The sequence below is a fragment of the Aphelocoma coerulescens genome, chromosome 8, assembly GCF_041296385.1.
Source record: "Aphelocoma coerulescens isolate FSJ_1873_10779 chromosome 8, UR_Acoe_1.0, whole genome shotgun sequence".
NCBI classification, from domain to species: Eukaryota; Metazoa; Chordata; class Aves; order Passeriformes; family Corvidae; genus Aphelocoma; species Aphelocoma coerulescens.
In genome coordinates this window covers 734,078-1,016,266 of record NC_091022.1, presented here as the reverse complement: position 1 = coordinate 1,016,266, position 282,189 = coordinate 734,078, and the positions used below count along the sequence as shown (strand labels likewise).

The window sequence follows — 282,189 nt, the reverse complement described above, 5'->3', positions numbered from 1 at the left end:
ATCAATATCTATCCACCCGTAAGAGTGCGTGGATCACGTCATGACGTGAGTATAATTCAGTTCATACCGTTATCACTTCCAGCCCATAAAAATGAAGGATTTCAGTCCTGTGGCCTCACTCTGGGATTCTCACTACTCCTGATGCTTTAGTGCAAGATGCTTCAGTGCAAACCCAGCTTTGGCCAACTACTTGAGAGAAGGGTAAAGCAGCGGACGCTCACACAGCTCAGCACGCTGCACTCTTCAGCACAAGGGAGTACACAGGGGAAAACACCCCCGTTCCTTCCACCTGAATAAGTCTTAGGTTCCTGCTTCTAGAATTTAGGTCTACCCCAATGCCCAGGTTAAGTTCTGTTGAGTCAGGAAAGGACACAGTGCTCAGGGATGAGAGCAAGTTGCCAAACTCATCCTTGTGAAACCCCTGCAGCGCCAAGGGCAAAGCAAACGCTTGGCCGTTTTTGATCTGTAGGTGTTGGCACACAGCTCCCTGTTCCAGATAACACTTCAGCCACTGCACCAGCTTCAACGCTCTGGGATGTGTGTCCCCTTCCCAGACTCCTGTGTCCCCTCCCCAGGGCTCTGCCAGAGTTGGTGCTTCACATCCAGCACTGCAAACCCAGGCACCTCACCCCGACACAGCCTCGTCCTGCCACCAGAACAGGTGAAATAACAGAAGGAAAGAATTACTGGTCCCTTTGCTTTCACTACGCCAACCAGGATTAGCCTCTAATTCAGTTCTCTGCCTCCCTAATTTATTTGCATCTGTCAATGGAGACTAAAGTTTTTAATTACCATCATCTTTGGGATTAAGGTGCAAATTCTACAGTCTGCCGTGGATTCTGGAGCAGGGGAAAGGGAAAACGAGGAGAACAGGTAGAAATTCCACTCATAGCTGGAAGCCTTCTCTTTCCCTGTCTGTTATTCTGTTTGATATTAAGCCTGTTGAGCTGAGGAATTAGGAATGGCCTGTGTTTTGGGGTGGGAGGTGCCATGCTTTGCTCTGGGACACTGCACCAACATGTCAAGCATGTCAGCAACAGGGACAAAAAGCCAGAGGTAACAGGCATTTGCTGCCTGAATATCCATTTCATGTATTTTCCAAGATGGGGTGGGAGGGTGAGATTCTTCCTTCCATGTGCCACTATGTGCCACTCATGTCTCTCACAGCAATGTTTGAAGACACCTCATTTCAGGAGCCTATGGCTGCCCCAGCCATGGGAGTGCAACGCAAATGGGTGCCATTAGACGGTACCACAAACCAAAGAACTGAGGGGATCACAGACAGCCTCCATTGATTATTCCACACTAATAAGGTAACCAGTGTGAGCCAGTGCCCCTGAGTGCTCCTTAAGCACACGCCTGCTCAGACGAGTGACAGGGCCAGCACGGACTTCAGCAAAATACAGAGCAGGGCTGGAGAAGGAGAGGTGGGAGTGCTCCGAATGAGTTATTGGAAGGGCAGAATGTCAAATATGTGGGCTGGGGGATGGGAATCCAGCTCCCCTCTGCATCACCACCTCCAAGGCTGCAGCCAACAAAACTCACAGGTGAATGGGACTGGAGCCGTGCAGCAGGAACCCCTTCCCACAGGAACACTTCACTGCAGAACTCCCTATAAAACACACAGGACTGCTCCAGGAATCCTACAGACGTTTGCTCCTCTTCCAAAGGCCTACAGAAAGCACTGCTGTTTCAGCAGCTGGCTAGGGCTAACAAGGTTTTTTATTTCTCTTAGATGTACTTCCTGGCATCTGCTGGGCTAAGGAGGGAGCGCTGGTCTCAGCACAGGAAATGCGTCTCTTTAATCCCAGTGTGGTTTTTAAAAAGAGCTATTAATCCAGTGTTATGCAAACATGGTTTGCACTTCATTCACGCTGTGGATTTTCCCCCAGCTTTGAGCCTGCCCAATGGCCAAATGCTATTTGTTACACTTCTCAGATGCCATGCTGTTTGCTTCTATCCTCTGTGACCAATTTTAATCCAGGTAAATGGAAAAAGTTCTAGTGTGGTCACTCACTAACGGCCTTGAAAGCCCTCGGGAAGCTGCTGATCTCAATCCCTCTTTGATTTGGCTTTTTGGAGCACCGTGGCTAATTGCAGCCTGATGCACCCAGCTGCTCCAGGTATGGCAGCGCTGAGCCTTCAGAGCAAAATGGTCACACCTGGAGACTAATCAACGATGGGCTGTGACAGTCAGGATTACAGCTCCCATTGTGGGAATTACGTGAGACAAATATTGCCTGCCAGACACTGGAAATGTCTGTTTTGCAATCCAACACCATGTGCAGAAGATGAGTGAAGATGACTTCCAGCTGGCCTTGATGCAAGGGGTATTTCCTGATGTGCAACAGAAAGCAGCGACCCCTTGAGCATTTTAGGGTCCCTCTCCCAGGATGTGCCTCTGTTGGGATGAATGATCCCAAACAGTGAGCAGGCAGGTACAAGCCTCTGCCCTCACCCCACTGGCACCAGCCAGGAGCAGGGCATCTGCAGCACATCCTCTGCAGCTGGGAGGAACATGGAGATGCCGGCGGTGATCAGATGGATCCCTTCAGTAGATGGACCAAAGAGAAGCTGCTGAGTAGGGAAGCTGATGTTGGAGAGTGCAGAAGAGATGGGCAGCTCTGGGCCAACACTGAGCCAGGATGCCTCTGAGAAATGCCCTTTCATGCCTCTGTATCAGCTGGAAAAATGTCACTGTCATAGGCTGAAAAGGAGGAAACCTGCTCTAACTCAGTGAACTTCAACGCAAAAGAGGGGAAAAGCCAGGCTCAAAGCAGCAGCACACCTTCTGTAAAGGCTTGCAAGGCACTGCTTGGCCCTTGTCCCAGAGCCCTTTTAGCAATTCTCCATCTGGAACAAGGAGGAGCTTGTGGAAATGGCAGAACCCACACCCGCAGACAGAAAATGACCAGAAAGAAAAGAAAGGCCATGGCACACTCAAATGTAAGAGTGCTCAGTTCCAGACACATTACTGACCAGCAAAAGATCTGATTCCAAGCTTTCCTCTTGCCTCCTAATGCCATGTGCCATCTCTGGTGGCTTCTACAGCCTCCTGGCACATCTGGCTGTGTCAGGGCAGCAGCTGAACTGCGTGGCCTTTCTGGGAGATGCAAACCCAAATGCCCATGTCTACCAAACCCATCAAAACAAAGACGCTACAAAACCACTGGTACCTCCTACATCCATGGCCTGCGACAGATGTCACTCAATGAAAATCCAACTACCAGTGGATAACTTATTGGATAACAGGATTTTGTTCTGCTCCTGAGAAATCTAAGCAAGAGAAATGAGAGAAGATGGACCGAGTGCAGATGGACCAACTGTCTTATCTGCTAAGTGGTACTATGGCTGCTGCACGTCAATTCCGTCTCATAAGTGATAGGATTATATCGGTGTTGCCATCCCATGTTCATTCCCTGGGAATTTCTGTTCTTCGCTTAACCTAACACAAGTTCTGGACTGAAGGGCAGAGACAAGGAAATGGCTTGGCTAAACCTGCTGAGATGCTGTGCACTCTGTACGACATGACTGCTGCTGCCTTGCCATTGCAAACAGACCGGGACTGGCCAGTGTGTGGCTGTGGTTTCACGGGGCAGGTTTAGAAGCAGTGCTGTATAAACACTGATGGGTCACAGCCCTCCAGGCTGTGTGCAGAAACCTGCCAGCGGGAGGGTGGCCCGAAGGGAGACACCGCCTCCTCCTGCATCTCACGTGTTTCGTTTAGCACCAGTGGAGAAAGAGGAAGAACAAATCCATGCCCATTACCTGGGTGAGCTTTGGTCCAGCCCGACCCTGTATCGGTGATGAAGCTGGGGCTGGGCCCTCCACACCAGCCCAAGGGTCTGTAGGGGACCCCACAGCTCCTTGAGCGCTGCTCCACACCGAGACCTCACCTCGAGGCCTTCAGTCACCTCCCTAAGCACAGACACCGAGAGTGTGCAAAGCACAGCAGCAAACATCCACACCAAACCTGCCCTTTTATTTTAAGGTATTTTTCCCCCCACATCACCTCCTCTTTCTGCTCATTTGTGGCACCTTTTAAGGGGCACGATCGTTCCCATTGACAGACTCTGAATGTTGGCAGGGATCGCAGGAGATAAGAACGATGAGGTGATAAGAGGGTTTAACAGCACTGGGTCCTGGGCAGCAGGATGGGCCAGAGGGAAGATAAATATTTACACTACATCTTTAGAAGGTGAGTGAATAAAAAGGGGCAGAATAATACAGCCTCTGAACAAGCACCGGTGCTTAGGAGCTGTAGTATAAATCTCTGCAGCCTCACGACACACACTCACTCAAGCCAGGGAAATGAAAAATAGCAAGAAAATACTTCCCTCCACTTTTAAAAAGGGTTTTATTTCTCATTTGTTTCTACTTTAGACTTCAACTTCCCAACAATATACTTTAACCTCATCATCATCTTATTCTCTCTCTGAAATTTTCTCTCCAAGAAGACTGAGGGTAAGGCTACAGCTCAACACACCAGAATTTACCCCACCAATACTAAAACCAGGCAATGGGGGCTGATATAAGCATTCTGAACTCCACCAGGGGATTCAGAAGGAGACATCACCATGTGCATCCTTGGTCCCAGCTCCAAGGCAGCTCAGGCACTCCCCAAGGACCAACACCACAGGACAAAGGATACAGAGCAACCTCGGCTAGAAGCAAAACCAAAAACCATGCACTGGTCACGAACAGCTGTTATTTAGGGATTGCCAATAACCCAGGCTGACAAGTGCAGGGCTTGGGCATCCCCTTAAGCTTGGTTCCTCAGTTAACTCTCCCACCTCCTCTGCATGCGTGCAGGTTTGGCAGGCACCCCTCTCTTACTGAGCTGTCCCTCTCCAAGAGCTCTCAGCTCTCTCCTCTGCTCACCTCCTCCCATTCTGACCGTTTCCTACACCGTGCCAGGCAGATATCCCCGAGGATGGAAGGTGCTAGACAGATTTTTATCATCACCTCTTGGGCCCTTCTCCAGAGCCTGCTGCCAGGCTATCATTTGGCCTATCTTCTAAGTGCCTCACAGATAAATTAGATCTGCATAGAGAAGCAATTATTACATTTCTAATGGCATGAACCCTTACAGCACAATCTGCTACTGAAAGGCAAAGAAAATTGCATTAGCTTTTGTTTGATTCAAAATTATGATCAAGGGAAGAGGGATGTTGAAGCCCTTTAAAGCCAAGCCTCCGAGCTGGGGATTTTTCTGTCTGGGGACCTCCCTACTTGTATTCACTGCTGGAGCTCATACTCGTGGTTCATTTAGGAGCACTAATTTGGAGGAGCCTCCGCTCACAAAGCTGTTGATAAAAGCAGATCTAAGAAAGCTCAGAGAGAAGAGGGTGCCCAGGAACCACCACTGGCTCCCTCCCGAAGCCTGCATCTGCTAATGCTCCCAAACGCCCCCGGCCCGAGGAGTTCAGTGTGCCAGCCTTATGCTAATCCCTCATCGCCCTAGTTTCTAACTGGTGCTGCACCTAAATTTCCAAGTGCAATTTCAATGGGATTTGTCACATCTACTATGATCAGCATGTAGTGCTGCTGGCACAGATGCAGGCTCTCAATATCCCACCGCAGACATGGCTGTCATTAATTGCAGAACAAACTGATTTCTGAACCTACGCAGCAGCTCGTGCAGCAACACTGAAACTCTCAGGGCTGCTTTGCTGTTGAGCATTTTCATCCCATTTTGCAGCCAGCAGTCTGCGCCCAGCTGTGTATTTGGACATATTTATGGGTTATCCAAATAGTATTTGCTACTGCCTGTTACTTTCAGCACCAGGCATCTTGCTGGCCATCAAACAAGTGTGCTGGTGCAATAGCAAAGCTGCCAGGAAGCTGCGGGGACCAAAAGTGTGTTTGGCAAAGTCAGTGCCTAAAGCTGTAACAAGTGTCACGGGGCTGTGGCTGGGCCAGCCCCTGACAAACCACGCAGATGCCATCCCAAGCCATGGACAGGATGGTATTCCAAAGGGCAGGATGCTAAATTCTCTCTTCTCAGGGTGCTTCCCCGCCCCCTCCCTGCATAAAAGTTAGTGCTCCTGTACTGCTTTATCACTTTAGCATGGCTGAGGCAGATACCTGCTTATTTAAGGGGCAGGATAAATGGGCTGAGACAGCTTTCCCATCCCCAATTCACTAGGGAACGCTTGGAAATTCCACCTGACACCGGGACCGCTCTGTGCTCTTAAACAATCTCCCGTCTGATCCGATTGTTCCCCAGTGGGGAGGCAGGCTGCAGCTAGCTCAAGAGTCATTGATTGGATTAACAGCCTAATTCCCAACAGATGAATAGAATACTGATGTCTTGTCAGCCCACATCATAGAAGGAAAACACAATCTGCTTCTACAGCCCCGAAATTTAACCCTTTGCTTCCTTGCTCCCCCCTCCCTGGGGCAGGATGCCGGAGTTCAGCACTTTCAGCTGTAGATCCTACCTATTTGAATGAAAAAAGATGTATTAACCTTTGGGACACTTTGCCTAATCACCGACATGCCATGGTGTTTTCTGTAAGAAACCCTCTTCTCACCCTTTCCACACAGAAGAGATTTATACCAGGGACTTTTGCTATTTTTTCTCCTCTCTTTTCCCACCTGCCAATACAGAGAATACTGTATGCTTCACAGTAAGCTGCTGAAAATTCATTAGCTTAGTGATACTTATCCTGAAATACACAGATATTGAACGTTTTCCGAGTCTATAATTTGATCAGGAGGATGGATCTGCCTGGAGAGGAACACCCAGCCATCCTGCAGGAGAAACATCCCTGCAATGCCCTCTCCCCCCAGCAGTTCTTGGCAAGCCTTGGGGCAGGAGAATGAAGCCGGGCACATCATTTGCTCTTGGAGAGCTCCTCTTCTCCACCTCCTAATGGAGACACTAATGTTTTCTTACCTCATAGAAAGACTGTGATAAGAAATTAATTGCTACTGGTCAAATGTTCACTACCACAGAAGCGGGACTGTGTGCATGTTAAAGAGATTCTCCAAGAACAAAATTTATTTATGGACTCCTTGGCACTGTCTGCATTTATTTCCTTGTTCAGGAGACAAGAATAAATAAATATCATCTGATTTTAAGGAATTAATTCAAAATGACCCTATTTTTTTTCTCAGATCACTGGGGTCCATAATGCCGCGGGTTTTTTTGCTTCCAATGCTCACCTTTTATGCTTTCATTTACAAAACAGGCAGGAATATGAGGGTGTTACTGTGAGGGTGGGCAGGCCCTGGCACAGGGTACCCAGAGAAGCTGTGGCTGCCCCTGGATCCCTGGATCAAGGCTGGGTTGGACAGGGCTCTGAGCAGCCTGGGGTAGTGGAAGGTGTCCCTGCCCATAGCAGAGGGTTGGATCTGTGTGGTCTTTAAGATCCCTTCCAATCCAAACCATTCTAGAGACAGGGGGTGCTCCGTGCTCACAACATGGGCAGTGGGGAGGCACTAATGACAGAGCTGCCCTAACCAAAATAATTAGCCAGAGATGCCTCATTGACTCAAACAATTCAATGAATGCCCTATTAGTATTTTAAAGTGATTCAAATTATTAGCTCTTTTTACAATTTGAAACCATAATGTTTAATTCTCGTCCCAGATGTGAATTGTTCCAGAATGGCAATAAATAAATAAATCCAACGAGCCCTGTCCAGCCCAGCCCCTGTCCTGCAATATGGGTGCATTGTACATCCATGAATCCAGGTTAAAGATGGGGACTGGGGCAGTTGTGCCCTGGAACCAGCAGACTGCAGGCTTTATAAATACATACAGAAATAATTAAAATCTAAGGGGTTTAGAAGGGTTAATCTCCTTTAAATAATCTCTGCCACAAAGCCTGTAAAGTCACTGCTGGCATGGTGCCCGCGCGGGACCGGCTGTTGGGTATCAGGACAGCACGTGTGGATGGGAGCAGGGAGATGAGGAGGTGCCCGTGGGCGCTGCTCTCCCGCCGGCCGACGGCGGCCCCGGCACTGCCCAGGGAGCGCCGGAGCAGCGCCGGGGCCAGCGCCAGCCAGCAAGTCAACATGCCACTCGCTCCACCTGATTAAAGAGAGAGAAGGAAGCTTGATTAGGCTGCTAAATTTAGCAGGCTGGACGGGAGACAGTGGACACAGCAGGAGCCGAGAGCCACTGCTCGGTTCACCTCAGCCCTTGCTGACTGCAAGGCAAATGCTGGCTGATATTTACTTAAAGGGACTCAGGGCTTTGGAAGTAACCCCTTTTCCTCTGCAGGCTTGGACACGAAGCCCTGCATGGTGGAAGAGACGCTGCGCTTTTAATTGTCAACTATAATGGCTCAGAGCTGCCACTCTGCCTTTCCAGGCGTCCTCTCTGTATAAACAAGTTGTTAAAGCCAACTGAGTGACCATGAGAGAGAAAGAAATCCAAAAGAAAGCAGGGAAATCACCCCTGTGTGGGCTAACTGAACCCACGAGTTTGATTCCCTCGATCTGGGCAAAGGCAGGCTCAGCTGGAATGCCCGGGAATGCCACGGCAGAGCTGGAGCACTGTCAGGGAGGTTGTGGTGTCATCGTGTTAACAGGCACGGCTGCAATAAAAACCAAGTCACAACGTGCTGCAGGAGGAGCAGAGGTGCTGCTAACGGCCCAGGGGAGCTTTTTCTCCTTCAGGTTAGCGAGGATAAAGACTTTGGAGACTCTGTTTTGGTCCCATAAACCTTCCTTGGCTTGGTGTGCAAAATCAGCACTTTCCATGTTGAGACATTCTGAAGCATCCTCTGAACTCTTTAGATGAGATCTGGATTTTATTAAGCCAAGCTTGAGAAAGCCTGGGCTAGCAGGCAAGCTAAGCTCCAGTGGCCAATAGCCCTAGCATGAAAGGCACTTTTTTCTCTTCTCCTTTAGAAACACCCAGTGCGAGGAGCCTTGCTCAGACACTTCCAAGCACCTGAGGATAGTGCTGTGCCCTGCAGCCTCCAGACAGCCTTTCCTTCCCAAGCACGCCTGTTTCTTAAGGATGATGACTCCTCTTTGTGGCTAATCTGGAATTAGAGAGGAGGTTCACACACTCACAGCCGTCTGCCAGAGGGGGAAGGCATCAGAGCCTGGATCCTGCCCCGAAGTGGACCACTGCCAGGGAGAAGCCAACTGCATGTGTTGACTTAAGAAGCTGCCATCTCATCACCTCAAAGGGTTGCTGTTTTTGTGACATCCAGCAGCCTTTTAGCAGCCTCTGTGAATTGTATTAGTAGCTGATTTACCATTTGTTATTTTATAAAAGGCATGAAGCTGCTCTTTCATTTGCTCATGCACCACCAAGTACAACTACACGTCAGACTCTGAAAACTCAGTCTGTGATCACTGGGGCTGTTTCCCGATGGAAGAAAGGAGAAATAAATAGTGAGGGAAGAGGTTTATTGGTACTGCTTATTCACAGACAGCCAGGTTTCCAAACAGCTATTAATGAAGTGCCACTACTAAAGATAAAAAAAGGAAAAATGTCTGGAGAAAACTGCCTTAGGACATCCAACTGTATCAGTAACTGGAATTTCTCGATGGAGCCACAGTGCTATTAAAATACAGCTGAACTAAGTACTTGCAGTTGGGTCTGTCATTAGGTATTTAGTGAGATGCAAAATTGATCTTCCCTTTAAAGGGCTCTTTCAAAGCTGAGAGGCAGCACTTGCTCCCTCCTTGTGCTGTATAATAGAGGTGTCCCTAATGAAATTCAGCAGGAACTGGAGGCAACCAGGGAAAACCGCAGCCAACTTTTAACAGACAGATTTATGTTCAGCGGTGTCCTGCTCTTCGAATGAGTTATTCTGCACAGGGCAGCAATAACAGGTTCTCCATTCATGGGTTGTACAAGCGTGGCAGAAGGTCAAGTTCCCTGGTGGTGCTCGCTCTGAGCCGAGGGCTGGGCTGAGCAGGTCCATCCCATTTCCTACTAAAGCAGCCCGGGGAGCCCGCTGGGACCAGCTGGGCCTAGAGCTGGGCCCAGCCCACTGGAGCAGATGGCAGGTGCTGGTGTGGCAGCCGATGTGGGGCAGCGCTGAACCAGTGACCTCAAGGTGAAAGGCTCCGCATCTCCCATTATCAATCCCCAGAGCCCCCTCCGGAGTAAGTGTTGATACATTAATCTTTCTGACTGATGGAAACAAACCGTAAATATAACATTCCACAGGGGAATCTTCATTTATATTGAGCCAAAACTCCGCTTAAAAATGTAAAGTTAAGGGCAGGCTTAGGTTTCAGCCTCGCATCAGAACGTCCCTAGTTAGTGCCACCCTTTTTCCCTTCCGAGTAGCAAATTTAAAGAGCACGTCATCACCCATTAGTCTGAGCACAGCCCCAGCGTGGAAGGCTGCAGTAAATAATAAACTGGTGTTTGTGTTTCCTCCTGTGCATGCTGTCCTCCTAAACAGTTTAATAACAAAGGAGTAGATTTCCAAGCACTGCTGGAGTGCCTCGATGAAGCATGTGGTGTAGGATAAATACCTCCACATCAGGACACTTTTCAAAGCCATCAGGCAGAGGGGTCAGTCTGTTGTGGGTTTTTTTAAAACTGCACAAGCTAATGCTTTAAGAGTGCCTTGATGGAATCAGGGAAATTGGATTGTCCCCCCATTTGCTGGCCTAAAACAAGCCTTTTTTTATTTATCCCATTAGAGGAACACAAGAGAAACCTTTTAAATGTCACTAAAATTTTCCCTGCATTGCAAAACCCGGTCAAAAGGGTTTTAATTTTCCCTGAGACCTCTTAAGTAATGCAGTATGTCAAGATTTAATACCTTGTGTGTAGGGGATTGTCTGTATCCTGTGCTGTTTCACCAGGGTGACTCCATAGGGTCGGTCCTGGTCACTGGATTTGGTCCCTGTCAGCACTGAGCTGCCCAAACAGCCCACACCACTTCAGATCAGGTCTGCTGAACAAACAGGCAAGTGAAAACAAGGTGAGATGCAGCTTCCCATGGCCCAGTCCAGGACTACCAACAATTCAGCAGTGCTGCTCACTCTCCAGTGGTTTCGTTCTGTGAGCTGGGGCTCTCGGGTTTTGGGAAAGCCTGTAATTTTTAGGCTTTATTTACTTATTCATAGGAGAACTAGGGAGAATTGGCAAGATGAGCTTTTGTACGTAAGGCTCCACATTCCCCTGGTATATTTAACACGACAAACAGAGCAATATCACAAGCAGAGCCCAGGACTGCAAACTGGCAGCACACAACACACTAAAGCACACTGGCTAAAGATGGCAACAGGGCCACAGAGCCTTTGAAGGCTGGGCTGGTGCCCACTCCAACCTTGCTGTCCCAAGGGCTGGGGGCTTTAATGCCCAAACAGCCTCCCATGGCCTCCTGGAGCTCACCCCACTTGTCAGCCAGCCTGGGAGCTATGGGTGACCTGACCTCCCAAAGCAATCCCAACCAGTAACCTTTGCTGCTAAAAGACACCATTACTCTGCTCCAATGGGATATGGGAGTTCTCTATCCATGCTGTCCATGTTTCTTTTTGCAGACAGAGAATGTGGCATACCCCAGTGGAAGAGGACTTGGGATGCCAAATCATTTTGGGCTGAGATTGTAATTCTCCCCAGGCCTGGTTTTGCAGAGAAAAGAGGAATTGGAGGGCAACAAGCATGCGAGCTTGGGTATGTGAGCCTCCAGTCTCTTGTCCCTGAATTCACACAGGTGCACGGAGAGCTGGGAAAGGTGCAGAGCCCAGCAGATTGAGCAAGAGGAGGCACATCCCAGCCTCTCAATCAGTCACAATAAAACACAGTCCTGAGACCAAGACATTGCCTCCTGATCTTCCCTGTAGGGCTGCATAATTTATTTTACAAAATGTCAAAATCCAGCACGAAAATTGAAAAAAGGGGGTAGGGAAAAAAGGAAAAAAACCTCAGACTGGCTGGTTATTGGACCAAGGGCTGTGTTAAAAGGATCAGGAGGTGGTGGGCCAAGCGGTGGGGGAGGGAATGGGATAAAGCAGTGGGTCTAATCAAATCAGTTGCAAAAGCTGCAGCCTCTCGGAGTTAACCTTGCCAATCAGGGAGCGAGCGGGAGCATGCCTGCGCACATTAAAGCGGGAGCGCGTCCTTGAACCCGCCCGTCCTCCCCGCAGCCCTCCTCGGCACACAGCAGAAGGAAAGCCCAGCATCAGGCTCCCTCCTCAGCCTCGCTCAGGTGGAAGTCAGCACGGCAAAGCTCGGAGGCTTCCCTGTGATTAGAGGTGAGCCCACGGGATTAGGCCGGCAAGAGTTGGAGAAATGTTAAAAAACAAACAAACCAAAAAACAGGGAACAAAGGGAGAAGCCCTCCCATTGACAAATGCTGCTGCATTGAGCCTGGCAGCTGTGAGAGGCATTACTAACCTTCGCTAATGACTAAGGGCACTGAAGTCACTTTAAAATAAATATTCACTAGGAATTACACGGGTAATCTAAAGGGATTATCCTGCTGCCTTAACAGGTCCATAAACTAAACATTAAATGGTCTACACAAGTGTTTGCATTAATTTTGACCCAAATCAACCCTTCTGCTAAAAGCCTTGGAAAGCCAGATTCAGTTTTGGAAACCATGTGTCTGCTTGGAGTTAGCATTCTTATAAATTCCCCCAGATCCTCTGTTTTCTGAAGGAAAAGCAGGGCTGAGCTCTTGGAAGCCAGGAGCCTGCCAGCAGTCAGGGAAAGGCTTTAGCAGAAACGCACAGAAACTTGGAACACGAAGCAGGCAAGCCCAAATCCAGTCGGCCACATAATCCAGACCCTGTGGCAAAAGTATCCGTGTTCAGAGTCTTGGCTCCAGCCTGTCTTCCCTAGGGAGACAGGGAATGCCCAGCATGGGGAGAAGGAGCTCTGCCACAGAGAATGGGACAAACCCCATGCCTCAGCCTCCTCAGCTACAAAATGGGGAACATGTCATGTGCCTTCCAGCTGAGGCACTTGTCCCTGTGTCTCAAACTCCTGGAGGGGAATTCCAGCTGGATCAGGGCTGTGCGTTTGAGTGAGGCTCAGCAGCTCGTTCTCAGGCGGGTCAGGAGAGCAGGAGCTGAGGCCAGAGGGGCTGGATGATGAGCTGAGAGCAGCTCCTGTGCACCAGGTGCAGCTCCTGAGAATAACTTCATCATCTGTACCTGAAAAAGTACAGTGTAAAAACAGAGATGCCTTAAAGCATTTGAATATTTGAATTTGAAATTTGAATTGCATTTGAATCTGAAGAGCCTATCAGAAAGAGGGAATAAATAAAAGTACAGCAATGCTTCCTTCCAGCAGGCATTTCAGACCCAGACCTGGATAAAGGACTCAGGGTCTTCCTCATTTCCCAGCCTGCAGTCTTGTAGAAAATTAGGGAAGTGGGAGACATGGTCAGGATGCTTGAAGCACAAAAATATGCTACACCAATGGACCTGAAGTCCCTGGAGTCCTTCTGCATCCTCTATACAACTCAGGGAAGAGTCAAACACAATGGGAAGGTGTCAGGGAAAGCAGTTAAGAAAAAGCTCAGTATTTAAAAAGCTCATTATTACTGACGGAGGGAAGAAAAACATGTGCAACTGTTATATTTTCTAAAGACTTTTTCAGAAGTTCCTGCCTTTCTTTTTTTAGGTTAGAAAAAGCTGTGAAAGTCTAACCTGGCAAAACCTAATTTCACAGAAAATCTTCTTTGAAAGCCTTGGCAATAGGAGTGGAAGTGCTGTCTGAAGGCAGCGTGGAGGAGTGCTCCAACAGCAGCATTTTAAACTCAAATGCCAGGCAAATGGTAAGAGCAGGTGAAGCCAGTTTTACACACCCTCAAATGAAAAATCATCCCACTAAATGTGATTTCTTCCCTCTGAAATACATATTTTTATGAACTTCTGGATATATGCTAGAAAAAAATTAACAGATAGAAACAACTTCTGTCTTCAAAGAAGATGAATTCTCCCCCTCACATTTTAAATACACAAATAGCCTCAAAGTTTTCTTTATGTACCACCAACAAGTGATAAAGGGGAATAGATCAACATCCTCCTCACTGAGGAGACCTGAAGCCTTAAACAGGGATCCAGAGTACCTGCAGAGCACTGCAGGCTTAAAGTGGGCAGGAATCGCTCTGAGGTGTCTGTGAGCAGGGAACACCTGTGGGACTGACTAATATTTGCTGCTTTGTGTTGCAGCCACCAAGGATGGGAGTGGAAGGGGAGATGTTTCAGCAGCCAGTCACTTCTGCTGCAGCCTTGCTCCAAGCACCAGGAAGGCTCCTGGCCACGTTAAATATGGATATTCAGCTGTCAGCTGATTCCGGAAAAGCTCCACCAGAAAGCCATCAATCAGTCCAGGAAAACTCACCCTACTGCACATCCTGGTCACACCATAAAGCCTCCCAGGACCTAAGGCAGACTGGAAATGATGGCTCAAGAGCTTCAGTTTGTACTGAACACAGCAGCCCTGAACACCTAATTCTATCTACCAAGAGTTTATGCCAGTAAAGCCCTTCTGTGGGCTGCATCAATGTCTGATGCCTAATGAATACTGAACTTGGATCTACCAATGCCCTGATCACTGTATTTCTCTGGGTTGATACAGGCAGCAAGGTCAGGAAAAGTTGGGCACTATCTGGAAACAAAGTTTTGTTTTATTGTCTTCCCAGGACACCCAAGGTTTCCTAAGGAGAATGGGTGATTATTGACTTTGACTACGCTCCCTCAGGAAACCTTTCCTACAGAACTTCCAAGTCCTGTAGCCAGGACTTCTAGCTCCCACACTCCTTTTGCTATTCTATTAATTGTTCTGCTAAACTTCCCCCATGTCTCATGACCCTGTGAAGGAAGAAGTCCCCAAGTCCCTGTGATTTTTATGCAGTTGTAGCTCTCATCGGAGCAACTGTGCAGCAGCATAAAATTCAAAGATAGACAGCTTCCCTGGGTGGCTTTTCACACCTTGAGTGCTCAGGAGACAATACCCTTCTCTGAGAGGAGGCACAGTACTGGGGAGAGATGGTACATATTAATTTCTAAAAGAGGATTTTAATCATGCAACGTCCTCTGCAGTCGCACAGAATTTAATCTCATTGCTGACAGTGGGTGATGGGGGAGCATGTTAAGTGGAAAAGTTGTATTCAAGACCTTCTTGCAGATATGTGCTACAGGCAGTCCCTTGGGAGGAAGAAAATGACCCAAACCTGTCTCTGTGGCTGCTGACCACCCTGGCCCAGGGCCCCCACAGGCCCCATCCCCTCACAGAGCAGAAATGCAGGCGCATTCCCAAAGTTCTGCACAAGGTTCAAGTACACGTGGTAATACAGTTAGCATTTATCAAGCCTTCCTTTACAAATATTGATTTATTAATCTAGGCAAGACCCAGGGATATAGACACATAGTATTCCCATGCTTCTTACAGAGACTGAGAAACACAAAAAACCCCACTGTCTGACTTGCTCAAGGTCAAACGAGGAAAACAGCCCACAGCCAGGATTAGTTTCGGGATGCCGAGCTCCCAGTGCTATGCTGCGACTGCCAGGACACACTGTCCTTCTCCTCACTAAGTCTTCCCTTTCTAAGATGTCTTCACCTAAGTCTGCATTTAAGGACACTCTTACCTTCACTTTGTGATAGGGGAAGGAAACACTGAAGTTGGAAACCATAAGCTGAGAACTCAGACTCTGTCAGCTGCTATGGAGCCCCACCATGACTGGGCTGGCACCTGCTTTTGCAGTTATCCTCAGTCTTCTTCCACTTCTACTTGCAGGCAGCTTAACCACTCTTGGTCAACGAAACAATTAAGTGTTAAAGACAAAAATCCAAAAGGAATTAATACAAATTGTTTCACCATTTTTTAATGGGACCCTAAAGTTTATATAATAACTTGTACTTGGACTCATGAAACAATTCTTTTTTAGAAGCTTCCACGAGAGCAAAGAATGCCCAGGATGGGTGAAATCCAATGCTTTTTTGCCCCTCTAAAATAAAGAATACTTCCCTAATATATTCAAAGTTATGGCACCCCAAGTGATGACCTGACAGAATACAATTCCATAATATCCCCACAGTTCAGTGAAAAAGGATTTGTGTTTTCAGGCAGCGCACGTCTGACAGCTGCTTTCTAAAGCAAGCCAAACTACTGAACAGGTAAGTCACCCTGAGCATCCTTCTGAGGTATTAGACCAGCTTTGGACTCCTAATGGGTAAAAATTAAGTATGAGACAACAGCTCTACCAGCTTTAAACTCCTGAGGAACTGGGAAGAATGACCATATGCTTTTGTACACAACAGCCTTGCCTGCAGCACGGGAGAAGTGTAAAAAGTTAAAGCATCTGAACAATGAATACAGACTAAATCTGAAGGAACAGCTTTTAGAAGACAAGAAATTAGGAGAACCCTGCAGAACTCTGCAGGAGAATCATGGCAAGGCTCTGGGCACACTTCTCTGTGATTTATGCTGCTGAATGCACGGGATGTTCTGTCCACTCTCAGCTGGCCTGAACATGGGAAGTGTTGCTGCTCAGGCAGCCAGAGCCGAGCCCAGAGTCTCAGGGCAGACAACAGACAGCATGAAAAAAGAGGATAAATCGTTATCCAACACTGAATGCTTAATGACAGAATGAAGGCCTGTGTCTGGTCCTCATCTTTCTCCAGTTGCTCCTTACTTTTCTTCCCAAAATCCTTGATTTTTGTTAACAAAACCTGAGGAGGAAAGTTGACTACGTGAATGTGCCAGACGTAGTATGTAATTCATAAATTATATGTATGTATGTAATTCATAAATACAAAGAAAATTCTATTTAGTTTTTCCTTTCAGTCATATTTATGATGTGATTTTAATTTACTTTTAAGAAACATTTGAAAATTTCCTTGTAAAGGTTTTTTTAAAATTAAATTCTAATTCCATTCAGATGTACTTGGGCACAAGACAAAACAAAAAACCTAATAGTCTAACAGAGAAGAGATGTTTCATTTGCTCTTTTCTATCCTGATTCAAATGTAAAAATTAAGAATGTTAACAGACAGGTTAAACTACATAATTAAGCAAACACAGGCAGACTGTGTAGCTGATTAGCAAATGAAGAACTAAATTTACTATAAAGGCTGTATCTAGCTGCAAACGAACGTATTTTAATGACTACTAACCAATGAAAATCAACCTTTCCTTAGAAAAACAAGCAAGAACTAGATTTAAATTGATTATTAAATCAATTATATCAATCTTACCTGTCAGAATCCCCCTCCTCAGAGTCACTGTTGGATGCAGAGCTGCTGCTCTATGGTATGGCCACCCAGGCAAAACACAAAATGATGCAGTGCCAAAGGTACAGTGACACACAGCACCTTCCCAGCACATCCACCCAAAGTTACACCACAGGCTCCCAAACGAAGCATACCCACTAATGCATGGGGCCCATCAATATGTCCTATTTTCCTCTATTAAACAAACATAAAAAAAAGTGGGTCCCTGTAAGAGCCTGAACCATTTTGATAGTCTGGTGAAGCCTGACTGACTTTCATTTCTCACCAAAAAAAAAAAATAAATTGTGTTTAAATGTAAAGCAACTGGTTGCAGCATTGTGGGATTAGTTGGATGGATCCTTCTGTGGATATAATCAGCTTAATGGCAACAAAGGTCACAGTGCAGTTAGTGCAGCTGTGACACTCACAGCATTTCACCGAAGGGGAAGGTTTGCACCAGGATGGAACAGTCCCTTTTTATTTCCAGCCTCTTTTATTTCCAGCCTCTTTCCCTCTCTCTCTCTCTCTCTCTCTCCCTGCAGTCAACATCCCCATCAGCTCCATTAGCATGAAAGAATTAAGGAGGGAAATGGGTAGGGTGGAGCAATTTACGTCTGTGGGTCAGGATACTTACACAGCATCATATAATTCAATTAAATGGACAAATAAAGTGGTGCTAGTTGTTTTCCAAACTCAGGTTAATTTTAACTTAATTCCCACACTGCTGTGGGCCAAAGGGCTGTCTGAGGCTGCCTTACACGTGGCTAAATGGCCAGCTGTCTGTCATGGAACAGAATGCTGTAGGAGTCCTCCTGCTCTTCTCTCAGGATGCTCTTAAGAGCGTCCTTACTCTGAGGATATTCTTAGTATCCTCATCTTCACACAACAAAACTGAACTTCAGACTGAAACTGAAGACTTGATTCCCCTAATTACAGCTCCATTTGCACTGGCAAATTAATTGCTTCATATTATACCATTTCTCACTGTTATATTGCAAAAACACCCCAAACAGTAGAACATAATAGATGGGAGATTTCAGCTTGTCCTGTAAGAAATTAAGAAATGCTATTTTCTAGACTTCTTAAATTAAGACTTCCATCATTAAACCCACTAGTCTACCTAGCACAGACAGTATTAACACTTACAGAAAATAAGCAACTAAATCCTAATTTATTTACCACTAATTATTCTCTTCCTGGGTTTTGCTTCCTCCAGGAAAAGTCCCCTGAGATGCAGGTGAGTGCACTAATGACTGAAAACAGCTGAGGATAAAGACTGAAGATGCACAAATCTATTATGTGGAGGAAACTGATGGATATGGCAAAAGTAGGAACACCTTAGGAACAAGCTGATCACTGTAGAGCTTGTTCAGGTCTTCCCTCTCAGCTGGTACCACTCAGGCCCGTGCAGCTGCTCTGTGGAACAAGACCTGTGAAGGAGAACTAATTTCCATTTGCAGAACAAAGACCTTTTTTCAGTACCACAATGTTTTGTAGCCCTTAAAATAAATCAGTGTTTGAAGATCCACTGCACTCTCCATAAATAACGTGAGCGTTCCTCCTCTGCCTCAGCCAAAATTTCCTGCCTCCAAAACGTCAGCGCAACGCCCCGCTGTCAACCTCCCCACCAGGAATACTTGCACTTCAGCACTTCTGCATGGATATAATTTGTAAAGTGCTAGGCAAATAAGCACACTCTGGACTGGGAAATGTTATTGACAGACTACCTGGCACAAAGCTTTCAAGCCCACCAGGAACGTCGGGAGGCCAGATCCGCACGTGTCAAGTCCATCACCTCAGGAGGCTTTCAAAGTTTTGCTTTCTGTGACGCTACAAAATGCATCTCCAGAGCCATTATATGAATTAGTTGGAAAGGGGTAGGGGGGAAGGAGGAGTAGCTAAGAACAGCAATACACCCTATGAGGACATTTAGAAGCATCTGGCTCAAAGATATTAAGAAAGGAAGGAAAAATTAATCATGCTGGCTAGGAAAAAAGGCCTGGCATCAGCACAGCCACCTTGTCATAAGGCAGATATGAATAATGTGAACCCCCAGGGAACACTCAGACATCTGAGAGATCCACTTGTTGGCTCTCACTGAGTAGGCAGGTTTAACTGATGCCTCTTTGAAACCTTCTGAATCTTATGCTAAAACACTGCTTAGGATTTTTTAATTTTTTTTTTCAGCAGAAACAGAACCCTCGGTGCTGAAGATCAGCTATTTCCTGCATTTCTCTCTTTTTCCTAAATGGTAGCAAAGAGAGGACACCTAACATTCTGAAGACCTGTAGGTCAGCTGCCCAGTAGCTACACTGGAGAGAAACAGAGGTGAAAACCAGTTGACTGTTTTGAAAAGAGAAGAAGCAAAAAGGCTCTTGCTGGAATGGGGAAAACCTCACCTGGCCAGGACACCACAACTTAAATATTAGCTTAGATTAGGATGTAAATCTGTGGCAGCAACAATAACTAGAACACACATTTTCAAGAGAATTTATTAAGCCAACAAAAGTTGGTGAAGCCCCCTTTTTTTTGTGCCTGGTTACTTCTCCAGAGCCGCCGCAGTCTTTCCTGCCTGACGCACTGAAAGCCAACACCATAAAGGAACCTGCCTGGATTTGGGAAATGAGGAACACTGCTAAAAGCACACCAGGCACACCCAATATTCTATTTCTGATCTCTCGGACCATCTGTGACTTGCTACCACTCCAGATTCCCAGGACACACAGCTGACCCACTGGAGTGCAGCACCAGCTACAGACCAAGTGTCTCAAAGACCAAATGGTGAAGGAAAAGAAGTTTCTGTGCTATTTGATGATGCAGGAGATGCTACCATTGAAGCCAACAAGCAGCTATGTCACACAAGATGGGTTGTGGTTGGCAACTCAAGATGCACAATTCCTCAGTTTGGGAATTCTGCTCAGAAGTTCTTTGTTCAGAAACAGCAAACTCCTACGTTTAACTGGCAGATGATGTCCTGGAGGCCAGAACTCTACCAGGTGTTTCCAGTAGCTGGGCACAAGATCGAAAGCATCACCCATCCAGAAATGAGTGCCGTTGTCTGCTTGAATCAGAACCAATTTTGCAGCTGGGTGACTGTGTTTTTAAACCACCCTATCCCAGAAGGAAACATTCTCTGCATGGGGTACAGCTGTGATACATTCCTATGCAAATGAAGCAATTTTCTCTTTTTCTCTATGAAAAGTCTCCCATTTCTTCTCCATCACTGATTCTTCTTCCCAAAGGACTTGGTAAAATGCAGCACTTGCTGAGGTTTTTAAACTGATCCCAGCAAGGGACACATTCAGCCATGGGATACACGCCAGTAAAAGTCCCATTGACTTATGCGAGGAATTCACGTGTTTATCCTCTGCCAGAAGTCCTCAGTAATGACACCTCACCTTCCTTTAAATCCTCAGTAAAACTCCTCCTGCCATGACCCTCTGTGTCACCCCTGTCTGGCATCGCCTGGGGAAGCTGTGAGCCAAGAACACCATTTTTCTGCTGATCTCTGTTTTGTTCTCTGACTTCCATTCAGTCAGCCTTCCCATTTGCACTACCTGTGGCACTGCATCTGATGCCAAGATGCCTCTTTGGGATAGGGATGGTCTTTGCTCTTGCTTAATGCCTTGACTTAAAATTTAAATGGGCACAAGAGGAACACTTGAACTGATAGGCAAAAAAAAGCTGATGTAAACCATGCCTAAATCACTAGTTTATACAATCTTCTCTTTTTGACTCAATACACATTTATAACCTTTACATTGTGTTTTAGCCCAGCTGACTGGGCTTAGCAAGTTGTTTCTTTCCAGCTGATGACAGCAAACTGACTACATCCACGCTCAACTTTTCCATCTGAGAAGTAAAATGAATGATTTAAGCTCACCACAGCTCTGAGTTTTCCTGCTGCTGTGAAAGACCTAGATCAAAACTGCCTCCACAGTTTAAATTAACCTCTTTTACTCTGCATTAGCACTGGAGGTAAGGGTGCATGTGATCACTTCCCATCACTCCAAAAACAAGCCCTTGGTCATTAAGCTGTGAAAAATGGATCACTTGCAATTGCTGAGCTGTAATTTTACAAATCTCTTCTGAGTCTGACCACTGGAATTCAAAGTGTAATGCTCAATTTCATACCACTTCAGAGCCAAATTACCATGTAATCTGTGAGCACTGCTTGAAAATATCCCCACAACAGCAGCGGGAATAGGACATCACAGAAGGGAACCAGGCAGCTTTGGCAGACCTGGCTTCTCACTCAGATTTTATCTGCACAGTCCAAACATGATTAAAACTTGAGTTAAAAAAAACCAAAACAACAACAACAACAAAAAAGAGTAAATTGGGATTTCCTGAACACAGGTAACCTGGCCTCTGGCTGAGTCCCAGCACATGTCAAAGTTTCTTTGTAGCAGGTTCCATCCAGCCTATTGCTTTCTGAAACACTTCGCTTGTCTTCCTTCTGTGTTAGATAAAGTCAACCAGTCCAAACTCCTTCCTTCCTGTTTTGTTCATTAATCTCTACCTGGATTCGAGAGCTCATCCAGCCACCAAGCCTGGGAAGGAAAATGCCCACAGATTGAGCTGGGGCTCAATCTTTCCTCCTCTTCCAGCACCTTGCACACACACGAAGCTCATCACTAACTGTGCTCAGCAGCAGGGACATGTGGGGTTTGCTCCACCAGACCTCCAAACCAGTCCTGGATAAGAATAACCTTCGACTTTATTCCCATGCCTTTCCCCTGCCTCACAAAAATACTGCTGGATATACAGTAAAGGCAGGAAATATCACAGGGAGGGGGGAAAAAAATCAATTAAAAGAAATTTGCAAACGATTGTGTTAGAGCATCTCATTTAAAGCAGCCACTTTTTATCTGCAGGGCAAGTTAATTGCAGTACTATCGTGGTAGTAACATCGTGCATCACAGAAGGCGACAACATCTTTAAGGGTATTTATTGTGAGCATACTAAATTCAGGACTGTACCCCACAAATTAATTTACAAGGGTGGCAGAAGTCAGCTGGCTAGAGCTGCTATTGCTAATAGCTAGAAAAGACCCACTTAATCACTTTGCATTTTTATTTGCAGAAGATAAAGAAACATTTCTTTCACTAATAGTTTCATGCTTGTTTCATCTCATTTTATCCGGACTGCAGGATCTGTTTAATTTCATTTCATCAGTTTTCTAAGGTTCTTAAAAGTACCATATTTTTATAATCTTGTTATATCCATGAGATAAAAAACGATTATTTGCCCCACCATTTCCCAGATGGGAAACCACGGCAGAAAGAAATCAAGTGACTTGTTCAAGGTCACGCTGGGACTCTGTAGCAAAACTGGAGAATTAGAAACCTGAACCTGACTCTGAAAAGAGCCATAAAGAGAATTTCTTTACTGAATCCACAGATATTCTACTGCTATGTTTTTTAATAACATATATACCTGTGGAAACCCAGCTCTGAATGGACAGATCCTGTTATTTCTCTCAGATGAAAAAAAAAGCAAATTCTCTCACCTGCATCACAGGTGTGGCTCTATGAAGAGGAAAAAATGGTAATGTTCATATTTTAATTTATTTTTCTCCCAAACCTTAGCAGAGCCACAACTAGAGTGCAATACCAAAGTTCTGTACATTCAAGACACATTGCTCACAGGATCTTGCTGTTAAGTCTTGAATTGTTCAGTACTTGGATTTTTCTGTTAGTTTTTAATTACAGCAAAATAAATCACTCAGGCCCTTCCCCCCTAGATGATGGTTGCCAATGCAGTTTTGTTTGCAGTGTTTAACAGCCTCGTGAACTTTTTGCTCTTGTACAGGCTGGGCAGGAATGAAGCAGGAGCACGCAAAGAATCTAAAAGGAATCTGGAAAGCACCAGCTTAGAAGGAGGAGGTTGTGCCATGGATGGAACATGAATGAGGAAAGCAGTACATAGCAGAACAGCAAGCAGTAGACAATAACAGCAGTATATAGTAAAAGCAAGTGTATGTGCACATATATATCTCATACATATACATATACATATATACATATGTATATGTGTGTACTGAACAGCTGCCTTGTTCACTGCCTTCTGTCCACACAAAGCAAATGTCCTGCAGGGGAAAACAAGAGGTGTTTTCCAGAGACAGTTTCCAAAGGTTGTGAGGGTACAGAAGTACCATTTATACACCCAGAAACACCAATAGTTGCTCATCATAATAAAACCTGACACCTGGCCAGCCAAGGCTTTTGCCCTGCGCCTCAAAACCTGACCTGTGCAGCCAAAGAGATCTTCTGAACATTTCTGGCAAGGTGGACATGAACAGATGCTTTAGACTCAGGCAGTGTTAATGGGAGGAGCAGGTGTGTCAAACCAAGTCCCTGGCTGCGTCCAAGCTGCGGTTTCCATCTCTCTTCCAAGCTGTGTTGAAGTGCATTGGCAGAACAACATCCATCTGGGATGTACCGAGTGCTGAGCACAGCAGTATTTGTCCTCTGCAAAGAGGATACGAGCAGAGCAGTCCAATCTGCATAAACATCGCATTAATAACAGCCTAGGTGAAGATTGCATTTTAATTCTGAACTCCAGCCGAAGGACCTGCTTCTTTCCAAGTTCAGAGAAGCTTCTTCAGTTGCTGGTATTGACGAATATTTCAGTGCCCACTTCCAGGGAAGGCTGTGTGCACGGTGCAAAGCCACAGATCCCAGGCTGGGACCTCAGGTTTCCTCTCTGGTTTAGGAGTTCAGGCAACACCCAAACTCACACTGTGCTTGGGTAAGGACTTGGGCAGCCAGCCATCCTTAGCACATGCAAACCCCTGGAACAGAACGTTTTGGAGATCACAGCAGACACTGGATGCTTTTCTGAAGAAGAGGCAACACCACATCTGCCTCTGCTGGTTTTTCTCACATGACAAACCCACCTTAATGATTATTTACACTTCCCTCTTCCAACCTTCCTCTCTCCTCCTATGCAAACGTGCTATAAATACAGACTTGGCATAAAGCCCATCAATCCATGGCTCAGCTTCCCCTGATCCTAAAGGTCTTTTTCTGGACAAGCTGTGATTTAGCTCCAAGTTCCTGTAAGCCTGAGCAACTTCTTCCAGCCTCCATCAGCCCTAATGTGACACTTGCCTTTGTGTCACCGAGGCGACACAAGACCTTCAGAAGGCGACCTTCAGAAACCAAATTTCAGCAGGACTCATGTGGACTTCTATATGGACATCCTCCTCCTGAGGGTCCCATGAGTCCTCTAAGAGTTGTTTGGGGTTTCAGAGGGAACCCTGGCAAAAGTCACCCTCCACTGTACATGCCATAGGACATTGCCCTGAACAAGACCAAGACCTCTGGCCAGTGTCAGATAATCCGTCACTATAAGCTACTTGCATCCAAGCCAGATATTTATTGCTATTGATCTGCCTGGTCCCAGCGAAAGACTTTTGTTCTCCCAACCCGGGACTTTGACCTCAATTAAGTTATGAATTTCAATCCGATAGACTGCTCCACTTACCCTGCTGCTCTCCCTGACTGGATTAATTAGAATTAGCTAGGCTGGGAGTCACCCCGAGCGCCTCATGGATCATGTTATTTTAATAATAAATAAAGAGACAGCAGCGGCATACAAGGAAGGATTTTGAAAGATTGTTCATCCAAGAGCATCATTCAAGAACTGCCAATACTAATTTCTCTGAGTTTGATTACCTCATTTACTTCTTTTTATTTCTATTCATTAATTGAGTTTTATCCCCCATTACTTCAGCTCCCCAAATGTGCCCTTCCTATAAAGGAACCAGACACACGCTTCGCTGTTACAAAGTTTTATTACTGCAGCTCATCAAAAGTATAGTTAGCAGGAATGGAATAGTCATTAAGCATTTAATAATCTAATAGTGCTGGGAAAAAAAAAAAAATATATATATAATAGGGGAGGGGGAAGGGAGGCAGAGGGATAAGACAGGCCTGTCTGTTGCCATAAAGTGTGCACTGAGAGCTGGCTATACAGAGAGTTTATTGGCTCTATTTAAGCCAAGCATCGTCCAGAAGGTAACATCCAACACTGGAGACAATGCACATATCCATCAGGATATTTTCTGACAGTACAATAATGCCTTTGGAACATGCCTAAAACGGGTTGAATACCAAAGGAATTTGATTGGCAAGGGGAAGTTTCCGAACTAGTGAGTCGGGGCCTGATAGCTGCATTATCCTTATTACTTCCCCCTGCCTGTAAAAGCAATTACACACCCGAGGATGTCGGGCTGCCCAGGCCTGCACTGAAATGGATTGTCTCGGTCAGCCACGGCACAGCCACGCTGCGGAGTTATTGACCCATAAACAAACACTTATTTGTCATGCTCATTTTAATGTTTAATTGGCTGGAACAGCAGAAATGGATTTGGATGATGAAGTCCACCAATTCTTCCAGTGCTGGTACCCAGCCTGCAGACAGGCACCTCCCAGCCCGGGAACGAATGCCACAGCCAGCCTCAACTCACCTTCAACACATGTGGAAGTTCAGGCCTGCCTTTTATAACAAACTTTTATTCCAGCCAAGCTGAGCACTGTTAAAAGAGGGAAGACTCATTCCAACATGGAATGTCCAAGGTGGGACAATCCATTGGTGTGCTGGATAAACTAGAAGATAACTCCAAGATAGGATTTACTTGTTGTGTTACAAAAGGGAGCACCTGAGTGGTTTTTCTGTGACAGGCAGAGGGAGGATGGCACCAGCCTTCGCTTCCCTGTGCAGGCCAGCACCACCAAGACTTCTGCTATCCCACACGAGTGGGGATGCCTGTTCACATGGGTTTCCAAAACACACCCTCTAACCAAAGACACACCCTCCTCTCACCAAAGATGATTAATTGATGTCACAGAGCAAGAGGGAAGGTCTTTGCTTGAGAACTGATAACGAAATCAGAGACTGAATAGGAGTAAACAACCAGCTTGCACAATTGCTGGTGAGAGCTGGAGCCTCTGAGGGGTCTGTGCAAGGGCCTGGCTTGTTCAGCCCACACAACTGAACAGGGGAAGCAGGCTGGGAGTGAAGCATGCAAGTCCTTTAAACCAAAAGCTGCCTGTAAAATGCTGCAAAAGCATCTCAAGGTAATGGGGTGAAAAGCCTGCAGATGAAATTCAGCTCTAATAAACACCAAGTAATGCACACGTGGAAAAACGATCTTCCGTCTAAATCCAGTGCAATGGGCTCTGAACTAGCTATTACCTCTGTGGAGACAGATCATGAGTTATTACAGACAGCTCTGTAACACCAGCTCTGTATTCAATGGTAGTTTATAAAAGACAAACAACAAGGAGGTATTAAGGGGGGGGAAGGAAATAAGAAAACATCACTATATTGCTTCATTGTATCTCATATGGCACTTACAGCTTGGGCACTGGGACAAGTGCTGCTCCCTTCATCTGAAAGGAGTAAGGAAGAACTAGAAATGAACCAAAGAATGACAAGTGGCAAAGTTACTGAGCAGCTTCCAAATGGGGTGGGATTAAATAGATAAAACTCCTCAGTCTGAGAAAGAAGTGATCAAAGGAAAGCAAGGAGGCTAATAAAATCAAAATCAGGACAGAGAAGGTAACTGGGGGAACAATTCCTGTTTCTCATTACACAAGAATGATGGGCTCTCACATGAAATGGTCATGGCAAGTGCATAGCAAGTGCACAGCAAATGCACAGTTTAATTACAGGACTCCCACTAGCATAAAGTTTGGGAATCCAAAGAGGGATGAAAGAAATGTATCAAAGAAAAATCTAGAAGTGCAAAGATAGTAACAGTGGTTCAGGATGCCTCCAAGCCACAGATTCTGGGAAAATATATGAAATGATCACTGTACACTTACCCTACTCTGTCCCCCAAGCATTCACTCTTCCCTGCCACCAGAGACATGACTCTGAGCTAGAAAGTCTCCTGCACTGACACTGTTCTCATGGGTGCAAAAGTAACATGTACAAGTTGAGAAACAGGAACCTACTAAATTAGCTTTGCCATTTTCAGTGCTGTTTTGCCACTTACAATCCATGGAGCTATAATCAGGAAACATCTAGCTTAAAATATAACCAAAATAAGCTTAAAGAGTTACTGCCCCAACAACATCTGAAGCAATCTTACTTGGCAAAACTTAACTAAAGCACTTTGTACTGAAGACTGCAAATTTGAGATGCCCCAATGATTTACCTAGAACTGGGGTGGGTTTCAGTTGTTGTTGTTTTTTGTTGTGTGTGGGTTTGTTTGGTTTTGGTTTTTAGAGCGAACTGGAAGAAACAACTGCTGACAATGGATGAATACAAAATTCCATGTGGAAAGTAAAGCCAGGTTTTCTCAAATGGAGAAGTCCACAGGAAGAAGGTGAGTGGTAGAACTTCTTCAAAACAGAGAAAGCTTTTCCAAGAGGCTGATGGTAAAAGAAGATGTTCTGGGAACCATCTCTCCCAAGCAAAGAGTAGCTGATGGCCTGGTGGTTCCTCTGGCACGGATGGGTGATGCCAAAGCCTTAGGAAATGAAGCACGGCTGGAGACCATTCCTAGGGTGATTAGAGACCATTCCCAGGGTGATTAGAGACCATTCCTAGGGTGATTAGAGACCATTCCTAGGGTGATGCATTCACCTGAAGAACCAGCTTGGCTGCCAGTGGTATCCTGTTTGCGCAGTTAACCAAACACCTTAATGAGGGGCTAAAGGAGTTCCAACAATGACCTCAGGAATTACAGGTGTTCTAACACATGCTTATTTCAGAGATGACCCTGAGACCAAGGGCCATGGGGCCATCCCACGTCCTCGAAGGGAGGCATTCAAGGTAAGGCTCTTTCCTGTCTCTGCAGGGACACATGAAGGCAGTGGGGAGTAAGATACCTGCTTCTCCTCCATGGTGCCACCTGCACTGACCTCAAAGCTCACTGCTGCTGCTGGCTCCTGTCTGCTGTGAGCACTGACACAGAATGTACCACAAAAGAGCTGTGCTGTCAGGCACGGCGTCAGGCACAAGGCTCCCTGAGCTAAAACTATGTGCCTTCTGCCAGACTGCATTCCTGCCCCAGCACTGGCCATGGAAAGTGCCTCCCTCTGCACAGCACAGCCCTCAGTACGAGGTGATGCCCATAAGCCACTAAAATGTGCCGCTGTCCTTGGTCCCGGCTTTTTAAACCCTGTGCTTCGATTACCCTGAAAGCAGCTCTAGGCTTTGAGGGTAAAGCAGCAGAGACCACTGCGAGTTTCTTCAGGACCAGCTCTTTCAGCTGGTTTTGCAGGACACAGGAGTCTGCAGCAGTTCCTGGCTGGTGAGGTGCTTTGCAGGCACATGGGCTGCCTGAGCAAGGGTGCCAACTGCTCTGCTGCACCAGCCCTGAAGCAATGATCCATCTGTCTACAGGGAGCAGAAGAAACAGACTGGACACATCAGGCTGGAAGATGGGAAGAAACAATGCTAAAAAGCCCAGCCTGGACAAGCAGAAGGAAACATCTCATCATCTGTACAACCTATGGTTACTGTTGATGAAGCCTGAGGTGTCTTCAGAAGCCAAGGAGCAAAACAGGGATCAATCTCTGCATTTCCCAGCATGTACTGAGAATGCCAATATTTTGCAAATGTTTCTGCTGAAAGGGACTTTTCTCCCAGTAGGTAAAAACAGCATCTGCTGAGTGGTGACCATTTAACATTCAACCTGCTGCCAATCTACATTCCACAGAGAGACCCGCAGGAGAGACATGGAGCTGTGCCACTTGTAATAACTGTGTGACTGGCACCATGTCAATGCTTTAATGTAGAATGCTACCCTCTGTCACTAAGCAGAGCTCTCCTTTCTTTTGGCTAATGGCTTTCACACCCACTGGCAACGGTGTCAAGGCTGAAGGGGTACGAGGCTGCAGAGTCTTTGGAGATCTGCTTGACAAAACTGACCATGGAAATACTGACACAGGGATTGGGATGGGAGGTGGTTAAGGGAAGAAGGACACTACTGTAGTTAATGCATCTGCTCTCATTGCTTTGCTTTTCAGCTCTGTTTAGTGCCCCCATGCACTTCCCACTGTAGCTCCCTCCCACAGCAATGGTCAATTCAGCAGTACCTGTGACACCCTTTGCTTGCTGTGAGCAATGCCAAAGCCTCTGCTGCAGTATCAGGTCCAGGACAGGGTCCCTTGTGGCTTTATGAGCCAGGCTTTTAGTATATGTAGGGAGAAATTGATCCTAGGGACATTAACTGCAAGGGCACGAGGCTGTCGTGTTCCTATTTAATCTCAGCCAGGTTTAGAGAATGGTCATAACAGCAGAGGACTTTGGCAGCTGGCACCCTACCCACAAGTGTGTTTGCATCCCCATCTCACTGGGGAGGGGGAAAGATGTGTGGTCCTTGGTCACAACAGTCAAAAGATCCACATCAATTTCTCCATCTCCCTACAGGCACAGAACGATGAGGGCATGACAGATGTTCAGTGCAGGAGGCAGGGACGGGATGCACATTTGCTAAGACCAGCTTAATTTTTAAATATCTGCACGCCTCCAACACAGGACCCTTCCTGTGAAATCCAAACGAACAGGGCTGAAAAAAAAAAACCGAGCATGCAAGCAGGCCTGACTATTCCTTGCTGCTTTTTGTCCTATACAGACACAATCCTTTTAAGAGTCAGGCAGGAAAACAGAAAACCTATACAAACACACAAAACCAACAGACCACCAATCTTAGCCATCTTCGACATATCCATAATTTCTGCTTCATTTTTAGCTAATGGTGGAAATTAGTCTTTGGATAGTTGATAAAAATCAACCTGTCTCTGCTGGGTTAGTACTGTGATCTGTGGCCCAGCAGCTACTTCTAGTACAATTGATTTTCCTTTTTGGCAACCAATAGGCCAGTCAATAATAATGTTGTTTGAGAAGGATTGAGTCATGAGGGAGATGAACCCTCCCTGCCATTTATTATGTTTGTATTGTCTCAATTTGAAAAGGTTTTTTCTTTTTTTTATCCCCAGTCAGTGAAGGCATTACAAGGGGATGGCTGCTCCATGTTCCACATCTCCAGGAGCCCTCTGACTCACCAGTGTTAGGATGCAAATAGAGGAGGGAAGTCAGGAACTGGGAGAAAGACAACCTGGAGAAGCAACCATGCTCCTCCTGTTACTCTAAATATCTTTTAAAAAAAACCAAAAAAACAAAACGATTCAACTCAAAATATTCTGACAAGCATCACCTCAGTGCATAAATATGACTGAGCAGCCTTGCATGAATTGGTACAAGATACAAATCCAGCACTGGCACCAAAAATCAACCAATGCTCTCTGCAGACAGCATTGACACCAGATGCTTTTCACAGAAATTACAACTATATAGGAATGAATAAAATAAACCCCACATATACTAACAACACATTTCTTAACCTGACGATTTTCAGCTTTCGTCTCAAGTTTCCTTCTCAAACACCTGAAGGGTCCATGAGTGACCACTGAGAACTTGCTGACCAGTGTGTTTAGTGCCTCAGTGCACTGATCTGCACTTTATTGGGAAAGTGAAAAGTCAGCAAATAAAAACTGAAGATCAGTTACAGCTTTTTTCATCCTTTTAGTTATAATTACAGAAGAATTTCAGCACAGAAAATTATTACCATAACATTGATAATTGCACAATGATGCAGTTTAAAAATCATAAAATACTTAAGATACAGTTTAAACTCAGCAGCTCTACCACATGGATATGTACACAGCCCTTAATGATCCTGTGTGTCAAGTGATACCATTCCCTTTACAGCTCACAGTATTTATGTTAAAACTTGCACACATGGCCAGATAGGATTGAAAAGCTCTACCACAGTAAGCTGAGTTGCTTAGCACCACTCCAGGATAGTTCCCCATACACTCCCAAGGGCATGCCATGAACACGTGGATTATCATTTTGGAGAAAGGAGCACCCACAAATGGAACAAAATGCAGCCACAGAAAGTCCAAGAGCAAAGCCTGTGGTCTACATCCCCCAAATACACTGAAGGAGCTCCTCTGAAAGCTGCTTGAGCAGCACCTCACATCCAGGAGGTGTTCTCCCCATAGAGGAAAACGGTTTTCCTTTGTTGCTCATCCTCTGCAAGGAAAACTTGTGTCTTCATATGTTTTAAAGCTAGAAATGGGTATTACAGTCGTGTTGCTGCACTCCTTTGTAACTGTTATGTTACCACTGTGTTATGCTTTTACCGTAACATGATTATCCTTTACCATAACTTTACCAACTGTTACCTTGCTGTTTTAGGCAAACAGTTCCAGTGAACGAGGCTGTTCTCAGACTGAGCCCCAAGCTCTGGGTATTCCCAGCAGAGCTCCAAAACACCATCCCACCACCCACTGCGACATGGCCTCTGGCACTGAAGACTTAGGTAATTCAATTACACAAATGCCCCTTCTCAACAAAGCAAAGCAGCCTGTTGCCTTTCTGTATCCCCTCGCCCATAGCAATTGCTTTACCACCTCTTTTCAAATGTGCTATTAGAGCTAATTATGAACAACCAGAGCATTCAGTAGCTGCAGCTGTTCAGTGACATTAGTGAAACACCCTTTGGACACTGCAGCAGCACTGTTAAAAAACAGAGCACAGGCACTGGATCACTGCAGTCCACAGGCATGGGTTATTCCCAGAATTAAAGTGGTTTTGAGCATGCTACAAGAATGAGCAGAGCCAGGAGACCACTCTTCCTACTCCTAAAGCTGCCTGTTTATCGACAAAGAGCAATAAGTTGACTCTTGCAGACTCTCTTGATCCAGAGACTGCAGTACTTTGACAATAGATAGTACAAAGGTAACTAAAATAAGGCAGCAAAAAGGGATTAAGGCACATCTGCAGGCACAGTGAACAGGTAAGACTTGCTCCAGGGTCACCCAGCAGAGCATCACTGTCACTGCCTGCTTAGGGCAGCTAAATCCTTTAGTGCACTGCAGAAGAGCCAAGATGGAAGAACATTTATTAAGAAGGTAATGGAAGAGAGTGTAAATCTGTCATGCTGTTTGACTAACTTTTTAGAAGCATACTAAAACATAGGCATTAAAAAAAAATTGGTCTGTAACATTCCTCTCCTTCACTACCTGCTCATAACCCTCCTAATCCCTAATTTATTCTTTATGTCTCATGCTGCCTGCACGAAGGTGCTGCTGCAAAACTGAACAAGAAAGAAGAACCCCTGAAGACCTGGAGAGGCAGGTGGGATTCGTGGAGGCTGCTTGGACACAGGTGTGAAGGGAACCTCTGCTGGGAGCACATCACTCTGGAAAAACAGCATCACCCACTCAGCAGGTATTCCCTTACACCAAACCCACTGCTCTTTGCAGCCCATGCATTAACTGACAGTGCCTTTGGTAATGTCTTATAGCAGGTGCTGTGGTGTTATGGCCTGTTAGTAAGGCAGTTTCTCCCTCTCACTTTTTCTTCTGGTTGCTCTTTAAATTTCTCCTCCTTTTGCTTTGGATGCGAATTCTTCCAGGGCAAAGGTCAAAATAAAAAAAAATTAAAAAAGGAGAAATAAACATTAAGTCACAAAGTCTTGAAATGTTATTGCAATTTATATATGGCTGAGAATAAAAATGTGTCTGCCTTCTCTGGGAACACACCTACGTGCAAACAGAGACCTTTATAAAAAATTCTCCTTTATTACCTTGGTGGGGAAAAACATATCAAAGATTGATTTTTCTTTTTATGGCTATTATTAACCTTTTGTTACTGGCCAAAAATAATCTGGTTAGAAAATGTGCAATGCATCAAAAAGAAAAGAGAAGAATTTAACAGAAAATTAATGCTCAGGGGGAAAAAAAATATGATGATTCTCCCTTTGCTTTTTCTTCTAAGAGTCAGACTTTACCTCCAAAGGAATGAGACAAGTGTCAAAGAGAAGAGATGTTTCTGAGAGAACCCAGAACCATCTCCCAGGCTGCCAGGGCAAAGGGAGTGGGCAGCTGCCTGATTCCACTCCTTCCCAATTTCAATGCAAAGCTGTTCCTGCCTGTGTCCAACACACCACTCACTAGCTCTGACTGAAAGGAGATGGACAGGGTGTGCAAAGCCCCCTATTTGCACTGGCTTCACTCTATCCCTCTTCTCTGTAGGGAAAACCCCCTATAAAATCCATTACTACAACTGAAACCCTGGAGACCTAAGCATGAACACACACATCTCATCAGCCATGGCAGAGCTGTGCTTTCTCATTCCCATCCCACCAGCAATGCTGCCCAGCAAAGGGCAAGACAGACTTTTTTACAACAACTTTATGTGTGTGTAAATACCAACACAACTGTCTGTAGCCTGTGAATGCTACAGCTCTGCTGACAAGCCTTCAGACTGCAACGCTGCTTCAGGTCCACCTCTTACAAATTCCCAAAGCATCTACTGAAGGCTGCCTGGAGTGAGAGCTCCAAGATTCATCAGCAGAGGTGTATCTATGTCCAAGCTGGGAAGGAGAGCAGAGCCAGTAAGTGCCGTGATGGTAAAGTGCAGTCAGTTGTGATCTGACAGAAATATGCTGGACAATTATTTCTGAACACGATCACATTTACACAGGCCAGCCCTTAACTACAACAAGCTGACAGAACTGGGGGTGTTGACTCAGGAGCACTGGCAGACCCACGATGGCTGGCTGGAAGGAACCATTTGCAAAGTGGTTGCTGAACTAGTTTAGGTCAAAACCTGCTCAATTCAGATACCCTAAAACTGGTGTCAGCTAAGCTCAGACACGTGGGCTGCAAACCTCAGTGGCTCAAAATTCTGTTATTTTTCCCAGGTTACCTTTTTTTGGATGTTCTTACAAGAGAATCCCAGAACGGTTTGGGTTGGAAAGGACATTAGAAATCATCTAGTTTCCAAACCCCTGCTATGGGCAGCAACACCTTCCACTAGACCAGGCTGCTCCAAGCTCCATCCAGCCTGGTCTTTGGACACTTCCAGGCATGGGGCAGCTACAGCTTCTCTGGGCATCCTGTGCCAGTGCCTCGCCACCATCACAGGGAAGAAATTTTTTTTCCTAATATCTAATCTAAACCTACTCTCTTTCAGTTTAAGTCATTCCCCCTTGTCCTGTCACTACATGATCTTGTAAACAGTCTCTCCATCTTTCTTGTAGGTATTGGAAGGCTGCAATTAGGTCACCCTGAAGCCTTCTCTTTTCCAAGATGAACAATCCCAATCCTCTCAGCCTCAGAGGAGAGGTGTTCCATCCCTCTAATCAACTTTGTGGCCTCCTCTGGACTCGGTCCAACAGGTCCATGTCCTTCCTGTGCTGGGGCCCCAGAGCTGGATGCAGCTCTGCAGGTGGGGTCTCACCAGAATGGAGCAGCTTTTCTGTGATAAATACCCTGAGAGAACTTGCTGTGGAGTTGTGGAAGACTTCAGTTTTATGAAAACATTTGGTCAGGAGGCTGCACAAAACATCAACCCAGTTTACCTCTGTGTTCCTTCTTACCTGGATGTTCACGTCAGCAGCGTTCTGTAGCAGTACTGAAACCAGCTCCTTGTGTCCTCTGTCACATGCCCAGTGGAGCAGAGCCCGGCCCTGAAACAGCCAGGAAAAAATTAACAAACCCAAGCAAAAAATCCCCATGGAAAATCAGTCTTGCTATTAAGTAATGAGCACCAATACCAAAATTAACATAGACTTAAAAAAAAATACAAAATAATATTAGTATGCTACTTACTACTGCTGGTGATTTGAACTTGCACAATAATGCTGGGAGCGTCAAAGTGACACACGGTTTAATTTTTCATTAATTTAGCACCAAACCCACAAGCCAGCAAAAAATTCAGAGGGGAAAAGCAGCAAAGTACAAAATGCAGGAGCCAGGACATTATTTGTTTTCCCATATAGATTTAGGATTTTGGCACCTCTGACTTTTCTGAGAGCAATGGTTTACACAGCAAGGGTCAGATATTCAACGCTGCCTAAGTCACCCGGATGCCAAGTCCCCAAACAGCTCATTCCTCTGGCAGGTCTGAAACACTTGCCTCTGCTGCAAGAGAAGACTGAAACTGGGTGTCTGGGCAGGCACCCCTGACGGTCCTCTCTTGGGCAGGCTGCTGCACCCACGCCTCCAGCCCCTCCCAAAACTCCAGTTTTCTTCCCATCCCCTTTCTACAGGTGTCTGCCATCATGAGATGGGATGCAACGGAAGTTCAGATCTTCCTGCATGCCCAAGGATGTGGGAAGTAGCTTAGGATCCCTGAGAAATGTAACTGAAGTAGTTTGAGATAGCAAACAAAGAAGAAAAGCTTCTATGTACACTTAGTAAATTAGCCTTAATGTTCTATCAGCCTCTCCTGATTTAGGACAGCATATAGCACACGTGCAGGGGATTCCTTAGAAATCACAGATGACCAGATATCACCCCCCTCAAGCTGTGACACCATCAGACTGACCTGTGTTTTCCAATATGCCATGGAAAACAGTCACAGACCCTCACAGAAGAAATAATTTAAATTAGCCCACGCCTGGTCATAAATCTCTTGACAAAGCAGTGGGGAGCAAGGTGAGCAACTCATTTATCTGCTAATGGGAACTGTGAGCCAAATTTCCTGGCCATGGTGCCAGAAAGCAGGAGGAGCAGAAGACACCAGTGACCAAAGCTCACACTGCTTCTGCTGGATATTCCTGGGCAGGGCAGCAGAGATAGAGCATGATTTTAAGTCAGAAAATGCACACTTTTTGACCCAGCAACTAATTAATTTTTGTAACATGTAATTTTAATGTTACACTAATTAACCTTGCATTAGAATGAATTTTCTGACAGTGACTTTCCATGGAAGCACTGATGACATCCACAGGCCATTTAATGATTCGTGCTCTTGCACTCAACACCACTATCAAAGTCTACAAGGGGGAAAGAGTGTAACTTAAAATAATTGGTAAATATGGAGAGATCTTTAATTCACATTTAGCAGCCTTAACTCATCTCTGGATGGGTAATTACTTAAGACTTAGCATTTTGGTTGGACAAATACCAACTTTTTTCATACCACAGATGTTTATGTCAAAAGAAAGAGGCACATCTGCAATATGCACAATAGCAATAAATACTTCAACAGATGATTTCGGTGTTTTGATGAATGTGTAGAGGAATAATATTGCAATTATTCAAATGTATTGACTGTACAATTACATGATAAAATAAAGGCATTTCTACCCTGTATATCAAAATTCATGCTACAGATTAGTGGCTAAGATATGTTGGTTTGCATTTGTCTCTAGACAAGGAGAATCTCATTTTATTGGTGCTGAACTTGGCTGAGAGCAATAAAGGAAAACCAACAATTAATTGAGACAGCTCAGGGGTACCAGAGCACTGTGCAACTTGTCCTGCCCATGATACTGGAAGGCTGGTTCTGCTACACATGGTGCCTTTTGAACAAGACAAAACCCTGAAGCCTCATCATCTATAGCCATTAAAAATCTCCTTGTGCTTTTCGCAGGAGTATGGATTTCAAGTCTTGGGCCAATTCCACTCTGGGTAATTACACTCTGCTTACCTATATATTTTCTCTGCAACTCTAAATGGATACAATATTTTCTAATTAGTGCCTTAAATGGCTCTGCATTGTAATTGTGCACTATTAAACAGCTGACACATTCCACCCAAGAAATGTCTGCAGCATGCTACGCCCTCGACACGGGGTGCAAGGGGCTTTGGAGACCTTCTGTGCAAGAGCACACTATGGATGTTGAAGGAAAAACACCTGCAGAAGAATCTCAACCCACTTACAGCATTACAAAAAGCACTACTAAAAAATTGGTATTTAAAATGGTTGGACTCGATGATCTTAGAGGTCTTTTTCAACCTTAATGGCTCTATGGAAACTAGATAATATTCACTACTATTTGCAGGGCATCAGAAAAGTCAACAACAGCCAACAGCTCTAGCTAACATACTTAGGCAGATATACAGCTACAAAACCCACTTGTTTCCCACGTCTTCCTTAAAATAAAGCTTAGTGATAAGACAAGCTTAAACTGAACATACAGTCCCAGTCTTTGTAGAGCATGGATATCACCTCTGCACAGCTGCTGCTTTATATCAGCATATAGCATGTGTTTGTGTGCTTAAATAACATGGCAGAAATCTTAAGGGCCACCGATTGAGCTTTCCCAAAACAATTCTCACATGACTATGTCATTAAGCAGTGAGAGACTCAAAGCAACATGAATAATTTCACGTAGGAAAGCGCTGCGGCAGCGAGGTCTTGACTAGACACCATCAAACATCAAGGTATTCCCTCCCTGCAATTCAAACACAGCAGTTGGTGCAGAAGTTACTTGAGAGGATGCATTTCCCCCTGCCTTTGAAGTATTTAATAAAAAAAAGGCATAAAAATAGCCCCAGTGCACTAACCCTGCCTCCTAAATCTTCTGTGCTTTGCTTGGCTAACCGCTGCCAGCTTGGCCAGCTCCTGCAGCAGTTTCTCAAGCCAACAGCACATCAATTCTGCTCAGCTCCAAGTCACAGGGTGTTCACAAACAAAGCACAGGACAGGGATTTGTCTCCCATACACCGAGTCGGCAGACAAATGGATGGGAATGATTTTCACATCAATTAGCCCGAGCAGAGAAAGGGGAGAACAAAGCCAAACCGAATGGATGTGCTACAGCCTAAAGCCACACCTCTGGGCATGATGTTTGCAGCTGTAATGGCTGGATAGCAATGAGCCACTCTAACTTGTGGCAAGTGTTCTATTAGGAGTAATTAAGAAAAGACAGATATGCACAGAATGGCTGCATCCCCCTGTGACAGCAGGAACAGCGAATGGAAGGGTTGTTGCAATTATACGGGTAAACTCAACTTGGAAGTCAATCACTTTCAGAGCTCTGAAACGTTTGGTGAAGTTTTTCTAATGGGAGAAAGCCTATAAATCCAGAAGTATGTGACACTTCTTCAAATCCTTTTCCCCTTCTTCAAATCCATTTTCCCCTCTGTCCTTTCCTTGGCAAGCTGGCACCAGTTTGGCACTTGCTGTCTCAAAAGCACGAGGATAGGGGACTAAGCCTTTCATTAAAGCTTTGGCAAGGGCTTAAACACTGCACACAGGTAACATGCTTGTTTACTGGGATTTATCCAACAATTAAATAAAAATTATCTAGCTACAACTCCCACAGCTCTTGGCACAAATTACAAAAGCAACTCATCTCTGCCTTTGAGCAACTCCTGGTTTGTTAGAAGTTGAAGAAGTACCATTTTCAAATAGGCAGCAAGTGAGCCACACTCTCAGGATGTGCCTGGGGTGACTTCACAGCCACAGTTCATTTCTTATTCCATTAGTCCTGCTGACATACAGAAGGAAAACAGGTTGCTTTAGCCTGTGCTACTTCTTATAAGTGAATGCAAGTGATTCTGTTGAACTCTGGGCAATTTAGACACAGTAAATGGAAGCTTGTACATTATTACTGTCATTAGATTCTTTGTTTAATTCTAAATTGAAGTTTATCATCTCCAAACTGTTAGCAGGTATGCTGGCTTTAATGCTGCACATGAAGAGCTTTACTTCTCATGGGGAGAAGGCCACTTATGCTTTGGAAGTTTCCCAGTGCATCTATGTAAACCCCAAAATCTTCTGCTGCCCTTGCTGAAAACCTTTTGCATTGCCTAAGTTGGCTCATCCCCACTTTACATTTTTATTCTTGATTTCTTTTCTCCTTTCTCTGACTTATTCCAGGTCTGCACAAAATGGGAGGATACAATTAGATCTAACAATTAGTACTAACATATCACATAAAAGTAAAATCTAAACACCCTACAACCCCAGCCAAGTCTTTATTGTCCAAGGAAAGGCTGAGTCGAGCAACTCTGCAGCTTAGCACGAGACTATTTGGTGCTTCAGTAGATTTTGTTTCATAAGAAGTTAACTACTTGCATGTACCCTGCTGGTATTTTAAATTTATAGGCATTTAAATCAAAGGATTGGCAGTGTGAATTATGTCCAAAGGCCAGGTGAGGCAGCTTTCAGATTTGGCAGGAGGTATTTACACAGTAACACCAAAATACTTAATAAAAATGACAAGATTATGCTTAAGAACACTTCACGAAAGGCTCAGTCTGGGTTACCTCTAGTCTAAAATGGGTCCTAAAACTTCAATCAAGCTGCATGATATTGGAAAATAAGCTACCTCCCAGACTGGGAAGAACACGTTTGGATACCAAACAACACTGGTGATGGTTTCAGATCCTTAATATATAATGAAATAACTATTTCTTTCTGATTTTTCCTTTTGGTATGCTAGTTTTTTGCCTTTTGGACCAGTTAGACTCAGCATAAGGAAGCAAGCAAGCAGTTTCTAAAAAAAAAAACAAACTTACTTCCTCTATTTGCGCATTTGTTGGGGTAAATCAAAATTGTTGAAGCTGTGAGAATTTAATCTCTGGGAAAGTTTTGCCCCAGTGGGAATCCTCCCACAAGTCCTTCACAGGTAGGCAGATGTTTTTGACTCCTGCCTGTGCTGAAGCAATCCCATACTCTGCAACAGCCATGTGCTAATACCCATTAGTTAGAAATAGGACTTCTTTTACATCTGGGACTCATGGATAATTCCCAAAGAGGAAGTCATCTGGTAGTTTTTACATAGTTTAGATATTTCAGCTTCCACAAAATATTTTGATTTTTTTTTTTTTTAACAGTATTTCTTTGGATGAAAACAAGCTCAGTTGTTACTTGAACAGAAAGGAAGATACAAGCTTCTGAATGCTGCTACCTACAAAAGAGCACCTTGCCAGTGGAAATAAAGCAACGCTAATGTGCACTTATTGCAAGCATGTGATCCTAAAAATGAGCTTCTATTAATTAACAGACGCTGTATTTTCTGTGGGACTGCCCTGGGCATCTCCTTCTGTAAGCTGTGCTCAGCAGGAAGATGGAGCTCAGGAACAGCACTGTTGCAGTGACTGTGTGGCACATGACAGTTTCAGTTCATTGAATTTATGATGTGAAATTCCAACTCTGATTGTGAACACCCTCCCTCCTCTCTTCTGAAAATTAATTCACATGAATTCCTGATTAATAATAAAAGGCCCTGCCATCAGCATTCAGAGCCCCAGCCGGGGCTGTCATGGCTCAGAGGGCAGAAATCTGCTTAGAGCTACAGCAGAACCCAACTGAATTTGTGGCGTCTCAGTCTATGAATGTCTAAGCACTTCATCTGTTCACCAAAACACAGCGTGCTGGAAGGAGCTGTGCTCAGGCTGGACCAGGGGCAGGGCTAGGTGGCACAGTGCAAGCAGGGAAACCAAGGTGACAAACCTGGTAAGGCCACAACTCCTGAAGGATGAACAGGAAACTGCCCCCACCAGCTGTTTACTGTTACCAAGAAAAGGATGAAGCCAATTCACAGTTTTAGACACAGTTTTTACTTGGGGTTTCTGGCAATGCCTGTATTACCTCCCCGTGGGGAAATGGCGTTTTGGGTTTGGTGAGCAGAGGAAGACTGGACACTGTGACTGTTTTTGTGAAGCTGGAAAGCCAGTGTCACTCACTTGCCCTCCATCTGAGAATGATGAAAAGCTGGCGGCATGTCAGAAATCCTCCTTCAACCTGAACACACTTCATGGGTCAAAAGAGCTGCTTTCCTCACTTTCTACTTCTGTTTGACCACATTTAGTGTACAAAGTGAGGAAAGGGAGGTACCCAGAAGATCTTACCCTGCAAGCGGCAGCTGGTATTGCTGAAAATAACATAGAAACTAAGTTTCTGATCTGACATGCTACAGCCCCACAGTCAGACACACACTACCAGAAATCCAGGGGAAAGCTGTTTGCAAATAGATTACCCTGTCTCAATGACCAAGTGTTTGTCCAACTGTTGTAATAACAATCCTAACCAGGGAATTTTAAAAAGGAGTAGCACTGAATTAATACACAAAACAGATAAAAGATTGATAGTCCTTATCTCTTCTCCATACCTCCTCATCTGTGACGTTCACATCCACTTTTTTTGATTGAATGGCTTTGGTTACATAGTCAATGTTGTTTTCTCTGCAGTAATCAAAAATGTTCTTGTCCTCTTCCCTATTCAGGAAACAAAAGCAAAACAAGCACGATGTTACTGTGCAACACAAAGGCCACATGCACATTATATGCTCTAACTTTGTTACAGATATACAGTGCTGTCACTGGATTGAAACAGGTATCTAGTACTGCACATGCAGAATAATGTGCTTTCCCCCCACCCCCAAGTTAGGAAACAGAAGATCCTGCTTCCCAGAAAAACCAAGGTTGTTTTTAACAGTATTATGTCCAGACAAATGTCAGTTTATTCCTGTGAAATGACACAAGAAATGTATGAAGTTAGCCAGAAAAACCCATGTTCAAGTTCTGGTATAAATCACTGCAATCCCACAGAAGAGAAAAGGCTAAAGCCGCTCTCCTTGTAAGAGCCGCTCTGGGTCACACCAAAGCCCCTTCCAATGCCATCCATCCAGGACAGAGGCCACTAACGTGGCTTGGAGAAAACAGCAGGACCAACAGGACACCTGCAAGGCAGTCTGTCCCTGGCTGAACACACGTTGGATCCTGGATATTACACCAGCACGTGCTCCCTGAGGACAGCTTGCAGGCAGAAAGATCAAATGATGGCGTCACATGCGCTTGAGTCACCCCTACAGCTTCTCTTACAGCAAAAAGCAATACTCTGGCTTCAGACACAGTAAAACTTCCATCCTTACCTGCCAAACAAACAGAACCTCTAATGAAGTTTAAGATCTTTCACAGATTCTTGTAAGAATAATACCTTTAGGCATAAATACAGTGATACCACTGTGCTGCTGGCAGGGAATAAAGAAAACAGGTCATAGGTTTTCCAGAAGTAAGCCAAAAGTCCACATAATCCTCTCTCTTTCTAGTTTCCAGATGAAAACCATGGTTCAAATGAGCCCATCAGCATTGCTATGGGACTTGGCAGCTTCACAGGAGTTAAACACAGAGTCATTGCCTCACACAGACACCCCCAGTTTTCAATCACCTTAACTAAAGACCTTCTGGATGTTCAGCAGAACTCAGACCGACAGCCTCAGTTACTCAGACAGGAGCTTGCTGGAGCTGGCCAGACCCACTAAGGAGGTCAGTGTGCTGTGGGCCTTTTGAGCAGGAGAAATGCAACAGGGCAATTTGAGAACCGAACCCTGGTGCTAAAAGGCAACAGTACTTCTGTTCATCTGCACTGCTTTGAACTCGAAGGCTGAGGAATGCCAGGAAGGAAAAGTAAAATCTAGATAACACTTGCATTTCTGAGCAATGGGTTACAAACAAAAAGTGATGCTCTTTGAACTGCAGTCCCCCAAAAATGAAATGCCAGCAAGGCCATGTCCTCTGCTCCCATCAGGGCAGGCAGAGTGCCATGACCCAACTTTGGCTTTGCCTTTTATTGTTCTTTATCTAGCTTACTGAGTTACACTCTGATTTTTCAGACCTCAAGCATCTGTGTCTTGCCTTGGTGCCATAAAAGGGTGGGAAAAAGCACGAATACTTGCTCCAGCGGCAGATCACTGCTTTCTCCAAAGAAGTCACTTCCTCTGGCCTCCCTCTCACCTTGCTCCCTCAGCAGCACCGTTCTCCAGCACACCACCCCCACTCTTTGTACGCCGGCAGTCCCTGCAGAGACACCTGAGCTGCGCCTTTCTAGTGAAGAGCTGGGAGCCACACAGGATTTCACATCTGTGTTTAGGCCTAAGGACACTACAGGAGCCCCCCAGTTTCTTAACCAGTCTGTCATGAACTCATTCGTTGGAGGTCTCACCCGCTCGTTACACACAAGCTCCTGGGAATCAGATCACTGCATGCTTTAAATGCAATTACCTCGAATTCCAGGAAAAAAAGAATCTCACAGCGGGATTAGAAAAGGCAAAAGATTATACTGCTCGAGATGGAGCTTGACAGACTCATGATGGAGGTCACAAGACATGCCTGCCCCTGCTAACAAGGGCTGATGTGATATGCTGGGAAGTCCCTCCAGTCCCACCTTGTTAGTCCAACCTCTCCAACACAACCCTGGCTGCCGACAGCAGCCTTTAGGGAGAAGCTGCTTTTCAGACAATGCAGCACAGGAACTCAGTTCCCCACAGCCAGCCACACCCCCCTCATTTAATACAGATTGCTCTTTTTTCTGTAACACCGAGCAAACCCCAGTCCCTTCTCGCTGGAGAAGCCCACAACCATCCTCAGTTGCTCCTGGGTGATTTTCCATATCACACCCACGAGCTCAGGCTGTGCCCTTCCCTCCCTGGCAGCAATGCCACCTGGTCATTCCACATGCTGCAGAGCCCCAACAGACCTCACAGGGCAGCACCAGAGGTACCAGGAGGGACATGGCAGCCATAAAGCACCTGACTGTGCTCCACAGGGAGCATCTGCAGGGTCTGTGCCAGCAGGGAGGGCACAGCAACCCTGACCTACCACAACCAGCCCATCTTCCCACCACAGCCTCCAGACAGGACTTTTAAAGTCTTTTCCCAAGGACATTACTGTCTGTAAGGGGAAAATGACCTGACACAGCTATTTGGACATGATTTAGTCTTCTGGAATAACCAACCCTGCAAATGCTCTATATATCCCCATTCCAAAAAACCACTTTTCTTTCAGAAGTCTCCACAGTGGAATTAATCCAGAATACCAATTTCCCCACCTGAAGATAAGGTTTCGGGAAATTTCGTTCTTCTACTCTGCATTTATTTCTCAATCTTTAAACCACTCCTCTGCTCCTGATGCCCTCCTTAAAAAAATTAAGCATATATTATATCCAACTTTCCTATAAATATTAACAAAGAGAAACAAGCCCTTTCCAGTCACAGTGAGAACATTTTACCTACAAATAAAATAGTCAGAGGAAGCTGCACTCCAGACATTTAAAACAATCTGATCCAGCTAAAACCAGGAAGGGAAACCGAAGAAAGACCTCAGAGGAGTTAAACCCAGATTTTTGGAGAGACCAATACTAGGGAAGACATTCTTCTTGAATGGTGTGAATGGAATAAAGACAAATTACTGTTATTTGCTGACTCTGCATTGAAAACCACACAGGACAAATGAGAAACAGAGCTTGAAAACTAGGCAACTAGATTTTTTCCCCTTCCTTTATTTTGCGTGTGTGTATGTGTACATAATAATACCTCCACTGGAGTAGCTACAGGAAAAGAAAAAGGATGCAATGATTTTATCAGACCTGTTCCTAGCAGGAACTTGCACTCCTCATAAAAATGGTAAGAGCCAGCAGCAAGGCCCAGAAACTGGTAGAAACAGGCAAAAACCAGACAGAAACACGTGAGAAATACAGAAGTGACAGTGCAAAGACATGCTCAGATAATGTCATGGTGGAGAGAACCCATAGCATTTCCATCAGTATTTTCAGAAATACCTCAATTTATATTAAAAATACAGTATTCAGGACATCTTCAGATGGGAAACACCATCCAACTCAACCTAATGGAGATGTGCACCATAATGTAAAACCTGTAGCTAAAAGAAAGACTTGGATGCAATTTTCTTTCCATGTCAGATTATTGAGACAAAAAGGAGTCTTCAAGTCAGCAAGCACTTGACTGTCAGTAAAGGCAGGTAGAGTTTTTACATCTATTTCCTGAGGACAGCCAGAGGGTTTCTCTTCTCCCTTGCTGATGGCCCCCAAAGCTATTTCCTTGTGCTCTCCCCCCTCCCCAGTAAGAGATGGTAATTCTGATTTAAGGATGAGTTGAAGCATACCTGTTGCCTGCAAGTAACACGTGGGCAGCTTTTTCCATCCTTGAATAAAAGGATTTGGAAGAACCTAAACCAAGTCATCTCACCCCAAGCTTGGAAGGCTTTGCAAACCTTCTCCAAAAGCTGTACAAAACACACGTGCTGAGCCAACAGGTTTTAAACAGATCATGGAAGAGATCTGCTGCCAGTTGATAATTTCCTTCTTATCTGGAGTGCTGTAAAGCTCCTTGCTTTCTAAACAGCACCAAGGCTGCCACTGAAAAGGGCAAAGAAGAGATTTGAAATTCACATTATTTTACCCTTGCGCAGAGAATACCCCCCCAGGTTTGTCCCGTCCCCTTCCTCCCCCTCCGCAGGTTACCTCAGCGCAAAGCTCAGGGCAGAGGGCTGAGACCAGGTTCTACTTTGGGCATCGTCTCCCCTTTTCCTGGGGCTGGTCCAAGGCACGTCCCAGTGGGTTTGCTGTGGAGTGGCCCCGGGTGCCGCTAACAGGTGGCTTCGCCCATGAGCTTGGCACGGCGCTGCCGAGCGAGCGGCACCGCGGCGGAGCGGAACGGGACGTGTGCGGGGAGCCGAGAGGCACTCGCAACACTCACTGTTTATGTCGAGGCCCCCGGCCCCCAAGGGACCCATTTTCACATAATCTATAATTATCTCTTCGCTTTAATCGCCTCGTCACTTCGGAGGCTCTCCTGGGCACAGGAAGAGGAAAAGCTCATTAACTGAACCTTTTCTCCTCTCTCCAGCCACCCATAGCTTTTAATTGCTTGGTGTTGTTATTATCTATCAGTGCAACTGGGATCATTTTCATAAGAAAGAGTGGTGGGAGGGAGGGAGGCAGGAGCGGCTCCCTGAGGTACGCTCCACAGACAAACCTTTGCTTTCTCAATTATTTATGCCAGCTGAGGTTTTACAAGCTGAATAAATCCATAACTCAAGTTTATTTTGAGCCGGCAGGCCGTCCCGAGGGAAGTGTTGCCCACTTGCCGGCACACTCGTGCGCTGTCCTCCGAGAGCCGCCGGGACATAGCGGGACATGTGTCATCCCATTCCCCTCGCACCGCACGCGCCTCGCTGCACCCGCGGCAGCGCCGGGGAGGAGGCGGCCGGGAAGCGCCGAGTGGGAGCCGCCACCCAAGGATGTGCTCTCCCAAAGGGAAGGCAGGCCCGAGCCAAGCCACCCCTTTGCACAACAAAGCAAAGCCTCAAGGGTCACTGCTCCGGGGACGGTAAAAAGGGGGGAAGCAATAAACTTGGCAATCATCTTGAAGTCAAAAGATTGGCCTGCTGAACATCACCATGAGAGCAGCCCTTTCTAAGCAACACTGACCTGAAAAGCCCCCAGCCCCAGCTGTCAGGGCCTGCAGGTGTTGTGCTTGAGAGGCACCATGGCTGAGCACACTGTGGGCTGCCTGGGCTCCACAGAACCAGGAGAGCTCTTCCACAGGGACTGCACAGCCCAGCATCTACGTGGCATCTGTGGCACAGCCTCCCACATGCACACCAGCCCATAACTTCCATCACGGATGCCAGCTCCCACATCTCTGCAGCCTTACACTCATTTCCAGTGCTGGTGTTCCCAAAAGTAGAGCTGGAAGGAGACAACAAAACCCCAACCTTGCTCTGGAGCACTGGGCTCGTCTCAAAAGCCGTCGCTGCTCTGAAGCAGCATCCTTGCAATGGATGCTGGAAGCAGCTCTTTAAAATTCAGCAGCCTTTGTGCCTGACCACATGCAGCGACCTCTGGTATTTTCTGCCAAAACAGTTCATTTGTCTCGCACAACAACTAATCAATTCCCAGGGCCATCCATCACGGGGCTCGCGTGAGCCGGCCCGGCAGCGGGACCAGATGGCGGCTGCGTTAGTGGGATTAATACAATTCTGATGGATTGCACAGCATCAGGCAGGTCCCGCACACCAGGGGGGCCCGCGCCGCACCCACATCCCAAATGCTGCCCCGCTCATGATTGGGGCTGCTCCCAAATGTCCTGGGGAAGGGTGGCAGTTTCTACCAGAAAAGGGCTTCTCCAGCATCCCTCTGGACGGCAGAAGTGTAAAACACAGCTCAGGAAGGCCTCAGGAAGGCCAGTGATGACTGGCGGATGTCATTCCCAAACTGGCATGCCAAGGCCCTGAGGAAGCAGCTCATGGCAGAGTGCAGGAGGGCTCCTCCAGCGGAAGTGGAAAGGGACACGGATATTTGGCAATGTTATTTCTCACTCTCCACCTGCCAAATCAATGTATTTGTTTCCTGAAAACACTTACAACCAACTGCCTACTCCTTGCCCTGGCTTTAAAAAATACTGAAAAATAAAGCTGAATTTCCGAGGCTACGATATTTTTGGCATATCTCTCAGATTGTGTCCTGGATGAGATTTATACTGGTAACACATGAGTCAACCTCAGATCACTGCTCATTTCCCAGGTTTGCAAAACTCTAATTATAGTACTTTGATCATGAAAGAGCTCTACTACTACTACTACTTCTTTGTTCTGGTAATAAGACCAGAAAAGGGACATAAAGCTTTATGAAGCAGCAAAAAAAACCACCAAACCATCCCACCACTATACCCAGCCTGAAATCACAGGTAATTTCTAAATCCTTCCTTCCAAGGGAACCTCCAAGTCCCACCATCAGTCAGCAGCACGCAGGAGTTTTATGCAATGCCCGACGGGAGATAAGTGATTTGCAGAGAAACCCAGAGGCAGAGCACTATGCTAATACATCCTGCAACTGCTCCCCATTACTCACTGGGGGTGCTCGAGCTCTTTATTGCCAGGCTTTATTAATGACTCCTAATTGATGACCGGTGCCCAGTACCCCAAAGTAAATAACTGCTATGCCTCATTAGCTCGAGAGACCTTCTCCTGATTTGAGGGCTGATCTACGAACACACAAATTGCACTGATTTAACCGAATCTCTTTCCAAATTGATTTAATTAGATCGGTATAACCTGTTTCTATGGATGCTCTTGAATTTATTTGGAATCAGTGCAATGTACTGTGAGCCAGACTGACCATTTTTCTATCTTGTTCTCAATTAGAAACATTTGAGATAATTAGTGATAAGAGAAAAAATTGGCCCTGGCACCATCTGAGTTCCTCCTGCTGCTGATCCACGCTAGGGCAGGGTATGGTAACTTCACTTTGTCCATCATTTCCAGATCTCCATCCTAAACCCCGAGCATTTCATTCCACAAAAGGAATGTAAGCATTATTTAGGCATAATTTTAGACACTCAGTTTGAAATCAATGACACTGCTGCTTTGTTGCTAACTACTGCTGATGGCAAACTAGGGGTATACTCTATTTAAAACAAAACCTCTCCTCTTCAAACAACACAGCAACAGCTTGGAGGGCTTTAATCATTTGATAAACTGTTCAAAAGGTTCTGACAAGAATAAAACAAGTGAACCTGCTCAGGTGACCCTTTAAAACCCTGCACCTGCATTCTATCTACTTCCTGGTGCAAGGTGAGTTTGTGACGATGCTGGGCTCCAGATAAATTAGCAGCCTTTTCCTGCCTTTGGATCAGCAGAATCCTAAAGGGCACATGGGGGCTGTGTTTGGCAGAGTAATACCTGCTGAGAAATTGCTTTCAGCAATCTGTCAGGATGCAGGGCTGATGAGGACTCGAGTTTTAGTTTTCAGTACACAAAATAAGGGGCTTTTCTTACTTATTCTGGGCTTCTTTAGTGACCCTGTAACAAGAAAATACTTATCCTTTCAACAGGCCTGGGAAACAAACTAAAGTGGTTTGATTTCTATTCAAATTTTTGCAAGCTTGCTGTAAAGCTTCAGACGACCCACCACGGACAACAGAGTCAATAAAAGAGTCTGTGTCCAAGTTCCTTTTCTCAGATAGCAGGTTTTGAGGCAGCACACACGCACACACTGAACGGACAGAACTTGCCCAGAACTACCAATGTGCTATCAACCTTGCCTCAAGCTACTCAGTTTTCTTTCCCCTTAAAATTTTTCAGGTTCTTCCTCTACAGAAAATGCCTTAATTTTAATGATAACATTCTCTTTTATGAAGTATTACTCAATGCTAAGCTTACTTTTTTAAGTAACTGCTCACAGCCTCACAAAAGTCACCCTTCTCAGGTACAACTACGGAACCAATTCTTGCTCTAGACGAACTTGGACACCAAACCCAATTTTTAGAGCCACTCCTCTTTGGTTTGTCTGCTTGCAGGTTTGGTACCAGAGCAATTTTGCTGTTTAAGGCTATGCTTTTATTAGCGGAATTATCATACTGGAGATGTGCCTATACTTGCATGTTTATTCCTGTTCCAGGAAGAGAATGAACAGCAGACAAAAGAACCAGGAAATCTGAAGCTGTACAACTCTGTGTGGGTAGATGATGGTGACACTTGCTCATTCCTGTCTTGCAAGGAAGACACTGATGCCTGTGAGTCAAATGGTGCTAAGGGACTACGTGAGCTTCCACTCTGCCAACAGAGTCAGGACACTTCATTCAACGACCTTCAGCAGAATCACCCTATTCCAGCTGTGCAGGAGACTACACCTGCCCACAGCCTCATTTGTAAGGACAGCTGTGCTGTGCTGTGCTAAACCAACAGCACCTACATTCCTCATGGTATGTTTGGAAAAAAAGTATTTGCAGCTGTACTCTTGGAAATAAAAAAAAAAACATGAAAATTTAGGCTAATCAAGCCAACCAGAGCAAACTCTGTTTTTCTGTACATTATGCTGCATTTCAAATCCAAGAAAGGGCACAGGCAGTACTTGGGATAACCAAGACTCTGACAGCACTGTAGGGATATGCTCCACCCCCAAAAGGAGAGCTTGAGCAGGATTTAAACCACAAGGTCACACCGTGAGATCACGGATGTTGGCTGAGACCTGCACTGACGGAGCAGGGACAAAAAAGGAGCTGGTGGCCAGCAGAAGTGCCATTCCTCAAACAGTGTGTTAAACCAAGGTCACACCTGACCACCTCTGCTCAAGGTCCAGGACAAGTCAAAGATGTGCTGGCTCTCCACGCGAGGGAAGGAAGCTATTCCTGGCCAAGTACTCCACTGCACACTAAAGTGGATTGCAATCCCGAGGGAAGTGCCTGCACTACTGCCAAGCACACAAGTGCCACCCTGGCTGCTCACAGCTGCTGCATCCGCTCCTACCTGAGCTCCTTGCAAAGGGTTTGGAGCCACCTGGACAAGATTTCTTTTCCTTAGTTTGTGGCAACACGTCAAAGAAACGCCATGCTAGAGTTTTAACCCTTTAGCTAAGTGCTCAGCTGCAGACTGCATGTCCAGAAATCAGTGTTTAAGTTTCCTGGATCTAAAAAGATGTAAGACATTCATTAAAAAATGGGATCATACATGCATAAATGGGTGACTGCAACGTGACTGCAAACACTGTCAAAAATTTAGTCTTCTCTGACTGCTCATTTTAACTAAAAATACAATGCAGTATTCTGAAAGTTCCTCCACAAAATGATTTAGTTATTGGAGTTAATACTATACCCATGACTAGTTGTCTGGAACAGTAAAAAAATAAACCAAACAAAACCCATCCAGGTGTCCTTATTCAGTAGCTAATGTCACTTACTACTTGCACCTTGACAGTTTTAAGTAGCAGCCACTCTAGTTCAGTAAATGCAGAGCTAGCTTTTCTTGCTGCAGAGCCTGGAAAAAAATTAATTTGATATAAGGCACAAACTCTCCCTGAAGGCAAACATTGTCCAACACTAAAACCTTCACTGAACAGTCCCTAATGAATGTATTGGTAAAGAAATTACTGTTTGAAAAAGGTAGTGCCTGAATAGCTTTCTATTAAAAATATCCAATATTACCTTTTTTTAGCCATATAACTGAAAAATGGGAAGCCTTGCCCTTCCCCCACATCTCGCGCTAGGGAAAGGTTACTACCTGGCAATGATACAGGCAGATATTGATTTAAATGATTATGGACCTGAAAAGTTCTTTCCTGTCATTTATTATCCTGTTGTAGTTGCCACCACACTTGTGCAATATTAAAAAAAAAAAGCTTAACAAAATGACATTAGAAAAACACTGTTTTTAACCGAATTCCAGCACAGATAATCACCTGATTGTTTCTTCTTGATATAATGAGCTGACGACTGGGCCTCCAAATACAGTTTTGCTTTCCTTTCCCCTCTTCTCTGTTGTCTGAAAGAAAAAGAAAGATTGGTCCAGCATCCTGACTCCCACTGCGTTCCCAACTCTCATTCCCAGCCCTGGCCCCTCAGGACCCAAAAGCTGAGCCTCTGTGAGGCAGCATAATATTCTGTTACTAGATTGCAAAGCTTGCCTTTATAAATCTATTTAATATAGATTTAAAATTAAATTTTATAATGGGCAGCATTTCCAAATGATTTACTCCCAGGAACTCTAGGATTCTGAATGATTCCCACCATAATAGAAATGAACAATTAGAATAATGATTGATCGATGCGGAGCCCCAGGCCTACCTTTTCAAAAAGCCATCCTGCAGCTTGGGATCTTCAATTGCCTGATTTTACATTGATGCCAGACCTTCAGCAGGAGTAAGAGCCTGCTGTCTGAAAGCCTGGCCCAATTAGGGGGTGCAGGGAACCAGAAAACCCAACTCTTCCATGGCATTAAGTATTCTGGTTTTCAGGTAAGCAGTCAAAATTAGTTTGCAATTTGCAGCAGCAATTCCTTGCAAAACCTGCCCATTAATTGCAGCTTGCCATTGCCAGTGGACAGGTCTGGGGCTTTCTGTGATGGCAGAGTGGCACACCCAGGGGGAAAAACATCAGGAGCAAAGTCCCAGCCTCTCTGTAGCTGCAATACATAGAATCACAGAATCCTGGAATTATTTGGGCTGGAAGGAACCTTAAAAATCATCTAGTTCCACTCCCCTGTCATGAGCAGGGACACTTTCTACTAGACCAGGGTGCTCCAAGCCCTGTCCAACCCGGCCTGGAACACTCCCAGGGATGGGGCAGCCAGAGCTGCTCCAGGCAACCTGTGCTGGGCCCTGCCCACCCTCAGAGGGGAGAATGTTCTTCTGATATCTAATCTAAACTGCTCTTTCAATCTGAAGTCCTTCTCCCTTGTCCTGTCACTCCAGCTCTTGTAAACAGTCTTGCCCCGTCTTCCGTGCAGATTCCCTTCAGGCACTGGAAGTCCACAATCGGATCAGCCCAAAGCCTTCTCTTGTCCAGGCTGAACAATCCCAGTTGTCTCAGCCTTCCCACTCAGGAAAGATGTTCCAACCCTCTGATCAACTTTGTTACACCAAAAAGCATTGCTGTCCCATCAGGATTCTACCTAGCAAGATGTTGATTTTTTCTTTTTTTAAATAAAACATACTTACATTCATCTTTCTTCCTGCTCCTTAGGTTGCTTTTGTTTTAAATCAAAGTACTGGTTCCCTCTAATGCATTTACTCTTACATTCTGCCCAGTTTGAGCCAACCAGTTCTACCTTTCAGCTCTTCTGTACCAGCCCAAAGCCATAACATTAGGTTTGCAGATATCACAGACATACTTCTGTGTAAGAGCACATGGAAAGGAAATTGGCTTTGAAGACTATTCTGTGGCAAGTCGGCTCTCTCTAATTTAGAGTCGGTGACATGAAGTTCTCCTTTCTTGAAGGCAAAGGGCTTAAGAGTCTTTACAGTGCAGTGCCCCTCTTAAAAAATTATTTAGCAGGGAACCTTACTGTCCATCAATTATTTTGTTTGCACGAATAAAATAAAATTAATTTGAGATCACCTGGAAGTGCACAGAAGAGTTATTCCTATACAATGAAGCTATACTCACTACAAGTCTACCCTGTTTGATACTGAGGGATGATGGGCATTCAATCAGTGTCAGAAACAGCAAAAAAATCTTAATCTAGATTTTTTTATATCTTCCCACTCTAGTTTTTGGTTGTTGCTTTTTTTCCGAGTCAGAAAAAACATTTGAAAAAATACATTTAATCTTTCTAGAGGCAGAAATTGTTAAAAAAGAAGGTTTCTAGGATTAAGTTCACTTTCTTTGCGCAACAAATGCATTTCTACCAAAGATTAATCATGTTGATTGAGTACACATAAGGTCATCAGGAAACTTGGTGATAAAGGCTTTCCCAAAAACACTCAGGCAAAAACTTCTCTGGCTTTTAATCCATATACGAGTTACTTTGTCCAAGCAGCTTTTATCTCATCTCTTTCATGCAGAAATAGGTAATTCAATATTCAATTTATGAATGTTGAAGCAAGCTTATTCCATCACAGTCCTTGATATGTAAAAGTTTATGAAGAAGGTCCAGGAAAAGATTCAGCTGTTTTCTCAGTATTTAACGCGTGCCCCTACTCTGCAAAGCCATGAAAACAGAGACGTGGCTCCACCATTTGCGGCTTCCCACGGAGAACCTGTCCAGGCTACAAGGAATGCTCCTTCCCAAAAAGGTTCACTCTGCTGCAGCACAGATACAAACTGGTTTCTTTCCAGCTGCTCTTGACAGCCTGCCTGTCCATGAGCTCATCTGCCCAGTTCCAAAATCCGTGCTGCCCAGCCTGCCAGAACTTCCACGCAATATGCGAGCACGATGTACTGAACTCGGTGACACAAAAAGTGTGGCAGAAGCAGCAGCGCCTTCCAAACCACGTCACAGCTACTGTCAGCACTGACAGCAACCAGTGTTGTTACTTGTTGTTCATCCTGGCTGAAGGGATCAGTAACACACAGGTGCCCCTTTCCTTCTTAAATCTCTTTACATTTTTACAGCAGAAGAGGGCTTTTAGGGCTACCTATATGCAGATAATGACTCATGAGTTTAAAGTCACATTACCCCGCAAACCACAATGAAATTAAAAACTGACACTGCAAATTTCCTGTCTCCTCTGTTAGAAAGGCACTAATAATTAACTATGTGGCTCTCAATTAAGCCAGCTCCATTTCTTTCACTGCTGGCAGCGCTGTCCAGAAGCACTGCAGATGTACATGTAACTAATGATAGTTAAGGAATAGCATGATCCAGGGCTTCCATAATTTGGAACCTGAATCCAAGGGAGATGACAGCAGTAGCATCCGCAGTTGGACCATGCAAGAGAGGTGCTGTAGGAAAGGCAAAATTGCTGTGGGCTCCATAAGCACAAGACATTTCTCTTAAAATACCAGTAAAAAACTGTGGGAATGAAGAGGAATTTGTGACAGCACGTGAAGACACCTTGGAGGATTGCACTTGTGTGCCAAAGCACAGGCAGTGGCATGCAAGAAATAGGGGAAAAGACAAGAGAGAAGTGTAAGACATGCCTTAGACAGCAAAATTTCCCATGTTTTCCCCTTGCCCACTGATTCTTGGTGGCTGGCGTACAATTAAGGCTGATGTCAAAGTCACTGTTCCTGTGACAGTTAACTTTGGTGGGCGGATCTGGCTGACCAAAGCCAGCATCAATCACGCGCAAGTCTGGGCTTCAGTATGCAGCAAACGTACTCCTGAAGAGACATCGTCAACTCCCCTGACTCCAGAAGGGCTCAGGGACTGGCGCAGGGAACTCCACTAAGCCCAGAACCATCCCTCTCAAATGTCACCAGGAATGCCAGGAGAAAAGCCGCACTCCTCCCGGAACAGACAGTAGAGCATCCTTGTCCCTGCCTCGGTGTCCTGGATTTGTCAATAAAAGCCCAGCTCGATCCAAGGCACACTCGCATCCCGGCTGGCTGTCACTGGCAATGCTGCTCCAGGCAGCCTCAAAGCCTGACAACCACTTTCGGAACAAAATGGAAATACAGGGACTAATATTTGCTAACATCATTAATTCTTTTTTCCTTCCCCACTCCCCCTTCTTCCTTTATCCACCATGTCAAGATGTATACTTTTAAATTGTTGTCAGCCATAAAACAGACGTCGTGTCACAGTTCAGAGGTTAACATATAATGACAGACACATTAAAAACCCTGTCCAATGCCTCACTGAAAATTTCAGCTCCATCTTCTCTTCAACAAGACAGTGGCTCAAACTCACTTATAAGCTTTAACAACATTAAAGCCTAATCATGATTGAAAAATAAAGGAGAAAGAGAAGATGGCTTTATCATGCTAAGCATTATGGAAATGCAAAACAATTAGAGACAAACATTTTACTTGTGAGGGTTTTGTCATAAAACTCTCCCATAATCACAACATGATCCATTTCTCCTTTGGCATTTTTGGGGAGCAGGATGAAAATTATCATCTAAGAGGAGGAGCAGCAGTTTCCTAAAGGGGGTTGGTTTGGTGAATCACTCTCTTGCTACATCCCTGAAGACAGGACTGGGATGGTTTATTTTTCATTTCCACACCCAAGCTTTGTTCGGATCTACACAAAACAGGCTACAACAGATTTAACAAGATGGCAAATTCATGGGTCCTTCCAATGACCCACTTCAAGCTCAAGAGCCAGAAGTAGCTATAGAGATGCAAATGAACTCACTCTCAGTAATTAGCTGGGATGGAATGGGACACAGCTATTTACATGCAGGGCAAGGGACACCCAAGTCTGATGGAAGGAAGGTACAGAAAAGTCCTACAGAAATACTACAAAACAGCAGGAACAGCACAAGTTTCAGAAAAACTTTTTAAAAAATGGAATACCGTAACTTCGAGTTAATAGAAGAACAAGATCCCAGGCATGGGTTGAATGTAGGGCATCCCAGTTTTATCCAGAGCAATATGGGAACTCTTCCTGGCTGGTTTTGCATGCCTGGACACCCAGCAAATGCAACAACAGCTGGTGGCAAGGCACGTGGCTGCATTGCACTGCACATCTATCATCCCCCCAATTCCCTCACATCTCGCTCTGGCTTTTCTCCACGCCCAAAACCTTAAATAACTTCTCATAAATGCATATTAAGAGAAAGCCGTCAGCAAAAAAAGGGCCATCTCATCAAAATACTTATCTTCAAAGTTACCCTGGCTAATGCCTTAAAATGGTCATGACTGAGGTCTTTCATCATCATGCACCTTGGAAACAGAAAAGTGAGACAACTTAAATGAGAGCGATGCATCAGGATCTCACACCTGAGCCACCACACCACATGGAAGAAGTTTGCACTGCTGATTGTATTATTTTCCTCTTCCTTCGAGCCTGATGCAGCTTGAGTCAGAGTAGCAGCTGTATCCCAGCTTCATGGGATAAACAAGGAACATTCCTAACAAAATGACTCCAGTCAAAGCTTCTCAAGCGTTTCCACAGCAGCAAACACACAGTGCAGGTTCCAGTCTGCATTTGTGCTGCACCGTTCACCTTCCTCCAGCTCACCTGTTCCTCCAGTGCAGGTGTCAGCCTGGCACATTCCCCGGCTTTCCTGCATGGCCAGGCACAGAACCCAGCCCTGGGCACAGGGACAGCGAGGGGCACACACAGCAGCAGGCCAGTGGAACACCCTCCTTGGCAGGAACGTGGCAGCCTTCAGCAGCCACCCAAATCTTGTCATGGCCTTTCAAGGTGCTGCAGGGCTTTGAAGTGCAACCAAGGGTCCTGAGCCACCAGGCCTTGAGGAGCTGCAATTGCTGGATGCTCAGCAAATCTGTTTGGCAGGGGTAGGAGAAACCCTGGCCCGTGTCCCAGCTCCCCAAACCACACCTGGGAGGTGTAGCAACTCCAGTCTGTTGTTATGGCAGGACAGGTGACGTGCTGGAACCCTGGCAGGCTCACAGGAAGGTACCAGCAAATCCCTGACATGTGCTGATTGAATTGTAATTAAGCTGGTATAGTCCCAGGCGAGAAATCTTACAGAAGACACTTCAGGCACAAGAGCAGACCTGCTCTGCTGGCCACCATGTTTCCCTAATGCTCTGGATTAACATTTCTCTATTTGAGGAGTGAGGACTATTAGGGAGACAACAAGAAAATGTAAACTCTCCTAAAGTTTCCGACACTCACCCCCCTCCTCTCCCTGTGTGCCACGGCCTGGCCATCCCCCTGGGAAGGGAACTTGGGCAGACACTAATTGTATTTGACAGCAGCAATTACACACAAGGCTGGAGATTAGAAGCTCGTTAATTGTGTGTGCCATAATTGCTGCCGTCTTTTCCTTTGCTAGTTAAGGCCCGTGCCAGGAGAGCCAAGGGGAGGAGGGTGCTCTCCGCCCCAAACGCAGGTGGTCCGAAGATGAGAGCCCTCGGACAGGGAGGAGATGTCCCCTGTCCCCCCACGCCTCGGGAGGCTCTGACCCCGCAACAATGCGGGAGGGTCCTCCGGCAGTGCGGCTAATGAAGCGTGAAATGAGGACAAACAATGCTCTCTTCCAAAGGTATTTTCCACCTGTATCCTTCTGACTTTACAGCTCGGCTGAACTTCACACTACCTGCAGCGGGAGGGAAGGCAAGTATTAACCCTTTGGAGGTGATGCTACTACAGGAAATACATCTTTACCCACTTATAAAATTAGGCATTGTTTTACATTGTTTAAATTCATCAAATCCTTCCTTCCCGACTAAGATAGGAGCTCGGCACTTCTCAGCACTCTTTACTGACCGCTGTAAGGCAGCAACACCCAAATAAGATACAAATCCCTCCTGGCTGAGGGCAGCCTCCCCTTACACTGCTGCAAAGCCACCTTTCACAAAAGGCTGCCGTACCCTCCACACCAGCCCTATTAACGACTGCCATAAACAGCCTATTTTAATATTCCTCTCCCAACCATCCTTCTTGGCTCCCAGCAGCAGCTCGGCCGGAGCACGCACATGACTCAGCACCTGGAGCCTTTTCAAGAGCCCACTGAGGCTCTGTACAATCCGAGCAAACTGCCCATGAGAAATGGCAGCACACTGCAGGATAACCCGGGGTTGAGGTCCATGTTTTGTTTTGCACATTGAAGGGTCAGTTTAGTTAATATTCCAATAATGGCTATGTTAAAAAAAACAACAAAACAAAACAAAACTGGTTCTTCTAAGTCTCATCACAGAATTTCCTTTTACGAAACACAGTCTAAGACAGGGAAAACATTTTCCGGATTACAGTCAAAAAATAAAAACAAACATACTATAAGTAATGACATAGTTAAACAGAACTGTGATCTAAAGCAAAGCCTTGCAGATGACTCATTTAACTATAATGACTTAATTAATAACTGCACCATAATCACAGTTGGAAATTAGTAGTAAAGACAGTCAGGGGAAGGGAAATAAATGCAAAATGCAAAACATAATTTTGAGCAAGTTTTATGCTTACTAGGAGCTGTGATTCCACGACTCACTGTACACATTTTAGCATATGCATGGAAGGAAATACTGTGCTCAATAAAAAACCCTAATGCAGTGGCTTCCCGCAGTTTTTGGTTTGTGGAGCACTTTTTTAAAAGGAAAAGCAGGCATGGAGGTGGCAAACACAAGACCACTGGCAGGCTCCTTTCCTCACACTCTTTTCACGGACTCTGCCAAAACTTGCCGACCCCCAGTGTCTGCAGAGCAAAGGGTGAAGTGGGTGGCATTGTTTGGACCCTTCCAGCGTGATGGAAACCAGGCTTCCTGGTTCGTCCTGGAGCAATCAATCCCTTCAGTCACATCTCCTGTATGAAACTCCATCAGTGCCTGAGCAGAGGGGACCAAGCTACGGACACAAACACAGCCTGTACTGTTGTGGGGGTTTTGTCAACCTAATACAAGATATTTATTTAGATTTACGCAGACATTTGTAGGAAGAAGAAATATATTCTGAGCCAGGCTGGAAATACTGAACAACTCTGTGGCTTGGGATGAAACAGGTGCTCTGAAGCCTGAAAACTGAAGGCAACCCTCACTTTTGGTAAATAAAGGATGTCAGCAGCCATCCTCTGCTTTCTGGAGTGACACCGGGCCAGACCCTGCTGCAGTGGCCAATGTCCCCACTGGCAAAAGGAACAGCTCCAAGGCTGCTTGAGCAGTGCCATGGACATTTGTTTCCCCCAGCAGATCTCGGCTGTGAAGGCAGAGGGGTGGACTTACGAGGTCTGCGGGCACAGAAATGGCAGAATGAAGAGATCTTTGCTGGTGCCCATCCCCACAGACTCAGGCATGGGAAGGATCAGAGCATCCAAGCAGGAACAAGAAGGTTTCCAATAACCCTTGGCAGGCTCAGCCAGAGGGATGCAGGATCTGGACGCGGCTGCCTGGAGCAGCCTTTAGTGCTGAGCACTGACGCTGTGCCCGAGCCTTTCCCTGCCTTTGTGCTGGTTAGTTCAGCTCAAAGTACCTACAGGATGCTCCGGAGACATTTGAGGAGTGCCACCTTTCCTTACAATAGGAGTAATTTGGTACAACAGTGTCCAAGGATCCAAGTAGGAAACAATCCCTGCTCTTTTAAAGGAAAGCTTTTTCCAATCTAAGAGACAAACAGCATTGACACAACTTTAAACAATGTGTTAGTTAACATCCAAACAAAATCTTAATCTCCAGTAATTACACTCAATACTTCCTTGACACTTCCTGTAAAGAGCAAGCTAAACATAACCACTTAACCTTTTTCTAACTCAAAAAGCAGTATTTTCACTAAAGAACCAGCTTAATTATGCTATAGCTTATGTTATACACAAAACACTCACAGCTATTTTCTCCTAACCAAAACCATACTCTATTTTTAATTAACACACTCTCTCTTTTACACCAGCCTTTGCACTGCCATGTGAAGCAGCAGGGTACACAGCCCCTTCCTGCATCTGAATACTTTAGGTAAATGTCTACAGCTACACACCTAAACATTAATGTATTACATATTCCACAGTAAGAGAAACCTGCAATTTCCACCCAAGTTCCTGATTTTTTTCAGAGCCTCTGACACAGCAAATTGAGAATCCTGCAACAGCTTCAATTACTTGGAAAAATCTGATTTTTTTTTTTTAATTAGAGGTTGAGCCCTTCCCCACTTAAAGCAGTCAAGCTGCCAGCCCAGCCTGGCGGGTTGCTGGCCAAAACAGGGGCAAGAGGGCCAGAACAGGGGAGAGGCTGACACAGCTCCCCAGTGAGCAGCAGAGCAAGGCAAAGCTCCCCTCCTGGAATGTCCACCAAGTGCCACAAACAGAGGAGTCAGTCCCTGCTCCTCCCACCCTCACTCACCACCTCACTTGGCTGTCCCTGGGAGACCTGATGTGGGTGTACCCAAGGCTTTTCCATGTTTCTGGGCACTCTGGGAAAATATTGGGATCCATGGATGTCAGGAAGGCTCTTTCCTGCCCAGGAAGTGACCTGGGCAGCAGGAATCATCATAGAACCACAGGATGGTTTAGGTTGGTCACCTAGTTCCAACCTCAGCTAAAACCAAGCAGAGAAAGCAGATCTTGCCCTCCTGGTCCTCCCCACCTCACCTTGCAATTTCCTATTTATTTTTCCACTACTTCCAAACCTCCTGTTACACCAGAGGCCCTACTCTCTGCCTCAGGCTCCTGAGGACTCACCTGCCCTGTCCCTACAGCCCATGGCAGCATCCTGCTTGGCTCAACACCTCTCTCCTCTGCCAGCCCATCCTGCAGCTTTCCCAGCCTCCAGTTTGGTCATGTCAGTGCTACCAATTGTACCAATTTGTACCAATTTGTTTTAGCCAGAGGAGTTTCAGGACATGAATGAACGTCACAGGAAAGTTTTGATTGCTGGTGGAGTCACTTCTCATGTAACAACACTGCTCTTTCCTTCTTCCAGCCTCACAAAGCTACTTCACAAAAACAAGCTTTTCAACGCTTTTGTCATTCACATTTTTGTTGCTGAGGAGCAGCACCATTGCTGCTAAAATCTGCAACAAATGGAAACTGTACTTGGCATTTAAACCCCTTCCTTGCCTTGCCAGAAACTGCCACCTCAAGGCAGAAATGACAGAGAGCACCTCTGGTTGCATCTCAGTCATTTCAGCCTCTGGTCTGAAGTTTTAACAAATTCAGTTAAGTTATCTCAGTTTAAGCCAAGATCTCAGGCCCTCCCTGGAAATATCAGCACTTAACCATTTTCTGTCAACTCAGCCACAGAAGCAACAACCTTTAGCAGAGGATCTGCAGCAACTTACACTTGATCTGGTGATCAAGTCCTTCCCTGATCCTGAGATCCTTTCTCAGCTAGGAGAGCAATTGCCCAAGTGAAGTTTTAAGATCCCAGAGCTCAGTTGCATCCCGTGCTTCCAATCCCACAGCCGTGGGATCACAGAAGAACCAGGTGCTGTGGGACTGCAGCCAGGCAGCAGAACCTGTTACTTCTGGACAATGATCACAGGGAAAAGAAAAAAGCAACAAATTCCCTGCTGCACAGAAAGTTACACAGTACAGTGCTTTGTCTCAGTCTGTTACATCTTGTCATCGCTGTATGCCAATAGTTTGAGATTTTATATATATATATATATATATATATATATATATAAATTTACTTGTTCTTTTTCCAATTGCCTTTGGTGTATCTGGCTAGCATGCAGTGTCTCCATCCACCTGCAGGCCAGGAATCATGATGCTGGGATGCCACACACATCACTTTGCTGCAGCAGCACGCTCAGCAAGGCAGAGCAACGCCTCTAATTATTCCTTTTTTCTGAATACATTCCAAACAGTATATATTTCTGTAATCAGTGTAAGATGATGAAAATTAATTCAGTGGTGTATTCAAAAGGAAACATATTTAAATATTAAATATTTAACCCAAATCACTGCATTGGTAACCAAAAAATGGGGATGCCCCCAATTCCTTGGTTGGAATTCTCAAAACCCACTACTGTTACATTCAAGCAGCTGCAAGAGGATATGTTATGCTACTCACAGCACACTAACAACAGCACATTGAAACTGCTGGATCTGAGCTGGAAAAATATGGACTAGCATTTCTACAAGCCAAAGTCAGCCCATTGGAGGGCTAGTGAGATTGCATATTTAATGTACAGTATGTTTTCAGCAAGAACAGGCAGCTTAAAAGGAGGGAGAGAGAAGGCATAACCCTTGTCATAATAATTCTCTACTTTGATAAAGCTTAGGGACATAGAAATGTGGGCAACCTCTGCACAGGATTCCAGTGCAGCCTTCAATCCATGACTGCATTGCTGGTTTGCTTCCTAGACTTCAGTCTCTCTGAAATACAGACTTGCAGCTTGGCACTGTTGTATTTCAATCAATCGCTTGGTCGAGGATCAGAATGTCATAAATAAAAGAAGCTGAGACCATAAATTTCTGCAGAGATGTAAAATCAAAGAGAACAATCCAACAGACTCCCAGGGGGTGGGAGGCTGACACATATTCCAGCTGTTTATATTTCTACTGTGAGTTGCTTGTTCATTTTAACTTCTTCACTTCTGCACAGCTTGCCAGAGCCACAATTCCAAACAACTGAAAATCTCACTGGGGGTCTGGCATTTTGTTTTGTGCTCTACAATAAAAGACTGCAGGAAAGAAAAAGCCCTGTGATTTATCAAACTTGTCCACAGACAAAATGCCAGCCCCACCAGCACAGCACCCCAGTGGCTGGCAGGTGAGTTACTTGCTAGAACACATTACTTGCTAGATTACACGTGCAAAGGCAGGGACAGAAAGGCAGCAAATCACCTATGGACAGCTTTGTTTGTGAGTAGGATATATATCAAGGACTCAAAGCATCAGCACATACTCCTCACGAGAAGATACAGCAAAGCAACACTACCCACCTTTACTGCAGAAGAATGGGGAAATTTAGTTCATGTTTGTAGTGAGGCATTTTAGTTTCTGACACAAGAGGAGCTACAAAACATCCCCTTGCTAATAAGAAAAATTGGTTCTGAAAGCATGCTCCAGAAGCAAAGCACTTAAGGTGTAACTTGTGCATACAATAAAGTGCCATTTTTCCAACTTGGATAAAACAGGTGGGCCGCTCCACCTGTAGTCTCACAAGTAGGAGTGAAGAGTACACCAACTGCAAGGTTTTGTGAGCCATGCACAGTAAAGAACTGCCTCCCACAGCAAGGCTGCATCCCCCACTAACTCCACTTGCATGCCAGAGATTGTCCGTCATACGGCTGGCAAAAGGCAGCAGGGCAGGGCAGAAGAATCCCTCTGTGTGCTAAGATCTAACCCATCTCAGGATATAAAACCCCTCAAAACTATTACATACCCCAGTGTGATTCACAAAAAACCAACTCAGCAGTTTGTCTAAAACAGGAGGACACTGTAGTCTTACATGCCCCAAAGCCAGAAGCCTGGAGTGTATCAATTTTCTGGTTTTAATCTTAATTTCTAGTGCTTCATTTTCTGCTAGAAGAATAATAATTAAAAAAAAAAATACAAGCTTGATGGTTTGGCTTTGTTCCATTTTGTTTTCAAAGGGGAAGAGTTTGATTAGAGTTTACACATTGTCTCAGTGACAGGCTTCTTCCAACGTGGTCACCACTGAAATAAGAGCTTCCAAAAACGTAGAGCAAACAGTGATGTTTGTTTCCTACATTTTGTAAGAATTATTATTATTATTGTAAAAAACCCCAAGCAAAAAGTCAGATATGAAATTCCCTAAGGATGAAGTGCCACAGCAGGATCCACACAAAGAAACATGCAGAGCAAAGCCCCTGCAGCACTGTTGCACAGCTCCTCTTCGCAGTGTGCTGCATTAGCACAGCCCAGGACAGCAAACTTTAGGGAGCATAGCCATAATTTGATTAGTGCCCATTTTACACGATGCAATTAAATTGCTTTTATACTACAAAAGAAATAAAGTCGCTATTTTTCAAAGTTTTTGACCTCGCAGCACAGCAAGCCATAAATTGAGATATCTCCCCAAACGAAGCAGGTATGTGAGCTTACTGCTGCTGGTGATGGGGAGAGAGAGAGACCCAAACAGGTCTCTTCCCTTCCTGCTCTTCCCATCCCCCTTGTAATCCTGCCCACACCACTCTGCTGCTCTTTCACAACCACAAACAGTGGCTGCTGGACCAGATTATCGAGGGAGACATCTGTTTGACTGATAGACAAAACAGGAAAATACCATGGGTGCACTCATTTTGTTTACAGATGAGTTTTTCTAATGCATTTCTTAATTTCCAGAAGAAGTTCCACTGGCCTGCAGAACTAACCAAGAAATCCACAGATTTCAGCCTGAAACTGCATCTACCAGCCACTAATCTAATTCTTAGAAGTTGACCAGACATAAAACCTGTAAGCTGCAAAAGATCAAAGCTTCTTGTTCCAGATATCAACAGGACAGACTTGAGCAATGAGTCCATTTAAGAAAAATTCCAAGTTTTGATTTCCAAATGTTTTTCTTTAATGCCATTGGAAACACAGTTTGTATTTGAGTCATTACAGAAATGCTGAAGTTCCCTTGGAGGTCCTACGTTACAGAGGTTCTAAGTTGCCTGGGAGATCTAACTTAAATACAAGAGGCTCATCAATTTAAATCAATTCTTAAAACAATTCAGTTAACACCTGCTGCAACCTGCCAAAAGCACACACACAAACTCAGCTCTGCTGCAAATCTAGGAATTGTTTCTCCTGCTTTTCACTGTATCCCCGAATTGAAAATTCTCTTTTCCACATTTTAGTTTCAACTTGCTGATTGCATATGAATGTGACAGAGAAAGGTTATTTCACCAGAAGGCACAAGGGATGGAGCCCAGCCCTGGGCACAGGGTACCTGGCCACCCACCTTATCAAATATTGCCCCCTGCAGTACTTCCTGCAAAAACACCCAATGGACAAGTCCATTTGTTTCATTCCCGCAGGCTTTCCAGCCTACTGGACTGCTCCAAGCCTGCAGCAACTGTGCATTTGCTATTTTATTCACTCTGACGTTTTACTCTGTTTCATGAGACTTTCTGTTCCCCAAGGGTCCTCTGCTGGCATGACCTGGTGCTCCCACACCAACCCAACAAAGGAGGGATTTTAGTCCCATTCACACTTGGACAGAGTACAGAGAAATAAATCCTCCCCTACTCAAACAAGGCACAGAATAGTATTTAAAAAAACCCACAGGCAGCTTTCTGCCCTGTAAACATCAGAACTGGGACTTCACACCTTTAAGAGCCTAAGAAGATGTTTGGTGAATGCCTATTTTCTTTGAGGTGGAGCTCTCTTTCCCACTTTGCGTTTGAGAGAAGCCGCTGCTCTTCAGATTCCTGATCTCCAACTTTCCTCACTGCACAGCAGGAACCTTACTAACTGCATTAGTGGTGAAGTTGAGTCAAACAAGTTAAAACGCCAACTTTGTAAACTTTGATATATAAATAGAAAATAATTAAGTTCTCCTATGTGTTTCAGCACTCAAAGCAAATAGGAAGAGGCCTCTAAGTGTTTGGGAAAGGATGCCACTGAAGTTCGTAGTGACAAGCTGTTCAGACTGGAACTGGTAAATGCGCAATATAAGAAATAGGAAAAGGAAATATTTAGAACCGAGTGATGCCAAAATTGCAATCAGCAAATGGAAGGCTAAATGTGCTGAGCAAATCTGGATGCTTTTTTTATTATTTATTTTTATTGTTTGAGCTGTGCCATATAACCATCTCGTTACAAGAAGGGATCAATAACAGCTCCCGGCCACCCCGCTGCGGTGTCGTGTCACACCTCCACCCACGGCCCCTGCAACACGATTTCACTGGAAGGGACATGTTTGATGCCGCTGAGAAGAGAAGTGCTGGCCTGCTTCTGCCTCTTTGGGTTTGAAAAATCTGGGTGCCTGAAGCCAGTGGGGATTTGTGCCATGCAATACACAGCAGAGATGAGAATTTTGGTATATGGGGGAATGGAAACACAGCCACTACGATTCTCAAAACCTGCAAGCACTGAAGTGCCCAATTACACAGCTATGTACCTGAGAACAAAGCTACTGCACGAAGATGCCAGACACCCAGCTCATGAAGGTGATACTCCCCAGGCCCCTGGGCCCACCACTGAGGCTGAAGGACAGCACCAGCCAGGGGGAATGCAGAGCCAGAGGGACGGGCATGTGGTGCTGGCAGGGAGGGCAGGTGAGCATCACCACCACGCTCACACCAGCCAAAGCCACCAAAAGCATCTGTCATTCGCTGCCAGTAAAGCAGGAAGAGGACAGGTGAACATGGGAGAAGAGAAGCAGCCGGGACATATCTTCCTTTGTAAAGGACCTGAAGCAGTGGGAGGTGTTGACGGCATGAAATGTTTCTGTTTAAGGCTGGAGAATGCAAAAGAATGGCTTCATAAATTATTCTCTGTTCTGGAGGAAGAGTGAATAGACTTGAAGGACAGATGATGTCTCTGAAATATGCAAATAGAGCTGAGCTGGTCCAAGCAATTACCTTTCCACTGCCTGGAACTTCAGACTGAAAGGAATGACTCACAAGAAACAAAAGATGTGCTAAAAAGTAGAAGATGACAAAGGAAGACTGCATCAAGAGGAGAATGGAGACAGCATGGAAAAGAATATTCCTGACCTCCTACTAACAGCTGCTCTTGGGAAAAGGAACAAAACAACCCACAACACACAGTAAGATCAGGCCAACACAGAGGGGCTGAATTGCAAAACATCCTGAAAGGCAATTGTGATTATTGGTTCTAGACAAACACAGCCATGAGATTCCCGTGGCTTCATGGATGTAAAGACAATGGACATCACCTCAAATATCCTCCAGGTTACCTGTTATTTTTAAAGATTTTCCAGCAAATAAAATGGCAAAATAAGTGCAGTGTGATCATTTCTTTCCAGATTTTAGACAAAGCTCTGAGAGAGAAGATTAGGCAGGACTGTGAGACAACCTGCGGGCAGCAAGGGTGAAAAAGAAATTAAACTACACTGGAAACAGCCAAGCAGATACGGTCAAAAACATCACACAAACTTCAGAGGGCACAGAACAGCTGCTGCCTCTCCACATTCAGCTGTCTCCTAATGAAGTGTGGGTAGTCCAAACTCAGTGCAGGAACAGGAAGCAGCAGGTGAGATTTTGGCTGCTATTAGAGTCCTCATTGCTTCTGGACACAAAGTCAGGGCAGTCCTACTGCATCAGAACTCTTTTGGATTTTTTTTTCCCCCCATCCAAAACAAAGATACTAAATTAAAGCAAGAACAGTCTGATGCTGAAAATGTACTAATAAAGAAACTGCAATACGAAAGAATGAACCAATGGAGAAACAAGAAAAAGGAATGAAGAAGTGGATCTATTTGGACTGCACAAGAAATACTGCATTTAGTTCCATTCTATTTACTAACAAAAGTACTGATAGCCTGAAGACTGCAGAACAGCAGCAAATCTGCTAAGGGAAAAATGAACCTATGAAAAAAATGAGCAGCTTTTAAACTTAAAATTTTGCATATTTCATTCTAAAGGATCAGGACAATAAAGCCCTTTTGGAAATATATGAAACAGGAGACTGAGGAGGATGTAAAATAACACAAAAGAGCAACTTTAATGGATGATATGAACTGTTGAAGATAAAGAAATTTGGGAACACTGAGAAAACTTTAAAATAGCAAAATTTACGAGGACGCACTATAAGAAATTGCACACCTTTGTACTGTAATTACTGTTTATGATTCATAATGATGTGAAAGCCAAACTTTTCGAATTTGTAACATGCACTTTATACTGCTTTTAACCAGACACTTGGAGTACTTCATTCACGATCTACAGAACCTAAGAAAAATCTGAAGGAACCCAGCAGATGAGCATGTAAAGGAGACACAATGACAGTGATGAAGCACCTTGTAATGTAGCCACAGCTCTTTTCTATAAATCCAATTTGAAACCTGAAGACTAAAGTAGCTATTTTATCTCCATCCCCTGACACATGCATCTCCATCATTTTAAAGAACAGAGCTCCCTCTCGTGGCTCCAGAACGTGGATTTGGTGGGGAGAAGGAAAAACTGGAGAGCAGCATGAGATGCATCAGAGAGGACTCCTGACAGCATTTTGGTCCTATAAAAGTGGAATTACAAGGATGCCATAGTAAGAAGGACAGGTGAATTCTTGTGAAGAAAGCAATGCCACCTCTACTTCAATGCTAACTTTTAAATCACATTTTCTGCTAAGGTGTAGTGGTTTGGTCTAAAATACTCATTACTGACATAAGGTGACCTCCTCGATTTAGGGGAAGAGGGGAGGAACAGTGCTGCCAACCTTTCTTTGTTTGCTATTCGGGTTCTCTAATATATTTGTTTTGTAAAAACCGACAGATTACTCCTCTTTCCTGGGTGACAGCTGTGTAACCTGAACCTCACTACTGTGACAGTAAGTATTTCTCTGAGGCAAGAAATGGAAGGGAATACCCAAAAAGCTAAGCCTGTCACCATGCTGAGAAGTTTCTTCAGGAAAGCACTGGGTATTTTGTTTGAATTTTTTTTTCCATTTTTAAATTACTATTCATGTGTTTCACTTGACACTTTCTTCATTCAGGATTATACATGGATTTTTACAAATTACTTTATTTCTGTATGAGAATTTTAGATTCCACCAGAATTTACCCAGCAAGCAGCCAGCTTTGGCTAACTGCACAGCACATTAAAATATTTTTCTCCAAGGCCATTAAAAAGGGCTTTTTCTAAGTGCCAGCGTTTCTTTGCTGCAAAACCACTGTCAGTGGCATGAAACATGTAAAAAAAATTAACCTTAAGTCTCAAGAACAGCATCAGAAGATAACTCAGAATCAAATTGTTGATTCATAAGATTGTGCCCACACAATTTTGCTTCCAAAGCACAGGAGCATAGAAGAACAAATTTCCTACCTTGAGAAGAAGTTACCATGCCTTCAGCATTTTACTATTACTGAAATAACTCTACTCTATTTCCAAAGGCTATACTTTTTCTAAAGACCAATCCTTTTTGAAAATTGTATAAAAATCAGTCTACAAATAGGAGATATCCTTAAGGATTCAATCAAGTAATAAACCTGGTAGATGAAAGACAGATTAATTAAAATGACAGTACAGTCTCCCTATAACACACAGATACAGACTTGTTATGTTGGAGTACCTAATCATAATCAGATTTGGTAATTTCCTGCATCGAAACAAAAAGGAAACATTTTTAGAATTGATCATTCAGTTCACGTCACTTTCATGGAGATTGCTTTCTATTGATCAACACTTAAATAGTAGTTGAAAAGAGAAGGATGAGAAAAGGATAAAAAGTGTCTTTACATGCTAAATACAGCATGAACCAATAAGAGCAAAATAAATTAGATCACTACAGCCAAACCAACCCTGTGCATGCGCTCACTGTAATGAAGATCATTATGAATGAAAGAGATGGCTCTTCATGCTTCAGTCATAACAAAAGGAGAGTTTTAAAAATTAATTTAGACTTTAATCTGCTCAAAATGAAGTTCACCATGCAGCAATTAAAGCCTGTGAGAAGCTGAACCATTGTCAGCTTTACAAAGACCACCTCTGGTTTGTTTTCCGAACAATATTTCCACGTTTCCTACCTGCGGATTCCAGCTGGGGTCGAGTTTTTTCACTGCAGCAACGTACTCCTGCATAGCCTGGTGAGGGCTGGTATCTCCCAGGGCTTTCCAAGCCTCCCTAGGAGCAACAGCAAAACATCAGTGAGCCCCTTGGAGACAGCACAAGGTGGTTTTATAGAGACATCGGTGGAACACACTGAACAAATTCCTCAAAATCCTTTCAGGGCATGCAAAGCCATCTTTCATTCGGCTTGAAACAGTCAACTTTTCTCTGAGGCCATGAATGGCCACTGTCAGTGCAGCTCTGTTGTGAAAGGATCTTTCAGGGGATCCTGATCCAGGCTGGGACACAGTTTGTGTTCACAGAGCTCCAGCTTTTTTGTTGTGTGCAGGCCAGTTCTGGATGAAGACAGTAAATACAGGAGTCTGGTATTTCACATCTGTATCAGGCACAGCTGCAAACGTTTCCCTGTTAAACAAAGGATTTTAAAGCCACTTCAGTGGCAGACTTTCCAAGCTGACATCCCCTAGGTCCATAATCTGTCAACAAATGAGACAAGATGCAACAAAAAGTAGAGCCAGAAATTGCTAGAAATGACAAGGATTTCCTCTTACCATTTCTGCTTTCCCTCAAAATCAAAGAAGCTTGGCTTGGGGGTATTACAGGTTCCAAGTTTCACCTAAAGAAAAGAAATTTCCTTCTGTCAGAACAAAACAAAGGGGACTTGCACAAGGAAAATTCTGTGTTCTGATGGTTTCAGGGTAACTGTGTCATGAGGCCAGAAGAAAGGTTTTTTTGGGAAACAGCTTCGTCAACCCCATCCTACCCCTGCTTTAGCACCTCTGCATCCCTGGGTGCTCTTTGCATGATGCAAGGGAAGCAATTTTGTTATGCAGCTCATTTCTTTTGCATGCATTACCCACAGGGACAACCAGCAAGTGATTTCTCACTAATGTTATGTTTATTACCCAGCCAAATGCCTCATCCCCCACCAGTATAAAGAAAAATTCTGTTGATTAGGGTTTCTACAGAGATGATTATTCATTAAGGCTGAAATTCACCTGCTTCCACACAAAGCTCGAGCAAACAGACTTTGCTTAATTATTTTCAAGGTCCTCTGGAAGGCAAGGGGACAAACCCGGAGCAAAGGAATGCCAGGCAGCTCCTGGATCTGCTCCGAGGCACCCGGCTGCACGGGAGCCCTGCGTGAGAGACAAGTCAAGGCCCGAGGGCCAGAGATGAACCAATCTGTCAGAAACAAGGCAGAAATTAAAATGTGGGGGGTGAAAATAAAAAACACAAGGAAGAAAGGGAACGAGCCAGAACCCAGGGACAGATATATGGAAAAAGTGTCATAGCCAGTGAAAAATTGACTTGGTGCCAGTGGGATCCAGGCAGTTTCCCACGTATAAAATTTTTTTAACACAAGGATGATGGGTGGAAGACTAGAAGCCAGAGCTGAACCACGGCTCCAAATGCAGCAGCCCCTGGGAAGCAGTTACCACACCCAGTCCCCGTAGGAGAGGGCACAGCACAGAGGGGACCCCAGGGAGGGAACACAGGCACATCCTGGAGGTGGGCAAAGGCTGCTGGATGTTTTGTTAGCCAAGCAAAACCAAACTGCATTCAGCAATGTTTTATGAAATATGCTCAAGTGTTCAGGCAGGTGAAGTGCTTAAATCAACTAACAATTCTTCACCTTAACAGGGTGGGGATTTTATGCTGAGGATGGAATCATTAATCAGGCTTTAAGGAGAGCATGCCCATGCTGAGAGATATTTATTAGTTACACTATGTTTTCATTTAAAGTGTTAGAGGATATGAGTGACTGTAACTGAAATTAATTTTCTCTATATCTGACTGTCTCCCAGTGAGCAATTCATCCAAATTAGAACATCTTAGCTGGCCTTTAAAACAACATATTGCATTTCATGGAGAAATAGAATAGGCTAGCAACAGTTAAGTTCTATAAATCAATCACAACCCATGTAGTCTAAATGTTCTACTATGCTCTGAGGTGGATCGGACCACTTGTTTCAAAAAGCAAAACAAACAGGGGAATAAAATGCAAATTCATTATCTGTATGGAAAATGCCTGCTTGGCAATTCTTTAGTTCAACAGCCAAGCTGCAAAAATTGGCCAAGATAGATAAAAAAAAAAAAAAAATCTGCTTTAATATTAATTTTCCACTGCCATCATCAAAACACGACAGCAGTTTCCTCTCTGGAGATTTGGCACTCAAAGGCTGTTCTAGCATTGGGGAAGACTGTTAGTAACATCGATAGTAATACAAATCAAGGAACAGTAGTTAAATTTCATCCATCAAGAGGGGGAAAAAGTGCACTTGTGCCCTGCTTGCTATTTTAAGATATATTAAAAAGGCTTGCAGCGGTTTTGTTGGAAAGAATAAAAGACAAGATTTTGGCTCCTCTCTTTTTGCCGCAAGACTCCATAATGCAGGAGAAACCAACCAGGAATTTAACGTAAGAGGGGACCCGAGCCCGACAGCTGAGGCAGGGCAGTTAAACATGCCAATACTGACAAAAAAGGGCAAAATTTTGTGCAGGACTCTGTCCTCCTGCTACTTCCCTAGAGGACCTCAAAAGCTGCTTTATTCCATAGCCAGCACAAAGACAAGGGCCTGTATTAGTATTTTAAATTAAGACTTTCTCATTCCGTGTCCAGAAAATAATTATTGAAGGTCTCTAGGGTGCTGACTGGTCACTTGATGCTCAGCCCTCCTCATTTACAGTTCATCAGCTGCATTAAAAGAACATGACAGCCAGAATGCATTAAAAACTTCCTGGTATTGCTTCTGCATGCAGAGCTGCCTGCAGGCGCTATCCTCATGAGTTGCACAAACGTGACCCAGGCAGCCCCAACCAGGCAGTGTCTGCAGCCATCTCCATTTGTGACCAAAATAAATCTGGAAACCTTGGATGAGGCCTTCACCTGAGAGCTGAAGGTCAATGACATTCAGAAGAGGGAGAGATACTCAGAAATGTGTTCACGGTGTACGCCATCTCCATACAACTTTAGCTGCTGCTCCACACCGTGAGAAACCTTGAGATTCTCCTCGCACATTACTCCACGACTGGTTTCCCCTCCCTGGTGGTGGTGAAATGGCTCTTTGCTAATTTTTCTGCCAATATATTTATACAGCAGGATGTTCCAGCCAAACATTCCTACCTGACTGTAAATCTTTTAAGGTGAATTGTATTTGCAGCCTCCCTGTGGAGCAGTAACAGGAACAGAACCTCCCTGGACAGCAGGACTAAGCTCTCACTGTACACAAGCCAAGTAAGCTAAATTTCTTTTTCAAGATGGCAATTCCCGCCTGCTCCTGCCCACAGCTCTGCCCCAACCCATGGGAAAGCCCTGACTGAAAATGGGGTGTAAGGAAGAACAAGCAAACACCAGCCACAGAAGGGGTCATGATGACCAAGGGACTGCATGTCCCAGAGAGTGACCCTGGTAACAACCAAGTCAGTGCCATCACACGGCTCCATGCTGCAGGAAGCTGCCAGCAGAAATTCCTGTGTTCAGGGCAGGCTTGCAGCATCACGGTCCACAATATTTGAAAGACATCATGCAAAGCTGGTATTACATTCTTGAGCCCACACTCGGGGACAGTACAAACCCCATTTTGCTGTCAGCACTGGATTTCCAGCTTGCCAGCACCCCCCAGCATTTACACAGACACATCCTCCTCCTGGCAGGGCAGTCTTCCCAGTCCAGTAACGTCCAGCAAGTTCTGGACTCCTACCCCTATCTAAATCACCACTACTACACTGGTCTCCACTACTGCACCTTCTGAACCTCAGATTTCTACATCCTCAACACGATGGGCAAGCGCTCCCTTCACTTGACCACTACAGACACAAGGCTCAGACCAGTGATTTGCCCAAAGCAACACAGAAAGTAGTGGAAGGAAAGAAAAATCAGTCCCAGTCCAGAGCCTTATGGACTGGTCTGTTCTTCCTCCTGTTGTGGGGCAGAGTCATAAACTCAGCAACATCTTCTAAAAACCTCACTGGAGATGACAACTAAGCAATTCCCTTATTTTCAAGTCTCTGACACATAAACAAAATCAGAGAGAAAAGTAATAAAATCCTGAAATGGCCTCCAATAGAAGGTAATAAAATTCCAGGAAAATGCCTATATACCCAAACAGTTTGAAATAAATAATGTACAGTATTTTAACAGAAAGCTCAGCTGTTACTGTCACCTCTTTTATGACGGTGCTGTATCTTAAATCAAAGCCCTTAGTGACACAAAACACTAAACTGGGAAAAGACAAGGATGCCAAATCAAGGACAGTGGACAGATCTGAGTCAGCACCTTTTGTGTGCCAGCAATTCCACCGTCCACCGGGGTGATATATTAGCAGCTCATTATGCATCCTGATACCGCTGCCGTAATTAAATACAGAAAACTTGCATTAAGCGCCCTCGGTTTGATTTAAAGCACAAAATGCTGCAAAACTTAAAAGTTAGCAGGGCATAATCCCGCCAGTAGCTGTGCTAGCAAACCTCTCCCATCTCCAGTGCCAGCACTACACTCCCAAGCACTCTTACAGAGGGATGGCACCTTTCCGAACTGGGAAGACACAGAAATCCAGGAGCCAAGCACAGCCTGAAACCGAGGAGCACAAAGGCACTTGCTGTCACATCCTGCTTGGTCAGGGACACAGGAGAAGGACACAGAAGTGCCCTGTTCTCCTCAGTGGAAGGCAGCTGGAAATCTGTGCTGACAAAGTGTTAATTGTCAGCTTTTCCTGACTTGTATCAAAACTCCAGTGAAACAGCTTCTGATTTTAGCAATTTTTAATATTAAACTCCTTATTGGTTTTACAGAGCTAACACCAGGAAACCCTCTGGAGTCTGTGGACAATCATGAGCTGAAAAGCAAGCAATCCCTTCCCATTTCCACCCAGGACAGTCACAAAGCATTTGAAACAGAGCAAAAACCAAAGAATATTTGCAACAAGCATCCTGAGAATACAGACAAAAAAATGATAGAAAAGACGCCTTTTTCATCTCATCCTGTAAAATTCTCCTAGTACTTTTTTTTCCTATGCTCCTTTTTCTTACAAGGGAAAGAGAAACCTGGAGATCTGTTTAAACGCTAAGCACAATCTGAAAACAAAACCTCACGTGACCTGCCTGCTTTTAACATAATTACTGGTCCACAAACCACAGCCTGGGAGCTGCCAGCTTAGAGGATAATTAAATATTGCACTAAAAAATTGAGAGCACTTATACACAGCAGTAGCAGGACACAGGTAATCCATGTGGGAGGAACATACACGGAAGATGTGCACACCCAGCTTTGTCTATTTGTCCAAATGAGTGGGATTCAGTTCTCAGGCTGAGGCAGCATCTCTTGCCACACACTTGAGCCACAGAACCATAGAATGGTTTGGCTTCGAAGGGACCTTAAAGATCAACTAGTTCCAAGCCCCTGGCACGGACAGGGACACCTTCCACTACACCAGGCTGCTCAGAGCTCCATCCAGCCTTTATTTGTACTTTCACTCTTTCCTCTTCCGGGTGTAACAATACTTACAGTTTTCTCTTTCTCCACTTTAAGTGATTGTTACAGTCCTTTGCAACTGGCGCTATTTTTGGTTTGTTTCATGTAACTTCTCCCCCTGCAGCAGGAAGAAGTTACATTGTGTATTTCGGCAGGATGCATCCTACAGCTTGCTCAGGTCACAGGGCCTGAACGGGAAAAGGGGGCTGTGTTCAAGGTTACAGCCAGCCCCAACCAGCTCCGTTTCCCAGCCCACTCGCCAGTCCTCCACAGACAGGTCTGCACAGGCGCGTCCTTTGCGACGCCCCCAAAGAGGCAGTGCCCACCCCTGGGACACTGGTGCACATCCCGCTGTCTCCAACAGGGAGATGGGCCCTGAGCACCACCTCTCCAACCAGTCCCACAGCCTCATCCCCCAGCAGGCACAGGGAGCTGGGAAAACACAGCCATGGCAGTGGGATTTACCAGTCAAGTGACTCTGCAAAGCCTCAGGGACGCTGACAGGCCACCAGCCTGCCTGAGAGCTGCGCTGCCAACGGCAAGGGACAGATCCTCCACACCAATTTCAGCCACCGTGGACTCTGCCAAAGCCAAACCAATGCCACAGAATCGTTAAGGTTGGAAAAGACCCCCACGATCATTCAGTCCAACCTTCGGCCAAACGCCCCCATTCCCACTAAACCCTATGGCAAAGTGCCACAGCTACACAGTTTTTGAACACTTCCAGTGATGGTGATCCCACCACTTCCCTGGGCAGCCCATTCCAGTGTTTTCCCACTCCTTCAGGCAAGAAATTTTTCCCAGTATCCAACCTGGACTTCCCCTGGCACAACTTGAGTCTGTTTCCTGTCGTTCAACGGGTGCAGGGTCAAGGCCACCCACACTGAGCAAGGGTGAGAGGTGAGGAACAACAACCAGGGTGCTGGATTTACAGAAGCATCTGGTTTGGAAAAGACCTCTGAGATCACCGAGTCCAGCCTCAGACCGATCACCACTGTGACAACCAGACCATGGCACTAAGGGCCACGTCCAGCTGTTTCTTACGCACTTCCAAGAACAGTGCCTCCACCGCCTCCCTGGGCAGCCCCTTCCAATGCCTGACCACCCTTTCAGTGAGGAATTCTTCCTGATGTCCAACCTGAACTGCACCCGGCCCAGCTTAAGGCCATTTCCTTTTGTCCTGTCACTTGTTACTCAGGAGCAGAGCCTGACCCCCACCTGGCCACAACCTCCTCTCAGGTGCTTGTAGAAAGCAACAAGGTTCCTCTGAGCCTGCTCTACTCAAGGCGGAGCCCCCCCAGCTGATCTTCACCAGACTTTTGCTCCAGACCCTTCTGTTACCTTCTCCGGACACACTCCACCCCCTCAATGTCCTTCTGGAATTGAGAAGCCCAAAACAGAACCCAGAATTTGAGATGCGGCCTCACCCATGCCCAGCACAGGGGGTCGCTCCGTGCCCTGGTCCTGCTGGAACTGAAAATTTCTATTCTCTGCTATTTATCACCGGTCACACTACGGCTGATACCGGCTAGGATGTCCTTGGCCTTCCTGGGCTCGCGTTCAGCTGCTGTCGAGCAGCATCCCCAGGTCCTTTCCCGCTGGGGCACTTCCCAACCACTCTTCCCCCGAGTTTCGCGGGGCTCTGTCCCACCAGGCTCCCTCCACCTGCCCCGCAGGAGCGGCCGCCGCTGTCCCGGAGGGAGATACCGCCGCTCCCACCCCCGCCCGGGACGCAACTTTCCTCCTCGGCACCGGCGCCACATTTTGGGCCGCAGTCCCGCAGGCACGTGGCGCGGGGGAGCGCCGGGCCCGGCCCCTCGGGGCACCGCAGCGGCCTCGCCCCCCAGCGCGGCCCGCCCGCCCCGGGGCCCCGCTCAGCCCGCGGGCCGGTCCCGCCTCACCTGCTTGTAGCGGGCGTAGAGGTAGAGCAGCTGCTCCTTGCTGGCGGCGGGCAGCAGCGAGGGGAGCCGCTCGGCCGCCTGCTCGAAGAGCGCGGGCAGGTCCCGGCCCGGCGGCGCCGCGCCCGTGGCCGCCGCCTCGGAGCCCGAGCTGAGCTCGCCGCCGCTCCCGCCCGCCGCCGACAGCGGGGGCGACGCCATGGCGGCCCGCGCCCGCCCCGGTCCGCCCGACAACGCGCTCCCCCGCCGCGCCTCGGTACGCGCGCCCGCGCCGCCCGCGGGAAACGCGCGCGGCGCACGAGGGTTCCGGGCGGCGGCGGATCCGCATGTCGGCGAGCGGCGACATGACGTAGAATCACAGATTGGTTTGGGTTGGGAGAGACCTCCGAGATCACCGAGTGCAAACGTTCCCCCAGCGGCACCAACATGTTCACCACTAAACCATGTCCCCAGGTGCCACATCCACGCGTTTTGTGAGCGCTTACAGGGATGTGCCTGCCCTGGGCAGCCTGTCCCAAAGACTGACAACCCTCTCCGTACAAAAACTTTCCTCGTGTCAAATCTAAACCTCTCCTGCCGCAAGTTGAGGCCGTTTACTCTCATCCTGTCGCTTGTTGCCTGGGAGAAGGGGCTGACACTGAGCTCATTCCACCCTCCTGTCAGGGGGTTGTGGAGAGCGAGATCTCCCCTGAGCCTCCTCAGCTCCCTCAGCCGCTCCTCACCAGACTCCTGTGCTCCAGACCCTTCTCCAGCTCTGCTGCCCTTCTCTGGACTTGCTCCAGCACCTCAATGTCCTTCCTGAATTGAGCGGCCCAGAACTGGACACAGGATTCAAGGCGTGACCTCACCAGTGTCCAGCACAGGGGGACAGGTTAAGGGGGTGGATCTTCAAGCTCATCCAGTCCCACCCCCGCCATGGGCTGGGACACCTCCCACTGTCCCAGGGTGCTCCAAGCTCCATCCAACCTGGCCTCGGACACTTCCAGGGATGGGGCAGCTACAGCTTCTCTGGGCAACCCCTTCCGCGCCCCCAAACCCCCTTTGCGCCCGGCTGCCACCCGCGTCCCCCGCGGTCCCGTCCCGGGGCTGCCGCCGCCGTCTCCTCGACATCCTCCTCCTCTTTCTCCTTCTCCTCCTCCTCCTCCTTCTCTTCTCCCTCCCGGGACCACTGGAGGGCACTCGCGGCCCGCTCCGGGCCGGTCCCGGCGGGATCGCTGTCAGCCGGGATCCTCCCCTGCACCCCTGTCCCGGCGGCAGAGCCCTCCTCCTCTCCGCGGGGCCCGGTATCAGCGGGGATCCTCCCGGGACACGACGTGCGGTGTCAGCCCGGATGAACCCGGCACACGACGTGCGGTGTCAGCGGGCGCCTCCCGGGTTCCCAGGGGTGACCCTGCCCTACCCTCCCCTGGCCGGGGATCCCGGCCAAGAGCCACCCCAGAGGTGATTTATATTTATCCCGGTATCTGCTTCGGGTGGAAAATTTCCCTCTCCCGCGCACAGCTGTCGAGTTCCATCTCCTTCCTTCCTCCACCCCCGGCCGCGGCGAATGGCAGCCCCGAGCCCGCGGGGAGCCCTCGGCCACCCCGCAGCCCCCGGCCCGCTCCGTGCTGGGGGGGCTGCGAGCCGGGGGTCTCGGTTTAGGGGTCGCCGTGTCACCCCGAGGTACTGGGTGATGGATGAGGATGAAGGTGCTTCCCGCACATGCCCTGGTCCCTCCCAGCCGCATCCCACATCCCTGACAGAATAGAAAATTCCCTGCGTTGGAAGGGACCCACAAGGATCATCGAGCTCAACTCCTTGTCCCGAACAGGACACCCCCAAAAGTCCCACCATGTGCCTGAGAGTCTTGTCCAAATGTTTCTTGAGCTCTGTCAGCCTTGATGATGTGACCCCCTCCCTGGGGAGCCTGTTGAGTGCCCAGCCACTCTCTAGGTAAGGAACCTTGCTCTGGCATCCAGCCTAACCCTCCCTTGACACAGCTCCATGCCATTCCCTCAGGGCCTGTCACTGGGATGCTCCAGCTTGCTGCCTTGGCTGTGTTGGGGCTTTTTCTGCTGCTAAGAAAAGCCTCTGGCACCCAGTGAGGCTGTGAAGAGATTAAGAGGATAAAAGCCAACTTTTTCTGCTCAGCAGCCTGTGAGCAATGCGTGCACCCACTTTTCCATCCAGGGGCTTGCAGAGGAAAATGCAGGAGCTGTGGAAGAAAAAAGAGCTTCCATGAGGGGCGTGAATAAGCTGGCTTTTATTCCTTTTACTCTCTTCACAGCCTCACTGGGTGCCAGAGGCTTTACTTGGGGGTGAAAAAGCCCCAAAATAGCCAAGGCAGCAAGCTGGAGCACCCCAGTGACAGGCCTTGAGGGAATGGCATGGAGCTGTGTCAGGGGAGGGTTAGGCTGGATGTCAGAGCAAGGTTCCTCACCCAGAGGGTGTTTGGGCACTGAACAGGCTCCCCACGGAAGTGGTCACAGCACCAAGCCTCACAGAATTCAAGAAACACTTGGACAAGACTCTCAGGCACATGGTGGGATTTTTGGGGCTGTCCTGTGCAGCACCAGGAGTTGGACTCGATCCTTATGTGTCCCTTCCACCTGAGAATATTCTATGTTTGTATGGTCACTGAGGCACCTGGACATAGCCATGCAGGGCCACCTACACGGTCCCACTGGGCCACAGAGCCATGGCACTGTCCCTGTCCCTGAAGTGGGATGAGTGTAGTTACACCACAGCCCTCCAGGAAAAGGGAGGGTGATGGATGAGGATGAAGGTGCTTCCCGCACATGCCCTGGTCCCTCCCAGCCACATCCCACATCCCTAACAGAATATAAAATACCCTGAGTTGGAAGGGATCCCTGCATCCCAGCTTGGCCGAGTGGGGTGGTGGGGCCCCAGTCTCGGCTCAGTATCAGACTGGGGACAGATTCAGCTGTGCCAGAGCCAGGAATGTGCTTGCAAGCACCCACTCTTCCCCCAGTCGCTTTCTGTGGGGACAAAGGGCACCCTGCTGGTCTATGGCCCCACAGCTGCCTTGCCTGTGTGGGGTGGAGGAAGCCCTGGTTTGAAACGGGAAGGGGGAAAAAGGCTGAACCAACGAGGCTCTGCCACTTGCAAATTAAGGAATATACCTCTCTATATATACATGGCTGACTAACACCCAGCCTCGTAGACAAACTGCGGTATTTACAGCGACTCGTCCCCCCACGGCCCCGCAGCCGCCCCGTCCGCCTCCATCCATCCATCCATCCATCCATCCATCCATCCATCCATCCATCTGGCCGTGCCCGCCCGGCCAGCCCCGCTCGGCCCGGGCCGAGCCTGCCGGCGCTCCGCAGGCAGCCAGGCGGGCTGGCAGCGGGAATCCGCTTGGAATAGCTTGGGAGAAGTACTCGCAGCGAATGAACTGGAGCGCACAGCCTCCGCACGCTCCCGGCGCGTCTCCATGGTGAGAGAGGCCTCCCTGCCTCGCCGGGTCCCTTCTCCAGAGCGCTCGCAGCTCCTACCAGCTCTCCTTCACTTTTTCCTTGCCTTTTTTTTTTTTTTTTTTTAAGGGGGCCTGATCCTTCCTCCCACCCCCTCGCTCTGACAGGCGTGGGAGCAGGTTTGATGCAAGGCGCCCGTGGAGGTTTCAGGATGGAAACACTGAGGATGGGGCTGCTGGGCTCAGACACGCTGCACCTGCTCCACAGGATGATGTGGATGTAGTTGCTGGCTCCCAGCAGCCTGGGAGAGAGCAGAATGGGAGCTCAGGGGATGCCAGGGCCAGCGCCCTTGTGCCGGGTGCACCAACCACCCCCTGCAAACATCAGGTGGTGCAGGGCTGGGAGAGCCCCCAGTCACCCAAGTACGAGCCAGGTCAAATTCGGCCCATTCCCCCAGCCCTGGGCTACAGAGCACACAAAACCAGAAGCATTTCAAGCACCAAGTGGTAAAAAAAATCATGCATGGCCCTTGCATGGGCTGCATGTGTGGGTCTGCCCCAGGTCCCACGCTGGGATAGCAAAGACACAATAACAGGCTGTGACCAGCAGTGCCAAGCAGGGAAAAAATATCCCAGCATAATTATCATATCCATCCTGCTGGTCAGCCTGTCATTGTCCCTGTGCACAGGGCAGAGGCCACCGCACACACCAAGCCCCGGCCAGCCTGAAAGCGACGATCCCTGCAAGCTAAGCTGTGATTACATTTCTTTTTTCCACAACAAAAGGAGAAAGAGGCAGCTAAGAGCTGGTTCGTTTGTAGCCGTGCCTTTTGCCGTGGGAGACACCTGCCTCTGGAGGAGGAGCAGGCTGGGGATGTGTGTGGCTCCCGAGTGGCACAGGGAGCCAGGGGAAGCCCAGGCACGCTCCCCGCCCTGGCACAGCCCCCAGCACACCTCAGCCTGGCACGTGTCACCCCACTGTGGGCAGAGCTGCTCCTCTGGTTAATAAACGTCCCCTCCTGCCCCCTGAGCTCCTCCAGGCTACCTGTTGCAAATGTCCTCATCCTGCTACTCCTTTTCTTCGTCTCCCTCATCACTTTTTGGGAGATTTGCTCCCTGCACCCGTGTCTCAGGGGGAGAACCCTCCTCCCCATTGTGCCTCCCACCATCCCCATGCCAGGGCACAGGAGAGACCAGGAGAGATTCACTTCTGACTGAGCCTCTGCCTTTGCTGAACATCCCCGTAGGGCACCACCAAGCCCAGTCAAAGCCAAGGAACCCCCTGCCTTGCCTGCATGTGGAGCCTGGAGCTGTGTGGGTGGCAGCTGCCTGCCAAAGCCATTTCTTGGCAGAACACGAGGGGAACGGCTGAGAACTTTTTCTCTGGCCCCCAAGATCACAAAGTCCTCACTGTGAAAACCCAGGCTGTGCTGCCAGTTTTGGGCAGGCAGCACTCCGGAGCCATGCTTCGGGCTCCATGCTTTACCCCACCTTCTCTTCCGTGCTGCTCCCACCTCCTGTATCCACTCTGTGTCCTGCACCCAGAAGGTCCTTGCCCTGCTCTGGTGGCTTCCAAATCCCACACACCCCATGCAGAAAGCAGAACCCAGAGCATAGACCCTCCCTGCACTGAGCAGAGCCACCCTCCCTCCCTGCCTGGAGCAGAGGAGGAGGGCTTGCACGGGGCTCGGGCTCATCAGGCAGGGATGGGGCAGTGTGTGCCTGTCTCAGCTTGTGATTTCCATCTGCAATATCGATTTTTCACATGTGTTGCTACACAAATCACAGCACCTGCCTGGCCTTCACCCCTGCAGTGGGAGAGGGAGGAGTGGACACAACCACTGACCGCTGCCCCGTCCTCTGCACACTCATTGCTTTAGCAGAGAGACAAAACCCCCTGCTTGTTGTTCACCCTGTGTGTTCCCTCTGAGCAAGGCACACCAAATGCACACTCTGCTCGGTGTTTTTGAGAACCAACACCTGCCACAGCAGCCAGGACCCCGCAGTGTGGCTGCAAGAGCTGTGCCCCTCCATCCCTGACAAGGGACGTGATTTCCAAGAAATGGAGTCACAGGCAACAGGAAACCAAAATTCAATACTGGCTAGGGAAGAAGTTAAACAAAGGACTGAGGTCTCTGCCCTGGCATTAGCAAGGCCTCCCTCACATGCATCACCTCCAAGGAGTTTGGCTCCGTTGCACATTTTCCCTGCATTTGTTACAGCAGCAGGGCCATTTGCTTGTGTATAATAAAGGGAGTCTGGGAGAAAAATGTGTAATTAGCACATCCATCATACAGGTTTTTTTAGGTATCAATAAAACATCGATCCCCTCCTTCCATAAATTCCTGCACCGTGCTGAATACAAATCAGTAGGAATGCATAACCCCCTCAGAAGTGCATAAATCTCCTTTCTCCTGGCATATCATTAAACCTCTTAAACAGTGATGGAAAAACTCCTCTGGCAGGTGCTGAGCATGGATCCCCAAGCGCGCCCGAAGCCCTGCTGGGCTGACATCAGCACCAGTGTGGTTGCAGCACAGACTGGCCAGAGGTTCAAAGGTGGCAGCTGGAGCTGTGCAAATAGTGGACCTTTCTGTGGAGAGAGAGATCTCAGCACTAAGTCTTTTGGGTTTGGGGCAGCCGGAACGAACGTCGTGTGTATTCTGTTTTCTAAATGGAAATGAAAAACATGAGGAGAAATTTCAGTTTGGTTGACCTAGAGTGTTTGGCTTTGTGTCAAGCGAACACAAAAACCTTCATTTTTGTTTTGCTTTATTCAGCCTCCTGTTTCTTCCATCCTATTTCCCATCTTTTTTTTTTTTTTTTTTTCAGCAGGAAGGTCTGGCTGTTTGACCCGGAGGAAACGAGGCTCAGGGGAGACCTTATTGGTCTTCTACAACTCCCTGAGAGGAGGCTGTGGCCAGGTAGGAGTCAGTCTCTTCCAGGCTGCAAGTGACAGGATGAGAGGAAACGGCCTCGAGCTGCACTAGGAGAGGTTTAGGTTAGATATTAGGAAAAAATCTCATCAGGGAAAGGGTTGTCAAGCACTGGAACAGGCTGCCCAGGCAAGTGGTGGAGTCACCACGCAACAACTACAGCTGAGCCCTTAGCTCTGAAACAAACCCCATGGTGCTGTTCACTGAAAAGAGCAGAAGAAAAAGTCACTTCTTACGAGTGGGGTTTTTCACCAGGATGATGATGAAATTTAGCTCACTTTGGGTGTTTCAGTTCCCCTGAAACTGCCTGGAGAAGACAGAGCTGAGGTGTTCAGCAGGAAAGCCCAGCTGAGTTTGGGCTGCCTCAGGGCTGCCTCCTCCACGTTCCCCTGCCTCTTGTCAGCTCCCCCTCGGCTCACATCGAGTGAGTAGTGGCTTTGTCTGTCACTGCCCTGTCACTGCGAGACCACGGATGTCCCTCATGCTTCTCTCCATCTCCCCCAGGCAGGGTTCTCTGCATCCCTTCGGTACCCAGTTCCCAGATTCCCTGGCAGCTCCCCGGCCCTGTGGCTGCTGGCACCCCAGTGCTGACCCACCTGGAACACATCAAACACCTCACAGGCAGGAGATCCGGCCCGTAGCGTTGGAAACAAGCGCCCAGCAGTGATCCTCCTGGGGTGCTGCCCTCACCTGCACCCCACTTTGGGCTTCTCTGGGGCCACCAGGAGGGTTTCTCCGCAGTGCTGCTTGTCCCTGTGGAGTCCCTGTCCTGCCCACGGAGATGAAGAGCAGCTGGTGAGCTTTCCTTACACCCTGCATCCCTCCCCAAACCCTCCTGACTGGGGGGTCACGCCCCATCCTACATTCTTCCCTGAGCACTGCCTGTGGGTGACGAGGTGGGCTGGAGTAGGGATGCAGCTCTGGAAAAGCTGCTTCTGGTGCCGGCTCCGCTCTCCCCCAGCGCGGAGCGATGGAAGGGAGTGCCCGTAATTGCAGCTGTCAGGAGCAACAATCGCAGTGCTGCTGTTATAAATGGCTCCAGCCCGACTTTTACTTACAGATTTCCCTCACGTGATGCCACGAGTCGCACGAGATAAAACCTGCACCACAGATAAGCAATTGCACCTTCCCGCTCTGCGGAGGCGGATTTATGGCTTGTTTTGGCTGTACAATGGAGCAGGCAGGGCTCGGGCTGCGGGTCAGCGTGTCCTGGTGGGGCAGGCTGGGCTGGTTCAGAGGAAGGGGACACCCAGGGTCCCCTCCACATGGTCCCACAGGGTCTGAGCTCCTGCCCGTTCACTGGCTCCTGTTAGCAAGGGAAGGATTTTGGGCTAATTCCTGCCAGTCGTTTAAACTCGTGAAGATGTCTGGAGCCAGAGAGGGTCTGCAGGGCACGGGGGTCTCAGGCTGTGAGGATGACCCTGGCCAAAGCTGCTGGCCTTGCTCGGAGGCACTGAGGGAAGTTCCACACACGTGCGGTTTGCACCAGGGCTGATTTCCACGGTGGGGACAAAGCCAGGCTGTGTCCTGTCCACGGCTGCCATCGGAGATCAGAGGTGTTGTGCTCCCAGCAGAGCACAGAGTTCCCAGCATGGACTCAGTCCATACCTGGGATGGGAATCCACCTGACCTGCTGCCTCTCGCTCTCTGCCCTGGGGGCACAAGGACCTCTGGGACGCGTCCCCACTTGCTTCAGATGATTCTTTCCGAACTGACGTCTGTTCTGAGGCTGCAGGACCTGGAGCTGTGTGGATGGCACCTGTGGATGGTTCACACCCGGCCCTGGCGCATGAGGGAACGACCCGGAGATATGTGATTCCTTCTCCAGGCCAAATTAGACCCTCCACGGAGGAACGGCCAACCTAGTGCTGTCGCAGGAGATGTCCCAGCAGACTGGAGCACAACGCCTGGCACCTGCGACCCACTGGGGCCATCAGCAGCAGCTGACACGCTAAGGGTGCTCATGACACAGGGCTCAAGCCAGGCAGGGTCAAGCCAGGTTTGGCAGGAGCAGCTGTTCTTTTCCTAAAACCATGGGATCATGAAGGTTGGAAAAACCTCTGAGATCACTGAGTCTGACCATTAACTCGGGACTGCCTTGTTCACCACTAAACATGTCCCTAAGCATCACATCCACCCCTTTTTTGAACACTTTTAGGGACCTTGATTCCACCACTGCCCTGGGAGGCCTGTTCCAGTGCTTGACCACCATTTTGGTGAAGAACTTTTTCCTAATATCCAATCCAAACCTCCTCTGGAGCAACTTGAGGCCATTTCCTCCAGTCCTGTCACATGGGAGAAGAGGTTTACTTGCACCTGGCTATAACCTCTGACCACAGCCCAGGCAAATAGGAGGCCTGTGGCCTTTTGTGCACTTTGATAAGGTGCAGAGGTTGTTGGAAAACCCACAGAGCTATGTCAGGATTTCCAAAAACTCCTAGGAAGTCCAGCCAGCTTTAGAGGTCTCTGCCATAGCTATTACCAGACACCTCGAGCTCACTGGCGCTCAACTTTTTACTGCCATTGCTGACACGCCAGATAAGGGACACAGGTTTAGTGCAGAGAATGGCAGTGACACAGCCTCCAGCACGGAGTTACACCAGCTCACAGTGTCACACGTGGGCATGAGCTGCTCCTCCCAGCAGGACCCCAGCCATCGTCTGTCTGCACCATGGGGGTGGCACAGGAAAGAGGGGTTCCCCCAGCCCTTTAATGGTGCTTGTGGCAGCTTGGTGCCTGCAGCATCGATGCACCAAGAGGTGCCAAAATCTTGTGTTTGCCTGCTGTGGCTCTGGTGTGATGGTGGCATTGGCTGTGTGGCCCAGCAACAGCGGCTCCATGGATGCTGTTTCTTGTCCTGGGTCGCCTCCCTTCCTGCTGTTTGGTGGGTGCTGCCCTGCTTCCTTCACTCCCCTCATGTGGTGTACTCCTCCGGCAGGGGGCTGGCAGTCAGGATGGCGATGGGGAGGCAGGAGTGTGTTTAACAGGGCAAGTGAGGTTGGGGTAAACAGGACAGGAACGGTCTCAAGGCCACCTGGCACTTTACCAGCCCCTGTGTCCTGGAAAACATCCCAAAGGGATAAGGGCCCATGCTGCCCCAGAGCTCGGTGGGGCAATCCTATGGACACGGTGAGGTGCAGCGGGGACAGGCTCCCTTCAGCTTCAGGAGGGGGATTTAGCAGTGGGGGAGGCCCAGGGCTGGATCAGGGAGGTTGGAGGTGCTTCCCAGGCTCTCCTGGAAGCAGCCCAGGCAGCTCGGGGGCTTGGAGGAAGCAGCTCTTATTTCTTCTCTAATTTTAGACCTTTTCGGGGTGTTCAGTTTTCTCAACCACTGGTCAGCTGCTGTCTTCTCACACAAAGCGAGCGTGCATAAATTAAGCCAGGCACACATATATGGATTGGAAACCATCCAGGAGCAATCACTTACACACCAGGGAAGGGCGTGAAACCCCCCATCTGCTCCCGGATTGAGGCAGCACAGCGAGTCCCCAGCCCAGCCAGCACTGGCACAGCTCCCAGGGGCTCATCCCTCCGTGGCACTGGGGCACGCTGCACTCCTGGAAGCCACATGGCAGGGGCACTGAACCGCCTGGGCAGATGGGCTATTTCGGATTCCCTGGCTGGGCTTCCAGGCAGGATGCTGCTGTGACCTCAGCAGAGCGGAGGGGACACTGTGAGCCGCGAGGAGCTGCCGCCTGCTCACGGCCATGAGTCAGCCCGGGAAAGGTCACCCAGCGCAGACGCAGCTCTGCTCCCACCACAGGGCACAGTTCTGGAGAAAGGGAGCTGCTTCCTTCTCTGTGTGTCTGCATCCCTAAGTGTTTCAGTAGCAACCAAACCTACAGAGGGGTTTCCAGTCAGGGCAGTGTTGCTGCCCGATGCTGGGACTTCTAACATCAGGCATCCATGTGGATGTGGGATGGGCGATGTGTGGGGAAAATCCTGCCCCAGGGAGTGCAGGCAGGTGACACACAAGCCCAGCATGGCAGAGGTACTGCCCACAGACCCACAACTGCATGAGCTGCTCCATCCCTGGGGCTGGCTGTTGGGAATTTTGAGTTCTAAATCCACCTCTGTGATGGATTCAAGTCCCAGTGGAGCAAATTCAGCCGGCGGGTAAATTGACCCTGCTGCATCCCAGGCCGGGGGAGGCATGGCCCCTCCTGGCAGGTCTCATCCTGAAACAGAGACAAAAGCATCATCTTACCCTTCTTGGAAAGTCTGCAGGAGCTGCCAGGGCAGTGCTTGGGAGAGGATGGATGGATACCAACATCCCTGCCACTGGAATCAGATCAGTCCATGGCGTTACTATTTCCTGGAAACCACTGCTCCTCCTGGCTTAAAAGACCTTTCTGCAGGCAGCTCCCTGGGTGTATAGACACCCTGACATCTCCCTGTGGCCTGGGCTGCTCCCAGTCTGACCTTGTCCACTGCCTCTTCCCATTGGGACCCGGGACCCCAGCTCCTCATCATCACACCCTCATCCTCTGCCAGTAGGGAGGGGAAATACAAGAAAAATCAATAGCTCCAGCCCAGGCTGCTGGAGGATTTGTGCACTTTTGCACTGGGAAATCTGATATATCGACCCTGTTCCTCAAGACCGCCATGGATGGAGCTGGTAATGGGAGCGCTCGGGGCTGGCCGGGGGGTGCTGGGGGTGTTCAAGCCCAGGGGCCGGAGCTCTATTGATCCTGGAAGTCAGGGCAGCATCTCTTGGTGTGATTTACTCAATTCTCTCCTTGTTCCACACCAAGCTCGCTCCCAACTTGCTTTTATTTCTGCATTTATTTATTCCCTGTCCTCCTTTCCAAGCAGCAGCAGTGAAGCCCCTGGTGGTCCCTCTGGAGCAGGAATAACCGCATGGGCAGGGCAGGGCAGGGCAGGGCAGGGCAGGGCAGGGCAGGGCAGTGGAGGATGCAAAGAGCAGCCTTTGCCCCTCCTGATGCCTCCGCTGCCTCTGCACCAAGGTTGGGACGTGCTGCTGCTCCCCAGACCCTGGGATTGGGCATTATTTCTTCTGTTTTTAGTGAGAGATGACTTCATCTTCCCAGATCCCCCTGATGCTGAACAATAAGGGAATTTAGTAAATCACACCGGTCCCCCTGACCCCATGGTCCAGGCTCAGCTCTGCTCATGGGGCTGGGGCAGTTCATGCTCCTAAAGCATTTCCTCCCATGCCAAACCGAGCCCCTAAATATCCAGGTGTCTTAAAATCCTTTTGCCTGAGGAGAAGGTGGGAGGAGGTCCGTGGCTCTCCTGCATTGTCTCCTGCAATGGAAAACCCTCCTCTTTGTGATTTTATGAGCGCCAGTAAAGCAAATTTTCCCTCTGCAAGACTCTTTTTTCTAAAGCCTTTTTTTGAAGACTCCTTTCCCCCAGACATGCAGGAGCTTTAAAAGTATAATTATATATTTTTTAAAAAATCCCACCATGCTATTTATAAATTATTCTATACGCTCCCAACAAAGCAAGTGCCAGACTGCACTGGCGGAAAGCCCACTCTGGCTTCTCCTTGCTGGGTTTAAAAATGCAAATAACATTGCTTCTATGATTTTTTCCTAACTACAACAGAACGGGGGAAATCACAATGCAAACTTTTTCCTGGAAAAGAGAGAGAGATGAGGAAAACGTGGCAGCCTGATGCCAGTGAGGTATGGGGAGTGAGATCCAGACCTAAGCCACAGCGACGAGGATCCAAACCTGAGCTCTGGGGACTGAGATCCAGACCCAAGACCAGGATTGTTTGGGACCAGCATCCCACTTCAGTGTCACCTGGATTGCCCGTGCCTGCCCTCCACCCAGCCGTGGGCAGAAGGCAGCAGAGGCAGGCGGTGCTGGCCTTTTCTCCTGCGCTTAAGGCTTCTCCTTGCCCTTTCCCCTTTCCTGCATCCCTCCCCCAAGCCTGGATATGCAGAGCTGGGAGTTTTGAAACCTTTAGAGGAGTTGGAAAGCCCCGAGTCGCAGCAGAGCAGCGAAACACTAGGATGTGTGGTCCCAAAGGCTGTCCGGTAACAGGAAGCAGGGATTTGCCAATCAGACACTTGAATGGAGCTGTTTCTGCAGGGCAACGGTGAGCAAAGAACCCAGCCTCTGCTCTGTCTCCCCTGCTATCATCTGTCTCGGTTTAACGCCAAAAAAGAGCATTTATTGATACAAAATAAATAAATGGAAGGGGGGATCACTGGTTACTTTCCATCATGAAATTTGCCCGCCGTCGTATCCGAAGACGTTAATTTATTATACACCCCAGTATGTATTCCAGGCAATGCCTCCAGCAAACAACAAAGAGAATATTTATTTCCTAATCCCCTTTCCTGCTCCCCGCTGCAAGCTATCTCCGGGAGCCCGACAGCATTCAAAGGGTCGGGGGCTGTACAAGCCCAGCTCCCGTCGGATCGCGGCGGGAGCAGGCTCAGCCCCCGGGCGGTGTTACCGGGCACACCAGCGCCTGCCAAGGTGAGGCATTGAGAAGCCGGCGACCTGCGAAATGTTAAGCCAAGCTGCGACACGGCGGCGGGCTGGTGCCGGGGTCAGCGCCGGGCAGGCTGCTGAGTGCGGAGCTCCGCAGGAAGGGCTCTAAAGCTCTGCTCATCCAAGGGTTTGCTGCAAACATAATTAAGAGATGGTATCAGCGAGCGCCGCTGTCGCTGCCAGGCGAATCTCAGCCCTCGCAAATCACAGATCCCCGGGCCTGCGACAGGACCCCTATAAATCTCCGCAACAAACGAGCTCTGCGGGTGTCGGGGGAGCGATGCTCCGGCAGCTGCCGCCGGGGAGGGAGGTTGTGCTGCCGAGGGCCGGCAGCGGGGATGGGATCGGCCCTGCGAGGGTGGGAAAAAGCTGAAAGCTGTCACCTGAAGTTGTGCCAAAGGTTGGGAGGCTTGAAGGAGACCAAAATTAATCCCAAATGCGGCAAATCCCCAAAATCTAGGAACTGGGGAGGGGCAGGGTTAGGGCCACTGAAAATCCTTGCGATAACCAGGGGTTGCAGCCCCACTCCGACCGGCTCCAGTTTGGTCTCTCAGGCCGTGACTCAGCGGGTACCGACCCTGCCAGCCCCGGGGGGGGTCTGTGTTCCAGGGCAGCCTGGCCCCGTGCGGGTGGGTTTGCTCCAAAGCTGCCCTGGAGCCTCTGCTCCCCCTGTGCCAGCCCGGATGTGCACGGCATTGATGGGCAGTGCACGGGCAAAGGCTGTGGAGATCACGCAACTTTTGAAGACTTTTCCCTTTCCCCTCCCCCTTTCTTTTCCCCTCTTCTCTTTTTTTCCCTTTTCTCCCGGCCTTTTGTGGCCTGTCAGCCCAGCTTCCCTCCTCCCCCAATTCTTACTCTTGTTCTTTCCTGTATTTTCTCCTGCTCTTTCCCCCATCTCTGTCCCTGTCCTCTGTCTTTCCCCTCCCTGATCCCTCCCCATCCTGTCACTTACTTCCCCCCATACACACACATCTCCCTGCCACAATTCTCCCCTTCCCACCCCATTCCCGTTTCACCTCATCCTCATCCCAGTCCCTTCCCATCACATCTCCATACAAATCCCATCATACACTGATCGCATCCCATCCTACTGCTTTCCCGATCCCATCCCCTTCCACATCCATCCCCATTCCATGCCCATCCCACTCCCATCCCATCCCCGTCTCATCACCTTCCCCACTCTCATCCTATCGCACCCCATCCCCTCCCACCCCTATTCCGACCCCGTTCCGCTCCCATCCCCATCCCCACTCTCATCCTATCCCACCCCCTCCCCTCCCACCCCTATTCCGACCCCGTTCCACTCCCATCCCATCCCCATCCCCGCTCTCACCCTATCCCATCCTGTTCTCACCCCCTTCCCTTCTCATCCTCCTCCCGTTCCCGTCCCGTCCCTCCCCACAGAGCCCCGCACTGCCCCAGGGCTGTCCCGGCCGTCCCGGGGGTCGCGGGTGCCGCGCCCGCGCCCCGAGCCCGACCCCGAGCCCGACCCGAGCCCGCGCGGGCCGCGGCGCCCCCCGGCGGCGAGCGCGGGAACGGCGCCTCCTGCCGGGGCCGGCCCGGGGCGGTGCCGGGGCGGTGCCGGGGCGGTGCCGGGGCGGTGCCGGGGCGGTGCCGGGGCGGTGCCGGGCGCAGGCCCCGCCCGGGGCGGCGGAGCGGCGGTGCCGGCGGGCGGGCGGGCCCGGGGCGGTGCCGGGCGCAGGCCCCGCCCCGCGGCGGTGGGCGGGCGGCGGTGCCGGGGACGCGCGGTGCCGGTGCCGGTTGGCTGCGGGCGGTGACGGCGGGAGGCGGTGGCGAATATGGCGGCGGCGGCGGCCGAGGAGGCGGCGGCAGCGGCGGGGCGGCGCTGAGGAGGCCCGAGGCGGGCTGAAGAGTGGCGGGGCGGGCGGGCGGGGGCCCATGTGCGGTGGCGGCGGACCCCCCCCGCCCCCCACTACCGACGCCCGTTCGCAGCCAGGCGCCGCCGAGGCGGCTCTGCGGGCGCGGAGCGAGCGCGGCCCCGGCCCGCCGGCGGCGGCAGGATGAAGTTCGCCGAGCACCTCGCGGCGCACATCACCCCCGAGTGGCGGAAGCAGTACATCCAGTATGAGGTACGGCCCCGGTAGAGTGCGGGGGCACCGGCCCCGGCCCCCCGCGCCTCCCGGTGCCCGCCGTGCCGCGGGGCGGTGCTGATGGAGCGGCAGCGCGTGTGTGTCCGCCGCGGCGGGGAGGCTGCGGCGCTGGGCACCCGCTCCTCGGGTGTCCGGTGCGCTAATTAATGAATTAATTGCCGCCTGTAACCTCTTGCCGGGGGACGGAGGTCGGGGCACACGCGCGGTGCGGTGCTCGGCACCGGGCACCCGCAGCCCCGGCCGGGGTTCAGCAGCAGCGCCGGTTCCCGGCCCCGGCGGCGGAGGAGCGGTGACTTTGAGAGGCTCCCGGCCTCCCAAGGGCGATCCCGCCGGGCTGGGCAGCTCCCGGCGCCCTCCCTGCCCTGCCGGGGCCACCGGTACCGCTGTCGGCTCCCCTGAGCCCCCCAAAACAGGGCACCAGACCCCCAACAGCTGCCCTGAGCCCCCCAAAACAAGGCACCAAAGCCGCATCAACTCCCATTTTACGATCATTTTTTAAGTAAGGCTCTGCATCTCGCTGTTTCACACCCGAGTCGGGGCGTTTATGTGCGCTGTTTACACCAAGTTCTGCTGCATTAATCGTGAATTATCTGCAGAATACAGCTTTCCAGGCTTTATCGCGCCAGCCTGCTAAAGGTCACGCTGATTGCTTCGTTTCAGATTTATCACACCGGTGCTGGGCTTGGGTTTAACTGGACGGAGCTGGGGGTGGTTATTTGTAGTAAAAACATTTCCTATTTCAGCGTCAGCAGTAAAAAGTGGCAGGTGCCAGCGATGTCTTTTCCACAAGTAATAATTAAATCTAGACAACGGAAAGCTGATTGTAGGGCAGCCGTGATCAGCAAAACTTCTTGACTGGTTGACTCAGTTAAAACCATGCAACCTTTGCTGTTGTTCGAAGGCCTGTATTTTCTCCCTGGGACTATAATAGCGATTCATTTATACTGTCCCTATTAATCTGTCTGCATTTGCAAGGAAAACCACATTAATCTTAGCCTGCTTTGTTGTAATGTCGAGCTAGAAAAGTTTATATTTGCCCTTTTCACTCTTCCTTTGTTTTCCTTTACCTGACTGCAGAGGAATGAACGTTTAAATAAAAACTGCAGTTGGATTTGGCTTTACAACAATATTGTGATCTCCTTGAATTATGTGGAGAGCTAGATGGCCGAATAATGCCACCGGTCTTTGAGGAGGAGGAAAACCATTGTCTTGATAAAATAAAGGACCGGTTTTGCTCTGCATCATGTCTCTGATGGGTTATCCCTGTGAGAGTTGTCTTCTGTTCCTGGAAACAGAAAGCTTGGACACCTTCCTAAGAGCAGGGTTGGAGGGGACGGCAAGGGGGAAAATAACAAGGGTGAAAGATCTGGCTGCGTGCTGAGCAAACAGCTGTGCAGAGAGGGTAGGGAGACCCAGTGAACCACGACACCTTGATTTACGTGTGAAGAGCTCTGCTGCTCATCGGCCACTGTTGTCATTCTCGGAGGTTAATTTTCAGCTGTTTTAACTTCAATGTTATTGTGTCATTCTCCATTCCCCCATCCCAGTCTAAAATGTAGATTTCAGTAAAAAACTTCCTTCAAGTTCTTACTCCTTCTAATCACAAGTAATCTCCTCCTTGGGTAGACAACTTAATGTAGAGTGAACGAAAACACAAACCTCACCCTCCCTTTCAGTAATAACTTTCCAACTCTTTGTTTGCCTTGTTGCAGCTGGCTGGATGTGAGTCAGCCGCCTGCTCATGCATATTGCAGCGATGGAATAGCCCGGCATTTATTATTCAGTAACTGGTGGTCGTGTGGGTGCAGTGCATAAAAGCCCAGCGCTGCCTCAGTTTACTTGTTGATTATACCGGAGGCAAAAAGTACCCAGCCCTCCTTTATCCAGAGAAATTCCCAGGCGTCGATTAGCGAATGTGAGGTTAAAGGCTGCCAGCGTTCCTTGTGTGCAATAGTGCCTGCAGAAGGTGTCACAGTAACATTTTAAAACGTTGTTGGTGTATTTAATAGCGTTACAATGTTTCTTCACCTCGCAGTTTACATCGTTTCCTTCTTAATTAAAGCAGTAAGCGCCCTTTCAGAGTGAGAGGTGATCTTGGGTAGAGAGCTCTGAAAAGATTCTTCCCGTTTCCAGGACGTCACATTCCAGATCCCAGAATCCTGGAATGGGCTGGGTGGGAAGAGATCTTAAAGCTCATCCGGTGCCACCCCCTGCCATGGGCAGGGACACCTTCCACTGTCCCAGGCTGCTCCAAGCCCTGTCCAACCTGGCCCTGGGCACTGCCAGGGATCCAGGGGCAGCCACAGCTGCTCTGGGCACCCTGTGCCAGGGCCTGCCCACCCTCAGGGAAGATTTTTTTGCCTAATATCTGATCGAACCCTGCTCTCTTTCCGTTTGAAGCCATTCTCCATGAAAGGATTAAAAGATGGTGTGGAAGTTTCTTTAAGTCATTCCGTATCATAAAGCTTCCATGCTCTCATCTTAGTTTTCTGCTCTGGCATTTGTAGTTATTTCCACTGGAGAGCAGATGCAGTCATTAAGCCCTGGAGAGTGGCAGGATGCAGGTAACCTGTGAGATCCTTGGATGAGATTTGGAGCCAGCGTGCCTGGGGGAGCTTTGCCAGCCAGACCAGGTGTAATCTGTTGGAGATAATGCCAGAAAAAACAATGAGATTGTTGTGTTTTCAATACCTAAAAATGTAATTTCACTTTCAGGTGGTCTTTAACAATTGACAGTCCTCAAAACTTCTTACCGTTGATGTGATCTTTCCCTCCAAAAATAATCAGTTCAAGTATTTTAAGTGCGCTTATAAGAAGTATGGAAGTTACCCAGGCTTAGGGCTGGCAGTCAGAGTGAGAGATTTAGGGAGAGAAAAATCCAGTAATTTCCTTTAAACAGGCGAAAGTAAGATACATTTTGGTAGGTGTGACTTGGATTCTTGTTCTCTTTCAGCAGAAGTGCTGCAATGACCATTACTGCACATCTGCTTTTTGAGAAGGAGTACTTGGCTTACAGAAAAGAGGAAAAATGGCAATGAATGCTATTCTGTTTCGTTCAGCTTTTCCCAAAGACATTTACCATGACTGAGTCAACATTAATGTGGAGCTTTACACAAACCTTGATTGGCTTGGTTTGGCTTTCCATGCCAAATTTCCATTCTGAAGATTGCATTAAATAATGCGGATTGGATGCGTCACATTTACTAAGGAAAATCCATCCCCAACTGATGGTTCTGGAAATCTAAGCTAGTGCAAATGACCAGGAAGGCTTTATGAGAGGACTGGTGGCAGCAGCAGAATACCCAGTCCTGACATAAAGGGATGATTTTTCCTGTTGGAATAGTGAGTGTCATTATCAGGCTGCTCCCCGGACGCAGTTGAGTTTAGAACAACGTGTTGACAAATGCTTAAATTGTGGAAATGCTTCTTGATGACGTTAAATATGACAAAGTTTTAAACAACTTTGGTTACAATTTCAGGAGCTGGCATCCCAAAACTTCCTGGTTGTTAGAAGTAATGCTTCAAGCTTCTGTACTTGCTGCTTTCTCTGTGCGAAGCCCACAGCAGAGGGGAGCAGTGGTTTTTGGGGGGGGGCATCTGGCAGTGACCCGTGGATGTGCCTCACCCTGGCAGCAGCAGTGGTTTGCTCACCTTGTTTTAGGGGATCTGGTAGTGTATTTTCTTCTGTAAAGTGGGTCACATTTTCCTAGCCTGATAAGCTATTGCTGTGATGTGCACTGCTTCAGTGCACTTTTTGCCTTAAAAGTTTTGGGCTGTTCATTTGCCCTTCACTTCCTTTGGAAAAATATGAAAACAGGAAAAACATGAAAACAAACAGAATCCCAATGTTTTGTGCCAGACAACTGAATCCTCATTTCCACATAGTCAGTACTGAACAAATTCAGGTAACGCTTGCATGAATTTCAGCTGATGCTTCTTTTTTTTTGCTGAGAGTTTGCTCTGCTGCATATAATGTTCATTTTTGATGCAGTGAAATTGCGGGGTTGTTAGTCCTCTGTTGATCCACAAACTCTCCTGGTTTCCTTTGCTCTCGTGTCCCTCTCTGGATTGCTTTCAGGAGGAGAGGGTTGCTCTGCTTGCTCAGGCTTCTAAATGCAAGTGTGTGTCTGCACGTCCAGCTGATGGAACTGTACAGCTCAGTTGCACAGTTGCCAGAGGGCTGTTAGGTTGCAGTTAATCTGGCCTGAATTTGTTTATCTGCAGAAGTCTGATGGTATTTTTATAGGAAACGTGCATAATACCTTTGAAATCACATCAGCTGGGGCAGGAGCAGAACAGCTATTACAGGTGCAAAGTTCATGGGAGAGATGGGTAAAGGTATGAGCAGGTGACCTCCCTTCCCTCCGAGGGAGACCCCAGGTTTTAAGTCCATTTTTGAGAAGAGAAACAGGTTGCTGTGTTTTAGGCATCATTTCTCCCAGACACCACCTGCAGCAGGAAGTAGGTGTGGGGAGAGGAAACTGATAGCTGAGGTTGCCTGCTTGCCTTCAGAGTCTCTCTTGCAGAAACCGTCTTTCAGTTTTTGGGAGGTGGCCAATTCTGCTCGTCAAACCCAGCTTCATGATAGGCAGTTCACACCCAGGCTTGCCACCTCCTGACACAAATCTGTTGTGCTATTTCGCTGTTTGTCCTTCGGGCTGTTAGCGGACGAGCTTAGAGGAGCATAAATGGTTTGAAAGACTCCTTTAAGACAGCAGGGTTTTTTGCGTTTTAAGGTTTTTGTCCTTGATTTTGTTCACTGTTAAGGTTTGATGGTTGCGTTTCCAAGTGTTTTCTTTTTGCCTTTTTTTTTGTTCTCTCATATGTATTTACACAAGTTTGCTGTGGGTGCAAGGTGTAGCGCTGGCACAGTCTAAAGCAAGGCAATACCCCTTTTGTCTAGTTTGAGGGCAGAACGAGTAATTCTTGAGTGTTTCACATTGACAGTGATGGATAACTTTTGTAAACGATCAGTCCTACAATTCTGTAATCTAGAGGACTAAATAGTTTAGGTGTGAAGGAGCACTGAGTCTTTCACTTTCAGGTTATTGGTTTACTTATATAGGTCAGGAAAGCAGTAACAAAATCTGCTGCCCTGCAGCTGCCAGATTGTACTATGTCAGCCTGCATGGGGAGAGGTCTGTGGGACGACTGACACCTTCAGCTTTCAAGATTGTTTAGTGCAGGACTGTCAATGTTGTCCTTTTAAATTTGTTTCTTAAAAAATGACTGATAAAACTAGAGGTAGGAATTACACCCGGTTTACCTCTGGGTGGGTTAAGAGACGAGTTGTTACTACAGTGACTTGCAATGTCCTGTCTCTTCTGGTTTGTGTATCCTGTGTCATGTGGTTGTGGTTCATGGAAAAAGTTACAGGTAGGTGAGGATGACGAGTGGGATGGAAAAGGAGGGAGACTTTGTGACCACTTGGTGTGCAGAGGCAGATCATGTGCTGCTGACCAGTGAGTCACGGGGGGAAGGGAGTGAAGTGGCCAGTGTTCCTGAGGAATTTTAGGAAAGCACCAAGGGTAGGGGAGAGCTGTACCGCTGGAATGAGGATCATTCAGCAGTGGCTCATCTGGGAAAACAATTATGCAAGTGACCTTTGTTGAGACCTCTGTGGACTCAGGAGCCAGACCTTTGAGAGATGCCAGAGCTGCCGGTGTAAGCAGCCACCTCGGCTATTGTGTGATAAACAGACTTGTCCTTTAGACCTCGTATTTACCTAACAGGATTGTAACCACCGGGTTACAACAGTGCTCAGGTCCCAGCTGCTGAGCTGGTGGTTTTTACCTCGAGGGTGTTGGGGGATTTGCCATTTAGGCTGGGAGGTTTTGTCCTGGACACTATGACACACACCTCTGCTGCTGCTATTTTTCAAGAATGTAGAAGTATGGGATATGTTGGGAATCAGGCAGAATAGATAGGAACTAAGAAGACCTGAATGACTTTTTTGTGTTAGATTTCTGTGGGCTCAAAAGTGAGGGAATAAGATCTGTTTTTTTCAGTGGTAGAGGGTGCTCATGTTCGGTATGGACATTAAGATGTGAGGTGTGTGTAAGCAAATCACTTTGTAGTAGGAATGGGTCCTTCCTGGTGGCTTCTAGTTCCAAACTTATGGTTCAGGTTATTCATAGAATCCTGGAATGTTTTGGGTTGGAAGGGACCTTAAAAGACCATCTTGTTCCAACTGCCTGCCATGGGCAGGGACACCTTCCACTATCCCAGGTTACTCCAAGCCCTGTCCAACCTGGCCTTGGACACTTCCAGGGATGGGGCAGCCACAGCTGCTCTGGGCAACCTGTGCCAGGGCCTCACCACCCTCCCAGTAAAGATTTTTTTTCCTAATATCTACTCTAAAACTGAGTTTTGAATCCATTCCCCTTGTCCTATCACTCCATGCCTTGTCCCAAGTCCCTCTCCAGTTCTCCTGGAGCCCCTTTAGGCCCTGGAAGGGGCTCTGAGGTCTCTCTGGAACCTTCTCTTCTCCAGGCTGAACACACCCAGCTCTCTCAGGCTGTCTCTAAGCAGAGGTGCTTCAAGCCTCTGATCATCATTGTGACCCTCTCCTGACCTCACCTCATTCCTTCAGTCACTGATCTGAATTCAGTTTATGTGATGTGAGCGAGCAAATCTTTAATCTATGTCTGGAGTAACACCAGCACCTCAACAACTGCCTGGAAAGAGGCCTTCCAGAGATGAACTGTGAGTGATGAGGCTCGTGATGTGGTGCCTCCCTCGTGGCTCTGGTGAAGGAGGGGTGATTGCCAGGGGTGCTCTGTGTGTATCTGTAGGACCCCCTTGCCTCCTGGACCTGCTGCTGCTGTGCTCCCCTCTTGTGGGTGAGTGGCTGCTCTGTGCTCTCCAGGAGGCAGCTCATGGTGCCTCCAGGATCTGAAACCTGGTTAATGACTCTGGCTGGTATTAACGTTGCTCTTCAGCTCCCATCTCTAGAGCGGGTTGTCACCCTTGGTTCCCTAATCTCCTTCATCGTGTTGTCTTCATCTTTTAGGATGTATGTGTATTTTTGTACTCCTGAATAACAGTGATGAGAAATCCCTGAGGCTGCTTTTCCTGTTTGCCTTGACAAACTCCTTTGTGTCACGCAACACTTCAGGTTTTGTTGTTATTTCTTTATTTTTTTTTAATGTAAAGCCTTTAGCATCCTACCAACTGGGAAACATTTTTCCAAAGGAAGATGTTGAAATGTACAGTTGGAATAAATTTTATAGATTAGTAAGATAACAGGCTTTAGACAAAGCAGTCAGTAAACATGAACCTGTTTTACTTGGGAGCAGAAATACGTGTAATAGCCTTGACATCACGTACCATAGCTTTCTGTGCCAGTCTGCAGGATAAAAGGGCTTTAATTGCTTTTGTTTTCAAACAGGCATATCAAAACAGTGTAATTTTTTTTCCTCTCTTTTAATACTAACGATGTTCCTTGTTCTCTGCCTCTCCCTTGCAGGCTTTGAAAGAGATGCTATATGCGGCTGTGGACCAGGCCCCTTCTATAGAAGGTAAGCAAATTGTAACCCACACTTGTGTTTTTCTTGGCTCTGGGTGCTGGACACGTAGTCCCGCTACTTTTCTGTCCTCAGTCCTCCTAAACTGGTAAACTTAATATCCTGATGGGCAAATGCCTGTCCTTTCACAGCCTGCATGCTATTTTTGATTGTTAGGACTCTTTGTCCTCTTTCATTGGGACAATAAATGTCTTTGTATAGTTTGAGACAGCAACAGCTGGATTCCTCTTGCTTATAAGGTCATTCAGTGGTGGAAGTACTTTCTTCATTGTTTGAGAATAGACCTTTGTTTTCCTGTGAGAGCCAGCCACTCTGGGAGACAGCTGTGCTGGAGAGACACTGGTTCCCGGTTTGTTACTGGTGATGTGAGCTGGAAGAGTCTCATCCTTTTGTTCTGTGTCCTCCTTGAATGCTGTGCTGCCTCTCCTATGCAGACATGAGTATATCTTCTTGTTTGCACGTGTGTATCTTCTTGTTTGCACTGTTTATTGCCTCTGACTGCTCTAGAGTATTCTAGTAAGGTGTTTGGTTTTAAGCGTTTTGAATAGTTTGTTTAATTAAGTGGTGATCTGTGCAACATTTCATAAAGGAGCATTTTACTTTCTGTATCTTTCTTCCCTTTGCTGTCTTTAAAGTACTGAAGAGTTTTTGCCTCTGTGTTGCTTCACTCCTTACTTTCTTGTCCTTCATGTGGATTTCCAACTGATTTATAACCTCCCTACCTTTATTATTTTCACTTTGATTGCAGAGTTAATTTTACTAATTTCTGGACATGGCTTCAGGCTTCTTTCATATTTATAGAGCAGGAGAACGAGTGCTGCTCCTGGTGCAGTCAGTGGTCTAACATCAGTAAGGCTGGTCACTCTTCCTGTTAGGTCATTGATTACTTTCCTTTTGTTGATTAGAAATGGGAAATGAGGTGTGATGTAGTTAATATAATGTGATCTTTTTTTAAAATTTAACTCAACTCCACCTGCTCTTTGATTGAGGTTTTAAAACCAGAGCTGCAATAAATAATAGGTTAAGAGAGTGTGTGTGGGATGGGGCAGTCTGTCCTTAAACTCTTCAGAGGTGCATTCCAAGCTGAAAAGTTTGTGGAAGCAATGCTCGGGTCGGTGTAACTTTTAGGTTTAACCTGACACTTTGTAGCTCATTCTACTCATCCTGCTAATTTTGTCAAATGAATCACACTTTTCTCTGAAGTGCAGGTCCTAGAACTAGGTTTCTAAAGGTTATGGTCCTAGAATCCAAAATCTGTGGGTTATCTTTGGAAAATTCAACATGCACTGGCAAAGAGGAAAGCCTTGCTTTTATTATTTTGAGTCGCAAAATTGCATGAAACCCACCCACAAACCTTTCTCCCCAACAGCATAAGACTAAGAGCAACTGAAGTTTTCTGTGCAGGCCAAACTGACTGTATTAACTTTTGAAGACAACTTACCAATTTTATTGAAAACCCAGCCTTATTTTTATGGGAGACTGGAGCAATTATAAGACTTCCCCCCCCCCTTCTGTCCATTGGTTTATTATTGACAATGTGAGCAAATGGTGTCTGTGCTAATGAAACTTTGTAGGCTGATGTTGGAATGTGAGTTACTGGGCTTGGCTAGGGATATCTAGGATTTCAAGGTGTGCTTGAGTTGCTAGTTGTAAAGTGTTATAGTTCAGCATTTTGATTTCTTTATTTTCAATGCCTGTGTTACGGTGGTGTTCTGTAATGTGCTGTGGTGTTTGTGTGTAAACGTATTTGGCAAAGCAAGAGGAGGTGAAGAATAAAGTGGTATTATATTTATGCTCTTTTAAGCACTGTAAGGATTTTAACTTGTGCTTCTGCCTCCTTTGATGTTTTAAAAACCTCAACAAAAGGAAAGCAATGACTTAAGACAGTTTCCATCAGTAGAACAATGTTCCATTCATTTTTGGAGGGGTTGGGTCTTTGTACTGTAGAGAATATAATCCAAACTGTTTTGAACCACTCCTATTTAAATCTGTCTGCCTGACCCGCCCTTAAGTGGAGAGCAGTTACACTAATTCCTTCACCTTTTGTGCTGGAAATGGATCAAGATCATTTCTCCGTCCCTGTTGCTTACATCCTCCTCCTTTTTGAGCTCTTCTGCCTTTGTTCATAGAAGCTTTAGGCCAGGTTTAGTGCATGACTGCACACAAACTGTGCCCAAAACACTGCTCTAGTCCCTATCAGAGGAGATGGAGTAAGCTCCTTGCATTTTGGGAGGGAATGTAGCCGCTGTTGTCAGGGGCTGGCTGTTGGCCTGCATGTTTCCAGTTTAATATGGATTTTGCAATGGATACTTCTGTGTTATTTTGAGCTTAGCACAGAAACTCCAGGGCTGTGCTACTGAAACCCAGCCTCCCAGTACGAGCCTAATGTAATCTCATTTTAGACTGGTCTAACTAAAATCCATTTGCTAATTGATCTAGTTGATCACAGACATGCTGCAGAGCTGCAGAGTTGGCTTTGATTTACCTTGCATGAATTGTAAGCTAATCTTTGGATAATATATTGGATTGTGAAGACAAGGGAGTTTTGTACAGCAAAGCTGCGGCTGTTCTGGTTCTTATTCTGCTCAGCTGGATGTGTAATCTGGCATTTGTGAATGAATATCTTAGATTTCTGCTGCAGGCTGCTTACCATGTCAGTCAATAAAATTTATGTATCGATAGAAATGCTTCCTATTGCTTAGTAGAATGCTGAAAGCACTCTGGAAATTCTTTAAAACAATGGGAAAAAACTGCTACCCAACCAAGGCTTGTTGTAAATAGTAGGCAAGGCAGGTAATAGGTGAACCATCCATCATGAGTAACTTCCTTTGGGTTTGTATTTAGGCATTTTTCTGTTTGTGGATGGGTAAACAAACCTAACTTCAGAATGACTCTTAGGTTCTGCAAGTGATAGTTCCTTGTGCTACTTTAGTGGACAAAGTGCTGCTGGGAAGAGGATCTTGGCTCTAAATTGTGCAGTATATTCTGTGGTTATGTGGTGACCCTTCTCACTGTGCTGCATTGAATCACACCTGTGTCTATCTGCTTTTTCCTATTTTCGGGTAATAAACAGACTGTGATTTTAACAAAAACCTTTTAGATGTGGATAAGCAAAACCTATCAAGGCTGTATGGTAGGAGGAGGTTGTTTATAGCTGTCCCCTCACACAGTTGCAGGGTGCTGTGGCTCCCTGTGTTTCATGAGAGTTATTCCAGACCATAGCATGTCTTTTTTGGCAGTTCCTAGCTGTACACATGGATTTCTTTAATCTGTTCAAAGACACTTTTTTTTTTTTTTTTTATCCATCTGTCTCCTTTGTAATGACAGTTTTTATATGCCAGTGTTATTCCTCCAGATACTTCTCATCTTTTTACAAGGCACTCCCCTGATGACACCTGCACCATCCTTCCGCCTGAGCAACATCTGTACTAAATTAGTGTTCAGTCTGTTAATTCAATCCTGTGCACATCACTGGAAAAGGTATCAAGTGGTACTGGATTCCCAGCTGTAGGATGAGACTTGCTTGGCTTTCTGGAGAGCTCCTTGGAGCACGTTTGCTTTGTTAGCTGTTTGTTGTGTTCTGCTCGCTGTTACTGGAGCAGTCGGGGTGAGGGGATGCTGCTCCCACGATATCACTCACAGCTCCTGGGTCCCCGTGGCACAGCAGGAAGGCCTGAATGCAGTGTGCCAGGTCAGGCACCCTTTCTTGACCCTAAAATACCTTTGGCCAGAATCTGTGATGATTTAGAGGTGAAACCCGAGCGTAGCTCTGTTTTCCTCTGAGGCAGAATGTGCAGTCCTGCAAAAGCACGAAATTCTGACCTCACTCACTGGGAGCATGCTGGTTTTGGGTTGTTGTGGGGTTTTTTTGTTGTGTTTTTTTTTTGTTTGTTTGTTTTTTGATTCCTTGTCCTCCCACTGCTTTCTGTCCTATTTGTCACCTAAGTGAAACAGGTTACTGGACCAGTCTTGCTCGGAGTGCTCCCGATTATTCCGCTTGGTGAGCAGCTGTGTCGGCATCTCCCCGAGCTCCTTACGGTGCCTCTCTTCTTGGCTGCAGCGGGCACGAAAGTGCAGCTGTAAATTATTCATCCTGATTATCTGCTCGAATGGACAGGGGCCACTCTAAATTTTATTTCCTAGAATACCTGCCTTTCAGATATTTAAATTTAACCTCCCTTTAATATGTGTGTAAGCAGATATCATTGTTGTAATATCAGATGGTACAAGAGCGTCCTGTTGTATCCTCTTATTATGGAGATTGCTTAACCCGAATCCTGAATTCCAGTGGCACCTTTCAAACAAGGATCACACTGGTTCTGTGGGGTGGAATGGTGTAACGGGGTAGGAGTGGGGAATACGGGTGCTCTAGGGTAGAATTCAAACCCAAAACTATGAGGCAGTGTTAAAGTAACATTGATTGGTAGGGGAAAAGCTTTAGTGGTGATGGAGATCCTCTGCTGGTGCCTGTAATCTTTGTGGCCACCTGTTTACTCATGATGGATTAGGAAAGCAAGAGGTGCAAGTTTGGGACATTCTGAGAGTGCCAGCACTGGCAGTGTGTCCCATGTTATTCCACCCTTGTTTCTGCTTTAATTAGTAAAGCACTTGCCCTGTTAAGTGACAGCTACAAATCTTTAGTTTGGATTTATTTGTGTTACTGAATAAACAAAACAATATTCTTTAGGGGGATAAATAATCTTGGTGAGTAAGTAGGGTGTGGGACATCACATTCTATTTCTTTCCAAAGGAAGTTATGAGCCTGACAGTTTTTGTTAAATGCAGACATGCTTTGAAGGGTTGATCAAAGGCTTTTGATTTGTCTGTGTATATGCAGATGCCTTCTTTTTATTTCAAAATAAACATTTATTTCCAATTGCACAAGATTACTTTGTAGCAGGTTGAGGTTTTGTTTACATGGGAATGCTTAAGGCTTAAAAGAGCCTTCAAGAGAAGTGCTGCACATCAGGAGCAGCCACAAAGAGATTAATGCTTTGTCTTTGTTTCAGTGTGATGTCACACACCCATGAGGACATGGGGGTTGGTGCCCTACACCTCAGATGCAGGTCCTTGATTCTATGTAGGCTGTAATTCAGTCTGGAGGCCTCTGTATTTATAATTAGTATGTAAACTAACAAAAAAATGAATATAATCCCGTGGCAGTCCTCTTCTTAGTTGGAGACCTGATGCCAGGTATTGGATTAGCTGTAGAAAAATAGGTTATTGTGCTTGTGGAAAACGTTAGCTCCCAGAGTGTGCAAACGGTGGACAGGAGGAGAACTTGGCTGTGTACCAGCATTTAGAGAAGGAGATGTCTGGTTCCTCTTCCCTGGAGCAATAAAATTTGAAAGGTAAACAGTGCATATGGTTGGAGTAGGGTCCAGAGAGAACAGCTGGATGCTTACTAAAATATTTGGAGCACAGATGCCTGTGTGAAATGTGGAGTACCGTGTGTTCATGTAAAAGTCACTTTGCTGTCAGAAGCGGTTCAGTGCTCACAGCAAGTCAGCACAGAGACTGCTTTGTACCAAGCCCTGCCACTGTCTGTGCCTTCAGAGCACACCCACCCACACTGCTGGTACAGTGGCTTCCTCTGAGGTGTTGAGCACAAACAGACTGGATTGTGCTTAACCAGTAATGAGTGTAACGCGGATGTGGAATAAAGGTCAGGTTTTGCACAGACCTGGAGTCATAGAATGGAATCAGGGAGCCGTGTGGGTTGGAAGGCACCTGTAAAGGTCATCTAGTCCAGCCCTCCTGCCATGGGCAGGGACACCTTCCACTAGACCAGGGTGTTCCAAGCCCCTTCCAACCTGGCCTTGGACACTTCCAGGGATGGGGCAGCCACAGCTGCTCTGGGCACCCTGTGCCAGGGGCTGCCCACCCTCACTGTGAAAAAACCGTCTTCCTCGTATCTAATCTCGACTGACCCTCTTTCAGATTAAAACTGTTGTCCCCTGTCCTGACACAATAGCCCTGCTAGCAAGTCTGTCCCCAGGCTGATGAGCAGTGACTGAGTGATTGTTGATCGTGGCGACAAGCAGCCAGTACAAGGTTGGATGTCACTACTGTCCCGTAGACCACAGGTTCTCACGTTGTGGTCTGAGAGTAGGTTCAGGGCCTGCTGGTGGGCTCGGGGTCCTGTCCTGCCTGCGGCTGCTGTGAACTCTTCCAGTTCTTAGAAACCACTTGTTTCAGAAAGCCTTCTGGAGCCAGTGGGAGCCTCCCTGGGGCTCTCAGGGTGGTGTGGGACCACGCAGGGTAACCAAGAAGATCATGGCGGGTAGGTGGTTTAGCAGGTTCATCACCATTTCTTTATAAAGGAAGTTCATGATTGTGGTCAGTGGAAATGCTGGACTTCCTCACCCTTTTCGTTTGCCCCATGGCCAGCTCATGGCTGATACTCTGCTTCATCTGTGTGCACAAGCCTGGAAACCTGTGTTGCTGCTAAGGAAGCCTTCTGCCTTTTCCTCTGCTTTGTGGTGTGCTCTGTGTAACTTCAGCAGCAGCTCAGACTGCTCTGACACATTCGTGTGGTGCGAAGAACTCGAGTCCTAAGTGTACCAAAGAACAGGCTCAAGGCTTAGGAACAGGCAGTTAGTTGAATCATAGGATATTCTGAGTTGGAAGGGATCCACAAGGATCACAGAGTCCCAGCTCTTATCACTGCACAGCAGCATCCCCAAGAGTCACACCATGTGCCTGAGAGCACTGTCCAAAAGCTCCTTGAGCTCTGACAGGCTTAGTGCTGTGACCACTTCTCTGGGGAGCCTTTTCCAGTGCCCAGCCACCCTCTGGGTGAGGAACCTTTTCCTAATACCCAACCTAAACCTGCCCGAACACCGCTTCAGGCCGTTCCCTCCCTGTCACTGGGCTCCAGAGGGCAGAGATCAGTGCCTGTCCCTCTCCTTCCCCTCGTGGGGAAGTTGCAGATTGTGATAAGTTTCTTTTTCTCCAGGCTGAACAAACCCAGTGATCTCAGCCTCTCCTCATGTGGTTCCCCTCTAGACCCTTCACCATTGCTCTGTAATTTTGTCCATGCCCTTTTCTTCTTTACTTCAGCCTCCTTGGTATTGACTGCTGAGAGGTGTTAAACCTGGCATGATCCAAGAGCTGGGTGTAGCACAGGAGGTAACGGTGGAAGCTGGACCTGGCAGTCCAGTCTGGCCCCCAGGAAAAGGCTGGACCTAGAGGCAGGTCTGCAAACCTTCTGCTGCAGAACGGGTGTAGATGGTTCCTTAATGACATGTGTAGGGTAAGAGCAGCACTGGAAATGCTCAGCTGTGCCTTGATGTTTTTCTTCTTCCTTCCTGCATTTGCTTTCCCATATATTAAGATGCCAGTCTGTGGTTAGAGGAATTAACAGTGCTCATAATTTAGCTGGAATGTGCCAGGTTTCATGCTAATGGTCAGAACTCAAGGGCTGAAAAGCAGATTTGCAAAGCTGGAAGATTGACAGCCCGCACTCCTGGGACAGCAGTGAGACATCAGACAGCAGAGTGGCTTTACACATGAAGAGCACTGCACATGTTTATGCAAGAGGCCAGTATTTATTGCTTTGTTTCAAAAAAAGGCTTCACTAGACGTCTTAACAGCAAGATTTAGTGTGTACGTGTCTGAGGCAGCCTCTGGCTATCTAGTCATTCCTTTGGTGCTGCGTTTGAAATAGGTGACTTGAGTTATTAGACAATTAAGATTTTTGGATGAGACTGTAGCTACTTAGTGAATAATGCAACATGAATTAAGTTTGATTGGTTTCTCTCTCTTTAAAAATGCATGCTGTGGGCAAGGGAGTGAGCAGAGTGTCCTGGAAGGAGATCTCATTCTTCTACATCATAGCTGCTTGTAAGATGCCTTAGAAAAATGGCCAGCCTGCCAATGCCTATGGAGTGGTGACATCTCTGTGTGATGTGGTGGAGGACCAAAGGCTGTCCCTCCTCCTAGAGTGGACCTTTGTGTTCTCCTGATCTGCTGTATGGCCACACCATGCAGAGCCTATTGCATAATTGGCCTCGCAACGTGAGGAGGTCTGTCTCTTTGATTAAGTAATGTTACAATTAGCAACAATGTGGTGAAAAGTCAGCCCAGTAGTGGTGACGTGTCTTTCCTGATTTTGAAGTAAAAATGAAAGCTAGTTGCATATTTCATCTGTGTTGGTTTTTTTTTTTAACATGGTATCTGTAGCCTTACAGCCTGACATCCTTTTTGTAAAAGCAGATAATGAATTAGTTTAAAAACGTAATTGTGGTTTTTGTAAATACATAATCTTTAACTTTAGTTACAGCTTAAAATGACAAAACTACAGCATCTTGTTTTTAAAAAGCCACTGTTTAAAAATATTGCTTCAAAAATGTCTATATTATTCTATTTATTACATGGCCATGGAGTTAAGATATTTCAGATTGTTTTATGCTGCCTTTGTTGAGTGTGTTAACCTTTTTTCCCTGAATTAGTACAGCCTAAGTGTGAAAGTCTGATCCTGTAATTCAGTTCTTTTGGGAACTGAGAAGGGGAAACTGTGGAGAGGTATAATGCATCTTTTACTAATGTGTGGTATGACAAGAGTACGTAAAACTCCTTAGTTGTAAGGCAGCAGCACCATGAGTCAGAGTTGTCTAACTAAAAATCACAAAGAAAACTGCATGAAAATACATAAATTTACTTTTTAAAGTGGTTTTTCTCTGTCCGGGGTGGTGACTGGGACCACAGAGGGCACAGACGTCACTGGCATGGTGCAAAGCCTTTTTGGGCGCTGCCTCTTCTCAAATTGTGCACTCAGCAGCTCGACTTGCCCTCTGCAAGGGGGAAGCCTTGTTTATCTCCTAGGAGATGGAAAACCAATTTCTGCTTCTTGATGAGAAGCTGGCAGGCTATTTGACTAAACAAGAGAGGCAAGGCAGTGTGTTTGAGGAGAGGGGAATTGCATTCCATAACATACCAATATAAATGCAATTTATTTTGCATGTGCTATAAAGCCCCAGGCACACGTTTTAGAGGGGGAGTGAGAATTTTTTGCACACTGAAATGCCAGCTCTAAATAGAAAAAGAGGCAAATTTGGCATCCAGACTGTGTTTATAACCTTGGTTTTATTTTTACCATAATTGCTTTGCATGCTTTTATAAATGCTCCCAATGTCTTTGTGGGGCAAAGTGTAGAGGAGCTGCAAAGATCAGCACGGGTGAGCTGATAACTTGGGATCTGTCTTGTCCCACAGTTGCAGACTTGTTCTGACACGTGGCCAAGGCTGCTATTCTGGAGCCTCCTTGCTGGGATCCCATCCCTGCACAGCTCTGCCGAGGCAGAGGGTTCAGTGCCAACCTCTCTGCTTGTCAGTCCTGTCATGGGTCAGCTGTAGGGGAAAAATGGGCACTGCTGCTCTATACCTCCATTTTTTGTTGTCATTCTCTCCTGCTCCAGCATATTGATCATTTATATGAGTTTGTTTTGAATTTCTTTGTTTCTAGTGCTGTGTGTCAGAGCATCAGCAGCATGTGTGGCGTGGTTGCTAACAGTGAACCCAGGCCCTTTATGGGCTCAGCTGTAGGAGTGAGTCACAGGCGAGGCAGTAAAATGGGGTAATAATGAGCAGAATTGGCTGATGGACCTATAAAGTGAATTCTATAAATAGCTTAATGGAATTTGGCTTGTACTTCAGTGTTTTGGTGTGACTTTGTCTTCCTTAATCAGAAGCAGCAATTAGAAAGCAAGGAGAGAAATAATCTGATATGGCATTGCATGTTATTTTGTGGTCCTTGAGCCCTGCAGCAGTCCAAGGCAAAGGTTCACTTTCTCCCCTGTCCAGCCACAGGAGAACACACTTCTCCATTAGAAGCCTGGGTCAAGGCTTGGTTCTGCCTGCACCTTGGTGAACACAGGTGCAGGAGAACGACTTTTGGAAGTTTCATGTGCTGTTGAAGCCTTTAGGAGATTCCAGTTCACTGTCATCTAGAGACAAGAAAGCTTCCCAGGGAGGATGAAGGAAAGGGAAAAATCAAAATACCTTTTCCTTGTCTGTGATCAAACTGGATTAAATGGTGCTCACAGGTGATAATTGTGTATATAGAGATTGCATTTTGGATGCTGTAGGTGATCTTGACACGACAGTCATTTATGGTGTGGATTTAATTAATACGACATCAATAAGACTTGTTTATTAAAGCTTCACATTTCAAAGGATAAGCCAATAAAATATAGATTGTGAATGAAATTTTGAGCAGTTGGAGGCAGAGAAGATAGAGACAGGATGCTGAGCCTAAAGGGCTCACCACACCTGATCAGCCCCATCTGCTGTCCTGATCCTGCTGAAAAGTGACTGCTGGTTCTGGTCAGCACTTCAGATCCTGCAAAAATACCCCATGCATCAGGTGTGAGGTTTAGCAATATATCAGCAACAGGGAGCCTGCCACAGCTTTATTGCTGTTCTCTTCAGCAGATGTCCTTTTTGTGGTCAGACCTCGGGAGGGGAAGGACCAAGGAGGGCATTGAGGGGAGAAGCAGAGTGTTCATCTGTGTGCAGCAGCCTCCCAGGAGGAGCTGGTCAGGGCTCGAATCCTGCTGCCTGGCTCACACTTCCATGGGCATGAGGGCACTGTTCTCCCCCAGCTCTGCCTTTGGCTCTGCTGTTGTCTGCACCCATGTCTTCTTGGAGGGGAAGATTTGTTTGCTACCAGTGGTGTTAAATAGGACTTTGAACTCAAGCCTCAAAGGCTCCAAAAGTCCTGATGAAAGAGCTTTCAAATCTTCCCCTCCCGTTTTAGAGTTCCAAATGCAGCTCAGCTAGAACTGATCTGTTCCAGTTTCCCGTTCAGTTTCTTCTGCTTTCAGGCAGCTCCTCCAGGTTCAGTTCCAGGTGTTGTTCTCAGCGGGCTGAGCAGGGTTGATGTGGTGGTAGCAGTCGAGATGGAGCAGATCCAGCTCAGGAGGAATCCAGTGTTGCAAGGTGCCTGATCTGGGCTTGGACTTGCCTAAGCACAAATCCGAGTAATGAGTTAGTCATCAGACTGAGAATTCATTTCCCTGGGGACATGGAGAGGGAGGCTGCTACAGCCCAGCTGTCAGTCAGGGGTTGCTGATGCAGGAACTCTTCACCAGCTGAGAAGGTTCCCCCTGCTCTTGGTAATAGAATATGTTAAGGCTCAGTTGCCAAATCCTTTAGTTTGGTATTTCAGTAGTAACCCGAGACCTTCATAGCGAGTGCTTAAAGGCTTTGGTCTCTTTACCTAACCTACAGGGATCTCTTAACTGGCTGTTTTGAAACCAAAGGCAGCAAACCTTAATTGTAGCAACTCTGCTGTCTTCTACATGTGAGGCAATCTTATTGAATCCTTTTTGTGTGGTCAGCAGGGCATGCCAGAGGGTTTGGCCATCTCCATCCGTTTTGGGAGTGATTTTATGGTTACTGAGGTATATGGGTCACAATGGGGTGAGTTTGGGAAGAGATCTTTCTGCTCTGTCACCCTCTTTCAACCTCGGCTGCAATTCTCATTCTGTTTTGTTTTGGTTTATTTTCCCTCTCTTGTTGTGCATTAAGCAGTGGCATGTGGCTCATGGTGGCTGGTCTCGTGTGTGATAATTACTTTCTGAGATGTTTAGAAGCTTTATCAAGTTAGGAAGAGGAATTACAGCGCTGTCTGCTGTTCTGTACATGATTAGTTCAACGCCTATTTGAGATTTTTCACTTACATGCACCGTTTCAGTGCTCAGAGTGGTTAAAAAAGCTTGTGTCATTATTCTTTTCCTGCCTTTGCCCAGCATAACTCCCAACTATGCTGATCCTCTGGGGAGTTGCTGTTATGGCTCTTGGCCAAACTCTCAATTTTTCTGTTACCTTTGCTGGACAAGCACCATGTGCAGTAGCAGATAAATGAATGATTCTCTGCTGTAGCAAGGGGAAGTGGCACAAGAACTTCAAGATAATGGTTGTTACTGTGGGCTTTCAATTTTTTATTTATTTTTTTAATACTGGATAGTACCTTCCAAACTTTATCTTCAAGTTTGCATTAACTTTCTGGTACCCAAAGGGCTTTATTTTTGTTAACTCCTATACTGAATTGTGTTGGAAGTGCAAAATTAAAATATTGCACGGGGATTTATTCTGTGCATTGCAAGAAGGTGGGATTTCTGTGAAACTTTTTGCTTGCACTCTTTTCTCTGAGTAGTTTGCAGTTACTTCAGCCAAGATCATGTTGGTGTTTGAAAATGGTCTTCTTGTGAGAATATAAGTCTGGAGAATGAAGTGTTCAGTTTCTGGTGCTGTAATGTTGCTGTATCATCACTTTATGCTAATTGCAGGAGATCCACTTGAAACAATCTAAATTTAAAAAAAGAAGAAGGGGAAGAAGTTTGGATAGAGTGCTAACTTCACAACTTCCTTAAGTTCTTTTGCAAATGTCTACCAGACCATGTGATTCTCCTGTTGTGAGATTTTTAAGTAGAGGAAGTAAACCCAAACATCTCAGCATAATATATGAGGTTTTCATCTTTTAGGAGTTCCTTGTAACTGTAACCCAAAGAGGTGGTATTATTTTAATTAATTGTATTTTGTCAGATGAAAATAGTTAGCTGTAACAGAATGGAGAAAACTGCCACTGTGAGTTCTCTTCCCGTTCTCGTCTTTACTTTTTCCAGTCCATTGGCTAAGGCAATACATCTTGGACTGCTTGGGAGCTGGTGTTTTGTCATTCTCTGTTTTTCGATTTTAAGTTTATTTACGGAAATTAGCAAAAATAAGGAAGTGCTTCATGTGCAATACGTAGTTGCTTGAGCGTTATGTATGGTCAGAGTTGACAACTTCTTTGTTTAAGGCACTGGATACGGATTTGGGTTGGGTCCTCATTCGGTTTTTAATCTTTCAAGACTGACATTGTTGATATTTTTTAATACTGAGTCCTGCTTCTGGATTTTTAGTTCGACTCAGCTCTGCTGTGTTGGAAGCGAGTGCAGCTGCTTTGCGCTTGGATTTCGCTGCACTAATTCTCTCTGTTTTGCATAACATTGCTGTGAGCTTCCTTGGAAAGTTGATTTATCTTGATCTTCAGTTTCCCGTGTCGGAGGGTGACAAGAGGTTATTTGAACTGAAAACAAAGGCTCGAATAGCTATTTGAAATCTAAACAAAGCAGGGAGTGTGCCATCTGAGAGCCAGTTCGCTCTGTTTTATCCGGTGCTGCTCTTGCACACCACGCTTGGGGGGATTTTTTGTTGGTGGGGAGGAAAGTTCCCAGCTGGGTTGCAAAGCCTGTGGCTGTTCCTGAGGAGAGGCAGAGAGGAGGCAGAATCCACCCCCCTCTGCCCAACGACCTTAAATTCATTTCCTGGGCTTTCCTTCAGTGCGTGGGAGAAAAGCGATCTGCTCAGATCCTAATAAGAAATGGGGAATTTAATAAGCGTGCTGTACATCTATTTATTTACAAATATTCTTGGTCTGTAATTAAGGAAGGCAGCTCTGTTCCGTGCTGCCTGGTGCTCACTTCCAGGCTGGGAGCTGCACGGGATGAGTGACTGCAGGCGCTGACGGCTCCGCGCATCCGTCTGTTCCAAACAAGCAGTTTTGCAGCTGATCAAAGCGGCAGGATTAGGCTGCTCCTGTGGAATTAAACTGCTGAGGAGGGGATAAATAGCAGCTCTCAAGCAGGCCTACCTGGACTGACAGCCTTTGTTGTCAACAGGATAATGGGAATAATTTGGTTTGGGATTTTGTTTTGTTGTTCGGTTTTGTTTTTTTTTTTTTTTGACAGAGGTGTTGTTCTTTCTAGTGGAGTATTTGCTCTTCAAAGCCCAAACAACTGGGTTACTTCAGATGGAAAGCTGCATTGCACATAGTTCCACACACAGTGCAAAGTTTATCTTTGCCAAGCTGCAAGAATTGCAGGGCATCCTGTGTGGGTGTGGGTTTTCCAAACACTTTTCTTATAAAGAGGGCTTTTGGTTCTCACACACGTGTTAATAGTCTGAATTAAGACCTGCACGGATAGTCTTACAACTGTCTTATAAAGGAGGAGATTTATCCCAGACATGGGGAAGAATAGGAAACTAACGGTATGTCATGGATTACACTTGCCCTTTGGGCTCTAGGTGAGAAGTCAGGTTGTCTTTTCCCCCCATACATTTCTGCTTTTTTAATTCACCAGATATTCTCACCTAAGTGGCATTTATTTAGGTAACTCTATTCAAAAGCAGGTTTTTTTGTTTTCTCTTTAATACTGCATTTTATTCATCCAAAGTGCACCTCTATGCATAGTAAGTACTTGATATGAGCCCATATAATCATCTGTATGTAAAAAGAAATAGCTTTTAGAACAAATAAATTTATTCATGTTCTGCACTTAAGCATTTAAAATTATTTTCAAAAACCTAATTTTCTTAGGCTGAACTGAAGTTTATGCAAGTCTTGAAGTTTATGCAAGTCTTAAAGTTTTGGTGACCCATTAAGTAATAAAATAAATAAATGAACAGCTCAGACTTTGATCTAGTGGTTTCAGAATTCTGTCTGTGGAAATGCCACTCTCCCTGTCCAGGAAGAGCCAGTGGAAGAACGAAACCAGCTGCTATGAGCTGTGGCCTCCTCTTTGTGCACAGTGAGGTTCTTTTCTCTTCCATTGTTTTATTTCAGGTTAGAAACCAGTAAAAAGTCAGAGTTCCCTGTTAAATCAAGAGTAGAAATATGTCAACGTGTCTATTGCAGTCTGTTTCCAGTTACTGCTCCTGTCAAATTGGTTATATTCACAAAGAACGAGTAGCATTTGTGATATAGGGTCATTTTTAAAGGCAGATTTTGTGTAATAGCTTTTTCTTGTCATTGTATTTTTATTACAGCTTTCTTCTTACTGCATAGCGAGGAATTTTACGTCTGGAATAGGATTTGGTGTCTGATTCCTTGACAAGCTGATTTTGAGTCTGGCTGCGCCCTGTTTTTATCGATTACAATATTTCTTTTCTAAATTGTTTGGGTACCTAATTTAGTATCTGGTGGCTGAAGACACTTGTGTATTCTGTAAAATTTCAGTGCGAGCGTTTGAACTTGGATTGTGTGCTACTGTTGGGGAGTGGAGGAGGAAGAAGAAGCAGCAGAAAACTGTGGTTTGCTTTCCGGGCAAGGAGTGAATTCCTGCAGAAGGCATGGTGCTGGGCAAGGGGGAAACCCAAGATTGATGGTCCTGAGCTGTTTCACTCCCAGTGTGTGCTAAGTCTTGTAAAACTGTTGGAACTGTGACTCACTTTCTTACAGAGGAGAGTAAGACAACATGAGTAAGCTCAGAGCCTTTACTGCTCTCCACTACGTTGTTGAGATGACATTTTTTCCTTGGTATTGTTAAAACAGGCCTGCCAGGCTATCGTAAAGGTATCTCGACTCGCTTATCTCCTATGGAAGTCTCTCAGTTCTGGGGATAAGGTCTGTCCTGCCTTGCCTCTGAAGTTAAATTAGCTGGTTTGGTGTATGGGCTGTTTCTTGTATCATTTTTTGTGGAATTTTATGGAAGTGTTGTTGCAAGTGTGGGTATGACTCTGTAGGGTTATCAAGGCAGGCTTTGATGTGTGCCTCATTAGACACCATCATCCTTATCCCATTGCCTGTAAATGAAGGCCACTGAAAGAGTACATGAACATTCTCCTAGAAACCATGAGCAGTGCAGACCAAGGCTGCAGAAAATGGCTTGAGATGTTTGTCACGACTGAGAAGCACAAAGAGATTTGGTGGTGGGTCCTGAGCAACTTGGAGCTTGTTCTCGAGTTTTTTTTTTTGGCTTCAAAATCACCTTCTGTGGCACTTGTTCAGTTAAGCTCTGGGTGTTTTCTGTTTTCCACGAGCTGCACTCTCCTGAGCGTTCCCCTTTGTGTTTTTTCCCTTGAAATGGTGTAGTGATTGGACTAATTTGGTTTTGTGAGCACCTTATGCCAGTCATTCCTGTTCCAGCTGTGAACAGAACCTCCTCAGTAACAGCCAGATTGCACCTCATCCCATGATCCACGGCTGTGGCTGGTTCTGGTGTCAAAATTTACTTATAATGAACTTCATTTTAATTTTCCCTAGCAGTTGGTGCTGGCAGAGAGCGAGGATCTGGCGTTCTGATTAGAGAGCAGGAGGGAGTTTGTCCTCTGCCGCTTCATGCTCTGCATCTTCCACTGTCACCAGTGGTGTGAGACCTGCAGCTTTTGCATCTCCTGCTCTCCCTTGGGTCTGATGGAATTTCAGACCTTGCATTGTGCATTAGCATTTGAATTTTTTTATATTTAACCTGTTTAACGTTCCACTTTACATCTTTCAAGCATTTCCTGTTGGGGGAGAGGTGGTGTTCATCTGATTTGGACTCGGTGCTTAGCTTTAATCAGCAGTGTGGCATTAGGAACTTTATCAGAGTAGAAGCTGGAGGATTTAAAAAAAAAAATCTGTGACTTCTGTCTGTTCTTGCTGTTTGTGTATGAAAGTGTGTTGGAGCGTTCCCTGGCAATGCTGGTACTTCATTTGAATAACGTGGAAGTGTGGTTTCTTATAACGAGTATATTTATCCTGTGGAAGAAACTTTAATCATCTAGATTTTTTTTTTTTCATTACTTCCTCATACCTAGTTGGAAATTCATGAAACCTGGTTGAGTTTCCAGGACCCTTAAGGACTTGCAATGTTGAAATAATTCATTAACTGTTCTAATTATGTGGCTTCTAAGGCATGCCTGTGTGCTTCAGGGCAAGTAGATATAATGACAAATACATGATACCTGGCCTAAATTGCAGAAACACGGAATCATTAAGGTTGGAAAAGACCTCTGAGATCACTGAATCCAACTGTGAATCATGTTCACCACTAAGCCATGTCCCCAGGTGCCACATCCACGTCTTTTCTTGAACACTTCCAGTGATGGTGATTTCAGCACTTCCCTGGGCAGTCTGTCCCAAAGCCTGACCACCCTTTCAGTGAAGAAGTTTTTTGTAATATCCAATCTGAACCTCCTCTGGTTCAGCCTTTTCCTCCTGTGCTGTCACTTGTTAGCTGGGAGAAGAGACTGACTAAGAAGAGAGATGAAGGCTTCTCCTTAAATGCATCTGGGCCGATGATGTGGCTGTTAAAAATGTTAGGACAAAAAAAAAAAAAGAACAAAATATACTGATAGGTCAGATGGTGATACGTGGGCAGTGTGCATGGATATTTTTATTTGCCACATACTTATTCAAAGGGCTAAAAGAGAATCCTTGGCACAGGATTTTCTCCCAAGTGTTAATGGGGGATTTGGTCTGTTGGTGTTCTGTTGTTAAAATCAATAGAGGCAGTTTTTAAGAAATTCTTTTTACACCTACAAAGGCAAAAGTCTTTTCCCAGTCAAGCAAACAGATCTATATTTTCCTGTGATTGATGTAGGCTGATACGGGTGGCATTTGAAATCCAAACTGCAGGCAGCTTCTGACATCTCTGTTGCAGGTGGCTTCTCTGAGGTGGACGTGTAGATAAGGCTGACACATAGGCCTCTTCCAACATTTCATGTCAGAAAGGTGAGCTAAAATGAGTTAATTTTATTAATTAATGTAGGTAAGTTGGAGGAATGATAATAGGAGGCGGTAATTTGTTGAAGTGTATTTTAAAGAGCAGTCAACCTGAGTCTTTGCATTCAGGAGGGGTAAAACATCAGAACCTGGAAACAAGAATAACAAAAGCTTAAGTTTTTGAAGGTAGAAGAGAAGCAGTTAATCTAACAAAAGCCATAATGTCAGGAGCAGAGAAACTTCTGGGGAGAAGTTGCATCTGCTGGTTTGTCTTGGTAATCCTGCCAGAGTGTGGCTGCTCCTGGATTTCCACAGAGCAGTGGAGTAAATTCTTTTAGACTGGGCTGGTAAGTGGCTTCACCTGTGCTTTGCCACCGAGTGCTGAAAGAAAGGCACGCTGGCACCACAGAGTTTGTTTAGATTTGCCCAAGTGGAGTTTTAGTGTCTGATATAAATTAATTGTAGTATCAAGCATGTCTCTTGAAAGTGCTTGTTGGAAGGCTGCCTTTAGTGTCTGGGTGAGGAGGGAGAAGTTATCTCATTGATACAGCTGTAAACTGAAAATAAACCTAAAATTGAACCTAAAAGTAATTTTCTGTTACTGTATCTGGAAGTGATCATTTGGAGCCTGGAATGCTCCACAGGGAGTAACAGAACTGGTCCCACTGGACTTAGTAGGAAGTTGGAGCTTTACAAGCAGATCAGATCCAAGAACTCAACACTGCACCACCACCACTCATGGCTTGTATTTCTGCTGCTTTCTTTCCCCTTGCCACCCTGGGATAGGGAAGTCCCCAGTGACATTTCTCACAAAGACAGAGTGTTCCTAGGAAAAATGCCGCTGTTGGGGGCTGTAGGATTCTGGAGCCATGTGTTGTGGTGGCTCAGTAACCACGGGATACGGGAACAATACAGAGGGGTATGTGGAAGACAGCACACATTCTCCAGCTGTAGGCATGAACTGGTTTTCTTGCATTTCCTTTAGAGAAACAATCAGGCTTGTTAAGATGATTAATTAATGCAGTTTTCAGCCATTAATCTTTCCAAAGACCAATATATGTAGCCTGCAGTAAAATCCATTAACATGCCGTGACCCCGTGCTAATTGTTAAACTCTTGCTCTGTGAACAGCTCAGTACTGAGTTAGATGCACGTGGATGGCGTGGGGTGAGAATGGCTCTCTCACCAACGAAAATATTTAATTATTGATAAAACTCATAATAAAGCTGGCTCTCTTGCTCTTTGGTTGTTGACTGACTTAAGTAGAGCATGTCATTAATGCTATTGAAGTTATTAAGTAGGAGGGAGGAAGACATGATATGGAAAGGGGAAAATCAGTGCTGCATCATCATCAGGTATAACCTTGGCCTCGTGTGAGGTCGATCCATATGACAACTCATTTAAAACTTGTTTATTTAAGCTCTTTGTCATACAGTTCGCTGGGTTTGGAAAATAAAGATGAGGGGAAAACGAGCACAGTCAATGTTTCAGATGAACCACAGGCTTCATGTGACTGTGATTTGAGTGACTCCAGTACAGTGGAAATAAGTGCCCAGCTGGACTTGCTAACTGAAGGCAGTCTTTCAAAACCTAGGCAAAATGTTAGTGAGAGCTACAGACACAGAAGTTTTGCAAAACCTCTTTTCCACCACTCTTTTACAGGAGTAATGTGAATACTTACTTAAAGTAAAAATATAATATGCCTAAAAGGATAGACAGTGCTTGAAGTTCATGAAGAATAATACTGAAGGTTAAGATACTGAAGGTTTGGTCACTGCAGTGACCAAAATATTGATGGAAGGTAGTGCTGATCTCCAGAATGATGAATAAGAACCCATGCAGTTATGGTTAGAGAAGTATGTGATTATCTTCATGTTCCTAATTGTATCAAAAGTGGTTGTTTACATCTCATAAATTGATGTTTCTTGTTTAAATCTGCAGGGTATTCTTGATGCTGTTCAGTTGATTGTAGAAACTAATCAGGGGAAAAAACTTCTGGCAACATTTACTCATAGTCTCAGTATATTTTCATTTGAGTCAATTGAGAGCAAGACATTGACCTTCTCTTATAAAAAATCCATGTGAGCTCAAGATTCAGGTAAAAAATAAAACAACCAACAAACCAAACACAAACCCTCGCTGTTATAATGTGTCAGGTTTAGACAAAAGAATATGATTTGTAGATTAACTTTTTAAAATCCTTTACTGTGGGAAGACTTTGTTTTATAGCAGATGCTATTTAGGGTGTGTAGTAGTGGTGAATTCTTGTTAGAGTAATGGCAAAGCTCTGAGTTACTTCAGGACAATAAATCTCTCCTCGAAGTGCTGCTGGTGCAGTCAGTACTGTAAGTGCTTGGACATCCATGAGGACAGAGATCTGCTCTTGCCATGGCAGCAAGCACCATGATGCTGCTTTACAATGCTCTGTTTGAAACTCTCTGATGTTCCTGGGATGCTTTTGGTCTCTGCAACTTCCAGGAAACTTTTTAAAACTTCCTTATACAGCTCCAGCTTCAATGGATATTAAATATCATTTGTCCAATGCAAGCCATCCGTTATCTGTTTCGGCAGCCTTCAGATAGCAGCATTCAAAGAAAGAAAAATGCTTCCCTCAGTCCTGTGCTTTTTTTGCTGTTCTGTCTTCAAACAAGTTAATTTTATGATGTTCATCCATTTGCCCAAGTTTCTTATCTCTGCAATCCAGGCTTGAGCATTCACTCGCAGACCTGGTGTTTTGGGACGTGGAGGGGATAGGTTTGAGGGTTAGAAGTAGTTATCTCAATTATTGGCTACTTTTGCATTTCTTCCATTAATCTTTGTTACTATTATAAAACTGCTTAAAACTATGCATTTTAACAGACTGAATTGTAGAAATTGAGTTTTGTGCTGTCACAAATGCTGGTACTCCTATGTCACTTGAATCTAGCTGAAGAGTGGGGTTTTGGTGCTGTGACATAGGCTATAAGCAAATCTAATGGTTCAGTTCTTTGGACCTCTGCAACTGTGGCTCGGCTTATTCAGTCCCAGTTTCCCCCTGTGCTGGTATTTCTCCACCCCTAGTATGTGTGCACACAGAGGAGGGTACTCCTAGGAGAATAAATTCCTGGTGAGACCCCCCAGAACACGCTACTCAGTTGCAGGAGGGAACTGCACGTTCATTGTATATATTTAATAATAAAAATACTGCTAATTCCAGGATTCCCTTTCCTCAAATCACTGGTTTCCCATGGGTTTTAGGCAAGCTGAATATAAACTGGGTCTGGTGGAAAGGAAGCTGATCTGTCCAGGGTTCCACCAGCTTCGCTCTGGCCTCAGAGTGTGGGCCAGCAAATGGTGAGGTTTTTGTCTTAGGTTCACTCTTGCATCCAAGGTGAGTTTTTCGGAACTCACGTTACCGCTGAGAAGAGGATGTCAGGTCTTTTAAGTGCTTTCAGATTGACGTGAAACAATTGAGGTTTCTATTAGTGTTGTGGGCGGGTTTTTTGCCAAAAGCTCTCCAAGGTACTTGGCTGGTGCTAAGCTTCTGTTGTACATTTGCAAACAACTTGAACTCCTTGCTTGTCACGTAATTTGAGAGGAAGGAGAAAAGCAAGTGGAGTGGATGGCAGCCTGAAAGGTTTTGTGTGGCATTAAAAAAAGTTGTTTGGCTTCCATGAAAATGTTATTTGAGGAATGCATAGACTCTTTCCCAGCCCAGAAAAATGTGGGATTTTTTCTTTACTCTGCACAATTACAACTGAAGGGACTTTGTTCATGCTTCAAAAACATTACTTGTATTGGCAACAGAGCCCAGGAATCTCTAACTATAAGAAAGTTTGGACCATGTGAGAATTCTCTGTGATAAAACAGTAAAACTGTTAATTTTCTACTAGCAATTGGGTCGTCTTTCACTGAAAGATGGGTTTAAAATAACCAAAAACCTTGCTCAAAGAGGAATATTTGGTCATAGGCCCGGTGCAGGCAGATCCACAGGCTTTTCATCACATGGGAGTTTGGGACTTATTATTTAGAGCTGTTTCAAGCACAAGGAACTTTAAATTTGATTCCTACATAGAAATTAGACATCTTTAGAAGCTGGAATGTATTCTCACAACAACTTTCATCTTATTTTAGATGAACATCTCCTGAGGTCACTCCTCTTTCTGTTTTGAAGCTCACACTGCCACAACATCTAATTAAATGGGATGCCTTTTCTAACTTTAACATGTATTGTTTGATGGGGTTTTTTGAGACATCAGAAGCTGGAATAGCTTAAATTAGAATGGTGAGAGAAAACCAGATTGCTATTCATTGAAAAATAGGAGGAATCAAAGCAGTATTTATTTCACTTTTGTAGCTGGTGATTTGTTTCAGGACTGTGTCTGTGAGCAATCAGCTGTTTTATCTATCTGTAGTCAAGGAAAGCTGCTGACATGATCTCCAGTTAATCTTTGTGCTCATTTGAGACTTAAGAGCTGCTGAAATAATGAGAACATATCCTCTCTCTTATAACATTTGCAGTGATGGGTTTTCAGCATACATCCAATATTGCACAAGGTACTGAAATCTCGTAGCTCTTTTTAAACAAAACCTCTCTACTTGGTTGATCGTTTGGCTTGGGGGGGGTAATGCAAGATAGCTTGAAATGTATTTCAAATGGATGTCAAAAAGGATTATTTGAAATTTGTTCTTTTCTAGCCTACAGTGTCTGAATAATTCTGGTGCTTGAGGTGTTTTCTGTGGTGATCAGCAAAGCACCTTCTTCAGTAACTCCTAGAAAACCAATGAACAATTGTGCCAAATACTGTTGAAGTGTACAAGAAGCGTCTTTGCCTTAGCGCTCCTGCCTGGAGAGAAAATGGCTACTCTAGCTAGGAAACACTGGTGTTAACTGGAGTGAAAGAAGAGGGGAAAACCTGTGCTGACCCTACACTTCAATTCTCTTGCCATTTTTGAGATTATTTGATAGCAGTAAGACCCCATGTGTCTGAAAAGAAATGGGTAAGAATTTCTCTCAACTCTTGGCAGTCCTTTGTTCAGACATTGTAAAAAGCTTTGGGTTGTTTTGTTGGAGGTTCAGCACTTCATATTTCTCAGGTGCTAAGAGGTAAGGAGCTGAAATCTGTTTTGGAGCCATGGTGTCTTATTTTAGTGTACTGGCTTGGTCAGCACCCCTGCTATCTGATAGCCTCAATCCATCATGGAAACCTACCTGACTCATGGCTTTCAGCTATGCTGTCTTGTCATGAAGGATTGTTTCCACTTGCCTGTGCCTTTGGATGTGGTGCCTTATGCTGCCTTTCCTGAACTCGAGTCACCCTGGATGTCTTATTAGCAAGACCTAGGAACTGGCTAGGCTGATGATACTGAATTCTTGATGCACTTGAGCTTCAGCTCTTGCTGTCTCAGTGGAGTGTGGTGGCCTTTCCTGTGCTGTCACACGATGGATTGTGTGTGTTGGAATCCGGCCATAAACCCATTATTCTCCAGCTTCCAAATATTGATGGCTTACTGCACAACTCCTAAAAAAACCCCAAATCCCTGTTTTGAGAGTGAGCTCTTTCCTGAGCTGTGGAACTGAGATTTTTATTTTTTTTCCCTCTCCCATGTTTCTCAAGTGGTGATTTTTGAGTCAGAGACCAGCACAAGCTCAGACCCAAGTTTTTTCTTTACAAGTGCCTTTAGGGCAGAAACTTGCCTAAACAGGCTTCCAGGGAGTTTCATTGTACCTACTTCCTTGTCTTATTTGAGGAAGGTGCTGATAAAACTTTGGGGCAAGAGAGGTATCACTGGAAGGCAGATGTGCAGAAACTGGGCTGAAATGGTCACACATCCTGGGCTGTAAACCCTGTCTCATTTAGACCCTTGAACAGCTGATTTGTTCAGTATCCACACACTGTCTTATCTTCACATGTGTCTGCCTTTGTGTTACCTACACCTGACTTGCTAATTGCTGCACTGATTGATTTCCAGCAGCACAGATAGCTGAAGCAGCTTCATTAGCAAGGAAATGGGTTGTTGAAATTCAGACTTGCTGGAGGGTTAAGCATTGGTACATGGTCACCACCCGTAGATTCCTGTTTCCCTAAGGAGATGTCGAAGGTGATACCAGGTGCCTTAGTTGTGCCTTAGTGACAATAGCTCAATTCGGTTTGGCTTTGTCAAAAGGAGACCTTGTTTAGAGAAATCTGCCCAATGAAGATTTTTTCAGAAAGATCCTGGTTTTATTTTTTTTATATAGCAGATGATTCTGTAACGTATTTTTTGCAAGCATTTCTTTTTCAGGTCTAACACAAATAACATAGTAAAAAACCTTAAATTTCATGAAGTGGAACTTGGATTATTCTGCAAAGTTGATTTTCTTGTAGCAGTTAAGAGGAGGTCTCTGAAACAGAGAATCAAGACGTTTTGTGGGAGGCCTATTAGGGTCATCTGAAGCTTTCCATCTCCCCCATTTATTTCCTCTTCAGGGTTTTCTTTATTCTTTGCTTTCCTTGTTCCAACTTTATAAATGCTCTCACAGACTAAAAGTACCTGTGTTTTACAAGGGGAATTCTTTCTTTAAAGAGCTGACACAGATGAGTGAGCATCACCCAGATTTGTCTCCTGCTTTCATGTACTTTCCTGATGGGTCACTGGAGCCTGACCTCACTTATGCTGGCCACTCGTGCTTTTAAAAACACTAAACAGAGGGATCTGAGGCACCAGTGCATTCTCCAGGGAACTGGTGTGACTTGGAGGATGAAATAGGATTTGGGTACGAGGCTGTGGCTTTCTTTAAACACAACATCTACGCATAAAATAGTGCTAGCAGTCAGGATTTAGAAACAATTTGCTCAGGAGAAGAGTAAAGAACAAATAACTTGTAGAGACTTTGCTTAAGCAGATTAGTCAAACATTTTGTAGACATTTTCCTCTTTTTCAAGCACTGGCTGTTAATTCTGGCATGACTCCTTTATGTAGTAACCCCCCCAAGCCAGACCTGTATCTGATGGAAGTTGTGAATCTGCCTCAGATGGTGGTGAGAAAACACTCCAACTTACTCAGGTGTGGATTTTCAAGGTAATGGCCCTGACCCACACGATGAAAGGTCAGTGAATGCAACATGCACTAAAGCAACAAGAAGTGATGTTCATATGATGGGCATCCGTGATGGAAACTCAGAGAATTGTTTTATTAAATTGTGGTTTTGTGTATAGTACAGCACAACGTAGGATTAGTAGTGTGGCAGTGCAGCATATTAAGAGAACTTACAGCTTTTTCCCCCAATTTTGCCAAGGTTTCTGACACAGCATTTCTGAACTGATGCCGTGAGACCAGATGCTGTCAGAAAGCTGCTGATGTGGAGCAGCCTCTCCTGGCTTAGTGAAGTTTTTGTTCTTACTGCCTGAGGACATCTGGCTGGTGCTGCAAAAGTCTATATGGTGTATTGTAATTGCTACCCCTTAGAAGCTGCTGACCGTCTGTCAAGATACACAGACTTCTGTTTTTTTCTTAAGATCCTCTAGGAACCGGGTTACCATGAATAATAATGAACACAGTATTCCAACCAAGAGCTGCTTGTTGGTCAGTATTTAACTCTCTTGTCTTGATGTTCTCCGTATGATGCTGGAGGATTTTTCTCGAATACTTGTGAAATAAAAGTGGAAAAGAAGGTAATTTTCCTTTTGCTTATGATGATGTTGCTTGCACTGAGCTACTTTAGAAAGTCTGTGTGCATCTTTCTGAGAAGCAGCTAGTAAAATTCCAGGCTGAGTGAGTGAATAGAGAGCAGAGATCACTGCTGGTGCATTTATTGCGAAGTTGTTTCCCTGGACTGATGTGGTCTTTAACTTCTGAACATCTCTGGCCCTGTAATGTTGTCGTCTTGTCTCTGGTGCCAGCTTCAAAGCTGTAACTGCCCAGTTTGTCCACCTAAGCCTCCCACCTAGTAATTTGGCTTCTCTTAATTGATAGAACAGAGTAAAAGTTCTCTATATTTGACTCCTATTTACTTTAATTATAGTAAATTTTGTCAGAAATAAAATCCTGCTGTGCTTTGCATGTTACGAAGCTCATCACAGGGAGCTTCGTGTTCTCCAATGGATGGAAGTTGTTGTTTTCCCCATCAGCTGTGAAGCTGAACGGAGACTGCACCTGTGTTAGTGCTGGAACCAGGGTGTTGCCTTGAGACTTGGCAGCACAATGTTGTTTCCAGCCACAAAACCCTGCATACAGCAAGTGTGAAAGCTGTTGCTGAGATTTGGTTATGAGCCACGCTCACCTGGAGCCCAGATCTATGTACTTTAACCAAGCAGTGCTGTTCTTCGAGTTTACCTGCTCTGTGTTTATCTTCCTTGTGTCTTGAGCCCTTGGTGTTTATGACACAGGAATTTCTTTAGGGCATCCTTAACCAACCATCAAGTGTTGTAGAGGCACTGTGGGCGTGGGTAGGAACATTTGTAAGAATGTAAAAAATACATTGGTAGAGGATGGGGGTTGCTGCCTTAATTTCTGTTGTTTAAGGTTTCTTTGCTCACAGCTACAGTGAGTTAGTTGCTCTGCTTGTACTTTTCATGGTAGATTCAGTAATGAATGCCATTTGCAGCCTTGTTTTGGGGTGGTTTTTATCACCTTTGTGCCTTTGGTCTCCAGAAGTGCTGGCATAGCCAGCCAGGGAGGCACTGCTGCTGCAGGATACCATTACCTTGAGTTACTCTTCCATGTAGTAACTGGAGGGATAATATTCCCAAGTTCCACCTGCAAAAACAGGAGCATGTAGCAGGTATGAGCATGCCTTTTATGATCCACTAGATGTGAAGAGCTCCAGGCAGGCTGTTTGTCTTGTAGCCCTCAGCTTTGACACAGCTATTACTGAGACTGGTTTTGGCTAGTTTTGTAATTTTGTAATGCTGTTGTGGCTGCCTGGCTCACCTCCATAACCAAAATGAAGGTAAATTACAGCATTCAGCACAGAAATGGATCAGAAGTTAACAATGCTTGTGTTTATAATGCAGTTGGAAATTGATATTTGAGATGTCCTGGTAATGGTGTGTCTTATTGTTCTAGCTTGTTGGTGTCTATCCTGTGATCCAGGGATTCAGGAATACCTGAGTCAGTCTTTGGTACTGTGCTAGAAGAAAAGTGAGGCAGGAGGCTTTGAAAATTGAAAATATTTAGTCATTGGGTCTTAGGAAGAAATTCTTCCCCGTGAGGGTGGTGAGGTCCTGGCACAGGTTGCTCAGAGCAGCTGTGGCTGCCCCATCTCTCAAAGTGTCCAAGGCCAGGTTGGATGGGGCTTGGAGCAACCTGGGATAGAGGAAGGTGTCCCTGCCTGTGGAACACGATGATCTTTAAGGTGCCTTCCAATCCAAACCATTCTTGGATTCTGTGATTAACTACTGGAGTGGAGATGGGTTGTGGCTGTAGTGGGAATGCTGTTGGTTCTTTTACACATTGTTACAGTGGCCATGGGTGCAGCTCCTTGGGGAGACAGCCGTGTTTCCAAATTTTTATAATTTTTTGTCCTCTGTGGTAAGCTAGGAATAGCTGTGTCCTTGAAGCACATCTTGACTCTTTCTGGCTGAGGAAAAGATTTCCCTAAGAGTTTTTAGATCTTTAGTTTAGCAACAAGAGCATATAGCTGCTAAAATGAACACCTTAAGTTTGAGTTTATTAAATCTGTGAGACTGGAGGGATGGAGATGGAATGCCCAAGGGAGATGGAATGTCCAAGGCACGTGGCTGTAATGAGGCCCTGGCAGCAGATTTTGCTGTCCTTCAGCTGCCCTTTGCAGACAGATGACGGACACGGCTTTTAGGTATGGATGGAAAAGCAAAGTCTCACTTCTTGTTCTGTTTCCCCATGACTATTGAATCAAGTGCTGCTCAGCCTCGAGTCGCTGAGCCTTATTCATGGTGGAACTGACTGGGGCCAGCAGCGCTGTTATTTGCATCACCTTGGTGTCTGGGGCTGCGTGAAGCCGTGGGGCGCTGTGAGGACTGGAAGGATGTAGGTGTAGGGAGACCCTGCAGAGTGTGCAGTGCTTCAAAACTTTGTGTTTATTGTTCCAGCATAACAGCAGGCACGGTTCCCTCTGCAGATTGTGCCTGATGCCCAGGTTTGATGGGTAGGCAGTGAGGAGGTAACTTTGAGGATCTTTAAGTAATTTTGTCAAGGTTGACGCACCAATATCTTGACGTAAAAAGACTTTTTACTCTCAAAACTGGGGAAGAAAGGCTAAGGGGATATCCAGAAACAGCGTTAGACTATGACCTTTGGAAGCAGACCTTCACCAGGCATTTCTTCATAAATATCTTTTAGTAAAGTGTAAGGTGAAGGGGCTCAGATCCAGCTCACAGTACCAAGCTCCTGAGGGCTTCCACAGTGCATGGAAGAGGGTCCTCAAAATTTCCTAGTATTTTTTCCTTTGAAATCACCTTTGGGAGTATCATGATGGACTTCCATTGTTAAATATGTCCCCAGAAACCAGGATGGAGTGATGTTGGAGATGGGATCCAACACAGATACTGTCTGATTTATCCTGAGAAAAACTGTGTGGAGTTTTCCTACTTGCTTTAGGACTTCCTTAATTTAGATGAGAGCTTCCTTCTGGCTTCTCCTACCTCTGCTCTGGCTGACGTAATTCAAGCCAGAAATGAGTATCCACACTTGTGTCCAGAACTTCAGGCTTTGTTTGTTCAAGATGCATCAGATCTTCTGTGTATCATCCGTGCACGTGGGCAGTAAAACACGTGGTGAGTTCAGTGTTTGTGGGAAGCCTCCTACACGTTGGCTGCAGCTCCTGGACAAATGAATCTTCATTCTACTTGGACAGGTTTTCTGGGGTGGAGGGGAGAATGCTCTGGGAAACATGGCGTGTTTCTGTGTCTGTTGTGGAGAGTTCCTGAAACTTCCTACTGGTGATTGCCTTTGGAACTGCTTCTTTTCGGTCAACCTGAGCTTTACACGAGGGGTCTTTAGTTAAAACTGTCAGCTCTCCTCTTGACCTGGAAAAGTGAAGTTCTCAGAAAAATGTGTTACATGTAATTGTAAATGCGTGCACGGCCAGGGTATCCCATCACTGTTGATACAGCTGTCACCCAAACCTCATGGAAGAGCAGATGTGAAATCGATACCTACGTGATGCCTCCGAGACATGTGCAAACAGAGCTTATTTCTGGATTGCAGTCTTCTGGCTCCAGAGTACCGGAAGGGGCTGGGAATGGGGAATTCCCCACGGAGTGAGTAACTTCCACTGGGAAAAGAAACAGAGGAAATACCTTAAGAAACCAGTCTGGCCAATGCCAGCAAGCATCACGATTAATTGTTATTTCAGGGTGATCGTGTTTTCCAAATATTCATCAAAAAACCCCCAGTCAGAATGGGAGAGGTTTGTGGAAGCCACCTTCAGGAACGGGGAAATGCCTTTCAAAGAACTATTGGAAAGCAGTGAAAGAACATATCCTTCTGTTTGGCTGTGTTCCTAGAAAATGCAGGCTTTGTTGGTGAAGACATAGCAGGGATGACCTTAGCAGTGGGTTTAAATATGTTTAAAGATTTAACCCATTGCATTCTTTGGAAGAACTGAGTGTGTGTTCATGTCTGTACTGATGTGATCTATGTCCTTGGTGTATAAACCCTCTGGTAATGTCAGAGGGCAGAAGGGTAGTCGAGGATAAACTCAAATAACAGGAAAACTTGGATTTGTCAGAAAACAGTCCTGTTTCTTTCAGTAAAACTGTAAGATACCTGGCATGGGAATTCAAGACCCTTAGACTGTGCTTTGTAGGTGTGCTCGCTGGGAGCTGGCTGAAAGGTTCAGAATAGCTGGAGTAGGAGGTGTTTAAAAGAAATAAAATGGATCTAATATTATTGTTGCTTTCCTGTCACTTCATAATTTTAATGCTTTTCAGTTTGCAAGATAGGAACTCTGAATGCCTTTTTCTGAATCTTTCTCCCAGCTGGGAGGTAGGAAGCCAGATCACGTTCAGTGACTGCTCAGGGCCACAGAGATTCCTATTTATTTTATTAGTGGTTGTAGAAGAGGGTGACTGCATCTGAGTGCTCCAGCAACCAAGAGCAATTAATGCTGTAAAGTGAAGAGACTTCAACTCTGACTTCAGATGCTGTAAAATTTTGCAGCTGATAACCCGAGAGAGGGAATGAGGGAAATAGGTTCTGCTGTGTTACAGACTGGCCTGTGAACCCCGTGCCATTGAGAGGGAAAGGACGTCTGAGGCCAGGAGCACCTCTGCTCTGGGGACAGGCTGGGAGAGCTGGGGGTGTTCAACCTGGAGAAAGGAAGGCCCTGGGGAGAGCTCAGAGCCTCTTCCAGTGCCTGCAGTGACAGTACAAGGGGAATGGCTTCCCACTGAAAGAGGGCAGGGTTGGATGGGATATTGGGAAGGAATTGTTCCCTGGGAGGGTGGGGAGGCCCTGGCAGAGGTGTCCCTGCCCATGGCAGGAGGTTGAAACCTGATGGTCTTTAAGGTCCCTTCCAACCCAAACCATTCTAGGATTCTTTGGTTCTGTGATTCCAATAATTCCAAGAACTGGTCATGATACTGGAGAAAATTTTATGAAAGGAACTCGGCAGAGGTGTGAATAGTCTTGTCCTTTGCAGCCACAAATGTCTTTCAGAGAGTCTTTCCACATGAATGCTTGCAGGAAAACGATCTGCTAGGACAGCGGTCTTGTAAGAATTGACATAGGAGCAAAAAAATCTCTGTACCATTAAGAAGTGTGCCAAGTGTTTAGATTTCCTGTTTTGCAGCAAAGAATTGAGTGTCTTGGCTTTCTCCCTTCAGTTTTGTTTTTGCAAGCAAAATGTGAAAGCATTCACTGCACTCTTCTTGTTATCAATCCTTAAGAAAGAGGAGGTAGGGGATCTTTTAATGGCAGCTGGATTCCAGGCACAGGTAGATTGTGAGGATGACGTTTGTGTGGGCTGAAATTGGAGTTTATTTTTCTTTTTGATGTGTCTTTTGTTATAAATCTGCTCTCATCTCCCTGGAAACTGAGGAATTGGAACAGCAGTCACAGAAGTAACAGAGGAGCAGGTTTTAAGAAAAGGCAAAGCTTATTAGGGACTGGGAGAGTTACCTGACTGTGTAGCTAGTAAACACCTGAAAAGGAATATATTTTCTTTATACTAACCATGCATTAAATGTAGTACTTGCTGCTGTGTTTTTTCATCTTTGAGATTATCGTGGTTATATATATATATATATATATATATAATATATATAATATATATATATTCTATTCCTTGAGCTTTACCGTGAGCTGACTGCAGACTTCTGCATTGCCTCCCACCCCTGAGCCTGCCCCTGTCTGCCATCTCCTTGAATTCTCCTTGCTTTCTGAGTGCACCAGCAAGACCTTATGGAAAGATCCAGGCTTATTGCACTTGAGACATGGAGATGTGTTCGGTGGAGTCGCTTAATGTTGTACTGTGCCGGTTACTTGAATACATATTTTCTTTAATACTTCTGAATGTTGTTCATTTTATATGCCAGACTAAACTGTTTCAGGAAAGACAAGAACTCCTCTTGGAAGTGTAATGGTAGACTTGGGAGGGTGCTATGGCTTTGTAATGCCTAAGTACTTTGTATTGATGCCTAAGTGCTTTGTGCTGAATGTTCAAGGTGTGTGTATGGGGAGTCTGTGAATAATTAACAAAATCTGTGTGCTTCATTTTCTTTTGATTGACTGAACAGGAGGACTCAAAGTGGGTTCAGCGTTCTGTCTTCTTGCTCTGTGTTGATTTATCACTTTGATTATTAATCTTACTGAGCTGAATTTTATGCAAGTCGTCTCTCGCTTCCCCGTGAAGGAACAAAATGTTGCTATAATAGTTACCCAACTGTGGAAATTAAGATCAGGAAACTATAGCAACTTTCTTGCATATTATTTTCACAGTTTTGGCTGATGTTTTATCAAGGACAGCACACTCAAATGAGTGATTGAGACCCCTAGAAACTCATCACAGGACAAGAATGGGTACCAAATAAGTCCTTCCTGGTTTTGTCTACAGCTGGTCTTTTTTTCTTTGTCTGTCAGCATTTTGTATTGAACATTTGTGTGTTTCTTCTTGGGCACTGTGTTGCTTGTAGGATTATAGTGAGGTGTGTAAATGCACCGTGGTGGGTGAACGTGTGTGTAAATGCACCTGAACTCTGAGTAGGAGCTGGTCTTGATGCGCGATCCTTTACTTTGTACCTGAGAGGGACACAGCTGGCTGAGGGGTTGGCAAAGTGAAAATGTGAAAGCAAGGCTGCTGGAAAAAGATGGTATTTTTTTATCAGACCAGTTGTGTGTAGTTCTGGTGTTGCTCTTCTTCCCCACCTGCATACCCTGCTTCGAGAGGCTTGGACTCAGCTGGGGAAGGTGCAAAGGAGGACAGTAAGGATGAATGAAGGTGCAGAACAGCTTTGGTGTGATTGTGTTCATTAGCACTATTCAGCCTTGAATAAGAGAACTGAGAGAAGTCTGTGATTAAAAAGATGAGAGGTTTACTCTTTCTTCTGAAACAAGAACTAAGGGACATCAAATGGAAGGAGCTGATGCCAGATGCAGAGCAAAAGGAGTAACGAATTCTGTTACAGGTGTAGAGGATGTTAGGAAGAGTCTGTGAGATCAAAAAGGGATTCAGCAAATTCCCTTGCACACAAATTTATTTAAGCTCTGAAAGCAAACTCTGGAAGGCCTTTGACCATAAATAGCTCCTTCTGGAGAGGTTATTTGGAGGAAGCTTCATTTACACAGTTTCTTTGTCGTCGCATCTTTCTCAAGTCAAAGCATAATGGTTGTGAGAAGTCTTTATTAATTATTGTGAGATGGCTTGCAGCAGTCTTTGGGCATTTAGTCTGATGTTTTGGTTACTTGATTAGTGCTCCTGTTGCTGTATGAGAGCATGTAGGAGCAGTAAAATTTGCTTGTTACTGCAGTGTCCTGGCAATGCGAACCTCTGAAGGCGTTCCTTTTTCACGTTTTAATTTATGTGCAGTGTTCCTTTCACATCTCAAAACTGCATCTGTTTGTATAAAACAGGAAAAATAACAGTGTAGGCAGATGTCTGTTAGAGCTGCTGGAAGTCATTAATGAAAAGGGTGGGACTGTTACACCCCCTCTGCTTGCTTTAAATTAAAGAGGGATACGGTGGGGCAGATGTCAGTCCCTGTGTCTGGGAATGGTGCATTAATTTTACTCTGTCTCTTGGCAAAGCAGCCAAGTGCTATAAAGGCATGGGATCTATCTGCAGGCATGGTGGTGAGGTTTCCTCTGGGGTGGTTTGTGGCTTGCATTTATTTGGTCCTCTGCAATCAGAAACTAGAAATGACATCTTTAAAAAGGTGTGTTAAATACTGTAAAAACTCTCTGTCTCTTGACATGGCAAGCTTTCCTGCTATGGACATAGGAAATTTGGCAGGCATTGTGAGCTGTTTCCTCAAATAAATCCCAGTATTTTAGGAGTTGTTTAATAAGTGCTGTTGGAAGTTCTTTCCCTCTGGAGAATGGTGAATTATTGTATTATTAGATGACATCTGGTAATGAAACACTGTCCATCACTTGATGTAGCACTGCTATCCCCATGGTCTCTAGTTCCTTTCCATCCCCAAAGCAAGTTGTTCCTCTTGATGAGATGATGAACATCCAAGGGCTGCTGATAGTCTTTGCTCTGATTACGGACATCTGATGATACAAAAGCTCTCTCTTAACGTGTTGGGCATAATGTAGGTGAGATTGGATGCCTGGCTTTAAATATTCAAGTTTGTCCTGAACAGCCTGATGAGTGTTTTAATGCTGCAAGCTGGGTGCTGCTGGCTTGTCTAATCAGCCACTTGTTCAGAGGCTGACTGCAATCAGGGGAGTGGTGCTGGCGCTGGGGAGAGCCTGTTTTGATGCTGACTGATAGAAACGAGGTAGCTCTCATTCAGCAGTGCCGGCACAGGGAGATTAATGCGTGCTCACGTCCCGTGCCCTTGGCAGCTGTTTGTCAGGTGGGGAGCTGAGCCCCGTGGGGACGGTCCCCAGCGCACCTGCGCGCCCCTGGCCACCGGGATGTTGCCTTACTGTTTAAAAGCTCATTAAAGTTGCATCTCCCATTCCTAGTTGCCTGCTTTGCCCCCTCTGGCTAGCTGTCCAGGCTTTTGTGAGCAAAGCAGAATTGATCATAGCAATTAGCTAAGCCCAGGGGACGTTTTGAAATGCTAATGCATATATTTTTTTCCTTGCTATCAGATAGCTCTTTACTACTGCCAATGATTTGTGCTTTCTCCCTTTGATGCATTTGCTCTTCTTTCCTTTAAGAGTTCTCAGTAGACTGGTGTGTAGGTAACATGGTACCCTCAAGATGTTTGTTTAGCCTTAAATTTCCAACTCAGAATTAAACTGGTGATATTTCTAGCAGCTGTTTAAAATTCTGTTTGTGTTTTTCCCCCTGAATTGGATGCTCTTACACAAAAGATGCGGAGTAAGTGATATTTACTTCATCTAAAAGGTGAATGGCACAAGAAAAGACTCTGTATACTCAGAAATAACCCAAGCTCCAAGCTGCTATAGGCTTTTAGAGCAGTTGGGGTTTTGGAGCTGTTTCTTGATTGTAACTTCCTTACCTTGAAAGAAATCCAGTAAAAAGGAAAAAATGTGTAAATATTTGGTTAAGAGGTGATGTGAAACCCCTGTCTGAACCTTAAAGCTATGGCTGTTATGTATGTCCTAACAGACATGTAGCTTACCTCTTCTTGGAAAATATTTTTTTCCTACAGAAGCAGCATTCAGTGTCCTTTTCTGACTGATTTCCTCCTTTTTTGGCCCAAGTTCAGCATTAGCTTTGGTTCTGAAGAAGTGGAAACTCAACAGAAAGTTGTGGCTTGCCAACTGAGAATCTCAACTGATGTGGTGGTTTTGTAGTATTGACTCCATGTGGCAGTTCTAATCAAAATAAACACAGCTCACCCTGGGAACTGGATGCTTGCCTTGGAAAATAGGATTGAAGAAATCAAAGCTTTAGTATTTTACTCTTTAGGATGTAACTGTAAACACTTAAACAGCAATGTATTCAAACATTTGTATTCAAACAGTTTCCTCTCCTTCCTATCACAAGTAAGCCCATCTTCTTTTAGGCTAATCTGAATTTTTCCTATAAGATTATTAGTTATTAAAGCTCTTATCCATTTCTGGGGCTGCTGGAAGTCCCCACATGCTGCATATTTAAGGATGTGGGAACAACTTGTACCAATACCTTCCTTAAAATATTTTTGCTTGTTTTAGAAAAATGCCAGACTAGCTTGGTATATTTCCAGTTCACACCGTTGTGGTGCTCTGTGAGTTTGCTGAATTACTATATGGGTTTGTAATGTGAGGTTGTGGACATTCAGGGTTAAATTGTTTCTACCTAACAGAAATTTAATTGTCTAACCAGACCCGGTTTTACATTCTATACTTTTATAACTAAATGTGAAGTAAGGTGTTTCTGCTCATTCTCAGTATAGAACTAATTCCGGAACATCCTCTGTGCCTAGTCATTTGATGCCCTTTTTTTGGGTTGCATCTTTTTGATGTGAGAGCATGTATTTTAACTGGTGAACTTGTCTCTTATCACTTAGGTGATGGCTTAGGTAGGTGGCTTGCATAAATTAAATTTTCAAGGCCCTCCCAGTCTTGTACTCTCTTCTCAGTATTAGGGAGAATTCTTGGGTGCCAGCACTAATTTGGAGATTAGCCAAAACACACCCTGGGCTGCATCAAAAGGAGTCAAGAAGGTGGCCAGCAGGTCAAGAAGGGGATTCTTCCCCTCTGCTCTGCCCTGGTGAGATCCCACCTGCAGAGCTGCATCCATATGTGGGGCCACAGCACAGGAAGGACATGGAGCTGCTGGAGCGAGTCCAGGGGAGGCCACGAAGGTGCTCAGAGCACCTCTGCTAAGGGGAGAGGCTGAGAGAGCTGGGGGTGTTCAGCCTGGAGAAGAAAAGGCTCCAGGGAGACCTAGGAGCACCTTCTAGTGCCTAAAGGGGCTCCAGGAGAGCTGGAGAGGGATGGAGTGATAGAACAAGAGGGAATGACTTCAGACTGACAGTGGGTAGATTTAGATGAGATATTAGGAAGAAATTCCTCTCTGTGAGGGTGGGCAGGCCCTGGCACAGGGTGCCCAGAGAAGCTGTGGCTGCCCCTGGATCCCTGGAAGTGTCCAAGGCCAGGTTGGACGGGGCTTGGAGCACTCTGGACTAGTGGAAGGTGTCCCTGCCCATGTCAGGGGGTTGGAATGAGGTGATCTTTCAGGTCCCTCCCAACTCAAACCGTTCCATGACTCTGTGATTAAAAGAGCAGCAATGTTTAGTAAATCGATTGCAGGTTTGAGTCAAAGGCCAAACCAATGGCAGGTGAGGAGGTGGTGGTGACCTTTACCTTCCTAGGAGGACCTAGCCCTTATCGTGCTTCTTGTATCTAAGTGGGGATTTTTTTTTCTCTTTTTGCCCTTCCTCTTCACTTCATATGAATTCCAATTCTTTCTTCTATTTTGACTCCTAACCAGGGTCATCCTGTGGCTGAAACACACACACTGAGTCTGGTGTTTGTATTTAGGGTGCAGTCGTTGATGTGAATATCACTTCCTGTCTTGTCAACAGCATTAGGACTATAAAAAGTACTCTGGAAACCTCAGAAGCATCCTTCATAAATATATTTAATTAAACCCATAGTTTCCAGTATGCCTCAAACACATATATTGTTCCAGCTAATGACATAGTGATAATAAGATGACAGCTTTAAAATGTACTGCTTTGGCTAAGCCCTCTCCTTCCCATCTTCCTTTGTGGTTTTTAGGGGCTATTGATGTTACAGCCTTCATATGGCACATGAATTCTTTGGCAGAGTTTCCTCTGCTTGCAGTCCAGACCTTTACTGCTGCTCTTCTCACACATTAAAATGTTGGGGGGTTTATATTCCATCTTTGTAGCCTTGTTGTGCCTTGTTAACTACAAGGGATAAATAGTTCTTGCTTTAGGAATCCACAATAAATGCATTTTTTGCATTTCTACTTGCCTGATCATGGGTTTTTTTCTCCTTCATCTCCTCTGGAGATGTCTTCATCATGAGGGAGGCCCTCAACTCAACTCTGCTTCTTTCTTTCTAACTCACCTTTCTGTAAAGGGCAGCAATTTTTTTCCCTAAAAAGTGAAGACCTCATGGGTTGAAGATGCAAAAATTAACTCCAGAGATACCTTGGTGTTCCGAGTAGAACTGTGGAGCATTTTTTCTGTGCTAGGGTGCAGAGGGAGGTCACATGGTGGCCAGGAGTTGAAAGTGCCTGTCCTGTGCTACAAATTTGTCAGCCTGCTCTTTGGCTGTGATTTTGTAGGCACTGGATGATTTGGGTGGACTTCCTTCTGCTCCCAGAAGCCTCCAGCCCTCAGCATTGGTGCCTTGTTGGTGTCCGCAGCCTGGAAATGCCACCAGCAGAGCAGTTCGTCATGAGGGGGTAACAAATCCCAACACAGGATTGCTTTGGGAATGGGAGATGTCGAGGAGCTTGCAGAAGACTAATCAGGTTTGGGACCAACAAGCGTGAAGCTGATTTATAGGTTTTTAATCAAACATGTTGCTGCTCAGACTTGCTTTTTCCACAAGTAAAAGTGAGATCAGAGACTAGATTTCCTGCTTTTCCTGGCTTTCACCAGTGACTCTGTAGCTTGGAAAAAACAGTCTTCATTGCCCTCAGTGGCAGTGGGTGGCCCCGGTGTGGATCTGGCAGCAGCCCCAGGGCTATTGCTTGTGCCACTCATACCGCTGGAACAGTGCTGACAGCCAGCTTCAAAGCACAGCTTTGGAATTTTGCCAGGAAGGTGGCTCTGCCCACTTCAAAAATGTGGATTCACCTGCTGCTCTCAACTGCAGATGGAAGTTGAGCAGTTTTTTGGAGACACCCTTCACCTTTGGGTAGCCCCAAGCTAAAGGGAGAGAGATACTCCTCGTGCTTTCCTCTCTCCATGGGACTTGATCCAGGATTTCAACTAATAAAACAGGTTATTCCTAGTCACCCTCATTTTCTGATGGAAAAATAACTCGGAGAAGGAGGTTTTGGATAGAGATGGGTGCAATGTGCTGAGCTGGATCACAGCTCTCTGCAGCAGTGGATTCATATTTATCCAAGCATTCACTCTGAAGTGTGTGCTGCAGCCCAGGGCAGAGACGGGGCTCTAATTTCAGGGTTTGAGAGATGGACTTAGCCAGGACTGCCACACGTGCTGTCTTAAGAAGTACTATAAATGCTGGCCTAAGGATAAGAATGTATTTCATAATCATTTCTCTAGGTAATTATTTCAAAATATGTGGAGGCAGTTTATTTCTGTGAATTAAAGCAATTAGATGGTGAGACTCTGCACAGCCTTGCAAGGAGCCTGGTGAAGCCTGTCCAGTTCCACACACACTCACCTCTGCACCATGTGTGTTATTTCAGTGTCATGGCAAAGCTCTTCTGTCCTGGAGATCCAAGGGCAGTGGGAATTCAGCCTTGCCAGGAGCAGGGTCAAGTTCTCTGCCTTCAGCTCTGGCTAGCTCTGGTTGACTCTGGCTTTTTTCTTTATAATGTAGATAAATGTTCTTCATCATTAGATGGATTGTCACTTAAAACCTTCAGCTTGTATTTCTGAGCTACAAATTTTGATCATAAATGAACCAGTTTTTCATACCCTGCAGTATTCCTGTATTTGGGTAAAGCACTTTTGAAGTCAAGGAAAGGCAATTTAACTTTGAAAAGAACAACAGATTGTTCATGGATACAGCAGTACTCCAGATCCTTTTCTCAATAAGCAGAATGGCATTTGGAAGGTGGTTTCCTGCTTTTCTTCCTGCAGGTTCTACAGAATGCAGAGAATCTACCGTGGAGGGGAGTTTGGGGAAAAAGAAAAGTATAAGGTTTTCCTTTTTGCTTTAAGTGTCTTTGAGAGCTCTCCAATGATACCTTTTCTTCTTACTCTGGAGGTCTTTGGTCCAAGATCATGCTCAAAGCAGGTCAAGCTAGATCAGGTAGGTGAGGGCCTCATCTAACAGAGCCTTGATTATCTCCAAGGATGGAGATGCCACCACCTCTCTGGGCTCTTACTCAGTGCTTGACCGTCATCATGGCGAAAACATCTTCTCTGGCTGGGTTTCCTGAGTTGCACTGCCCATTGCCTCATGTCCTTCGGCTGTGCACCTCCAGGAAGAGTCTGGTTCCATCTTCTCTGTACCCTCTGATGACAAAGCTGCAGACAGGTGTAAGGCTTTGTCATTCATCATCCCAGTACTGAATAAGCCTGGTCTTCTTAGCTTGTCTCAGCTTGGCTATGTTGGATGTTTCCGTAAGAAATGCAGGTGATCTAGAGGTCTCCTGGCCTTTCAGCTGCTTCCTTGCTTTTTGAGGTGAAAGGAAACATTCACTGGAAAAGTATCAATTTGTGAAAGACTGCTGGGACTTCCCTTGCTTGTTCTGCATTACAAATCTCAACAGCTCTCCTTTGCAGACATTAGTTACCTTGTCTTGTTTCATTTGTAAATAAGTCCAACTCAAGAGGAACTCACTGACCTCCCAGACAGGTGGTTTGTATCCAAAATAGTTGAGTATTGCCACTGGATTCAGTCGGTACAGTTAGAAATAAAGCTCTGCTCTAAGAGGAGGATGTTCTTTGTACATTCAGACAGATTTTTAAAGACTTATTATTTTTCGTCTACACTTGTGTGGTTTTGGCCGTATATTAATGTGTCTTTCAGAAGTAGAGTCACAGTAAGTAAAGGTGTTGGGCACCCAAAACATCTTCTCTCTTTTCTCCTGGCAGATGCAGCACGCTTATTTATTTATTAGGGAAGTGGGTAGCAGTATTCTCAGTCAGAGCTCAGCCCTGCAAATTGTGGGGCTGAGATAACATGGGCAGATGCTGGACTGGAAGGGGTAGAGGTGGGACATAGAGGCAGGAAGGTCAAAAAGGTGTTTTTAACATCATCTTTGTAGTGGTTGCGTTCTCAGAACTAACCCAGAGCTCCTTGCTAGTTCTGTTAATTATATTTGCCTTGACTTTTCGTAACACAAATTTATTTGCAAACAAAGTGTGAAATTCTAGTATTTGCTCATGGCATATTTAAGAGCATTTATTTTTTTTTTCTTTTTAATTTTTGATCTAGATCATAATTTCTTTGAGCACCTCACCTTAAATAATATTGTTTTAAGAAAACAAAAACAACCCGCCAGGACAAATCTCGTTAAATTTCATAACTGAATCAATTGGATGCCAGTTCTTCATAATTTTTCCATTTGTAGCACTGCCATGCAAAAGAGCTGCTCTAGCATATATTCCTTCCTAAACAGGCTTTTCTGTCCCTGTGTCCATTTTTCTCCATTGCTTAATATTCAAGAAACTGCTGTTGCTTCCTAGGGGGTCCTGGTTTTACTTCAGACTGCCTTGCAGCATGCTTTGTTCTTGTTGCAAAAGCATCATAATTGGTTAATCCTGCCCTTATACTCCTGTAGTCTAATGTCTTGGTTTTTTACTGTTTAATGTGCTTAGTAATGTCAACTTAGCCTTGAACCTATTAAAAGCTTGTGTTGCTTTGTTTTTATCCTTTTCTCCCGTCGCTGTGATGTTGGTATATGCTCAGTATCCACAGGGCTGTTTCGCAGCCCTGTTACCTCTCATCTCTTCTCTTCCTTTGAGCATTGGTCTAAAGCATTTTCAGAGTTTTTAATTAAAAAAAAATGTTTTATGTCTGTATGTGTATCTGTCTGTCTTTAGGGATTTATTCTAAGTGGTCTCTTATTCCTCGTAAGTTTTCTTGGTAGGGATACCAAAAGGATATTGAAGGGTATTGTGAAGATTATTTGGCTTGTTTTGAAATAAAACCTGAAGAAATGCCTATTTCCTGTGAGACCCTTGCCCTTGCATCTGTAATTTAGGAGTACAGGTGTCAAAGATGGCTGGCTTAAGTACTTACCTATGAACATGGATAACAAGACTGTTGTAGGGTTTGTCCCTATGTTTTCAGGCAGGAAAAATTCTGCATGTCCTTACTGTAGATAAACCAGGCTTTTTAGTCATATCTGTAGACTTGGTTTGTCAATTTGGATGGCTGAACTAAATTACAGTATCATCAGTCTGCTTTCTTCCCAGGTTTGAGAACGCAAGGGATAAATGCTCCTGATAGCAGAGGAGGCTGTCACTTCCATTTTCGAGGTGGTCTGGTATCCTGTGATATGCAGCAAAACATGATCAGGATGTCACAGGGGATTTTCACCTTTCCATCCCTTTTCCAATCCCCATTTTTTCTCCTGTTGCTGCTTTGTTTCCAGCTCATGGTGGAAGCGAACAGCTTCTCTTCCAGCTTTCTGCAGGCAGCTTGAAATCTGAAATTCAAAGTGAAAAGGGGTCTCTAGAGTTAGTACAGAATGTTGCTTCTTTTCTCATCCCGGTAGGTTTAAATTTCTGCCATGAAGTGTTTTGCAGAGTAAACAAGTAGTACTGGTCTCATCTGCTGTCGTTGGTTTTGTAAAGCTTTGTTGGAATGATTCTCTGAAGAAAGAACAATTCTGCAATTAGTAGGATTTTGCTCGGTGTTAAAGGTTGAAAATCTTGCTGGCAAGGAAACTGGGCCTGTGCCAGAACATGCTTTTAAATATCTGTATTCTGATCCCGTTTCCAAAGGCAATACTAAGAAAGCCCAACCCCTTTACTTGGCTGCTGGGGAGAAAGCGCCGTGCTGGAAGGAATCCATCTTATCAGCTTGTGCCCTTTTCCTTTGAAGAGGAGCTCTTTGTCCTTTGCCTTTCTGAGAGCCTCCTACGAGCAGAGCGAGGTTTCTTGGCTATTGTGTTCCTCCCTGAGCTGCCTCGTTAGTGCTGGGCTGAGGAGGCCTTTCCGCAGGGGTGAGACACCACCAATAGCTCCCTCCTGGCACAAAGGGAGCGTTCCCTGCTCCTGCCTGCTCTCCATCCCCCACTGGTCAGTCTCCAGGGCCTCCTCATCTGCAGGGATGGGTCATCTTTGCCAGCATCACCAGCATGGACAGGATGTCCCTGAATTTCTTTTGTCAGCCCTGACTCTCACCAGTGATCTTAGGTGTGATCACCAGGTTGGGACCCTTGTGACAAGAAGGACATGGAGGGGCTGGAGCATGTCTGGAGAAGGGAATGGAGCTGGGGAAGGGTCTGGAGCACAAGACTGATGAGAAGCAGCTGGAGGGGCTCAGCCTGGAGAAAGTGAGGCTCAGGGGAGATCTTTTTGCCCTCTATAACCACCTGAAGGTTGTAGACAGGTGGGAGAAGGCCTCTTCTCTCAGGTGACAAGTGACAGGATGAGAGGAAACTACTTCAAGTTGATGTTTTGTTTGGATATTGGGGAAAAAACCCACTGAATGAGTTGTCAAGTACTGGGAGAGGCTGCCCAGAGAAGTGATAGAGTCACCAGCCCTGGAGGTATTTAAAAGATACTTAGATGTGGCACTTGGGACATGGTAGTGGTGGGCTTGGCACTGCTGGGTTAACGACTGGACTGGGTGATCTTGCAGGGCTTTTCCAACCTAAACAATTCTGTGATGCCACGGTAAAGAGCCGTGTGAATTCACAGCTTCCCCCAGTAGATGCTGATGGTGCATGTGAGCGTGTCCAGCCATCTCTAGTTCCTCAGAAACAGATGGGCATAAAACAGTGTCATGGGACTGGAATTTTATTAGTTATCATTGTTCTTGTGCTTTGGAAAATTAATTTAATTTGAGATAACTAATGAGGAAGGGGAGCCTTTCCTGTGGCAGCTTTGCTGCAACTGTGCCTCTGCCATTTGCTGGGCAGGTTGGTCTTAATACATCCATTAACGTGACTCCTCGTGGATGGAGTGAGCTGCTGGCTGCCTGTCTGCTCTCTCTGCTGCTGTCACTTCCCGATGTAGAGCATCAACCTGTGAGCCATTATGCCACTAATAACCAAAGGCCTCTTTGAGTGCTTTTCCTGATGTGCAGCCACTGTTTCTTCCACCCTCTGCTCGGAGGGTGGAAGGGAGGGATGAGCCAAGTGGATCGTGCTTGCAGGAGGTATTTTTCCCTGCTCTGTAGGACAGATGTGGGCATGTGTAGTCTGTACATGTTTATTTTCAGGCACCAGCAGCAATCCTTGCCATGTTTTAAAAACTGACTCTTGAGTTACCATGTATTACAGTATTTATGTCTTTCAAAGAAAGCTGCCAGAGAAAACTGATCAAAGCAGAGCAAAGACAAAACACAAGCTCAGAGCATTTGAGTTTACTGACCTCATTGCCTTGTCTTCAGCACTTTAAATTAAGCTGTTTAGATGACAAAATTCCATCTTCCTGATACTGAGAATCGGCTTTGACAGCACACTGAAATTGTAGTGTCTGCTACCTCTGGCCCTTACTGCATAATTCATAACATCTTCTTTACCTAAACCTTAATTAAACCTCCAGATAAGTTGGGGTTTAGTGCTATTTACACATTCTGACCAGAAGAGCCTTACTTTTGTGCCAGTGTCACTGTTTCCCACGGATTTTTGAGCAGGGAGCAAACGGATCAGCTTGTGTCCTTTCACGTCTCTATTTGCCATATGATTTGTTCATTGTTACCAAGGCAACCCTTCTACCCACCCCCCAACAGGCAAGCTCCCAATACAATGTAAGTTATTGTCTGGAGCAATTATTAGGCTATTATTAAAGCCCTACTGAGATATGTCAGTATCCCGTAGGAATTTTAAACAAGTGGGAGCAGAGACAATAGCGAGCGCTGGAGGATTGCGAATGCGTCGTGCTGCTGGTAGCGTGGGGAGGATGCCTGTAGCCCTCCTCACAATGTCTCATAAAAACTATGAGCAGTCTTCCCAAACTGACAGAAGTCAGGATGTGCCAGTGTGGATTAAGATGGAAAGGGGAAAGAGGGGAAGTGCTCCACCAGGGCTCTTGGGCTGCGTGCTGCTCCTCACGTGGCTGCCGTGCATGCCAAGCATCTTCGCGTGAGTTCAGCACAGCCCACAGGGACGTACTGTAGCACTGACTGCATTGTTTTGATGGAGATGATAGTAAAACATCCCCATCCCACATGGATGGGAGAGTGTTCTTCGTTAGAAAGTCTTCTGCATTCATGATCCCTGTTTGTGTGCCCTGATTTCAAAAGGGAATTATTCATCGTCAGTGGCAGGATGTGTGGGAGCTGGGCAGCGAGCGGGTAAAATAAGAGAGGAAAGTGACTCTTGACATGATATGTTTATTTATTTATAGATTACTGCATGGTGTTTCTTTTCCAAAGGAAGGCTTTTCCAGCTTCCCAGCAGTGGGAATTCAGGAGATCCAGGAGCAGAACTTGCCTTGCAGTCTCCTCTTGCCGTGCATTCCCTGCTGGTGCCACTGGGGTTGTATTCATGAAGCCACCACCGCTCATGCAGCCATGACAGCCCAGCCTTTTCCATCCTACCCCATATCCTGGGACTGCATTTTCTGTTGCCTTTGTCTTGCTGATGCAGTCCTTCTGTTGAGCAATAGCAGAACTGACAGGGTTTTATAGCACCGTATCGATTTCTTCCAGGAATTTCCTTCCAAGAAGCCGCAGTGTTGTCATGGGTCAGAGATGTCACCAGACTGATTTGGCGTTTCGTTTGTGACAGTTGTCAGAAGAGGCTGTGGCTTGCCCAGAACATCTTTGTCTTGGGCTGTGCAAATGTTAAGAGCAATTGTGAGTGCAGATGGAGAAACCATTAATGAGCTGCATATGCAAAGGAAGGAAAAAAAAAAAAGCAGGAGAGTTTGCAAGAACCTTTTTTCTGGCTGTTGGAAAGTGAGACTCTTTCTGGTTATTTAAAAGCTCATTTCTCTGGGTAGATTACTTTTAACTCCTGTAAATAAAAGATCCACCTCCACAATTTCTCCTTCCCACTGCTTGGGAAAGATCTCCCAAGGTCTCTCCATCTTCCACTTAGCACAGAAGTGGAGGGGGTTTGCCTTATCCCTCTGCACAGCAGCGTGTCATGATAAATATTTGGGGATGCGTTTGTATGTCTCTTGTTTGGTGTTTCTCTCAGACCAGGACACAGTATTGTAAGGCTGTAATGCTCAGTCTGGTGTATAACACATTTCTTGGTTCTTATTTACGGCTTTTCTGCTGTTTAGCTCTCACACAGATTTTGTGTCCGTGGATAGCAGCAGTGAGGGGTTCCCAGCTAGCAGAGAGATCCAAGTGCGTCTGAATCCATCTGCTGCCGGCATCTGGCAGCTGTCTGTCAGGTAAAGCCTGCAGTGGGTTCAGTTCTCCAGTTCCTCCATCATTTCAGTGCCTGCTCTGCTCCGCTGGCCGTTTTCCTGACCTCTGGTGAAATGAGGGGTGGGGGTTGTGTGAGCTCTGTGGTGACCCATAGGTTTGTGGGCAGCAGCACAAACACTCTCACCGCAGCTGCTCAGAGCTTTCTGTGTTTCGGCGGCGTTGGGGGCAGCTCACCCCGGCCCGTTAATGAACACTGCAGTGAGGCACAACTTGGTTCCTGGAGACTTTGTTAAAGACTTGTTAAAGGAAGTCAGGTTTCATTGCTAATGGCACTGGAATATCTATCAGCATATGTCTTTTGACAGCGTTACCATTTCAGGCTCTGAAAATGATGTAACTATTTTACTATAATAAAATAATTACAATTTTCAGAGAGGAATCTAGGGCAGTAGGCTATGGTTCATAAAAACACTTGCTTTGGCAAACATTTTACCACTCAAAATAAAAAGCAATTATTTAAAATTATAAAATCTCTTTTGCACAATGTTGCAAACCTTATTTTAAGTACTGGCAGCGTTCCTGAATGTGTCTGAGTACACCATCACCTCTATGCAACATAGTTTAACTCTTGTCAGATTTGCCTACTCGAAACTTGGTTGTGAATATTTTAAACATAGGCTGTTGCTGTTAAGTCTTTACTGCTAGTTGTAGAGGTGGCATGTATTTATACTACATTTGCGGGGAAAGAGTTTATTTTTCATCTTTAAATGCTAATGGAGCTGCTAATGAGGAGAGATACACAGTTTGTGGGTATCCAAAGAACAATTCGCAGGTCACTCCTTAAGTAGTATTACACAACACGCTAATAAGGCATGCTAGGTGGATGTGCTGGTGGATCTTTAATTGCAAATGGCAGAAGCAGACCCAAAATGGTAAAATCTTTGCTGTTAGCTGCAAAAATGCTTTCGCATAAAATGTCACTTGCTATAAATTCCCTAAATTTGCTCTTTTACAATAAGCATGAATGATATCCATTAGTTCAGCAGCAGCCGCTCACTCAGCTTGGTCTTTTCAAGCTTGCTCTTAAGAAGCGAGACTGATTTAAGGCTCGGTGGCTTTCGTGCGGAGGCTGCCCGTGTGCCGCTGTGTTCTGTGCCGTGGGTGTCCCCGTGTCCTGCACAGAGCCCCCTGACACCCATAGCGCCGGCTGAGCCCGCTGCTCCGTGTGCCAGGGCTGCTCCCGTGGCACAGGTATCCGTACGTCCCTGAGAAAGGGAAACCTGCTGCTTTCCCAATCAATCATTGCAGTTCCCTTTAAATGTATTTGTGTTTTATTCTGTACCGCTGTTCCTCGCGGCCTTTGGTGCCTCTGATGTCTTCTCGTGCTCGTGCTATACAAACCTCGTAGGCTGGGTATATCAACACCACACAGACCTTTCCGATGTCAGGGTGATTACAGTGAATGCTCAGATCGGTCCTGGTTACAAATTTCAGGTGTTGTTTAGAGTCCCTGTCTGTATGAAGAATGTATTTCATCCCAGAGAGAGGTTCTTCTCAGACTTGCTTCTGTCCCGTGTTACATGCGTGTGACAGCCTGCAAGTGCTTGTCAGGTGAGCTCCAAAATTGAAAACTCTTTCCCCAGAATGAACTTTGTTCATTCTGCTCGAGTCTGTCCCTTACTGAAAACACTCTGTCTTGGCCTCTGGTGCAGGCTATTTCCTTTGTGCCAGCTGTTCCTCTTGGAGTAGTCTCTAACTTCAGGATGACTTCTTTCTGTGTCTCAGAGGTTAAGGCAGACACCTCAACAGATGCTTGGTTAAGTTTACATCCCATTCCCAGGACGCTCCTTTGGTGTGAAATGCAGTTATCCTTCATCCAGCTGAATTTGAGATGACAACAATAGTGGAAGTTCTCACCTCTGGAGAGCAAAGATCCGACAAAGCTTTTGGTGGAGCACCTATCAGTACCGTTTGGGGCTTTTTTTTTTCACAAAGAGTTGTTGGAATCCTTCTGGCAACCCCATCTTGTATTTCTGCTGAATCCTGACTGTTTTGTCATCTGCATGCTACCTGCCATGTGGCACATTTCATATACTTGTTTGGCAAAGGAGAGGAAAATACATCCATGTTCTGCTTTAAAAATAGTGCCGCCGTCTGTAAGACCACTTGTGTTGTGTGGGGGGATTGCCGTGCTAACACTGTCTCTGGAGGCAGATTGATAGCTACAGAATTGCAGTTTCGGGCTGTGTGTGTGTGAATCAAGTGATAAAACAGCCAAGAAACCTGAAAATTAATTCATATGTTCTGTGTAAGTTTGCAGGGTGGGGGGGCTTTAATCTTTTGGACTACTTTTTGGTTAAAAATTACCATTATTTCAGAGGAAGGGCAAGAAGCTTCATGAGAAGCTAAGGTGACTCCAGTGGGCCAAACGAGGTGGCTGGGAGCTCGTTTAGAGGAATAGAGGCTGTGTTTCTAATGCAGGGTAATGGAGACCAAACCAGAAATGAGTAACTCTTGTTGGCAGCAGGACCAAGCACAGCATCAGCAGCTTCCCTCTCCAGAGCCACAGAGGGCAGGCACATGAGTAGTATTGCTGTCACGTGTACATTTGTCTGTATATTGGAAACCAGGCTGGTTCAGTGTTGGCAAACAGGAAGGGTTTTCAGTTTGAGACTTATCTCTGAGGTTAGTTGAGAGCTTTGTCCTCCAGGAAGCTCTGTGTGCATGGATATGGATGTTTTCTTGTGTCTCTGGCTTATATTTCCACTTCATTCATTCCATCCTGTCCCTCCTAACCCACCCCTGTGTTCTTTAATGACTGTAATGAATTAATGATTTTATGTAAATGTGGTGTTTGATGGACTGAGGAGGTGTGCCTTGGGACTTGTTTAAGCTGTCACTTAGGAAATGCATAATCTGCTTCGTGTTTTCTGCAATTGCACTCAGTTTGATTTTTCCTTTATTCCTTTCCCTCTTCTCTAATTCTTTTCCCCCTCAAAACAGTTCTTTAAGCATGTTTAGACCTTTTGCCTGGATTTAGAGGATTTAATTCTATTTTTCCACCTCTGTGTCCTACCCCCCTTATTTTCCACCCTAAATGTAAAGGGAAAAAAGCAACCATCCCTACATTATGTACCTGATTGCTATTCAGTTCCCAGGGGAGAGGCACTGAGAGCTAAATGCAAGGGCTGGAGGTCTGGGCTCTCTGGTTAGATTCACTGAATGTCACTAATTAGAGCAGAGTAGCCACTTACATATTTATTCATGTTTCAGAACAGTTGGTGAATCAATTGAATGAATGAACTGGGGCAGCTTCTGTTCTTGTGTTGAGTTTGCTGAAGGACCAACCCCCAAACCGTATATGCTTAACCCCCAACTCTGCTGAGGTGGGTTCTTTGTGCCTTGCTGGTACAGACCAGCAAGGATGTAACAAAACTTCATTTCTGTGTGACTTTTAGATGATGCTTTTTCCACTCCCCCATCTTCTGCTGCTGAAAAGGAGCTGATTCCAGCCTCTGAAATACTTGCCAAAAATAAAAAAAATTATTCTGGTGAGACGAAAGTGATGCTACCTTTAAGGCCATCCTCACCGTTCTTGATGGATTAATTTGCCTAAAGCTTAAATTAAAATCCTTGCAGGACTTGAAATGAGGACAGCAGCCACTTGTGCTGCTGCACGAACAAACCGGCACAGAAGAACCTTGCAGTGCACGGTGGATTTTTTTAGACAGTGCAGATGGATTTCCCCCATAAACACCTTGAAGTGTTGCCTTTCACCAAAATCCTGTCTGAATTTAGCTCCTAATTGATAATAGCTCATTTACGTGGTGGGAGCAGGCTGGTGACAGCCTCCTGGTCCCCCCTCGCTGGGAGATTTGCATTCCATCTGCTCTGGCTGTTGATTAGCAGCATGCCGGCTACATGAGCAGTGCTTCTGGATGCTGCGGTCATCTGTTGCGATAAAATTCTTCTGTGAGGGCACAGCCACAGAGCTCGAAGCATGGTTAGGGCAGCGAGGAGAACCATTCTGGGGGTTGCTGCTCCGGGTAGTTTGGCTGGAACGTGCATGGCTGGCTCCAGGCTTCCTGGAGCATGGCAAAAGCTTTCCAAGCCCTGGTGGACAGGACTCCGAGCTCCTCCCGGCCTCCTGCAGCTGCAGTTTGGAGTGCCCATCTCTCCCATTCCAGCTGTACCACCCACACTTCAAATAAAGATGAGCCTTTAGTTTTACAGGTTTGCAAAGAAAAAGGTTTCAAGTCAACCACAGCTTCGAAGTCTTGTTAGCTGCTGCCTGGCAAAGTTGCTGCGTACACAGCACACAGGTTTCTGTGGGAAGACATCCATAGATGATTTATTCAAGTTTATTGAAAGTACTGTTGCTCTGTCCGTTTGCACAACTGATACTGCAACTGGGACTTAAATTTAGGCTTTCTGCCACTGTCACGAATAGGGGCAAAATAGAATTAAATGTGGTGGCTCTGTGACACGTCCTTTGAAATGTAAATAAGAAGTGACTTAGGAAGTTGGGCTATTGGGTTTTTTTACCCTCAGCATACTTCGAGTTTGTGTTTGGATGCAAAACCTTTCCGTTGGCAGTTACTTCTGCAGTTTGTGTATTCCCTTCCCACCAGGTTTTGTTCGGGAAGTGATAGAAATTACTGAATGGTTCCTTTTGCCTTTTTATTTACCAAGTGCCAGCAGTGCTGTGCATTGAGCCTGGGGGAAATGCAGGGGGAAGTCACATGCCTCTCAATCTTTCTGCTCATTTGGGGTGTAAAAATCCTTTTCAGTTCTAGTCTGGCAGGGATAGTCCAAGTGGAGATACCCAGCCCGTGTGGTTTCTGGCTAGGGACTTGTGCTGTGCAAAATGAAAGAGATTAACTTGGAAAACAGACAAACAAACAAGTGCAGTTGTGGTCTCTGCTGCATTTCAATCTTAAACTAAAATTACCCCTGGAACACAGTACCTCTGTTGAGGAGTTGAAGTGGGCATAGACTTCCAAATCAATCCCTTTGAAAGACTATCTTCTCTCCCCTTGAAGAAAGGACATTTGAACTGGAGCTTATTCCTTCCATGTACTTAAATCATAGCAAAGTGGCATCTGAGGAATGCTGTCTTTGCTTGAATTGGATTTAAACAAACCCTTCAAGTGCAGGGTTGAGAAGAAGGGAAGGCAAGGGGTGCTACCTGAGCGTGTGTTTAGAAGAAAACAGCTCCAAACTTGTAGGGACCTGCAATGGAGAGCTTCTGCTTATCTTGAATTTACCACAGTGTCTCCGGGCATGCTTCAATCCATGTGTTTTAATTAATCCAGCAGGGTAGGGCTCAGCTGCGTGGCTGTGCACTGTGTGAGCAAGGAGGAATATAACCTTGGGTAGGCTTTGTAGTGTTGTGGAGAGGATCCTACAACATCTGTTGCTGTCATAATGTAAGAATTAAAGCAGAAGAATTACTGCCCTGAGTGGAGAAGCACCTACCTTAATGTTAATTTGCTGGTGTTTTAGCTAGAAGTATATAATTTAAAAAGAAAAATATTGTTTTAAATTGTGCTAAATGTTTAGGAAGATGCTGTTGTAAACGTTTATGAGAACTAACAATCTGTTCTGTTCCTGAACATGGTCTGACTGTAAGGCCCTCTGGTAAAATCTTGCACAGAGCCACTCTTGAGCCCTGTGTCATTTCTCTGAGTTACCTCCGAAATGTATTTTTCTTCATCTGATAACTGCTTATTATCTTCTTGCTAACTGTTTGCCTTTACTAGCTAGCAAAATAAAAAAGGAAAAATGAATTTGAGTAGTGTTAGCTCCCTGGGGGGACATTAAGCCATTGAGAGCATGTTTGAAGTAGGTTTGTCTTTGTACCATGTGCTCGCTGTACTCCATAATAGGGAGCCTGTTGTTGGTTCTGCATCATTTGTTTTGTCTTTCTAGTTCTTCTTAATATTAATTGAAGTCTTTCCCAAGACGCAGTTCTGTTAATCTTCCTTTTGTCATTTCCCTCCTCCTGCCCCCAAGATCTCCAGTGAACATGCTCTCCTGTGTCTGAAAAGCTCTTTAAAAGTACCATTGTTGTTGCCTTTTTAATGGTGATGGTCCATTTATTCACCTGTTTCGTTTTTTTTCCACCAGTGCTAGTGTTTCTAATTGTTTGCTTAGCATCTGAATTTTATATGTGCTGTAATTGTTCTAAGGATGCAAATAGTTTCCTGGAGTGATGGGTATATGTCTCTTCACAGCTCCAATTATGCAAAATGTTTTCAATTAGCTGTAATTCCCTTCCCTGGCTCCCCCCAGACACACGGAGCTGAGCAGGGTCTCTCCAGGGACGCCGGTGTGCTTTGCTGGAGCAGCCTTTCCCCTTCCACATCGCATCCTGTCCCGGCAGCCTGAGGATCAGGAAGCACACTCTGCTACTCCTTTTGTTTTTCAGAAGTTAAAATGCTCTTAACCACACCATTTCCCTGAAAGTTTTCAGTGTCTCGAAGGAGGAGATATTCACTCCATCTTTTGAATCCCACAATTTTGCCATCAGCGATGGAAACAAACGACCATCCTGAACTGCAGCGCTTTTCCTTGAGCTTATCCCTTGCTGTGCAGAGCCACAGCAAGTAGTAAAGTGCTTTCTACAGTTCTGGTGCCACCCAAAGGGGGATGCTTTGGTAGGTGGTCTGATGGCTAAACATGAAAGGGCAGTTTCTGTGGTGTCTTTGCACAGAACAGTTGCCAAGAGTTGACCAAAATGTTCCTGTAAGCTTTGAGGTGGTTCTGGCTGAGGTCACCACCTCCATGTCTGGTGGAAGGTGTCCCTGCCCATGACAGAGGGGTTGGAATGAGATGGTCTTTCAGGTCCTTTCCAACCCAAACCATTCCATGATGATGATGTACAGTGACAGAGGACAAGGAGAAAGGAGAGGAGTTTCCTGACAGAAAGAGTTGTTGGATGGAGGCTTTATTGAAAAAGGATTGTGGGTGTGGGTTGTGTTTGCTTAGGTAATGCAGAGGAGAGGTCCATGCCTTCTGCCTCATATGGAAAAGATTCCTGCCTTCAAAACAAAGCTAACTCTGGCTTGCTGATGAATCACGGAATTATCTGCAGCAGGATGAAGTAACTGAGTTTAAATGCCTTCATCCCTCAAAAGAAATACTTTGAAGCTCTCTAAACACTTTGTCTGTAGTTGGAGTATACTTTTCTTCCTATTCTGCCTCAAAATGACCTCGCTGCTTGTTGTAGGCCTTATCTTGGCCCCTAATTCTTACTCCCTGCCTGACAGAATCCATCAGGGAACTGAGGAGGTCGAGACTCACTTTTTCCAGCCCATCCTCATGTGTTTGCTGGGTGCAAGGTCTCAGAGAAGTGCTTGAGTCCAAAGCAAGATTTTGTAAAAACTGATTTGATGCCTTCTGTGTTACTCATCGATCAGGAAGGGTGGGTCCAGTGTACAGGTCCAATTCTTGCAGCTATTGAAGCCCTCCCCAAGAAAAGCGAGCTGGGCTTGGTCCTACAGCATGCATGCAGAGTTTGGACAGGGCATGGCTTTAATGCTGAAATACAGCATTTCTTAAAGCTCTCAGAGTGTATATCCTGCTGCTGGCCACCTGCAAGTCTTGATGAAGAGCAGGGCTGCTTAGATTTCCCAGCCTCAGTTGGACGAGTGTGGCCAGGGCGCAGTGGCTGGTGGTGCAGCACAGGTGATCTGCTTGTCAGGCTGCCCTTGCAGGGATGGCTTTATCACTGGGAGAATGCTGATAGGATCTGAGCCTCTTGTTGCAGCATAAATTAGCACTTCTCTTGCTGCATTTGCTCATGCACAACCTGATATTGCCAGCAATTTAAAAAGAAAAATCAAATGTACATATACTCTGTAGAGTATATTGGGTGGAGGGAGAGAGGGAAAGAAAGTGGGGGAGAAAGCACTGAAAGAACAAGACTTGAACTCTATTTCAAGATGGTTCTGCCCTGCATTTGTCTTGTTCATCAGATGTGTGGGTGACAGTTCAAGGCTGTCATCAGACCCAGCAGAAGATGCCCCTGAAGGATGTCTGTGGAGGGGACAGTGGCCATCCTGTCCAAGACTACCTTGATCAAGGCATTGCCCATTTCAAAGGTCCAGCTTGCATAACAAAATGTTGCTGCAATCACTTGTGTAACTCCATGTCACAGCGAATTCTCAGTTTACTTTGTTTTCCAACTTTTGTTTTCTTCTTTTAAGCATTTTACATTTTTACACCAAAACAAAGTATTTGAGGGGGCTCTGAGCAACCTGGTCTGGTTGAAGGTGTCCCTGTTCTTTGCAGGAGGGTTGGCCTAGGTGGCCTTTAAAGGTCCCTTCCAACCCAAACCATTCTGCAATTCTGTGATTTTTATTTCTATGCAAAATTTCTTAAAGCAGACTGAAATATCCCAAAAATGTTTGTACATCAGCTGTGCTGGAGTACACAGAATTAGCCAGTTTGCATCCAAGCTAGGGATGGCTTTTCCCCACAGGGGTGTGGTGAGAGAGTTGGAGAAGGCAGGACTGGAGGCACAGTGGTGCTGGAGCCTTGGCAGGAGGGGAGGTGCCGCTGAGAGACCAAAGCTTGGATGCATTCAATCTGCTTTAATTTAATAATCCAGACTTTTCCTGTGTTCATATCAAGGGTATGGGCACGTGAATCCAACTCCAGTGAGCTTCTCCAATGTCACCTTGTCAGCTGAGCTGTGGGGTAATGCCTTGAGTCATCTCCTGCCACAGGAGAGACGCAGGGCCAAGCAGGTGATGTGATATTCCAGTTAAATCAGTCTAACAGTCCCTGCTGCCAGAGGGGGAATCTCCCTCTCACTGCCTCCTCCCTTCGTGCAAGGAGCTCTTTCAGAGAGCTAAACCACAGGAAATTACTTTATTGATCAGCTAGGTTTGTAATGCCTTTTAGTTTCAATGCTGGGTAGTTCTTTAAGTACCAGATTAACTTCCCAAACTGGTTCACTGTGGTCTTGGATGGGCACCAGCACCAGAGCAAGGAAAAGGGCCTCGTGTGTGTGTCTAGGAGAGGGGATAAAGGGCAGCCATAACTACTGCTAAAATTCCCCAGAACTCCTTCTCCATGTGGTGTTCTTAGGGAAAACTTAGTACATACAAGACTTAAAAGTGCACTGTATCAAATTCCTTGAACTGGCTGTAATCTCAGTTTTGTTTTAATTCTTCTCCTCTTGTGGTTATGTCAGGTGTTCTGACAGTTTTTGTGCAGTTTTAATGAGAAGGTAATTGTTGCTGCTCAGTGAAATTTTGGAAGTAAAACTATGCAAGCTGGAGGCTCAATAAAAGGAGCATAAACAGTAATTTTATTATGAAGCTTTATTTCCTGACAGAAACCTTTTTTGCTTGATTAAAATATTCACAATATCGAATTTACATCTTTCTTGATAAATAAGAATGCACATTAAAGAAGATTATAAATTTTCCTCCTATTTCTCTTTCCATGCCACCTTCCACCTTCATTTAGGAGATGGGGCAGAGAAAGAATATTTGTGGGTCTGAGGGTGAGGGATCTCTGCTGTAGACAGCACTATTTGAGTTTCCTTTGAGTTCCTCTTGCTGCTGCATTTCCAGTCCCCATTGCCTCCATGGGGTTCCAAGGTCGTCTCCCCGTGGATGCCCCCAGTGTTTTATCACTGCTTTGGGAGCGGGCCCGGACCTCTACAGCTTGGGGTGATCTTGCCCTGCCTTTCCTGGAGCAATATTTGTTCAAGTGTTGCTTGGCTAAAAGGTCAGGAGCACTTGTCCAGTTAATCAGCAGAGGGCTTGCTAAACCCACGGAGCTCTGCCAGGCTGAAGGGAGAGGTGGGGAAGGTGACTGTATAGAAAAACTGAAGTTTGAACTCTGAGCACCTGAATTTATATCAATAATTCTGGCCTTAGTTTTCCATGCTGCGGTGTGCTCTTTTATATTTTTCTTCTTGGTTTAAGGACCAAATTGGGCATCCTTATTTCCACCCATGTGTTTTAGCAGAAGGAAGATATTTTTCAGGCAGGTTTGTAGCTGCATAAAACACAGCCATGCTTATTTACTTGAGGTCCATTCAGGTACTGCTAAGCTTTTTATTTGGTGGCCCTGTCGCTGATGAAAGGGGAAGAAAGATCATCTTGGCTGCAGCATTGCTCAGACTGAAGGCTGATGAAGAGGGAATGGATGGCAGCGCTGAGCTGTTGTCTCACGTAGCATCAGCCAGAGGTGCAGGGGCCAGTTCAGATCCTGCCTGTGAGAGGCTGGAGTATCTCTTGCTTTCCTTACCCTCTGGTGTGTTATCTGTGGTATGGGTGTTTGTGCAACCGTAATTGCTGCTGTCTTGTCTTGTTTTGATGAAAAGCAGCACTGGAGGCAGCAGGTGAGCAGCTGGAAGAGGGTGCAGGTGCATTGTGTAAGCTGGGAATGTCCCGCTGTGGTCCTGGCAATCCCACAAAGCTGTTGGATCTCCATTTGCATCGCTGGCTCTTCGTCACAGCCCAGCATGCATGGCCCGGACAGGTTCTGGTATGTACCAGCTGAGTAACTCAACCCTGGTGTTCTCCATTCTTTGTCTGGGAGTAAAGGTCAACGTGAAATTTGACCCTCAGTTCCTGCTGACTGTCTTTCCTTTGCCCCGGGGTGTGTGGCAGTATTTCTGGTCTGGCTTATTGGGAGACTTCTGCAAAAACACACACAAATCTTTACTTTCTTTCTTGAAAAGGGAGGAATTTCAAGACGGTTGTTAACCAGGGAAAGCAGGTATTGAGTGCAGGTATTGAGCAGGTATTGATGTCTCCTGGCATCCAGGTCTGTCATCCTGTATTATCATCAATATTTTTATGGTAGGTTTTGAAATATTACTGGGCATTTGTGCTGCTTTTCTTTAAATTTTTGATTTTTTTTTTTTTCTGTGACAAGTTTCTGCCTATCTGTCCTTCAAATCTGAGGTACCACATAAGCCTCAGTTTTATAATTCTGCTGGGAGCAGTGAATCTCCTAATGGTACAGACATGAAGCATTAGTGACTCCCCTGGAACAGCTGACAAAGACCAGCACTGCCTTCCTTGCTTCAGAAGGATGGATTATGAATGCTGGATGCTTGTTTAAGGAAGAGCACCTGTAGGGCAGCTGTGCAGCCGTCCTGCAGACTGCAAAACCTGACACTTGAGCTGTCTTCTCACATCTGGCTACTGCACTGCCTGGTTTTTCTGCACCTGAAGACACAGTTCATACCAGGACGCTGTCATTGCTTTAGAATCTGTGTTTACAGAGTCACAAATATAAATAATTTATAATAGACGCTTGGTTGGATGTCTAGCTTGTAGGCATGTTGTGGAGGCTGCTTTTTCTTTCCAGCTAAACAAACCATCTGTAAGAATCTGGCTGGTTTCCTTATAAGATTTCAGTGATGCAGGCAAAAAAATAAGGATTTTTACCAATCTGAAAATCGTCGTTTCTAAAGGTATTTTGAAATAGATTTTGTTCTTTCTGGGTTAATTGGTAAAAACAACAAAATGGTGAACCAAAACCTGAGAGAACTTGTGTTGGTGACCTGCAGCAGTTCTTGCCCCCTCCTTCCCCAGCCCACACATAAAATCTGCGTGTGCAGGCAATGCCAGCCTCATTTGCTACCTGAATGGTCATTTTTCATTGCTAGGTTTACGGCAATAATTTAATAACCAGATCTAATTTGGGCTAAAGGATTCATTAAATGGAGAGCTGACCAGCTCATCTGTGATGGCTCAGAAAACCAGGTATATCCTGCTTTGAATTTTCTTGACTTTTTTTTTTTTTTTTTTAATATCAACTACCTTATGAAGCTTCTTCCCTGATGGTTTTACAATGTTTTAATTCAAGGTCCACTTTTGGTCGATGGAATAAATTCCATAAGAGATGCACACCATTACATGGGCAGTTTGCAGCTCAGGTGTTAGGGTGGAATAACATGAATGCAAATGTTCCTTTATTTGCAAGCAGGGTTGGCTTCCTCCCTCTCCCTACAGCAAAAATAAGTCCTAGGAAGAAATTTCTATAGCTGTACTTACAGCACTTAAATTTGGTACAAGCAAACTTTTATTTGCTACAAGATGGGACATAAAAGTGCATGGTGAGTAATTAATTTACTGAAAGTTTCAGTGAATAATCCAATTTCCAGCTGACCCAAGTGTGGCTTTCTGTTGTGAGAAAGGGAGTTGCCTCATGGAAAAAGCTTTCCTTTGGAAAAATACCCCAATAAACAGGAGTTTAGAAGTGCATTAGAAGTACAAAGGTAATCTTTGTCCTTGCATTTATGGGCTCCACAGTTTGATTTTTTTTACCTGTAGATTTCACTGTACTGTGTAAAAAGGTTGGGGAAACTAGGATCTTGGTGCTGCAGATTCTGTCAAGGGTGTGAGAGAATTGTGATGGTTGAGCAGACAGACAAAGCTGATGGGATTTTGGAGACAGATAGATGTTTTCATCATAGTGACCCACTTTCTAGTGTTTTGAGTAGCAATAGAAGTGGCTTTTTCTTCTTTTTTTCCCTTATGTGCCACTGGGCCTAGAAGCATAAGCAGTTACTGTCTTTATAGGAACAAGAAAACTATCTTTTAAATCTTGTTAATTTTTCATACCACGGTTCTGCTGCAGTCCTAGTTGAGCGCTGGGTACAGGGTGTGGGGAAATGTAAATATTTAGTGTATTCAAAGTGGTGCTGATGTTACACTTGTGATCACCTGTTCAGTATTATTTGATGTGTTTAATGCCAATGTTGAGCTTGATTTTTATTTTTAATTCACTGACTAGCTTTCAGATCCCTCCTCATAAGTCAAATTGCCTCCTCTCTAGCTGGGGTGTTGAAATAACATTACTCAGATAAAGCTGTTTTGTGGCAAACAGAAGGTGATTCAGAGAACTACACCTGTGTTGATCACATAACAAAGCTAATCAATCTTCTTTAATTAAATGTCCTTTAAAATTCAGCATGATGAGGAGTAGACGAGTTATTAAAAATGATTACTTTTAGAGGGCACTGCTCTAACAAAGAAAACTTTGACTGGTGTGTTCTTGCAAGGGAGGGAGTGAGCAGAGGTGCCTGGGATGCTGATCATTTGTTTATATGCTACAGCTGCAGAAAATGAGAAATTAAATCAACAGTTGAGAGGAGAAGTGAGAAATGAGTGCTTGGGGCAACTTAGGAATGCAGTTTGGATATTAATTTTTCAACTTCAAGTTCTATTGTAGGTGTGCCAACATCTGAGCTCTCTGTAAACCTGAAGATGTGGCGTGCGGGGGGAGTACCTCCAGACTGCTGCTGGGTTGGGCTTTGCGAGTGCAAGCAAGAGACTTGCAGGCTTCCTGTGGGCTTTTTTTGTTCAGGACAGGGAATCCGGAGGAAGATGAGGTCGGGAAGCTGCAGTATTGATCAGACTGTCTTCTTGGCAGCCTCGTTCATGGCAGCTCCGCAGAGCTGAGGGTGAATGGGGTGTTAAGGCTACAGAAGAAGAACAAAAGGAAGGTTAGGCCGGCCCTCGTTGGCAGCAGGAGCCGGGTGCCTTTAGAAACAGCCCCTGTTGTCATGGAGCTCCCGGACCCAAGGCCGGGTTCTGGCGCTGTCATTTTCCCACGGCAAAGCGCCTGGTCCTGTCCTAGCCTTGGGGGGAAATAAATAAAGGCAGCAGCCTTGGCAGCGCTTCTCTGTTATTGCAGCCCAGCGGCTGGAGTGCAGCGGGACCGGGACCGCAGGGAAACCTGCTCTTCACAGAGATTCCTGATTTTTTTTTTCTTTTTCTTTTTCTTTTTTTTTTTTTCTTTTTTAAGGCTGGCATCTACCCTGGTCTGCAAAATACCTTTTATAAGGCGGTGTTTGACATTTGGAGAAGGATTTTGAATAGTTTATATAGAACTTGCTCTCCTCTGAGTCAGCAACGTTTTGAGGTTGAGTTAGAGACCTGAATTCCTAATCTCAAGGGTTTTGGAAGGGCTTCCAGTAGTAGTTGGTTTGTGTTCAAAGCCCATTTTCCTCTTCTAAAAACTTTAGATTATGGTCAAACTGTTCAACACACTTATTTGTAATTTCTTGAACTAGTCAATAATTTACAAAACAAGATCTTTACTGCGATTTGGCATATTTGATATTTGGCATAGATTATGTTAGTGTAATGCTATATTGCTTTACTGAGCCTTTTGCTATCTTAGAAGGTGCTATTTTGCTTGCATAGAAATATTCATGCTTGACTTTATGGACAAAAAGTATATTCCATGCTTGAAGAGATTTTTTTTTTTTCCCCTTCATCCTTTGTTAGTTCCAGTGACTGAAGTATAAAAACTTGCTTGGTCTTACTGTTACTCTGTGAATGTACTGAAACATAGCAACAGGCGATGGCAAAAAGCTTTGGTGTTTCCAAAGCAGGGAAGCAGTGAGCCTCTGTGCTTTTATTTCTTTATGACTTATTTTTAAGTGCAGGAAATGATGGTTTCCCCATGTCAGAAAGCATCTCTAGGTAAACTTTTCTCCTAGACGTGGGTAAACTCTTTGGGGCTGGGGAATTTGCCTTTCAGGCCCATCCTTAGGTGTCAGCTCTGGTTTGGTACCTCCTGATTACTATTATTTGAAAAGTTTCAGGCAGCCAGAGAGTAATAAAATCTCTGCATTTTAAGTATTGCATAGTAATTTCTGCCACTTCACCCCCTGTTTGTGCTTTGCTGTTGGGTGAAGGATTTAGAAGTCTTGGAGGCAAGTTCAGATCAGCCTTCCTGGGAGGGCCCCAGGGTGGGATGTTGTGACTCTGCTGATGGGAGTCAGCAGCCCTGGAGCAGAGTTATTTTCTGTCCCTGCGGTGTTCCGGCCGCCCGCGAGGAGGGATCCGTGTGGGAGCTCTCTGTGGAGTGGGAATGCTCATTCTTGGTTCAGAGCCCTCGAGCAGGGCTGGAATGACACCTCGGGGCTGCTGTGGCTCTCCTTCAGCAAAGAGGAGCCCAAGCCCTGTCATTCCAGGGTTTTTTTGCTCCAGGGAGGGAGCCCTCATCCTGAGGAGTAGCCGCAGAACTGCAAGTATAATGATTGGATAAGAAAGAAATCCTGGGAGCCAAAACTTGGGAGTTTGGAATAGGCTTTGGAGCCCTTGAGAATTCTTCTCTACAAGCCCTTGGGTGGTAGAGTTGTAAACACCAGGCGTCTGTGCAGAACTGGTTATTTTCTCTCTGTTTACTCCTTAAAGTATCATCAAAGTCCAAAAGAAGACAGACTTCTTCCAGGGTTGCCCCTGCACTGCAGTTTTGGGTTGTGTTCTTTACTCTTTCCATAGCATCTCTTAAAAATGGTGCTGAAGTGTGCATAGGTTTGTGGTGCTTAATATCAGAGCACAAACAAAAAAATCAGAAAAATCTATATGTTGAAATTTTGTATTTAAATATTCTCTTGAGGTTGGTTTTACCTAGAAATTAATCCCAAAAGAAAAAGATTCCTTGGTTGTGACAGTCCAATATGTGAACAAAACTTCTGTGTAGTCATTTGTCGTCTCAATTTGACAGCGTGTATTTCAACGTCTGTTTGAATCTGGTAGAATCAGCATCCCTGGAAGTGTTCAAAAAACATGTGGATGTGTCACCTGGGGACATGGTTTAGTGGTGGGCTTGGCAGTGCTGGGTTAGTGATTGGCTTCAGTCATCTTAATCCAACTGTAAGCAACTCCGTGGTTCTGTGGTCTCTTTCTCAACATTATTGAGACCATAATAAAGTCTTAATTTTCCTGTTTGTTTTTTAACACTAACCCTTGCAATCCGTGAGAATGCGTGAATATTCAGGGCTGTAACTATGGGAGGGTATGAAGAGTCTGCTTTGCTTCAGCATTAGGAACATTTGGTTTTTGACAGGACTGAAATTGGTAATTATAGCCTGTCTTGATTTTTTTTTTTTTTACTCATTAAACTAATTTCTTAATTACTAGAAAATGCATTCTGTCTTTGAAATTCTGCACAGTATTTTTTATAACAACAAGGTGACCAAATTGCTGCTTTAATTTCAGGTTTTGACTTTAATTATGGAATTGTATGTAGTTCTTGCAAAAGAATTAAAACTGTCCCAGAGCAGTGGGGCGAAGGAGAGTTGTGGATCTGATCACAATCACCATAATTTAGGCCTTTTCCTTTCAGCTTTGCTTATGAGAGAAAGTTTTTCTTTTCCAGCAGGGAAGCTCCCACACAGTTTTCTGTATGGATTTCTGTATGGATTTTAGTTTGCTGTGATGCTGGGTTTGTTTTTGAAGGATTACCCTGACAAGAAGGTGGGAATGGTGCCTGAAGTCAGTGAGTCCCCTGGAAGATAAAAACCTGGTGCTTTCCTTCTGAATACAAATGTTTGCTAAGCTGGAGTGAGTGCTTCTGGTCAGCTTTGGTCTTCAAACACAAGCTGGGTTAGGAAGCGAAAATGGAGCTTGTGAGACCTGGAATGGCACTTGAAGGATCAAAAAAGGTGATGGGAACTTTGGTCAGGCTGCTGTTACTGCTGATACGAGTGTGTCCCTCTCTGGCTTGGTGCAATGCCTTGTACAAGCAAAGATGTGCCACTCGAGCCCTTTGGGCTTGGTTGTTCTCCTTTCTGTGCATGACAAAGATGGTGGATTTATGCTGAAGAGCTATTTCCATGGCAGCCACTTGTAAAGTTGTTCCTGTGTCCTGTTACAACTTCTTTGGTTTTCTATTTTGTTTCGTAGACACAGATGAGGACACGGTGAAAAGATGTTTTGCCACGTTTGAAGAGAAATTCTTCCAAACCTGTGAGAAAGAACTTGCCAAAATCAACATTTTCTATTCAGGTAAGGTGCTTATTTGTGTGTATTTGTGGAAAATTCAACAACAGAAAAAGGGCCTGAAGGTCCCAAACTTTCAGGATAATCACAGTGGTGGTGCAGGTCTACCCTCAGGTAATTAGAGGGCGGGTTTGTTTGGAAAACTGCTCTGGTTTAGTCACAGATGTGGAGCTAAACCCTGGTATTTGGGTGGAGGGAGAATGAGTGGCAGGTGATTTCCTTTCTTTGAACTTTCAAAGTATCCTGCTGAACTTTATGGAGATGGTCTTAAAACTAAAGGGCACAAGTCTTTCAGCCTATCCGTGCTGACAACCTCCTGGGCGTGTTTTAGGTGCGCTGAGCTTCCCAGCTGGTGTTTCCTGAGCTTCGGCAGGAATAGCTCTCATGGCTGTGTATGGTAGCTTGATCATCTTGAGGGGTCCAACAAGTTTTTAAACACTGAACTCATCCTGAAACTCCTGTATCTTTCTGGAGTACACCCGCCAGCAGCAGCTGCTGCGGGCTCTGTATTTCGAGTAAAAACGTGGTGATGGTAGGAGTGGGGATTTCTCGGTGTCATATATCAAGTGCTGTTGTTTGTTGTTTTCTCTGAGGAAGTTGCCTTCCCATCCTGTGTTTTGGAAACAACTTCAGAACAGGTTAGTTGGAAATTGACCCTGTAAAATTGCTGCAAAAGGCTCGGTAAAATTGCTGCTCTGGCTCCTCCTGCCATTACTCTTCAGATGATTTTCAGCCTCTTTTGGTGAGGTTTGAAGTGGGGTTTCACCTAGAAAAGCATTTAAATGTAGATACAGCAATGCATTGGCTTCTATACTTCCTCTTAACATGTTGATTTATTAACTTAGGGCTGTAAACAGGATTTGCAGCACAATGTGGGAGCCTTTTCTAGCTCTGATTTTAATCTGGTAACAAAGACATGGCTGAATTGTGCAAAATATTTTCATAACCATTGGGTGATGACTTTATTGCTGGCTATTTTACTGCCAGCCAGGATCTGGGTTGTGAACATGAGGATAGCTGAAAGCATGATCGATGCAGTGGCTGAGCGTGGCAGCTTCCCTCAGTTCAGCTTCCATCTAGGGAAGTAAATCTCCTTTGGGCTGGCTGTGCCTGCACTCCCAGCTCCCTGGAGCAGTGTGAGTGTCAGGACAAGAGGCAGTTTTTAGGTAAAATTGATACTTTTTTATTAGGTCAGCTGGGTTTTATGCTTCCTAGGCATTTTTCTGCACGCAGTCCATACGTACCTAACTCAGAGCAGTGCTCTGTGTTGTTTCCCAGGGAGATCTTGTGTTTCTACCCCAGACCTGAGGTTTTTATGCTCAGAAACTTCCTTTCTGAGCCGCACCAGATCCTGTGCACTGCAAGCTAGACTCTGTGCAGGAAGTCCTGTCAATTTAGATGCACAATACAGATTATAATTTTGCCTAATGAGGACCTGCTGCCACACGTGCACCCACATGTACACACCCATTCCAGCATTGTTTAAAATGGCATTAATAATGTAGGGTAGGGTTGTTTTTTTCCCAGCTAGCTGTCATTTCAAAAAGTTCCAGGAGAGAACACATGCAATTTGAAAATCTCCTACAATAAGATTAAAATAAGTCTTTTATTTGTGGAGGAGTGACGTGACTTTCATAGAATGGAAACCTGTTATTAGGGTTATTAGCATTGAGCTACAGCTAGAAATGTTCCATCAGTGGTTCCTATCCGTGGTCGTGTCAGAAATTTGTCGTGTCGGACCCTATTGTAACTCCAGGCATGTGTTGGCTTGGATTATGACCTGGCACATCCTATTTATTATAGGCTTATTCTACAGCTTATTACACCCCTGTCTTTACTACAGTGAGTACTGCTCATTTTCAAGAAAGTCAAGTTTTCTGTTGATCGCTGCTTCGTTTCCTCGACGTCTTTCCCTGGGCTGAGGGATCCTCAGTGAGCATCACCCAGGATTGCCACAGCACAAGCACCCTCATCCGCTTGGGATGGGCTGCTCCTGCACCCCAGTTCCTCCACGGAGCACTCGGAGCTGGAGTGACTGCTGCAAAATGCCTTTCTTTGCCCTTCCCTCTGTGCTGCCAGCAAACACTGCCTTAACTCCCCAGACCATTATCCCAGCTCAGTGGAAAGGAAAACTGCCATTAACTAAATCAGATTTGATAAATAATTCGCAATTTTTTGACTATGCTCAAGAAGATCTGTCCCCAAGTGAAAGAAAAAAGAATTGCAGTACAATTTTCAGATGGTCTCAGCAGGGGAACGGCTGTTGAAGTGCTGGAGTTTTATATGTGGTCAATTCTGGTTTCTAGATGGCAGGTTTGTTATATTTTAAATTACCATCATCAGGATTTGGCTAAACAGTAGCCTGCAAGATTTTCATGGTTAATTTAGGAATGGTTTTGTTATTTGTAGGAAACCCTGGCTTTAAACTGGGAAGCAAAATATTGAACATAATGGTACAAGTAGGGAAGGAATGCTGAAAGGGCCTGCCTAAAATGCCCTGAGCTGGGTAGCTGGCAGGAGGTGCAGGCTGTTGGATTACCTCCTGTCTGGTGAAACAGGCTCTGACCACGGCCATGCCTATCTAAGCTGGAACCTGGAGGGAAGTTTTACTGGCTCCTCAGTGTAATAGTCTTTTTTCCATCATCCTTATGTGTGAACTTCTGTATAAACTTAGAAAACCAAGTAAAAAACCAGCTTGGAATTGCACAGTTGAGGTGGTGACTCTTTAGATGCTTTTAGCCAGGATCTAGCAGCATTTTTCGGGCAAAGCTGCTGCTTTATGGCGAGCACTTTTGTTGAAGTCTGCCTCTATTGGATTTCTCATTAGTCTTTGCCATGAAACTACACTTGAGCTGAGGGCTCAGTGGGCATCAGATCATGCAAAGTGCTGCAACACAACAAGAGTGGTTCCAGTTTCTAAGCTTTTTTCCTAACTCTCTTGAGTGACATATTTTTTAAAGTCACTTTTCAGAGTGTTAAATTAGTGGTGGATAGTGCTAAATTAGTGATAGTCGTATATGAATTTTCAATTATTTTGGAGTATGCTGCAAACTGAGAAATTAATTTCTATCCTGCTTTCCTGGGCAATTCCCTAGGGGGTTTTCAGAACAGCAGCACACGTTTTGTTTTGTTTTGCTTCTGCATTGAGTCTGGATGGTAAAAAAATCATACTTTATTAAGATGAAATGATTTGTGGACAGAATAACTGGAGTCAGTGTAGGAGGGAGAAGGTGGTGACAGGAGGGCTGTTTCTCAGGAGTGGCATTTGTTATGGAGAGCTGCAGTCATAAATATTTCAAGGCATTGTATTTTCTTTAAATATTGTATTAGGCTGATGGATTTTAATATTTTTCTGGACACAGGGACAATGGAACAGTGCTTTCAATTGAAAATAAAAGTTTAAACTCTTCCATATCTACTGATTTGATCTAAAAGAAATCTCAGTGTACCACAGATGGTTCAATAGATGTTTTCAATATAGAGAGTGTGAGCTTTATTTATATGAAGGCTTTTGATTCGAACAGATATCTGTTACTTCTTCCCCAGGGAGTTCCTGTAGTGGGGAGGGATTATTGTTTTTGCAGCCTGATCTTGTTGTGGTAAATATCATGTGGTTGTAGGCTGGGGGCAGACAATTCTCACTGTGGGCTGCATTGCCTCTATTTGGTGGCGTCCTTGCAGCCGTGGAAGCTGTCAGAGAGGAGTTGTCCTTTCCTGCATTTTAAATCTTCATCCTTTATTAAAGTTTATAAGCAAGAAAGTCAGAGTTTCAGGCTCCTCTGTACTCTATTTCCTATATTGATCCCCATTTTCTGTTTGGAAAGGCATTCTGCCTCTGGCAAATACGTTATGCAGAGCACTATAAAATTATTTATGGAGTAGTTTTGCTCTTAAAACTAAGCAGAATTGAGTAAGACAAAGGAAAAGGAAGAGTAAATCTTACATCTGAGCAGGGAGCAGTTGAGAATTATCAGTGAGTCATTATGTAAGATACTAATGAAGATAATTAAACTGGTATCCAGGAGGCTGCTGGGCAGAGCTTTGTGTAGTAGAGGGACCTTGTGGCTCTGTGGTTTCTGGTGCAGTGCTGGGTGGCCTGCTGGGTGGAGGTGGCTCCAGCTCCAACGCTGTGAGCCTGGTCAGCATCTTCCTGGCCAACACCAACACCCGTGGTCTGTGACCCTGCTTATCACCAGAGATGCCAAAGCTGTGACTGAAGCTTAGCAGGGGAAAAAAAGCCTGAAAGGAACCAGTTGTACAGAACAAAGAGAATGATAACAGTCTTAACTATGCTGATTTTAGCTTTAAAAGATTGTTATTTAGCCAAAAATATTATTTTCTGAGAGTACATAAAGCAGCGTGTTTAAAGGAACACCTTCTTCATACTTGAGGTGTGAGGAAGAGAGACAGACTTGTTCTAAAAACACATCAAAATGACATTTAAGTGCAGGCTGATGGCCTCTTTAACCAGTAAATAACGAGGCAATGCTGCTAAAGTGAGGAAAAGAGGGATAAATTATTACAGTGGATCATGTACAGCAGCCAGCAGTGTTGTAACTCCTGATCAAAGCAGAGCTGTGTTTGTCTGTCACCAGGAGCTTGGCAGAGGGGCCGTGCTGCTCTCCAAGCAACAAAATTCAGTGTTGCATTTGAAGTGTGGGTTTGTCTTCTTTGATTTCTCTAGTGTCACATGAAAAGACAGTAAACACGTAGTCACTAGCGGGTGCACAGATCTGAAAAACGCTTTGCTTACTCACTGTCATGTCTCATAATATTGTCTAACAGGATTTTCCCCTAATGCCTCTTGTGCACTTGATTTATTTGGGGAAGAGGAGCAGCCCTTCGTTGGCACTCCGAGTAGCCGTGTGGTCAGTGCTTTGGCATTTGGATGAGCCCCTGTCTGCCTGCTGCCTGCAGCCAGTGTGGGGACGCCTGCCCTGCTGTCCTTGTGCTGGTTTGCAGTCCCCAGGCACAGGCTGGGCCTCTTCCATCCCTAACAGGTGTTTGCGTGGTGCTGGACTGAGCATCCTCTAGGAATCAAAGCTGGGATGGGAAGTTGAGAGGTCTCAGTTCCCAGCTAATGCTGCTTTAGGCTCTGCTGAAGGGACAGCCCCTTGATTTTGACCATATTCATTTATTTTTTTTTCTTGAGAACTTGTGTGTTTTACGTAGGTTTAATGAGAAGAGCTTCGTCTTCTACTCTGCCCTTGTGAGACCACATCTGGAGTTCTGCATCCAGGTCCAGGGCTCACAGCACGAGAAGGACATGGACCCATTAGAGTGGGTCCAGAGGGCTGGGGCACCTCTGCTTAAAGACAGGCTGAGAGACCTGGGGGTGTTCACCTGGAGAAGGCTCCAGGGAGAGCTCGGAGCCCCTTCGGGTGCCTAAGGGGCTTCAAGAGAGCTGGAGAGGGACTTGGGACAAGGGATGGAGGGACAACACCAAGGGGGAATGGATTCAAACTGACAGAGGGCAGGTTTGAATTAAATATTAGGGAAAAAAATCTTTATTTTGAGGGTGGGGAGACCCTGGCACAGGGTGCTCAGAGAAGTTGTGGCTGCCCCATCCCTGGAAGTGTCCAAGGCCAGGTAGGACAGGGAACAACTGGTCTAGGGGGAGGTGTCCCTGCCCATGTCAGGGGGCTGGAACTCGATGATCATTAAGGTCCCTTCCAACCCAAACCAGTCTGTGATTCTATTCTGTGAAAAGAGAAATACGCAGAGCTGTTGAGTTTAATGCGGGATGGGGGAAGGCCATTCGCTGGCACGTTATTTGAGGAACAGGTGCAGTGTTTTTAGGGCTTGGTGGGCCGTCTGTGACCCTCCCACGTGACTGTCCCCTCTCCCTGCCCACAGAGAAGCTGGCGGAGGCGCAGCGCAGGTTCACGACGCTCCGGACCGAGCTGCAGTCCACCTTGGACGCGCAGAAGGAGGCCAGCGGGGCCTCCACGCTGCAGCGGCGCAGAAAGCCCGTCTTCCACCTGTCCCACGAGGAGCGAGTCCAGCACAGGAACATCAGAGACCTGAAACTGGCCTTCAGCGAGCTCTACCTCAGCCTCATCCTGCTGCAGAACTACCAGGTACCTACGAGGAGCGAGCGGTGCTTTCGCACAGCCCTGTCCTTGCGTGCCCTTGAGTTGCCTCACTCCACTTTTCATTTATTTCTTCCTTTTTTGGGGGGCCCCTAAACACTTCTAAAGAAAAGGCAGGCACCAGGCAGCTAGCAATGTACGTCTGGTTGCTTTTTATTGAGCTAGAAGTGCTAAGCTGCCCTGCAGAAGGACTTTCCTTCTTCCTTTCCTGGGCTGGCTGACCCCAGCACCTTTGTCCAGGCAGGACCTCTTCCTTCTGTAGAGTGTTGTTCTGTGCAGGGCTGGAGTGGGCAGGCTGGGGAAGAAGCTCTTTTATCTAATAGTTGTCATGAAACTTGAAATCCTAAAGTACTGTTTCCTCTTGGCGTTACCATGGCAGTGGCTGTGACCTTGCTGTATCAGAATTTCTTGCTAAAACATCAATTTAAAAAAAAATATTTTGATTTCTGCAGGATACAGGCTCATTTGCCTTGAGGTATGAAAACAAATGAATCTTTAGTTGTACTTGGATTTTTGGCCTGGTAAATATTGCGGATGCTGATCTTGTTCCAAAAATTTTGAAATAAAAATCTGGAACTGGTAATATCTTTTTGGCTGGGCTACCTCTTCTGGAGTTAAATGCTCTGAAATGCTTTTGAATGTTTTACTCTGAGGGTTTTTAGCTTGTTAAATAAGAAGCTATGTTGGAGCTTATATTGGCTACGTCTGTATTCAGATCTTTGCCAGATCTATACTGGTGAATTTTACTAAACAAAATCCACAGTAAGAATAAATTAAATACCACTCTGCTGTATGGACAAAACTTATTCTCCCAAAATTCTGAGTAGTTGTACCTCTCCTGCAGTGATGCTATCTTTGAGCATATATCTGGAAACGAGGGGTTTCTTAATAAACCTCTTTAACCATTAGTGATAGTTCCTAGTTCAAATTCTTGGGAAAGGTGGAGTATCTATCTTTTTAGGAATGGAGTGAAGCAGCATCACCTGCTGTGATTTCTTCACTTGCATTTTTCCTTTTAAAAAGAAGACAGCTATACTTTTAGTTACAAAAAATCGGTTTTGAGGCTTGATGAAGAATTTAAATAGGGGATGATGTTGGCCATTCCATTGGGAAATCTTTTCCTGCTGTTCCTCAGTGAAGAAAGGCGTGTTGCACACTGATATTTTTGCTTTTTGCTACCATGAGTCCAGACCCCCACTGTAAGTCTACTAAATATTGATCTAAACCCCACCTGGTTTTGATGGCTTTCACAGTTCGTAGAGGCAGCAGAGCTGCTTTCTGCAACATAACTCCAGGGAGAGAATGAGGAAAATTCCTTCAAATTGGTCCCGAAGTTGAGGACAAGGAACACAAGCATGAAAACAGATGTAAAAGTAAATCCCAGAGTGCTACTGTTGTTAATCACTCTTGAGCTTGAAATATAACAACAAGGAATATTCAAGCTCTTGCCGTTTTGGAGAGAAGAAAAAACAATAACCTGGTGGGAGGATGATGCAGCTGAGCCCTTCATGTAGGAGATAAAGTGAAGTCAACAGCAGCATTATAAATATCAAACTGGCTTTGATGAAATGCTGATGCCTTGAGTTGGGTTACTGAGGGAGGAAAATCCACCTGAAGCAGATTCCTCAGTCTCTTAGGGCTGAACAAGAGTACAGGTTTCATGCATTCACTCCTGAGGTGCACAAACCAAACATCAGGTGAAACTATAAGCAGCCTCCAGGGCAGCTCTTATATGTTTAACTTATCAATGATCAAACTTCTGATAGAATTAATTTGTTGTTAACAGCAATGTATTATTCTAGAGTGTGTACATACATAAAAGATCACTTTATCTGAAATACTGTGTTTTAGGACAAACAAATGCTGAGAAATTAAGCATGTAATATTTAGTTACTTATTCTGTATATAATGCACTGCATTTATTGAGTGAATAATAGAGGCTGAACCAGTTTTATTAAATTGCCTTGCTGGTGCATTTCCTGATACATATGAGCAAAGATTTTTGAGTCCACTGTTTGATTCTGCTTGATGTTGCATTATATTATTGCCTAAGTTCCACTGTTTGTTGTTTGTGGAGGGTTTTTTTCCACAAAATGCAGCAGAAATGGAAGTTAGGCTTGGAGAAGGCCCCTTGCCAAACAAAAGCAGCAAGAATAGCAAAATATCAGACTGCATAAATGATGTTTGTTGTGTTCCCCAGTCCCATCACTGCCTGTTCCTTGTGAGAAGCACCACAGTGACCAACAGTGCTTTTATTGTGCACTTTGGGGCTGCAGAAGTTTTGCAGCCAGAGGATGAAATGCCGCTGGAGAGGTTTTAGGGTGCCTGGTACTAACATATCCCATCCAGCCAAGGCACCCCAGAGTTAGGCTGGGATTGCACCCATGGCAGATGAAGGGATGTTAGTTCAAGCCACAAAAAGATCTCTGACCAAAATCATCCTTTTGTTGCAGTTTTTCATATGAAATCGCTGCTCTCCTTGGGGTGGAATGCTGGCTTTTCCAACAAAGTAATTAAAGTCTCTTGTCTGCAATAAGGCAGGTCATTAATGCTTTGGCTTCCTGCTCCTGTCTCCCCAGCCTCATTTCCCACCTATATGGGAGAGGTCTGGCATTAAATCACTCTAAGCATAATTACATTGAAAATAATTTCGGTGAGTAGTTGGTGCCTCTCCCCAGGGCATTGGATTTTGCTGTTTTCTCTGGATTTCTTTCCAAGTTGCTCTCTAAGCTTTTTTCAGAAGTGAGTCTTGCCATGGTCACTCTGTGTTTCTGCTGTTGCTTGAACGAGTTATTGAGTTTTTTAAGTGGCACTCCCTGCACAGTGAAATGCAGGATTGCAAATACATCGTGCCACAGCAGTTGCTGCCCTGTGATGAGCTTCACCTGTCTCAGGTGCTGTGCATGGGTGTTGAATCAGGGATCATTACAGCTTGGAAATCAGCAGCTGATTCTTGTTTTAAGCACTGTGTGCTAGTCTCTGCAGACTGGAGAGTTACATCTCCCACATCTGCAGGCCTAAGCTGGTTTGGCAGTCATTGTGCAACCTACTCCGTGGAAAAAAAAAAAATGCTGCTGTGGGGATGCACTTGTCTGCACTTAATCTGCAGCACTGACAACTTTCATACAAAGATTTCCTTTCTATAATGAATGTAACTGGAGAACTTGTTTTGAAACCAGTGTAAAGTTTAAAGAAGTCAGGAGCTCTGATTTTTCAGAAGGGAAACCCCCTTAAGGGTTACTTGTCTTCAAGGTAGTGTCAGGTCACTTCTTGCATAGAGGAGGAAGGTGGAAGAGGTCTGGCTTCTCAGGGAATAAGAAGGTTTAGGTAGCTCCCTTTTTATGCCCTTGAGTCCCATGTTTCTCATTTTATTTGCAAGGATTATGTATTACTTATGATAAAGTAATAACTCAGAAACTTCCTGGCAATAGGTGCAATCATTTTGGTCCTTGTGAATGATTCCTTTCCTGCTAGCGCTGGCGAGAGAACCACTTCTCTTTCCTGGGAGATGGCTGGGGTTAAATACCTTTTCCCTTGCGTGTCTTTTCCCTCGTCTGCAGAACCTGAACTTCACCGGCTTCCGCAAGATCCTGAAGAAGCATGACAAGAACCTGGAGACAGCGCGGGGGGCGGAGTGGAGGGTGGCTGAGGTGGAGGTGGCTCCCTTCTACACCTGCAAGAAGATCAACCAGCTTATCTCTGAAACAGAGGTGAAGAGGCTGACCTGGGCACTGCTCCTCTTCTAGCGAGCAAAAAGTGGGATTTTGGTCACTGCTGGTTTCTGGAAGTGTTCAAGCCCAGGCTGGGTGGAGTTCTCAGCAAATCTGTTCTAGTGGAAGGTGCCCTTACCTGTGGCAGGGGGTTGGAACAAGATCTTTAGGTCCCTTCCAGCCCAAACTATTCTATGACACTGTAATTTCTATAGTGTTTTGCCCTCTCTTTATCTCGTATTTACCACCAAGATGGCTACTAATTGATTGTGAAGTGCCACTGATTTCTGGCACATAAATTTGGGTATGTTCTCTTCAGCTGGTAACTGTTCCCTTGGAAAAGCCTCGTGCAGCCTTAACCTCTGCTGTGTAGGAACTTGGTGCAGAATGGTGAGCTTTTCATGTCTTTGTATTAAAAGAATACTGGGCCAGGGCTCACCTGTAACGTGGAAACCGACCTTTATTTTTGGTTTTAGTGCATTACCATGTGCTTATCATTCAGATGGACTTCAGAGGTGTGTGTCTTTGTCTCCTTAGGAAGTGGTGACCAACGAGTTGGAAGATGGAGACAGACAGAAGGCAATGAAACGTTTGCGTGTTCCACCCTTAGGAGCAGCTCAGGTAAGAGACAAGGGTTGTGGAGCGAAGCTGCTTCTCCAACTTGTCAAGCTGCCAAATCAGATTCAACATCTGAACAAAACAGTGGAAATAATTGGTGTGAGCGTGCGTGGGGCATGGCCACATAATCTGCTTTAGTTCCGGAAGGTTTGGAAATAGGTTACTACTCCTAATGCATGCAGACAAGGTAATGAAGGGAGGAGATAAATGGTAAAAGGAAATTTGTGCTAAGAAAAGCATATGCTTAGTGTTTGTGTGGTCTGGAATATTTTTCAGGGGGCACTGAGACACCCAAGCTCTGTTTCAATGTGGCAATTTTCAGTTTAAAAAACCACACTTCAAGAGCACGAGTGCAATCAGGGATCAGGACCTTGTATTTCTGATTTTTAAATTTGCTCTGCAAACTAATCTGACTTTGCTGATAACCTGTTTACCTCACCTTAGTTCTGCCATGACTCTGTTCACAGCCTGTACCAGCCTGGACTACATTCAGGGTCGGATTGTTCTGTGGGTTATTCATTGCACTGAACGTCACTGTCATACTTTCAGGTGGGTATCCTGCCATGCCTCGCTTTGGGTGTATTCTCATCTCTTAGGGAGGGCCTGGACCTGGATGTTCTGGCTTAAATCAGAGTCATATCACATTGGTGTGAATTACTTGTTCTGCTCAGCTGTAGGTTCTGGCTTTTCTCGTGTTGTGTATATATATATGTATATATGTGTGAATTTTGAACACAAAAATCCTTTTCTCCTGGTTTCCTCCTTATTTTTGGAGGGATATTCTGAGGGTGCAATATCTGTGTGTAAAAAGAGGTTTTTGTTATCATTCTGTGAACACACAGCCCATGCCCACCTTGAGACAGGTGCTTGTAGGACTTGAGCTTTGCGTGGCATTGACTCCCCAAAGAGAAGACTACCAGATGCAGAGCCATGTGACCACATGCCACTCGGGGTGGAAATCGGGAATTCATGTGGAAATTCCTAAGATTTCAATGCCTGGAGTCTGTTAATTGAATTAATTGAATTAATTGACTTTTTCTTATTGGCAGACGTTGGCAAGATTGTTTAAAAGCTACAATAAACGATTGCATCTCTCAGGCCCTGGCTTTATTCTGCTTTGTGCCCTCTGAGTTTGGCCCCTGATTATAGCTGGAGCCACGTTAGTGCTGCAGATCCAGACACAGAGCTTAATCACAAGCGGCTTTACTAATTGTGTGTGTGATTTCTGCAGTGTTGTAACTTGCTTAAGCAGTACAAAGGAAAAGGCTTAACAAATCAACTTAGGAGCTCTTGCATTAGGGAAAGCCCATGTCTGTGTTTTTATGACTTAAAAGAATTTTTAATCGGATGTTTCTGTAATTGGATCCAGCCATCTCTTGGGATAAAATGCCTCTGTTTGAGGAGCTCTTTGCAGAGCTTCCCATTTGGTCTTCCCATGGTAGAGGCATTAAGTTGACCCATCTGCATGAAGGGGCTGTTTAATGTGTAGAAACTGCTCTTTATTCATCGTTTCTGCTACTTAAATGTTTGATCTCTGTGTGAGATGCAAATATGATTGAAGCTGTGTTTGCTTTCCCTCTCGGTGCTAAGAATGAAAAAGTGACACAGTTGTGAGAAGGAATTCATAAAAATGATTATATCTCCAAAGCAGGAGTGGTAATAACACAGTGTGGGTAATAGGTGTGTTGTATCAGCAGGCATGATCTGATAGCTGAACACTACTGCAGATATTGGGCAAAAACCTGGATTCCAGGTGCAAAGTGTTTGTTTTTAATTGGGTCATACTCTGCTACCCTCTCGGCTGCTTTTGCTGAACTGTTTCTATGATTTGATCAGCTGAGAGAGGATTTTAGTGTTCTGTGTGGAGAATTTGTGGAACAGCATCAGAGCATGGCTTCTGTCAGTAACACAGTGCTCTACTGCCTGATTTGAAAACTAGAGCAGCAGCATTTTACAGAGGTGAGTTCATCATCACTTGGGGTCTGTTCAAGGCTGCAAAGCTGCAGGTGGGTCCCAGGAGGGTGTCACTGTCAAGAGGGCAAATTTTGAGGCTTCACTGTTTCTGCATGGTCCTCCCTAGGTGCCAAGCTAGTGTGTGAGGTTGGAATTTCACAGAAATGTGCATTTGCTTTATTAACCAGGAACCTGCAAGGTTTCATGCAAAATCTCAGGCCCTTGCTGCGGGCCTGCTCTTGTTTGAGAGTTAGGCTACCACTGAACTTGTCACCAGGGATATTTTCACTTCTCAGTCAGTGTTTTTGGGGCTACTCTGCCCTGTTTGGAGTTTTGACCAGATGGCTGGAACCACTGTGGTTCCTTCCAGCTGTACCCATTTTGTGATTTCCCTTAGTTTTCAGGTAAAAATTTGAAAATCTGCTTTTACAATTCCACACTTGAGGCTCATTTCTTTCAGCTTCTTTGGGGATGTGTCATTTCTGTCTAAAAGTTGACTCTGTTTTGCCTAAATCCAAGAGTCTAAGCTTTAAATTCAAAGCAACAGTTCTGGAGCCATTGTTCCTTGCACAGCTTTTTCTCCATAAGTTATGTGGTATAAAGTATAGATGCTGAACACATGAAATTCCCTATGGATTTGCTTTCTCTGAAAAAATGTTTGAAAAACTTGAGGCTGTAATTTAGGCAGGTCTGTGGGAATAAATTCTCAGCTTCAGTTCTGTAAAGTACATGTTCTTTCTTTTATCCCTCTTAAAAAGCATGCGGGTGAGAAACTCTCAATGAACTTAAAATTGAGGATTGAATAACTGTATTTTCTCATAAAGCCTGTGTCTAGTGACCAGGGGAGACAGCCCTTTGCAAAGAGGTTTATGCTGGAGAAAGCTGGTGCTGTACGAGGCTGTTCATCGTTTGAAATGAAGCACTTTTGTTTCCAAAGCCCCGAAGCCTGAACAAAGGAAGCAACAGGCTTTCCAGCGCTGCTGCCGTGTGCTGGAGTTTCTCCTTGGGTGGGGCTGGGTGTTGTATGGCTGGCTATGAATATGTATTGCATTGCAATTGTACTGAGTTGGGTGATTAGGTGGGTTTAGCATTGTTTTAAACGCTGTAAATGGTTCCTTTTGGTTTTGTGGGGAAGCTGAAGTGTTTGTGTTATCTGTCTGTTGTGATTTCATCTCTATTAAACCAAAATATTTAAGTGTCTCTAGTCAGATTTATGCTGGCCGCTGTCCCTTGTGCCTGTAGTGTGAGGCAGGGACGCTGCTAATGACTCGATTACAGCAGCTGGAAAGGGAATTTTCCCCAGAATATTCCTAAATCCTCTGACAGGCTAGGCAAAAAGTCCTCCACTCGCTGGAATAGGCAGTTGTGTACATGTGTACCCCGTTTTCTCAGGGTACAGCCAGCCATCCGAGAACCAGGATAAAGCCTAGCTTTGTGACACGGCCTCTGCTATCCCTAAAGTCCTTCCTGTTTCTGTCCTTGCCAGGTGTGGCTTTTATAGATGGACCAAATGTGTGGCCACTGGTGAGAATCTATCGAGGTGGCTTTCTCCTGATAGAATTCCTCTTTCTCCTGGGTATCAACACGTACGGCTGGAGACAGGCTGGAGTCAACCACGTCCTCATCTTCGAGCTCAATCCTCGCAGCAACTTGTCCCATCAACATCTCTTTGAGGTGAGCAGGAGGGATCGGAGGAGTGGCTGAGCCGTGCTGCAGATCAGCAGGAGAAATCCTGCGCCGTTTCCTGGCAAGGACTCCTAATACAATTAGAAGAGGAAGTTGCTGAAGTCTGATTAGATTACAGGATTGAGCACTGCTCTCCCTTTCCTTCTAATGAGAATACATTGTAGGTTTCGGGGCTGTGTTTTCATTAGGTGTCTGTGTGGTTTTTTTCCTGCAGATTGCTGGTTTCCTGGGCGTTTTGTGGTGCCTGAGCCTGCTGGCATGTATATATGGTAAATTCACCTACATCCCTATGCAGGTGAACCCACTCATCTTGTACGGCTTCATGTTGCTTTTTCTCATCAACCCTACCAAAACCTTATATTACAAGTCCCGTTTCTGGCTGCTCAAACTATTGGTAAGCGTCAAACCTGCTTTAAATAAATAACTTTTTTTTAATGCTGTGGCTGAGCAGTAGCTGTGAAGTGTATACAAGTGCCACTAACCCACAGGAAAGGGATGCTGGGGGGATGCTTATACCACTGTGATTTTTAGAGCAGACCTGATCAGGTGTGACTGCAGATAGTTTTTGAGGATGGGTTTGCAGAAGCATATTCTGCTTCCTGTACCAGTTGACTTGTTAACCTTCCTACAGACAGCTGCTTACAAACTTTTGCATGTCTGGAAACCCTTGGGTATCCTTGCTTGTTTATTCCTTAACCCAGTGAAACAGTTTGATTAGAGGTGCAGTGCTCTAAGGCAAGGCTGCATGGGTGCTCCTCAGCCCAGACTGGGATAGTGCCAACACTGAGAGGGTTCACTGACAGAGGGAGAACCTTTGAAAAAGTTACTGCTTTTAAAATTATGTTCATGGGTGGGGCTTTTTTCCCAACAAATCTGTTTGTGCTCTTAAACAAACTCTTTGAGACTGAGCTCTTTATTTTCCTGTAAGATAAGTCTAGTAAATTCAATGTAAATATGTGTGCTACCCCAGTGTTCCAGTTATAGGTGGGAGCTCTGAAAGAACACTTTTCAGACTTGCTGGGTGACTCATGAGTTTCTTCCCAAATGGCTGTTTCACATGTTCATCCCCACCCTGTGCACCCTTTTAAATTGGCTTTAATCAAGTCGGTTCCCCTGGTACCTTATCCTTGCTGGCACTGCTCTGAGAGCTTTGGGCAGAAGAGGGTTTGGCTGGCTGGTTTTCTTCATAGAATCATTTTAATGCCAATTTAAAGAACTAACTTTACCTGGAACACGGCAAAGATGAGACACAGCATCGTGCTTTGAGCAGGTGCGTGCAGGTATACACACAGTGCATTAACCTCTGTGTGCTCACCTCAGTTATTTGATTTGCTGGCTTGCTGCTATTCCAGCTTCTTCCTTTGTGCCTTCCAGCACTCAGCCATCCCTCACAGAGGTACCTTTAGTCCCCAGCCTCATTAGCCTGACTGCTGTCCCCTGGTGTGAGGGGAAGCACTGGATGTGCTTTAACCACATAAGCAATATCTGTGCTAATTTACCTTAATATCTTGCCTGGGTGAGATTCTCCATCTCCACAGAGCTGTTAGGCTGTTTGCAGCTCCTGCCCTGTCCCAGTCATCTCCAGACTACCCTGCAGTCTGAGACAGAGCTGTAGGATCACAGAATGGCCTGAGTTGGAAGGGATCTTAAAGATCATTGAGTTCCAACCCCTCTGCCACAGGCAGGGACACCTTCCACTATCCCAGGTTGCATTGAGCCCCGTCCAGCCTGGCCTTGGACACTTCCAGGGATGGGGCAGCCGCAGCTTCTCTGGGCAACCTGTGCCAGGGCCTCACCACCCTCACAGGGAAGAATTTCTTCCCAGTATCTAATCTACACCTACTCTCCATCAGTTTTAAGCTGTTTCCCCTTGTCACTAAGTGCCCTTGTAAACAGTCTCTCTCCATCAAACCAGAATCATGGAATACCTGGAGGTGGAAGGGACCCATAAGGTTCACCGAGTACCTTGAGTGTGGAGAGGCCAATTCATGCCAAGGTCTCCTAGGGGAAAAAAAGCTTCGTCAAAATGCAAGATCTCCTTAATGGTGGGAAATGACATGGTACTCATGTGCATTTTGTGGAAGGAGGAAGGGGAAAGAAGAGGCCAGACCACATAAAGAGCACCTTTTACTGTGCGTACTTGACCAGCTGGGTGTATTTTATTCCTCTATGCAGCAGCCAGCAGCTCTCTGGGTGAAAGGAGGTTTAAATAGTGCAAGTCTTAGAACTGTGCTGCTCACACAAAATTACATTTGGTGAGCATTTTTCTTCACATGCTTCGTATGTTTCATTTCCAGCCAAAACGAAATCTGACATATCAGTTGTAGCAGAGCATTACTGGCACCTCCAGGTTTTCTGGAACCAAATCAGTGGCCTACTTGAGTGTGTTGCAGCATTTCCTCATGGGTCTGGGAGGCTTCCTGCCTGCACCTGTGATCAACATCAACTGCTTGTTGAGGGTGGGATCTCTTGTGCTAATCCCTGAGGGATGGCGATTTACATCAGAATTGATCTTCCTCTGAGTGAAAAAAGTTATTTAGCCTGTAGTAAAGTCTAATTCCCCTGAGAGGCTCTTCTTTCTTGCCTGTGTGCTTAGGTGAGCATTCTTTGTGCCTTTGCTGCCCAATGAGAAGCCCCTGAGTGCCCTTGTGTGGGCTGGGGAGAGCAGCTATCTGAGCACAGGGAATAGCCCAGTGTCGCCGTGCCCATGCTCTCTGCAGGAGCTGGGTGGCCACAAGTGCAGGGAGCCTGTCTGTGAGAGGTGAAAAGCTAGCAAGTGTTCAGCTCAGCTCAGATATCTGGCATCTCAGCACGTATTAAAAGTGCAGGGATCAGCACCAGGAAGTCTGTGCTCAGGTTGTGGAATTGTTGAGAGAGAATTGCAACTGGTTGTTGAAACTGAGGTGCAATTCCAGCTTCTGGTATTCTCTGCCTTTGTCCTTGCCTGGGGGATGCTGCAGACACTTCTCAGCCGGGAAGCGAGGAGGTGGCTGGGGTACCTCCACCACCAGCACGCCCTGGGATCTGGGCCCCAGCCCCAGCTGTGCCTGGGCAGCAGCCAGAAGCCACAGTGCCTGGCACACGGCACTGGGAGGGGTCAGATGGCAGCTCAGGTTCTGGAGGATAGGTGACTCGGATGCCAGTGCCATCAGGACATATCTATCTTAACAGATCTATCTGTTCACTCCTCCTCAGCTGTAACCTTTAGGTGGAAAACTTTTACTCTCTTATTAGCTTTATGCTGTCACCTGGCAGTGCTGAAGTACCTCTCCCTAAGCTAAATAACAACAAGAATATTGTTATTTCTTCTTTTCTTTTTTTTTTTTTTCCTGGAGATCTGTCTGTAAAGCTATTTTCACATTGCAGTTGCTTAACTAGTTTTGTTCGTGGACAAAACAATGGTCTGTGATGAACCAGATAAAGATAGTATCAGGGAGTGTTGGGAAAAGGGAGGAAAGATAAGGGAAGGCTGGTGTGGTCTTTGACCTCTGCAGAAGCTGTTGTGCAGCTGGGCACCCTTGAAGACAGTCCTCCCTAAAGGCTGGCCCTGTTTGACCCTTGGGAATAGGTGCCATCCAGCATGAGCACGGAGCCTTCTGGGTCAAGATCCATATCTGCTTTATCCCACTAGCTCTCAGTCCCCTATTGGGCTTTGAAAGTTCAGGAGCAGAGCCTTAAGTCTGCATTACAGGCTGATGGGAACGTGTCAGTCCTTTCCTAGGTGTCTGGAGCTGTGCACCCTTCAGGGTAGTAAGGAGAGCAGTATAAAAGATCAGTGTTAGCCTGTGCTTTCATTAATTTAAAGGTTCATAAATCCCAGAATGACCGGATGGTGCTGGTGCCGTCTCTGTGAGAAATTGGCCATTAGTAACTATAACTAACCGGGTAGGGAGAGGGGTAATCAAAGGTAATGGAGCAGAAAACTGTCTGCTTTGGAAGCAGCAAAACTGCTGTTCAGGCTTAGAGGGAGAGTGGACTAGGATTGAGGGGGAGTCCAACTGACAGGCAATGGGATTTTCTCTGCCCTTTCTTTAACCCTTTCCCTGCTGGAGGCATTGGCAGACCCAGTAACAATCCTCACTTTCACAACTTCTAACACCAAAGAACAACTTGTGAGTTAAGGAAACCAAGGCATGACCAGACTAATGGCTGTGCTGGAGGTCTAAATCCAGCTGACATTAAGTGTGAGGGGGAAGGTAAGTGTGGAAGATGTCAATAGACACGATGTAAGTGCCTGAAGCAAAGTGCTGATCAAAGTGAGGGGCAAGGAGAGAAATGGAGCTGTGTAGACCTCTTAAATGGAGCCTGGGAGTTTCTGGGAAAGAGCTTGGTTTGAGGAGACTGGGCTGTTCTGCCAATAAAAAACAAAAGGCTGGGGGAGCCCAGGAATAGATGCATGCAGGAGGAGGAAAGCAGGCATGTTCTTTGTACTAAAAGTGAGGAGACAGTTATCCTTTTTTGTCAGCAGGAGCAAAAGGTCAGCAATAAATCTTCAAGCGTTTCTGTTATTTCCATATTTGTTCAGTTCTGTGATGTCCTGCCACTGCATTTGGATGCCTTTGACACAGCCATGAATTATTCGTGCTCTGTTTTTCCTGACAGTTTCGAGTGTTCACTGCTCCCTTCCACAAGGTAGGCTTCGCAGATTTCTGGCTGGCTGATCAGCTCAACAGCCTGGTCGTGATACTTATGGATTTGGAATACATGATCTGCTTCTACAGCTTTGAGGTCCAGTGGGAGGACAATGCTGGACTTCTGGCAGATACAGGTAGAGTAACGCCGATGACCCCTGTGATGTGGTCAAAATCGCTTGAAAAGCACTGAGCCAGGCAACTTCCTAATTGTCGGTTTTAAGAGGGTTATTAATGGTACAGGAAACTAAAATAATTGGCATTTCTTGTAAACATGGCATTAGAGAGATTTTCCCCTTTCTTCCTTCCATCCAGAGAAATGGAATTTCACATCAGTGTTCATTTCCTAATCCAGTCATTCGGCCCGACGTGTATATCCATCAAAGAATTTAGACACAGCGCTCCTGATTGGAAAGAGAAATCCATTTTCCTGGCATTGTTGCTTTATTTCACAGTAGCTTAACCATGTATTTGCCTTTAGCCTCTTCCTGTTGCTCATCATGAGAGTCCTGAGCTTGTTAAGCACAGTTTTCTGTGCTGTAGCCTGGTTCTTATGGGCTCCATCGCAGTACCCTGAAGCAAGAGAGGATGGAGAAGCTCCTTAGTGCCACCTCTTATTCACTTTGAGTTGATGCTGTGCTGCCAGGGTTGTCCATGCTCTGTCTTCTTTTCTAGCCAGAAGGAGCACAGAGCTGGAATGTGAATTTTGACTTTGGCCTTCCCAGTGGCAAAACAGTACCTGTCTCCTCACGGGTGGGGCTGTTGGCTTTCTGTTTTAAGCAGTGACTGCTGGCAAATCGTATTGTCTGATGGCTTTGACACTTGCTGAGAGAATTTGCTGTATGCTTCAATAAGCACCAGTGTTCACTTTGTTCTTCCAATCTGTCTGATATTTCCCTTCATTTTAAAAGACAGTGTTGCGAGTAGCTAAATATTTACTTATTAAAAATAAAATTAAAATACATAAAGCAACTGTGTGCATAACAGTTTGTCCTCTTCCAATCTGAGCAGTGGAATGATCACACAGTGTTTTGGGATAAATATCAGCTAATAATGTGTCTCCCTTAGCGTGAATAAAAAACAAATGAATGTTAGGCAGGGGGGTGTTTGGTTTAGATGTGCTGAGTCAGACAGCAGAAGAATATGGAGCTCTTGGGGGGTTCCAGGAAAAGCTGAGGGATTCCTGGTCATTACCTCAATGAAAAGAAGGCTTTCAAACATGGAGGGGGGGACACAATGGCATGGTGGTGTAGTTGCTTCTCGTCCCAGTTTTTAACACCAGACTGTGCCTTGGCTTTGCTTTTTAAAATACAAAGCGAGAAACGCCAAACCCAGTCCCATACTGAAATATGTTTTTTCCTATTACAATGCACAAGAAAACCGGGTCAAGGACATCTTGGGCAAAGTAGCCTTTTAGAGCTGTCCTCCAGAGTTTCTAAGTGCTCTCCCATTTATGCACAAAAATCCAATGTTGAAGGCCTTTTGTAATTCCATCCTTAATTTGATTATTCACAGTACTGCCAGCAGCACTGAGCACATTTAAAAATAGATGATTTCTAATCGTGCATGTTAGTTATACTGGCAGGACTGAGGGAGTTAGAGGGTGATCTGTCTGGATGTTTTATTGATGTCGTGTCACCTGAATACCTCCAAGACGGAATATTGTGCTTCAGGGTACTTTGGGTTTCTTGCTGCTTGTGTGCCTCCGTACCAGGTGTTGATGGGGAATTGCTGCCATAAAGTGATATTGCAGACTGGAAGACATAAGCAGTTCTTAAACTTACTAACTCTCTGTCTAAACAGCTTTAACTCATGTTTTTCTTGCAGATAATCAGATTTGTAACAGCTACTCCTACGGAGTGAGAGCGGTTGTCCAGTGCATCCCTGCTTGGTTGCGATTCATCCAGTGCCTGCGCCGTTACCGTGATAACAAACGGGCCTTTCATCTGGTTAACGCTGGAAAATATTCCACCACCTTCTTCGTGGTGACATTTGCAGCCCTCTACAGCACTCACAAAGGTATTGGCGATTTTGGAGAATCCTTTGCAGCTCCTGGGATTTGCTTTTTGCGTGAGAGAAAGCTCAGAATCTGGCATCCCACTGAAGCGTGAGCTTCTCGTGTTTTGGCACCTGTGAAACATCTCTGGGGAAGGGCAGGGGCCTTGTAAAGAGTGTCTTAAGATCTTATTTTAGGTGTTTTTCACATCCCTGGTCTGCTTAGAATTGCACTTAGGGAGCGTGGGAGGGAATTTTTAGGTTTCCCTTTTGAAAGGAGAAAACTGAAATACCTGTCAGGTTTTGCTGCAAAGGGAGGTGAATGGGAGGGAGATGTATGAGGAAAGGGATAGCACAGGAAATACTTCTCCCTTAGCATTCATGAATATTTAACCCGGATTGTCTAAATAATCAGTCCATCATTCCTAAATGTGGAGGCATGTGCACAGTGCCAGGAAAAAATGCTCTCTTTGATTTTCCTATGTGATTCTATCCATGTTTTTTCTGCAGCTGGTAAGGAGTTGTTTCCAATCCATTTAACTGCAGATTGAGCTCTGATCCCTGAAGTTCCTCATCTCCCTGGAAACGACAATTACTCGATTCTACTCTTGTTCTGAAGGAAAAAGCTTTTAGTTTCTGCACTTCAGGCAGTCGCCCTGCCTTTCATTGTTCTGAAGCCCTAAAAGCTGTATTCTTTCATTTGAGAATATCTCCCTTCTATATATCCAGAAACTAGCAACCACACACAGTCGTGAGCAATTACTTACCCTGGAATATTCCTGTGGTGAGGCAGGGAGAAGTGTTGAAGGCATGATTCTAGTTAACATGCTGGGTTTTTCGGAGGGGTGGCAGGGTTGTTAGAAGCCTTCCCGTGGCCAAGAAATGTCTGTGTTGACGTAGCTGGGCCTGGAGTCACACTGATGATGTTTGTCAGGCCTCACATTTTAATGTCAGGGAGGGGCAGTGGCCCGAGCTGGCTGAAGGCTGGGAGCTGGGCTCTGTCTCCAGGGGTACACGGAGAGCTGGTGTGGGAGCATCCTCCAGGAGCATCCCCTTGCATCTCCCCCTCGCTGCCGTGTCCCTGGAGCCCATTCCCTTTTAACTGGCTCGCTCAGTGGCGTTCTGCAGCCCTGCAGTCCAGTTAGTCACCCCCGCCAGAGCTGGGATGAGACATGGACGGATTGCCTGGCTCCCTAGTCACTGCTTGTATCTTCTGTAGCCAGAGCTGCTCTGGGGAGGCTGACTAATGCTTCTGCCTCCCTCGGGGGACGCACTGCCAGAGCCTTCAGTTGGGGTAGGGCCGGAACTAAGAGGAAAACCAGCCTCTGTCAAAATGTCCTGTTGAAGAGTTTGACCTCTTTCCACTGCCCTTGAAGTTTCTCGTCTGTGCCAGTGTTGCTACTGCCCCTGTTCTGGTCACTGCCACCCATAACTGGTGTCCCCTTTCCCAGCCTGGCAGGGAGTGGGCTGTAATGAGGTGTTTATGAGCCTTGTCCCAAGTGCTGTGAGATGTTCCTGACTCCCAGCTTTTGTCTGTCCGGTTTTGTCAGTGGGAGTCAATGGCATGTAGCTGTCAGTGTCGCACAAAAAAAATTTGGAAGCTTTGTGGCCTTTGGAAATTACATGTTAGCACAGATTTGTAAATGTCACTGTGCTGGGCTTTTCAGAGGGCTGCCTGAAGCCCTTGGCATGTCCCCTCAGCCCTGTAGGCCTGTTCTCATCCTGCCATAAATGCACTTTCTAGTGTGCTGAACCTCTTAAGGAGCCAATTTTATTGAAGTGCTTTACATAGATCCCCAGTTTGTCTGGAACTTGGAATCAGATGGTCTATCAGCAAGTTGTTATAATGCTGCCATTGAAAATAGATGTGCTGCTTGCCCACACCTCTGTCTGCCCAAGGATAGCAAACACCCATCTCTTACCTACTAAACATCTGTTGGGGGAGCTGTGTGCTCTTCAGAAAGCGCTGCCCAAAACAGGTGTCAAATTGGTGAGGATCCTTGCTCCTCAGACCTGCTCTGCATTTCAGTAACAGACCTATTAATTGCTGTGGTATCAGGAGTTTTATTTAAACAGTCCCCCATGCCTGTGCTTGCAAGCCTATGACTTACACCTCTGGAATGACAGCTTTTGGCTGCCAGGAGAAGAGGGTAATCCATGGCCTTTCCTTGGGAGGTCAGGTAATGGACACCAGTGCCTGCTCTCCACTTGGGAGGCCTGGAGACGTCACAGCCCTCTGAGAAGTCTCATCTTCCTCCCTTCATTTGAACACTGGACAATTTGTAGCTGCTCTGCAGGTTTTAGCTTGGGCCGGCCAGCGGTGTGAAGACAGACTGTGTGGCTGGGAGGGTTTGCTGGTGTGGAAAGCAGCTAATTCATACACAGTGCACTGACAGCTCTCTGTGTTTTCCTGTGCTTGCTGCTGGAAAACAACTTGAACTAAACAAATGTACAAATGCCACCTTATTATGGTTAAGTGATGTTTCTGTTCTAGTCTTGCATGGTATTCCCTACTCCAAACTTCCAGCAGTGAAGGTTCCCCCCCAAGCAGCACCATGTACTGTGGGGTCTTGACAAACATCTGTTTCCCCAAAATATCCCTGTCTAATAATTCATACTGCTCAGGCAGTGCATAATTCTGATTCTTTCTTCCCTCAGAGCAGCCATTTCTTTACTTTCCTTCCCTTGGATTTAGATGCAGGGTGCAATTTTCTCTGCTAATTGCAGTTTGAATGTCAGACCGCTAAGATAGCAAAGTGAATTCTGTTCAATTTTTGCTCCGGAACTTGCAATCCTGTTGCTCTGGGACCAGAGCAGTTTTACAGGGGTGGCTCCAAGGTGTCATCTTGATATTCAGGTATCACTGGGATTAGTGAAGCAGAAGGGAGAGGAGCTACCCCAGAACATAAGACTGGAGCAAGCAGTGGTGGTGTAGACAAGTGCTGACTCCAGCACGGCTCACAAACACAGCCACGTTTCAGGGGCGACAGCAACAACACGAGGACAACTGTTGCTGAGCTCCCAGAGGAGGAATTCTCAGTATTTTTATATCTCCCAAAGGAATGGGAAGCAAGGCTGTGTTCTGTAAATATGGTGCTGCAGGGTGTGTTTGCTCAGGCAAATGAGGCATGGCTGTAACTTGAAGCTACCTGGCAACCGGGGTGCCACTGGTCCCTGCCTGCTCTGTCCCCTCTTTCCCACCCTTGCTTTGCACTAAGGAGCTCGGTGCTGGCATTAAGTTCCCTGCCAGTGCTGAGTAGCTTCCCCCAGAGCCAGCCAACAGAGTAATACATTGCCTTATTTAATCCCTACGGAAACCTGCGTGCTGCTGGGGAAGCAGATGATTAAGCCCGAGCCTGCGGCGGAATATTCACCCCGAGAGCGGCGTTGTTTCGACACGCAGCTGCTTTCTGCTGTGCTTTCACTCTGCCAAAAGCAGATGTGCTTTGCTTGACAAATGCACCAGTAAAGCAGCTCCCACTTCAGCCCAGCTTATCACAGCATTTGTACAATCACAGAGTGGTTTGGGTTGGAAGGGACCTTAAAGATCATGGAGTTCCAACCCCCTGCCATGGCCAGGGATACTTTACACTATCCCAGGTTGCTCCAAGCCCCATCCAACCTGGCCTTGGACACTTCTAGACATGTGTTCCACAACTTCTCTGGGCCTCACCAACCTCACAGGGAAGAATTTCTTCATAACATCTAATCTAACCCTGTCCTTTGTCAGTTTGTAGCCATTCCCCCTTGTCCTGTCACTGCAGGCCCTTGTCCAAAGTCCCTCTCCAGCTCTCTTGGAGCCCCTTTAGGCACTGGGAGGGGCTCTTAAGGCTTCAGGAGAGCCATCTGGCCACCTCTCCAGGCTGAGCACTCCCAGCTCTCTGAGTCTGTCACCATAGCAGAGGTGCTTCATCCCTCTGAGTATCTTCATGGCCTCCTCTGGATCCACTCCCAGCAGGTCCATGTCCTACTTTCACTGAGGGGATCCCAGAGAGGGAAATCCACGGGCATCCTCCTTGTGTAAATTGTACTTGCATTAAGGAGGGCACACTGACATACCTGGAATAGCCAGCTTTGGTTTCACTCCTCACTCAGGCCTCACTCAGGCTGTGTAAGATAGGGTTGTTATATTCAGGTGTTCAGTTCTTCTAAGAAACAGTTGTGTTGTGCCACTCAAGGAGTGCTGGTCACTCACTAAGCTTTAGTTATGATTTATGCTCCAGCTTTATTCCTTGTAAAATGAGACATCATGGTTTTGCTGCTGACGGTTTTTCCTCACCTTGATGCCTCTTGCTCACGTGGTGTCATTGGAAATACCTGGCTCACACAAAATACAGATTTGGCTTCTGTGCCTGAAGAACTGAGCTTCTTGAGTGCCTCTCTTTCATAAGTCTCTTGTTTTGTGGGATTTGCTGGTTCAGCATTTTTTGTTTGCCTTGCTATTGGGTTAAAATCGGCTGTGTGGGATTGTATCCTTTAACTGAAAGGCAGGATGGTTTATGGACATGGTCAGTTTGATTCACACACCTTGTTCAATGAAATCCTTGTGGTCTGAGTAGTATCCTGCTATTCATTAACCTCTGAAGTATTCCAAAGTTAATCCATGTGGCCTGGAAACTGGAGTAAGCATCTCCTCTTCCATCCTGCTCCCACGGTTTTTCCAGGTGCTCCAAATGAGCCTGCTGAACACCAGTTGTCATTGGCTTGGGGTGCCCTGGAGGGCCCTAGCTCGATCTAAGATAGTGCATGGCAGTTCCACTTTCTCATTAAACAGCCCAGGAAATTGGCAGTAATTAAAAATACAGAAGTTAACTAAACAGGACTGTCTCTGAAGAGCAGCGCTTCTGTCCGTGCTCTCACCATCACCTCAGAAACAGCCTTCTCTGCGGTGATGTCTAATTTATGATTTTTAAAGGCAGCCCTAAGAGAAAAGGGCCAAGGAATAGAGATGTGGAGTGCGGAGGCGGGAGCCGTCCTGCGATTAATGGCTTTTGCAGGAAGGTGTTGGATCGTCCCTTATTAATAGAGAGGTTCAGCCAGGTCTGACCAAGGAAGATGAATGGGAAACGTGTGCTGCTTTTGAGAAATGCCACGGAAGATTCCCAGCTCCCGTACCTGCTGCCCACTCCTCATTAATCTCGACGTCTTCAGCCGCTCCCAGCGGTGACCGCGCGTCACGCTGGAACAGGTCACTGCTGCTGCCACGCTCCGTCCCCAGGCAGGGCCCTGAGGAGGGCTCTGACTTCCAGGGGAAGGATGGTGATGCACAGCAGGATGGGGAACAGGCTGGGTGACATCCAGCTGTGCCACTGGGGGCCGCAGGGGGCACCTGGCTGCACCTGAGCTCTGCGGGTGGTGGGTTGTGTCACTTAGCCCTTGTCACTCCTGTGTTAGAAGCTGCAGGTTGCAGCCCCCGTGGTGTGAGACTGCTGGTAGGTGGGACAATAAAGCACTGTGATCCTACATGCCTACAGCAGGAGACAGTGAGGTGATGTGAGAACTGGGACTAAAATGACATCAGCACAACGGTGTGTAGTCCCCCAGCTGAGACAGATAATTTCATTTTTACGGGATGGGGCAGGGCAAAGTAAGTGAACATGTAGAATTTTTGTAAGCACAAAACTTTAAAAAAAAACCTCACAGAAGAATGAAGCAAGTAGCATTTGTGAGATCCTGTTCCCTCACTTCTGTGTTGGTACAAGACCCCTCCCCTGTCTCGCCCTCTTCCTCAGCACTGAAAGAGCTGTCAGCATTTGATTTAGGTGTCACAAGAGTCTTACAGAGTGCTTGGATTGACCTCTTGAAGTAAAACAAACTTTGTAATGGGATTAACTGGCTTCTTTCTTAATACTTGCCGTTTTCACACGGCTTCCCCTAGCACAGCACACTGGCAACTCCACCAGGATGATTATTCGGAGCCAAAACATGCACCGTCTGTCACATTGCTGTGAGCTAGGATGAATTTTTGTCTGAAACCCTGTCATCCCATGCCCAGGAGGCCTCCAGTAATGAGTTGTGTTCATTAGGCAGTCTTTCTGATCCTTTCCATCAGAGCAGCGGCAGTGTCATTAGTGAGCAACTGGGAGGCATTGCCGTGGGCAAACATTTCCATCCTGGCCTCTGACCTCCTCCCAGCTTTGACGTGGGGCTCTGTGGCACCCTGGCTTCTCCTGGTTTCCTGTTAGCTCGTCTGGTTGCTCAGACACCCATCCTGGGGATGGTGCTTCGGGGTGGAGCTGGGCAGAGTGAGGAGCATCCCGGGAATGCTGCGGCAGGACCGGCCTGGCCGGGACAGAGGTGCCGGTGAGCCTGCGGTAAGTGAGCGGGGAAGGAGTGCAGGGACAGCAACCCCTGCTCCGTGGGGAGCCTGGGAATGGGGATTCAGAGTGACTTGGACAACTGCCACCTCCTCCTGTGCACAAACGAGGCATAAAATCCCACTGGGAAGCCTTGCCGAGCTTTGCAGGTCCGCAAATGTCGAGCGGGACATCGGTGGTGACCTCGGCACCCCACGGCTCCGTGATCCCGGCGTTTGCTTCCTCAGCTGAGAGGAGATGGGCATTAATAGCCGGGATTTGGGAAGTGGGCCAAGAGTACCGTTGTGTCACTTATTATGCCTTTGTGTTAAAGGTGGCTGGGGAAATGGGAATGCTAATGAATGAGGTGTAAGTGAAAAGGGTGACCTACCATCCTTCATTTCACAGGCACTTAAGGGGGGAAGCCTGACCTGTTTTTTGATGGAACATTTTAAGGAAAGCAAGTGACTGCATTACAAGCAATCTTCCTGTCAGATACACACAGGTCTGGACTCTGGTGGTGCAGAAATGTAGGAGATGTAATCATTGTGGGGGTTTTTTTTTGTTGCTTTTAAAAGAAGTAAATTTTGAAATAATCTGCTGTTGGATGTCAAAGCACTATAGAGGTAGCAGATGACATTGTGTCCCCATCCCTCAATTGTCCATCAAAGGCCCTGATTACCATGCTATTCATTTCTGATTGTGAATCTCTTATTAGTGAGACTTCTGGCAAATACTTTGATTGGAAATCCCATCCTTCTCAAGGTAGCAATTAAACTGTCCCTAAGAACACTTTTCAAAAGCTGCAGAAGGCACCAGAAGAACCAGCTCAAATCTCAGCCGTGACTGATGCACTCCCTCCTGTTGGCAGCTAAATCACACTTGTCTGTTTGTGAAGTACAAGCCATGAGTTTGCTGCCCTGTCTTGAAATCAGACGTGGTTGTTTTGTCCTACAAACCCATTGCAAACCTGCAGAGGATTTTTAATCCAAACATGATTTTGGGATTTCCCTGCTCTACTAACATAGACTCTTAGCTAGAAGAAGAAATGAGATGTTGCCTCTTGACAGTTCTTTGCTGCTGCTTTGCTTAAATTGTGCCCGGAGGTGATGGCAGAGCTTTGCACCATGCAAGGAAAGGTTCTTACGGAAGAGTCGGTGTTTGGCAGAGCCCGTCAGCGCACGGCAGTGAGTCCTGAGTGTGCTCCTGTGGGTTATTTTTGCCTTTTAACTGCATTAAGTCCCCTGTCATGTCCTGGCTCTGCCATTGATCAGTGCTAAACAGCGGGACATGCTGGCTGGGCAGAAAGGCAGCACTACCCGCTCATTAAGATATCTAATTACTGAGGGGAGAGGTAATGCTGTGCTTCGAGCTGAGGTGTCGGGCAAATGCTTGGGGATGTCACTCTGATGGCAGCTCTTATGTAGATAAGTCACTTCTGGCTGTCACCCTGCTCTGTGGTGTGTGGGGATGGAGTTAATGGGCACACACCGTCGCGGGGCCTGCTCAGAGCTGCGCTTGCCTTGCGCACTAAGTACATTTGTGCTCTGCTGCTGCTTAAATCTGTGACTGAGGCTGGGTTTGGCGAGCCTGGAGCGAGAGCTGTTCAGCTGGCAGAGTCGCTGTGGCTGGGTCGGTGTTGCCTGATGTAGCAGGCTTACCTGGCTGTGTTCCCTGATAACCTCCTGCTTCCTCCAGCTTTTATCAGAGCGCTCCCCAGCAGCACAACCCGCGGCCGGCCGCGCTGGGTGACACGCCAGGAATGCTTATCGAGGCCCATTGTGCTCTTATCCAGCCCTTCAATAATACATGGCATTGATTTTTGCTGTGTTGAATACTATATGGTGTTTACATTCCCCGGAATAATTCAGCAGGGTAAACAGATAGAATTCTTTGGAGGTAAAGTCAATATTAACAGCGCTGGGAGAGCACTCGCTGTCTCTCTTTGATGGAAAGCAACCTTTCCTCTTGCCTGTGTTTCGAAGGGGCTGGAATTTCTGCAGAGCAGTGTTCCCTCAGAATGCCAGTCAGATACTGTGGCCTCTGGGGCTGGTTTGGGGATCCACAATATTGTCTATCAGCAGTTTTTGCAGGCAGTAAATTCTGCTGCTGCAAGTGCCTTTGGCTGTTTCTGGGACTGTGGCCATTCACAGCTTCAGTTCAAAGGTGGAAGCCATCCATTATTTATCTAGTTGACCTTCTGGAGCAGTTTGAGGTGTATTTGTGTAGACTATCTGCTGGAATTGCATGTTATAGGGTAAACTGAGGATGCTAATGGAAATTCTGTGGTGAAGGCTGCAAATGGCTCCCGTGGCATGCTGCTTCCCACAGGCTTCATGGCCAGCGGAGGTAGCCAGGCATTGTGGACTCAGATAGCCTCTGACATAACTGCACCCCTCCAAGCTGCAGACACGGCAATGTGAACACTGAAATCAGCCCATCCTCAGGGTTAGAGCTGCAGCTTCAGAGGTTTTGTGCTGGTGCTGTTCTGTCCTGCACGTGTTGCTTTGAATACCAGAGTAGCTCAGGAAGTTGCTCCGTGGTGCCCTTTGGAGCATGGAGTAGGAAGGTGCTTTGTGCCTCTCTTGGGTGGATGTCACTGGTGCCAGGGGTATTGGAAACTTCCTCTTCTTTCCTTCCTGGAGAGGTTGAGATCTGCCAGGTGTCCAGAGTGCTTCTCTTATCCAGAGACTCTCTCCCTCTCTCATGGTTTTTGGTGTTTTCCAGCACATCATTAAACAAAGGAAAAACACACAGGATGAAACAGTTCCTGCTTAAATAGACCCTGACATCATCATAAATATGCAGAGCTCTGTGTTGCTCCTGGAAAACCGGCAGGCCAGGAGTTGATGGAGCCTCTGGGCAGAATATGAATGCCTTGATTTTCTCTCCCCCTGAGCAGCAGTGAAGAGGGCTGCTAGGACCAGCCAGCAGAGACCCAGCTATAATTGCTTGCCTGGAGCAGTAACATATTTCTGTACACCAGCTGAATACCAATGAGGACAGAAGGAAGGAAGGTATCAAGCAGAACTGCAGGCAGGAGGAAAAGTGATTAAAGGAAGGACTTGGAGGCCAAGACTAAAGAAAATAGGCTAGTTCTGATTAGGGCATTTTACCAGGGAGTGATTTGGGTTTTTAATGAATTTTTTCAGGAGTTGAATGTATTGCAGAGCTGGTTGGTGAGAAAGGGAGCAGGAGCAAGGAGCCAGCAGCGTGACCCCAGGCGCCACTGAAAAGGCTGCTGCAAAGATAGGGGCAGGGAGAGGGAACTGAGCCCAGGATAACTTAACCAAAAGCAAGCACATCCTTTTGAGGTTGGTGAGATTAGATTTCTCACTTGGGCCTTTTTCTTCCCAGTTCTCCTTTCTGTAATTGCACATGAGAGCCTGTGCCACGTGCTCTGGGATGACCCTGCTCGGGCAGAGAGGTTGGACCAGGTGACCCACTCTCCCTTCCAACCTGAGCCATTCTGCAATTTAGGTTTAAGCAGCGAGAACCTTTAAAATCCCCTTGCTATGTATTTGCCAGCTTAGGGCAGAGCCCCTTATGTGTTTGGAGATGATAATCAGGGGGCAGACCATCCCCTCCATGGGCATGGAACTCTAAAGGAGCTGCCCAGCAATGCTTCCCTGCACTTCTGCCTGCACCTGCAGGGCACGGCGGCTCAGGCCAGGGATAGTGCTGGCTGCCCTGCCTTCTCCATGGCTGCTCCATGAAGGTGTGGAGTAAGACTCAGTTTATTGGAATTCTGTCCTTAAGGGAAGAAAAAAAACAACCAAACCCAAAGCAGCGTGATGTAACTTTCAAGCCTAAGATGAGAGGAAGCACTGCAGCCTCACAGGGTGTTTTGGAGCATTTTAGGTGCTTTGAAAGCACATACAACCCATGAACTGCCTCTGAATTATCCCTTAGGATCTGGTAGTGGGAACTAAACATGGAGATCTAATGAGCTAAAAATAATGCTGGAAAGAACAGGCTTAGTGTCTCATGAGTCACCGAATGTCAGCATCTGCCTTTTCTTCCTGAAATGATGTCGTGGAGGCTTTGGAGGAGCTGAGGGGGGGAATGAAACCTGGCAGTGCCACCCTCATTGCTAAGCTCCAAAATCCTCACCTGTGTCCCCTTCTGTGGGCAGCTGCACTGTTATAAATAGCCTGGGAGAGGCTGTTTGCAGCAGCAGCAGCAGCGTGTGAGGTACCTGGGCACCCGAGCCGCGTTCCGCAGGACGTGTGCGCTGCTCCCGGGTGACGTCACGGCTCTGCAGGGACCAGGAACGCGATGCTAGACCCGTGTCTTGGCCAAGATGACGATGGGGGTGTGCTCAAAGGCTTCCAGCCTTGCCCCAAAGCAGACCTGGGAGCTGCAGCGGGGCCGTGCCCTTCTCCTCCACCGCCGGTGCAAAGCAGGCTTTGCTGCATCAGCAGCGTTCAGAGGTTTGCCTTGGGGGGATGTTCATAGAGGGAAAGGAGAGTGTGGATTTGACCTATATCCTGCACATCATGCCCAGGAAGCCTGAAAGGCATAATGGGAGGAATGTACTCTCATTTTCACCTCCATTAATTTTATCGGATTGCTGCGTTACGTTTAGACCGTAATTGCTGGAAATACAGAGGGAAGGAGAGGGCAAATTGCCCTGTTGCTCCCTGGCTGATCAGCTGCAGGGATTCTGTTGTTTTAAACCACTAATATGGGAAAAGGTGCTGTCACGTAGTGTGGTGTTGGGTTTGGGCTGAAAACATTTTTTTGTACTGGAAATGTTATTTGCTTTGTTAGAGAGAATTGGTGAATGAGCAGCTGCTGAGGCTGCACAGAAAGGAGAGATTCTTGCCAGCAGCAGCCAGGTGCAAAATGTCTCAGCCTTCCAAAGCATCATAATGTGTTTTATATGTATGAATTTTTTGAGCCAGCTTTTCAAAAGCAAACAGAATTACCAAATCTGTTTGGTTTTTTCCCAGCCAGCTGATGTAGGGAATTGTAGCCGAATTGAGAGCAGTGTAACCTTTTCAGGGGGGAGTGGGAAACAACTTAGTTGGAAAAACATATCCCCGGGTGGGCAGATGGTGGGCCCACAGTCTCCTGTTTCCAAAGAGGAGCTCTGTGTGGGTGTCTAAAACTCAGTACAGAGCCTGCTTTAGGATTTGTACATATTAATGTACATATTAACGTACAAATGGCTGCCTTTTCCCTTGCCACCACGACCTCTGAAATAGCTGGTGGTGATTCCTGTACTGCCCATGCTCTTCAGGCTTTTAGTGCACTCATTCACAGTTGTTTGTGTTAAGACAAACGAAAATATTTTCTTACCAAACCCTCCTGACTGAGCACTGCCTCACGGCTCTATCCTGTGTACAAGCCCGTGTCCTTTGCGAAAAGTGGCCCTCAGCTTCCACCTGCTGTTGGGAGCCAGAACGGCAGTTCTGCCATGAGCCCAAGAAAATAAAAATCACGGAATATCCTGAGTGGAAACCCACAAGGATCATCAAGTCCAGCTCCTGGCCCTGCACAGAAGCATCCCCAAGAATCCCACCATGTGCCTCAGGGTGTTCCCAAATGCTTCCTGAACTCTGTCAGGGTTGGGACTGTGACCACTGCCCCAGGAGCCTGTTCCAAATACTAGTGTAAATTTCAACCCCAAGTGCTAAAAGCTGAATGAGGTAAAAGTGGAATTCAAATAACAATATAAAGCAAGTTCTGCTAAGGCTTTTGGTTTGGTTCATATTGGTATTGGATGTATTTTCCCAGAACCTGGGTTATAGAAGTGATTTCTACTGCTCAAATCAGGCAGTTTGTAGCTGTTCTAAGAAGGGATGTGCTCTCAGTTCTACAGAAGTGTGTTCTTCTCTTTTCCAGCTAAAAACCACAGTGACACCCAAGTGTTCTTCTACCTGTGGATTATCTTCTGTTTCATCAGCTCTTGCTATACCCTCATTTGGGACCTGAAGATGGACTGGGGTCTCTTTGACAAAAATGCTGGTGAAAATACCTTTCTCCGAGAAGGAATTGTCTACCCACAGAAAGTGCGTATGCAGCCTGCTCTTACCTTAGGAAAGGCTTGTAATGTTTGAACCAAACTTGCTGAGTTTAGAGCATGTTGCAGTTGACCACTGGAGCACTTGAATGCTACAGGCTGGGATTTTCCAGCAGTAGAGCTGATTTGTTTCCAAGATATCATTTCTGTTCGTTTTTGCTTGAGATGGCGCAGCAGATTCTGTAGCTTCCGGAAGACCCGATGAGGTCTTTTCGGTGCAGAAGGTGTTTGTTGAGCTGTTTTGTCCTTGTTGTTCCTCAGGCATACTACTACTGTGCCATTGTAGAAGACGTCATCCTGCGTTTCGCGTGGACCATCCAGATCTCCCTCACTTCCATGCAGATCTTCCCCTATGCTGCGGACATCATTTCCACTGTGTTTGCCCCACTCGAGGTGTTCCGGTAAGGCTGCTGGGCTGAGCAGCTCTTTTCGGTTTATTTTCACATTTGCACTCTAACATCAGCACTAGGGGAAGCACCTGGATCCCTGGACATGGAATATACTGGTCTTTATTCCAAGGAGACTGGGATTAACGGGAATATTTAATCCAAACAGGGTGCTGAGTGAAGAAAGGGGTAGGGGGTTCTGCCACAGTGTGGAGCTGAGTCCTTCACACAGCTTGCAGTTCCTTCTGAACTGTGACATAATCTCGAAGGGTTAGTTTTTACCAAATTCCTCCTTGAAATTTCCCATTGAAACTTCACTTGATTCTCAAGTTTCCAATTTTCAGACCTCCGCTTCTTTTCCAAATGCTAATTTGTATTCTGCGTCATTGATTTGGATCCTGCAAGGTTCCAGGGCTCTTTTAACACCTGTACTGCAGCTGGAAACCCGCCCCCACAGCTTCCTGGGAAGAACTTGAAGCTGACCCTCACTTGTGTAGGTGCTGGAGGTGGCCTTTGGCTTGTAATGCCTGGTGCCTCTATGCTGTCCCTATTAGGGCTGTCATCAGTAGGATAAGGAATAAGCCCTACAGCTTCTGTTGTTCTCCAGAGGAAAGATGTTGCAGCAGGTGCTGCTGTTAGTCACTGGATGTTTCTCTGTGCTCCCAGCCCACTCCCAGAGGCAGTCTGATCTGTGAGAATTCACCGGTACCCAGGTGCACGTCCCAGTGCTTTGCCAAACACGGGTCACGCCTGTGAAAGGGGAACTCAGCCGGTAATTCTCCCTTTTCCCCTCCGTCCATCCATCCATCCAGGCGGTTTGTGTGGAACTTCTTCCGTCTGGAGAACGAGCACCTGAACAACTGCGGCGAGTTCCGCGCCGTGAGGGACATCTCGGTGGCGCCGCTCAACGCCGACGACCTGACGCTCCTGGACCAGATGATGGACCAGGAGGACGGCGTCCGGAACCGCCGCAAGAACAAGCAGTGGAAGCGCAGCCTGAGCGTGTCCCTGCGCAGGCCCCGCCTCGCCTCACAGTACGTTTGGCCTCTGCTGCAGCACAGTCCTGCCCTGGGGCTGTTGTCAGTGCCTGGTGGGCACTCACGGGCTGGGAATCACGGGCTGGGAATCATGCACAGATCCCAGCCCAAACGGTCTGCAGAGGGAGGACAGGTCCAGTGAGCAAGCAAGCGTGCCTCTCTCTGCCAGGGAATTAACCTGTCCTTTACACACACTGGGGTCCTGGTAAAGCGTCAGAAAATGGAGCTGCCTTTTTACGAGGCTCCCCTCCTGCAGAATAGTCTGCCAGGGGTTATAAATGCACACTGGAGGAGAGGTTCTCCTTGGCCAGACATTTTGGGGGCTTATGAAAAAGAGGGAGAGGGACTCTTTATACCTCATAGTGGCAGAAGGGGCAATGGTTTTAAACTGACAGAGGGCAGGGTTAGATTAGACTTGAAGAAGAAATTCTTCCCTGTGTGGGTGGAGAGGCCCTGGCACAGGGTGCCCAGAGAAGCTGTGGCTGCCCCATCCCAGGAAGTTTCCAAGGCCAGGCTGGATGTGGCCCTGAGCAACCTGGTCTAGTGAGTGACGTCCCTGCCTCTGGCAGGAGGGTTGGAACCAGATGATCTTTAAGGTCCCTTAAAACCCAAGCCTTTCTATGATTCCATATGATTCCAGTTATTCCTTGGTTAAGGTTCATATGTAAGATCTCAGGCTCCTTCCCCTCTCAAATCTAAACCCATGCATTTTTTGATTCCCACCCATCATTCTTGCACCCCAAACGTTTCCCCAGCCTGCACCCCAGCCCCTGCACCTGTCTGCCGCGTGTTTCCCTGCAGTGCCTGTGTTGCTCCGAGCCTGACAGGGTGCTGCAGTGTCCTGGTGTCCCTCCTGCCCCGGCAGTGCAGCTGTGGAGCCCTGCCCTTTGGCCAGGGAACTAGCCCAGGCTCCTTGGGGACGCTGAGGCACTGCGGGTCAGGAGTGTTGTGGAACCCCTGTAGCACTGCACGGGAGGGGTGGAAGGAGGAGGAGGAGGAGGGTGTGCTCTGGCCTCAGGGCTGTGCTTGGCTCTTGTCCCTGCTGGCTCAGAGTGCACGGATGGAACCAATACCAACAGCCTTTGTGTGGCTGCTGGAGACTGAAAATGTTCTGCAAAGGGAATGTGGGCCAAAGCCTGGTGGAATTCCCTCCAGCCATGCCCGTTTACCCCTCAGACATGCAGTGAGGGGAGATGTGCCAGGCATATCCCTAAAGAACTTCCTGTTCCTTCCTGCAGCCCAGGGCGAGATGGAGCAGGAGCTCTCCGGGATCCTGCGAGGGTTTGGTGGAGTTCTGTGGGGAGGGCTGGGCGGGTGCCCCACGCCCAGCGGTGCTGTGTCCCCAGCCATGTCACAGCCTGGCAAGTGACACTGGCCGTGGCCACAGGGTGCCCAGCGTGGTGTGGAGGGGGCAGTGCCGTAGGAGGAGGATGCTGAGGGACGGCTGGGGCATCTTTACAAGGCTCTGCTATTCCCAGGGAGAGTGGGAGTGTGTGAAACAGTTCCAGGCGATTGTTTATTCCCCCTCTGCGTAAGAAAGACATTTTTTCCCTTTTTTATTCCCCCAAATGCACCGTGGGTTTGCTGTCTGCGTGTCATTCCAGGAATTCCTTCTCCCCAGTGAGTGTTTTGTGTTTTGTTTTTTCCAGGTCCAAGGCTTCTGACACCAAGGTATTGATAGAGGACCTAGCGAACGAAGCAAACACATGAGATGGCCGCGTTCTCTGATTCCGCATCCTTTGTTTTCTCGTTCTGTCTCCCTCTTCCCCAAGTAACCCGATCTCTGGTGCAGATCCAGCTGAAAACAGGAGAAAACACTGAACACGTTTTCCGAGCTCTTCTAGACCAGATCCTATGGACTCCAACAAGCTCACTGTGTTTCGTTTCTTTTCTTCTGGGTTAATTTTAATGTTCTATTTTAAACAAACAAACAAACAAAATAAAATATTTTACTTTGTTTTGCCAATAAAGAGGACAGTTCAGGAAAGAAGGATTGTTTACAGTCTCAACAAGGACATACAAACCTTATCTGGATAACGAAGCATCATAGGGACTCCCTCATGGGACAGTGCCGAGAGCACACTCGGTTTCTGCTTGGCCCGGTTTTGACTGGTTGAAACCGGACTTTTTAAATCTGATTTTTGGTTGGTTTTTTTGGTTGGTTTTTTTTTTTTGGTTGGTTTTTGTTTTTTCCTTCATATCCAGCGCTGAGGCACTGGCTGCACTTGCAGGAAAAGTGCACTTAGAGCAGTATCTTCATTCATGAAGCTACTTTTTAATTTGATGTAACTTTTCTTATAATTTTTTGGAAATATGATGTATCTGTTGCATATAGTTTTCACTTTATTTATGAAACTTAACAACCATATGAGAGTGATTTTGAGTCCTGTGCAATGAAGGTTGTAACGGTAAAACAAAGTGGGGAATGTAGGTCTCCCATCTCCAGGGTTGTGGCGTGATGCCCTGCAAATACCCCTCTCGTGAGACAACTTGCACCTGTGTGTACCTTCTCTCTCTTTTATTTCTTTTCAATTTTATTTTAAACCAAAGTTTCTCTTTCTGATATTTTTTTAGTTGCTACTACTGCTTCTGGGCATGTCTCTTGTGCCGGTTCAAAGCCAACTTCTCCATGTGTGAAAGTAGTGCAGATGATCCTAAGGAAAGGAGAGTTGGTTCCCACCAACAGCACAAAACACTGGGCGCACAAAGGCTTTGGAACATCATTCTCCAGATCAAAAAGTATTTTTCCAAGCCTTAGGTGTGTCATGGGGGCATCTCAGTCCGAGCAGGGAGCTTTTCAGGAGTTCTCCAGCAGCCCAGCAAAGTGGGACAAGGTGAGGAGGTGACAGTTCTCATGGGAGAGGGGTTCCTCAGTCTGGGCTTTGGGGAGTGGTGGTGTGTTTCAGGGAGCATGGAAAGAACTGTGGTGTGCCCACCTGGTGGGGAAGGTGGGATTAAAACCAGCTCTTCCTGTGGCATCTGGTTCAGCAAAAAGCCTCTGTTGGGCACTATCCCAGTGATCTGTCCCTTGACTCATCTCATTGTCCCAGTTTGGGAAGTGGGATACTGGAGCAGGCTCAGGTAATGGGCAGCCCATTATGTGGGAAGTGAGATGTGAATTCCACAGGTTGGGCTCTCCTCCTCCTGGGAGGGAGCCATGGAGGCCTCAGAGTCCTGTTGTCCTTCCCTTGGCATGCCTTGTTCTCCGTGGGTCTGCAAGGGAAGGGTGAAACTCCTGAAGGAGGATCCTGGTCTGTCTGGTGGCTTGCCTCTAGTTGATGGAATTGCAGGAATCTCTGCTCAGTTGCTGTTTGGTGGTTGTTTTCCTTAATTAGCACAGTGTCTCCCACGGCCGGTATGTTGCATTTCCTCAGTTTGCCTGCTGTGCCTCTTGCCCAGAGGAACTGAAGAAGGAAACTTGGTTCTCTTCATTTAACTGGAAATAGATTTAAACTCCGTTGTGGTGCTGCTCCTCTCGTCTGCCTCCACTCCGGGCTGCTCGGGTGGGAGCAGAGCCGGGGTTGTGCTGCCCATCTTCCCTGTGCTCCTGTCTTTACCTCCCTTAGGTCAGCTGTTCATGCTCAAAGCGGAGCATTCCTGCTCGCACGGAAGTGGAGTCTGAGATGTAAAGCCCCTTAAAACACTTCAGGTTCCTAATTTGCATTGGTGCTGTGTCCAAACCCTGTGTAGGGATTTCCAGCAGTAGGGAATGAAGCCATCCCTGCCTGGGGAGGTGAGGGGAGGGCAGCTGCAGCGGGACAGAGGCAATCCAAAATTGTTTGGGTTCATTAAAATCAAGTCAGGCCACTGGGTGTTACTTAAGCAAGTGGGTTTTTTACACAAAGAATCTGAGCTTTACTGGTAATTCTTCCTTTCAGAGGGAAATTAAAAATACAGAGAGACATTGTGAGCAGTTTGGTCTAGTGGAGGGTGTCCCTGCCCTTGGCAGGGGCTTGGAACTATATGGTCCTTAAGGTCCCTTCCAACCCAAACCATTCCCTGTTCTGTGATTTGGTAGTGATGCCAGTCCCCTGGGAGCACTCTGCCTTCCTCAGCTGGGCTGGGGAGGGCAGGGCATGGCTGGATGGTCTGCGTCCATCTGTCCATCCTGCTGCTGCACCGTCCAACCCTCTGCTTCCCAACCTGGCGGGGAAGGTCAGGTTGCAAGTGATTAAATTCTTACTCTGCAGTTTATCCAAATCCTTAAGAGAAGCAAGAATTCAGTGTGTCCATCTGCTCTGCTCCCTGCTCTGCTCTTTTTCTTCCCTTTTTCTGCCTTTACTGGTAGAAGTAAGGAAAAAAAGGCAGGTGGAGTGCTACAAGGAGCAAGCATTATCTCCTAAAATAAAACATCGTCCCTTTTGGCAGTGAAGATGCTGTCTCGGGGGAAAGCAGCCTGAATTCCCAGAAGTGTGGCTTTTAAAGGCTCCTAGCTCCCAGCCCTGCATCTGCCTGTTCCCTCCCTCCCTCCCAGAGATTTCTGATAAATCAGGCATGCAGATTTCTCCTGAGAGTGAGCACTAAAGCTGGGATGGCTCCACGTCTACGAGAACATCTGGCCAATAAAGGGAGACCTAATGAAGCAGAACAGATGGTGAGAGAAAATAGCCCTGTCGCTCCTTGGGAGCAGCAGGAGCGAGGGGAGCGGGGACATTCCCAGGGTGGCTTCATTTCCTGAGCTGGGCTTTGCTCATGGGTGCTTGAAAACACTCCTGCAGTGAGAGCAGCAGTCCAGAAGGACAGAGAGCAGAGTTAAAAGGAGCTGAGAGTCAGGGGTTTATCCATTGCTTCAGTTGTTGGGAGGCAGCTGGATGGGAAGTGGAATCTGAGGAAGGTCTTTGAGCTCCGGCTTTCAGGTGCTGGGCTGTGCCTCGTGATTCGGTGGCAGTCAGAGGCTGAGTTGTGCAGCTCTGAGGATGGTGTGGAGCTGCTTTGGTCTGGTGAAACCCGTTAGGATGGTCCAGTCTGAGGAGAGGAGATGCTACACTGTGGCATTTGTGACTACTGGAGATTCCCTTTGAACTTGCTTCTCCATGCTGATTCCCCACTGCTTTCCATCCTGCTGCTCCTCTGGGTGGGGATTTTCAGGTTGCAGGGGGTGAGCTGTTGCAGGATCCAGAGTTTCTTTGCTGGCTGGGGTTCCCCGCGTGGCTCTGGGATGGTGTCACCAGAAACACCAGGTCCCTGTGCTCGGGCAGGGCACTGCCACGTGCCAGGGCTGTGTTCCTGAAGGGACAGCAGGGCAGGTTTGGGATCTTTGGACTCGGCAAGCAGGAGCGGGAGCTTCTCCAGTGAGAACTGATGCCATTCCACCACATTTTAAAAGAAATGCATTTGCAGCACTCCTGGCTGCAGCCTGTATGTATCAAAAAAGCTCCTACCTCTCTCATCCAGGTGCAGTCCCAAAGTCAGCTGGTGCTCATCCTACACCTTTCCCAACCCTGCTCCTGGCCCTCCTCATTCTCTCTGTGTCTTTGCTGTTTGTCTGATTCCAATGGAAGGGGTCGACTGGCAGCCGCCTTCAGCGTGAACATCTTGGATTGGGGAGATCTCTGGTGGAAATCTCAGCAGAGTTGGATCCTGCTGCTCCTACTTCCCTAAAAACGTTGGTGCTGCTTGTTCTTCCTCTGTGCCAGTGCTCAGCCACTGCCCCAGCGTGGCAGACAGGGAAGGGAAAGCATGTTCCTGGTTCAGGAGATAACAATCCCTGGGGATTTTGCTTCCAATGAGCAGTGGAGACAGTGTGAAGCCTTTGAAGTTTGCCTGTGTTTTGAAGGGCCGAGTGGGTTTGGCTTTGTCCTGCATGCCTGCTGCCTGCTCTGCTCGCTGGGCTGCGGGGGCTGTGTCCCCAGCGCCAGGCCGTGCCCGGGGATGTGTCCTGGGGCTGGGATGTGGCTTGGCGAGTTGGGGACACAAAAGCCACTTTGCTCACATGCTGTATCCTGGCTCCATCCCGGCTCCATGTCCTCCGTCCTCTCCTCTGCCCTTCTGCTTTGCACTCGCAGGGGGAAGGTGATCTTCTGCCTTAAACGTTGTTCTTTTTTTAATTTACATTTTTATTCCAGAAGGCAATTGGATTGTTTTGTCTCCTCGGAAAAGAGGGGCTGGGGCTCCTGGGGGAAGAGTGGGAAATCCCTACGGTACCTCTGCTGCAGTCACGGCTGGGCTCGGTGGCTGTCACCTCATCAAACCTTGCCTCCTTTACATGGCACCATCCCAAATTCCACGCCTTGGGGTGAGTGTCACCTGCCACCACCGTGGGGCTGAATTGGTGTGTCACCGTCCCTGGGGGCTTCGGTCCCTGCTGCAACACCGCGGGCAAGGAGAGGACAGGGACACACCACGGGGAGCACCCCGACGCTGACACCCCAGCCCTGTTCCCGGTGGGAGCCGAGGGCTGCTCGGGCCCCGGCACAGCCGTGGCACAGCGGGCAAGAGGCACCGACCCTGCCGGGGAAGGGGCCCTGCAGCCTGACAGTCCCTCAAGCTCTGTAAACCAAATTGCAAACTCTTCTCTCCAGAGGAGAAATTGGGCATCCCGGTAGAACTTGCGATGACCCCTCCGTGCCGTAGGTCCTCCTGGCGAAGGATCGGCGCTTGGAAGGGACCAGGGGTGGAAATGCCAAAGTTCCCCCTGGGTCCCACTGCCGCCTTCCTCTCCCCCTCCCTGCTGTGTTGGTCTAAATGATCTTTCTATGAAGCCCTGTAGATGTCAAAAGTAATTATGGAGTGTGATTAGTCCTCTGTGGGTGCTTTCTTTCTTCCCCCCTCCTTTCTCTTTTGCTATCCCCTTCTCCACTCTTCTGTTTTGGCTCAGTGGAAAAGGTGAGGACAAAGAATTGCCGCTTGCTTGGACTCATGATGTATCTGTGACTGCGCTATTAGCTGTCTCCTCCTTCCTCCCCAAATGGATATAATTTTGAAGTGTGGAATTCCCTTCTTGATAAGTAGGTTTAAAAAAAAAAATACTGCACAATGTGATACTGTTTCATAGTTTCTAGGTGGTTGTATAAAGCAAAGTTACTGTGATTGTGTTTTTTCAAAGGAAAAAGTGATTGGTTACGAAATCTGTCCTTTTTTCATTATTACAAGCTCTTTGTTTTCCAATTATCTGATGGCTCTTTTGTCCCTGGTCTGTGTGTGTGTCTTCCCAAGTCCCACCCCTGTGCTGCATCCACCCAGGGAGCATTGGCCTCTGCTGCTCTTGCTCTCTTGGGAGCTGTGGGGTGTCGCTGGTGGCTGGAGGTGGAGGACATCCATGTCCTGGGAGGAGGTGGAGGTGCTTGGAGGAGGGAGATGTCTGAGGAGGGGTTTGGAGGTGGGCAGGAGGGGCTCACACCCAACATGCCAGGGGCTGATGCTGGAGGAAACCTCCTGCTCAGCCTGTGCTGGCCAAAGGCTCGTGGTCCTTCTGGGAGCCTTTGGTGGCCTCTCTCCAGCTGATCTCCAGTCCGAGGTGTTGTCCTGCCAACACAGTGGCTGACCAGCCCAGCCCCGGGTTGTTTGGGGTCTGTGCTTTCATTTTGCTCTTTAAATCTCTTCATCGTCTCTTGCAATCAATCTCCCTCCAGAAGAGAGCCCAGCACCCTGAAATCACTCTAAGCCTGTTGCTGCTCACAGCAGCCGCTTCCCGGAGGTTTAATCCCGGCTGCGGCTCCCTGCTGGCATTCCCTGGCTGCTGGCATTCCCTGGCTGGTGGCAGGAGCCCTCCTGCTGCCCTTGCTTTGGCACCTCACCCCAGCTCGATGGGGACATCTCCCAGGCGCATGTCACCTCCACAGCCCAGGCAAAGGAGCCAGGATCCCTTTGTGGCATGGGGTGCAGGTAAGGACGGTTCTGGTGCCGCAGGGGAGGTTGGACCCCAGTGCTGGGGGGAAGGAAGCCCTTGGGCTCGCGTTTGGCTGTGTTGGGCGCCCGGGGTGGCCAGGGACATTTTAAGAAGATAAAAGTGATTTCTTACTGCTCGTGCTGGCAGGGGCCGGTGCGGCCAGAGCCAGGAGGATTAAAACAATTTCATAATCCTGGTGATTTCCTTTTGATCGGGATTATGAAACCAATCACGAATATCAAAAGCCACAGCTTAAAGCGGCAGCCGGAGCAGGGCCGGGACGCCCCGGGCCCCCTCAGACCCCTCGTACCCCCGAGGAAGGCAGCCCTGGCACCTCCAGGTAAGCGCTGCCCACTCGGGCCCCTCGTCCTGTGTGGTGGGGCCTGGTGGGGCAGGATGGGGGGTTGTGGTGCGTGGGGAGCAGGCACGTGTCGCCCGCCGGGTTTAGGGGAGGGATGGGTATGGATGCACCGAGCTCGGCTCCCTCCGTCCTCCTGCCACGGCCCTGGCCTGCTGTGGGTCCAGGCAGGATTTGGCCTCCGGGAAAGCAGGAGAATTTAGCACAGCTGCAAACGTGTGATGCTCACAGGAGGGTGCCGAGAGCCGGCAGGTTTTGCTGTTGGAGAAATCCCCCCGGCCCCGGAAGCACCGTCCCCATCCCGCCGGTGCGGGACGGCCCCCGTGGCAGCCGGGGAGGGGGCCCGGCTCCGCTCCGCCGCCGTCCCAGCCCGCAGCCCAGACAAAGGACATTCCTGAGAGCGGGCCAAGGCCCCCGGGATCCCTCCGTCCCGGGGTTCCCCTCCCGCGGAGTTCCCTGGGTGGCAGAGCGGGGTCTCCCCCATGTCCCCATGTGGCGGTGGCCGCGGTGGCGTGGCCGTGCGGGGACCGGGCGGTCCGGGGCCGGCTTTGGCCGGGTGCCCCGGCGCGAGGAGGAGGAGGAGGCGGAGGAGGCCGGGGCGGGAGGCAGGGCCAGCCACGGCCCCACAGCCCAGCCAAGCGGCTGAGCTCGGGCTCGGCTGGAGGGGCCGGGATTTGCTGGTTTGGCCGTTTTTTTTTTTTTTTTAATTTCTCTTTTTCCCTCCCCTGCTTCCTTCCCCTCTTCCGCTTTCTTCTCCTCCTTCCCAGCCCTCTCCCGATGCTGCTCCGGGGGTAAGGACAGCCCTCGCATCCCGCCCGTGGCCCCGTCCCACTCAGCCCCGGGCAGTGAGGGGAGCCGTGGGGCGACGGGGCCCGGGGGGTCACGGGGATGCTCCTGCAGCTCCGGCCACGGGGGAGGCTCCTCCAGGGGTTCCAGCGGGGACAGGATGCTCCCGGCGGGGGGCAGGAGAGCAGCGGCACTCGGGTGCCTCCGGGACCACGAGGCTGGCACAGGACGAGTGCCACGTGTGACCCCGGGAGCCGGGGCGGAGCAGGGGCTGGCGTCTGTCTGGTGGCACCCTCGGCGAGTTGTCGCCGGGAGGGATTTCTGTTCTGCAGAGGTTTGGGGCCCTGGTTTAGCTCAGAAAGTGCCAGTTCCCTGCGGGTCTTCTTGCTGAGTGCCCCAGGGCACCTGGAACGGCGTGGGCGGGCACCCGCGCTCTTGCCCAGCCCCTGGCCACCCGCTTTGGGGAGCCACCGACCCCCCATTGCTGCCCCATTCCCCCCGCTCCTGCACTGCTGCCCCACTCCTCCTGCTGGCACAGTGTCGGTGCTCTGGGTGGGTGGGTGGGTGGCCTCGTGCTGTGTCACCTCCCTGTCCCCTTCCTCCCCAGGCACACGCCGGTGGCATTGCATGCATTTGCCCCCCAGGGCAGGCGGGGTGATGCCCTTTGGGGAGGCACCAGGGCGGGTGTTGGGCAGGCCGCGGGCAGTGCAGGGGTCATGCCCTGGGTTTTGTCCCTGCAGGACTCATGGAGGGGAGCCCTCCCGCTGAGGCGCGGCGCCTGCCGCGGCCCCCCAAGCAGCACATCCAGAGCGGCGGCCGGAGCCCTGCCCCGCTGGAGCGCCCCGAGGCCGCCCGCGGCCCCCACGCCGTCCTGGAGGGCAAGGTGAAGGCGCTGAAGGAGAAGCGGGGCGGGCGGCCGGGGACCCCCGCAGCTGCCCCCGAGCGCCCCTCGCCCAAGAAGCCGCGGCCCCGGCGGGGGAAGCCGGGGGCGGAGGCGGCGGCGGTGGAGCCGCAGGCTCAGCTCCGGACCTACCTGACGGACGGGCTGCTGGATGGAGGGGAGCCCGGCAGCCCCCCGGCCCCGGCGACCCGCGCCGGCACCCCGGGGCTCTGGCGGGTGCCAGCACCCAGGGGAGATGTGCCGGGAGGCCCCGAGCTCCCCCCGGACAAGGGCAGCAGATCCTGGTGCTCTGCCTCCCTCCATGAGAGACCCTCCCCGAGTGAAGAGGCGCGAACTCCGCTGCGGGACCGGGGGCGTCCCTCGGCGTCCCCTCCCTCGGCGGAGAGCTGGGAGAGGCTCTCGCTGGCCGAACGGGTGGAAAGGAACCGGCGGCTGCTGCAGGAGGTGCTGGGCCTTGCCGCACTCGGTGTGTATTTTGGGAAGGTCGTGGGTCTTCCAGGACAGCTGGGGGAACTGGGAGGGAAAACCTTTGGGATGACGGGAGTCCTCAGGGCCATCCTCCAGCCTCCCACGCTGCAGGTGCAGCTCCCTGCTGCCTCACACCCCAAGGCTTCATGCTCTATCCCCTTAACCGGGATGTAGGAGATGCCCACGAGGTGCTCTGGGTGTTAGCAGGCAGTCCCTTCTGGTGTCCTGGTGAGGAATTTCACTGCTAAAAGCAAGAGCAGGAGACTCAGTTTCTGGGACACACCAGGTCTGTGGGCCTTTGCAAGCTGGTGCCAGAGAAGAGAATTCATTTCTCCTTTGATAGCCTCTGCTCCAAGGACCCCGTGGCCCCATCCCCACAGTCCCACACGTACAGCCAGGTGCTGTTGCCCCGCGTTCCACTCCTTTGGGATCTCCCAGAGCCAAACATGTGGGAGAGCCCTGCAGAGGGTGTTGGGATGGGATATATGGGGGGTCCTGTCAAGAGGGGAGGCCAGGACGGGGCCTGCCATCCAACCAGGCTAATGCCTTTCCCTGTCCTGCATTTCAGAGATGCCAGCGAGCGATGGGGACTGGGACTCGGGGGTTTCACTGCAGGACGCGGAGGGCTGCAGGTAGGTCAGCCCCAGTGTGGCAGAAATGGACATTTCCCTCTTTCCCGCTCCCCAGTCTTGTATTTTAAATGCACTCTGTGAAGCAGCTCCAGGGAAGGGCTGTGGGGCAGCTGGTGAGGGAGCGTGGCTGGGCGCCGGTGATGCTTTGCTGTGAGAAGGGACAGGAGCTGGGTGTCCACGTGGTGTCTAGGCACAGGGGGTCCCTGCAAGGATGCCAGGGCAGGAAGGGAGCTGGGGAAGAGGATGGGACAGAAATTTGCTCCAGGTGCTTAAGAGGATCAAGGAGGCAGGTGTGTGTAATCTCGTTGGACTAATGAAAAACCTTAGATGTATGGACTAAAACTAAGGAGGTGGGATGGGCCGGTGAGAGGCTGGGGCCTGCATGGGGTAAAACAGCGAGTGGGGAAAGGTCTCCCTCCAGTATTGTGGTCACTGGCTCTGCTCTGGCAGCTGGATCAGTGATGGGGGGGGGGGGGTGCAAGGCAGAGAGAGCTGGGGATGCTGCACCTCCCGTGAGCAGGGCAGCCAAAGCCTGGGGGAAGCCTGGGCGCCCCATCGTGCTGCTGGGGGGGCAGTGTGTGCCCACCGTCCTGCACTGAAGAGGTTAAGTCCAGGCTTCCCGAAGAGACTGCCTGAGCTGATTATTTTAATCAGGAGGATTAGGGCCATGGCCAAGCGGGAAGGCAGTGCTGCAGCAGGGAGAGCTGACAGGTCCCCCGCCCTGCAGTCAGAGTGGGCTGGGGGTGCGGGGGAAGACCCCCTGCAAGGAAGGGAAGGCAGAAAGACAATCAAGGGCAGGGGGTCATCCCAAACCTACCTGCCTCCCCACCACTGCGGGATTCACACCCCTCGGGATGGGAAGTAGTGCCTGCCTCAGTTTCCCTGTCCACCTCCGGGGTGCCCGTGGCACAAAGCACTGCCTCGGCTGAGCCTGCGCCCGAGCTGTGTGGGTGCTGAGCCTGCCCCTAAAGTCTCACCTGGCGCCGGGGGTGAGGGGTGCCCGCCCGGCCGTCCCCCGGCGCGGCCGCCAGCCCGCCCATGAATGGCGGCTGAGCCCCGTTTTCCCTGGGCAGAGCAGCCTCGTCGTCACTGTTAAACCACGTCTAATCCCTGTTATTTTTTCCTAATCCCCCTCCTCGCTGCGGGGCTGCAGGGCCTTTGTCGCCGGGCAGGAACTCGAGCTGAGCCCGCGGCACGAGCAGGCCAAGCAGCTGCTGCAGCGCGCCCGCATGAAGGCTCGGACGAACCCCCTGCGCGCCAGCCACGACATCCTCCTCCTCCCCGCCGCCGCCCCGCGCCCCAGGTCAGTGCCGCCTTCCTGCCCCCGAGGTGCTCCCAGGGCTGCAGCCGGGTTTGGGACACATCCGGAGCGTGCACATGTGTGCAGGCACGCGTGTGGAGCCGGGACCGACCCTCTGCGTGCGCGGACCCTGGGTGCAGGGGCATCCCCCGCCCGACCTCTTTGCGGCACAGTGTTTGGGAGATGTTTAGTTAATTGTGTTTTATGGAAGTATTAAGGGTGGGAGGATGGCGTTTCGCAGCTGATGGGGAATGTTTTCCTGGGGGAACTCGCTGCTGGCGGCTGCACCACAGCGGCATCTCGCCATGTGTGCCGGGTCATGTGCGATGTGGTGTTCCCGGAATGATTAACCACACACCTCGGGGCAGGGAAGGGGCGATGGAGGTCGAGCCGTGGTAGCAGGGAGGTGCCGCAGCCTCTCCGGATTCCAGCGTCGGGCTGGAGGGAAGCAGGGCCGTACGCAGCCAGGGAGCACCGGGCGGACTTTCCTCCTTGCCCCATCTTTTGCATTGGGTTTTCCCTCTCCCGCCCTGCTTTCCCAGGGTTGCCGGGCAGTCCCTGCAGCTCGCCGGCGTCCGTCTGTCTGTCCCCATGGCAGGGAGCCCAGCGGGAGGCCGAGCGTCGCCCCGCGGGACGGCGGGAGCCTGAGCGACTCGTCCAGCGGGGAGTCGAGCTGCGGGCGGCCGCAGCGGCCGCGGGGACCGTCCCCGTCCCGCGTCCGCTTCGAGGACGAGTCGGCCCGGGACGCCGAGGTGCGGTACCTGGAGCGGCTGCAGCTGCGGCACCGGCGGGCGCTGGGCTCGGCGCTCCCCTCGCCAGAGCCGGCCGGCAGCAGGCAGCCGGGGGACGGGGCTGGCCAGCCCAAAGCCCGCAGTGGCGACCTCGTGGTCGGGGGCAAGTGCAGCACCTGCGGCTCCTTCCTCGGTGCTGCCGCCGGCCGGGGCACGGATATGCAAGCTGCCCCCGACGTGGCCAGAAGTAGCCCTGCGTCACAAAGAAGCGTCCCAGGAGATGGCAGGGGGCCGAGCACTGCCCAGACAGAGCCTAAAATCAGGCCTCTGGGCCCCGGAGGGTCCCCGCTGTGGATCCTGCCCTCCCGGCAGCGCATCCACACCGAGAAGATCAAGGAGACCTACATCGGGGACATCACCTACATTGACGAGGTGGACTCGGCCCTGGAGAGCACCGACACCTCCGACGGCTGCCGGACGGACAGCGAGGAGGCCAGACCCCGCAGCCCCCACCTGCAGGGGCACCAGGACCCCAGGACTCGCGGCCACAGAACTCCCCGTGCTGCCCCGCAGCCAGAGGCGAGGGCTAGGAAGGGGATGTGTGTGGCCAGCAGTGGCCCCAAGAACGAGGACTCGGGTGGTGCCACGAAGCAAACGGGGGCCATTTGCCCCCCACCACCGGGAAGAACCAGCAGCCGGGAAGATGGGGAACCCCATCGGCATCTCGGGGGCAGCAAGGGAGTGGGAGACACTGCTCGTCCCCCGCAGCAGCCCAGTGAGCCCCCGGAGCCTTCCCCGCAGCTGAGGACCAGCACCCCCATTCCAGGCACCCACGTCCCTGCTCCCCCTCCTACCAAGAAGGCCTGCTCCCAGGTGCCTTGCAGGAAAGCGCTGCTCTCCAGCAGCAGCCGCCAGGCGTCGAGCCAAGGCGCCCGCGGCCCGGAGCCGGAGGCAGGCAGCGCCGCCCCACCCCAGCTCGGGGCCACGGCGGGGCCGGGCGAGCGGCGGGGTCCCTGCAGCCCCAGGTGGCTCCCGGGGAGCCCCCTCCGTGCCTTGTCCACCAACAACTGCAACAACACCCACGGGCAGGACGCCCCGGGGATGGCCAGAGGTGAGGCACACGCGTGGCGTGCTGGGGGGGTCCCAGTGAAGCAGGCGCGTGACTGTCCCGCTGTGGTTCCAGGAGCACTGCCACACCCCGCTGCCAGCCCCGTCACCCCCGTGCCCCCGGAGGCTGCTCGTCCCGCCGGGGAAGCTGCCGGGATGCCGGGAGCGCAGCAGCAGCCGCACCCGGCCGGGAGCGCGGCGCACGGGTGAGTGAGCACGAGGGGCCGCGTCATCCCAAGCCGTGCAGTCCTGAGCATCCCTCCTGGGCACTGCAGGATGCTCCTGGGTTGAGGTCCCTGGCTCCAAAAACCTCCCAGAAACCACAATATGGGGGTTACAATGTGCCCGTATGTTGCTGTGGGTTTGGGGGAGCCGCGTTTCCCCGCATCTGGTTCTACCAGGGGTGTTGCAGCAAATGTGACAAAGGTGTTCTGCTGGTGTCGGGTTCTCCCCTTTGAGGGAAAATCAGCTGTCCTGGGGCTTTCCAAGTACGATCCTGCCAGCCCTGTGCCTGGCACTGCGTGTCTCAGCCCAGCAGGAGAGTTGCGAGGTAGCGCTGGGTCCTTTGAGCCCATTCCCAGGATGTGATCCCTTGGGGCAAAGCAGGGGAGTTTTGAGAGGTGTTACACCCCTGAAATAATGGGGCAAACGGGGAGGGAGCCCTTCGGGTCGCTTTGGGTAGTGACAAACTTGTGTGTGCTGGGTCCCTGCTGCGGGGAGGCGGCTGCCCCTGATCTCACCGTGCTGCAGCTCTCAGGGCTGCCAAGGCGAGCGCAGGATGCACCCGCAGCTCGGAGGCAGCTGCCGGTCCTGCTGCTGCCCCAGGCGCGCGGTGGGTGACCACCATCCCTCTCCACCCAGGGAGCCGGGGCGGCCAGTGAGCCGCAAGGGCAGCAGCGCTTCAGCATCAGGGCTGAAGAAGCTCCTGTGCAGCCTGAGCCAGAGCACCAAGCAGCGCCTGGGCCGCTTCCGCTGCTACAGCATGGAGCAGCTCCCGGCCCCCGGCGGCTCCCCGCTGGGCGGTCCTGGTGTCAAGAAGTCCCCGTCCCTGCAGTCCCTGCAGCTGGTGAGCTCAGACATCGCCCCATGCGGGGGGTGCCCACAGGGAGATGGGGGTGGCACAAGAGAAGGGATGCTGGGCTGGGATGAAGTATTCCTGAGTATGGATTTATGGCTTGGACGGTCCTGGAGAGGCATGGGGGCATGTGCCACCCCAAACCTGCTGGGTTTGAAAAGCCCGGAGCCAACTGGGAAGTGGAAGGGGGAAGGAGGGAGGGGGGGCTAGGGGAAGAGCAGACACGCTTGTTCCTCCTCAGCAGTGAGTTGGGGAGTTCTTCAGAGGGGTGGGATGCCCAAATTTCCTCCTCTCCCTTGGCACATCAGTGGGTGAAGCACTGTGGTGCTGCAGTTTGTCCCCATCTCAGCCAGGTGCTTTTCCCCAGGTGTCACCCTTCTGCCAGCCCCAAAAAGCCGCCTCTATCCAGAGCCTGCACTCCCAACTGGGCAAGGCACCCCGTGCCAGCGCCTACCTCCTGCCCCAGACCACGGCTGACAGGTAGGATGGGGCCCAGCACGTTCCTGCTGTGCCTGGGAAGGCTGTTTTGGGGTGCTGTGGTTGCTTGGTGCAGCCAGGGGCTGCATCACCTCGTCTCCAGCAGCTTCCCATCCCTACTCACCCATGTTCCCTCTCCCTACAGGAAGGGGGGCTCAGGGCCGCAGCGCTCGCTGAGTGTAGAGGACATCGGGGCGCCCGTCCAGCTGCGCGCAGTGGGGCGCGTGGTCGCAGTCTTCCCTGATGGCACCAGCCAGCTGGAGCTGCAGCGACCGCCCCATGGCACCTTTGGGTTCTCCATCACCTCCGGGCACGGCCGGCCTGACACAGGTATTGTGGGATCCTCCCAAAGCTTTGGCACAGCATGGTCCCTCCGCAGTGGCTCTTGTCCCACCCCAGGAGCGAGCTTGGGCATGGGTGGGTGGGATTGCTCCATGGCTGCTGAGCCCCAGAGGTGATCGCAGGAGGGGGGATGCTGTCTCATGTGGCTTTGGCCACAGTGCCGTGTGTCCATCAGCACCTGGCTTGAGACACGCAGCCCATGCTCAAGGCCATTTCTCACAGGTTTCTGTGCAGTCCCTGGGCACCCCAGGGGCAGGAAGGGCTCTCAGCCATCCCTGTTCCCTCCGCAGGTGTCTATGTGCAGGAGATGGTGGATGCCGGCACAGCCAAGCTCTATGCGGGGCTCCTGGGCGTGGGGGACGAGATCCTGCAGGTCAACGGCGCGGCCGTCTCGGGGCTGGGGCTGGCCCGCATCCGCGAGCTGCTGCTCCAGGCCGACACCCTGTCCCTCCGCGTGCTCCGGCACCGCCCAGCGCCACGGTAGCCCCGGCATGGCTCCTGCAGAGCCTGGCAGGAGGAGGAGGAGGAGGATGTCCCAGTGATGCCCCAGGATGCTGCAGAATAGCACGGCTCGGACCAAGCTGCCTCGCAGTGCCAGGACCTGCCCAGATCCACTGCAGTGGGGGCAGGTGGCTTTCCTTGGCCCCCTGGGAGAGAGTGTGGGACCAAGGACCCTCCAGAGTCTCCAGGAGCTGCCCAAGTGTGGGGGACAGGGGACAGCCTGGTCCCGACAGAGCTGGGTGGGTCTGTCCTGCTGGGCACTGGGGTGACCAGCACGGGGACACCCCATCTCCGTGACTCCAGGAGACAGAAGGCTCCCTGCCAGCACTGCCACCCTGTGCTGGAGGGCTGCTGGGGTTATTTTAAATTATTTCAAACTAAAACCCAAAAATACATCTCTGCAATAACAAAACAGTGCCCTTGGCTTGTGGCATGGAGGGGCTGGGGTGGTGCTTGCTGGCGTGAGGCCTTTGCTACGTGTTTTCCCATGCCCCTGCTGCTCCACCAGCTACCTCCTGACCGTGTTGTGGTGCTGGCGGGGCCCTGGGCAGGCAGATGGGGGGGCTCAGCCACCTGCAGGGCTCCTTGGGGAATTTGAGGGGTTCTTTTTTCCAGCCATGGAAGGCAAAACACATGCGTGGAATGGGTCTCTCCAGCAGCGATGGCATGGCAGCAATGGCTGCCCTCTGTACAGTGGTGCCCCACATCTGGGTAGAGCTGCTGCAGCAACCCCACGTCTGGGCACAGCAGCCCACAATGCTGAGGTGACCCCAGAAACTGCAGACGCTGCTTATGCCTCAAAAGCCAGGAAGGTAATGCCTGGCAAATGTTGGTGGGAGAGCTTTTCCCACTCTGTGGTCCCAGGAGACCCCAAGCTTGCTCCAGGAGCAAGAGTTGGGCAAGAAGGACCAGAGATCTGCGCTGCTGCACCTTTATTTAGTGTTAAAGGGAGGGGCACCACCAGCGACAGAAAAGCAAATGTACACAGGAGAAGGGACCAGAGACACTTGGGTGGCTTGTGGTGATGCCAGCAGCTGGGCCGCCCCCTGGACTACCAAAGGAGCGGTGCTGCATGGGTGTCATTCCCAAAGGATGCACAACCACGCTGTAAGTAACGTGGGGATCAGAGGTGTGCAAACACCGGCCGGCGGCGAGCCCTGCTCCCTGCCCAGACCCACGCTCCTGGGGAGGTACAAACCCACGGAGCGGTGCAGGCACTGCCACAGCCGGCCTTGGAAAGCAGACACCACCTACTCCCTGCAGCGTAACCAGAAACGGGATGCTCTGCAAGGATAAGGAGCCACTGTGGAATCATGAGTGCAGGTGGGCGCCGAGGCACCAGGTGTGCGTTACTGAGGAGCACCCAGGCGGGCGGGGAGGCTCCGTCCCGCCCTGCCCGGCTGCAGAAGGCACAGAGCCGCCGGCTGCGCGTCCAGCGCCTGCGGGAGGGACGGGGGAAGGGCCACGCAGACCTTGGAGGGAGCCACGAAGCCAGGGGGGAGGAGTGTTCAGTCCCGGAGGTAAAGCCGTCCGGTGGTGAGATTCTAAGGCGGGGGGGATGATTTTGGGGGTGATTTGCAATTTCAGCAGAAGTCTTTGCGTCAGTGCCAATTAACTTCCTCCCCCAGCCCCATCTGGGAGCCATAAGCCAGCCTGTGCTGAGTCTTTTCATGTTTGCAACTTAAAATATGGGAGCCGACTGGAGTAAGAAACCGTTTTTGCTTTCCTGAAGAGTCACCCCATATTCCACAATCGGTGTGTGCAGCACGACCCCTCCACCTGTTCCTCCCCGGTCACGCTGCCCAAGTGAGCTTTTTTCACCATATTTTTGGTATTGCCCGCCTGGCGACTCTACATTCCCTGTAGGGAATCCAACTCTGCTGAGACAACTTGAGTGACAAACAACTGGGAGGTAACAAAAGGACTGGGAAGGAATATGGAAACACGATCTAGCTTTGAATCTCCTGCCTTTTGGTTGCTGACAACAGAGGTGTCCAAAAACTAGTGGCTGGGGAAAAATTAGGACATCCTATTTACAAGTTCATATACATTTAAAATACATCACTGAGCACCGCTCCTCTGATTATGCATGTAGTGCACCCGCAGAGAGAACGTAGCTCGAATGGTCATCAAAAAAATCTTTAAAGTCTTTTTTTTCCTTAAAAAAAATAAGTTATTTTAGACCTGACAAATCACTTGCCAAAGGGAAGCAGCTGTTAAACAGAAGCAGTGACTCAGTTATGCAAGGGCAAATAAAGCATCAGTCAATGAGCTTTAGAGGCCTATATAACGAGGGAGGCAATTTTAAAAGCTTTAAGACTCTCCCTGTCTGGCTCATGGCTGATTGCCAGTGCTCGGCGTGCAGCACCCCAGGTTTAAAGCTCTGGAGTGTCTGATAGGGCCTGGGTGGCCGATGGCAGGACATGAGACCCTACAGCTCTGCCTCTGCCCAGGTGTAGAGGGTAGGAAAGCTCTGCTGGGACTCACTGTGCTCTCTCGGCAGTGAACTGGTGGCACAGAGCCGGCCCACAGGAGGCAGGGAGGGGCAGGGGGAGCAGGGCCAGGGCTCCCCTCCCTTGCCGTGGCTTGGGGGGGGGTTTCACCCTTCCCAGTAATGCTTGGGGCTGGCACCGGCAATGCAGTTTGTAATGCTCAGTGAATTCGGTAATTCCTCCCCCCTGACCCATCCTCCCCAGGGCTCGCTGCTCTGTGTCTGCATCCCACCGGCTCCTACCTGCACCGAGTGGAAGCGCGGGGGCCAGGTCCCCCTCCAGTTCCCTGAATCCAGGCCCACAGCCCAGGTCCAGATTGCATCGCACGGAGGAGGAGGCAGCTCCAGTCCTCCCCCCCTCTCCCCGGGGCCAGGGGAGATGCCGGCAAAGCCGAGCTGCAGTCCTCGGAGGAGGATGGCGAGAGCTGGGTGCGGGTGTTCCTGCCGGGGATCTCTGTGGGCGGACGGAAACGGGGAGAGTTTCACTTCCCCGCACTGCCGGGGCGAGGGGACGGGGAGGGGGCGTCCCAGGAAGTTCAGTTTTTGTCATCACAGGACAAAAATCAGGATGAGCACCACTAGCAAGATGATGAAGAGGACAACAATTGCACACCACTGCCGTCGATCTGGAAAGAAAAGGAAACATCAGTCTTCCTGCTTTAGTGGAGAAGGAAGATTGGGGGAGCATTTTTCTGCATGTACTGCTAGGAACCAAATTCAAGCTTAAACCGTAAAAAGACTAAACAAGTTCCTGTGGGAGAAAGGCTGTGGTGCTGTACATTGCAGTGAGGAATTCTCCTCCAGGATACATTGGGGTTTGGGAACAGCTGTGGGAATTCTGAGGCTTCTTCCCAACCAAGTTCAAACAGCTTTGAAAAGCTGGCTCAAAAGCAATTGGGAGGAACAAGCAGAAAGCTGCTGTGTTTGCTGTTCATTCATGGAGTAATCTGTTTGCCAGAGGAACAAGAAGGGATCCGGTGAAAGCTGCCATGAGGAGCTCTGCCAGGAAGATTGTGGCAGCTTCCCTGAGGACAGGGCCAGGAATCAGGTTTCCCTGGACATCTTTGCACATCATTGGCTCAATGCTACATCACCTCTGAGAGCCGCTGTCTGCCCCTGTGAGATGATGGTGCAGCAGTGGGGACAGGGCTGCTGGCACCCCCTCAACTCCTAGGCCCAGCAGCTACCCCAGAAAGAGCCCTCCACCCTCCCTGGCACATGTGATGCCAGCAGAAATGCTCTTTCACAACAACTCAGAAACACTCTGCGAAGGTCCATGGTTTTTCCCAGAGGAAAGGACAGAGACACAGGGTTCAGCCACGGCTGTGCTGCTGCTGAGCTACTGGCGACCCAAAGCGCACCGTCAGTACTCCAAGTGGTCTCTCTAGAGCTGTACTCCCACCACCTCATAAATCCCTCGGACAGCCTAATCCTGCAGAGCAGGAATGCTTTTACCCCTGACTGGCTGCTGCCTTCCCAAGGTACTGAGCACCTAAGGGAGAGGGGTGCTGGAGGAGGCGCTGGCCGGGCGCAGTGCCAGGCTCGGAGGCAGCCGGCAGCGCGGGACTTCCCAGCAGGCAGGCCGGGCTTCCTGTTTGCTCTGCCCGCGGCGCCCCGCCAGCCCCCGGCTTCAGGCACAGCCTTATAAGGACTTTTCTGTGGGTTCAGCACAGAATTCAGCTCTTTCCTCTACCAGCTGAGAGATGTGACCGACAACAGGCCTGCAGGCGCCAGCAGCCTGAGGGCAGGTGGGATTTGGGAAGGGGATTGCTGCAGGCATTCTGGTGCGGGGAAGCCACACATGGTGGCCGGTGTTTAATGGCACCTTGGCAGCTTTTGTTCCACAGGCAGCCCGGGAAACTGCAGCAGAGCAGGAGGCCGCAAAGCTTCCCCTCCCACCAGCTAGAGGGGGATTTTCCCAGCAGCAGCAGCATAAATAGAAAGGCATCTGTAAATAAAACAAAGGCAAGGGACAGGCAGCAGAGCAGTGCCTGGGCAGGAGCAGCTGCCGGGCTTGGAAGCCTTCCCCCTCTTTCAAGAGCTGAGAGCTGCTCCCTCCCCTCCGCTGGGTGGGTGGGAGCACAGTGTCCCGGCCTGAAGATCCAATGGCTTGTCTCTCACTTTCCAGGACTGGATCCCACTTCCCAGGACCTACCACTCGTCATGTGAGACACTTTGGCGAGCTTCTTCATGACATTATCAAGGCGCGACTGAGTGCTGTCTAACTCATGGGAGAAGTCGTCCAGCATCCTGAGGACACAGAAGCAGGGCACTGGTCAGCACGTCCCTTTGGGACCTTGCAGCACGCTCACACACATGGATCAAAACACTGATGTGAGTGATCAGAGTATCACACCTCGGCAGACAAAATGAATGTGGCCTCCTCTCCTGGAAGCACCCAAGGGAAGGGAAAAAACCTGCTGAAACAGCAGCTCTGCTTTGGTGGGAATAACTCAGGATTCCTGCTAGACTGATCCTCCCTTTGTGTTTGTGGCTGAACTCTACACACATCTGCAAGGTGAGGAGTGGGGGGGGGCTTCCTCCTTACAAAAGGGAAGTCTCATTTATAATCTGTGATTAGCAGAGACTGGTTAGATCTAGGTGTCAGCTTGGACTTTAAATCTCTTTTCTTGTTCACAGCTTGCAGTTGAAACTAAAATCTTGTTTCAGTCATGCATCAAGTGGGAATGAGATCTGCAGTTGCTTTTAAGGTGCTTTTCAAGCTCTGCATGGAAGTTACTCTTTTACTTCCTCCATACAGCGACTGTAATGAATCTGAAAGCCTTCCTGAATCCATGCTTTGTGAATGCCATTGCACATCCAGAGTGAAGGTACCAATCCAATTGTCTCCAGCCAGTGGGACTTTTAAGCTTAATGCATTTAAAAGGACAGACTCCTTCATTTGGAGTGCCAGGGCACTTGTTAAACCTTCATTCAGTGGGGAAAAAGGAGCTGTAAAAACCTCACTGTGGTAGTTATGAGCTAATCTAGCAAGCACTGATGTCTTGTGTGAAAATCTAGAAACAGACACGCCACACCAATCTCCTCTGTGAGAGCAGAAGATTCTCATGCTGCACAACTTCACATGGGAGGGGGGGGGGTTAAAGTTCCTCCTCTCCATCAAGGATGAAATCACAAGGGACATGGCCCTCCAGACTCCTACCAGCCAAACAAGGAAGGGTTTTAGGCATGAACCCTTCAAGCCTTTCTGGAAGCATGGCTGTTAGCCTGCACAACTGGGAACTTGTTTGCAAAGGACAAGAACTGGGAAAGAAATCTAATTTATATGTAAATGGATGGATGCAAAATGATTTTGCAAGCTGCCCTTTAACCCTTTGCGTGGGTGAGGGTTATTTTTAACTTTAGTGATCAAGAGCAGCTCTGTGCTGTGTGTTCCAGGGCAGCAAGGCAGAGCTGAGTGCTCCTGGCCCCAGCAGTTGTCCAGGGGCAGCACAAAACCCTGCAGAGTGGGGAAGTGGCCAGTATCTGCACTGCACAGCACCTCCTTCCCTTACCTGCTGGCTGCCTGAGGGAGAGCACATGAAAAGCAGAAGAGAAAAGGTAAGGTGGCAGTTAAGCCTGCCCTAGATGCAGGCTTCTAAATTAAGGAGGTTGCAGCTGAATCCTTGAAGATTGAAGTACAAAATGCTTTCCACAGGCCGGCAGGGAGAGGCTGCCTGAGGGACCAGTGAATTCCAGGCTCTACCAGAGGCAGAGATAGGTGTGTGAGGACACTCAGCCGTGTTGCAGCCAGGTTTTTGCTGCCATGTCTCACACTTACACTGCTTGCTCCTCCAGCTCCCCGCCAATGCGCTGGGACATGTTCTTCAGCACCCCGATGCTGCCAGAGACCAGCTCCAACTGCTCATCCTGCTGCTCCACAATCAGCTGGAGAGAGAGAGAAGAGAAAGGGAGAGAAAGAGAAGGGAAACGGGCAATTACAGATCTGCTGCCTGCAGCTGGGCTGGAGCCAGCCCATCCAGTGGACAGGCATGCACTGCTCGGCCAACATCAGCTGTGAGGCCTGGGCTCAGACCTAAGCCACCAGGAATGAGGACCGCGTTCCTAAGAAATGCCAGAGAGGTGACAACCAGAGGAACGCCTCCATGACATGGCACAGCAGGCTGCAGCCTCCAGACATCCCTGCAAATCCAGCTCATCCGTGCTGCATGCACAGCTTTGGAAAGCTCCAAGGGCTGGTCATCAAAACCTTGGGAAGGTAAGCAGGTATGGCCAGGGAGGCACAATGATGCTGTGCCTAGGACATGCCACCTGGAATGTGCTGCAGCTAACACGGGGTTAAACGCAAGCAGAAGGCTGTTGCAGCTTCTACAGGTAAAAATAGCCAGCCTGGCTCCGAATGGGCCAAAGGAGTAAGTCTGCTGCTGTTTTAAGTCATTTTCAGGGCACAGTCACGCTAAGGATTAGCTTTACCCTAGTTACCTATTTCTGAAGCTATTTATCTCCCTGGAGTCAGTAGGTAAAACGTGTCTGGAAGCCGAGGTGGCATCATGGCTCGGGAGCTTTAGCAGAGTTTGCCACCCCCGAGTCACTGCCTGTGTCAAGGCCCTGTAGTTCTCCAGTCTGTGCCTGGCCTGGGCACTTCTCCAGGCAAACTCCCCTGTCAGCTGGGAAGTGCCTCACCAGGAGTTCTCCCAAGCCCTCACACAGGCTTTCTCACTAATCTCATGGTGACAAAGGCAGGAAAAGGAAGCAGGCGCGTGCTCCTGCTCCCAGCCTGTTCTGGTGGGAGATGCACACAAACAGCAAACATTTTTTAACCAGGGGAAGTTACATAAGAGAAACGGGCCCTTTTCTTTTTGCAGTGTTTCTACTCTTCCAAGGATTTCAGCAATCCTTGTACTATTAGAGCTTAGCGTGCTACATCTTCCAGATTGTGCCGACTGCCTCCTCAACACAGCAGAAGCCCCACACCTCCAGGGTTAAAAACTTTGTGCCAAGATCATCCAAAGCTGTGCTGCACAGGAAATGCATGCACAGATACATGCCACAAGCAAAGAGGAGGACTGTGAGGCTCCTGGAGCCAGACTCCAGTCCCCCTGGCACCCATTTGTCAAGCAAGCTATTTAGTCTGTGTGGTGCCAGCTGCCTTACCTGTTGTTGAGCTTGCTGTTCCTCGATGAAGTGTGAATTTGCTAATTGCAGATCCCGGTCCAGACGGCTGTATTTGTCAGGTCCAGAGCTCCAACTCTGACTCCCACTCTCTCCCAGGAGTGCCTGAACAGATGCAGAGAGCTCTTAGCAACACCCTTGTGTCTGCTCATGGCCCATCTACAGGGTGAGGTGGGAAGGCAGACAAGGCAACACTCATGTACACATGCACACAGCATCCCTTTCCTCCTGCTCTGTCGCTACTCAGCCAAAGTGCTGTCAGGAACTAAACCAACACAGAGCCAAAATGCCAGCCTGGGAAGTCTCTGCAGCCTGGGATTGCAGATATGCCTCTCCAGCAGCAGGAGAGCTGGAGTGTGGCCGACTGACAGTGTGTGCAGGAGGCCTGCACAGCACAAAGGACTGGCAGAGGCCTGCTCAAGAGGCAGCACTGTGTGCTAGGACATGTGAGCTGGGAAGTGTCCGGATATATCGTGTTAACAGATGTACAGCTCGAACTGAGCACTCTGCTGCTAATGACAGGGGCTTAAGAGGGTCTGGATAAAGTACTTAACCAGTTGAACTGACAGTAAAATAATGCAATATATAACCAGAGCAGTGCTGTATGCTTATGTTCTATGATCCAGGCTGCCTATCCCTCCAGCAGGCTCTTCAGCTGCCAGCACACAAAGTTACTCTTGCTACCTGCCCCACGACCTGAACAAAAGCTTGTGCAAAGCCTGCAGAGATGTGGCTTTCCAGCCAGATATGTCTGGTCCCTGAAAGGGGAATAATCCAAGCTACAGATGCTGGGGAATGAACACGACCTGCAGGCGAAGAACTGCACCCTGCAGCACTAGGGACAGGTTAGGGACCCTGCCCTCCAGTGTGGAAGCCAGGCTGACTTGCAACGAGACCATTCCGCAGCTCCTGGTTGTGGGCAGGAGAGAACGACTGAGTATTTGTGAAGAACAGCAAGACAATGACCAGGCTGCCCTATCAGGCTGAAAATAAGACGGTCTCCACGGTTCATCTGACTTATAAGGTTCAAGGAGGGGTGAGGACAGACTGACCATGCAGGAAGCCAGCAGGACATCTGGCTTTGTCTGCCCCTGAGACACTGAGCAAGCTCCTGGTCCCTCCAGTTTGTGGCAACGACAGCTCCTTTTTATTTAATGCAGCGCACTAGCTTTGCCTGCAGCTTCAATAGAAAGGGCCTGTTTGCCAGCCTGGGCTGTGAGGGTCAGGTCACCGCTAGCCAGCCCCTCAAACACAAAGCCCAGCACAAGCCTTGCAGTCTGGAATGAAGGCAAGGGGCTGGGAAGGGAGAGGAAGGCGGCAAGGGGAAGTCAGTTTTCCTGACCAGATGTCGCTGCCTGAGCTAGGCCATATGGTCTCCTGCAGCTATCAGGAACCTCATGCAAAGGAAAGCACCAAACTGCATGGAAAGCTATGGACTTGTTTGAGCAAGGGTGTCAGGGACTTCGCTGCTGTATTTGCCAAGCACGTCAATTAACCCTGTGACAAGCTCAGGAATGAGCTCTGTGCTTCTCCGTTTGTTGTTTTTGCCACATGTGGTAAGGCTGATGCAGTACAGACAATTAACTGTAGGAAGCACACACCAACTTTTACTGGAGTGGCTCTGGAAGGCAGCTCCAGTATCTCCTTACAGCCTCCCCATCAGCTGGGAAGGAGCACAAGCTGCATCTATTTCTATTCCTTAGATTACAAGTGCAGACAACACGAGACTCCTTGAGCTTCTTCCATCTTCTTACATGGCTATTACGAGAAGCAGCTGCGTGAAAGGATATTGCACCATCTTGGCTCCTAAATCCAGCAGAGCGCAGGATTACATTCACTGACACGGATTCTGAGCCGGTTCCCCCCGAGGAGGAGGGAGATTTCCCTTTCCATGGGATGATGCAATGCTGACAGTTGTACACAACCAGCTCTGAAGACAGAGACAGATGGTGAGTGCTGACTTACTGCTCTGAGAGACAGGCTTGGGAGAAGCTGGCAGCAACGTGTCTGTGAGAACCAGCTCTCCCAGGGCAGCCAAATGGACACGGCTCAAACACAGCTTGGCTGCAGCATGCAAGCCCCTTCCCACACCAGAGGTTTGTAAGGGAATGAACTCGAGACAGGATATACATTGTAGCAGATATACATTGCCCATTTCTGGTTCTCACCTGCCTGTTTTTTCTTTCAGCCAGTGCTTGCATGGAGGAGTTTGACATCTGATCCTTCATGTCCTGTTTGTTCAACAAAAGAAGCAGCACGTGAGCATTGGATTTGAGGTGACAGGGAGATTCAGGATGCTACAAGGCTCTCTATACCCAACAAGGCTTCTACAAGGGGGACTGAGGGAAGGGAGATGTTCTTTGAAAACCCACACTGAAAGAGTCTGGAAAGTTACTGTAGAAAGTTTCAATGCAGTTCATTGTTATACTAGTACTGGAATCAACAGCAACGGGATATTTTGAAAACATTCCTCATTTACTACTCATTTTTCTCCACTACAACCAGAAACACTTCGATTTGTATAATAAACCAGTGTTCCTGTTGACAGAATGTAAGGAAGTGTTTGTCAAGGCCCTGAAGCCTGTAACCCCCTGTGCTTTATTCCCAACTGCATCTGTTTTTATATTCTATAGTGTGAGGTAGATTTCCTGTCCTGTGGCCATCCTCTCTGACTGCGCCTGTGCTTTCTCCTACCAATTAATTTTTGCTGTGGAGTTCCTGCAGAAGGTCACTAACCACAGAAGGCTCCCCATCACAATGTAACGTAGCCTAGTTTTCATAGACTAGCAAGTAGTCAACGTGATCTGGCAGAGGCTGATCCACCAGCAGAGCTCTGATGCCAGCAGAGCATTCAGGTGTGTTTTACTGTTCAGAGATGTGCAACACATCACCAAAGAGCACCACATCCCACTCGGTTAATTGCCACTGGGTAATGCACATGCTGCAGCGCATCACAAAAGTCAGCTGCATAGGGCTACTAACAAATTTCATTTAACAGTGGGAGGCTGCTCCAAAACCCATTAGCCAGCATTTTTCAGCCAGGGAAAGAGGACCAGAGAGCAGGCTTGCCTGATCCTGCCTGTTAGGGAGTGAACTACACTGAGGGCAACGCAGCAAGCACATGCCTGCTACCTGGGGCCAGCGTGGTTTTGGGATCAGTTCCCAGGCAGCAAGCCTTAGGAACTGCATCCAGACCGCAGGACTGCAGGTAGGGTGGCAGGCTTGCTGCCAGCCACACCAGTGCATTGTGTGGAGCAGAATCATGAGGGGCAGCAGAAACTCAATGTAGCTATTAATAGACAGAAAACTCCAGAACTAGCAGCTTGTTACCAGGCAGTGAAGCTTTTGGAAAGACGTTTCTTCTGTATTTATTGCCACCAAGTTGCTAAAATCCCCTTTTTGCTTCTCAAGTGTAAGCTTAAACTAAAAAAAAAAACCTTCCTCAAGTTAAAAATAAATCTAGTGGTTGTTTGGACTATTTTGCAGGGGTAGGAAGTTGAAGTCACTGTGTCAATAACACCAGGCTTTAACCACCTGTCAGTGCTCAGAGTGATCTCCCCGCTGCTGAAAACCAGTGCTCCAAATGGTCGGGATGGTCGTGATTTCCCTCAACTCTGAAGGGAGACTCCAGCCTTTCCTGTGTTGCAGCTGGGTTTTCACTCTTCCTCCCCAGTTACCACAGGCTCCCAGCTCACTGTTGCCAGAGAAGTGTGAAGACTTCAAGGGTCAGCAGCATAAAAGGAGGGAATTCCATGGGACACCTGCACCTCCAAACCCTTCTGGGCAGCTGCAGGAGGGAGTGCACAGGGAAGAGGAGCAAGCCTGAGACTCAGCAGGTAGAAGGTTTATTCTCTGCTCTCCAGTCCACCACAGAATGGCCACAAGCTTTCCTTTTTTAACCACCTAATGCCTCCCCCGCCTTCCCCAGACCCTGACCCCAAGGCCAGGTTCCTTACCCTGACCACCTGCCGTGTGCTGGTGATGAAGGCTTTCCGGATTCCCAGCTCTGTGGCATCCAGGTTGAATTTCCGTGGGTTTGCCTCGACAATGCCTGGGCACCGAGTCAAGGAGTCCCCGGAAGCGGTGTTGGGTACACACATGGATACACAAACCCTGAGCGTGCCAAGGGGCCGTGGTGCTGTGCCTGCTCCCTAAATTTGATTAGCAAAGTACAGCACACCGGGCAGAAAAGCAGGCACGGCAGGAATGTACCGCGCAGCGCGTGCACACCCGCAAGGTTTCTCTTCCCCATGGTTTTTTTGGTTCTGTGATGCCGCGCGGCGTTTTTAGGAGCACTCAGACGAACACAAGGGAAAAGAAGTATTTCTGGAAGCCAGCCTGGAGAATGAACTGACTCCGCAGAAATCCAGTTTCACACAACACAATAGGCTTTCTAGAACAAAGCATCTTAGAATATACCTTGCAAAAAGGGAAACAAAAAGGCAAAAGGAAAATCCTTGACTTAACTTCTCATTTTCAATTTGAGAAAAGCCAATGTGAATGCAAAATTCAATCCCAAATAGTCCTGATTTTTGCAATGAGTGATGAGCACTGGGACTTAGCTATTTAGTACAACTTAGGAACTGCAACTACCTCCAAAGGACCACAGAAAGGATATTAATGGTTTCATCCAAGTCCTCCAGGTCCCACTCGATGCTCCGCAGGTTGTTTCTGAGCTCATTCGTGGTCCAGTCGATTTCTTCTCTTGTGGCAATGGAGGGATCTTGCAAGAGCTCTGTCCACCTCTGGAAGAGCCCCTGGGCAGTGTTCACAGCTTTCTGCACCTCCCTGCAGCCAGGGAGAGTGAAGAGAAGCCAAGGATTATCATCAGCTGCCCTGCAGCAGTGACACTGGGACAGTCCCGTGTCCAGCTGAGCAGGGATGCCACAGCTTCCTCCCAAACACCTTTCCTTCCAACAACTTTGTGTTTATTTTGTAAAATGAGGATTTGCCCTGCTGGACTGTCCTATATCTTGCTGCAGCACGAAGTTGCTCATGAAGAGACCTATTTCTTCAGGGGAAGCTGCTGCCGAGTGTCACACAGGCAAGCCAGGGCAGAGGGTCTGAACAAGGCAGCTCTTTGGCAATCCAAGCTTTGCATTCCTCTCAAGGCCCTTAACTACACATGTAAGATACCCCAAGGGCACACAGTTACAGGAACTGTCCCCACACCACAGCCAGGCAGATTGTTGAGTGCAGCACTGTTTATTTTAATTCAGCATTTAAAAAAATACACAGCCCTGCTACATTGGCTTAGGAAACACAATTTTTTTCTGCCACTCTAAGCTCTTTTGGAGATGAGTGCATTCACAGCAGGGGAAGGCACTGCTGACAGCTCTGGTTTGGGGCAAGCAGGTTTGTAAATTTGGGTCACAGACTCTCAGTGTGGTTATCTGCATTTACAAACTCTATGGTGCTGAGCTGTGAACTGCTCCCCCAGGCTCACGGGGAGCTGGGATGAGGAAAGGAGACGAGACCAGACAGTGCTGGTGTCAAAGGAGGCCATCATGAGCTTGCACACAGCAGTCAGATGTTTGTTTCACCCCAGGGAAGGAAAGCAGGGGAGGCCCAGGACAGATGAACTGAGCCCACACCCTGCGGAGGTGCCAGGACTGCAGCTCTCGAAGTTACACCAGGGCCTGAAGTCCTCCAGCTGCTGTCTAAGGTGCAAGTTCTCAGCACTCTGATGCGTGTCCCTTCTCTTCTCGCACTCCTACGGCTCCGAGTCTGCCACAGTGAGTGCCCTGAAGTCAGCAGCCTGCACTGAGGATCTGGAAAACTTCATTCCTCTACTTGCCAGCACAAGTTTCAGTTTTGTATCGTTTTTTTTTCATCTGAACACACTTGTGGAAGTCCCCAGCAGCAGGAATATAAAGCAGAGCTGGATATCCTCTGATGGGAGGAGTTACAGACACCAGGAAAGCACACTAATAGCAACTCTGGTGGCTCCACCACCACCAGCCCCTCTGAGCTGCCAGGTAATAATTAACTCTGGGAGCGGCACCACATCCCCTTTCCCCTCCCTGCCCTTCCCTGCACGCTGTGGGAACATCTCTGGAAAGTTTGACAGGACGCTTGCTTCCCACCCATGGCGACTCCTACACTTTCCTCTGAGCACGAGTCCAACCTGGTAGAGGGATTCGCTTTCCCTGGCTGCACCAGTATCCCCTCCCACACTTTTTGTTCTCACATGGCTTTCCCAAACACCCCAGTAGGAGCCCCCCTCCTGCTCCTCAGGGCTGTTTCACGGTGACATGAGGCAGAAGACCAGCCCCCAGCACAAGCTGAAGGTGGCCCCAGGGTAGTGTTTAGTGATCGAGCTGCTTTCACAGAATCACAGAATTGCTGGGGTTGGAAGGGACCTCTGTGGATCATCCAGTCCACTCCCCCTGTCACCTAGAGCAGGGAACACAGGGATATGTCCAGATGGGTTTGGAATGTCTCCAGCAAACTCCATGAGCTTCCTGGGCAGCTGTTCCAGTGCTCTGCCACCCTCATTGTAAAGAACTTCTTCCTCACGTTGAGGTAAAACTTCTTGCGTTTTAGTTTATGGCCACTGCTCCTCATCCTGTCACTGAAAAGAGTCTGGGCCCATCCTTGACAGCCCTTCGAGACATTTGTATGCTCTGATGAGATCCCCTCTCAGTCTTCTCTGGACTAAACAGGCCCAGCTCCCACAGTCCCTCCTCACTAGAGAGATGCTCCAGACCCCAAATCATCTTTGTGGCCGCCACTGGACCCTCTCCAGTAGCTCCAACAGAACTTCTTTCACCCTATTAATGACAATTTTCCTTTGACCACCTTTAGCTGGTATTTCCCTGCGCCCAGGCTCTTGTCTGCAGGCTTCCTCTCATGGCCATTGTTCGTCCCACAGCTTGGTCCCTGCTCCTCTCCACCTTTCCCCATGGTCACCCCGGCCTCCAGCCACGAGCCCTCAGCCCCGCTCTGCCCACAGTCCCCAAGCCGCACCTGCAGCCAAGGCCCGGGGGCCGTCACAGAGCCCGGGAGGCCCGGCAGCGGCCCGGCACCTGCCCGCCTCACCCCAGCGCCTCCCGCGCCGGGCCGCCGCCGCCGGACAGGCCCCGGAGCCCGCGCTCAGCCCCTCAGCAGCACGGGGTGGCCTGGCCGCCATTTTCCCCCCACACAGACCCCCGCCCGCCGCTCGCCCCCCGCTCCGCGGGCCTCCCGCGCTGCCGGGCGGCCGTGCCCGCCCCCTCCGCGCCCCAACACGGCCCCGGCCCGTTCCCCGTTCCTCTCCCCGTCCCCCGGAGCCCCCCGAGAGCGGCGCTCACCCCTTCACCACGAAGAAGGGGTCCTCCATCGACATGGCGCTGCCGCCGCCTCACGCCACGGCCACCGCCAGGCCACGCCCTCGCCGCCAGGCCACGCCCCCGGGCACGCCCCCCCGGGCACGCCCCCGCCGCGCGCCGGGGCGTGGCTGGTGACGTCACCCCGGCATGGCGGCGGCCGGGAGCCGGGCCGGGCTGGGCTGCGGGGTCCCGGCGCTGTCCCGGCTCCTCCGGGGAAGCCCCGGCAGCTCTTCCCGCAGGGCTCGGAGGCGCGGTGTCCCTCTCACCCACAGAATCAAGCACAGGATGGGTCAAGGCTGGACGGGAGCACGGCGGGTCATTGGTCCCACCTCCCTTCTCGAGCAGGGTCATCGCAGAGCACGTGGCACAGGATGGTGCCCAGACGGGTCTGGGATCTCTGCAGTGAGGGAGACTCCGCAAGCTGTCTCGGCAGCCTGTTGCAGTGCGTGGCCACTCGCACAGTAACGACGTTCTTCCTTGTGTTCAGGTGGAACTTCCTGGGCATCAGCTTCTGCCCCTTGCCTCCCATGTCCCCGTGGTTGGCACCACCTAGCAGAGTCTGGCTCCGTGTTCTTGGCACCCCTTCTTCAGAGCCGAGAGCTGCGCACAGTCCTTCAAATGTGCTCTCACCGGGGCTGAATAGAGGGGCAGGATCACTGACCCCAACAGCCTGCTCTCTATAATGACAGAGGCTGTTACATCTTCCTGTGTAATGCCTTCCACAGTGGCCCACAGACTGAGTCCTTAGCCCCACTGTGCCACCAGCAAGACCATGCAGAAGGTGGTGTATGTCCCATTCCTTGTGTTACGTGGATTAAAGATACTAATTTTTTTTTTTTTAGAGAACTAAAAGCAGCCTTCTCAGTGAAGAGAGGAAGTGAGGTAAGGAGTTAAGGCACCATCTCCTCACACACCTGGAGTTAGCAGCAGTATTGTTCAGGTCAGACTCTTCTGTGTGGACGAAATTTTGTGCTGTATGCCAAGCCCAGGGCAGTAAACTCTTTCCCTCTCACAGGATTTGCAGTCTTAAAAACCTCATATAAACCAGCCAGCCAGCCTCCTTCACCCAGATTCATGGACCAAGACATAAGCCTGTGTCCTAGTGTGAAGACGATCCAAAGAGACAAGGGTTCCCTACCATTTGCCTGCTCTGCAGAGGCACAGGGGTCTCCTGGGGAAAGGGTTTCCTGCACCTACAGCTCCCTTCTATCCTGCACTCCACATGGGAGGCATGTTCCTCGCTCCCTGCTCATCCTCTCTCCGAGCTGGAAAATGAGTAATGTGCACTTGCCAAGAAGCAGGGAAAGCTTCCAGCTGTCGGGAAGCTCTGGCAGCTCACCCTGCAGGGCTCGGGGGCCCAGTGCCCCTCTCATCCTACGTGCTGGTGCCTCGGCACTGTGGGGATCTGTCCGTGCCACGGTCCCCAGCAGGAGTGGCTCAGCCGGGCTGTGTTCCCAGCTGGTGTGGGAGGAAGAAGGAGGGAGCGACAGGCAGTCTGCTTGGCTCCTGCTGCCCTTCCTGCCCCGGGAAGGCACAGGCACCGCTTCCTTCCTCCTGCCTCTAGGTGTGGGGTGAGAACAGCCCTGTGTTGCTTGGGTTTTGTCCATCCCAGGGTAAGGATCCCTTCTTCTCTCATCCCCACCTCTCTTAAATCTCTGGGCTCTTCAGTAGCTGAGCACAGGTAGCCCTGGGCTTGGAGCAGCTGGCAGGAGGGGGACGATGCCTGCAGAGCGCTGGGAGATGTTCCTATCCACGTATGCACAGCAGAGGGGTGTCCCTGCCTTACTCCCAAGGGACACGATGGTTGATTTTGCAGAGGCTTGGCCAGAAGGAATCCCCCAAATTTTAGCCAAAGAGCACATCCCGGCCTGCTCTGCCCGAAGGTGGCAGTGGTCAGCATCCCCAGCAAAGGCAGTGCCGGTTCACGGAGGGAACGGGCACGAGCCCCGTGTGCAGAGGTGCCTCCTCAGCATGGGAACTGGATACCCGGCTTTTGCAATTCCAGCAGCTTTCCTCATGCGCACTCTAGGGTGGGAAGGCTGTGGCACACGTTGAACCGGTTTCTGCAGTTCTTGGGGTGAGAAATCTGCCTCCTGCTCCGGCCAGCCCTACACCAGGAGTGGTGCAACAGCTGGCAGCTTTAGGGCTGGCATTTGCTGGCCCTTCCTTGCTGAATTTTGGATGACTTTCCCACGCCGGGAGGATTTGGGGCGTCCTTGCCAAACGTGTGCTGAGCATGGGAGGTTCCCTCCAGGAACAAACGGAGTGCCAAGGAGTCGCTGGTCCAGTCTGTGTGTCCCTGTCCCACAAAGACCTTGTGCTCCCCAAAACCTCATGATCCTCCCGTGACTTCCACCTGTGCGTTCCCTGAAACCTGCACTGGGAATGGAAAAGGGAAAATGTCCTGTAGCCTCTTAGAGTTACTAGCCAGGAATTTCAGAAATCCTTCAATAAATTATGTGAACACTTTATTCACTCTTTTGAAAATGGTTGTTTTTTACAGAATCACAGTATCACTTAGGTTGGAACATACCTCTAAGATCATCGAGTCCATTTGCAAAAAAGTGTAAAGCTTCACAGAGCTGTTGAGGGCTGAAAATAAGGAGTTTTACTGAAATCTAGGGAAGTTGTAAACTTTCAAGGGATAAAAGAGACAGCCTGGTCTTTGATGCTAGAAATTAATTTAGGTGATGTAGTAAGTAATTCAGATTTTCACCTGAAAGCCACTCCAACCACGCTGCGGTTTGTATTTTTTAGAATGAGGCCATTTTTGCTATTCCAGATGGGAAGCTCTGATCTGGGGCTTGGAGGCAGCGAGGGGTTTTTTGGGAGCTCTTCAGCATGCTCAGCTAAGCGATTCCTGCTGGGAGAGGAGCGCTGGGTGCAGAGCACACAGCTGCAGAACTGGTCAGGAAAGATCTGATGAAACATTTCTGCACTGTGAAAAGTGCCAGCTCATCAGAATCCCAGCTGTCTGCAGGAAAGAGCTGGGCTCCCTGGAACTTTTATCAGGAAAATCTTTGTGGCGTGTGTGTACATGCATGGGGTGGGGGGGGTGTGATCCCGTACTAGCCTGCTGCAAAGAAGGTGCATTTGGTGTGGAAGAGGTGGCTTTTCCTCTCGGGCAAAAGCTGGATTGGTTTGAATTTGGGTTTGTAGAAGCAGAGGGGACTTCCCCCCTCCCCACCTCTGAAAAGGTTTTACAGCTAAAGGAAGAAGCCATAAAGGGTTTCGGATGCTTTGGTGGTTTTCCTCCTCATTTTCGTTTTTAGTGATAGTTGAAAATTTTCAGTGGTGGTTTTAAGAGGATTAAGAGAGGGATGACAATACAAAACACTGGTCTGTAGTTAAATATTCTGGTGGGCAGCAAGGATTTACATCAAATCCTGAAGTTTTCATCAAATCCTACCTATTTGTGGCCTCTCTGTGTTTCCTGAACCTCATTTTTACAAATCTGTGGGGACTTCCCTGAGAGGCACAAGGGGACAGACCCGAGGCTCAGCCTGTGACACGGTGACCTACAGCCACCAAAGCTCCAGCTCGTTAAAAGAACAAAAGATGCTGGGAGGTGACTGCTCCTTGCTGAGAAGGCAGCTTGGGTCCTGGGTGCTGAAGCTGATGGAGCAGGTCCTGGATCAGCTGGAGCTGATGGAGTGGGTTTCCTTGGCCTTGCAGTTTTCTAGGGAAGGGTGAAGCCTGACCCAAGTTTTTCCTGTGGTGGAGGCTGTCCCTTGTGGGCTCTCATTTTCTAAAAAGAGCTGGTTCCATGGCACTGCCCTACTCTCAGGTGGGTCCCTAACAGAGTGTGCGGCACAGACTGCGATCCCTGACTGGGCATGCGGACAAACATGGAAAAAATGCCATCAAATATGGCATAAACGAGCAAATGCAAGGTGGTAATTCATAGGAAGATGCAGGGTGATTATTGAGAATAAGGGTTGTTCTGAAGAGAATTAGTTTTCCTCTTTGCAGTGCATGGGCAGTCATTTAATGAAGATAAAAACGGGAAATTAAATTGAGGAAAGGCAGCATTGCTTTCTGCAGGATGAATCCTTGGGATTGCCTGCCATGGGATGCCAGGGATGCTGAGAGCTTGCATGGATTCAAAAGGAGGTTGTTAAATTGCAGAAGCAGTGAGGTGCTGGACTGCCAGAGTCCTTGTTATGGGTGAAATTAGAAGGAACTTTCCCCAGGCAGCCTTTCCCTATAAAATTCCTCGTTATCCCTGTGTTCATGGATGACCCCTCCAGGCTCCAGGCTGTCCACAAACCGTGAGAAGGACAAGGTGGTCAAAGGAAGGCCCTTTCAAGAGGGAAGGGGCACAGATCAGCAGGAGCAGAGGCAGTCAATGCCTGCTGGCGTGTTTTATTTCGCAGTTTTCCTTGGTGGGAGGAGGGATTTGACACGGAGAGGATCTGCTCTGCCCTTGCAGAGGATCTGCTCTGCCCTTGCTGCTCTCAGCGGTGGCTGCTGCTCGGTGCTGTGATTTTCTGGCAAGTCCCAAGGTCCCCGGTCCCCCTGGGGGACCTCGAAGGAAGCGGGGAGCGGAGCAGGCAGCTCCATGGCTCCGGAGCATCACTGTGCCACCTCCCCATCCCGCCCAAGCGGGCAGCAGCCGCTCTGAGGACACATCTGCTCGCTGGGACGTGCACGGGGCTGCCGTTGTCATTTGCCCGATGGCTGCAAGGAAGGTGACATTGAGATACAGGGAGAGGGGGAAAAAATAATTAGGCTGAGACTCCTTTGGGCAGATGAAGTACCCTGCGGATTGCCGAGCTGTGGCTGCGGCTGGCTCCGTGCGGAATTGCTGTGATTAATTGGAGGTGTTTAGCCCCAGCCGCCGAGGCTGCCGCCTTCTTCAGCTCAGAGTTTGCCGGGGAGCAAATCTCTCCAGCGCAAAACATGGGCTTTGCTGGGCTGTCCTGCTTCTTTATCCCCTGGACACGAGGCAGGCTTTGGAAGTGGCACAGGACCCATTGCAGGCATATCAGAGAGGGAAAAAACCATACAGGAAGGTGGACTACAATAGAAGGGTTGTCTGATAGGAAACCCCAGACAAATAAATGCATTTTTTTCCCCAGGAAACCCAAACCAGGACCGTAAACCTCTGAAAGATGTGAGGTCACGTTTTTCCAAGGGAAACAGCTGCCTGAAGAAGCTGATAGCTGGGAGTGGGATTTTTCCCCCCCCCCTCTTTGTGTTTGGAGAGGCTGCTGGAGGAGTAGCAGGATATCTGATGGGCAGAGGGACAGGTCACAGTTCTCCAGGGAAAGAGAGGGAAGTCCCAAGCCAGTGGCTCAGAGTGAGGGAAGGGAATTTTTAAATCATTTGTGTAGGGGGAGAAGGGGGAATCCCAGACCACTGGTGAATAAAAAAAAAGAAAAAAAGATGTGTAGGAGAGAGTCCTGCCTGCTTGGGACATCAGCACTATAATCTCTGCTGTGGGAAGGGGGTTTTAACCCTGGAAACCCCCTTTGCTTTCTAGTACATGGCTGTGCTGCAGGCTCACACCTCACTGTGGTTTTGGGGCGGGTGTTGCAGCGCTCTCAGAAGCTGAGGGAGCTGCTTCCTCCCCTTCGGGTTTAGGTCTGTATTGATTTGTTTGTATTTGTTTCGCTTGTGTTTGGCTTTCATTCATCAGCGATTAGTGTTCAGCTCTCTTGGCTGTGTTTTGGGATGTTTCCCAGCTCTTCTGACCTTATCTCCATCAAGGATAAACCGGAGCAGTTGGGAACCCTGGGGGATTAGTTACCAATATCCGATTGTGGCAGGTCCAGACTGCGTCCATGTGAATAGTTGATTTTTCTGGGAAAAAAAACCCAACCACAGACAACCTCCCTCCTCTTCCTCCTGAGCTCTGCCTGGGTGCCTCACAATTTAGATGTTTATTCCCATCCAGAAATGAACTCAAGCTGTGGACAGATTCCCATTTGGAAGTGTTCCTCCCTGTCCTGTTTCGTTTGCGTCAGCAATCACTGGGGACGCGCCTGAATCTCCCTGGGGCTTTGGCTGTCCTGAAGCTCTGTTTTTGCTCCAGGCAGCTGTTGGTGCGAAGGCTTTTGCCTCAGCACCGCTGGTGATGAGGGACTTTGGATTGATTTGTTCCCATCCTCCTCCGAGGAAGGGTCTAACCCATGGGTCCTGGTCCGAACTGAAGAGCGAGGAGTCCGTGCGCTGCAGTGGCACTAGGACAGCCAGCATGTGCTTTGAGGAGACCCTAATTTCACCGTCCATCCTAGCCGGAGGGTTTTCCACTCCTCACTGCATCTGGCTTCCTTCTCCCTGGGGCCTGGGCCGCACATTTGGTGACAGCGAGGGGCTGGCGGGTGGCTGGGGAGGGGGACAGGCGCCGCTGTCGGAACAGGATCTCGCTAACCACATCCTCATCCCGCGGCCGCAGGTCGGGGTGGCCGTGCTGGGCGCCAGATGGCCGTGCCGGGACGGGGCGCAGCCGGGCCCGGGGGCTGCAGGCAGCCGGCGCACAGCCCCAGCATCCCCCGGCCAAGATGCAACCGCACGAATCCCCAGCGAGCTTCCCGGCGCCGACCTCCTCTGCTCGGCGGCGAGGGTGAATTTAAACGCCTCCAAAAAAGCCGGTGGTGTGCGCAGCCCTCTCCAATTATTAGTTTGTACCACAAGCTGCTTCCTCCCTCGAGCTGCTTTCATGTCGCATTGTTTTCCCTTCCAGGTGGGGCCGTGGGCTCCCCGCTGCCCAGCCCCGGGGCTGCCTCCTCGCCGCCGTGCCGGCCGCGCCGCCGGCTGCAGCTCTGCTGGCGGAGAGGCCACCTTTGTCTGCCTGCCAGCCTGCCAGCCCGGCCGCCCTCCTCCTCCTCCTCCTGCCGGAGCTATTTCGGGAAACGGCAGCTGAGCCGGAGGATTGTTAATTGTTCGTCAAACCCCTTCCAACCCGGCTGGATCACATGAGGAGATTAGAGCGCCCGGTCACACCCTTTCCCTCCGCCTCCTTCTCCCGTATCCCCCGCTGACCCGCAGGGGTGCGGGGCAGTGTCCACGCCGCGGGCAGATGGAAGGACGGGGGGTGCGTCCGCCTCTCCGGGATGCAGCTCCCAGCGAGGCTCCCACGCAGCGCCCGGCTGTGGGAAGCACGGGGATGCCGAGCCGCGGAGGTCGGGAGATGGCCCCGCTCCGAGGGCGGCCCCAGCGGGGTCACCGCCAGCGGGGCCGCTCCGGGGCAGGCAGGAGGAGCCCGGGGCAGGCACAAGGCAGGCAGACAAAGCCACCCCAGGCGCTGACCTCAGAAGCTGCCATGTGACTCGGCCTCAAAGTTACTAAAGCATGACATCAGCCTGGGAGGGAACGGCGGGGCTGCCACCAAAATACTGCCTGGCTTCAACCGGCTGCTGCCTCCGCCTGCGCTGCTGCCTCTGCCTGCGCTGCTGCCCGTCCTCTCCGGCCGGCCTCTTCCGTGGGTCCCTCCGAGGGAAAGCGAACCAGCACCCCATCTCCTTGCGAAGGGCACGCGGAGCAGGCAGGGGCAGGGCAGATGTCGAGGCAGGGCTTTGGTGCCCCGGGAATGACGTGCTGATGGTTGTGCCTGACACCAGGCATGGCGTTGGTGGGCGAAACCCGCGGTACTGGGTACAAGCTCTGCTGCCTGACGTTCTGCACCTCTGCTTCTCCCTGCCGGTGCTCTGTCTGAGCACTCAGAGGGATGTGGGACCGCTCAGTACCCATCCCTGTCCTGGACAGGGCAGGGGGAGGCTGCTGGCCCACCTGTTCCTAGGCAGGGTAGCAGCCAAAACGCAGTGACTGGAGAGAAATGGTGCCTCATGCCATCAGGGTGAGGTGGTGAGCGGCAGAACAGGTCAATCCGCTCGGATCCAGGCATCTTCACCCAGCAGGGCTCCCACGCCGTGCCTCCTCCACCTGCGCTGGGCTTTTTCCAGCCGGTCTGATGACTTTGCACTGCTGCTTTTCATCCCTGAGCTGGGATATGCCCAGCTGAGATGTATTCAATCTTTCTGTCCCAGGTTACTTCTGCTGAAGACACAGGTGCCCAGATCCTGCAAACAGCAGTCCCGGAGCTGGTGATGCATTTCCCAGGGGCACGGCCGACGCTGTGCCACCGAGGGGACACTGGTGGTGGGCAGATGTGCTGGCTGCGGGTGAGGAGCCGTGGCTGCAGTCCCAGGCACGCGAGCCCAGACCTGCCCTGGCTGGTTAGACTGACCCGAGGGCTTAGGACAGGGTGTTGCTGGCCCTCCGAGGTGTGGGGAGCAGGTTTGGCGGGTCTGGAAACCCTCGGTTCCCACCGCTGGAGCTCGCGTCCCTCCGGCCTCCCACGCCGGGTGTGGAGGGGACAGCCCCGCTCCCTGTAGCCAGGAGAGGCTCTCCCTGGTCTGGGCTAAGCTGGGCTTTTGCTTGTGGGACTCCTTGCCTGTGGGGAAAGCTGGGCCTGGCTGTTTTGGCTGGCGTTCGGGCTGTGTGGCTGAGCATGCTCCGGTCTGGTCACTTCAGATGGAGCATGGCAGGTTTGGCGAAGGACGGGTGGGCATTCTGAGATGTCAACACCCAGGCTGACATGCCATTGTGTCCAACACCCAGAGAGTGGCATTTGAGGTTTTCCACCTGTGTTTAACCAGGAGGAAAACATACGTTTGTCCTGAGTGTGGTTGGTTTTTGTTTTGTTTGTTTTTTGAAGAAGGCTCTTGCTATGTCAACTATATGTTGGTGTGGCTTCATCTTCACCTGTTTTTTGTTACCTCTGTGACCAGCCACCCCTTTGTCCTTCCAGAAAGCCAGGACGTGGTGACAGGTCCTGCCAATAAAACATCATGACAGGCTGTGGCTTTCCTTTGGGGGAGTCTGTGGATTAATCCCTTGGGAAGAAAGGGATAGAAGCGAGTTATGTGTCAGCCGGGGGTGGAAACTGATACTCTGGGGCAGCACATTGAACTTCCTTAACTTTAGGCCCTTTCACTTATTTTCTGCTTGCAGATGGTGGTTAGTCCTCAGTGGAAGGAGGAAGGATCGCACTCCAATCTCTGAAATGCCCTCCAAGCTCTCCTGGAGGCTTCCCCAGTGCCTGGAGCTGTGTCTGGGGGTAACTGCGTTGTCCCCTGTGGCCCCCAGCCACCTGACTGCTCCTGCCACCAGCCTTCACAGCTACAGCCAAGTGAGGTTTCGGTTCCCAAACAAAGTGCTCCAGTTTGCCATGGTCCCTGTCACCCTTGGAGATGCTGGTGGCCTGTCGCCCTCCCCCGCCCTCCCCTGTGGCCCTTCCCACCCCTTTTTATCCTCCCTTGTAGCCCTTCCCAACCCTGTTGTGGATTTTCCTCTCTGCCCCGGGCTTTCTGTGAGCTTCACTGCCGGACCCCTGGAGCAGAATTCCGCCTGGCAGCTGGGCAGGCATGGCTTTCTGCTCCACGTCAGGGCAGATTTTCCTTGAAAGATCAAAGGCACACTTCCCCCTCCAGCCAACACCAGCACCAGCTCCTTCTCCAGCACGATAAGACACCAGAGATGGGCTGAAACTGCGGGAAACATTCCTAGCCTGACAAAACGGGGGCTGTGCTTGGTTTGATTTGTTTCGTTCGGGGTTCCCCCCCCCACCCAGGAACGTTTCCATGGCTTTGGCCAAACCTCCCGGCGCTGTCCGCCGCTCCGCTCGGGCCCGCGGGGGGAGCAGAGAGCCGCCGCTGCGGTGGGCCCCACTCCGCGCGGCGCGCTGGCGTTGCCGCTTTAAGAGCCCTCTCCGCGGGGCGAGCTTTCGAACGCGCTGCCCTGCGCCGCCATTGGCCGGCGCGCGCGCGCGGGGGCCAGCCGGCGGTTGGAGCGGCCGGCGGCGCGCTCTGATTGGCCGAGGCGGGGGCGGTATAAAAGGCGGGCGGGCGCGTAGGCTCGCTCAGTCTGCGGCGCGAAGGGGCGGCGTGCGGAGTGGGGGTTGCCGTGCGGGTCCCCTCGGCCAGCGCGGATTTTTTTTTTTTTTTAAATTCTTTCTTTTTCCTTTCTTCCCCCCTTCGCCCACCGGTTTTCCCCATGGAGTTCAAGCTGGAAGCGCATCGCATCGTCAGCATCTCACTGGGCAAGATCTACAGCGCGCGGGGCCAGCGCGGCGGCCTGAAGCTGCACAAGAACCTCCTGGTGTCGCTGGTGCTGCGCAGCGCCCGGCAGGTCTACCTGAGCGAGCCGGGCTGCCCGCCCGAGCCGCCCCCCGCGGCCGCCGGCCACCCCGAGGAGGAGCCGCCGCCCCGCACCGCCGCCTGGGCGGCCGAGGAGCCGCCGCCGCCGCCCCCGCAGGACGAGGCGGGCACGGACTGCCAGGGCCCCCGGCCGCGGCGCTGTTGCTGCGGCGAGGAGAACCGCGGGGGCTGCGCCGGGGCCCCCCCGCCGCCGCACTGCCCCCGCAAGCGGAGCGCCGGCGAGCGCGGCCAGGCGGGCTCCCCGGTGAAGAAGCCCCGCCGCGAGGAAGAGGAGCCGCCGCCACCACCACCGCCGCCGCCGTCGCCGCCGGGCGAGCAGGAGGACATGGAGACGGGCAACGTGGCCAGCCTCATCAGCATCTTCGGCTCCAGCTTCTCGGGACTGCTCAGCAAGGAGCCCAAGAGCCGGCGGCGGCCGCCCATGGACGGCGGCGAGGCGGCGTCGGGCACAGCGCCCGCCGAGGCGGCGGCCGAGCCGGGACAGATCTGCTGCGACGAGCCGGTGCTGCGGACCCTCAACCCCTGGAGCACGGCCATCGTGGCCTTCTGATGGCCCGGCCGCAGAGACTGGCTCCCCGCCGCGGGCCGGGGGGCCCGGAGGTGACACCCGCCCCGCGCCGCGGCACGGGAGGGACCGCGGGGCAGCAGCGGCAGCACTTCCCCGTTCCGCGCCGGGTCCCGGCTGCCGGCACCCGCCCTGGGAGCGCCCCCGGCCCTGCCCTCCCGGAATTCCCCTTCCCGGCAGAGCCGCCGCCCTCCCCGGCGCCCGGGGGAGGCTCCTCGGCTGCCGCCGACCCGAGGGGCGCTCCCGGCGGGTGATATTTTAAGCTTGGAAAGTATTAAATTTATTAAATAAAGTCTCTATTTTGGAAAGGTTTAGGTCAGAACTATTACATGGTGCTTTTTAAAAGTGTTTATTGAGAGGAACGAAGTTTACAGACGCTCTGACGGAAAGTCCTTGAGCCTGTTTGTTAGGCTTGGTAACTCCCGGTCTTTGTTGTATAAAGGCTTGGGGCTCCCGTAGGGAATTTTGTACAGTGTTCTCCTTCAGTGATGTATCATGTTTTGTATAAAATGTAATTCTACGTGTACAACACGTATTAAATATTTTCAACTGTATGAGCCTAGTTCCTGTTTGTGCCCCGCTGGCTCGAGGGGGAGGAGGGCAGGCAGCAGCCGGGGTGTGGTTCTGCATGTCTGTGGCTGGATCCACCCAGCCTCGCCAGAGGCTTGGGGTGGGTTGGAGTCCAGCTCTTCTGGGAGCTGGGGAAGAAAGGGAACTTATGTCAGGATGCCTGGAGTCCTTCCCAGGATCTTCCAGGTGCTCCCACTGCTCTTCTGGCTACAGCCTGCCTCTTCCCGGGGCTGGAGCTGCCGTGGCGTTTGAGGTCTTGCTCTGAAAGTACCTAATGTGCAAAGTCACTGTCTGTGGGTGGAAAGCGGTTGCTAAATCCCCGAGGAGCAGCTGGGTGCAGTTTGACCGGGCCTGTGGCACAGCCGGCCCGAGCACTGGCCTCCAGCGTTGCCTGCTTGGAGCTGCGGGCTGGGGCTGTGTGAGCGGATTCTACCCAGTAGAACACAGCTACTGCTCTGCAAGAAGTGCTTTTCAGTGCCTGCTCTTTGCTGTTACTTGCAGAATAGTTCAAATGATAAATATCAGGAGGGTTTTTTTTTTTTTTCTCTTCCATTATCAGTAAAACTATAACTGGGTTAAAGTTCCTCCTCTTAGGGGTGGGGAGGAAAGTTTGGCCTCGGCTTCACAGTGACTGGAGCGCCCCAAGGCGTTGTAATTAGACTGAATTGTGGGGGAATTTTTTTTTTTCCCTTGCTTCTTGCTAGAAGATTCACTAGAGGCTTCTTTGCTCCTAATTAATGAACTTTTCAACTGAGAATTGCGTCTCTGGCAAGTCGAAGGTGTTTGTGTGCTGTGAAATGCAGCCTGGAATATCTGGCTGAACCTTGGGAGCCTGTTTAGGGTGGGAGATGAGAAGTGACCAGGACGAGGGTCTCTGCTCCCTGCTTTCTCTGTGCTGGAATAGGTGTGTGGGGAGTGGTGCTGCCCCAAACAGAGGGCAGAATGGGGTTTTTACACCTTGTTTCTGTGAGAACTGGAGGTGTTGGGCTGGGTCATCCCAAAGGGATGGGGGGAAGGGGAGAGATTAGGAGAAGCTGCCTGGCCTGGGGTGGCTGTGAGGCAGCTCTACTACTTTGTGTACAATTTAACAGCTCCCTATGCTTAGGTAAAAGCAAAAGTCCTACCTTAGTTTTCTAGGTAATTGCACCTAATGGTGACACACAATTTCAGTCTGGTAGATGACACAAGGAAAAGGGGTGTGATGAGATGTTTCTTTTCACTTGCTGTCCTTTGGGAGGTGATGGGAAGGCACTGTCCCTGCTTCACTTGTACAGGTGCTCTCCAGGAGAAGCCCCCCACTCTCACTCCCCTCACAAGGGAGCCAAGGTCACCTCAGGATCTCTCCAGTAAGAGGAGAACAGGAGAAGGAGGATGGCTACGGAGGACTATGCCCCAGCTCTCCTGCTCCCTCAGGAAGCACTTTGCTCTGAGGGTCAGAAGCCAGGATGGAAACAGCCTCCTGCTCTTGCACCAGCACAGCTTCCCTCCCAGGGCCGTGGGGGAGCAAGTTTGTCCTTCTGCTTGTCCACCAACAGTCTCCGTGGCAGTGGATGGTTTTGCCCAGCTTCCAAGTCCTGAAATGGGACGGGGGCACTCCTGATCTTGGCATTTCCAAAGGTTTTCTGGGCATCCAACCCCTGGAAGATCACCTGGTCTTACTGGTTCGTGTGGCCCTGGTGTCCCTACGCAGACAAGACCCAACCTCCCTCTGGCACAGAACACCCAGGAGCGCTCGTATCTTCTGTCTTCCAGAGTTGTGCAACAGCTTAATTGCTGCTGGCCTCTGCAAACAGGGCAGAGGCTGCCCACAGATGCCCACGCAGCTCCCTCGGGCTCGTGTGACCTCCCGTGGAGCTACCTGAGGTGAGCCAGTTCTCCCTTCCCGGCTCACGGCCACGGAGCCGTGTCCCCGAAAGACCCGGCCCAGCTTCATCTGCTGCTCCGACGCACACCTCGCCTGCTCCCGTGGCTGTGTTTTCGTGACGTGTGGGGTTTGCTCCCTGGGACGTGCGTGTTCCCAGGGAGCCTCTGGCTGCTGTGGCTGAGGGGGACGGAAAAAAATGACGGAGATGGGATAGCTGCTGGTGAGCTCTGGTTAAAGTTTCCTGCTCTGGTGAGGGGTCTGGATCAGACCAGCCTCAAATCTAAAAAGATCCTTAATAATGACACTGTGTTACTTTTGGAACCAATTTTTTGGCTCTGATTTAATTTTTACTCACCCAGTACCTTTTTTTTCCTCCAATTCCTGTAATCAATTTTACCTGAGCTGGGTCTGTTTTCCTTAACTCATCTGTTCTGTTGTGTTGCTTCAACCCCTGGACTTTTTCTTCTACTCGCAGTGCTACAGAGATGAGGGTGAGAGATGGGACAGCTGAGCAAGGACAGGGAATGAGCTCGAGCTGAGGCTAATGACCCAAACTCACCGCCCAGGCAAACGCCGAAGGAGGGAAGAGAAGTGCATAAATAAGCCAGATAAAAATAAAAACTTCCATCACTTGGGAGAGAGGGTGACTCCTATGGAAACTGCCTCACCGGGTCGAGGAGGATATGACTTAATGGGAAGATGGCAGGATCCTACCCTTCCTAGAATAGTAACGAGCTGCTGGAAGCACTGTCCTCGGCTGCTGCCCTTCCCCCAGTTAGGGTCAGGTCCCATGGGAAAGGAGAAGTGCTGGGAAAATCCTTTAGCGCAGCCGGAGGGTGGGATAGATGCTGGCAGAGGGAGCGTGGCAGCTGGGCTGCCAGGATGATGCTTGGGAAGGAGGGCAGGCAGCAGGCTTTCACTTTTCTCCTGCTGTAATCATCCAGGAGCAATCCCTGGTTGCAGCTCCGGGCGGGTGAGCTGCGGCTCTCCTCAGGGACACCTTCTGGGGAGAGGAAATGGCTTTAAACCGGCTCTCGCCAATAAGGGAGTGTCAGCAGTGTGAATCGTCCCGGCCTTCAAAGGTGTCTGGCCCGGGCCAGGTGCCAGCAGGGGCTGGGGGAAGCCCTCGGGGCTGGGAGCCGACGGGCAGCCAGGGATTCGCAGGAGGCTCCGCGTTTCACTCCGGCCGCTCTCGCTCCCTCCTGGCCTGATGCAACCCGGCATCACCCGCCCATCCCTCCTCTCCTGGGGCAGGGGAAGGGGAGGAAGGTTCTGCACACTCACTGCGGCAGCATCCTGTGTCAGCGCTCAGGAATCCGGCAAGCTGCTGGGAGGAAGGCGGGAGGCAGGCCAGCAGCGGGGCTGTGCCTGCCGGGGCCTCTCCCTGCCTGGGGAGCCGGGGCGTACGGGAGCATCCCTGGGGGCTGCTCCTCCTGGGGCCTCTCTCTGCCCAGGGAGCTCGGGGGCACCAGAGCAGCCCTGGCGGGAAGCTTCGCCAAAGGCTGAACCCCAGGACCCCCTTTTTGGGGAAGGAGGGATGCGGGGGTACTTTGGCACAGCACTGCGTGCTTAAATGACAATTCCAAAGGCTGACGAGAGGCACGCCTGGATCCCCCGTGCCGCTGCGGGGCTTGCATCTGTCTCCAATGTACTGTGCTTGCCGGCGATGCTCTGCCAATATATATTTAGGGTGGGCGTGGGGACCCCCCCTCCCCGATTCCCGGCGGGCTGGGGGGTTATGGCAGGGGAGCAGGGAGAGGCTCCGTGTTTTCCTGGGCAGGGTGGTCCAGCCCAGGGGGAGGGGGAAGATGGTGGAGCTTGCTGGCAGGGCTAAGGCTCATGGAAAACTCCTATTCCAAGGAGGATCCTTTGAGAGGTTGGAGTGGGGCAGAGAGAGGAGTTGGCACCGCACGGGGATGGCTGGAGTGGAGAGAAGCTGGCTGGAAGGTGCCCAGAGCTGCCTTGGCAAGGAGGGATCCCAATGGAAGGGAGCTATTCCAGGCCAGCGCGGTTCCCGGAGGCAGGGTCAGGGCCAGGCAAACACCGGGATGAGCGACAAACACAAACAACTCCCTTCTCCCGGTCTTCTGGTTGTGATTTCTGCTCCTGACATGCAAACCCTGAGGGGCCCCCCTCCCCTCCCTCCTTCTCCCCAGCTGGGCGAGGGCTGGCCTGGCCGCCTAATGAAATGCAGAGCTGCTTGGGAGAGCAGGGGGGGGAAAAAGGCTCTGTTTGAGGTTTTGTGCCTCTGGTTTCCTCTGGCCCTCTCTCCCAGCGGGGTGATTTATTGGTGATGGAGCCTGGGGAGAGGGGGAGGGAAGGGCTTAGAGCTGCAGGCAAATAGTCATCGTTTATTTCCCAAGCACTCACGCGAGGCAAAGGGGGAAAGGGGGGGAGAGGGAGGTGAACTGCCTGGGAAGGGGCTGAGGAGCATCATTTACTGGAGCTGAGCTCTCCCGACTTTCTCCCAGTTGCTCTGAGGTGGTGCTTGAGCGCTTTGCACACCGAAGGACTGGCTTTGAGGTGGATGCCCGCTCCCTCTATCCTAATTTTCCCACTTTCCTTTCCTCCTGGCTTCTGTGCCGGGCGGGCAGTGGGGTGCTGAGAGCTGCCTGTGGGCATCTGGGCTGGCTCTTGTGGCCCAGCGCTCGCTCCTCCGGTGCAGCCGAGGGGGACAGCTCATCCTTTTTCCCTTTGCTGCAGCCGCAGCCAAGGAGGCCAGCCAGACCTTTCTCCACCAGCAGAGGTACTGGCTGTCACTGACCTGGTTTTGGGCACCTGTGTGCCCACAAAAGCACTGACGTGCTGTGACCTGCCTGGCTGCTGATGGATTTGCTGCCTGCAGCTACCCCGGCTCAGACCAGCCTTACTCTTAAGCCAGACTTTAGGCTCTGCCGCGTTGCTGCAGCAGCGGGTGTCCCTGTGCTGCGGGATGCTCCGGTGTGCTGCTGTGCTGCAGGGTGATCTCCTGCTCGGGAGAAGCAGCCAGGGCTGTCTGTTTTCATGCTCGCTGCTCTGGTTGGGAACGAATGTGGTTTCCTAGGGGGAAGGTTTCCTCCTCCTCCTCCTCCTCCTTCTCCTTCTCCTCTTCGCCTCTGCTGACAGCGTCTGACCTCAGCTGTCGTCCCTGGTGGTGCAGGGGATTAATCTGAGCCTCGGGACAGGTTGAGGCATGTCCAAGGCGGAGGAGAGCTTCATGCGTACAGACACAGAGGAAGGAACAAAAACAATTCCCAGGGAAATATTTTCCTGCTGCTTTTCCTGGCAGTGAGCAGAGCGGGAGGAAAAGACCTTGCTTTAAATTGCTTGCAGGAGAACTCCAGCCCGGGATCCGCTTTCCCTTGGCCTCCTGCACCCCGTGAAGCTCTGCCCCCACCCCAGACACGCAGGAGGGATGGCACAAGGGGTGCTCAGCCCCCCGAGGAGCCGCTCAGCATCCCGGGCTCTGCTCAGACAAGGATTCCCCCGATTCCCGCTGCCTGCCAAGCTCAGGCTGCACGGAGCCAACCCGGAGCATTTGGAAAGCGAGGGGAAGGAACCTCCCCACCCCGGAGCTGCGGCAGGGTCCGCTGGTGGACTCTGCCCTTTGCCTGCTCCGGTCTCGGCCGCCCTCCTCCTCCTCCTCCTCCTGGTGTGCTGTTTGCTTTGGCAAGCCCCGGCCTCCACCCTGCCAGCGGAGCCCTGCGGTCCCGGCTCAGGCGGAGCGGGGGAAGCCAGAGGCGCGAGGTCTGGAGAACGGGGAGGGAAATGGAGAAGCAGACGGCTGGCTGGGCGGATGGGACATGCCGGCCCTGCTGGGAAGGGCAGGAAGGACACGGCTCGCTCGGAAATCTGGAGGGTGGGCTGGGAGAGGCAGGAAAGGGGAGAGAGAGCAGGAAGCAGGGAGCATGGCCAGAGCGGGATGCAGAGGTGGGAGCCCCAGTGCTGCCCCAAGCTCGGTCTGTGGGAGTCCTGTGGGTGTCTGCTCCCCTCAGCCCCGGGCTGGGGGATCTGGCGGACGTGGTGCCCTGCTCCCTTCCTGGAGTAAGCAGGGGATGCTGGCAGTGTGGCACAGCAGCAGCCGATCCCCCCAGACGCTGTCCCAAGTGGAGCCGGGGTCCCAGCTAGAGCGTGGCTGGAGCACCTCTAGGAAAAATAGAGAGGAAGTGGCTGTTGCAGCCGTGTCCCCCTCAGTTCCTCGGATTTCTTCCCGCTGACCTGGGCATCGAGCAGTGCAGGCAGGTGGGCTTTGCCAGCACACAGGGCCCTCCATCCCCACTGCTGCCATCCACCACGGGTGGTGGCAGGGTGTGCTGGTGGAAGTGCCAAGCTGGGAGCCAGGGCAGGATGCGGGTTTGCCCCAAGGCACAGTGCTGAGGGTGCCGAATATCCCTGCCTTGCCTCGACTGGGTGAAAGGAGGCTGTGGGAGCAGTGCAGTGCTCCATCTCCATGGCAAACAAATCAGGCAGGAGAAACTGATGTGATTTTTTGCCCAGAACTGGGCCAGGGCAGCGTTTTACAGGAGTCAGAGTGCAACAGTGACAAGCATCTACAGTCCTGTGGGAATGGGCACCTTGTGAGGGGCAGTGGGATACCCTCACCTCTCTGGGGTGAGAGAGGAACCCCTGCAGCCTAAACTTGCCCCCAACCCACGGCTGAGTGGATGGAAAGCCCCCAGGGCAGGGGTGTGGGGAGAGCAGAGCTGGCCACTGCCCGTTTGCAGCCCTGTGTGCTCTGGTGGGAATATTTGACCCCATGAGCCCTTGACACGGCGGGGAGGCTGGGAGGAGTCGCGTCCGGAGGAAGGCACAGCTCCCATGGGAAGGCAGGAGGGACAGAAGGACAGACAGGGGACGGAACCGGGACTTTTCTTTCTGTTCTTTGGAACAGGTTGCCCAGAGAAGCTGTGGCTGCCCCATCCCTGGAAGTGTCCAAGGCCAGGTTGGATGGGGCTTGGAGCAACCTGAGGTAGAGGAGGGTGTCCCTGCCCACGGCAGGAGGATTGGATCTTTTAAGGTCTCTTCCAGCCCAGACCATTCTATGATTCCCTCCTCTGTGATGCGGCATGGCTGGCCAGGGAGAGTTGCAAAACCCCCTCTGGTGTTTTCCAGCAGGGATTTACCCTGTGCCATGCTTGCCTTCCCAGCTCTGGCACCCGGCAAGGGCCGTGGCAGCACCCATCACCCCTCAGCCTGTGCCACTTCCTTCATTGCTGTGTCTCTGCCCTGTGGCCTTGCTGTTAATGGAAAGCAAATGTCAGCAGGGTGTAAACGCTGGATGGAGGGAGCTGGGTAAAAACCCCACCGGATATTCATGACATTGTTCTCCCATTCCTCCTCGGAGCGTGGCTCTGTCCTTAGAGGATAGCACTGGTGTGACCATTGCAGTTTGTGTTTCTCCCAGCCTTGTCCTTGTTGTGCTTTTCCAGGGCGAATCGGTGCATTTTGTGATAAAGGGCCAATTTGCAGGGAGGTGGCTGGGGTGACACATGCCTCCCACATGACCTTGTCTCCCTTTGGCCCTGGCAGTGCTCCCTGCGCTGGGCTCACTGAAATTCCCTTCCTGGAAACAGCAAAGGAGCAAGCGTTTGCCTTCAGCTCAGGAGAGTGTGACGTGATGTCCCTGGTCAGTGGCCAGGTGGGGAGGGACCAGCCACGCTGGGCTCTGAGCAGTGCCACAGGGCTGGCTGTTGCTGGGAGAGCACCAGGAGACACTTCCCGGGGTGGGTCATATCCAGGCAGGAGGGAGGGCTGTTAAAAATAAACCGGCTGACAAGTGGCAGGAGGAAGAAGCCACCTCTCGTGTCCCCACAGGCCCCCCTGGGGAAGGGAGAGTGGCTGTAGGGCAGCGTGTGCTGCGCGGTGAGCCGAGCACGGGGCCGGGCTCTGAGCCCAACCCTGCCATGCTGGCAAGGTCAGTCCCCTCCCAGGCCACCCCGGCGCCTCGCTGCCCGGCCACAGCGTGCTCCTTCCCTCTCGGCTCTCAGCGGAAGCCCGGCAATCCCGGTTTTGTGCCCGTGGCAGTCTCTGGAGCCGCAGAGCTCCCGGGGCAGAGCTGGCAGAGTCTCCGGGTGCGGAGAAGCTCCGGAGCGCCGGGGGCAGTGGGGGCTCGGCCGAGTGCTCAGCCGTGGCTCGCTCCGGCGCTCTTTGCCGAGCACATCCCGGAGGGAAGCAGCCGCTTGGCAGAAGCAACCGGCGCATCCCCCCGCGGCTCCTGCCCGCCCGGCCACGCGTCACTTCGCGTTAGATCAGCAGTGGAGGGGGCTGGAGTGACCTTGAGAGATGCCGTGTGGCTCCGGCCCTCCGGCCAGCCTGCAGATCGCCTGGCAAGGGATGAGCCAGGCTTCGCCCTCACGGAACTCCACCGCCATGAGATTAAGTGGCTGCCCTGCCCTAGACCTCACTGTTTCGGGTATTCGTTTGAGGTTCAGGTGTCTGGGAGCTCTTCATCCGAGGCAGCGCTGCCCAAACCCAGCTGCATGTGTTCGGATGAGGGGTTGGTGTCTGTAAGGACACGTTCAGGGCTGGCCGGGCCAGGTGCAACGTGCCGCTGTCATTTCCCGGAGCCGGTGGCTTGCGACTTGTCCCTACAAGTACCTGCACCGTGATTCACGCCTCCTGCTCGGGACCAGCATGAGCGAGCATGGAAATCAGGGTGAATTCCTCTGGCCGTGCCAGGGGCAGAAGACTCATCATCCTCTCTCTTGCTCCTCCTCTGCCCTGTGCGTTCCCACGATGGCAGCCAGTGGTGCTTATCTCCGTGGGAACAAGGGCACTGCCCATCCATCATCAGATGTGCTTCAAAACGCCCGGCTCTGGTGGGAGGGATTGTGGGTTGACAGCCTGGTGCCTCTCCAAATCCGGCGGGCAGCTTGCTGTGCAAGTGAGCGCCGAAGGCTGTGTCCGTGCTTCGGGGCCGGGTTTAGTGCCAGTGTCCCCTGGGAAAGCTGGGCTCAGCTGTGGCCACGCTGGGATGCAGCTCACCCAGGAAAGAGAGGCTTCAGTAACGAAACAGTGTCAATACCGGCGCTGTCGTATGAATGTCACCTTTGGGTGTAATCCTTGGTGGCTGTGTCCTGCTGGTGCCTGCTAAGCCCTGGCTGAGATGTGGGGAAAGCCCAGGACCCGATTGGAAGCAGGTTGTAAAAGGAGCTCCTCTCGTTTCCTTTCCTTGTGCAGCAAAGCCCTCTCGTGGAAGTCGGCAGTAGCTTGCCAGGGAAAATCTGGCTGCTGCAATGTGCTGCCTCCTCCCGGGAGACGCAGTCTGCTCCCTGGGACTCTGTCCCCTGGGGTCCCTGGGCCCCAGCCTCAGGGGAGGTGGGATAGACCCAAACGTACCCTGAAGTGCCCGTCTGCACGTCAGCGCTGTGTGACTGCTTCTCATCCCATGGGGATGCCCAGGTTTTCCCAGGGCACTGCTGAACCTGCTCTCCTGGCTGTGTTTGGAGATGCTTGGCACCTTGCACTTGTAAGGACACCACAAGACACCCCTGGCCTGCAGGACCTGGCAGAGGACTCTGTGGTGCTGGGGTGGTACAGTGTGTGGTTGTTCCAGAGCTGGTGCTGCCTGGATCTGCTCCAGACCCCATGCACCTCCCCAGAGCCTTGGCAGGGAGAATTCCCTGGGGCCAACAGTGGAAGGTGTCAGCTTCTTGTGGGGTGGCCTGACGTGAGAGAGGCTCAGAGATGAAGCCAAGCCAAGGTACAGCATAAACACCAGCAACCCGCAGCCCTGCTGGGGTGCCAGATGTGCTGGCTGGGAGAGGGGAGCACACCAGGGTTGGTCCCTGCTCCGCAGCAGCTTCCCTGCCTTCCTACAGGAGGCAATGGCGGTTCCTTCTGGAGGTGCAAGGCTCCTTAAGAGGGTGGACATGGACAGGGTGGTGGGTGGCTTTGTGTTACCCCTCAGGCCCTGGCAGGGTCCTTGTCCTGTCCCCTGAGCCTCCAAGGTGACACGTTATTTACTGCAGTGCGTCTTGGCTCACCCGGGAGCATCGTGGCTCCTGTCCCCTGGGCAGCCACAGCAGGTGGGAGCAGTGGCTCATCTCTGCTGGACTGAAGAGCCAAACAGGCTGTGTGCATTGGGGAACAAGGTTTCCTTGCTGTTGTAAAGTATTTGAACCTTGATAGTGTGCCCCAGCCAAACCATTTTTAGTTATTTTTACCAGAGCCCTCAGAGTGGGACCAGGCTGGAATTACCCTCACCAGCTTCACCTGGCCTTTCCACCTTCAGCTGCAGCACATCAGCCCCAAGAGGGGTTTTAAGCTCCAGTCTGAAAGCTCGAGGGGAGAGGTGAGACAGGTTTATATCTGCTTCCTGTTCTTTGCTGTCTTATTGTTTGGCTTTTCTGGACTAACTTGGCTGCTGATTACTGGATGGGTTTTGTTGCTGCCATCATCTCTACGCTGCTTGCCTGGATCAGGAGCCCCACCTGTTAGAGCCCTCAGGAATTCATCGAGGACTGAAAGGTAAACTGTGCTGAATTAGAAAAGAATTGGGAAAGAGGAAGCTGAAAAACTAAATACCAAGATAGCAAGGAATAGATAAAAAAGGACTGTGCTGCACTAGATTAAAATCAATCATATTATCAGAAAAGTGTGTGCGGAGCTCATGGATGAAACAGAGAAATCAATCAAGCAATGTGAGTTCTCATGCACAGCAGTTGCAAAATGTATATGTACTGTATTATGTAAAAGTTGTAAAATGTGTAAGTAGAGTAGAATGTATAAGTAGGTAGAATGTATGAGTTACTAAAGTGCATAAGTACTGTGTTATGTAGCAGTTGTAAAAATAAAAGTAAGCCAGTGAAGTGTATAAGTAAGGTGTTGTGTCAAAGTTGTGAGATGTGTGAATACAGGGGTGTTTTAAACAATAAGAGGCTTCTGTGTGATCAGATTGATTCGTTGATCAGAAGGCATGAGTTCCCACACCTTGCAAGCAGGGCACTCGAGCTTCTGAAGGATCAGCGATGCTGAGTGATGGTCATTGCTCTCTTCACCTTCAGAGCTGGCCTCACCTGGGCATCCCACCCATGCCCTGTACCAAAGGCTGTGTTTAAGCTCAGCCAAGGGCTTTCAGCTCCCAGTTTGGCTCTTTGGGGGAGGTTGGGCTGTTCTGTCCTGCTTTTCTGAGGCTCCCCTTTGGCCCTGCCTGGCGTATGAAAGCAGGGGGTGTGGATCAGACTGGAGCAGCATCTCCCCTCCTTGCTCTCCTGCAGCACCCAGGCAAGGGGGTATTTCTCCCCTGGGAACCCTTTTGGTGCTGCTGACAGTAGCTGGGTATTTTCCCACCCCAGTCCTGGCTCTGCTGTGGTGGTGGGTGAGAGATGCCCTTGAGTTTTGGGGGCACTGATACCTCACGACCACTAAACCCCATCAAACCCCCAGGAGCTGCTCAAGCACTTGGTTCCCTTTGTCCTGGCTGAGCTTAATTCCCTCTGTTGGATATGTTTAAGTAATTTTCTTGCGCTTTTAGTGGTACAGAAATTGTTATGCTGGCTGCACTTTTTAATTCTCAATTTAAATTGTAGAATTGCCACCTCCTTGCCTGGGGGCTGATGGCAGGCTGTGTAAATATTTAGTGTTTCTGCTCCCCTGACATCAGCCTCTTAGTTTTCCCAGCCCACCTTCTCTGCTGTTGCCAGCAGGGGCTTGTTCCTCGGGCTCTGGGGGCTGACTTACACCCTGCTGGAGGCGATGGGGACAGCATTGCTGCTGCATCCGGGCGGGTATTTCTGCGCTCGTGTGTGTGAGGTGCAAGGCAATCCACGGCCTTGCTGTCACTGAGTGAGAACAGGTGATTTTTGCAGTCGGGTTGCTTGGTAAAGATCTCAGTGGCCTGGTGAAGCTGCTTCCCTGGTGGAACGTGGAGGGGGAAGCAGGGCTGGGTGTGGACCCGTTTCCCTCGGAGCATCCGCGGTGCCCGGCACAGGCGGCACGCCCAGAGCCGGGGGTGCCGTGTGCCTCGGAGCTTCCCCCTCGCCCTGCGGAGCTGGGATGTGTATCCTCCGTGGCCAAGCCGGCAGATGGGGCTCCTGCCCGCGGCGCGCTGCTCCGGAGGAGGCTGGAGAGCCGGGCATCCCCGGGCAGGCAGGGCTGGCGGTGACCCAGAGATGCTTGTTGACCCCAGTCCCTCCTGAAGGGTTTTTGCTCCATTGCACAGGCTTTTTTTTTGCCTCTTCGTTGTCTCGCAAGAGCTGAACTCAGCATTTCTTCGAGGCTTTCCTTGCTGTGCTGGGCCTGGTCACATGCATGGTCACTTGGGGTGAAGGGATCCTCGACCTCTGCTCAACTTCACCCCCCCCATCACCTGGTCCAAACCCACCTCAGCTGATCCCGACCCTGCACTGGGGGGACCTGGGGGATCCTTTCCCCCTGGAGGGGTCCTTGTGGTGGAGTTGTACTGGAAGTGTAGGATTTTTGCAGCGAGCTGTCAGGTCTCAGTGTTGTTGGCCCTTTTTCCTGGGCTGGGGGCTGAGCTCAGGTCACGACTGTGTTGGAGTAGAGGCTGGCACCAGAGCGTGGATTTGCTGTCCCTTTGGCACCTTATTCTCCTTCTTTTTGAAAATAAAAGTGGTCTGCAGCCACGCCCTTGTGATGGGCCAGAGCAAGGTTTAGGTCGGGAGGACCCTGTGGATGAGTGCTCGTGTCCTGTGGTGTCCCCTCTGCTCCTGCTGTGCCCGAGCACCCCACAGCCCTGTAGGATGTCCCACCTGCAGCAGCTGCCTGGCTTCTTCCCTGATCTGAATGTCCCCAAAACCATCTCCTGGTGCTGTGCTCCCTTTGCCATCCAGGAGCTTGGGTCGTCCAGGGCCTCCCTGTTCCTCTCCCCCTCGGAACTCTGGCACTCTCCCACCCCTGGCCAGGTGTCCTGTGAGCATCTGGATGCAGCGTTCACTTTAATTGTTCAGTAGCATCTTTGATCAATAAATCACCCTCTGCCATCTCCGAAGTAATAAAATTAAAACCTCCTGGGTGCAGAATGAGTTGGTGGAAATGAATGATTTTCTCATTGCCTGGCTCGAGCTGTAAACCAGCCTCTCCCAGGCGCTGTCACTCCTGGCTGCTCGCTCTCACCCTGCTTTACATGTCCTTGGGGAGAGCTCTGCTCCAAGGGGCTTGAGGAATGGCCCGGAGCGTTTGGCCCAGGAGGCAGCTGGGAGATGCCTGTCAGCGTTGGTGGCTGCTGTGCTGCCTGGAAACTGCTGCTGCACTCCTGGCAGGGGATCAGAAGTGCTCCAGGCCCCATCCTGCCTCTTTCTGGCAGGCAGAGGAGGTTGGGGTCAGGTCTCCTTGACAGATCCTCTCCTCCCTGGGCCGTGATGCTGGAGATTCCTGCTGCCATCAGTGTCCCTGCTGGGTGCTTTCTGAGGTGAGGGAGGAGGAGATCTGAGGCTGTTCTCTGTAAAATCACCAGTGACTCAGAGAGGGGGGTGGGAGCGATGTGATTTCGGATTTTATGTGAAGTCTGAGGGGCTTCAGCTGGAAGCAGCAGGATCCAGATTCATGGGGCTGTATGGAGTAGTGGTGATGCTTGCTGCGGGGAGCTGTGGATGCTTAAAAACGAAACTAATTCTAGCTCAGGTGGTGAAAAAGTCTGGGAAGAGAAGACTACAGAGGGCTGTGAAATAAAAGTCAGCATGTCTGTGCTCTGCCACCACGTTTGCAGGCTCTGAGAGCTGGGAGGGTCACGAGAGGTGATGGCATTGGCCCATGTGGGGCTGAGGAAGCTGGGGCCTGGCTGATTCTGTAAGGAGAAGCAACTCATTGTTCTCATTAGGTGGGTTAAAGGCCTCTGGTGATGGCATAGGATGTAATTAGGCAAACGGGAGGTTTGTGCCTTTGTGGAGCACAGGGGAGGGGATGCAGAGGGCGATGGGCTTGGGAGGCAGTGGGTTGCTGCCCCATCCCTTTTTCCCCTGAACAATTCTCCTCGCTGGCAGCAATTGCAGTGGACTTGAGCAGTCACTTTTCCTGGCTGCTGGGTGGAGTGAACTTCCCTCCAGAAATCTCTGTGAAGATCTGCTTTCCTCAGCCCTGTCAGTGCTCAGGGTCTGAGCTGGGGAGGGCAGCTCATGGAGCTGCTCAGGGATGCTGAGAGGTGGCAGGTTCGGGGTTTTCCCAATGATCCCCTTGCATATAAAGGGGGGCTGAGAAGGGCTGAATGGATCCACTGACCCCCAGATGTGGGCCTTGAGAGAAGGGGACCTGTGCAATCCATTTCCCTGCCCTCACGCTCCTGTTTGCCCTGGAGATGGCCAGTGCACTGCTGCATGGCTGGCTACATGGCTTTATCCAGGAAAGGCAAACCCCTTCCTTACCCCAGCCCTCTCCAAAGTCAGTATAACCTTCCCTGGCTGGGAGGGACTCACATCTCCTTCATTTCTCTCTGATCTGACTAAAGAGCCAAGTCCTGGGCAAGGACACCTGAGTCCCCAGGCAGCAGCTGGCTGGTGGGACACCCCTGTGGGAAGCCAGCAGGGAACACCAGCCTGGGGGACGTTTTATCCCATCCCCAGCCAGCACAGATGCTCTTTGCTGTGTGTGTTGCTTGCTCTGTGTGCAGCTCCCTTGAGTCCTGCTCTCAATTAGCTGTGTGGTAATGAATCCCACAGGTTAATTGCATTTGTACCTGAAGGAAAAACCCAAACACCAAAGAGATGATCTGTCTGTTGCTCTAAACTCCTTGTGCTTTGGGATGAACTCAGGGCTGTTTCTGCTGGCGTTTGCTGCAACGGAGACAGCAGAACCACTCTGAGTTCCCACCTCCTGTCCCAGTGCTGCCCTCTCCCAAATCCCTGCCCTTTTCAGTCTTGCCATGGCTGGGATCTCTGCAGATACCCCTTGGCCTTACATCCTGGTCTGTTCTTCCCTGTCTCCCATGGAGCTGGAATTCTTGTTGTAAACTCCCTGCAGCCTGGGGAAGTGTTTCCAACACAGAAGCCTTGGTTGGTGTATGTCTTGTGGGGTCTCCCAGGGACTTGCTAAATCCTCCTTTTATGATTAAATCTGCTTTTGTTGCTGTGATGGAACTATTCTGCTGTTACTTGGACCTTTCCTAGAGGTGCAGGTGATGCCTGCTCTGACAGGATCCCCTGGAGCCATGGTGGGGCTCCCCTCTTTGTAGCTGAGAAGTTGGGGATTTTTTCCATAGCTATTTATGGATCAGGGCAGGAACTGTTGTGCTTGGCAGCTGAGGTGCTGGAAGCCTTCAGACTGCCTTGTGGTGGGGACAGGAGGATCTGGGGAAGCACACGTTGAGGGGAGGTGGATGAAAATTCCAACCGCACCAATTTAGTCTTCCTTCAGCTGACAAAACAGTTTCCCCCACTAGAAAATTGCAGTGCTTCAGGTGTCTCAGATGGCAAGTGAAAGGTGATTATTCAGCATGGAAATTCAGAGCGGCGCTCCAGAGCGCTCCCAGGGTTGAATCCCTTCCGCTTCAAGGTGCACCGAGGTGACCTGAGAGAGCACTGCCCGGAGCTGCGTTTCTCCCGGCAGGACCATCGGTGTGAGCGAGGCTGGGCTGGAGCCTTGTGCCCGTTCTCTGCCTGGGTGTTGCTGGGACAGGGACTTGCAGCTCCATTTGCCATCACAGACCCTTGGTGCCCTCCTAGGCTCGCACCGAAGCCCCCCAGACATGTCACAAATGTGTCCCTAAGGCAGGCCCTGACGCTGACATGAGGAGGGGTCTGTCTCTCCTGGGCTCCTGCAGCTCCAGAGTGGCCTTGGTTCCCTGATAACCCAACATGCCTCTGCAACCCTGGTGCTTCACAGTCCCACCAGAGCCTGGCTTAGGGCTTTTGGAAGCTTTGCTTTGCTCTGCATCCTTTCCCTTGGCAGCAGAGCGAGCAGGGACAGCCCAGGAGTCCCAAAGTGGGAGGAAAAGCTGGTGCCAAAGCCTTCCCCTGCTGTGCTGCTTCCCCAGTCTGTGGGCAGAGGCTGTTAATGGGGACTCTGGGTGGTGACGGCTGCCTCCACCTGCCTGTCGGCTGCGGCAAGATGTCCTGTCGCTGTCTGTGCCTGCCAGGCATTCTGCTGTTTCGGGGTGTCCCTCTTGGCTCGTTTCTCAGGCAGCCTCTCCTTGCAGGGAGTAATTAGCTCGGAGCTGGAGCAGCCGATGCTGCAGCTGAGATAAAGGGGAGGGGACCGTGGTGCTGCCGTGCCCCATCGGGGTGGGGGGGACCAGACCCCCCAGGGCTGTCTGAGCTCATCCTCTCTGCTGGTCCTAATTACAGGCTGGGCTGGCAGGAGACCCTTCCTGGCAGGATTGCTGCCAGGGTGGGGGAGATGGCAGGAGACCCACAGCGTTCTCTGCAAACGAGCCTCCTCAGGGCTCTGAAGCTGCGCTTTGCTGTGCCAGCGATGCCCTGGTGCCAGGCTGGGGCTGAGCTGCTGGGGGGAAATGGCCTTTTCTTGGGGCTTTTTCCCAAAGGAGTGGGCTGTCTGGTACCCTTGAAGGCTCGTGGCAGCTGTGCCCAGCCTCATCCAGGGAGAGCCGTAAGGTGCTGTGAGGTCTCGGGGTGCTTGTGCACCCATCCTTGAGGAAGGTGGGGCTGAAGGCTGCACAGAGAGCATGGGCTGTGTATGGGAGCTGGAGAGAGCCCAGGCTGCACCAGGAGAGGCAGGGGAGGTTTGTGTGGGAGCTCTGGCTCCTGCTAAAGCCACCCAAGGGCTCTGCTTTGCCCTGTGATGGAGAAATGGCCTTGGGAGCACTGGCACAGCTCTGTGGTTGTCAGCTGAAAATGATGAGGCTCAAAGCACCCCCCTCCGTCTTCACTGCAGAGAGGGGGGGCAGGAAATGGATGTTCTCACTGGGCCTCAGCTGAGGGGACAAGAGAAACAACAGGAGCAGGAAGAGCCATGAGAGGAAGTGATTCATATGTTTAATTCACCCTCCAGTTCCTATTATCCCATTTTATTAGTGCTCTATGCAGCATTTGGAGGCCCCAGCTGAGATCAGTGTCCCACATGTGCTTAGCCTGGAGTGGGAGGTGCAGTGAGGAGGGCCAGGAGCATCCTTCCCCTGCAGGAAAACCAAATTATGGGGTGGGGGAATAGCTCTGCTGCCTGAGCAGGGGCGGCACTGAGCTCTCCTCCTGATTCCTCCCAAGAAATGGGCAGTGAGGAGGGGAGATGATTCCTTGGGGGACACACAAGCTGCTTTACATAAATCACTCTCCATCCCTGGATATTTCTACTGTGTATGGGGCCATCCTTGGCTCTTTCCATCACATCTGTTGGGCCTGTGACAAACCCCTGGGTCATCTGCTGCCTGAAACCTCCCAGGTCTGTGTTTCAGAGCTCCAGCAGTTGTAGCCAAGGTCCCCCTGGGCTGGCAGCAGGAGGGCAGCTGCACCCCAGCTGTGCAGTGGGAGGCTTCAGAGCAAGAGGAATGAGGGATCTGCTCTCCACGATCCCCGTGCTGGGCACTGGGGAAGGTGCTGGGACTCAAAAGAGCACCCGGAGGCAGTGCCTTGAGCAGCAAACACTTCTTTAGCCATCTGCTGCCTGTGCTGAACGCGTTTGGCACTGAGCAGAGCTAGCCAGAGGTGGAAGAAATTTGTCTCCTGCAGGCAGCAAGGGATGTGCTTCTGTGGCAGCAGGCTGGAGGTGGGTTGTGCCGGGCTTAGGGCAGGCAGAAACCCCCCTCAGTGCAACTGGAGCCCTCAGGTGGCCTCCATGGGGCAGCTCTAATGCTTTTGGGGGTCAGCAGGCAGCTTTACAGTAGGGGGGTGTGCTTATAATGAAATGGAAGAGATCCTTCTTGTGCAAAACTTGTATTGTATAGTCATAACATACCCTGGCTTGGAGGGGACCCACAAGGATCATTGAGCCCAACTCCTGGCCCTGCACAGGACACTCCCCAGATTCACACCCCGTGCCTGAGAGTGTCACACAGTGTAGTCTACTCAGCAAGATGCTGCAAGAAGAGGCTTTTTTAATGTAGGAAATAGCATTTTTTGTCATGTAGGAAACTGCCTCCTAGATCCCCTGGGTTGCTGTGTCCCTCTGTGAGGCTGCAACTGGCCAGCAACATTCCCAAGGGCTGCACTGTCAGAAGAGCAGAGCTCATTACGGGCACTAACGTGCTCCTGGGGGCAGGTAGGAGAAAGCTGGACATGACAGGGTGGTTGCTTTGTCTCCAGTCTGTAGAGTGACAAAGGATGATGTCCCTGGTGGCAGCGAGCCCTGCTGTCCCTGGGCAGAGGGATTTAGTGCTCATGGATCTACCCTGGCAAAGAGCCAGAGAGGAGAAGCTGGTCCAGGCTCCTGGAGACCAAGGGGGAGCAAGTTCACGCTGGCCCTGGAGTGGTTTGAGGGGAAACCACCCCCACCAAACCTTAATGGGATCCAGCAGGCCATGACATCCTGTCCTGCTTGCTTAGCAGATGTGCTTGTCTGAGTAGCACCAGCATCCTAAAGAAGGGCCTAATTTGCAGCTTTCTGGGCTGGGACTGAGTGGATGATGTGCCCGAATCCAGGGGCTGGTGCCTCGTGCCAGCCTGTGCTGCTGGTGCCCTGTCCTGTGGGTGCTCCTCTAGCCAGGGCTCCTGAGCAGTTTCCCAGCAGCAATTCCCTCAGCTCCTGGCTGCCTTCAGCTGGAACTGCCCAAATGTGAGCTCCCAGGGAAGGCAAGGGGGGAGAGACAGGCAGTGGAGCTGGACCTGCCAAAATCCTGGGCTGAAAAGCTGAATCTTCTCCCTGCCTTCCTCAGAGGGAAGCACCAGCTCTTCCTTTGGAGCACTGTCTCCACAGGAGGAGGTGCAGGCAGCCCCGGGCATCCCCCAGGCATCATCCCAAGGGGAGCAGGGAGAAGCTCTCTGAAGCCCTGCCCGAGTGAGGTGGGTTGGGGTGAGCCCAACAGGTGCTGCAGCTCAGGAGGCTGCAGAAGGAAGGGAGGTGAGAGCAGAGGGACTCAGCTGCAGCTCATGAGAGCAATTTCTCTTATTCCATTGCTCCATCCAGGTCTGCATTTCCAGATTTTAAAAATAGTGCAGCAGCTTCTGTTCCCCATCAGCTGGGTAACAGGCTGTGCTCAAAGCTGGTACACGTAGGCCTTGTTTCTGTGTTTCCCCTGCCTTCTTCTCATCTCCATTTTTCTTTTTTTTGGGACCACAGGTTCTCCTTGGCACAGTCAGCTTCATCACTCCAGGTTTGTCCTATAGGAATTCACAGCTGGGCTGCCTCAACAAGACAGCCCAGGATCCTGCTGGCCTCTGGGAAGAGCTTGGAGCCTGGACTGGTACGTGGCCTTAAGACGAGGAAAGCTGTGGTGCCTTTCTGTGTGCTGCAGACTCATGTTTTCCCTCTGTGGTTAGCAGCCTCCTCTGGGTTTTCCTGGATTACCTGGATCCAAATTTCCTCAAAGACCCTTTGAAACCTCGTTTCTCCTGGCAGACACACTGGGAGAGCTGTATTAAAGCTGATAAGAGCTGGCTCAGAGCTCCCAGCTTTCATAAATACAGCTGCTGACAGCTGCTTCTGTCAGGCTTTAACACCCATTGTCAGTGGCTCCAGCGAGCAGAGGGATCAGAGCGGGGCAGGATGGCTTAGGGTGGGAGCTGGGTTAAGGTGAGCAGCTTGGGGGCTGCTCGGAAGCTCTGGGAGCACAGCTATGGCTCTGCAGGCAGCCCTGGGAGTGGCTGCTGCAGATCCTCATCCTGCTCCAGCCCCTCTCCCTGAGCAGTGCTGCATGCCCAGGGGAGGCATTCGGGATTTGTCTTTCTGGGGCCTGTGTCTGGTTTGCCTAAAGCTGGGGCCTGTGGGGCTCAAATAGGAATTTCTCTCTGGGCCAGAGTGGGAATCACAGAACAGTTTGGGTTGGGAGGGACCTCAAAGACCATCTGGTTCCACCCCACTGTCGTGGGCAGGGACACCTTCCACTAGACCAGGTTGCTCCAAAGCCTCTCCAACATGGCCTGTAACCCTTCCAGGGATGGGATAAAGTGTTCCATATAGTGGAGACTTTGCAGGACATCTGTCTGAAGAGGGAGTGCCTCACTCCAAAGATGTGACAAATCCCGACTGTTCCCACCAGGAGTGCCATGGGGAGAGGAAAAGGCTTGTTTGGTGTGGAGGAGAGACTGCAATTGAGGGAAAAGCTGCACCGGGAGGAGAGAGGTGCCAGAAAGAAGCTCTTCAGCATTGTAAGTTTCCCTCGTATACACATCTGAGTGCCTCCTGCAGTGAGGCTCCCTCCCTGCCTGCTGGCAAGAGGATCCTGTTTGGCTCTGTTTAGAAATTATTTCACTAATATTGTTGTTTATCATGAGTTGGAACTGTGCCTCGGAGCCTGAGCAGCCCTGGGGATGCTGGCTGCCTTGCTGGTGTGTGGCTCCCTGTTCCCTGGGCAGGACCATCCCCCATGGGAACAGCGCTGGGGCTCCCTGGGGACACTCATCACTGTCTCGCAGCTCTGCTCAGGGGTCTTTAGCTCTTTGCTGTGTCCATATAAAGCTGGGGTGGGCTGGCAGATGATGGCTGGACCTGCTGGTGGCCGTGCAGTGAGCCCCTCTATGGTGTTAAGGTCATTTTGCATGGTCAATTCCATGGGTCAATTCCATGGGTCAGATCCCACCGGGGGAGCCACTGCCTCTTTGTAAATCTGTCGGTTAAAGGCCTGCGGAATAAAATCCAGCTTGTTTCTGGAGAGCAAAGTGGATGGAAAGGATGGATTCCTTTGGACTCGATGATCTTGTGGGTATTTTCCAACCTAAATGATTCTATTCAGTGGTGTTTTGTGCTAAATCCCTCTTGATCAAAGCAAGTGAATTAGGCTCAAGCTGCCAAGCCCCAGGACATCCCAAATGGGTGGATTGGGCGCAGCATGTGAAAATTCCTAGGGCTGCTGATCTTCAGGTGTGCAGGTGGATGTGTTTGGAGCAGGGATATCAGGAGGCTTTGAGCTTCGTGGGGTTCCCATCTCTGGGAGCTGGGGTGAGGATAAGGCAGTGCCTGACTCCTGCTTCTGCCCAGGCCAGGGCTGGAAAAGACTGGGAGATGAAGGTGGATTGGGCACCTGCAGCTCTTGCTGTCCTGCTCTTGGCAGGGGCCTCAGCAGGCCCTGTTTGTCCTTGGGCACCTTACAAACTTAGTGTGGAAAAGGCAAAACTGTTCCAAGTTGACTTTTTCTGAGTCTTTATGAGAGACCATGACAAACCGGCTGCCTGCTGCAGATGCTGAGCCCCCCTTCATCTGGTGAAGGTAAATGTTTTATGAGGGCAGGGCATACAACTGGTGACACCATAAATATAATGCATAAAAGCGATGATTCAGGAGCTGTGCTTGACTTGAGTAGGAATGAAATCAGGAGAACTTGTACTGAAAAATAGAATGTTTTCTGGTCCATTTCAGGGTTACTGTAAGTGGAGGAACATTACAAGATGTTTGTTTCTGGAAGCATTTGGGACTCAGCCCTAAGCTGTGCTTGTTAAAAATATTTTTAATAATTCACTAATATTTTAATAATGTGATAAACAACAAAGCTGCTGGTGAGGTCTGCAGCTGGTGGAGGAGCTGAACAGGACAGAGACCAAAATGCTGCTGATGGGTGTTTGGGAACCTGGACCACTCTGTTGCTGTACTTGGGTGGGAAAGAGTGGCTGGAGAGGAGTAGGGGCTTTGGAAAATCCACCAAATCCTGGCTTAAACCCACCTGGATGAGCCCTGGGGTTGGGGAGGAGCTGCCAGCAGGTGCCAAGGGACTTTCCAATGTACTTGTTAAGAATACACACATATTAAAGCTCCTGTTTCTATTTGTTCTCTTGGGATGACACCGTGTTCTGCCCTGCAGTCAGGGGGATGCTGAGAAGTTGTCTTGGAGCAGATTCAAAAAATGTGATTGAAGGTTTGGTGGGAGAAGTGCCACGCAGCCAATGCACCTGGGATATTTGGGCTGTCACAGGGAGGAGCTGACTGGATCTGTGTCTCGGGCTGCCACCAGAGTTTTAAGGTGAGGGTTTGCCCATCCTGCCCAAGCATGAGGAGCTTTTTTGGGGGAGCTGGAAAGATGACATCAGGATGATGGAGCTGGAGGCAGTGCTGCCCTCTCGGGGACTCTGCCCTGCCGTGCCTCTCTCCAAACCCTCCGGATCAGACCTGGATGAGGAGCAGGGTGGCCCTGGGGAGGTGTCTCTGCTGGGGCGTTGCTGTTTGAGCAGGGGAGGAGCAAACTGGGCAGCACAGCAGGAGCAGCTTTGCCCTGGCCCAGCAATGACACCCCGGGGCACTTGTTTGGGTTGGCTTTTCTGTGTGTGTGGAGACCAGAGAGCTTTGCCAAAGAGGTTATTGCAGGGAGCTAATTGACTTTCCATCATCTCCTCGGGTCCTCTGGCGAGCAAAATGACTAAAACGCAGCCGCAGGCTTCCCAGTAAACAATGAGCAGTTGGTTTCACATGGCTCCCTGTCAAAAATCCCAAACTGGAAAGGCAGGAAAACAAACAATCAGATCAGAAAGAAATGGGTTTTTGGCACCGGTTCCCTCTGTGTTGACTGGGCTGTGAGACAGACCCTGAGAAATGGCTCAGATTTGAGTCAAACAGCTCAGGCACGGATGGGGAGGGTGGGGAAGGGGATAAAAATGTCTCTGTGCTGAAATCCAGGCACCTGCAGTCACAGAGGAGCAGGGGAAGAGCACAGGTCCCTGTGTGCTTTCCACATGGCAGAGACATTTTAAACACAGGAGGCTGGGTAGTGAAGCAGAACAAGTGCCAGGAAAATATATGCTCCAGCTGAAAGATGGGATCTGGGAAGTGGAGAGCAGGGCTTGTTTCATAACTGGAATGTAAACTAAGGGTCTGGGGTGGAGCAGCAGGCAGGCCAAAGGCATCTCCTCCCTGCTCAGGTTCCAGTGACAGGCCAGAGCTGCTGCCTGCTTGGTCATAACTCAGCTGACAACATTTGGCCAGAGCATCCAGAGGGAAATTTGCTGATATTTTTTCCTGCAGTCTGCAATAGGTGACGGGTAGGTGAGATTTTTAGGAGTTTTTTCAGACAAATTTAGTGCTTCTTGATCATCCCATTCAGGATTCAGCTGGCCAAAAGTGTGGTCCCAAAAGAGAAAGATCCATGTTTTTGCCTGACTCCCACAGCACTCTGGGATTTTTCTTTTGCAACCTCATCTCATAAATTTATTACTGAAAATTTTGGTTGGGTTTTTTTTTTTTTTTTTTTGGGGGGGGGGGGGGGTTGTTTTTTTTTCCAGGGAGGATTATCTGGTTTTGGAAAAGTTCCTACTTCAGGAAAGTTTAGTCTCACTTTACATAAACATCCTGAGATTTAGGACAATTTTTTTCTCCTCTGGCCTCATTAGTGTTGATATTATTGTGAGAGAGTAAATATTATTAAAGATGTTTTGAGTTCCATGGGCTCTCCTGCTGTTAAACAGAAGTGCATAGTTTGGCACGGGGAGGTGCTCGGGAACAAACCCCAGTGAGAGCACTTGGCATTTACTGGAAGGTGCTTTTTTCCACCCCAAGGCAGAATTCTGAGTATTTGTCAGCTGTGGAAGGCACACAGCACCACTTGCCCAGTTTCTCTCCCCTATGGCAATTGCAGCTTCCTCTCTCCAGGACAGCAGGATGTGCTCCCCATGGAAGTCCATGGCTTTCTGGTGGATATCTCCAGCTCTCACCACCTGATGGGACCAGCAGACAATCTGGCAGTTGGGTTGAAGGTTTTGCTGAATACGTGGGGCTTCTTTGTCTTTAAAGATGCTTTCAGCTGGCCTTGGGCTTCATCTCTTGTCTCTTTAGCTCTGTTTGAAATACCCACAGGCTTATTTGGTAGAAAAACACATAGATCAGCTCAAAAGAGACACAAGGAGCTGAACTTTCTGACCCAGACTGGTCAATTTTACAGGTACTCATGGCCCCAGAGGGGGTGAGGAGCTGGACCCCACCACTAGTTCCTCCTGGGAAGTGGAGGGTGGGTGATGCCATCTTGCTGCAGCTTCCCTGGGAGGGGAAGTGGTCCCTGAATAGTGTTCCCTGATGTGCTGTGGGTCCTAAGCACAGGACAGAGGGAGATTTGGGTGCTCCCCTCCCCCAGGAGGGCAGGCTGAGATGCTGTGGTATCTGTAACATCATGGGCACTGCAGAATGGGGAGGCATCACCCCCAAAAAAGCTGTTGGTCCACTCATGCTTAGCAGAAAGCAGTGAAAAGTTAGCTTGAAGCAGGCACTAAGTGAGGGAAGAGCATGCCTTGCACGGGGGTCCCTTCCCAGTCTCAAGCAGGGAGCTGCTTCCTCCAGCCCACCTCACTGGTGTTTGTCCCGCCTGCTCTCAAGCCCCAGCCGCTTCCCTGCTGTCTGTCCCACAGCTTAAATAATCTTTGCCACAGAGGTGTTTTTTCTCGAGTCTAATCTACAATTTACAGCCTTGTCCTGTTCCCTGTGGGGATGCAGAACAATTTATTCCCACACCCTTTGCAGCAACCCTTTACATAATTGGAGACTGCTACCAAGTCTCTTCTGCCTTCTGATTTCCAGGCTAGACAAATCCAGCTCTTCCGGGCAATTTTTTTCCTCAACAAGTTGTGTTTTGCTGGCCTCTGACTGCTCTCCTTGCTGCCTTCTAAACTGCTGCCGTTAATCTGCACCTGAAGTGTTTGTGGCTGTACGTGTAGGGAGGAGGAGGAAAACTAGTTAGGGCTTTGTGCTGCGTGGAAGGAAAGCAGATTAAAAGCTTGGAGGTCCTTGAGGTCACTCTCAGCAGTGCTGCTGTATGAGGATGAGAGGTCAGCCAGCTGGCAGAGGACACGGATCGGGTCCAAGGGGTTTGGACAACAGGCTCAGGTGTCTGCAGGTGCTCCCGCACAGCTCGGGGCTGCGCAAAGCTGGATGCCCCTGGGTGTAAAAACGCCCGTGTCTGCCTGCCTAGGCTTTGCAGCTCTGCATTATTTGTCTCTTTTCTGACCTGCACCTTGGGCTCTCATCCTGCAGCTCACCGGGAATGCCGGCAGTGGGTGGGTGCCGCCACCACTGCTGCTCCCCCGAGACGACAGCGGCTCAGCACTGGGATGTCAGTGCTGCTCCTGTTGCTGTCGCTCCGTATTTCATTCCTGTCTAGATCTGGGTGGTGGGAGGAGATGCTCAGCTTTGTCTCGGTGCCGATCAGCAATGTCTTTTCTTTCGGGATGAGGAAGCTGATCTGCATTCGTGCCCAATCATCCACGGAGCCGGCGCAATTATTAATGTAATGAGTTCTTGGGGAGAACCTCGCTTCTCCTCCCCCTCGTGCTGCACGGAGCTGGGAAAAGCCTTGCTGGGAAGGCAGAGGGGCCGAGTGGGGTTCTAGGGATGGGGGACAGGGAGATGGATGCTGAACTCCCCAGAGTTCAGTTACCCCCCAGCTCCATCCGTGAGCAGGTAACCATGGAGACGTCTGAATCCAAGGCTTCCCTGGTCCCCAAGGAACAGCACATGTGTATTTAAATAGATGTACCCTGGGCTCGTCACCGGGGAAGTGGTCTTGGAGTGTTCCATCTGGCTCCCACCTGGATAAGTCCCAGTTGCAGAGAGGCCATGGAAAGCAGGACTTGGGAGCACCACACATGCAGGGCTGTGTGAGAGACTGTGTCAAAGCTGCTGCTCTGGGGAGCTGGAGGGATGCCCTCTAACAGGGAACGTTCTCATCCCTATCAGTGCCAGCTTGTGGGAATGCGGGAGAGTGAGTGGGAGAATTACTGACAGGAGTGGACCCTGTGGCAGTGTTTGTACCCTTCTGTACGTGCCAGAATGGCCTTGCCTGGGCTGGATTTTGCTGTGCAGTGTCTTGGGAGTTGTTTGAGGGATTTCTATCCATCCCAAAGAGAATGGGAATATGTAGGTTTTCCTCTGTGCTTCCTCCCCGAGGTGCTGGCAGGAGCACGAATGAATGAAGAGAGTGCTGGATGAGATGTTTAAATGAAGTGCTCGTCTCCGGGATTTTCTTCATTCAGATTTAGGGATGAAGGTTTTAGAGGACAGCACCCGGGCTGGGTGGCCCAGGTGGGTGTCCCTGTAAGGGGGTGGCTGGGGGAGTAGCTCTGCTTCTTGCCCAGCCCCAGAGATGCCAGCAAGGCACGGCAGAGCCACACGGGGTCCTGGCAAAGCACAAGGGACAGAAGCGGTGCCCCGGCCCTGGGGGATGCGCAGGTGAGGGATGTGCCAGGGCAGGGGCTGTGTGCCACGGAGCAGCACATTGTAAGGGTCAGGGCAGCTTCGGGGCAGCCTTTGTGTCCAGCCCCGGAAGCTTAAATGTCCAGGGTGCTGCTGGATTCTGCCCAGCCGCACAGTTTTCCTGGGATACTCTGCAGGGCGGTGAAAGGAAAAAGCCCAGGGAAAGGGACATTGTGGCGCAGGCCACCCAAAGGAGCCCCTGGCCGAGGCTGCAGTGGGTGCTCTCCCAGAGAAGCCAGCAGTGACAAGATTTTGGGGGCTTCTGTGCCAACCAGCCGGGCTCGTGCTGAGCTGTGCCGTGCCAGGGCTCGTCCCTGCCCGTGCTGAGGAGGAATATAGGGAGTGTCTGTGCGCTGTCTTGGAGCAGCAGCCCTAGGCAGCATCAGCGGCGGTGCTGTGGGGCTCCTTGAGCGACATGCAGAGCGCCTGTGTCACCTGCAGCCCTTCCACCCTGCACCTCCTGGTCCGGCTGTCCGGGGCTGCTGCCTGGGAAAGCAAAACGGAGCCCTAGCAGGAGCAGTGGAGCTGCACCGCTGCAAAGTGGGCTGCAAACGGGGTTGAAGAGGGAGACTGGAATGCACCCCCTTCCCACCGGCAGCTCTCACATGCCGTGGGAGCACTGTCTGGCTGATCAGGAGCCGGGGGATGTGCATCCATGTCCCTTGTCGCCACAGATGCCCTTGCTCTGGCTGGTTGTTACGGTCACCGCGCCCTGGTGTGCGCAGAGAGGAGGAGACCCGGGTCGGGAACGAGGGACGGGGGAGCGCCGACACGGGCTGGGGGGCGCTGGGGCGGTCCTTGCCAGGTTTGTGGGGGCTGCTGCTGGGCAGTGGCTGACCCCGGGGTGGCCTGGGTGGGCGGAGAGGAGGCCGCGTGCCCCGTCCTTGCCCTGGGGGCTGAGCCAGGGGCTGTGTGCCCGGACAGTTGCCGCCGTGTTTTGTCTCGGTTCCTTCCCTCCTTTGTTATCGCCCGTCTGCCCCCTCTGGTTTATGTGCGAGTTCCCTTCCTCCGATTGTCAGAAATTTCTTTTTCACTGTGTGGGCAGGAGACAGATTTTAACTGTCTCTATTTTCTCCCCCCTCTCCCTCTTTTTTTTAAATTTCGTTTTATCCCCCCCTCCCCCTTTCCTTCCTTCCCTGCTCCTCTCGTCTCTCCCTCCCCTCTTCCTCTCCCCTCCCTCCTTTTTTTCCCTCCCTTCCCCACGGCTCTTTTCCTCCCTTTTCCATTACAAATCATGTCTCTGGAATAACCCCCGGCCGGATCCATGCTTCTGTCCCCAGGTAAGCGATACTCAGCGGGATGGTGGCCCTGGGCCAGCTCCCGCTCGCTCTCCCGAAGTCCGCGGGGAGATCGTGTGTCCCTCCCCCCCCGCTCGCTGCTACCTGTTGGGGACGGCCGGGAGACGCCAGTTGGGGCTGTCTCCATCCTCCTCCTCCTCCTCTCTCTCAGCGATTCCCGGTGGACACCTCCTCCCCTCCCTTCTGTCTCTGCCGCTCTCCGGGATGCGCGGGGCTCCGGGGATGGAGCGCGGGGGAAGGAGCCGGCGGCAGCCAGAGGCCACAGGTGGGTTGTGCCTGGGGAGCTCGGGGGGCTGCAGCAGCGCTTTGGGACGGCACCCCAAGTTTGAAGCCCCGCTCCCGGTTTTTCCGATTCCCGAGGTTTCTGGGGTGTGGGGATCGGCTCTCGCAAAGTTTGTATTAAGGGAGCCTCGGCTCTCTGCTTAAGGTGGTTTGGGGGGCTGGGAGTCCCGGGGGACCCGCCACCCTCGGAAGGATCGTGTGTAAGTGGGGCCGTTCCGGGGGCTGCCCACGCTCATGCCCCAGTGCGTGAGTGGGTGAAGCCGGATTGAGGTGTCACCCCCCTCTCTTTCCCTGCCTTGAGTGCCCTGGGGAGCCCTGGCTGGATGCAGGGTGGCACTGGGCTCGTTCAGCCCCAGTCCACCTGCCCTGCCAGCTCAAGTCTTCCCAAATGTGCGGGATCTCTTTCCTCCTCTCCTCTTCCTGCCCTCGGCAGCCAGTGCTCTGTCTCGTGTAGTCTCCCTGCACCCTGTCCCTGCTTTCCGTGGGTCCAGGTGCTGCTCCCGAGTGCCTGGGTGTTGCTGGTGACAGTGATGAATGAGTGGGGTCCTAAATCAGGGTTTGTTTGCCTCGTTGTTCCAGCTCTCCCAGCTGCTCTTGCGTTGCAGAGCGTGTGTTTTGGTGCTCGTGGCTCCTGCCGGCTCCTCGTGCGGCTGGAGCGGGGCCAGGGATAACTCTTCCCCCACGATCCTGGACTGACAAGCGCTACCTGGACCCTGCACCACGCAGTGTCCGCCACGGGCAGCATCCCCCCGCACCCCCGGGGTGGTCTCACCCTGCTCTCTGGGCTTGGTCCGCGCTGCAGATGGGGCGGTCTGGGCTTGGGATGCGGTGACACTCGGCTGGTCCTGATCCACGGCTGGGCTGATTTGGCAGAGGAGGCAGAGCATCACGGAAGGCACTGTCAGCGGGATGAGCCATGCACTCGCAGCCTCGGCTGCTGCTGCTGGCAGCTTTGGCAAGGCTGGGGCACATCCAGCACCCGCTGTGTGACTGGAGAGACCGAGTGCCATCAAAACAAGAGGGGTTTGGAGGGCTTTCCTTCAGCTCTGCCTCCCCAAAGCATTTATGCAGCACCGCAGGTCTCTGTGCCGGTGGGCTGAGCTCCCCTGGATGTGGGGACTGCAGACAGGGACTATAGGACTGGGAGGTGGAGGTGGTGGTGGTGGCGGCATCAGGCCCTGGCGTTGCGCTCCCCTCTGGTCTCTGCTGCTGCCTGGCTCAGCTTCTTTGCTCCTCAGCGGTCCTGGAGTACCTGGAAAGTTTGTTCGCTGTAGTTTGGGATGCATTTGCATCCCTTGAGCACCTGGGGGTTTCCTCCTCCTCTGCTGCCACACAGGGCAGTGCAAACCTTTTGCCGGTGGGAGGCTGAGTGAGAGCACGGCCCAGCCCCGGTGCACCTTGGCACCTCTTTTGGGCAGGTGAGAGGTTGGTGGCGAGGCAGAGTCTCCCTCTGGTTCACCCACACTGCTGAAGGCACTAGTGGGGACCTGAGCATGTGTGTGAGATCTCTGGCAGGCAGTTGTGCCTCTGACCCCATGCAAACAGCAATGTCCTGTTGGCCGTGTGAGGCTGCAGCCCCCCATGCCCCATCCCCGGCGTGGCTGAGTCAATGCACCCACCCACTGCATCCAGTGTGTGACTCACAGGCTTTTCATGTACTGGTGTGAATCACTCACAGCCACATCGATGACTTTAGTGACAGCTGAAAAGAGAAATCAGTCCCCCCAGCACTCCCCCAGCACCTCTGCTGCTGCCAGATGGGCTCCTTGCTCCCAGTGACCCAAGAAAACTTCTGCGAGTGGCGCTCTGGTGATGGCAGCTGGAGTTTCTACTCCTTCCTGCATCCCGTGGTTGAATGGATCCATGGGTGCCACCGAGGATGCTCGTGGCTGGAGTGGATGGGTGGACACTGGGGTGATGCAGGCAGGGGGGGTGGATCTTCTGCCTCAGTGCTGAGGAGGCTCTGCTTGCTCTGTTGGGGTGAGTCTGGTGCTGTTCTGGGCCACTTCCCTCGGGGCAGGGTGTGTTCTGGGCTGGTTCTCCCAAGGCTGTTCCACTTCCCACCTCTGTCTCTCCGGGCACCACATGTGGCGATGAGGAGCCCCTTGCAGGGACCCCGCTCCTGCCTCTCCGCAGCCCCTGGGGTGTAGCAGGGCTGCCTGAGCCCCAGCGGGAGCAGCTGGTGATGAGCAAGAGCTGTCAGGAAAAGAGCCAGATCCCCCCCATGGCTTCGGCTGCTCCTCTCCGCGGTGCTGCTGGCTGGCAGATGGTGGCGGCCAGCAGCTCGGCTGGTGGCTGGGATGCTCTTTGCTGCCCTGCCAGAGCCCGGGGCTGTGTCTCCGCTGGCTCCCCTGGGGCCGGAGGTGCCGGTTTGCGCACAGGGAAGAGGGGCTCGGTAATTAACCTCCCCGGGGATCGCTGTCTGTCACCTTCCTGCCTCTGCCGGAGACAGCCCAGAGAGGAGCCTGGGGACACTGCCTTCTCCTGCTTCCCCGGGCAGGGGTCCCCGGCCATCCTGCATCCCTCCCCAGCCTTGCTGGGGGTTAGCGGAGCATCCCTGTGTCCGCACTCAAGCAGTGTGCTCGGGAGGAGACGATAAATAAATCCTGTGCCTTGCAGCTCCACGGAGCTCCAGGGAAGGCACAGCCAAGGAGCAGAGGGGATCAGACAGGCTTCCCAGGTGCCTTCCAGGTCCCAACCTGCCCTTCATCCGTCTCCCGCGTCTTTTCCATGGTGCTTTGCTTTATCCCTGCCTGTTGCTCTTGCAAAAGCTCTTCCTACCCTTCCCTCCCCGGTGCCGGCTCCCCACCAGCATGTCCCCTCCTTCCTTCCTGCTCCCTGTGGCTGAAATGAAGTGCTGGAGTATTTCAGGGATGTCAAAACATACCATTAGTCACGGGCGTGAGGCCTCGTGCCCAGGGAGAGGCTGCTGAGCTCTCTGTCAGGCTGAGAAATGATCAGGGCAGGCGGGAGCCCAGGGGCTTGGGGGGCAAAGGCTTTGGGCTTTCTCCCTTTCTGATACCTCATCCTGACTTTGCTCTGAGCAGCAGGCTGGGTCAGATGTTCCCTGGCATCGGTTGCTCCACAATTCCCCTGTGGTGCTGGGATATGGCACCTGCAGAATGAGGGGCTAGGTCCCCCCCTGCTTTGCTGGGGAAGGGATTCTCCCCAAAAAATCCCATGTCAAGGCAACCCTCCAATTGTGCCCAGCTGCGTTATTTATTGGTTCAGAAGGGTTGTTTTTCTTCTCTTCGGCAGAGATATACTGTCTTTAGTGTTTTCCATGCTGGGATACGTGCTCCCTGCTTCAGAGGCCGTCTTTTATGGATTTAGATCCAATATTGGCTTTTCCAGGCAGTTGTTTAAACAAAGCAGCACGGGCACCGAAACATCTGCTCCCTGTGGAGGCACCGAGCCCTGCTGCTGCCCAGTTTGCCGTCCACAGGCATCTGTGCTTCCCAGCCTGGTTCAGGATTATTGTTCTATTTCTTTAGTGCCAAAACACTCGATTTCCTTTCATTTCACGTGCCGGGAATGGGCGATCCTGCTAAAAACACCCCGAGCTCCTGGTGCGAAGCGCCTGCCCCCCCGGCATCGGCGAGATGCTGGAGAGGTCTGAGCCTGATCTCTGCCGGAAAGGCAGCAGAAAGCTCAAAGCTGTCAGGGGGAAGGGGCTGAGCTGCATCTGCTCCCGTGATTCTCCAAGGACTGCTGCCTATAAATAAGCACAAACCAGCTGGAAAGGTGCCTCAAAGCACAGAGGTGTGGGCAGAGCTGAGCCTCACCCCTGCCAGCACATCCCTGGAGAGAGCCCATTAAGCTGTGGCTAATATTTTTGTGAAGTTTTCTGCTTCAGCAAAGAGCATTTGCATTCTCCTTGCCTTGTTTTTCCAAGCTGCAGGCGGAAGGTGGGCTTTAACCCCTTGTTACCCTGGCTCCGTCTGCTTCGTGCCCTCCAACAGGAACCAGCGCAAGCACTTTCAGCAAATGGGTCTGTGCTGGGTGTCTTGCTTGGCGTTCAGGCACCGTGTGTGGTTTTTAGAGGTGAGTGCTGGAGGGTGGAGGGCTCTGTGTGAGCTGGCACTGTTGGCAAAGAGCCCTGGAGAGTGCAGGCAGCGATCCTGCTCCCAAAAATCCAGGCAGGGTGCCTGTGCTTCCCTGCCTGCTCTGGGTTTCCATGGGGCTCATGAGGCGATGGGAGCACATGGTCAGTGCTCCAGAGAGAAATTCCATCTCTGGTCTGCACTCAGGGCATGGATCAAATCCTGGAACTGGGTGGGAAAGATGTAAACCTCCCCACTCCTGCCCTCCAGCATCTGTTCTCCAAAGCCATGGTGTGCTCACTGAGGCTTCCCAAGCAGGGCTGAGAAATCATATCCAGTTTAAAATTAATTAAACTAGGTCCTTCAAGGAAAAGAACACCTCTTGTGCATGTTCCCATGTTCTGGATGAGCCCCATGATGGGTCAGGGTGGTACCTCCATGTTGGTTTCGAGATGAGTTTTAATTGAAACCTCGTGTACTGACTGTGCTTGAGAAAATCAGGCTGTAACTAATGGGAGTCACTTAAGATGGTGGCTAATTACTGTGATTAACTGAGCAGCATTTTGGGGCCACTCTTCCTCCTGCTCTGCCTCTCATCCTGGCCCCTGGGGAGTGGCTGCAGCAGCCAGGGAAGGATCACACACTGCTTATCTGGGGGATTGGGAGGCAGTGCACAGCCTCCAGCGGTGGGGTCATCTGTCTGGCTATCTCTGAGCCTCTGCTTTCCCTAAAAATAGGAGTTTTTCTATCTGGAAGCAGCTGCTGAGGGGAGTATTGTTGTTGTGGGCATGGCTGGAGCCGGGACCCTTCTTGCGGTGTGATACAGGGTGAGAAACTCCATCTTAAAATCTTACAAGTGTGAGCTGCGGCATATGGGACATGTTGGGAAACAGGGGCCAGCCCTTGAGTTTTCCCCATCCTGTTTTCCTCTGAGGGATTTTTCCCTGTGATGGGGTCCCTCCTTCAGTTCTGCCCCATTCAACGATGGCTTTGGATGCTTGATCATGGCTTACTAAGCAACCTTTAAAAAGCCTTGTTTACAAAACCTGTCCCTGATGCGAATTGAGTCTGGTTCCGTGGGCTGCGCTCGCCGGCTCTGCGCGAAATGTGTCACTTGCACCGAGCGTTATTTTTAGAGCTGAGGTTTGCAGAATGTAAAGGCTGGGCAGGTTTTTCCAGGGTGCCAGATTCCTGGGAGGAGGAAGAAGGGACCGGGTTGATCTCTTGCTCTGTGGCAGTGCGTGGTGGTGGCCGCTTCACCAGTGTCCCCTGGTGCGATGGCACTCACGTGGCTTTTCCACATCTACGTGGGCATTTGTGGATCCTTTATGTGCCTCTCTACTTTTCCTCTCCTTTGGTCCTCCTTGCTCTGTGTTCAGTGGTATTCCTGCCTCCCTATCCCATCTTTAGTAGCTGGTGCTGCCCTGGAGGCTGCTCTAGGTCTGGGGTCTCCCCACCAGGGCTGGCTGCAGTGCAGCCCTGCCTGTCCTTCCAGCCCTTTTCCTTGCCTGGGAGCAGCTGGACTGTGTCCAGGGTGGGTTGGGATGGATGGGCAGCAGGAATGGGCTGGATGCCAGTTGGTTTGGAGCTGGATGGGCACAGTAACCCTGTGGGAAGCTGGTCCAGGCAGGAGAGCTTTGCTTTGTCAATGTCCACCTTCACACCTGCCTGTGCAGCTCCTCCCTCTCCTTCCAGCCTGCTGCTGGTCCAGGCTGGAAAGCCACCACTCTTGCACTCTGTGCACCAGGAGAGCTGTTGCCTGTTCTCCTGTAAATGCTCTCCTGCTCCCTCTCTCTGGGTGCTGAGCTCTGGGAGAGGCTGCTTCCCCTTCCAGCCTGACTTGTCCATCGCCTCTGTAGATCCTGGGGCACCAAAAGCGCTGCTGGGTCTTGGAGCACTTTGCAGTGTCACGGGGGTGAGGAATGCCCTCAAATGCCTTTGGGTGATGCTGAGCAAGGAGAGGAGGAAATCAGCTCCTCAGGGTACAGTGTGGTGATCCAGGGAATCCATAGACATCCCACGTTTTGGACCAGGGTGTGGTCTGGTGACCACAGACAGGGATGTTCCCAGCCTTGGAAGCAGCAGCTTGGTTGAAGTTGAAATGTTTCTGTGGGGTGATGCTGGTTTGCACCAGGCAAAATCATGAGAACCAGTAAAAAGGCTGAGAAGAGGGTAGGAGCTTTTAAAATGTCCAGATTTGATGGTGTGTGCCAGAACAGGAAGTTGAAGGTTTGGAGGCTTTAAGTTTGAAAGCCATCTTTTAAATCTGGTGCTGTTTTTCTTGTGGTGGATGTGATATAAAAAGCAAAATTGAAATGAAGTGTGTCTGCTGTGTTGGACTAGACGGTTTCCACCAGACAAAATTACTTTTTTTCTTTCTTCTCCTCCCTTCTTGGCACTTTTTACCCCCAGCAACTCCTGGTGCTGACATTCTTTGCTCAGCAGATCTCTCCTGCCCTGTGGCCGGCTACCACCCACACCGTGGGCAGACAGCACCTGTGTGTGTTATTAAGATCATGCAGGGAGAATTTCTCACTCTGCTGCAGGATTTTACCCTTCTGACACTGAGCTATGGGCCAGGCTCTTGAGCTGGACCTTTGGAGTGGCATTTCCTTTCTCCCAGCACTGTGTGGCCAGGTTACAGCCGGCCAGGCATGCTGCAGTGTGTCCTGCCTGCTTCCTGTGCCAGCGCCTGCTTCCAGCCAGCTGCCAAAACTCACTCGGTCGCTGCCATGTCTCACTCGACTCACTTGTGACTGTCGTGACTTTGTTTTAGTCACTTTATCTGTTGTGCTCATGCAGGGAGCTGTTAGTGTTGCTCAGAGGGTTTATTAGCCTTGAAGCCGTCACCTATTTCCTACTTGTTATTCCAGGTATTTAATTGTCTCTTTGCTCCCTGAGAGCTGGAGCTTGTTTTCCCTGATTCCCTCAGAAGGAAGGTGGTTTTTCGGCTTCTGCCTCAGAGATGGAGAGGGCTTTGGTGTCCCTGGGGCTGTGGCTGTGGCGTGGAGCCGGGCTCTGACCTGGCGCTATCCCTTGCTGGGATTTTTGGGTGACTGGAGCTTGCCCAGAGCAAAAGCTGTAATCTGAATTAATGTTTTAATTACGCTGGTCTCTTCCCCAAAGGCTGTTCTCTTTGTCTTGAATTCGTGAAGCTCTTGCATGTGCTCTCGCGCTTTCCCCGCTCCCCTCACCGTGCAGCTCGTCCTGAGATGCTCTCCCCGGCAGGACCAGGAATTGCTGCCAGGGCTGAGGAGCTGCTCGCGAAGAGCAGGAGGGGGGAACTCGGGCTCCATCCCACTGGCTCTCCTCCCGCAACCTCTCTGCCCCAAACAGGTGAGTTTCCAGGCCCAGACTTCCCGAAGAGGTGTTGGGTAACAAGGTGGGAGCTCCTGTGCGTGGACCTCCCAAGGCAGTTTCTCCTAGGGGTGCAGGGGATGGGGATGGGGGGTCCAGGGGAGGTCGTGATGCTTTCCCCTTGGCATCCTGAAGGCTCCTCCTACCACGGGGGGACAGGGACGGGAAGGGCGCTCCGGGATTCTGGTGTTTCTCCGTGCTTGGGAGAGGGGAAAGGAGGGATGTGCACCTGCATGTGTGACACTCCAGCCCTGTCACCCTCAGGGGAGTGTCCCACCCGCAGTGCCAGTGGAGGAGAGCTGGGGCGAGGTGATGAGAAGAGAAGCTGGAGCTGCTCTGATGGCTCAAATATGTATTTTACTAATAAAGGCTTATGCTGTGAATGGAGTGCCAGCAGCAGGGGCAGAGTCAAAGTGAGGATTTAAAATCAGGTTGGGTAGATAGGAGAGACAGCTTATGGTGTTTTCATCTCCCTCTCTTGTTCATCAGTTCCCTTAATAATTCAGGTGGGGGGATTTTAATATTAAACAGACCAGGCTTGGCAAATGAGGGGAATGTGGCTCCTGGAGCTACAGAGTACGTACTGAGGCTTGACAATTCTTCTTTCCAAGTGATATTGGATTCTTGCTATTAAACACAAGTACCCTACACCAGGAATTGATCACCCTGTCTTGCAGCACATTATTATTATTATCGTTGCTTTATGGGATTGCACTGAGAAATGTCTCCATCTGCCCAGGTGATGCTGCTTTGCTGCGATGGGCTAACTCACACTGGCACGTTGGGGTGGGAATAACCTCCCTATCCCCTGCCTCGACTTTAGGGGCTTCTCTGCAGCTGGACTGGGTGGCTGTGGGTGCAGAAAGAGGTGCTGCCTGTGCGATTCTGGTGCCTTGGTGCACGTCGTCAAGTCACCCGGGCTGCCGGTGGCTGTTGCTGTCCCTCACTGTGAGGAGAAGACAAATCACCTCCCTCGGGCCATGCGTGGTTCCCAGCACAATATATAAAAGCTGTCTTGGAATGTTTAATGTGTTTCCAAAGGACTGGAGGGTGTGGGTGACTTGAAAAGGTCTCCTCGTGTCTTGGTTGCATTAAATGTCTTTGGGTTTTTATCCCTTTTCTCCCTTTGTTTTGGGGCGGATCTGTAGTTTGGTGGATTCAAAGGTTGAACGCTGAAGGCTTTGGGCTGCTCCTGCTGTTTCCTTCAGCAAAGGAATGTAAACATTGCATTGGGATATGGAAATGTGTGGGGCTTTTAGTTTGCTGTCTAAAGAAATGAGCTGAAAAACACTCGCTCTTGTATTAGCTCTTAGCTTCTTGTATTAACTTTTTCAGATCTGTTTTCTGAAACTGGGGACAAGGAGGGAGGACTGGGAGTGACTTCTGGTCCAGCCCTATTTTGGCTGTGCAATGTTTTACTCTGGTGGCCTCTCAGTGATGCTTGGTGGAGCTGAGGATGCTGTTGCCTCTATCTCATCTTCTGAATGCCAAATAACTGCATTTCTCATCTCTTCTCCAAACTCACGTTTTTCCACACCATGCTTCTTTTCTGGACCCTTCAATAAATCAGCAGCTTGCTTGGTGTGTGTTTTCCTGAAGCCTCAGTGGCTGGGGCTGCTTTGGGAATTGTCAGGCACTGCTGCTCCTCTGGTTCTGAGACAGGATTGCGTCTCCATGGCACGGTGCCTTGGGCTGGGCCAGCCCTTCCCCGGAGCGAGCTGAATTTTCCCTGATTTTCTGCCTGCAGACCCCAGGGTTCTCATAAATAACCAAAGCATCATTAGGTTTGCGGAGTCCCTCGGGCACGCTGTGGTGGATTGGGATGGTGCCGTGGCTTTAGCTCCGTGCTGGGGTCGGAACATCCCCACCCTGAGGCCGGGCTTGTTTGGGTGCTGCAGACGGGAAGGAGCAGGGGCGGCACCACCGCAGCCCTCCCCGGCCTGGGATGGAGTATGCTGGCAAAACGCAGAGAGAAATCCCGCGGGGAAGAGAAAGAAGAGCTTGCTCCAGCCAGAACTCCGCGGCTCTGCTGCCCACCCGCGCCTGCCTGTGCTGCGGGGGCTGTGGCCCTCCCCGGTGCGGGATGGGCTGTTGGTCACATGCCACCGACATTGGTCGCCCCAGGGCCAGGGGGATGGCGCCGGGGGAGCCGTAGGTTAGAGCCCATTTTTAACAAGGATCCCTTTGGATCCAGAAGGGATCCATCCATCCATCCTGGCGTGCTGGATGGCACCACGAAGGGTGGGTGGGGCACACCAGCAGCTCCCCCTCCTGCACCCTGGGAGTGTGGTGGGAGAGAAGGGCTCGCTGCCCGAGGCTTTCCTGGGTGGGTCAGAGCTGGCCCTGGGGATGCTGAGCAGCTCCGTGCAGGTTTGCTGGGGGGCCGAGCCTCTTGTCCCCTGCTGCGCCCCGTGTGAGCAGGCACTCGGCATAGGAGATGTCCGAGATCTGTGCGTCAGCCTGGTGGGATTCAGTGGTCCCTGGAGGAAGCCCAGCAACGAGGGTGAAATCAGGCCACTTCTGTTGGGTTTAAGGTGAACCCTCATCCCTGCCACTCCTCGTTAAGTCCCATCAGGTGACAGCCTGGTGGCTGCACGCTTCCCTCTCTCCCGAGGCAGTGCGGGGCCAGCCTGTGTTTCCATGCCCTGCTTTGGACCTGGGGGTGAAAGTGCAGGTTTTACTTCTCAAATAATGAGCTGCTGCAGTGGATGCTGAATTGGATGGCAGAAGTGACAGACCGTAGTTACTGTTGTCCTTTTGTCCGCAATATGTTGTTATGGAAGTGGGTTTCCCCCCTCCTCTTCCTTTCGACTTAATTTGGCATTTGCAGCACAGGGGAGTTTCTGGAAGGCTGCTTCTATTACAGGGGTTTTTTTTGAGTGGCTTTAGAAATTTATCACTGCTCTGATTTAGGGCTTTTTTTTTCTTCTATTATTATTTTTTTCCCTCCTGGCATATGGAAGTAGCAAGCTTGGAAAAAATGCAATCCGTTAGCCGTTTCAAGCAGGCTCTACGTACACGGGGCTCCACGTCTCGCAGCAGGCTGAGATTTTTAGAAACACTCAGTACTGGCCTCGTGTTACAGCTCCTGTGGGATGTGGAAAGCACCCAAACCTCTTTTAGAGATGCATTGCTTGGTGTGTAGCATCCTCAGTCAAGGCTGTGTGGTGGGGTCTGTGCTGTGGTGCTTTGGTTTGCAGGTGGGGTGGGAAAACCTGGAGGCAAAGGGATCTTGACCCAGAGGTGTTGGCTCAGCTCCTGGCAGTTTGCTGGGACCCTGTGGGACACCCTTGACTCTTGGAAGTGAGGTCAATACCTGGGCTTGCTCTTGGATCCCCACCAGGCTATGGGGTGGTTCAGCACCCTTGCTGGAGATCCAAGGTGGCTGGAAAGAGCCTTAAATCACTGTGGATTATTTTTGCTTCCAAACAGCTTCTCCAGAAGGGTACCTTGGGTGCCAAGGCTTTGTTGAGTCTTGTGCCTCCCAGCACTGCAGGGCTGCTGACAGCTTGGGGAGCTCTTTGCAGGCAGCTCGACACTTTCCTTCGGCACTCGCTGGTGCTAACAAGCTTTGCTGCTGAGCTTCTGGGGCCAGGTTTCCTCTGCAAAATAAACCTGAGCGTGGTAGAAATGAGCCAAGATGCAGCCTGTGTGTGCAAGGGTGGGGATCCATCCCAAGGGGCTGTGGGGTGTGCCTGGGAGGTGGGCAATACGTGAGGGATCTGCTCTGGTCTGTATTGGGCTGGCCCATGCGTAGCAACGGCTTTAGCTGGAAGGCGTCAGTGCTCTGGCTCAGGGGTGTTTTTGGAGGACATGGGGCAGATTTATGTCTTAAGGTCCAACTGGTGCTTTCCCAACAAAGCATGGGAAGAGCAAAGTTGTGGACACAAGGCCTGCTTCCTCCCTGTTGGCATGTTAGAGCTGTTCACTCACAGGAAAAAGTATCAGGACAGACCATTTGCCTTCACCTGCTTTCCTGAACCCATGGCTGCCCCATCCCTGGAAGTGTTCAAGGCCAGGCTGGACAGGGCTTAGAGCAACCTGGTGCCCCTGCCCATGGCACAGGGGCTGGAACAAGGTCATCTTTAAGGTCCCTCCCTTTATTGAGGCTGATGATTCCATGGGCCCCGGTGCAGTGATGAGCTAAGCATTGCCTGGGGAGGGTGACAGGGCTGTGTGGCTCTGGGGCAGAACCTGTGAGCAGCTCTTGCAGCTGGGGAGGCAAAAAACTCGGCCCTGGCAGCCACTGCTTTAGGGGAAGCCTTGGTTTCACTGGGGGAGCCTGGTCCTGGCTGCAGGGCTGACCCTGTGCCCAGTGCTGAGATGTGGGATCCCATCTGGGGCGTGCACAGACTTTGAGCACCCCAGGTTTTCAGCATGGGACTGTTAACAAATTGCTGGCCCTGTTGTTAGGGACTGTCCAGCCCATTTCAGGCAGAGGGGAGGGTGTAGAACCCAGAACACATGAGTGTAGTATTCCCAAACGGTGATTCTGTGCTGGCGTTTTAATACACCCCAGGCAGACCGACAGGCCCTGGAGGGAGACTGGAGCCCTCACAAGGGGGGGTTCAGCTGGCAGCCGACACACAAACAAGGTTTGAAGCAAGAAAATGACCTGGTTTAAACCCGAGATGTTGTATGGGAGTCAGGTATCAGTGCCAGTCTGGGAAGGGTGGATGTGTCAGCGTGGTACCCTTCTGGGAGGGATGGGTTTTGGTTGCTGCCACTCTGAGCTGTGCAGGTGGGGGCCGTGAAGGATGATTGCTTGGTTCTCCCCGTGCTGCTGGTGCTCCGAATCCTGCCGGCAGACGGTGGATGGCTGGCATGGGAAAATCAGTGGCGTGAAGCTATTTAGGAAGGAGTGAGTGGGCAAGAGGAGAGCGAGGGGGAGTGACGCTGCCAGAAATAGCACTGCCTGCTGCTGAGGGGCTGGGAGCCAATGGGCTCTACTGGTGTCCAGTGTGGGGGTGGTGGTGAACACAGGGCTGTGCTGGTCAAGTGGGCAGTGTGGGATGGCTGTGCCAGACAACTGGGCAGTGCCAGCTGGCCGAGCCCTGCCGGAGGAGAGCCCTCCTGGTGTGTGCAGGCTGGGTGACATACGCCATCAGTCTCACACTGCCAGGCCTCTGCCACCCCGGAGATGTCTCAAACTTCCAGATGGCAGTTCCCAGGTGTAAAAAGAGCTGAGTGTGTGTAGCCTGTGGAGGAGCCTCGGCTGGAGGAGCCTCTCCTTCCTGGAGACAGAGAGGGATGGCTGGGGGGGGCCACCAGCAAGCAGCCACCACAGTGTGAGGGCTGATGTTTGCAAATACGGTGAAGTCCAAGCTCCCAGGGCACGTGCTGCTGCAAAAGGGCCAATTCCGTGATGGAGTTAGGAACTAATTGAGCTGTGGGGCATCATTTCAGCAGGGAGATGGAGCTGATGCGTGGAGCAGTCAGCTTGGGTCAGAGCAAAGCTCCTTCTAGCTCCCTGCCTGGGCTGGCTGCTCAGCCAGGACTGTGGAGAATGCTGCGCTGGGCTGATGCACGTCTTACATAAAGAATGGTGTAAGAAAAGGGATGTACATTGCTTTCTTCCTGCAGGATCTTTCCAGGCTCCAGCCATCAGCAGCATGAGCTTGGAGGTTGGGGCTAGGCTGTTATTCCTGGCTGTGCCTGCCCTCCTCTGCTCCATGAATTAGTCTCATCCTTAATTTGAGCTCATTTGCACCATGCTTAAGGGTCCCACAAAGCAGCTCTCTGTCAGGAAGGTTGCCGTGGCACAAATTATTCTGAGAAACGTGCTCCAGAGGGATGGAACAGCGGAGATGAAATAATGCCACGAAGAGAAGGAGGGAAAGCAAGCACGGCTCAATGCCAGCGGTTGTAGCGAGCGAATAAGAGAAGGGAAAGCAGAGCTGGATGAGCTCCTGTTGAAAGAAGAAACATTGAGAGGAGGAGAGGGAGCCTGATGATAAGACAGTGGCTCTGGTCCAAAGGGAGGTGCTGGAACTGCTGGCTGGAAGGAAGCAAGGCAGATGGTGGGCGATCGGCACTGCTGGGCCTGTGGCGCGGAGCGGGAATTGGCATCCGAGCTGGGGGCAAAGCTGTGTCACTGGAGGGAGAAGAGGCCACTGATGGTGGCTGGGGTCCAGCTGGGTGTATCCAAAAGAGCAGTGCCTGCAATGCCAGGTGGCTTCCAGAAGCACAAACCCTTCACTTGGCACCTTGGCAAAGCATCGAGGCTCACGTCCTGCCTTAGCCCACGGCCCTCTGCAGGGTCCAGCCTTTGGCAGCCAGAAGGAAGCAGCCAGCCTTTCCTGAGGGATTTGGTGGTCTCCCTTGAGCAGGAGAGGGGCCCCTGGCACTTCCTGGGTGTGTGTGCATTGTGTAGGAGGTGAGAACTGGGTGCTTGCTGGGTCAGGTTATTAGTCCTCGTGGAAGAAGCAGGATTGCTGAAATGTTCTTTTTAGCTCCACAATAACATTTATTTGTTTTGCTCCCATCTCCCAAAGTGTGGGAGAAACTGGGCTCAGAGGATGAGCTCTGGGGGTGTGTAGCAGCTTGGAGTGGCTGAGGATGGCAGGAACAGGAAAGGATGGGGAATGGGAGGAAAGGAAGGGGCTGGTCCAGGCTATTGTCCCTAAGCAGCAGAGTGTCCTGGGACATGCTTTCCTGAGCAGCAGGGAAGCTGGTTGCTTGCTGAAGGGTCCTCAGGGTCTCATTTGTGTATGTGTGATGTTGCCAGGCAAGGAATTGCTTTTTATTGTCCATTTGTCCCATCCCCGCTCAAGCCAGGATAAGGCAAATCCACTTGGTTCTCTGTGGTGTGTGAGGTCAACAGGGCCTGGTTGTAGAAGGCTTGGGTGAAGGAACAAATGAAAACCTGGTTTTCCTCCTGAAAGGTGGAATCAGGAGGGTTTTGCTCTGTTTACCAGGGACTTAGGGCTCTGCTCTGTCCTTATGCTTGTGGCTGTAGCTGCTGGTGAGGACCCTGCAGTGGAGGATGCATACATAGCACATGCTCTGCATGGAATTCTGGAATGGGTTGGGTTGGAAGGGACCTTAAAGATCATCTTGGTCCAGTCTCCCCTGCCATGGGGAGATCCCTTCCATGAGGCCAGGCTGCTCAGAGTGGCTTCGAACACTTCCAGGGATGGGGAATTCACAACTTCTCTGGGCAACCTGTGCCTCACCACCGTCACAGGGAGGAATTTCTTCCCCCCCCCCAGCATGGCAGGACAGACTTTTATCCCCTTCCCTTCTTTGCCGTGCAATTTGTGCGAGGGATTGTCTTCGTTTTTGCACAAACAATGAGACCTTTTCAGCGACTCTTTGTGCATAGTGGGAGCAGAAGTCAAAGACAAATAAAGCCTGCTGTCGCTCACCTTTGCAGCATCCCTTTGTTTTCCCCTCTCAGGGGTGCTGTGAGTCCTTTTGCCGGGAATCTGCTGTTTCCAGGATGGCATAATTACCTGTGCGGGTCTATTAGGCACTGACACACATTGAGATGTGTGAGTCACCTCAGTCAAGGCACCGCTGGAAGTGAGAGCTTGCACTCCCTGGCTTTACCAGGTTAAACATCGGTTTCGTGGCCATGGGATGCTGCCCCCCTGTGATGCTGCAATCCAAGCTGGGTGTCCTTCTTGCCCCGTCCCAGCTCCAGGCTAAGGCAGGTGTTTTTGGAGAAGCCATAAGCTGGAGCATGAACCCAGAGCTGGGATGAGTGCTGGCGATGCCCGGGATGCAGCGAGTGCCACTCAGGGCGGGGACAGCCCTCTGGGGAGCCCAGAGTGAGCAGCTCCCAGATCTCACAGTCACCTCTCCTGTGAGAAGTGGCTGAGAGCGCTGGGGTTGTTCAGCCTGGAGAAGAGAAGGCTCTGGGGAGACCTTAGAGCCCCTTCCAGTGCTAAAAGAGGCTTCAAGAGGTTTGGAGAGGGACTTTTAAGAAGAGCACAGAGTGGCAGGACAAGTGGGAATGGCTTCACATTGACAGAGGGCAGGGTTAGATGGGATATTTGGAAAAAATTCTTCCCATGGCAGGGTAGTTTGAACTAGAGGGGCTTTAAGGTCCGTTCCAAACCACATCATTCTGTGATCCTGGGACCACGTGTGTTCAGCCTTGGCACGAGCGAACAAACTATTCCCAGGGCAGGGTACGGGAGAACTGAGGGCTTCATGCATGGTTCCCTATTTTTCCTTCTGTATCTACATCAAATCCTCTTTACGTCTGTGGTTTCAAGCTGACCTGGGTTCCTGATGTCCCTCAGCAGCAGCAGTGCCCTGCTCTCAGCCCCTTCCTCCATGCTGCCTCCTTCCAGGTGCTCCGGAACAAGGAGCCAGGGTTCGCTGCCTTCTGCCAGCAGTTCTTCCCAGAGGCTGCTCTATTTATTTTTAAAGCATTTTCTTTCTCTGTTGCACAGCAACTTCCAACACACCCTGGCTCATGCGGGCAGCTCCTGCTCCTCTTCATACTTTGGCACTTCCTCAGCCGCTTTAGGGCTCAGGGAGATGGGGACTGATGCTGAACTCGGATGTCACGTGGGTTCACTTGTCCCCTTTGAAATGTGCCAGTTCAGGCTGAGTTACCAGGCTTGGCAGCACTGCTTCCCATATTCCCATTCCTTGGGTGTGGGAGCAGCTGAGGTGTGATGTGCAGAGTCAGTGCTGCTGCTGTGCACTAAAAAAAATATAGATTCAGGCTGTCCTCAGGGTGGTGGGGCTCTGTCCATGGCTACCTGCATACGCTGGCTCTTGGATGCAGGGAATGGTGGGCTGGGATGTGGAGAGACCGCTCTCCCTGTGCCTGCTCAAGGGGACAGTTTGAGGCCCATGAGCTCAGGGCTGTTTCCATGCCTGTGCTTTGCCTTGTTCGTGTGCCCTGTGCTGGGGGATGACCGGAAGCCCTGGAGGGCCTTTCCAAGGAGAATCCCCTCATGGTGGGAGTACAGGGAGAAGGGCAGCGTAGTTCTGGAGGGATGACAGCCTGTACTCTTACGCAGGAGCGGAGCTAATTCCTGGAGGGTAGCCTGGAAATCATCTTAAGGAGTCCTGGCTGTGCCCTTCTTTGGAAAGCAAACTCCTGAGGGCGCGCTCTCTGGCTGCGCTCAGCGCTGCCGGGCTCTGGGCGCAGCCGGCGCGCGGATCACGCTGGCTTTCCCATCCTAGGCTGTTCCTATTGCCAAGCCTGGGCCCTGCTGTTTGCAGAGCTGCTCCCACCGGAGCAATACCTCTCCCCTGCTGTGTGGAAGAGCTCATACGAGGAAGGGGAACGCTGAGCTGTTCCAGGCATCGTCCCTTGTTCCCAATTCCTGCCCGCGGTGGATGGTACACACCCCTTCAGGTCTGTCTGTCCGCCTTTCCTCTGCTCTCCTGGGGATTTGGGATGCTGGTGTGGAGCTGGAATTGGGGTGGCAGGTTGTAGATGAGATGGATGTGTGATGAGGGCTATCTTGCCTGGAGCTGCAGAGACCTGCTTGCCTTTCAGGCAGGGCTGCAGGGAGAGGGGGTGAGATGAGACTGTCTCAAAGGCGGTGCTGGAAGAAGTTTGGGCATTGGGTTGTTTGTCAGGATGGGTGTTCTCAACAACTGTGCCTGGTTCTGCCCCTGTGTCAGGCCAGACAGCCCTGTCTCTCACTGCCA

General features: G+C 49.4%; 6 protein-coding genes and 2 long non-coding RNA genes across 9 annotated transcripts in view; 6 read left to right on the top strand and 2 right to left on the bottom strand.

Annotated features, from left to right (window-relative positions):
* ACBD6 (acyl-CoA binding domain containing 6) overlaps nt 1-76,741 on the bottom strand; it is an 81,568-nt gene extending 4,827 nt beyond the window's left edge. The window contains exons 1-7 of one of the 2 annotated variants that reach the window (XM_069023151.1): nt 76,529-76,741; nt 69,706-69,770; nt 69,112-69,208; nt 50,910-50,992; nt 41,047-41,152; nt 34,576-34,665; nt 30,750-32,600 (exon numbers count right to left, since the gene is read on the bottom strand). In XM_069023151.1, coding sequence (XP_068879252.1) covers nt 32,511-32,600; nt 34,576-34,665; nt 41,047-41,152; nt 50,910-50,992; nt 69,112-69,208; nt 69,706-69,770; nt 76,529-76,726 — 729 coding nt within the window. In that variant the 5' untranslated portion in view covers nt 76,727-76,741 and the 3' untranslated portion in view covers nt 30,750-32,510. Of the gene's footprint in view, nt 1-30,749; nt 32,601-34,575; nt 34,666-41,046; nt 41,153-50,909; nt 50,993-69,111; nt 69,209-69,705; nt 69,771-76,528 lie in introns of those variants that run through there. The other variant, XM_069023150.1, reaches the window with a different exon arrangement.
* A 14,490-nt stretch (nt 76,742-91,231) lies between these two features.
* Nucleotides 91,232-196,815, top strand: XPR1 (xenotropic and polytropic retrovirus receptor 1). The gene is made up of 15 exons (XM_069023780.1): nt 91,232-91,437; nt 98,927-98,978; nt 160,318-160,419; nt 166,270-166,493; nt 170,066-170,215; nt 170,753-170,836; nt 171,301-171,382; nt 174,273-174,460; nt 174,687-174,866; nt 179,075-179,240; nt 180,931-181,122; nt 193,245-193,411; nt 193,684-193,823; nt 194,621-194,842; nt 196,495-196,815. Exons 1-15 carry the CDS (start codon nt 91,369-91,371, stop codon nt 196,553-196,555), a joined length of 2,079 nt encoding a protein of 692 aa, XP_068879881.1. The 5' UTR covers nt 91,232-91,368; the 3' UTR covers nt 196,556-196,815.
* A 7,747-nt stretch (nt 196,816-204,562) lies between these two features.
* On the top strand, nt 204,563-211,744 carry KIAA1614 (KIAA1614 ortholog). The gene is made up of 9 exons (XM_069022917.1): nt 204,563-205,184; nt 205,755-205,818; nt 206,972-207,121; nt 207,717-208,960; nt 209,033-209,162; nt 209,818-210,022; nt 210,399-210,511; nt 210,654-210,838; nt 211,141-211,744. The coding sequence occupies exons 1-9, from the start codon at nt 204,563-204,565 to the stop codon at nt 211,332-211,334; spliced, it is 2,907 nt and encodes a 968-aa protein (XP_068879018.1). The 3' UTR covers nt 211,335-211,744.
* Nucleotides 211,745-212,268: 524 nt separating this feature from the next.
* STX6 (syntaxin 6) lies at nt 212,269-226,352 on the bottom strand. The gene is made up of 8 exons (XM_069022695.1): nt 226,268-226,352; nt 223,594-223,763; nt 222,932-223,026; nt 221,144-221,206; nt 218,958-219,080; nt 217,624-217,730; nt 215,998-216,092; nt 212,269-214,468 (listed from the first exon to the last, which is right to left on the bottom strand). The coding sequence occupies exons 1-8, from the start codon at nt 226,300-226,302 to the stop codon at nt 214,392-214,394; spliced, it is 765 nt and encodes a 254-aa protein (XP_068878796.1). The 5' UTR covers nt 226,303-226,352; the 3' UTR covers nt 212,269-214,391.
* LOC138113862 (uncharacterized) lies at nt 217,744-221,474 on the top strand. The gene is made up of 3 exons (XR_011152367.1): nt 217,744-218,061; nt 220,679-220,924; nt 221,164-221,474. It is a non-coding gene; the product is annotated as an uncharacterized lncRNA (long non-coding RNA).
* Nucleotides 226,353-231,103: 4,751 nt separating the features above from the next.
* Nucleotides 231,104-235,750, top strand: LOC138113938 (uncharacterized). The gene is made up of 3 exons (XR_011152395.1): nt 231,104-233,324; nt 234,277-234,437; nt 235,244-235,750. It is a non-coding gene; the product is annotated as an uncharacterized lncRNA (long non-coding RNA).
* Nucleotides 235,751-236,166: 416 nt separating this feature from the next.
* IER5 (immediate early response 5) lies at nt 236,167-237,567 on the top strand. The gene has a single exon (XM_069023230.1). It carries the CDS (start codon nt 236,285-236,287, stop codon nt 236,996-236,998), a length of 714 nt encoding a protein of 237 aa, XP_068879331.1. The 5' UTR covers nt 236,167-236,284; the 3' UTR covers nt 236,999-237,567.
* Nucleotides 237,568-247,252: 9,685 nt separating this feature from the next.
* On the top strand, nt 247,253-269,879 carry LOC138114087 (uncharacterized). Its single transcript, XM_069023197.1, has 6 exons — nt 247,253-247,309; nt 247,660-247,895; nt 256,548-256,671; nt 257,467-257,575; nt 265,038-265,151; nt 269,064-269,879. The coding sequence occupies exons 1-6, from the start codon at nt 247,253-247,255 to the stop codon at nt 269,456-269,458; spliced, it is 1,035 nt and encodes a 344-aa protein (XP_068879298.1). The 3' UTR covers nt 269,459-269,879.
* Nucleotides 269,880-282,189: the final 12,310 nt, after the last annotated feature.

What these genes read in the sequence shown, in the direction of transcription:
- XPR1 (XM_069023780.1), top strand. Translation starts at nt 91,369, where the DNA reads ATGAAGTTCGCCGAGCACCTCGCGGCGCACATCACCCCCGAGTGGCGG. An exon ending in AATCAACATTTTCTATTCAG is followed by an intron (nt 160,420 to 166,269) that starts GTAAGGTGCTTA and finishes CCCTGCCCACAG; the next exon opens with AGAAGCTGGCGGAGGCGCAG. An exon ending in GAATTGTCTACCCACAGAAA is followed by an intron (nt 193,412 to 193,683) that starts GTGCGTATGCAG and finishes GTTGTTCCTCAG; the next exon opens with GCATACTACTACTGTGCCAT.
- KIAA1614 (XM_069022917.1), top strand. Translation starts at nt 204,563, where the DNA reads ATGGAGGGGAGCCCTCCCGCTGAGGCGCGGCGCCTGCCGCGGCCCCCC. An exon ending in GCCGGGAGCGCGGCGCACGG is followed by an intron (nt 209,163 to 209,817) that starts GTGAGTGAGCAC and finishes CTCTCCACCCAG; the next exon opens with GGAGCCGGGGCGGCCAGTGA. An exon ending in CCCTGCAGTCCCTGCAGCTG is followed by an intron (nt 210,023 to 210,398) that starts GTGAGCTCAGAC and finishes GCTTTTCCCCAG; the next exon opens with GTGTCACCCTTCTGCCAGCC.
- STX6 (XM_069022695.1), bottom strand. Translation starts at nt 226,302, where the DNA reads ATGTCGATGGAGGACCCCTTCTTCGTGGTGAAGGG. An exon ending in GAGCTGGAGGAGCAAGCAGT is followed by an intron (nt 216,093 to 217,623) that starts GTAAGTGTGAGA and finishes CTGTGTCCTCAG; the next exon opens with GATGCTGGACGACTTCTCCC. An exon ending in AGTGTCTCACATGACGAGTG is followed by an intron (nt 214,469 to 215,997) that starts GTAGGTCCTGGG and finishes TTTTCTTTCCAG; the next exon opens with ATCGACGGCAGTGGTGTGCA.
- IER5 (XM_069023230.1), top strand. Translation starts at nt 236,285, where the DNA reads ATGGAGTTCAAGCTGGAAGCGCATCGCATCGTCAGCATCTCACTGGGC.
- LOC138114087 (XM_069023197.1), top strand. Translation starts at nt 247,253, where the DNA reads ATGGCGGTTCCTTCTGGAGGTGCAAGGCTCCTTAAGAGGGTGGACATG. An exon ending in GAAAGAAGCTCTTCAGCATT is followed by an intron (nt 257,576 to 265,037) that starts GTAAGTTTCCCT and finishes CCTCTCTCTCAG; the next exon opens with CGATTCCCGGTGGACACCTC. An exon ending in GCGGCAGCCAGAGGCCACAG is followed by an intron (nt 265,152 to 269,063) that starts GTGGGTTGTGCC and finishes TGTTTTTCCAAG; the next exon opens with CTGCAGGCGGAAGGTGGGCT.